This window comes from Harpia harpyja, chromosome 13 (assembly GCF_026419915.1).
Source record: "Harpia harpyja isolate bHarHar1 chromosome 13, bHarHar1 primary haplotype, whole genome shotgun sequence".
Lineage (NCBI taxonomy): Eukaryota > Metazoa > Chordata > Aves > Accipitriformes > Accipitridae > Harpia > Harpia harpyja.
The window spans coordinates 7,084,668-7,322,021 of NC_068952.1; the positions used below are offsets into that span (position 1 = coordinate 7,084,668).

Below are 237,354 nucleotides of genomic sequence, written 5' to 3' on the forward strand. Positions count from 1 at the left end.
ACTCAAATTTTCAAGATATATAAGCGGAATTAGCCAGCAAGAAGTTCCTTTTCAATATTCTGTGTAAAAGAATCTAGCACATTTAAGTTTAACTACAGTTTTAACCAGTACATACCTTGGAAGCTGAGCTTTAACTTGCTTTTGACACAAGTTGTGGTATCTTTCCACTTTCAGAAATCCCTGATTTAACATTCGCTGGCAAACCAAGTCCATTCGCTTACAAACCTGTATTTAAGTAAAAAGAAAAACTTAAGGCTCAATTAAAGCCACAAGTCACTTATACTATGATCTTATCCATACTTGCTGGGTAGCAAAAGATTCTCTTACCAGTTTTTGCTCCATTTCAAGAAGCAGAAACTGCAGTTGAGCTTAAGGCATCACCATCTCTAACAATGATCTTGACACTCCAAAAAGGAGCAGCTATGTTCCACACAGTTCACAAATTAATCTCCTGATATTGCATAACGAGACAGTAGGCTGAATGCCAGCCATATACAAGCAGATACAATTTCCTCTGATTTTCATGGAAGTTGCAAATGCCTGTGCCTGGCTTTCAACTTGGTCTCCAGAGTGATTCTGGTAGATCAAGTTAATATTTTGCAGTCTCAAAAAAGCAGCCTTTAAAAACAAGAAATCATGATGGTTTTCTTTCAGCATTTAAGGCTTATGTTTTTCAACACAGCCACAATTAAATTTAAAAACTTATGCACGTGAAACAAGATTCCTTTTTGTATAGAAAAAGTCTTTGCTTCTCTCTTTAACATATTCCTTTATTTGCTATGTTGGATACCAATAGCCTCGTTTTTTCCCCACAGATTTAGGGAGAAAGGACATTAATAGCTGCAGAAAATACAATAAACTGCTAAATTTAAACCTTCACAAAGTAACCAGGTACAAGACAAAGCCAACTTGTACTAAAGTTTAAAGCAATTGCAATTCAGCTCTGAAGATGCAAGAGCTTAGTGAACCAACTGTCCTTTGAAATTGTTTGGGATTTTTTTTTTGTACCAAAGTACACAACTCCCACTGTGACCCCACTTTCCAGTGGATTAGCTTTGCCTTTTTTTTTTTTTTTTAAATAAACACTCCTTCCCTCCATACACTACTCACTTCATAATTTTAAAGTCTGTGTAAATTTATACCTTGAGGAAGAAGATTCTCACTTCTCCCAGAAAAGCCTGCAATTATTTTCTGTTTATATGGAAGGCAGTACTTAAAGAAGTTCTACTTTCTGTGAGTCTTGGGCTAGTCACAGCAGCTTAAGTTCTGCAAGTAAGAACTAACCACTTTCAAACAGGTCTGTATTAACAGACCATTAAGCAATTGCTGTTGATCTGTCTGTGCTCCTTTGTATTAGAACTTCCTTGTTAACAGTCAAAGGCGAAGGATCAGACAGGCTAACTACAGAGGTAGTCTCAGCACACTCTCCCTAATATTGACTGAATCAGCTAAATCATCTCCAGTGTATGAAAAATAATGCTGGCCCTTCAACTACAGGAAGAAGGAATTTGTCACGTTTCTTCTAAGATACTAGCTGCATTAGGGATGCCTAGATCTGATACCATTTTTGAGTACAAGACTTTACAGCTTACTTGTAGTTTTAATGCTACCAAACCCCTGAACTAGGAACTAGTACCTGGACAAGGGCTCTGTTAGCTATGCAATTATTCAGCACAAAAGAAAAACAATCCTAGATACAATACCAGCTACAAATTCAGAGGAAGCACAGAAAGAGTGGTTTTAACCATGTGTACACTGACATCTGCTGGCAGCAAGGGCCTTTCCGTGTGCTGAAGCCCTCCCACACCCAAGATGGTAAATCGCAACGGGTAACACAAACTGCACTAGATTTTTAAACACTGGGTTTTTTAAATCTTGCTCATTTGCTTACACTATGCAGCATGAAGAATTATTTGCTCCAATTTCTGGACATTAACCATATTTGTGCCAATAATCAGCCTAGAACCCAAACACCGAACAGATAACAGGTTACCACCAGAAACCAAAACTGTTTGCAACTTATTTTACCAATCATCTCTTAATTCTCAGCTGGTTCTTGATGCCACCATTTAAACCATATGGTATCTGTATTTATAGGAACAATATACCTCTTTTAGACTGCACAGTCAGCAGTCATACACAAAGTAGCATTATTACACTTTTAAGTGTTCATAGACAGTTTGATACTAGCTATTCAATGGACCATAAGTAAAAAGTTAAATTCACTCATACTTGTATTCGCAAATTTTTGGGAATATTTTCTTATTCTAGCCATAAAGCTGAAAGAGCCCGAGTTTCCTCAAATGTCAAGTATTACCAGACACTTGTGTTCAAATTTCGGTGTTAGAAAGTTATTCCAAGTCCATGTGAAAAGCAGAATGAGAAGGTGGTTGCTTCTTAGCGTGCTGACTTACATGCAATAACAGCTTCTATGAAAGAACTAATTTTCCACTTCATTTGTAAACAAACTAAACTGACACAATCTGCTAGACGACTACTACCAGCTTCCCTTTCCTCAAGCATGTCTTATTTCTTCCAAGCTTCACCAACAGATAACCACTATCAGAACAGAGATAAAAATATCCTAAACTATTTAGATTCAATATATGTTCTTTTTCTTAGAGGCTACACAGACACCATGTTTCATAACATCTTTCTAGGGTAAAGTATAAGTAAGTGACAAAATGTTGATGACTTCAGCAAGAAGCTTTAAAATAGAAATGCCTGTAAATACAGATTTACTGAAACTGTGGGAAGATTAAAGCCATGCTATCCAAAGGCTATCAGTCCTTATTTGTGCTGTGCAGAAAATAAGCATAGGTTTGCTGTAGAATCTGACACTTCTGATGTGTCAGAACCCAAGATAACCTTCCCCTCAGAGCGTTCATGGAAGGAGCTTGTGTATAGTTTGTTTTTAACCACATTTACTGTAGTAATAACCTGAATGGAAGTGCATTTCCAAGCTCAGACATGTGAGTGAGAAGAAACTGGAATATAAGAATTTCATTATTATCCCACTGAGGTAAAAATTCCAGAGCTTCTGTAAGTCATTAAAAAAAAACCCAGTAAAAGAAGCCTTCAAAGCTGCAAGATAGCTAGCTTCCATATCAGCATGCACGCTAGGCTGCAGCTTGTCCAGAACATTACAGCTTCAGACATAAAAATCTTTTGGGTTTTCTGTGTTTCACTTATGATGACATATCGGAGGAAGCAGATGAAGTAAATACTCAGAAGGGCTGAAAGCAAAATGCTGCTGCTTTTCCTCTCATTCACTTTATTTGAACACAAGTTTGAGAACTCAGGATTTGCACTGAGGCATAATTTCAGACAAGATTGCATTCTGAATACCTATTGTTTAGTCTCCATTACTTTAGATCTACTTCACTGCTTAACCAGTAGGTGCTTCATTTACGCTTTTAAATGCAGTAACACCAGGAATAGCAGAAAGCATTGTGCTGAGGAAAGCAAGTGCTGCTTTGCACAATGAGGGGCCTATGGTCTTGCCTTGCCTGATGGCAATCATCAGGAAACATTCTTTACCTTGTCCTTTGGTGACAGAAAAAGACTTACAGATCTTAAGCCTTAGATTATGCTCTGTATAAACAATACAGGTTCCTATCTCTATATTAATCTGAAAAATTCCTGATGTTCTATGTCCTCCCACCCAGTCAACTCCTTAGTCTGTCTTCTTGTACATACTCAAGATCCAGAAAGAGATGAGGACATCCGTTTCCTTCAGTGCTGGGATCCAGAGAATGCATCAGAGCAATCAGTTTAGGAATCCACATTTTGAACCTACACATGTATGATCAAACTTTGTTTAGGCTGATTGATGTCCTGGATCATATCTTCCTACATTCCTCAAGATGCTTTATCCTATGGAATGCCACATTCTAAGGGGTTAATGAGGCTGCTTTTGAGCACATTTTTAATATGCATGAAACTTAAGCAACTGAATCTCCATCATTCAGTTAATGTGGTCCTGCAATGTTTCTTTAGCAGAAGACTGCTCATTATAAGACACACTCATTCATCTTTGATACGCAGCTCAAGTCAGTTCCCATAGAGAAGAAAAATTTACTGTTTGTGCAAGATGGATCTTAGAGCACGAATATACAAGTGTCTCCCAAGGCTACTTGTAGCCTTTAAAAATCTGGAATTGATGAAATTTCATTACGAATTTATGCCTAGGCATTTTTTTTTTAAAGGCTACCTTAATTCTCTGTCAACAGCATCTGGAGTTATGTAAAACATCCAGTCTCTTCCTCTCAGTGAATTGCCAAAAGAACACCTTTAGTTCTGAGTGGCCATCCGAAAGACCTAGCTGATCAAGCTTATGTGGTTATGAGCTACACTTTTCACTAGGTCAAACCAGAAGGGCTTTGATTCTTTACACTACTGCTGGTTAACAAAGACAAGTGTACTTTCTTCTCAGAAGAATGCTCATAATGCCTTCGGATGTGCTTAAGGGAACAGTAAGGAATTTGATGGAGATTAAGCTTCTTGGCCGTCATCAACTCAAAAATTAAAAATAGGGAAAGACCAACTAAATAGTTTCCTTCATTTTACGTCTAGTATTGTTCTATATGTGCATCAAAGCTGCTATTTATCCAGTCTGGTTTTGCATATTTCTGAAACTTCTGAAAGGGGCAGTCCTCTTCTGGAAAAATGAACTTGCAGGTTCTACATAAGAGAGCATAGAAGTGTTACATTTTACTTCTTAAGTAGCACCGAGAGATAAACAGCTGATTTAGTCCTTACACCACCATCCTTCCTATTCTCAACTTCACTGCTGACAAAGCATTGCTTACAAACAGTAACTTAGCCCTACAGAAAGAAAAAAACCCCTTCTATTGAGTTGTGATAGCTCCCACGGGTACTACCATTTATAAAACGCAATGGGAAAGTCACAGCAAAGGGCTGCATCAAGCGTTGCAATACAGACCAGGCAACACCAAGCATATCCAAACATTCTATGTATTTCCCTTCATTCAAATAGTAAATACTCAAAAGCAGAGGCTGCAATCCAAAAAGGCAGTACTACATCTTTTTCACAGATCCACTACCTACTCTTACAGAAGCAGCAAAAGTCTTTAGTGGACTGACAGCATGCCAGAAATATTTAGGTACTGGTGTACCTGGTGCAGTATGAATAAGGACAGATTTTCTGCTTGAAAAGCCTTCAGTTTAAAGTTCCAGTCAGGATGCAACACCTCAGGTTGCTGATCCAGGACACATGCAGTCTGATTTTCTGCAGAAATATGCCTGTAATATTATCCAGTTTAGGCTAATAGAGTTCTTAAAATAGAAACAGTACAGTACATGCAAATTTACTGATGGTTACATAAGCTATGCATTAATTCCCTCACTATTATTCCATTTACAACCCCATAGGAAATTCAGTAAGATAGCAGCTTATCAAAATTATGTCATAGTTTACATCAGGCTCCTTATGCAGGCAGTTAAAGACTGATATACACTGATCTCCTCACCGACAGCTGTGCTTTTTTTTTGGCATTATAAAGTTTGGAGGTAGAGGTAATATCTTTTATTAGATCTACTACTATGACTGGAAGAAGCAGGCAGCCTTTCAGGCAGACGAGGGCTTTCTTATGCCTTTTTTTTGCCCCATACTTATCTCTAGATAGGGTAGGGTCCTTGGAGCAGCAGGCTCACCACCCTCTACGCTTGTAGCCTCAAGCTCTATAGGTAAAAATAAATACACACATGAGACACAATAGACTATCGCCCCAAGAAAAGCGGTCACTAGGAGAGAAAAAAGCCTCCTGCAGCCCAGTAATTTCTCACCGAGGGCGAGCGGAACGAAAGAAGTAAGAGACGGTAAAAGACCCTTAGAAACGCGCGCATGAAGGCACACACCTACATGCCCGTAGCCGAGGCTCGGGGGCGGCTGGAGAGAAGGGAGAAAGCCCCCCAGCGAGGCGGGCTTCCCCCAGCGGGCCCGGGTCCCAGCCGCAGCAGGGCTCCTCGCTCGCTCGCTCGCCCGCCCCGCCGCCTCGCCTCCCCTCCCCTCCCCGGCCCCTACCAGGCGGAGCTGGCTCGTCTCATCGTAGGACAGGAAGCTGAGGATGCTCTCGATGGCCACGATGGGCAGCCCCATGAGCGTGTTGCTCTGCGGCGGCGGCTCCAAGGGCGCCAGAGCCTCGGGAGACTCCGAGACCGGGGGCGGGGAGAGCCGCGCCGAGCCCAGGGCGCCGCCTTCCCCCTCCGACAGGAGCCGCTCCTCCGGCGCCGCCATCTTGGAGCCCGTCCTTCCTCCACTGAGGGAGGGGAGTAAGCCTTCCTTTGACGACACTTCCGCCCCCGTCTGTACCGGACGGGGCGCCCCGCCCCGCCGCGCCGCGCCCGGCTGCTTGGGGGCGGCAGAGCGGCGTGGGAGGCGGCGGCCGTTGGCCGTCCCTTCGGCGGCCCCGCCCCGCCAGCGCCCCCTGCAGGGCCGCCCGCCGCCCCGGGCCGCCCTCCGGGAGCGCGGCCGCAAGGCGCTGAGGCGCCCGCAGGGGCGGGGGGGGGCCGGCCGCCGCCGCTGGGCCGCGGCCCCGGGGACCCTCCGGCCGACTGAGGGAGGGCCCCGAGGCGCCGTGGAAGGCTGCTCGAGATTCCCCCCTAGCGCCGGGCACCCCACCAGGGGCAGTTTTAAAACAAACGGCTGGAAATAAATCCGTCGTGCCCTCTGTCACGGAAGTTTGACTCCCGCTGTCGGGGAAGGCGGTGGAGGATAAAAGCACGAGCGGGGTGTGATGGGGGAAATACCACCGCGTGCCTGTCGGGTTCCTTGCATGAGGTACATAAGCAACCACTGCTGGCTGGGGTTGGAAATGGCACCCTGAGCTCCCTACACCAGCAGTCCCACCCTGCACAACTGGGTTTTTGCGTGTTAGCCTTACGCGGGTCGTTGCGAAGCTACAGGGCTTTTTTCTTCCCGCTCTGTGGAAGAAGAGACACAAGAGTAAGGCGGTCAAGGAGGCTGCAGGAGCTCTCAGAGACGTAGGCTGTCCTGAGCTGGAAGAGACCCACGAGGATCATCCAGGCCTGCTCCTTGCTCCACACAGCGCAACCTAAAAGTTGAACCATATATCTATATATCTATATATATCTCCAAATGCTTCTTGAACACCGACTGGCTTGGGGCCGTGACCCCTTCTGTGGGGAGCCCATTCCCGTGAAGGACCATCCTCTCTGTGAGGAGCTTTTCCCTAATACCCAACCTGAACTTCCCCTGAGGCAGCTTTATGCCATCTCCTCACGTCCTGTGGCCAGACACCGGAGAGGAGAGATCAGTGCCTCCCTCTGCGCACCCGCACCTGACGAAACCGTGTGATACAGACCTCCAAAAACTTAACTGCTGCTGTTGCTCAGGAGCACGGCAGTGCTCCCTCCGTACCGCGGGAACAGCGCCGGCTGCACAGGCACAGCGGCCCCCCAGGAAAATACAGCTGCATTACAGTGAGGCAGCTACAGGACAGAAAAATACCTCTGTAGCTCTTAAGTGAAGCACAACTACATACTTCTTACAAATGTAATGCAGGCCTTTCTGTTCTATGTATAGATGGGTGAGCCTAGCTCCCTTGGCCAGGACATGCCAGGGGACCCCCAGCAGCCGGGGTGAGCAATGGGTGTGCAGGTCTGCCATTGGCTTTCAGGGGTCAGAACCAAAAACTATGGCTGCCTGCAAACTACTGCTTGGAACCAGATGTTACTGAGGAGGCGGAACACCCAGAATAAAACAAACTCTCCTCCTTTATTTGCCTTTAATCCTGTATATTAGGAAGGCTTCTTGGATGTAATAGCTGGGGCAGAAAAGGGATGGGACCAAGGGCTGTTTCTAGAACATTCCTTGGTGCTTCTGAGTGTGGTCACAGACACTTACACCATAGTTTCAGAAATGTTTTAGCCCAACAGAAGTTGGCACAGCTGTTGAAAAGAATGATGCCAGTCTCCTCTCTGCCTTCAGCTGCTGCTGCTGCTTTTTTCACATCAGCAGTGTTGAGCGTGTGCTTGATTGGGGAACTGGTGCTGCTAAAGACTGACTTGCCAAAGAAAATCACTTGGTGTATATCAGAAGTGACACTAGCAAAGTGTATGGGAAAAAGCCATAAAATGTTTGGGAAGAATAGGACCACTTGTTGCAGTACCTGCACCAAGGTAATACAGCTTAAAATATTACAGGACTAAAGCATTAGCTGCCTGCAGCATCCCTGTACATTTTTTTCAGCCGTGCTTCTTCCCTTTGAAGGTTTATCTTAACCAATTTCTTTCATGTGCAACTTCCCCATTTCCTTGGAAACTCCCCTGCAACCTCTTTCTTAAAAGCAAAAAATCGCAACTGGAAAAGAATTAACTTGGGAGCAGGGCAAATGCAAGGGTAAGCCTTTATGTGTGTCATCCTAATGGCACTCCAAAAATGTACACTGAAATTAATATTTCCTTTTTCGGAGCAGAACACTGTGTGCCTTGTACAGATTTGGAAGTATTTTTCTCCCCCCACCCCTCAACTCATCAATGCTGCTTGTAAAATGATCTGGCTATCTTGGAACAAGGGTTTTATTCTTGTGCATGATTTTAGGACCTGATCTCCTTTCACATGCACACTCAGCAGTTTAAAATGCACTCAGGAGAATTCGTTATAAACTTGTGACTTGGCATGTGAAGTTTGGGCTGGCAGTCCATTAATGCTTTAAAAGAGAGTGGGTTTTTTCATCCTACCTAAGCATACCTAATTTAAGATCATTTCAAGAATGCTTTTTTGTTTTGTCATGTAGTTTGAACAATTTGAGTTTTTAAGATACAGCTTTATGTTTAATAAATGAAAGCTGTATGTTCTCTATGTTTATTATATTACTACGTAGAATATATTAATAATATATACAATGTATATTTTATATTATTAACTACCACTATATAAATAGCTTTATAGTTAATAAGTCTGCTTCAGTAAGTAGGCTAATTCTGCCACCTTCCAGGTTCTGATTCACATCCTTCCCCAATGTGTCTTGTTTCATTTTTCTGAGCATGCATCACTTTGCATTAATTTGCAAAAATGCAAACCGCACGCACTTTCACAAAATCCCCATCACAGACTCTCTAGTAACTTAACTTTTCAGTTACTATGAGATGGTGTGAAGCCAGACAACTTGATAATACTTCCTGAAAGGAATGAAATAAAGTTATGTAGAGTCTATTGTATGTCAAGTAACATGCAAACATTTTGTCAATATTTTACAGCTCATGCAGGATACATACCTCATTTGCCTTACCACTCATTTAGATTTCTGCTATGCTTGTAAGATTTAAAAAATCTTGAAATAGACTTAGTTTAGATTATACCATGTTAGAATGATAAGTACAGTTGGACTGAAATTTTTTCGAAACGTCTCAATGACTCACAAGAAGGATGTTAGGGGAAATGCATTGTTTTGCCCCTTTTAAGCAAAAATTCTCATGATCTTTTTATTTATTTTGGGGGAGATGAGATTTTGATATCTCTGTACTTTGGACTAGGAATATGAGGTTTAAAAGGAAGGCTGCTTGGGCCAAGGATATCTGATTCACTATCTTTGTAGTAATCTGCAAAAATTTTTTATGTCATAAGCGTCTGTAAAATCTCATTACTTGTCTTAAAATTTGTCAGTGAAATTCTTAGATGTATCTATAATGAACAGATTCAACCTCTCACCTTACTACGAGCTTAAAAGACTGTATGTATATTGTGCTCCCAACTGATTTGAGAGTGGTCTGTTGAGGACAGCAGGGACTGTGAAATTTTACTGAAAGTACGTGGAATATTTTGTTTGGGCTTTGTGTGGAAGCAAGCAACGCCAAGAACCGTGGTGAAGCGGAAGGAGCCTGGCTCAAATACAAGGAAAGTTGTAACTATCAAATGTGAGAAAGAAGAAGAAATTCAGGGAAGGAGAGAAAGAGAGAGTGAGAAGCAGGAGCTAACAAGCAGATGTCTGGGAAGATAGGGATGGGGGAAGAAATCTAGCAGCAGGGGTTGGAGGTGAAGGAAGGTGTATAACTAGGTCAAGAACTGCCAGGTTAATGAGGAATGCAGGAGCAAAGAGGAGTAATGTGTTCAAAAACTGAGCACAAGAGCAGAAGTTGGGTGGGAGTAGAACAGATTTGTTTTATTAAGTTAGTGTAATCAATAGAAAATGCCTTCCTACATGGCACATTTTCTTCTCTGGGGCGGCAGCAGTTTGCTCACTTTGTGGCTATTAAGGATTTTTTTAAGAGTTGCTAAATTTGAAAGAAGTCTGGTATATTCACACAGCTATATTTTCACTCAGGCTTCTGGACACCTAGGCAGAGTAAAGTCTTGCTTACGTAATGGTCTTTTTTTGAGAGGCATTAAAAAAGAAATGGAAAAAAGCCATATTAAAATTTCCTTTTAGAATGTTCTTAACAAATGTAGACAGGAGTGTAAATTTGAGCTGATTCATGTTTTGCAGCTGAGACTTTTGATCCATTAATAGGTAACTTAATAATTATTGTCGTGTGGAGTCAGCTTCAGATATTAATGTAATCCCAGTTTAATTAAATCAATATAAATATTTAAATGCATCCTTTGTAATTTAACCAGTTTTGGGCCGAGCAGTGCTACATATTGCATAAAAAGCTGGTTGAGAAACCGACTGTAAAATCTACATCTACCTCATAGTTTATTTGTAATACTGTACATTAGGTATCTCACAGCAATCATAAGCTGAAGTTGAGAGGCAGAAGAATGTCATGCGCCCTGGGAAATGAGCGGTAGAAGCAAAAGGAAAACAGGTAGAAGACGGGATGAAAGAAAATACAACCTCTGTAGATTTTTCTCAGCTAAAATTATGGGGACCAGACTAATCTTGAGTAGTTTTTGTAGGCTAGGCATGTTGCACAGTCAAGCTTTCATTAAATATGGGTTTTTTTGTTTTAAATTTCAAGAAAAGATTTAACTAAAAGTATTTTCAAATCCACAAGAAAGTTGGGGTTTGTAGACATGTATTATATTAATTAGGTAAACTGATGTACTTGGGGGATAAAAAAGGACAAGGGTTCAGACAAATAACCTTTCTATTTTCTTGGAGTCAAAATACCTTCCCTGAAAGAGGACTGCAGAATCAGGTACTGAATAGCATGTTATCTTGGTCAGGTTACATATCCTCACACAGCTGTACTCAGAAGTAAGCTCAGTGAAAAAGCTTGTATAAACAAAAAGGAGGTTTTAATTAGATAACATGACTTTTGCTAATTCTCTGTATTATTTTCTTGTAGGATGTTCACAAGCCCTAGGACAGAGAATCAGTTTCCACCATTAGCAGGGGCTCAGTTTTGATGTAAGTTCCAAGGAATTCCTTTGATTTTAGTATATTACCACATATTTACACTATGATAAAGATAATTCAGTGAAGACGTCAGTAATGTCTCTCTGTGTATCATCAGTTCAGCTCAATGAAACATCACTGACACAACAAACTGCACCGATAATGTTGATGTATAAGAAAAAGACAGCTCCCAGTGTCTGTTGTCATTTATAGACCACACACCTGTGTCTGCCAGGCTTATCTAAAGCAGAGTTTCATTTACTGAGGCACAGGACTATAGCTCTGTGTGAGAAGGTGCACAGAAAATACATAATTTAACCAGGAGAATATGTTAACAAAGACATGGTCTGCTCAGTCCTGCAGTCACTTTACAAAAAAGAAATTGTGAGGGGCCTGACCTTGAAATAACTTTGTATTTTCTGAAATCCTTCTGGTTTCATTCTCTCTCGACTCCAGAGGGACTGTTAGCATGAGCTAAGGCTGGCTTCTTGGCAGCTGAGAAATAGGAATGAGGCAACAGTAAAATGGCAGTATTAATTTAACTCTCCACATTCTCTAAACACCCAGCTGGGATGAAGGTTCAGCATCACTGTGTGGCCAATCAGTGTCTTAAGGTTTCTGATAAGGAACGGGATTTTGATCACAGAATTCCTGTTTGCAACAGCTGAATATATATGTGCTTAATGAGCATATTTTTTAGCTCCTTTCCTGTTCTTCACTGACCAACTCCCTTATGAGGCTGGGTGAGTGGCTACAGGCAGATACAGCTTTCTCACATTGCTGTAATTGCCTTAAACAGACATTTTGTTACAGAGGGTCTTCTATCTATCTGTGCTGAGATAAATCAACAAGGATCCAGAGTAAGTCTAGTGAATATAATTTAGTTATTGAGAAGAATGGCAGCTGTGTATGATGCATACAAAACACTAATTTGAGCCAGCCCACATTTTGTTTAAATATGCTGGGGACTAATGGAAAAGGAAGTTTATTCCTCCTCTTTTTAAGACACAGTGCAGACTTGCTTTAGCTGGCTGGTTGTTAAATTACCTGTGGGGAAAAAAAAACCCCTGCATTTAAATTACATGGAAAAGAATTTTGAGTGAGGAAAGTAGAGTTTTCTTCTAGCAAGTAACTTGAGAAGTTGGAGAAGCTTTAGTTTACTGAAGTTAAATAATTCTTGGTTGATCTGGAATAAGTGGAAGACTTTTGTTTACTGTGAGTGATGCTTCCATACAGTAATATTAATGGCAATTTCTACTTCTAGAGAATCATCCTTTGAAACTGTTGTTTAATTATCACCTTAGGAGCTGAATAGGTTGCAGCAAAATTGATGCACATTTCTAAAGCAGTTTCTGAGTACTGCTGTTTTCTGGGTGCTGCTGGCTCTGTATAATTATTGGCTTACTGAGTAACGTGATTGAGTATGTACTTTGCGCAGTGGGTGCACGTGTGACTTACAACTTAGATAATGGGATTAGTTTACAGAGAAGATGCAAGTTAAGCAAGAAATATTTTTTAATTAAGGTTACAGAGTCTGAACCTGAATCTCTGTTGTCTCATGCCTCTGAGTCGCTTACATGCGTTACCAGTTCATATATACAGTGACCAACAAAGTTTGTATTCACTTTGTACAGAAGTGAGTGCTTTCACAAGGCAAGAGACTGGCTCTCATGCCTCTGAGTGAGGTAAATGTAACTCAGCTGTTCCTTGTGTTGGCAAAATTTAGTTTTTGTTTGAGCTGTGGCACAGGAATGTGACAGAATATGATTTTTTGTTTAGATTTTAAATTGGTATCATCTGTGTATGAATAAGGAAGTGTAGGTCACAACCAAAATGGACTTCATCTGACAACAAAACATACCTTTCAACAAAACACAAACTATTCAAGTCAAGTAGGGGCCTGATGATGTTCTTCATTAAGAATGCACTGATGTGATAAACTCCCTGAAGGGGATTACAGCTGAAGAGAGTCACTTCAGTTGCCAGACACAGATGTTTTAGAGAGAAGTAGCTTATCACCAGGAGGAAGGTATATCTATTATATCATTCTTCAATGCTGAAGAAAACCTTTACACTTAAAGAATTAGACTTGACAGAAGTTGTAGCAAGCCACTGTGTCTTAATTTAAAATTTATATCTGCTAAATGCTTCTTGATGTAGTCTTTTGAATGTGGCATAGAGCAAAGGCTTTTTCTTCAGAAGCAACCACTGGGATAATATGGGATGTCCTAGCTGATGTGGTTAGCAGATTCCTTTAAGGATTTCATGAGTCTCAGCTGTAGACTTTGGAACTAGTGAACTTCTTTTTTCCATCTGGGAGGTAGACTTAGTCATTGCTGCATGCTTTCCCCAAAACTGTTTCCACTGCAGTGTCTGTTATCTGATGTTTTTAAAACAAATTAAATAGTAAAAATGCAACATTAAGTAGTGAAAATGAATCTCACAACCACTGGAGGACAGCTGGTGAATTAGCAGAACAGTACGAAGGTGCTGAAGGTATAAACCCATAGCTACTTTTTTTTCTTTGTGAGGAAGCTTGATGACACTAGTTGAGGCCTTTGCTTTGAATCACTGTCTGGAAAAGTCTTATTTTGAGCTGGAGGCTAGCTGTATAAATTAGGTGCCAGAAGTTCAACATTGCTGGAAAGAATCCAAACTTGTGAAGCTGCTGTGCTGTGCCCCAGCCCGCTGAGTTTAGGTGAGCAATTCTCTTGGCATGTTCCCTTCTTTTTTTTTTTTTTTTTTTTTCCCCCCAGCAGTCTCAATTCCAAAGCTTTCCTTTCTTTCTGTGCTCTTAAACCGTATCCCTCAGAAAGCAGAGCCCAGAAGTTTGACTTGGTGGAGTTTTAACAGTAGGTGGCAGTGGGCAGCCAATCTAAACCAGCTGGCCTCCTGCTCTTCTTGCATTGCTGCTGTTGTGTTGGTTTCTGGCAAACTCTCTTTGAAATTACTGTCTTGGAAACGGTTTAAGAATCAGGTTCACCATCTTTTTGATGCAGAATTAAAGAAGTTATTAAAATATAAAAAACTGGCAGGTACAGCATTTTTTTAAATTCTTACAAGGTATTGCAAAGGAGATGTTGCCTGATGTCTGTTGCTCGATAATCCTCCTAATTGTGTCAGGACTGTAAAAGAAGACTTGACTGGACTGGAGGCAGTTTTAGGCAGGCTGGTAGAGAAGAGGATGAGAAGTCACTATTAAAATTGCTTAGATATAGCACTGAAGGCATCAACTGAGGTTTTGGAGTTTTAAAGTAGTATGCTGAAGGCATGAAATACAGCAGTGTCTTCCCAGCCCCCCCCTCCCCTGATCCCATCAAATGACAAGACTAATGGCAAGAAAAGGTGATGGTGTTGATTTCTACTGATTATCATTACCACTACTATCTGTAATGTCTTTCTGCTACTGCAAGTTTCTGTGGTTCAGATCAAGTAGATCTCCCATGGAAAGAAGAATGATTCTGGTACTTTTTGTTTGGTTGTTTGGTGGGGTTTTTTTCCTTTTCTTGGATACTTTTCAAGGAATTCCATGAGTATTAACTTCCCCTGAACCCTTGCTGTGACTGCTTCTAGGGAACTGCATGTGGTCTTAGTCAACTGCAGTATGCTCTGGACAGGCCGCCAAGAGTAGAGGGAACCAGGGAAGAGATGCAGAGCTTCAGCTGTCTGTGCTGTTGGCTTCAGATCCTGCAGATCTCATCTTCTCTTCCTTTTTGTGATAGCTCTGTATGTGCAGGACAGAACTGTTGCCACTTGCCAATTCCCCTGTGTGTGACTTGGTTATCTCCAGCTGTTGACACTCTGGGGATTGAACCTGCAGTCAGAAACCCTCACGTGTTTCCCCACTGAGGGGGGAACCATCTACTCCCTGCTCATAAAACCAAAACTCTTTCCTGTAATTAATAACCTCTTGTGGGAAATTCATGTCATGCTTATCTAGTGAAATCATGTCTGAATTGCTGTAAGAGGCAGAAATGTGGCATGCCACAGGGAAGATAAGCAATGCTGCTGAGATATGCACAGGTCCACGTGGTTTTGACCTGGCTTTACCTGCAAACCTGGCGAGCGTTGTCCCCTCTGTTGGAGGGAAGCTGTGATCTAAAGTCCGTGGCCAGATGGCACTGAGAGCTTCCATCACAGCTTATGAGTCACAGAGCCTGGACAAAAACTGGAAAAAAATAGGTACACCCCTTGAAGCTTAATTTCCTTTGCAGGGATGGGGTTGTAGTTTTGTGTGGAAGGTGTAAAAATTAGAGAAGTTGTGCCAACAGAGGCTTCTGTGGATTGACCAGCAAGAAGCATGCACTAGCAAAATGTAGCCACCATGCATGTACACACATCTGAAACCTCTTTTCTAGTTGATTTTTATCTAACCATTTCCAGGTTTATTTTACAGGCTTAGAAATTGTTATTGTAATATTCTAATTAGTATTAGAAATAATTTGTGTCTGTATTTGGGGAATACATGCAAAGGTCATACCCCTTATTTTATCCCTTACCAGCTAGATGTTCCTAAAAATTCAGCAGAGATTTGCAGAAGAATTTTGGTTCTCTGCTGCCACGTGCTTTGGCCTGTAACGTTTTTAACTTGTAAAATAAATTCCAAGTTTGAGTTAAGCTACCCAATGAAAACCGGGGCTATAAAGCCTCTGTGGGTAGGCTGACCAATGTGTCCGGGCAGTGGAGAAGCGGGACCACGGGAAAAAGCCGGTGTTCACAGGGCGTGCTCCACCGGTAATACCCGGGTAGCGTTTCGGGAGGGCGCAGCGTGGCGGGAGCAGCGATGCTGGGCTTTCCTCGTGGTTGAGGGCGGGTGTTTCCAGTCCTGAAGTCCACCAACGGCGTGGAGACAAAGCGGCGGCGGCTGACGCTGCTCGGAGGCGCGGGTTGTTCCCGGCAGAGCCGCTCGGAGCAGCCAGCCGCTGCCCGCGGGGCTGCAAGGCCGGGGGGAGCGGCCGCGGGGAGCGAAGGGTTACGGGGCGGTGCCGTGACGCCACGGCGTTGCCGGGAGACAGCGCGCTGTTTTCGCGAGGTGCCCAATAGGCGTCGGGGGAGGTGATGTCATGCCGCCGGCGGTGCCTTCTCATTGGCCGGCCCTGGCGGCGGGGCGGGGCCCGGCCGGGGCCCGGGGGCGAGGTCCGCGGGAGCGGCCCCCGGCGGCGTGGAGCCCCGCACCGCGGGAGGACGGCCTCGGGCTGCGCCGGGGCTTGTGCCGCCGGAGCGGCCGCCTCGCTTGGAAGAAACACGTAGCGGGGGGTGGTGGTGGTGTTTAAAGCTGGTCACGGCCGCGGGGAAATGGCCGGGCTGGTCCGTTCCGTCGTCGCCCCCCCCCCCCCCCCCCCGGCCCGGTCCCCGCCGTCTCTGCAGGTGGCTCTTCCGAAAGCGAAGCGCTCCCCGAGGCTTGAGCCGGGGGCGGGGAGACTTGGTCCAGCAGGTTTAAAACATGCGAGACACTTCTGGGACATGTTTTAAATATTGATGTATTTCAAAGCGCTGTAGCAAAAAAAAGTCTTTTGTTTTTCTTTGCTGGAATTAGACAACTACAAAAATAGCTTTCTGACCTTTTTTTAGCGCCCTCCCCCCCAGCTGCAACAGTATTGTATTAAACAATACTTATTATTGCATAGGAGTTCCCATTTTTTTAATCAATGCTGTTAAGGTTCCTTCACTGCTTTAGAAAAAGATATGTTTATATACAAATTAGGTCTGAGTTTTGTTCTCCCTTCATCTGGGAACTTCTAATCCTCTTCCCTTTTATCCTTTTTAATTACTGTGAAGATTTTAATACGAGTAGGAAAAACAGATGGAGCTGGTTTTGCTGCAGAGAGCGCCCTGTAACGGTGCTGATTTAGCATACTTTCCTTCCAAGCCTGCCCTGAGCTTCTGAAGTGCTGCTAGCAAAGTACCTGCGTTTGAAATGTGAATCCTGCACTCCCGTTCAGGGAAGGGAAAACTTTTTTCTTCCCCCCTCCCCTTAAGCGGATCTAAAAGATTTATGGGGTTGTTTTTTGGACAGCCCATCCTTAACGTGGGTCTCTGAGACTTTGCTCTGGCACCTCAAGGTTGTTCTGTGAGGTTTGACTTGGGCACTGTAACTCAGCTGCCAGGTCCAACTAAGAACAGCAACCCCCCCCCCCCCCAAAAAAAAAAAACCAAAAGGTACCTTGAGCAGCGATGCTAAATTGGCCGCGTACACGAAGAGCTAAAAGGGGATTATCGGTAGGACCATCCGTTTGAGGCAGCAGGGAAGGCGGGACTCGCGGATCAGACCCGGGGAGGCTCCAGTGTTGGAGCCTGACCTTGGCCAGCCTCTTCCCACCCGCGCTTCCCTGCTGCCGGCGCGTTTCGCCGGGGTGTCGCGGGAGGAGGAGACCCCCGGGGACGCACACGGATCTCGTAACGCACAGCCCCCCCCCCCCGCTGAGTCCCGGGCCCCGGGGGGGCTGACCCCCGCCGCACCGGCCGTGGAAGCTGCGCCCCCCGCTCGGCCGGGGCCAGGCGCGGCGCGGCGGCTCCCCGGGGCCGCGCACCCCCCGGCGGGGGGCAGGAGGCGGGCCGGCCCCCGCGGGAGCCGCGCCGGCCCCTCCCGGGGGTGGGCGGCGGGCGGGGCGCGGCGGCTCCTCCTCGCCGGGCAGGGGTTAGTTTCGGAGCGGAGCCGGGGGCGACGGCAGCGGCGGGAGAGCGGCGCCCGGTGGGAACAAAGCGGAGGACGGACGGCGAGGCCGGGGCCGGGCGCCTCCCGCAACAGGTCTCCCCGCGCGTCCCGGCGCTAGCGCAGGCCCTCCGCCTCCCGGGTCGCCGGTCTCCCGCTCCGGGCGGCGGGGCCGGCACCGGCCGCCCCCATGCGGTTCGGCTCCAAGATGATGCCGGTGAGTGCTGGGCGGGCAGGGCCGCGAGGGCTCGGCGCGGAGCGGCGGGAGGCGCCCGGGGGCCGCCCCCGGGGCGCGGAAAGTTGGAGCGGGGCAGCGGGAGGGAAAATGGATCCTGCGGACGTGGAGGGGGGCGGGAGGGCGACCCTCCTTCCCTGCCTGCCTCCCGCCCTCTGCCCAGCGCGGGCTCCGGTGCGGCCGCGCAGGGGCTTCCCCTCCCCCTCCCGGCTTTTTTTTTTTTTTTTTTTTTAACCTCCTCTCAGCCTTTCCTTTTCTTCCTCCTTCACGCCGGGATCAACTTGTTAGACGGGCCCGCTGGAGCAGAGCCAGGGCGGGGGAAGGGGGGGGCCGCGGGGCCCCGGTAGCACCGCGGCGGGGCCGGGGGGGCGGCGGCGGCGGAGGGGGGCTCGCAGCGCCCGGGACCTTCGCCCCGCTCCGGGGCGGGGGGGGGGGGGGAATCTAAGTCTGTCCCGCTGGGACTGCTCGCTCCGCTCCCCGCGGAGTAAACAGGCACCTCCTCTGAATCCTGCTTTTTTAAATAATGGTATGAAGTTCTTAAAGTTGCCTTGAAACGAGCCGTATCTGCTGCTTCTGGGGGGTAGTTTTGTTTTCGAGTGCTCGGACTCAGGGGGAAGATGGTGTCCATGTTGTTTACGGTTTAAAGTGATTAGGAGCTCTGGGGGGTAGGTATTCCTATTGCCGGCTGGGAGAGTTTCAGGAGTTGTTCGAGTCTGTGTGTGTTAAACCTGCCCTGCTCTGGGAGGTGTCTCTGGTTTAACACTGTCAAAAGGGACAGGGAGGACCACCTCCTATCGGAGTTTTAACGTGAATTTTAAAACTACACCGGTTTTGTCAGCTGAAGTTGGATGAAAGCATAGCACAGCAGCTTTGCTTAGTTTTCAGCACAAAGCACATGAAGGTGAAGACATAAAACACTTGGTTTCCTTAAAAAGCATGCCTGCCCCTGAACACCTGGTTTTACCAGCAGGGGTACCCCTTGAAATCCATAATCTGTTGTTCCGAGAGACTGGAATATGTACAGAAAATCCCAGCAAGCTTAATACCTGCTTAGTCCGAGTTGAGGGTGCCTTAAAACATTCTCTTTGCCATCCTCCCCCGGGCGATACGGCCTGCCTTACCGCGCTTGATACCGAGTAGCTTTGCATGCATAGGTAGTCCTTTCAACAGCACTCTTCTATTAAAGATTATTTCCAGTTTAACTCTTCCAGGAGCTGACTGAATCAAGCAAGGAAGGAACTGTACTGGGAGGTGAAACTGGGAATCCGTGCTGGAAGGATATGAGTGTTTCAGGGATGCTTGTTTTGCTGTCGGTGTGAGGTTCTTCCTCTGCAATTAGGAGGAAATAATGAGTGATAATTTGATCTAGCAAAACACTAGAGAAGGCTGGGTAACTATTGCTGCAACTAATGAGGGAGGAACAGACGGAATATGAGCCCAACTACAGATTAAATAGTCAATGTGTTGTGCAACTGTGGTGTTGTCTACCCATGAAAAACTAAGAAAAACAAGCAGTAAATATAATAAGGTGTTAATTCAACCCATGTCAAAACCCAGCTAGGTAAGCACCCTCATGTAACAGTGAAATCTCTAAGAGATGCTATTGCTGGCCAGTTCCTTGTCACCGAGTTCAAATAAAGCAGAAAACAAGCAGGAGCAGTCTTATCCCATCAGCATGTGCAGGTGACAAGTTTTAGAGTATGCATTGCCCTGGTGGCTCAGACTTTTCTTTGGCCGATGACTCGACTCATTAGTGATTCTGGTTTTTAACCCGTAAATAAAGGGATGGATACAGCCTTTTCACATTGTGTTTACTGTTAATAATGAAAGATTTGTGAAGGTTGAATGTGGCTAAAGGAATTAAAAATATAAGTATTATAAGTATTAGAACTTTAATTCAGCTTTAAAAAAAAAATAAAACAAAAAACCCTTGAGTTTTGGTATAGTCTTCAGAGGGATAAGATTTCCAGCAGTGCAAAAGAGTGTTAACAGAAGTGCTCTGGTCCATTGGCTGTAGGGCACATAAACGGCTACTTGCTACTTTGAAAACATTTTATAGTAAATATACCCACATGAATGTGAATATGAAAGTGTGGAAAATGCAATGACAAAAGTAATTCTTACTATTAATCTTTTTTTGGAAGTATTTCTACAATTTCCTCATTGTCTTTTAGTTAATGTAAAAAAAAATAAAGGTAATCTCACTTATCTTTATAAAAAGAGATTGAAAGAGTTTGGGGTGGGAAGAGGAGGGTTTGAAGAAAGTCAGGAGGGAGCAGGACATCTGACTGCTCTTTTATTTATGCAGTAATGAGGTGTTCATGGTCTTGAGTATCTTTATCTGCCTTGTTTGAATGAGTAGTAGGCTGGCCCTAAACCATCTGCAAAATGTTTTGTTTCTTGCCTAACGTTTCTTACAGTGTCTCTTTCTCTTCCTCACCGTCCAAATAAAATTGCCTGTATAAGATTTTAACTCTGTACTCCAGATCCATCTCTCCCCTGCTCCAGAAGGTAGCGTGTACAAGGGATTAAACAATACAGGAGGGCTTGTGACCCCAAGCGGGGAATACAGCAAGCGTGAGCCCAGCCAGGAATTCACCTCTGAGCAGCTGCCAGTGAAAAGCCTGGAAACTGCTGTAGCAGCGTAACTACTTGTGCTCTTGGGAGACTACCCTGAAATTGGAATGTTTTCCTTGTGGTGAAGACAGATAGGAGCTAAACTGCTGCTGTAACCATATGTCAGGACAATGTGATTAGAAGTCTGCATAAGGGTGTAATATGAAGTAATTTGTGTGTAGCTGTACTGATGAAGGTAGTAACAGGGTTAATGCTGGCAAGCTGTGTGAAGTTGTCTCACCTTTCATCTGCGAAGGCTTGTGGGAGTGTGACTGGTACTGTTAAGTAGTGAAAAGGAGCTGGGAACACTTTCTAAAATAGCATATTTTTCTGCAGCATAATTGGTCTCTCTCCCTTATTTTACATTATTACCCTAAAGATGAGCGTGTATTGAGAAATAATTTGCATCATTATGCATATTGGATAAATGGCTTTTCGCAGATAGTAGGAGGTAATGCAGCTTGAGCTACCCTTTAATGCCCAAAGAAGTTTTTGGATCAAAACCCCTTGACCTAGATGAGGTCCATTTTGCAATTTGTCTTGCCTGCAGTAGTTATTGGGAGCCTCCTTGAAATCAGGATGGATCCAGACATGCAGATATATTGTTATGGTTAGGGACTCACTTGGCAAACTGGAGAGTGCTTAAATTCCTAAATTAGTTCTGCCTTCTATAATCAGAAATGACTTAAATTTCTGAAACTGAAGTCTCCTGGTAGGATGTGTTCTTTCCTAATCAAGTTAAACTAAGCTTTAAGTGTAACCCTGCAACTTTGATACTGTAATGAGTTGTGGTTTCCTTCTAAAGTCTGTTGAATGCCTTGTTCCAAGTGGTCTTCTCTGAGCTGTTACGTCCAGTGAGCACTGGACTTAAAGTACATATTTTCATTGCAGAATGCTCACTTCTTTGTGGATGTGTGTATGTTTTTAAAATGTATTTTTAACCTTTAAAAAACCCCTACAATTAAAGTTGGTTTGCTTGTTCTGTTAGGCAGTTAATTGGAATTGCCGTATGGATTCTGAATTACTGAAGTAGTAGAGTAGTAGCCCATCTTGGGCAATTTTCTTAGGAAACACTTCTTGCAGCTTAACTAAAGAAACTTTAACAGAAATGAATCTCTTGCGCTTTGTAAGATGAGCAGCTATAAGTTTATAAACAAACTGACCCTCAGTAGAGTTTAACAGCTTGTTATGATACCAATAAGTGATCTGTAGGATCTCAGCTCCATTTCCTGTAGTCTTTTAATTATTTAAGCTCTGATCAGGTTTATTGGTCATTAACTGTTTTTCTTGTCTGCCTGCATGGATTTCAGTGCATGAATGGGGCTTCAGACTGAGCTCCTCTGAGCACATGCCTCCTATCTTCACCTGATCGAAGTATTTAGTATCTGTTGTGTGTTCTTTTAACTGAATTTCCATTTAATGTTAACCATTTAAAAGTTTTAATACTGTGATTGTATTCAGACATTTTAATGTGGTATTCAGTGTTTAAACTATTTTGTCTAGAATGCTGAATAAAGCTTAGGTGATTGTTTTGCTGAGCTTTTTTAGCACTAAATTTCTCCTACCTCTTGCACTTCTCTTATAGACTGTGACCTGTCATTATGCACAATAGGAAATATTGCCTTGAGATTCCCAGACTACTATTCCCCCCCCCCGCCCCTTCATGTTGTTACAAGATCTTTTTTTTTTTTTCTTTTTTCTGTCCCATGAATAATTGTTCCAGGAATAGTTTTAAATGCACTTAATTTCTCAGGTGACTTTTTTTAATACCTTAGCCCTCTGTCTGCAATTTGTGTTATATTATGCTGCGGTATGTTAAATATCTTTGTGTGGCTTTTATCAGAAATGGGGGAAGGGCAATATTACAAATTCATACCAGATCAAGCTGTGGAGGCCATGGGAATAGCTAATTATGCTGCTTCTGAGCTATTCAACAGTTCAGGGTGTGAGTGCCTCGTGGGGCTCCTGCATTTACTGTTTCAAGGGCTGCTATGCAGTGATGAAGTTTGGGATGGGTGGATAATTCACAGGATTTTTTTTTTTTTTTTTCTTCTTAGTGTTGCCAGATGAGATCTCCGCTTTAACAGCGAGCAGGTCTGCTTTGTGGGATTAATTTACATGCAAGTCAGCTGGAGTTTAAAAGAGGCAGGTATAAAGGTTATTTCAGCAGAATAAACTAGCAGAATGGCAATGTGCCTAGCATTCCTTTCAAATTATTGATTAAGAAACTGTCTTGAAAATGCTCCATTTGTCTAGCCGTTGTCCTTGTTAGTAGTCTGCCTTGGGGACTCTCCTTGCTCTCCCACTGTGCGTGTTATTGAGCTTGTTTAATTATGGGCAGAGTTGTGCCTTGCTGCCGCATGGTTTCTCTGAAGAGGGAGTTGGATAACCCTGGCGAGACTGACTTAAGCTGCCTCCCATGGCTTGGTGGCACAGCTGGAGGAGGACTTCTTGCTGCCCTCTGCGTGGGCCCACTGATAACAAAGGAATCCCCAGATCCTTTTAATCTGTGGGCTGTCGACTTCTTGTGAAGTGTGAAAACTTACTTAATGTTTTGGAAACTGGAAGGTGCTCCTATTCATGAGGTAATGAGCAGATAAAACTCTTCTCTTTGCTCTCAGTTTTATTATCTTTAGGCCTGGTTTCTCTCAGCTTAGTCACTTGTGAGTCAGGCTAAGTCTTTTTGATCTTCAGTTCTTAAACAGTTGGATGATATTGTGTATAAAGGTCACTAGAAATCCTGGACATCATGTGAAGTATACTTAATGATCTTAGTCACTGTTGCTTAACTGTTCTAGAGGTTTCAGGCTTTTCTGTGGAACATGAAAGACCTGAAACATTGTCTAAAATGGTGTTAGATTGCTGTAGTTTGGGATAAATGTTCATGGAGGAGGAATGGTGAGTGAATCGGGGACAGAACAGCAATCATCGCTCTGTCATGATGCTGGACATGTTAAAAGGCAGAAACTAGTCTTCTGCTTGCTTTTGCTATTTGCTTTTTGTTAATCATTAATATTCTGGATCTTGCTGCTGGTGTTCAGAGTTAGTCATGCATGTGTCCTCATCAGTTGTTTCACCAGAGCGATGGCACTACGTGGATGTTGAACCTGGTTGTGTCTAAAGGGTGAGCCCTTTGGGCTTTCGTTGCTGTGGCGTTAATACCAAAAATTTTATTACTGAGATGGTACCATTGTTTCTGTAACAATTTCTTCTATGCTACAGTGATGCTTCCAGGTCTTAATATGATACGATTCTTTGACGTGTGCAGTGCCCTAGCTTTTATTGGCATCTATTTTAAAAGGAGGATTAGGGGAACACTTCTTGCCTTTTTTTTTTTTTTTTTAAATCCTACTCTGACATCTTTATTTAGTCCTTTTGCAAAGTAAAGCACCTACATTTTAAAATCAAATGTACTGCAGTTATCCCTTGTTCTGCACCGTTCTCTTGATTATGAAATGATTCAGGAAAACCTTTATCTGCAATGTATCTGGGTTATAGTTGTAGTACCCAAACTCAAGTGAAAACACAGACACATTCACATTGCTGACTTGAAAGCTTCTCACTTTCAATATCAAACATCTGGCCTGTAAAATACTAACTGCTACAGATCAGAGCAATTAATAAAGTGAGTGGAAGGTGCAGAGAGGTTAAGCCATTTGTTAAAGGTCATGCAGTGAGTTCAGCCTGGGATTTGGGAGACCCGTAGAGTCAAACCAACTGGTACATTGTGGTGCAGCTGGAATACAAGTTTGTCATATCCAACGTAAGCATTAAATGATCTTGCTTAAAGTAATTATATTGCTTGCACCCCTGCTTCTGTAGGGTTAATCATGAATGGGGAGAGAACATTAATGGTAGTTTATTCTGTTCCACACTTGAGAACAGTCCCCAGAAGAAGTGCTTGTTCATAAATTCTTTACATGTGTGTAAAGGCAATGTTCCTGTTTCACTGTTTAAGGCATATCTTGGATATAACAAGCAGCATGTGGGGTTTTTTTTTTTGTTGAATAATTTAGGAGAGTTTCCTTGTCTTTTGATACTTTTCTTTTGTGAAGCTTAACTGTGTAAGGAGCAATTTAGGTCTAAGCTTAGATTACTAGTTTTCCTCTATTGCAATAGAGTATTAAATCCCATTGTTTCTTTAAATTGAAAGCGAAGGAAGAGTCTCTGGAATCGTGTATTTTTCTAACCTTCAGTTTCCTTCTGTCATTTAAAAGAGGAAAAATCCATATTTTCTTAGATCTTCTTCAGCGGGTTCTTTTTTAATGCTGTCATTGTTATTCCATTTGAGCTCTATGCTCACCAAACCACCAATGTGCTCTGATACTTCAGTGGAGCAGCAGCCTGCCGGTCTGTGAACATGTTGCAGCCTTGCAGTGTGCAAATAAGGAGCTGGAAGACTACACGTAAGCACTGGTGTAGAGTACCTGTCTTGCATTCTCAAGGTGTGGAGGCTTGGCCTTCTGCAAGGTGATTGTCCCCTTTTTGGGTTTCAGTAGCCACTTCAGCAAGACACACAGGGATCTCACCCCCCTATTCCTTAGTTTTGCTGGACAAAGTTGAAGTTGTGCAAATTGGCTGGGCTAGCAAATCACACAGAAATGTACAGGAACGCTCTTACTCCCTGTGGCTGGGGCTCGTATTCAGTTGTTTCTGTCATACCTGTGCAGTTGTAACGCGGTGGTAATTTCCTTGCTGCTTGAGAGTGTGGCTTGTCTGGTGTGCTTTTTTTTTTTTTTTTTTTTTCTTTAAAGTGTGTGCAAACACCTTTTTTTACCCTGCTCTCCATCCTACATAAGTGTATGCTGCCCTGAATCTACAACCTCACCCAGATCAGTATCTGGGCCATGCAGAGCAGTGATTGATGGCTGCTGTCCTGACTTCTCCAGGGAAGTGAAATCCATTCTTGCCATCTTTGGGCATCCCAGGTCTGGGAAGACCCTCTAGAGGATGGGATTCCCAGAATTTTTTAGAAGTTTTCTGATTTCAGCTGTAGCTAAGACTGTGTGTGTCTCAACATAATGAAGTGTTCACGAAAAGCTGGCGTAGCAGGGAATATGACTGATTTCTGGGTGCAAAAGAGAGAGGGAGGGAGGTGTCACTGAGTTGTGAAAGGCAGGGTGTGTAGGGGCCAGGCAAAATACTCCAGACCTCCTTGGAGAATGCCACGAAGCTCTTTAGTGAAATACCAAAAATGACAAAGCCATGGGTCATAAGCTGTGTTTCTGAAGAGCATTGCCTACTTGTCGTGCTGTCCCATAGCCACTTTATCACTGATAGCCATGCTGTGTCTTCCAGCCTTTTGAGAACATGTTTTACTACAAGTAAAGGTTGGTGTGGGGAAGCTATGGAAATGGCACTGTGTGCTTCTTGCCTCTGCATCGTTATTCCTATGCTATTGTACGTAGGCCTTGCCCATGAGGCCTTGCTACAGTGTGGTTTCCAAGTGTTGCACAAAACCATCGTTATTTAGAGTGCTTTTCTTGCAAATAGCATTTAGTGAGGTTGGGTTAGAGAAAAAGTTTTCTACCTCCAGGGAAGCTGAATGAATACTAACAGGCTGAGGGGGACAATTTCTGGAGTTCTTGGGGCAAAAGAAGCCTGTTGAGAAGCCCGGCATAATATAAATGTTGATTTGATTAAACTCTGTTTAATTCATTTAAAATAGCTGTGACATCACCTCAGTGACCACCATCTCATACAAGGCTGTCTGCAAAGGTGACAGTCATGACTTTGCTGGTGACAACATGCAGAGCCACCCAGCAAGCCTGCTGCCTCGCTCTGATGAACTGCTCTCCCTTCCTTCACTTCTCAGCTGGCATGTCTATGTAGAGCGCCGTATTGCCTAGAAAGAGCTCTGGGGAGTGAGCGGCACTTAAATAAAACCTGTCAGACAGTGATCAACTGTACAATCTGCCACCCTTCTGCAGCTTCTGTTATAGTAGCTGAATGTTTCCTGATGAAAGTTAAAGAATGTAGAGCTCCACGTTACAGGAGCAAAGGTTAGATCAAGTGGGGTGCTTGGTGGGCTAACGGGCTGACTGAAGGGGCAAGATTTGTCCTTCCCAGTTCTGCTGTAGTTGTTGTACATATCCCATTATAATGTGGTTGACTAAGACCATCTGACCATCCATCGTTTCCAGTGTTGGAATAGCCCCAGTGGTCCCATTTAACTTGCAAAGTAACAAAAAAGATCCATCTGCTTTGGTGCAAAAGCTCAATGTGTCTTCTGTGCCAATCGAGTGCGTGCTGTTGTAGTATAGTATTCTTCAGTATCTGCACAGTTACTAATGACTTCCTGTGTGTTTGCAGCCCAGAAGTGGTAGGACAAACCCCCTTCTTTATGGCTTTGAAAAATAACTTCAGCTGTTATCAAATAGATGTGATAATCAAGCATAGGCATTTTGTGCTGGTTGTCTTTGGCATTCTTCAAGGTACACTTCCATTACAACAGGAGTGCGTTCCCACCCAGAACTGGTGGTGAATCGGAAAGAGCTACCCTTCTGCAGAGGTATGGTGTGACATTACACCTAATTAATTTAATAGTAGGATGCTGCTCAAATGGATGGTCTTGTTCCTTTGGTTTCCATCCCCACCCAAAGCCATGCGTCTTTTGTAGCTTCCCCTTAAATTTAGTAAGGAGTTGGGTAACAGCTGGTTGGGAGGAAATGCTACCTACACTAAAGACAAAAAGCAACTAAAAGGCTTAGATGGTGGAATTGATTTGCCATGTGGCTGCATAATCAGACATAATGGAGGGGATTTGAGAAGAGCATGGCTTGCCTCTGTCAGCTCACCGTTTAGGTCAGCTAAGCTGTAGGAGTCAGATGATACCTTATGTTTTCCTTAACCTCCATGTCGTCTTAAGAGATGGTAATAGAGGGGAATTTCTCCACCACCTTTGGGTATTCTTGCTCACTGTGAGGATTAAGTTGGACTAATGCAAACATATATTTATCCTGGTGAGATTGAGAAGCTCATATAGCAGGAAGCCTCTGCTTCCTGGAGGCAAGTATATGGGAAGCTGGAGCTGACCTTGAAAGCAGTAAAGCACACAGACTGTTGTGCTACATGGTCTGACATTCCTTGTTTGGGTTTGTTTCTTTTTTGCTTGTCGTGAAGGTAGATGACTGAACAGCATGTTCTGGGGTCACAGCATAAAGGAGATGTCAATCTGTGGTGTGCTAAAATGCCCCTGAATTTCACATTGTAGTAATGCACTTCAGGATACCAAACTGGTCAGCCTGTATCACAGAACAGCCCAAACAGTATATCCTGTGACTTTCCCCATACTGGAATTACCCATGTGGTTAAACATGTGTCATTGTTTCAGGTGCCAGAAATGGTGTGTCCTCTGACCTACCTGTGCATGTCGTAAGCATTTTGGTTTGTCATAGATCTGTTTTATGGAGGTAGGACACAGATTTTGGCAGCTATTTTCCTGGAGGGGTGACTAACATGATGTCAGGAGTAGTACTTTCAAAGGTGTTTGACACTAACCTCTATGAAGTTGCTGGGATTGGAGTAAACCAGTGTTCTACGCTTCTTTTTTTTCTGACTTGCTACATGATTTGTTTTGTGTTGCTATTAAATCACAAAGCTTCTGCTCTCTTGTTGATTTTTTTTTTTTAAAGTGTTTGAGTTAGACACTGACTCACCAAAAAAAAAAAAAAAATCCTCTTTTCTACTTAAATACTCTGCCTCCCCAAGGGGTGCTCCCAGGAGCACAGCCCCCTGTTGCTAGTAAATAGAAGGTAATAAATTTGCTTGATGTGTGGGTCAGGCACTTGTTTCATGATAAATGTGGATTTGACGTGCATGTTCTGGTGGGCTGAGGTTGAGTGCTTCCTGGTGTGAATGTTGATTGTCTCTTTATTGGTGAGGTTATTATGTTGGCTGGAAAAGCAGAAAATGAGTATTTTTAAACCCAGTAAAGAGTTGGTGTCTTAGGCAGTGGGCGGTGTGGTGTGGGCGGTATAGGTGTCAGTTTACTGTGATAGCCTGTTTTGTTTAGGTGTAGGTTGTGTTTAAATATGCTTTCATCCCTGATGCAGGTGTAACTTTGCTTTTCTCCATGAAGGGTACCGGCTTGTACAAAATCTTTTTTGATTACCAGGAAAAATATTAGGCTTTCTTTTCATTGTAAGAATATACATGCATCTTAAGGGACAATTTTGAGAGGTGCAATTCTCAAGTGTCCTGACAGGCAGCACTTAGTGTGGCTTTTTATTGGCCTCTAGCTGTCTAGGAGGCTAAGAGAACACTTACTGCTAATGGGGGGGATGCAAAGCTCTAGAGCAGCAAGAGCAGCTTAGCTTCTTTTTTTATTTTCCTTTATTTAGGTGGGGTGTTTTTTGTTGTTTTGAGGTTTGGGTTTTTGTTTTGTTTTTTTTTTTTTTTTTAGTACAGAGACTGCCTCTGGGTTTGACGCAAGTACAGAAAATTGAGATGATTCAGGCTTAAGCTTGAGTTCATAACCCCATTCATTATACTTGGATGTTGCCTTGGCTTTAGGCTCTTGTTAGGTGCAGTGTGTGTTGCGATACTGAAGAATGGGAGGAGGAGCAGCTGTAAACCCCTGTGGTTATGTTGTATGAGTTAGACTGTTATCCTTTTCCAGAGCATAGCACCTATTGTAAGAATTATGTGGTACCATTTTTTATCTGCCTGAAAATAGTATTAATTGCTTTCTCCTTGTGTACCAAGTGTTTATAACTCAGTGTTGAACTCAGAAGATGAGGCAGAGTCTGCCTGAAGGGGCAAGCCTCCAAAGACCCAATTCTCCTTTGCTGACTCCAGGAGGAGGAGGAGCAAGCTCCAAGTAGGACACCAACTGTGCAAGTCCAAACACCGTGTGTAGGCTTGCTTTTCTGCTAGTCAACTCGCAGCAGGTTTTGGTGAAGTGTCCAACAGTGCAAAAGTGTGGCTCTAAGGAGCCACAAGGAAGGATCTGGGGAGAAAGGGGAAGAGTACGAGGAGGGGGAAATGTGTGGAGGAGAGGAACTTTACAGGTGGCAATGGGAAGAGATCTGTGAACGTGCTGCCATGTGGTACAATATGAAGAATATATTCAGGGTTTGTTTACCATTCCTGCAGTTATTTAACTAAATTGATGCAAATCCAAGTGTGGATTCAGGTCCGAGCAGAATGAGCTGTATGTGATGTGTTGGCAAACGTGGGTGCTCTGTAAAAGGTTGTAGTTTCCTACATATGTTACTGAAACCAATTTAGTTTATGTATCTTAAAACCCAAACAAACTGGCCTGTATCTTTTAGAACGTTTTCTTCTATTTAATGCTGATGTTAGAATAGATACCCGCAGTGCAAAAGTGTAAGTGGCTTTAAAAGCCACACTTGATTTGAAACATTCTTGCCTTCAGTGATATGTGGTAGCTCAACCAAGGAGCGTGGAGTGTGTTGCGCCTGTGCTTAGCGTTCATCCAAAATAGTAAGCTTCATTTGCATACACCTTTCTGATGTCTGGTTTATGGGAGGATGTTTGCTCTCTTCTTGTGTATGAGAATGACTGAAGAAAAGTGTCAAGTTGGAAAATGTAACTTGGGTACAAAGTAAAAGTCTTTGTTCAGAAAGCTGTCTTAATGACCTTGTGCATAATACTCTACTGAAAGAGGGAGGATGTAGGTTAGGAATCCTCTGTTTACCAGTCCTGAGCTACGCTTGACAGATTTCACAAAATCAAAATGGCTAAACTAAGATGATGATGATTTTCTATAAGGTTTGGCAGGAAGATTGTAATTGCATCTTCCTCGTTTGTAAGTCTGAACTGAAGCACTGAGCTCTGTCTTTGAGGTTGCAGTCCATGAAAGTAGGAAGGTTGCAAACCTACATCCGTTAATTTCAGCTGGTAGCAATGATTGGCCAGAACTCGGACTGTTTTCCTTGCAGCTCTTCAGATTCCCCTAATGATGATTCAGATGCATGCCTGATAGTGAGATGTAATGTGGTGTTTGTGCTATAGCGTTTGCCCAGTGTAACTAGTGTATACCAAAAGCAGATGGCTTTCATTCTGCTCTCTCTCTGCATTAAGGATAAGAGGGAGAAAAAAAGGAAGGGGAGGGGAAAGCTTCCTCTTTGCTGTTTGTAGCTCTTTTTCCCCATACCTCCCAAAGCGCACATAGATGTACATTGTATTTTAAGTCCTGGAAAAAATTGACATTTTTACCAAAGATAAAATACAAATACATAATAAACTTATCTTTAAAATAATCTATACAAGCAGAAACTACCAGACCTTTGAGATTAAAGGCTCAGTCTTGTTTTCTTCTGTGATACAATTGAAAGGGAAAAGGGCTGTGCTTTATATAGACTGGGAATAATCTGAACAGTCCCATGGTGCTTCCTACTGTACTCCACCTACCTTGCATCATAACTTCCTTTCTCATATTTATGGCCAAAAGCCAGTACAATATAAATGGAGTAGTGTGTGCAGTGGGTGAGACGGCAAGAACCTAACTCCATGCATTTGGGTGTGGCCATCAGCAAATACTAAACTTTACTCTGCATTTCTGTTGAACCTAGCTTTATTAAACAGCTGAATATGAAAAGGATCGGGGATAGCAATCATCCCGTGTGCCTGTCTTCTAGTAAGTCTATTATCTTTTGCTTACCTTAATCTTTTGCTTACCTTAATCTTCAGGTACAATAAGTGAGGATGCTGCCTCCTGAAGGGCTGTTTTCAGGTTCTGAGGAACTTGATGCGAAAGAATCACTGAATTACTTTATTATTGTGGTATACTTTGCATTAAGCGCAGACTCGTAACTATGCACCAGCTCAGAATGCTGCTTATCAGAACAGGAGAATGTGCTGTTGTGCAGGCTGTCTTCTGTTGTTTAGAAAGTTGCATCAAGTCAGCAAAAATACCTATTTTAGCAGCTGATTTCTTTATGGCTATCTGGGAAGGTGCAGCATCAGTGTTCCCACTAGGTAAGATGCAAGACTTCCATTTAAAACTCTTTGTTTGGAGGGGTTTTACATTTATCAGGGAAGACTCATTTGTGATTGAAACCGTAGGTATCAGGTCTGTGGGTGGAAGCAGTTATTTCTCATTTCTGTCATCTGTACTTGAAATCTGATAGTTAATCTATTCATTCTAAAAATTTTATGTTGCTAGTATTTCAGCTAACTAAAATTAACTTCTAAAAATATGGTTTAGTTCAGGATGTAAATTATATTCTTGTAATTATTTTCCATCCCACACAGTGTTTAAAAAAAGCTATTTCACATAATTGTGAAATACATTTTCTGTATTGATGTATATTGCTGCTGTGTAACCACACTGTGTAGAAAAGTCATTGAAGGGCGTGCTATGAGCTCCTTTTTAGAGGCTTGTTTATACAGCATATCGGGTGTACATGCTTTCCATGTTGTAGGAAGATACATTGTCTATGTTGAAACATTTGCAGTGTAATTTAATAGGTATAACTTGGATAACAATAGAGAGAATATTACTGCAAAGCATTGCATTATCAACCTTAAGAATGACTTCCAATGCCTCCTTAAAAATGAGAGCTAAGAAAATTTGTTTCACAAGCTAAGACCATTACTTAGCTGTCTTACAGAAATGTAAAAACTCCCAACACTAGTATTGTGTGGCTCAAGGGTATTGAGTTTTGGTCTAAAATGCAGAGAATATGGAAGGTGGTACAGAATTATATTATGAGCTCTAATGCAAAGTAATGAAATAAACGACTATTTTGAGAGGCAGTGTGCTTGTTTGGCTACCAAATAACGTTCTTGTCTCTGTCATTGCCTTCTTGTATGCCTCAAGTTTCCCTGTCTGTAAAGTAGGAAACAGCTTGCTTGTGTCACAGCTTCCTGGTCATAAGATGCTTTGAAGATGAAAAATGGTATGTGAATAGATGCCACAGTTTGTATTATATATTATATGCTGTACAGGAAGACTGCATAAAGTTAGGAATTCAGCAAATAGTGAAAACCAGGGTTAAGTTTGTTTGTTGGTGGGGTTTTTTTGTTTGTTTGTTTGTTTTAATAAATTCTCTACTTGATTATAATATTTTATAAAGGACTGAGTTTTGCCCTGGAAGATTGTTGTCCGTTGTTGAAATTTTATGATCTGAATTAGATCTTTCACTAGAAACTGTTGGGGAAAAAAAGTATGTTCATCCTTTAAAGTTGGGTAGTTTCAGGGATTAATGAAGTCCTTGCATTTTAATTTGCATCATGCACAATAATAGAGTTTTCCCCTGAATACTTGCATCCTGAATAATTGAGTATTAGTAGTATATTAATTAGAAAATGTCCAATTTAACAGCCTTTTAATACCCAAGATGTGTGATACCAGTTTCATAATAAGTAAAGAGTAAAAGAAGTCTGATCCTTACAGAAACACCATCAAAGCTGAAAAGTAAATTGCATTTCTATTTTTTCCCCCCTTTTAATCAATAATTGAGGTCTTCTGATCTAAAGAGAAGATTGATATCAGGTCTTTGATAAGAAACAATATCTCATTGGATGAATGTAAATTGTAAGGCATGTGTTTGCTCAGGTTTGTATTCCAAACGGGTTTAGAAGCTGTTTTGGGGTTTTTTTTTTTTTAGTATAACAAAGCAGGAGCCAAAATGTAGTGTGGTCATAGCCTAGCACTTTTGTAGAACTAGTTATTCTTAAATATTTTACTTTCAGTTGAAGAAAACTTATTTACAGATGTTGAGACCTGTTATGTCGCATTTAATATCAGTGCAATTGTGTGAAATGATCCCGTTGGTGAGCTTAGCAACAAATGGATCAGATTTGTGGGCAAATGTAAGGCTATTTGGGACTGATGTGCAGAAGAGAGATGGAGGATTATAAAGTTGGGTGTGACTTGCTTTAATTGATGCCTTCTTCTCTCCTCCTGTTTGTTTGCTTTTTTGCTACATTCTCTTCCTGTTCCGGGGTGTGTTACAGTCCAGACTTAGTGGCTGTAGTTGGAGGTGATGCATAAGTAACATGGTTTGGAACAAAATGATATATTTCATGCTGAGAGGACTCAAAGTTGTAATTCATACCAATTTGGATTTTCTTAGGTTTGTGTCTCAAGTGGCAGGCTTTTTTGAGACATAAAGTCCTTTATGTTTGGTACTCTGTTTTGCCATTCAGTTGTTTATAAGTCATATGTCAGAGTCATTCCTTGCAAAAACTATCTCTTGCTTTAGCTCATGTGTCCTTGGTAATCCCTTTGATGCCCTTGGTGCATTCGATCGAACTGCCTCATTTGGTGGCTCCATAACTGCAAACTTTTATTTTCTAAGCTGTAGCAGAGTCAGCTGAAATCTGTGATGTGATTTTTAAAAGGAACTGCTTCAGTAGGTACACAACACATCCCTGGTTTCTTGCAAAGTACTGGAATGCTTTTACATTTTAAAGCTCTTCAGTACCCGCAAACAGTGAGTACATCTTGGCGGTGGGGAGTGAAGGGGAAATCTTTAGTTTAGAACTTAGGGACCTGACTCCTGTTTAAAAGTGCTCAGCCTGTATGTTGGGCATTCCTAAAACTGAATCTTTAAAAGTCTAAGTGAGGAAAAAACCCTCATCCAAGGTTATATGGAATTGTCAGATATTTCAGTATTTGCCTGGATGCTGTCTTTAAAAGTAGTGCAAGGTCTGACTGAGATTTGTCTTCCTCTTTTTTTTTTTTTATCAACTCTTTCACTTACGCCTAGCTTGAAACTGAATTTTTTGCATGTTGTTTCTTCTTTTTTCCTTCTATCTTAACTCCTTGATGCCTGTATATAACTGTCTTAACATCTTCGGTTTCAGGGAGGAGTAAAAGACGGCTTTATGCTCTAGCTTGATGCAATCTGCAGGATTCAAACTTCTGAACAAGGTGTCATGAGAGTATTCCTGTTTCCTTTGTTTTTCACTGCTGCGCAGTGATCAAACAGCAATATAAACTAGCTGGTAGGGTAGTTAATAAATGTTGCATTTGAACCATTCCCAGTGGAAGGATGACTTCTTGGGGTCCTAATGTGAGGTGGTGCAAGCACCAGCAGTCACTGACGGATACGAGCAGCGCCAAGAAGCCATAGCGGGCTTCTGGTTCACACCAGCCTTCTTTACCTTTCCCAGCTCTCTCTGGGGAGAGGGACATCTCTGTGATGGATACTCTCTGGTCAGTGCTTGCCCTAGGCTCTGATGCGGCCAGGTGGGAGCAGGCTACCCCAGGGGACCTCGCAAATGTGCAGGCAGTGGAGCAGGCAGGGCTAGCGCCTTGCCTCTCTCCTGCAAGGTAGTAAATGTGACCACCATTTGGGTGGGAGAGGAGGGACACAACTACTTAGAGGACTTCTGAATCATTTCAGCATTGTCGTTGCATCTAAAGGGAAGTGGAACGAGGTAACTGTGAAGGTCATGTTAATTTTGTAGCCTTTTAGTTCCTTTAGACTTGTAAGACTTTGAGGTATGCTTTTAAGGAACTTGCAGAGTTTGGTTGCTTTTTTTCCCACAGTTCGTAGAATATGTCGGATAGAGGTAATGCAGACACTACCAAGTCTCAGAAATGGCCCCCACACACCAGGTTTGAGTGCTCTTGGCTTAATGTATTAGTAATTATCCTGAGCATTGTGGATAGAAATGGCAACTTGTGATCCTTCCTGTGTAGTCGTCTGTATTGGTAAATCCTAAGGATTAACAACTGGATATAAACAGGCACACTGAAGAGTGAACAGCCCTGTTAGGGTCAAATTAGGTCTGCTTTGTGTATAATGCCATGTTTTTTATAATTTTCTCTTAATGCCCATCTGTGAGCTCATATTTTAAAACCAATAAATGTTACTGCAGATACACAGCCTGTGCAATTTTAGTGTTGCTCTGAATACGAGGTTGTACAGCATTAAATGTGAAATGTTGATGTGTTTTACATACCTACATAACCCTGCTCTACAGCTATTTGGGAGCCTCTTTTTTATTTTACACTTTTCTGCCCCAATTTTTGTGATGAAGTGATATTCCTACCTCGTTGCACATGGCATCCCTCACTGTTAGTCTCCTCTAGAAACACTACATCCAAAAGATAGCATGTTCAGTGACAAAAGATTAAAGCTGAGTATCAGAGTTCCTGCTTGGAAAGCTTTGTCTCTTAATTTAGGTCAGTACTTCAATGCACTGTGCTGTAAACAGCGCAATGGTTGCGCCCGTCTTTGCTATATAATGAGTGGATGTAGTAAGCTGATCCTACCTGACTGCCTGCCACACAGCTCTGGTCCACGCAAAGCATACCAGAGAGGGAGCAGTGTTAAAACAAATTCCCTGCCACCCATAGGCGATCAGCTGTGACCCCAGCCTGGATTCAAGCTAAAATCCTGAAGTGCTGGGTGTCCCGCTCCATCTGCCTGCCTGCGCTCCACGGGATTCACCAGCTTCCATCGGTCAGTAACTGGAATTTTGTTGCTGCCTCTGCATTTTCCACATTTTCTCTCCTAATTTCTCTCCTTACAAGCTTCAAGTGTGTGTGTGTTTGGTTTTTTGCCATAATGTGACAACAAAATGGTTGGGGCATCTGAACATTTTCCTAAGGATTACAGACAGTTTTGAGCTCTCTTTCACCAGACTTTTTTTGCTATGTGAATATGTGTAGAAGGTCTCTAGGAACTTATCAGAAATGTTGTCTTGGGGAGCTGGGCAAAACCAGAGATCAGAAACTGGTGCTAAATCTGGTGCAGTGCCAGGGCCTGAAATATTATTTGCAAGTGTTTATACTGCCACAAGTGGGACAAATACTTATATTCTGTATAACAAAACATGCTGCGTGTGGAATGTTTTTGTAGAAGTTTTTAAAAGAATAAAGACAGCTTCTCTCATAGGGGTGGAGGGGCTCTCAGCACTCGAAGAGCCCTCAAAAGCCTTTGGAGATGTTAGGGATGTGTGTGTGCATGGTTCTGTTCTGGGGGAATCTCCAAGAGGGGTTCCTAAAACTGTGAAGATGATGAGGCTAAATTTCACTTTGCAGTGGCATCAAAAATACTTGTTCCAGAGTATTCACACAGTGTGAACACAGATTGCTGCGTGTGACTAGCAGCCATTTGATACTGAAGTTGAGAATAGGTCTCAGAAGAGAATTGACGTAAATTTTTAGCTAGGAGCTAAGCTTTGATAGCAGTTTAATATTAATAGCATATAGCGAGGTGGTGTTCAGAGGCAGTGATCATCAATATTTTCTATCAAATAAGGCAACTAATTCTTAAAATGCTCATTTTCTAGTTGTGGCAGGAAAGACATGAGCAAGAATAATGTCTAGCTGTGTGGTGTGTTTGTACAGAATAATAACCAAAGATCAAGGATCCTTCTGCAGCTGTGAAGAGGTAGCCAAGTAAAATATCCTTGCTTTCCTGTGAATGGTGTTTGGGGGGAACCTTGTATTCAGACTGAGACTAAGGGTGTAGCAAGTCAACTTGTGTTTCTAAGAAACCTTCCGATGAAATGTGTTATGGAAATGCAAATTATGTTTCCACTTCACTGCCTATGTAGTAAGCTCCAGTCTTTTTTTTTTTTTTTCTTCAGATGTAATTGCCATTGTTTTTCACTGTAAAGAATATTTCTGAACTCTAGATGACTGTTTTTCCTGCTGTGTCAAATGGGTGCAGTATATACGTATAGTAAGGTGGGAGGAGTTCTGGCACATCACCAGAGAGAAGGAAGGAGCAGTAGGACCAGATGTAAAACCAAACAATTCTCCAGCAATGTAATTTAGTTGAGCAGAGAATTACTTCCATAGTGTCTCACTTGCTTGTACCTTAAAAAGAAGTTTGGTTTTGTTTTGAAATTCTGTATGCACAGTAGTTAACAAATGATACAATTGTGTTGAAAATAATCCATTTAATGAGAGGATTGTGACTCTCATGTGCAGTCTGGCTTTGTGTTATAAAGTAACTGTGTGCTCTTGCCTTTGTCTTTTCCAGATGTTTCTGACAGTATACCTCAGTAACAATGAGCAGCACTTCACTGAGGTGCCAGTCACCCCTGAAACGACCTGCAGAGATGTGGTGGAGCTGTGCAAGGAGCCTGGCGAGACTGAGTGCCACCTGGCTGAAGTGTGGTGTGGCTCAGGTAGGTTAGGCTTGCACTTTGTAAATTACCGGGCATTCACTACTTCTAATAAGGTAGCGTACAGAGACCTTGACAGATGTGGTCCTGTCCCAGAGGGTTTCTGCCTTAGTTTTGTTAATATCTTCATCAGACCTGCTGTGTGATAATGCATCTACAGAAAGGCTCACACATGCAAAAATGAGTTAAAAGAACGGGAATCAAGCATGCAGGATGTTCTTCTGTGTATGCAGCTCTTCTCTGACTCAAATGAGTCTCTGAAGGGTGTGGGGGAGTTGTTTTCTCTTCCTTCTTCTCCCCACAGTGGGATCCCAGTGGCCTGTGTGAGGTTTTTGAAGTGGTAAGTTGTTGTGGCTTAACCCCACCCAGGAACTAAGCACCACACAGCCACTCACTTGCTTTCCCCCCACCCAGTGGGATGGGGGAGAGTCAGGGGGAAAAAAGTAAAACTTGTGGGTTGAGATAAGAACAGATTAATAGAACAGAAAGGAAGAAACTAGTAATGATAATAATAACAATAATAAAATGACAATAATAATAATAAAATAATTGGAATATACAGAACAAGTGATGCACAATGCAGTTGCTTGCCACTTGCTGATAGATGCCCAGTTAGTTCCTGAGAAGTGATCTCTCCCAGGCCAACTCCCCCCAGTTTATATACTGGGCATGATGTCACATGGTGTGGAATACCCCTTTGGCCAGTTTGGGTCAGCTGTCCTGGCTGTGTCCGCTCCCAACTTCTTGTGCCCCTCCAGCCTTCTTGATGGCTGGGCATGAGAAGCTGAAGAATCCTTGACTTAGTCTGAACACCACATAGCAACAACTGAAAACATCAGTGTGTTATCAACATTCTCTCATACTGAACCCAAAACAACACTATACCAGCTACTAGGAAGAAAATTAACTCTATCCCAGCCAAAACCAGGACATAAGTATCAATAGTTCTGTGACCCAGTCAGAATCATTTCTTCAACCCCATAGCCATTTTCACTTGCAGTGACAAAGGAAGACTTCCTTTTTCTGATGACATTGTTGTTCCTGATTGTGTTAATTGAGTTTGGAAGGGGTGTTACCAGAAGTAGTAGGAGTTGCCTTGTGTGAAGTGCTCTAAAGAAGGTGTGTAGTGGGTGGGGGAGAGGATGTAGAAACTACTTTTGACTATCCCCTGTCCTTTTAAGCCTGTGGAAGAGGGTTTTATGTATGTGGCTTGTTGTGGCTTTTCTTCCTCCTTCTGTGTTCTTGCTGATTTTTTGTCTTGGAAGTTCAAATTTCCCTAGCTTGCAGTGCTCCGCTGGAACTGGAGAACATGTCAACAACCGAATCAAAAGCTAAAGTATGGCTAACTTTTCATGGCTTAAATGGGAAAGGACTCTTGACTATCTCCTGTCTCTATGGTACTCATTAGATACTGGTAACCATCCAGAGGCATAAAATAGATGAATCAGGACACGATTTTAAGTCATGAAAAATAATGATATTGGATCCAACTTTTTTGAGATGCTTCAACAAAATTATAAAGAATCAGATGATAAGAGCTTATGTTCCTGTCTTCCTCTGCTGTTGGCTCTGGCTCATACCTGTTCAAAGAAGTCTTTGGTGAGCTGGATGTTTGTTTAATAGCATGAGATACCTGAGTTCTCTCTTGACTTTTAGCCCCTTCTGACACAGATGTAATGTTTCTGATATTTCTAAGTTCAAAAAATGCAACAGAAATTTTTTTCTTCTCCTTAGAAGAGAAAGCATCTTCTCTTTATAAATGATAGTCAAATAAAATCACCAATCCAGCAGGGAAAGATCTTTTAGGAAAGTGTTTTTATTGTACATCTTTGTCCAACTCTGTCTAAATCAACACACTACCAAAGTCTACAGTGAAAGACAAGTAAAATAAAGGTTTAGGTAAACCCGCTGAATTTATAGTTAGCCTTAGACCCACACCCTGTTGAAGAGCACAGGTGGTGATGGTAAGGGACAGGGTTCTCCTATTGTTACCGAAGTTGGAGCCCTGCTAGAGTGGGCAGCTCCTCTCCTTGTGTTTCCTGAACCTGGATTTTTGATTGGATTTTGAGATGTTGAGGTAGAGTATGCTAGAAGGGTTAGCAAGATTGTCCTGAAATCAAGGGAGAGCACCTATACCGAGAGCCAAGTGAAGTCTGCCAGTCCTTAGTGTCCAAATGGTCTTGCTAAACTGAAAAGTAAACTTCTGGCTGAGTGGGACCATATAATACATGGAGGTTTATTTGTAAAATCAACTTGTCAGCTTCTCTGGTACTCAAGGAGATGTAAGAAAATAATCTGGATACAGAAACATAAAGTGAAGCAGAGAATTTTTTCTGAGATAGTCTTTGTAAGGACATCATGAGATACCACGAGAACAGTTATCTAAATGTTACTTGCACACCTATTGTCATAAGACAGAGAAAAAAAAAAAGTATTGTCCATTTATACAGTGAAAACCTTGACAATTGTTTTAGAAACCAAATTATCTTGTTCCCTTCACTGATCCTGTCATATTTACTAATTATTTGCTTCCATATACAAACATTGGTGTGTGTATAAAACTGTATACAGTTTGAAATTGTACTTGGTAATAAAAAATGCAGTAGTCTCAAATCATGTAACATTAAAAGACTTGAGTACTGGATGAAGTACGTGCATGTTGTTTTGGATAAAATACATCCTTTCTTAAGTATCTGTATAACATCCAGTAGCAACCATTTGCAAGATATGTTTTCATGCATATCTTGGATTTGGGGTGGGGGGTGCAGGGATGGAGAGAAATACTTTTAGCTTTTGCCTAATCTCATTTTAGATGTCAGCAAAGTTCACTATCTTGTTTTGCCAAGGTATGCCATGACTTCTATTTTGTTTGTGTTTTACACTGAACAAATTAAACTTTATTTTAAAACAAACATGGTGCACAGCAGCTAACTTTCTGGGGTAAAAACAAAAGATTTATGTTGGAAAATGACTTCTCAGACTTCAATTACTGAGATCCTTCTTAGATCACTTGCGTGTGTCTCTTTCTGACGCTTGCTCAGGAACTTTAGCTTCTGTTGTCAGACCTTATTAAGTGTACTTTGAAAGATTGCTGCAAGTGTGCTTGAGGCACTCTGCTCCCTGAAGGGGGCAAGTTTACTACTCCCTGTCCTCCCAGTTTTACTTGAAATTTGATGAGTACCAGGGCAAAATTTCTTGATCTTCCTATTATTGCCAGAATTCTGTTAGGTGACTGCCTTGGCCACCGTGGAAAGCAGTCAAAAGGTGTGTGCGTGTATAAAGATTTTTATTTTTTTTCCTTTGAGACAGGGAATAAAAAAAATGAAGTCCGATTTTTTTTGTCCTTTCTTCTTGAGCTTTCCAAATGTAGTTTTGTTTGGTATTTGAAATCTCTTTGACCTTCCTTTGAAGTCACTGAGTGGTATTAACAGAATCCTTGTGTAAAGGGCATCTCCCTTGATTATAGAGTTCTAGTTGAAGTATTGCCGAGCTGCTAGAAATCTTCTTATAAACCTGCTGTATATTCTTTAAGATGGAAATCTGACAGTGTTACTGTTGGTTTTTTGTTTTTGCCTTTTTTTTTTTTCTTGAATTAAGGTTTAGTAGATGAAGAGCTTATTTAGCTGTCTAGACAAGTAACCGCCAAGAGACTGCTTTTTCTGTAACAGTGACCTACTTGCTTATTCTGTAAAGCTAATCTCTTTTGACAATGACTCCAGAAATTTTCCTTCCTAGATTGCTTGAGCGCAGCTGCAGCATTTTCATTTAAAGGAACACTTTTATGTTGAAAAGAGCTTTTCACGTGCTGGAAACATATGTTGGTAGCTCCTCGTCTTATGAAACTGAAAACATTTATACTTAACACTAACAATTTTTCTCCTGAAATGATTATTCCATATTAAGATAGTGACTTCGAAAGACTCTCCATTGAATATGAAAGAACTACTCTCTGATTTCTCCCCTCTCCCCTCCAAACATCCAACAAAAGCAATGTCAGGAAAAACGAAACTGGTGTAAAAGTGGGGGTATTTAATTTCAGTATTTGTCTGCTTGTCTTATTTCTCAGACCAGGAACAATATATTCCGTTTGTCTGGCACCCAGTGCAAATGGATCTAACCTGATCGTGAGTCTCAGATGTTGTCATAAGATACTATGACAGTATCCTGACCGCAGAAAGTTGACTGCTATAATGTATTGACCACATATTTGCCATCACTTTTAACATAGGTGTAAAAATGTATGGTAAATTGTCTAGATTAACAAAAGCAATTGCTTCTATGTAAAGATTTAGAGGCTAATAAGTAATTCTAATTATATACTCTCTGTGAATGCTCAGCTATGAAGTGTGTAAAATTTGGAAGAACAGCAATACAGGAAGGGAGGAGTACTGGTAAATGAAGGCAGTAGATAAAGACTCCCACTGGATTTTTGCAATATCAAAAGGCAACAAGTAAGGCTTAAAAATTGGAAATGTGACTGAATCCTGAACTTGGGAACAAGAGCAGGAAAAGGAATTCAGTGGACCTGTGCATGTAACTTTTTAAGAAATCTCATCTTAACTGTCTGAAAAGAATAGCAAATTCTTATTGGAGTTCCTTTTCACTGTCTCTTTCTTTTCTTTGAGCCATGAATCCAAAATAGTTTGGCTTTTCCAGGTTTATCAGAAGCACAGCTTTTGAAACACATGTATTCTGAACTTCATCAAATTTGCTGTCTGAGAGAGTGAGCTGGATCTATGGCTGACAGGAGCTATAGGAGAACACTTGAAGTGACAGGAGCTGTGATGGCTTGCTGAGGATCAGGCCTGTTGAGTACTGCGTAGGAGCCTCTTCAGGGTATTGAGTGCTTCTGCCTGAGCTTGAATGCAAGGCCTGCAATCTGGCATTTGATTGCAATCCTTAGGAAGCATTAAGAGAAGAATTCTTCTTCTCTGAGAGTTTATCTTTGCATCTCTCTTATTTCTTATTGGAATAGGAGTAGGAATCGAGGCAGGGGAGCCCTTGAGGAGGGGGCGGGAATGACTGAGAAATAAGTTTGTCTGAGGTTCCACAGAAGTGGAGCAAAAGGTATGCCAGCACATTTCCTGTGGTGGTGAGTGGGTGAGATGATTTGCAAATACAAAACTCAAGGCACTAGAGCTGAAAGCTCTGAATTGCTTGTTTGCTACCCCTTGGGCTGTGACAGTGCCTCAGCTTCTCCCTTTGGGGACTGACTTTTAAAGGAGTGTATCTACTTTTCAGAGGCGCTGGTTTAATTTCAGAAGCAAGGAGTGTACAGCGCCTTCCTAAGGGAAAGTTAGAAGTGCTTTGGATGAGGGCAAGGGTTACATGCACACACTGTACCCGAGTAATAAAAGGTGTTCAGGTGAAAGATGATGGGCAGATTTTTTTTTTGTTTTGGTATGTGCCCAAGCTACATAGGGATGTAACAGTCAACTGGCTTTTTACTTTTTCAGAACGTCCCATAGCCGATAATGAACGGATGCTGGATATTTTGCAGCGCTTTGGAATGCAGAGAAGTGAGGTTCGTTTCTTTCTTCGGCATGAACGCTCTCCCTGCCGGGAAGCAGGTAGGTGTTGATCTCAGCTGGTCCACTTGTCTAAGTTTCATTTCATTCCTCAAGGATAAGGAAACAGCTTGTGTGTGTTGTTTATTAATATTGGTAGTCAGTATGGTATTGCAGCCCTCTTTGGTCTGGCCATTATTTTCTTACGAATAGAGAATGCTAGTAACAGAAAACTTGTTCATTTTAGTAAATACTTCATCCTTCCTTGCAAGATCTGGGGACATTAAATCCAAATTGGAACTTCTGGAGGTTTTCTAGAGCTGGTCGTCACCAAAGCATCCAAGCGCATCCTGTATTAAATATATTAGCCACGGCTAAATACCTAGAGATCTGTGATGGTCTCTTTTAAATCTAGTAACCAAACTGTTGTCCAGTAATGTAACTTGTTATTTGGGCTTAGGATGTTTCACCTGGATAGTACTTTACCAGGGTGATAAACTTAGCATACTTGGCAAAAGATGGAGTTCTTCGATGTTTCTCCCACAGTCTACACGTTCATATTAGTTTCAGGAATAGCATTAAATGAACTGCCTAGTCAAGTTCTCTGAGAATGTAATATCTGTGCATTGTAAATCTAAATATGAAACCTAAAAAGAAAATGATTTTTTGCTTTTCAAGGTTTTTCTGTGCATCTCATGTTAATCTCTTCAGTAGAATCCTTAACACTTTCACCTTTAAATCAGTCTTCTTCCTCCCCTTTTTCTGTTTTCATCCTTGGTAATCTTCCTTGGTGTTGGAAATACCGCATTTGTGTTAAGTGGCATTGTACCCAGTGTATTTTAAAATGGCTAAATGTATCTTGATGTTTGAAACGTGTAATGATGGTAGAATGAGTACATGAAAAGTTAAAGCTGTGCTATCTCTACCTACTAAGGATCTTACAGTGCAGCTTAGTTGTCACACTGTTATTTTTCAAGTCCAGAGTGCTTATAGTATAAGGATTATTGGCATTTTATTGGCCACGGCATTGCTAAGCAATATGTTTGAGGAAGAGCAAATGAATAGTTAGGAGGTCTGCAGTTAGTCTTGCAAGAATATGCTCTTGAAATAGGTATCAAGTGATACCTAAGAATACCTAAGAAGTGAACAGAGATGGTTTCATCCTGTAGTACATGTATGTCCTACAGGCAAATGAGCGAGCTTGGTCTTTGGCATCTGAACACCATTTGTACATAATTTGATGGAAACATTAAAGTAGGATTCTAGTTAAGTAGCATCTTTACTGTCACAATGACTGCCAGGAAAAAAAAAATTGTGCTTTTAAACTTTGTTATGTGCAAATAATCAGCTGTAGATTAAGTGGTGCATCTTTCATGATAGGTGACTAACCTTTATCTGTTGTTATTCATATTCTCTGTGAGACAGTTGACAAAGGCACACCAGAACATCTAGATGCTGGTTTTAAGACACTGTGGTCTAAATGCCTCACTGAATTAACCAGATATTTTTGTGTCATTTGTAGAGGGGAACATGTTTTTGTGACTATTAATCTGTAATGCAGACTTACTAGGGGCCTGTTGACCACGGGAGAAATATTGAAATAGCATACTGTTGGTTAAGCTTTTTTGTTTGTCTATTTTTAAACAGTCTTGTATCTCAAAATAAATGTTGACATTGAACAGCAGTCTCACAAAAATATCTTGTGTCATCAGTCAAGTTTCTCTAAGTGGCAAGAGCATGGGAAGAACAGTTGTTCAGATTCTAAAACAAAATGATTGTAGTGTTTCGCCTTTTGTATTGAATGCTATGTCTAAAGGGATAAGAAAAATCCTAAAATACCTTACCGTCTTTGACTATCCTGTATTTCTTGTAGGGACTGGCCAAAGGTCTCAAGATCCAGCCTTAAAAAGAAATGGTGTGAAAGTGCCTGGTGATCGAAGAATAGAGAATGGAGTAAGTGCTTGATGCAGCGGCCAGTATAGTGAAAATGGAGGCTTCCCTTCCTTTGAGATACTGGTGCAAATCCTACCCTGGAAACTAAGAGGCTATTTTGGAGAGATCTCTAATGATTGCTGTAAAACAGACACAAAGCCTCTAACAATTATCACCCTTGATTTTTAGTTCTTAAGATGTCTCTGAGATCCATTGGTTGCCATATCTGTGTTTGCTGCTCTGATATCACCCATACAAATTCAGCATACTTTCCCTTTTCTACTCCCATTGAAAATTTTCTCTTGTTTTCCTTCAGTTTGTTAGTAATTTCATGTTCAGTTTTGTGTCAGAGATCCCTTAGTTCCAGATTTCAAGTTGAGACCAGTTAGTGTTTCAGCATTGAATCCACTGTCTGTCATTTTTTCTTGGTCCAGAAGATATAATTATGAATATAAGATTGAATCTAGGTTTAGGAAACAGATGTGAACAGGTAACTCATGTAATAATAATGCTACCTTTGAGGGTGGTGGGTTTTTCCCCCCGCGATATTTAAACTTTCTGTTTTCTTCAACTTGCATTGAAGTGCTTTGAATTGAATTTGAACGGTACACCTACGACCACAGATCAATCCTGCTGTGTGCTGAGCATTCTGGGCTCAGTCAGTCAAAGCTGATTCATGCTGAGCTTGATTATAAAGGGCTCTGAAATGCCTCTTTAAAATGCTGCTGAGATTTTGCTAGAAATATTAATGTTTCAAGAGATGTCAGCTTGTGTGTGTTGCTATTATTTGTTATTATTTTTTTAAAGACCTTTATCATACTTTTCTGCAGTAGCTCTATGGAGTTGCACGCTAGCCAAATTAAAAATTCTAGACTTAGCATGCTTTGGATTTTCTTTGACAGGTCAGTGCTCCAAGGATGGATATGACACTGGCTGAACTTCAGGAAATGGCATCACGCCAGCAGCAACAAATTGAGGCTCAACAGCAAATGCTGGCTAACAAGGTGAGTTTGGAATGAGATTTGTTTACAGCCAGGAACAAAGGTAGTAAGAGTCACATGAGGTGGAGGGAGGGTTGGGGATTTGTGTTTTTTTTCAGCTCTTGTAAACAGAGGGCTCCCTTTCTTTGGCTCCCTCTTTTTAAATTTGAAAGTCAACCTATGCAAATATCTAGCAGTAAAACATTAAAATAATGCCAGTGATATAAGTGACCATATAGCTTACTGAAAGGATAGGGCATATAACATTAATATATTGTCATTCACCCTGGTGGCTCTGCCAGCCCTATTTGTGTTCTGTGTCGTGACCAGCCATTCACCAGTTTGATCACCAAACAATGCTTTTGTCTCTGGATATAATGCTGTCCTGTAATGATATCTTGCTTTCTCCTGACAAGAGTTCAATGTGCCTGGTTTCCTGGGGCAGCTGTCTGGAAAAGATGGCACGTATGTGATAAAAGTAACTAGGAGAATGATTTATAAAATGTTTGCTGAACAATAACAGAAAAGCTAATGAAAGCACACAGGGTGCTCCTAAATTGTTTAGGGGAAAAAATACTCTGAATGACTCCTCAGAATGGTGGCATGGATTTCGTACTTGACTTAAGTGTTGTTGGTACACACTACTCTTGAAAATACCATAGAAAATGCTGCTTTTTGCAAAGAGTCATTAAATGCAAGCCCATCCTGAAGAGCACTCGGCTGTTTGGATGGATGAGTTCCCATGCCTTTCAGAATGTGCTCTACAGGGGAAGAAGGCTGCTCTGGGGCTCTTGGTCTTGCTACTCTTCCTCTGTCAGAAGCCCCGTCTCACTCTCCTTTCAAGGTAGCTGAGTTCTAGCACCCACCCCATGTTTAGCATCTTGTTTGGGTCCCTTGGCTTTTGGTAGGTGTATCTTGGGGGACTGCTTCAAACTATGGCTTTGTAATGGTTCTGAAGCACCTGCAAAGTGGTACTATGGCCTGTCAAAATAGCAAATAAAACTTTATTTCTGTTTTATGGTAAGAACTGGTATGAAGAAGATGCAAATATAAATGTAAGAAATCCGTCAATCAGTGAAGTGATTAGTTTTCACTTGATCTTTAGCAGCACAGTTAATACCTATCCTGCTCAGATTAATTTGTCAAGGTAGAATGTTGCCCTCTTGGTGCCAAATGACAGGTGAGTGTTTCATATAAAAGCAGAGCCTAAACTCTTGTAACTTTTGGTGGTTTCACTCACAGGTGGCAGTAATAGACCTTGGTCTTATAAATAGCAATAACACTGTAGTCACTGTCTATATGAAACCAGATATAGGAACATTATATATATATTTACTATATTACTATAAAGGGAATCGTACAAGATTTAAAAAAAAAAAAAAAGAGTTTGAGACTGGATAGCTACCCATACAGGTAGGTGTCTGCTGCCTGTGGTTTGCAGAAGAGTAGCCTTATGGGTGTCCCATGGGAGAGTTTTTCATTTAACATTGTCTCCCTGAAAGGGCATTTAGGAAACCAGGTTTGCTCCAAAGAGAGGCTTTCCATTGCCTCTTTTCTGCCTTCTGAAATCAGATGCAATATTAAAAATAGATTCTGAGGGGGGAAAAATACACTTTCTTTTTAGACATGAGCTGTATTATCTATTTTTTGACATTTTCCTGTGTGGGATTGACTCTAAATTAGTGCATACACTGCAGGTGCTGCCTGGCTTTCTCCGGAAGGCAAGCTCATGCTTTTGCTCTTCCTTTTTTATTCAAAGTGCACAAGAGTCCCTGTTCTAAATATGAGTGGTGATTTTTTTCGAGGACGTGTTGAGTTCTAATGTTAGTAAGCAGTGGTAGTCTTGGCTGTTAGTGGGTGCTTGGGAAAGTCTTAGTAGTTCACCTACCTCTGGAACAACCTATCATCTCTAGAACTAGAAGCCATGTGTAATGGCCAGTGATTTAAAGGAAGTCTCTATAAGTGATATAGTGGTTTCTTTTAGCTCTAAACTATAGATGTCTGTATATAGAAACTTGATAGCACACCATTTTATTCTTATACTCTTGGAGAGGCAGAAGGATCCTCTCCACTGAGATGATGTCTGTTGTATAAATGGGAGCCAGGTCACTGTGAAGGTTTTCCCATGTCTTGAATCACCTCTGTTGTGATAGCAGTGATCACTACCAGGAAATTGTAAATTTTGAGAGCTTTAGTATGCAGTGATCCCCCATCTTAAGGAGGTTCTCGCAGAACTAATAAAAATACAGAGTGATGAAAATGATCAATAATTTATGGAATACCTTCTGTATAAAGAATGTCTAATATATTCCAGCATGACTTACAGTTGTTTAAAATGTGACATATGATAGAGATCTGTAAAGTACAAGCAGCATGGAAAAGGTAGAGGGAAAATAATCATTAGCTCTTGCAACTCAAGAGCCAAGTAGTGATTAAATGAAATTGGCAAATATCATGGAACATGAATACTAAATCTTTCGTAGGCTTTAAAGGGTTTTGAGCAATTTCATGAAAGAAAAATTTACCAAGGGCTGTTAGATGTGGATACCACCTCTGTTTCTGTAGGTTCTTGTACTACAGAATGGTTGTACCTGGAGGATTGTATTGGGACAGAATCAGTACACGTTTGCTCTATTCTCTCAGACTTCCCTTGACACTGTGAAGTCAGTATACTGGCCTAAAGCTGATCTGAGCTGCTGTGGCAATTAATCGTTTTTAAGTTTTGAGACTGTTTTTGTCAGTACCTTATCATACGTTCATGTTAAAAAAAAAAAAAAATTTCCTTGTCTTGACTGCAGGAGCAACGTCTGAAATTCCTGAAACAGCAAGATCAGCGCCAGCAACAGCAAGCTGCTGAACAGGAAAAACTGAAGCGATTAAAGGAAATTGCTGAGAATCAGGAAGCCAAACTTAAGAAAGTGAGAGCACTGAAAGGCCATGTGGAGCAAAAAAGACTCAGCAATGGGAAATTAGGTGAGTTGCTGCTTGGGGAAAGTAGCCTGTGATTTTTCATGAAGTGTGGTTCTTGGAGCTCTAAAATTTCTGGCGATTTCAGTGATTCAGAGGTGGCATTTACAGTGTTCCAGGAAATGTTAATCTTAACAATTTCACATCTTGTATTTACCAGGAAAACTCCTGAATTACCTAGAACAAAATATATTTTTCTTACTGTATTTTAAAATATCCCATAAGGGCACCCTGTGTTTTGAGCCTAGCATATCTGCTTTTTAATTAGTGTAGGTTTTTTCCTTGCTATCCCTTTGTGTACCACAGTAACTTTTTCCATCCTTGATGCTAATACCCCATACATTTAGAGTGTTATTTTCTTGGCCTGTAACAAAGCTTGGCCTGATACCCACGTTGCCTCTTACGCAAGAGGTAACTTAATGGCCAAAGTGGCTGAGTATTTTCTTTTTAATTATGGAAATCCGACTAGTGTCTGGCTTGCTACTGTGCTAGTTGGGTGCTTGCAGTTCAGCATGTTGATGCAACATTAAATATTTATTTCAGACTTCATATCAACACATATTCTTCTGCCTACCTTTTCACTCTACCTCTGTATTTATTGGGCAGAATTTGTCATTTCCAGCTGGATGCAGATGAAAATATATTGGTTTATTAAGTTAAAATATAAATATATTTTATTTGGAAGCATGATGTTTTACATATAAAGCAAAAGTGTTTTTGTATGGGGAGAATGCATTTTCTGTTTGGGGGTGTGCACAAAATAAACATCAGCTTAAAGGAGTAGATGAATGGTAGAGTAATACAAGATCTTGGAGCATGCGTATCTGTTTCCCTGCACCCTCCCCAGCAGGTCTGGTTCTTGGTACTTGCTTGAACTCCTACTGATACCCTAAACTTTGTTCTGTAGTGCAACAGTTTTGGCAGTGGGAGCAGCTGATTACAGCTGTTTGTAATAGATGCAAAAAGCCCTCTGAGTCTTTGTTTAATATAACAGCTCGAGTGTTTTGTCATTGAGTTCCTACAACCTAAATTCAGAGTTTTAAATATCATAAATATGCCTTGTGGCTGAGTGAGCCTCTTCCTGTGAAATTCAACATTAAGTGAATTTAGGCTTCTACAGATGAAATTTAGCCTGGCAATGCCGTTTTTGTTTGTCTCCATACTTCAGAAAGTGAAAAATACTCTCTTTCTCTCCTCATCAGTGCTCTAAGTAGACTGAATTTACGTAATCTCGCTAGCGCGTTTGCTTTTACAACTGCTTCGAGGAGGAGCTGCTTTGACAGGGACCGTGAGTTGCGGCAGTCGGCTGCAGCCTGCGTGCAGCGCTGCTCCGGAGGCCGGCACGGTGCTCTCTGTCCCCTTAACTGCTGCCTTGGGAGCAGCCCACGCTCGGCTGTTTCTCAGGGCAGCTATTGTGCTCTCTCGTCCTCTCCAGTGGAGGAGATTGAACAGATGAACAGCCTGTTCCAGCAAAAGCAGCGCGAGCTGGTGCTGGCGGTGTCAAAGGTAGAGGAACTCACCAGGCAACTGGAGATGCTGAAGAACGGCCGAATTGATGGTTACCACGACAACCAGTCGGCTGTAGCTGAGCTTGACCGCCTGTATAAGGAGCTACAGGTAATGGAAAGCCAGCTTGTGACCCAGAACTCTAAGGGCTAAAACTTGGTTGGGTTGTTTCTTACTATGTCAGAAAGAAATCCTATTGCTCCTGTTCCTGACAGAGCTGTGTGGCTGCCTGTGTGCTGAGGATGAAGGGTTAGTTCTACTGGGTTCAACGTAAACAGGGGAAGGAGCACGCACTGTTTATACCTTTCCTCTCTGCAAAATTTGGAGACTAACCAACACTTTCTCTGGAGAAAATAATCTGAGTTTGCCAGCATGACTTGACTTTTTAGAAGGCTTTTCTCTTTGTAACTGTTTCCTGTCCCCCATCCTGAAAGTTAATTTGTTTTGATTTTTGTTGTTTTCCCCTCCTCCCCGCCCCCCCACCCCTGCTTTGTGAATTTATTCAGTTGAGGAACAAACTGAACCAGGAGCAGAATGCCAAGCTGCAGCAACAGAGGGAGTGTTTGAACAAGCGCAACTCGGAGGTGGCAGTCATGGATAAGCGTGTTAATGAGCTGCGAGAGCGCCTGTGGAAGAAAAAGGCAGCTCTGCAACAGAAAGAGAATGTACCAGTAAGTGTGGGATATTTAATAACAAAAAATTAATTTAATTTGTGGCCCGTACAGTCTGAAGTAAAAACTGGCTTCTGGGGAAGGCTGTTCAGATGCTAGACTTGTTATTTTTATCCATACGTGGTGGAAGTCTTGTATTGTTAAAGTACTTTTCACGGTACATTGGTGTTAACTTACTCTTTATGGACAAGAACTCCTCTTATGCTGTCATGGTTGGTTTTTTTTTTTTCTTTGCTATTACTACCTCATGTTTATCTCTTAAAGATTTTTTAGAAAACCATTTTTAACATCGGAATATCACTTTCTACTCGTTTTATCCTTTTTGACTTCTCTTTCAAACTCTGATGGATGGATACTGCAGCATAACAGTCTTTAAATTTTCTTCTTTTTTTTTTTTTTTTTCCTCCAAAGGTCTCTTCAGATGGGAATTTACCCCAGCCAGTGGCTTCTGCTCCAAGTCGAGTGGCAGCAGTAGGTCCTTATATCCAGTCCTCTACTATGCCACGTATTGCTTCCAGACCTGAACTTTTGGTGAAACCAGCATTTTCAGATGGGACACAAGCTTTGCAGGTACCTGATGGTCCACTAAAAACACAAACTCTGCCCAACATGAGAGCTGGGAGCAGTTCACAAGCTAAAGCTCCTGCAGGTAATAGCTTATGATTAATATTTCTTCTCTGGAAATATTTTGTTTTCTTATCTACCATCTCTGTTTTCTTTTTCTTCTGTGCTTTTTTTTTGTTTTTGTTTTGGTTTTTTTCTTTTTAAGCAAAGTATTGAGATGTTGGTCTTACTATTTTCCTGTCCCAGTGAATATACTTTATAAGCACTGAGGTTATACAACTCAATGTGTTGTAAATTAAGTAATCCTCTTAGTGAGCAATCTGGGTTGTTGTACAGTGTAGAATGTAGGAGGATTTTTCTGTAAACTAGAGATTTATTTATTTATTTATTTAAAAGTACTTCTAGAAACTATACAACAGTGTGTGTTTGAGTTCCTAGAGGCAGTTTTAGGATATACATGGTAACCACCTGGTGGCTGGACTTAAAAAGTAGCAAAGTCAAGTTTTCTGATCATGCATTTTGGAAATGACACATGTAAAAGATTAACCAACATTACAAGAAGTATTATAAAGGAGACAGTTGATTGTAGCACAGAAATAGCAATAAACTTGCTGACATGTTGATGGTGTAGAAATATGGAGAGACATAAGTCCAACACCTGACACGAGGCTTGGCCTCTCCTCGTAGCAGTGTTAATGGAGATTTGCCTGGCTTCTCTCTCCAGCTTGCTTCTACAAGATACTGTTCAGCTCCATAAGAGTAGAAGTCTGGAGAAACCGGAGAGTTGCAAATATCTCTTCTGTGCTATTTTGGGAGAAGGCTACTTTTCAGCTGAGAAATAAGAGAAACTCTGATCTTCCTGAAAGGAAAAAATGGAGGCTGAGCCTGTAGAACAGCTCTGTTTATTTTTTTTTTTTATCTCCCTCCCTCCATCTCCAGTTCTGGCAGGTATTATTAAAGTAGCCATGACACAAAACCAGTCCAAGTGTCTCTTGCTGTATTGGAGAATGGGGAACTGTTTAATTTTATCTGGTTTGCAGATCCTAAAACTCCTGGAGTGGAATTTTAGCTCTAGTCCATACAGGATTTTAATTTTTGCTATAGGAATCTGTGGTGGTATGCTATTTGAACTGAAACTTCACTCATTTTTTTTTTAGCATTTGGGCAAAACGACTTGCTTTCCTAGAGAGAGAGTATCCAATGCTTTGTCAGAATGAAGCTTTTCTCCTGCTGCTTATCATTACTATTTGAATTTAATATCACTTATTGTACTAGATGATTTAGAATTTAGTAGAGAGAATTTGGTGAAATATTTAAACTAATAGCAAGTTGCAAGCATTTTCGTAGTTATTTTTGAAGCAGACTGGTGTTCCTCAGGGGTCAATACTGGGGACTGACGCTATTTAACATCTTTGTCGGTGACGCGGACAGTGTGATTGACTGCACCCTCAGCAAGTTTGCTGATGACACCAAGCTGTGTGGTGTGGTCAACATGCTGGAGGGAAGGGATGCCATCCAGAGGGACCTTGACAGGCTTGAGAGGTGGGCCTGTGCGAACCTCATGAAGTTCAACAAGGCCAAGCGCAAGGTCCTGCACATGGGTCAGGACAATCCTGAGCATAAATGCAGGCTGGGTGGAGAATGGATTGAGAGCAACCCTGAGGAGGAGGACTTGTGGGTGTTAGTTGATGAGAAGCTCAACATGACCCGGCAATGTGCGTTTTCAACCCATTTTCAGAAAGCCAACCGTATCCTGGGCTGCATAAAAAGAAGCGTGACCAGCAGGTCGAGGGAGGTGATTCTTCCCCTCTACTCTGCTCTTGTGAGACCCCACCTGGACTACTGTGTTCAGCTCTGGGGCCCCCAAGATACGAAGGACATGGACCTGTTGGAGCGAGTCCAGAGGAGGGCCATGAAGATGATCAGAGGGCTGGAACACCTCTCCTGTGAAGACAGGCTGAGACAGTTGGGGTTGCTCAACCTGGAGAAGAGAAGGCTCTGGGGAGACCTTATCGCAGCCTTCCAGTACCCAAAGGGGGCCTACAGGAAAGCCAGAGAGGGACTTTTTACAAGGGCATGTAGTGATAGGATGAGGGGTAATGGCTTTAAATGGAAAGAGGGTAGATTTAGATGAGATATAAGGAAGAAATTTTTTACTATGAGGGTAGGGAGGCACTGGACCTGGTTGTCCAGAGAAGTTGTGGATGACCCATCCCTGGAAGTGTTCAAGGCTAGGTTGGTTGGGGATTTGAGCAACCTGGTCTAGTGGAAGGTGTTCCAGCCCATGGCAGGGGGGTTGGAACTAGATGACCTTTAAGGTCCCTTCCAACCCAAACCATTCTATGATTCTATGGATGTCTACTCCAATGAATGAAGATCAGCTTTAATGCAGTGCCTGTATGCACACTGAACATACAAATGATTTTTCTACTGTTTTGGATATCAGTGGCAGGATCTATTTATGCTTTAAGGCATCATGTTTTTCTTTGCACAATATATCTTTCTCATCCCTTCTTACCATCCTGTCACTTTTAAGTTACTGTAAATATCCAAGGAAGGTTTCTTACTAACTGGAAAGAAGGAGTCTAGAGAAGTTTCATGTCTGAATGCTGTAAATGCAGACATGTGCTAGGACAAACAGTTTTGCTGCTGCCTTGATAGTTGTTTCTGAGCTTGGTTTGCATTCTCTGTTTAAAACAAATGAGCAAAAATCTAAAGTGATATGATTTATAGCAGTTAACATGTATATACTTGTACACTGTCTAGACCTGACTCTTACAAAAACCTATTGGTAATAAATAAGTCAATAAAAACATTATTTTAGCTTAATCTGTTCCACTTGTTCTCTCCTAGGTTCTGTGGTCGCCAGTGCAAAACCTTCTCCATCTGCCACTGACTGGAGTAGTTCAAATGCAGACAATCATATTAGTCAAGGATCAGCCTTGACTTCAGGAAAAGGAATTGTGACTAGTGAAGGACAAGGTATGTTCTTACATGCTTGGCTAATCTTAAAATATGGAGAATCTAGATAATGATACGTGTCTCTTCTAAATGCTTCAGTAAGTATATAGAATTCATTTGAAAGCACAGAAAAAAGTCAAAGAATATTGCCATATAAGCTTTAGTATGGTGTTGCAGGGATTTATTTTTAAGAGACTTGTTTCAGGTGGTGAAGTAGATATTAATGCATTCATACATGCTTCTGTTCAATTTGCAAGATACAGCATTTGGCAGGCCTTTAGGTCCTTAGTGCAGGAGTAGGGCAGATACAAAAAGCATTCCCTGCATACACTGTCTTGAATATTGCACAGAACAGGACTCTCATTCCAACAATTGTGTTGTCCCTTTTAAAAGTTGTCTTCTCTCTCTCTCTCTAACAACAGCTGAAGGAGAAACTTTTTTACGAGACAAAGAGAAGAAAGTGCGTCCATTCTCAATGTTTGATTCTGTGGACCAGTCTGCTGGGCTGGGCACGCTGAGAAAGAACCAGAGTAGCGAAGATCTCCTGCGAGAAGCACAGGTATGCAGGAAACTTGAACTACTGCATTCCATCTGACTGGGATTACTACACAGCTCTTCAAATACTGCTGCCAAGAAGCTCTTTGAAAAGTACCTAGGTCTTCTTTTAAAAGACTGCTTCTAAGGAAAAAAAGTCTTTTAGGCTTTTAATGGCAATTGGTAACTCAAAATTGTTCCCTACAGTCACTGTGATGAAAATCTACGTTTTGACTGAATACATAAAAATGGCTGTATTACTTGTACTAGCATGTATGCATGTAATTTTTTTCCCCAAGATTATATGCGCAGAGGCATTTGCATGGGGTGTTTTTAAGTCATTTACACACTTGTTTCACTGTTTAATGCAGCAGTGTCCTTCACATGTTTGATTGCAGCAAGACTTCCCACCTAAATCTTGGCACAAGGGCACGATTTGATCAGGTATGGCTGGAGTAACACAGAAGAACTGGGGATGGCAAGTGCTCTGTTGGAAAACAAGCTTCTTGCCTACAGATGCTACTAAGTGCCTGCGCTATCTCTAGAGAAATTACTGTGCCCTGCTATTGTTTGATGTTTTAAACAGAGCTGCTACAGAAAGAATTAAAGAGAATGGGTTCAAAGTGTAAACAACTATGATAAAATGTTTACGAAGTCTCTTCATGTTTGCACTGATATTGTAAACAGTATAGCAGCAACAGCAGAAATGCTAGATACTGTGTCATTCTTTGAGGATCTTTGGTCCTTCACAGCAGAACACGTTTTGCTGTTTAATCTTAATTAACCTTTTTTCTTTTTGTCTTTCAGACAGCCAATAAAAATGTAACAAAGGTACCACCACCTGTCCCTACTAAACCAAAACAGATAAACTTGCCTTACTTTGGTCAAGCCAGTCATCTGCAACCTTCTGATACTAAGCTGGATGGAAACCTGCAGAAGCTGCCTTTGGCTATTGTAACTATGGGGAGCAAACAAAAACCAGTGGTACAGCAGCCATCCCATCCTTCTCAGCAGATACAGCAAAGAATTTCTGTACTGCCTGCAGGTTCTTCCTCTAGCCAGGACCAAATTCTTCCCTCCTCCAAACAGGAGAGTCCTCCAGCAGCAGCCGTAAGACCTTTTACCCCTCAGCCGTCCAAAGAGACCTCACTCCCACCATTTCGAAAGCCTCAAACTGTGGCTGCAAGTTCAATTTATAGCATGTACACGCAACAGCAGACTCCTGGGAAGAACTTCCAGCAGGCAGTGCAGAGTGCTTTGACGAGGGCGCAGACCAGAGGACCACACTTCCCAAGTGGTAAGCTTGTGGACTCTCTACCTCCCTTCTGTCTTCATAAACCTCAGATGTACTTTCCACATGATCTGTGGGTATAAAGCTGTTCCTCAGGGGAATTAAGCAGGTTAGTGCACCTGTAAGAATCTTGGGTGGATCTTACATGCTGTGTATCAGCGTTAACAGAAAGTGCGAAATATCTGTCTTGTGTTTGCAAGATAACTAACGGTAAACCTGGTTACCAGATTAATTCTGTTCAGTTGATTGTGTTATTCTGCTGCTTTGCCCTACATAGGTGAATCAGGTTACGTGTTCTTTCTAGGTTTGTTGATCAAATATTCACTTTTTTTTTTCCCCACCCCTCTCTGAACTGCTCTGCAGTGTATGGCAAGCCTGTGATGGCAGGAGCTGGTGTACAGAATCAGCTGCCGCAGACAGAGAATGTCTACTCAAACCTCCAAGGCAAGCCAGGCAGTCCGGAGCCTGAGATGGAAACAACAGCCTCTGCTCATGAGAATCACGAAACAGAGCGAATACCCCGTCCCCTTAGCCCAACCAAATTGCTGCCTTTCTTATCCAATCCGTATCGTAACCAGAGTGATGCTGATCTGGAAGCACTACGGAAAAAGCTGTCCAATGCACCCAGACCACTGAAGAAACGTAGCTCCATTACTGAGCCAGAAGGACCTAATGGCCCCAATATTCAGAAGCTGTTGTATCAGAGGACCACTCTGGCTGCAATGGAGACTATCTCAGCTCCATCACATCCCTCCAAACAGACAGCATCAGCTGCCAGTCCTGAAAGCCCAGCAGAAATCCCAAATCCTTATCTAAGTGCAGAATCGGAAAAAGAAACAGCTGCTTCTATGCCAGAACCGGCCATTGCTGAGGAAGCAGAAAACACACCAGCAGATCAGAGTGAAGCTGCTGTTCCCTCCGTAGCTTTGGACACTGTACCTGAGGGAGTATCAGATGGCGATGAACTCACGCAGCCGAAAATGGAAGAGCCAAGCCTAGAAGCTCCACTGCCACTGGAAGTATACATGGAAGAATATCCTCCATACCCACCACCTCCCTATCCATCAGGGGAACCAGAGAGTTTGGGAGAGGACTCATTCAATATGAGGCCTCCTGAAGTTACTGGACAGTTTTCCTTGCCTCCTGTAAGTATTAGCCTACAACTTGGGTGCCCTGTCAATAAGTCATCTCAAGGTCTGCCATAAATCCTGTGCGTTGTATTGTAGTACTTGTGCGACTGTTCTCCCACATCTGCTTAAATGGTCTAGAAGTCCCTCTGGGTATCTGTTCTATTTGTGTGATGCCCTTATCTTCAGAGTTAATGACAGTCATGAAAAGTCTCTGTTGTCTCTAGAATAAATGACATGATGAAAAGTTTCAAATGGAATTTGATACACAAATAGTAAAACTCTTCTGGGCTGTAAAGAACACTCCTTATAGAAGTCTGCTTACTACATCCAAACTATACTTGCCCCTTCAGAGAAAATAAAGTTTGGTTTTTTTTTTTTTGGAGGCACAGATACAGATTTCACAAGCATTTCCTACTATTGCTGATGAGAGATGGAAACTGATTATCTTAATCCTGGATTGCATTTGTTTATCTGAAAGTGCCTTGCTTGAAAAATATGGAGAAACAGGCTTCTTTAGCTTCTGCTTTAAAAACTCATTGGTAGACATCAACTGCTTGCATTTCTTCTACTGAAGTGTTTTCTGGCTTTTTCTTTGGAACCTGATTTAACATCAGTCAGTTCTCAAGTTGTATCAAAGTGGAGTCTATTTGGGCTAAGGGTAGGCAGCATTTTGCCATCTTGTTTGTTTTGGAAGTTTGTATCTGCATGTGGTATGGTGTTATCTCACTGTTGTAGAACAGACGTGCTTACTGCTTTCAGTTCTTCAAAGAGTTTCTTTTAAAACCTATTATGAATAGAATTCTAATAACTTTATACATGAAAGTGTTTTTTCCTCCATCACTTCAGTGCAAAGGAGTTAAAAGCTTTAAGTGTGTTTTTTAACCTTGTAATATCTGCATGGAATAGTCATTGCATGTTTTCATGCTTTAAAGACTTTGTCCTTTCTCCTTTTTAAAGGGAAACTTGAGTGGTAGGATTTCCTAAATTGTAAGAACTCGTTTCTGGTTGGTTTTGTAATAATTCTGCAATGATGAGAAGAAACCGGCCCAACTTCTTGATTTCATATTTAAATACTTGGGTTGTGCTGACAGGCTCTTTCTTTAGAAAGCCTGTACTTTTGATATTATGTATAAATCAACAGGCAAAAGAGTATTTTCTGGGAATCTCTTCATATATATCTTATCTTCACATGTTTGCTCTTGCAAAACATGAGTCATTTCTATTCATCTTTGCTTGGACATCTGTCAGAAATTTACATACCCTTATGAATAGTGTTTATTGCTGCTGCACAGCCAGCTGGGGAGAGTGCTGAGCTAATATATTGTCTAAAGGAAAGAGTACAAACTCAGCTATAGAAATACTTGGTTTCCAGTATCACTGGGAGTATCTAAAGTGTTTCTACACTTGGTTCTATATTCTTTCCAAAATCATTTTCCGTAACAGTTTATGTTCCTGCTAACCTCTGCTAAACTCGGGAAAATGTTAGGATCTTAACATCGGTGCTTAAAAAGTAGTGTACTTCATGGAGCGTACTATTTGGTTTGTGTAACGGCTTTGAGAGCTAATGCTAAAATGGGGTGAATACAAAAAAAAATTGCATTTTTTCTTGATCTTCAGGGATTTGGGAGTTTTATTAATGCGTTTGATCAGGGTGAATTCTGTATTTGAGTTGATAGTGACCTTGTCTAGAGATAAAGGCAGAGATCTTCCATAACATGCCTAAACTACTATATTTGTAATGTGTTGGGGAATTGGTAGAAAATATAGTTTAAATTTCATATTAAACACTGCCTTAATTGGCCATTTCTGTTGTCATTCCCAAATAAGCAATCCTGTATTCTTGTTCTTCCCAGAAAAAAATGCCTGTAACCTGTGTTACCTTTTCACAGGGGAAGAGGACGAACTTGCGTAAAACTGGCTCCGAGAGAATTGGGCATGGAATGAGAGTGAAATTCAATCCCCTCGCGCTGCTTCTGGATTCATCTTTAGAGGGGGAGTTTGACCTCGTGCAGAGAATAATTTATGAGGTACAAATGCTAACTTCTAAGAGAAGGAATAGCAATCCTGGTTCAAACTGGGAAGTTGCAGCTTTTCTTGACTGGGGAAGCTAAAATAATAGTGCACAACCTAGATCTGCCCTGGAGGAGGTAAGTCCTAACAGGACGTGGCCACTTGGAGGCTGATTTTAAAAGTGTGTGAAATCCACACTGGGTATTTGGCATCAAGAGTATAAATTTGCAGGACAACTTTTTCCTCATTTCTTACGTAGTGTTTCATCCCCTATCTGACATGTGGGGGATGTGAATTTTACTTACAGTTAAATAGGCAAATACCAGAAATTTGTTTTAAATGCTTTTACTAAGTTGTCAAGATACTATTTCCCTGAACAACTTTAGGTTCTTACTATTAAAAGGAGGCTGCAAGTTTATATGTGAGTTGTCTTGTGAGATTGGTTACTGCTGTAGTTTTCTCCCTGTTGCTCATGTCCTTCACAGAAATATGGCTCAAAATCATATTTCAGAATAAGACAGCTCATTTTTATATGTGAAGAGATGTTTATGGTACGGAGTTTCATGAGAATGTGAGTGTCTCCTTTTCTGGCTGAATAGGTTGAAGATCCTAGCATGCCCAACGATGAAGGGATTACTGCACTGCACAACGCTGTGTGTGCTGGACACACGGAAATTGTGAAGTTCCTGGTGCAATTTGGCGTGAACGTGAATGCTGCAGATAGTGATGGATGGTAAGGCTTTCTTTAAGTGGTACCTTACAGATGCTCTCCACAGCAGAGCTGCAGCTTGGGGGCTGCTGCAGGTCCCTCAGAAGGTCCCTCAGTTTGCTCCTGTAGAGCTGGCAATGGCTCTTCCACAGTAGAACAGCAGCAGTCGTCTGTGGGGCACCATATGAGAATGTGCCGAGGAGAAAATAGGCAAATTATATTAATGTTCCCTATATGAAAAAAAGTGTGCGTCTGGGGCCTAGTAGGTTGCATACAGTTGTCAGGAAGTTGCTCTCTCTTTGAGATACTGAAGACAGCTTATGTGTAACAAGCTGTTTGCTGAAGTTCCCGATGTCCTCTCTGTGAGACAGCCTGTAGCTTACATGTGCTCTGGGCAGTATCTAGCCCTGCAAACTCTCCTCAGTTCTATGTCCAATACTTGGACAACTTAAAAACAAAACAAAGCAGAAAACCTCAACCTACAAACTAGGCTTGCAACTGATAATGGGTTACAGATCCTTCTTAAGGTAGCTAGGGAGCTTTTTTACAAAAGGCTAGGAGAAGGGGGCAGTGATTTTACTATTATATCTGCCTGTAACAAAAGTGTCTAAGGCCCAAGACTGAATAAAGATGCTTCTTGTCCCTCAGCCTCAGTAGTCATCCCAATTACCTGCACTTGTCACCAAGTCAGGTCTTGAAGTAATTATCTAGATTGTAAGAGGCATGATGTCAGAAGGATATCTGAGTGGTTTTTTTAATATTGATTTTTTTTTTTTATTCTTATTGCCTTAATGAATGTTCTTAAAATGTTAATGGATTATAAAAAGGTAGTGTGACTAGAGATCCATATGGAAACCCAGCTCTTAGGGCTCAAGCAGCTCTTGGTAACTCCTGTTATCTGTGAAAAGCAATTGCTCTTGACATCCTAGGTTAAGCGTTTCTGGTGGGAAGCCTTCAGCAATGCAGTAGATTGCTGGAGGTCATGCACAAAAGTGGTTTGCCCCTAGGAGTCTGTAAGGACTGCTATGAGCAATAAAAGTAATGTGTCATCTTCTTGGCTTGCAGGACCCCATTACACTGTGCAGCATCTTGTAATAATGTGCAGGTGTGCAAGTTCTTGGTGGAGTCAGGTGCAGCTGTATTTGCAATGACCTACAGTGACATGCAGACGGCTGCAGACAAATGTGAGGAAATGGAAGAAGGCTACACACAGTGCTCCCAGTTCTTATATGGTAGGTGATGACAACCGAGTTCTGGAGCGTGCTAGGGACTCACCTGGCACTTTTCGGTACGCTTTTGGGTGAGAAGTGGTAAGCTGCATGCTTAGGTTGTGTGCCCATGCCTTGAGTTTCTCTTGGAAAGAGAGAGGTTTTAGCCAGCTTCTTGTCACAAAATGAGGTCCATTGAGACTAACCTTGTAATATTGAACTTGTAGAGAAGATCTGAGTAACAAAATGTTCCTCTACATTAAAAACCTTGAAATGAGTTAAAAGCGTGCATCAACAAATATATCAGTGTGAGGTGATGATTAGGTGAATCTTACCACATAAGTACTTTTTTTACATTAAAACGAAAAGTGGTCTGGGTATCTCAGTAGGCAGTTCATATCTGCTACCTGGTGTCTTTTAAATGAGGAATATTTCCTAACGTGCGCTTTAGAACCAAGAAAGGTATTGCCAAGTTTCTGCCTAAATGAAGGTTAGTAAGCACTGAATTTGACTTTATCTTTCTGGCCTTTTTCTTCTCTTGCATTTAAAAAGAAATCCCATATTAAATTTAGATTTTATTCAAATAGTAAGACTACAGGGAAACTGTCTTTTAACGGAGAGGATTAATTCCCCCGAGGGTGTGATGAGTATTAGTCAATATGGTTTTAAATTACTTTTCTGTATGTAGTTCTTGTCCCCTAGGCACCTACCACCAGCTGGAGTGTCATCTATCTGTAAGAGGTTAGAGTAATAGCAATGTAAAAAGCTGTAATACAGCCTTTCTGTTTTTGTGGAACATGCAAGAACTGAGCTTCTATAAGCTGCTCAGCCAGCGTATTTCAAAACAGTCTGCCCAGCTATCCTCACTAAGCTGGAAAACTGTATCTCTTGGTGCCAAATACATGGTTTTCCCTATGAAGGGAGGGAGCCTATTTAACTAGCGTCAAAACCTGTGGGTTAAGCAAAATTCTGTTTAGTTTTGTATCCAGACTCCAATGGTGGTCATCAACAGAAAATGCCCAAGGAAGATTGTAGGACTAGATTAAAAATAATACTTGTTCAATATTTCTTACTGGTTTTAACTCTAATATGAGTTAAGAGGTAGTATCTTTGTGTTGAATAGGTCTTGAGACATTTCTTTTGGGAATTTGTCTTAATACTTAAAATTCAGGTAAACAGCCCACAAGATCCTCTGGGAAGGAGATCCATGGCTTTATTATATACAGCATTAAGAAATACATTCTTTTTGTTTGTGGGGTTTTTTGGACCCACCATCTTTCTTGTGATCTCACTTTATACCCTGTTTTTTCTTGGGTTTGGGATTTTTTTTTTTTGTGTGTGTTATGAGATACTTTTTCAATGGGTCCTGAAAGGACTGTAAGCCTTTGGCTTATTGCCAGCTTTTCAAAATTGAAACCACTGAAACTAAGGTATCTCTCGATACATTGGCTGTTGAGCTATCAAATCTCCATATTGTTCCAGTAGGAATTAATCCTATTGCTAAGACTGTTTCTGATTGCCTATAGTTACAGTAAGAAATTCATTCACTGGCTAAATCTGTCTCTTGCTGTAAAAGAAGTCTGGCGATGTGTATCTGTCTGTTTCCAGAACAGATACCGCCTTAAAACCTGGCCTTCTAAACTTGTCTGTAAGGTGAGAAACCTTGGTGTAATTCATTGATTCACCTAATCCCTTTTTGTTGTAAGTGATGTACAATACTGAATATCACCAACAAGTACAGGCAGGTTTAAATAAAACCGCTAGTCCTTTAGCACTGATTAAATTACAAGTCTGATGCTGCTTAATTATGTCATTTTTCACTTTCTAAGGCTTAATGCCTGCGTCTGTAAGAGCTGGTTTGCGCTGCTACCCCCCTGTGACTGTTAACACTTTTTTAGAAGACCAGATCCATTGTATGAATCTTCTCTTTGTCTGCTTTGATGTTCAGTGCTCAGTCTTACCTTCCACATGGGTGCAGTGGAAGTAATTTAATTTTGCATGATGAGCTGGCATGCAGAAAGAACGAACTTGATTTGAGCAGATGCTTCCTTTAGCAGACGTAGGTAAGAATTCTATACAATAGGTTGTAATAGGTAAGAGATGGAAAGGGAAATGACAAGTTTTGCAATATGATGTGCAACATACTCTTTGCTCCTGACAGTACCAAAACCAAACAAAAAACCCAGTAGGATTCAGTATTTTAAAATGGAAAAATTACTTAAGAGAAAGTTTCTGTAACAGTTAAGATACTTTTTCTGCTTACTGGTTTGCTGCTTAGAAGCTGAGGACTGTGTACAGAAAGAATAGTATTTCACCTTTGGCTACAGCTCTAAAATGAGCAAGTTCTAAATAACATCTGCAAGGCATATGCATGTACTCCAGAACATCTTGGTCCAGAAGCAATTGAACAGAATCATGTTTCTGAAGTCAGTGTTTAAAAAATAACTAAAATGGGGCAGAAATTAAGAACTGCTGGGATAAAAATGTTTTGAGTTAACCAAAAACAGCTGGTGTGTAGCAGGCAAATCTTTCAGGTATAGGTCTGAGATGCAACTTGTTTTAAAGTTCTGAACTAAAGTGACACAGCTGGCAAATGACACCTCAAGCATCAAAATGACAATGGTCGTCAACATAAGCAGGTATTGCTATCTCCCTTTGACAGAAAAGAGATTACTGATGAATTAAGAGTACAAACAAGTGTTTCTTGCTCATCACTTAGGAAGTGTGAACACTAGCACAAAAATACAACCTTTTATCCATCTGTGCTCCTCTCTGCATTTCCCTTGTATTTTTTGAACGCATGTAAGGAAGGAATCTGTCTGCCGTGTGCAAGGGCTAACTTCACAATGCTACCTATTCCAGGACTGACTTTGAGTAGTCTGATGACAACAAGGTGCTAAGTGTGATAGAAACTGAGGTTGTTTTTTGGTTTGGTTAGTTTTTCAGTTGTGTGGGTTGGTGTTTTTTGGTGTGGTGTGGTTTGTTGTTTTTTTTTTTTTTTTTAACTTGTAACTCTTTTTATTGAACTGCTCTGTTTTTAATGTTGCAGGAGTCCAGGAGAAAATGGGGATAATGAACAAAGGAGTGATTTATGGACTCTGGGATTATGAGGCTCAAAATGATGATGAGCTCTCAATGAAAGAGGGAGACTGCATGACAATCCTGCGCCGGGAAGATGAAGACGAAATTGAGTGGTGGTGGGCACGGCTGAATGACAAGGAAGGCTATGTTCCCCGCAACCTCCTAGGGGTGAGTCCTTGATATTTCCAGAGTTAAAAAAAAAAAAAACCACCTCACTATGTGGAGTATACACAGCATTATTCTCATGCATCTAGGTTAAGTGCAATTTCAAAAGTCAAGAGGAAGGAGTTGATGATCTCCATTTATTCATTGGGGGAGTTGGGAACCTTGGCAGAGTAGGTTAACACCTTCTGTTTAGATACCTAACACAGATTTATCTGAACATGATGTGTGCATAAGGTTTTGTTGAGCATGTGAACAGAACAGGGTTTCCCCTCTTTTTAAAAAGGGATATACTGGCACAAAGGGCCCTAAGAACTGAAACTTCTATGAAGAATTAGTCACGAGTCTTCCCCTGTCTGGGTGTACACAGTGCACCCTGTGATCCAAGATGGTTTCAGAGAGTTTTAAGAAAAATATTGCACAACTCTATAGTTATCTCTTTTTCCAGTGTTGAAAAGGAGATCATGTTGCCAAATAAAGGCAGATCTTTTTCTTCTATGCTCTTTAAGTAATATTTAACCATATGTCAAAGGCCTTAAATGAATGGCCTCTCCTTTGCTCATCACCTTCTGTACTACCTCTTTTATTAAAAACAACCATGTACAAATAATAGATAGTTTCAATTATGTCCCCATATTTCTCCTCATGGTTGAGTTGCTAGAAAACCATAGCAGATGGACACGTATAAAAATTCCATTAAGCTTTTTTTTCTACATATCCAGTTGTCCTGTTGCTGGAGATAAGAGGTTCTGCCAATGCTAAAGATTAACCACTGTGAATTTTAGCTGATTGATGTATGATGCTTGAAAGAGGCTGAACCTCCTTCCTCATGCAGATAATCGTTAAACTGGTTAGATTTTGCAGAGTGACTATATCTAATGCAAAATCAGTTCATTTCTGTATCACTTTCAGGTTAGGCCTACCCACAATGTACTGTAAAATTCTCCCTCACATAGTACTTATCAGTTTTTTCCTCTCCAAATGTAAACATTTCCAAATTGAGAGCTGCCATCAGCCCTGCACAGTAAGGTCAGAAATGGCAGCTGGTTTTTTTTTTTCCTGCCCCAGGGTGAATTGTGCATGTGTTACTACTTCATAAAGTTTGTGTACTCAGCCTGAGCACAGGTGTGTAAGAACACAAGGAGCATCTGTGCTTCTGTAATAAAAAGCACAGCAACACAGCTTAGACTGGGGATCACAACTCATCCTTCTAAGCACCATACAGTCTGAACAGAATCTTTGGTGAAAACTACCCAAACCCAGTATTAACTGTTATGCTCTTGTGTCTGTTCAGTTGTTCTAGTACTGTTACTGAAGTATTATGTGGTTATTCTTAAAAGCAATTACTGGACTCTAATATAGCAGCTGAAATCTAGGCTAAGATGTTTAACACAGAGGAAAATGTTTGGTAGTTTAATATATTCTTGTATTAAGTTGTATTTTTATCACAGCTCCTTTATCCTTTTGCAGTTAGGTGCACTGAATAAAAACGAGGTGGAAATTATCTGCATCAGTACTCCACCCTTCTTAGTGACTCACTAGCTCCCTAAGCTGAGAGAGCTCTAAAACTGAATGCAAATAAGATAACACTGTCAAAATACTGACGACTTAATACCAAACAAAATCTATTGAACACTGTCAGGTGTTATGCTACTCTGACTGACTGACTTTTTATCTCTGCTAGTGGTGAAATCATAGCAGGCTGAGACAAACCTTGTGGGTGAAGTTGTTGGTCTTCTCTTAATCATTAGCTGACTGTGAAAAAGAAGAAAGCCAGAGTCTGGCTGAAGAGAGAAGAGGGCATCTTTAAGAACTTTAGCTGAAAAAACCTAGGATGTAATGTAGACATGCATTACTGTTTAGAGCATGGAGGATTCATCTTTCCTAACTGTACACTTCTGTTTTTATGCCTGTAGTCATGCTTTGCAGAACAGTAGTTGTTCCCAAAGCGCTTTGCAAGTGGGAGCCAAGAGCTTCCCAAGCATCTCAGCACTGCTGTGTGCTGTGTTGAGCTGTGTCCCATCAATTGTCACCCTGCAGCTGAGGCAGTCTCTGTACCTGGGCATCCATAGCCAGAATGTGTGAGTAGCACACAGCTCAAGGGCCACAGGGTGACAGCTACTGATTAATGGCTGGGCGGTTAAATGAATTTAACTGGCCACCCACTATCCACTAACTAAAGCACAGCTCCTACAGTTCTTACACAGCCAGATGTTTCCAGCTTGCCCAAAGCTATAGATATGTAAAGGCTGATAGGCATTGAGAGACAGAAAGCAAAACAGACTTTAATACCTCTCTATTTCCATTTATAAAACAGGGAAAAATCCTGTAGTTCACTGAACACAAAAGTCTCCTGACTTACAAAGGCACATGCTTTTCCTAGCCTGCCAATCTGGGTAGAGCTTAAGGTACTGAATTAGGTGTTGTTTAATGCTTTCCTTCCATACTGACATGGTTAGTATTTTTTAAGATTGTTTAAGAATGCTAAATTTATATTTGTTAGTGGTCTGGGTGTTTTTTATAACCATGCTTTTGCTACTAGAGATTATGTTAGAATTGTAGCACCAAAGAGAGGTTTTTCTTTCCTTTTTTTTTTTTTTTTGTCCTTTTTTAAGTAACCTTTTAAAGCACTAAAATTTAAAATCTCATTTCTATTTTACCCTCAGCTGTATCCAAGGATTAAACCTAGACAAAGAAGCTTGGCATGAAATAGTACAGAAGCCAGATTCTTGAAATACTAATCACGGATGACTTACAAAAAAAAAAAAATCCATTTTGTGTTGGTTCCAGTATCATGAGACTTATTTCAATGACAATGTAATTTGAAAGCTATGAAGAATGTGCTCTGAAAACAAATGAAGGATTGATGCATTAGCAAATGGATGAGGGCATTCTACAAGATGAAATAATGCTTACAAGCAAATGAAATTGTGCTGCCTTTGGTCTAAGCAAACCATTATGTTCAAGTACCCACTCTGATTTCTTCAAACATGGCAGAAAAGAATTTCCCATTTTTCTGCATTAAATACAAGGACCTTTTCAATTTACCATTGAAGGAATCATCATGAAACAGACAACTTGGCTTTGTCCAAATTTATCCCAAGGCTTTTTCCAGATGGGAGAAATTAAAATAGAATACGTGCACAGCACCCAAATGCTTATTGCTGGAAGCAGAATCTTTGTTAAAGAAGCTAAACTGAAGTGCATGTGAACAGTGACAACCACATGACCGATCCATTAAGCAATAACTTTTAAAAATGCTGTAGCATCTTAGGAATTCCATGTATTCAAAATATTATGTGCTGTAATAGACAATGTAGTTTTAGATTCCTCTTTTTACAAAGAGCCTCACGTATTTATTGTATTTTGTACTTTGAAAACTAAGTGTAGAAACTTTCTGTAGTCCTTGACAACTTACTTGTTTTTACTTGACTGTGATACCATTAAACTTTTGTCTGCTCTTAAGCTTTAACTCCGTGTGTTTTAGTGTCAAGTTTTTATTAGACCATCTGAAAATGTTACCAGTAGGACACACTGCTGTTCTATGTTACACTAACATTCAACTACTTTCTGTATGAAATTGAACCCCTCCTCCCCCATTCATTCAAGACAGTCTTTCTGCATTTAAAATTAAGCCAAATCTGTTACTTGCATATAACCTTCGTTAATCTTAAAAGCTAAGGGCCATACTTAAGAAAAAAACTTGATACAAGTATTTTCCAAATAAAGCCTTTCCCAGGGAACCATCCTTTATATCAATGGATTTGGGAATAATCATTTGATAATGAACACTATTTAGAGGATCAAATCCTTCCTTAAGCATATTTACAAAGTGCCTCAGTGCCTTACCCTTCAGGCTTATGTTTTCCTATTAGGTAAGTCAAGTCAAGTCCTTACTGCTTTCTGAAAAGGTGCCTGTAAGTACATGTAATTGTTCATAGGAAGGAGGATACAATTCCTCAGGTGGGCAAACAAGTCAGTCAGCTGTAGTAAGAACTCTTGGAAGCAGCAATCTGCTCATGTTCACAGCTTCATGATTTTAAAGGTTGGGTATGGGGTATATAGTATCACTTACCTTTCTTGGAAACCTTTAGTTTTTCAAACATTAATCTTTTAAAGTATCAGACTATCTAAAATTTTGTTAACTAACTGACACACATCTAGAGTGATGTCAGTGCCTAGTCTGCTCCAGAATGCTGTTTTTCCCCTTTAAAGGCAACATACTCTGTTCCTGACAACACCAGCTCTGCAGATTCTCTCTGATGATCTAAGAAAAAAATGTGCTTACTTGCAGAAGGAATAACTTTTTATTTAAATACTTTCTTGTATTGCAAAGGAAGATAAATAAGATACCTGCGAGCATGGGCTTTCTCTTGCAAGCATCTGGTTGCCCACAGCCTCCTGCTATAGGCACAGCAATGGTCAGGAGTGCCCAGTTTTACCGACTTGTCCTTCAGTTTGGTCAAACATATACTTGCTACTCAAATTCTTCAAAGAATATTTAACCAGAATAATGCTAGGGCTTGACAGAAAGCACACAAGGGACCCATAATGTTACCTAAACATCTGTATTCAGTGATATGCAATACCATCCCTTTTCTAGTTTCAGGTATGCAGGATAGAGTGGAGCTGTTACTCAAAAAGCACTTATTAAACCAAACTGTCTAAGCTATAATGAGCTTTCTTCCAGAAGTCATGTAAAACACCTTAAATACAAAGATTTGTATTTTCAAAAGTTGTACTGAGGATTTATACTAAATTAAAGCTTTTGTACAGAGGATATATAGTAGTACATAAAGACTGTCAGACCCATTAAAATGAGGTTGCAGATTCTGCTGTTGTTGAAGTAGAACACTTTCCTTCTTGTAACTGTGTGCAACATTTGCCATGCATAAGTTAAGGCACGTTCATGTTAAGATATTACTTGTATGTTTGCTTGATTAGCTTCATCTGATCTTGCTCTCTTTGAGGTCTCTTGAACTGATGTCAGTGGCTCAAATGACAGTAAAGCACAGCCACTATAACAAGAGAGAGGAAAATGGCCCAAGGTTAAGTTTAGTAAAAACACCTGTAGCAAGTATGCATGTTCACATTTCTAGCATGAGGAAGAAAGTAAGTCTACTGTTACAGAAGTAATTTTAGGATCTTTCCTGAATGATTTAAATTTATCTCTCATTTAAGTCAGAAGACTTTTGGGATGATTTGCACATTCCCCATGTAGGTCCAGAAATAAGTTATGTTCAGGTAATAAGCAAGTTGAACACGTGTAGGAGGGTAGTCTTCTCCTAACTTAGTCCTTTCTGCAGGGCACACCATGAGTCACTACTGCATTTACATTTTACCCTGCTGTTGACAGAAAAGGCAGGGAAGAAGCCTGCATACATATCGGCCAAAATTACTGCCAGTAAGTGAAAAGTGGCAGCACATTCGAGGAACCTGGCCTGTCAGAGAATACAATATGATGCAGGTACATTTTAAAAAAGGGTAACCTTTCTTAAGACTGCTTATAAATACACAAGCTATATAAGTCCAGCATATATGTGAATACATATAACCAGTCAGAATGAAGCAGGAGTCTCTACTGTTAACCTTCCCCCAAAAGATGACAACAAACATTTTAGAGCTAAATGCACTTACATTAACAAGGTTCAATTCTATTGTTCCAGTTTTCTCAGTATCCAGTTTTCTAAACATTTCTGTGGTAACAGAGAGATGACAGACAAGGATGAATATAGGAACTAACTGGAAAGCCCTCCCATTCCTTGTGCTTCAGGATCAAAAAGGAATTTAGTCCCAGAGTCTAAAATTTATGACAACAGTCTACACCCCAAACCAGAAAGGGCCACTCAAGTCATTGCATGCTCATGTGCAAGAATGAGACTGAACATTTTTAATGGTTCAGTCTGTAATAGTAACGCTATTTGTCAATCTATAAGTGTTTAGACTGATTTTTGTTTTTAAATCAACATTTAGTTGTTTGCATGAAAGACTGCCTGGCTCCAGTTCAGCAGCCTGGCCTAAACGGCTGATTCCTAGATCTAGGAGGAGCATGCAGACTGGGTTGCCGGAATGATAGCTCAGCTTTGAAGTTGCTTTGGTTCCAGTACAAAGTTTTCTGAATAAATTATCCTGGACTTGAAAACACGAAGCAACAGTCTGTCGGGTTATTAAGCGTGTACTCACTGAACAAGGTTTCCAGCCGAATCAAACACCGGACAAAGTTATCAAAGTCAATGATGAGGTCTTCATCAGCAAAACGAGCCACAATGATTTGATGTAACTGGCAATTCAATTTGAACCCTAAAAATACAACGTCAAGGATTTAAAAAAGAAGAGGAAGAAAAAAAAATGCAAAAAGCTCCAGCCAACAAAAAACCCGCAACCTTATACACTGCCAGAAATTCAATTAGCTACTTTTGGTTAAATTCTCAAATGTTAAGAGTATTTACTCCATTTTTTGAAACTCCCAACAACGCCTTCTGTACTTGGAGTGATTCAGAGCTGTGACTGGGTCACGTGTGTTTTTCCTGCTGCATGTGCTCCCACACTTGTACTCCTGTTTCCCAGGGGACATGGCCAATTGCTCCAGCTCGTGGGCCTTCCCTGGGTGATGAGGTGGCTGCCAGACTCAGCCCACTGAGACCCGAGATGAAGCCGTGGCTTTCTTTGGGCAAATGGGTCTCTATTTCCAAAGAGTATCTAAACTTTGGGACAAAAAGAAATGCTGCCTCATCTTGCATGGTAACAGGAGGGGAGAGCTCCAGAAAGCCCAAATGCAGACATTAAGATGGCCCCAGAAGATCAGTAAGTTAATTTGGGATCATATGGCTCTGTGATAGCCCACTCACTCAGTGCTGTAGCTCAGATTTGCTTTTCAGTGGTTGCAGTAGCAAACTGACTCTTCTTTTAATGCTCTTGTGAGCATCACCCTTTGGTCAAGCCACTTCCATTCCCTAGATCACAGTGTCCCAGTTTTACCAGCTTATGCCAAACGCACATATACCCAGAGAGACTCATTGAAAGACAACAGTATGCTGTTAGAAGGCCGGACTGTTGCAGTTATTTGTGCTTCTCCAAAAGCTGGTCACTAAAGAAACTAACTGCAAACCTGTCACTCCTTTGAGATGATTTTAGTATGCCTACATGGCAAGACACTGCTACCCAAATACAGGAGCCCAGGCTGAGTATCTAGATTAAACAGAGGCCTTTCAGGTCTGGGAACACAGGATTTTTCAGCTTACAAGTGATATACAGGAGACTAGTGAGCATCTATCAACTCAGCTTGAAACTGGTATTATCTTAAAAAAAGACAGACCAATATAAATACCTGCTGTTTCCAGTGCTCTCCTCATCTCATACGAATTCATGGTACCAGATCGATCCACATCGATTTCCCTGTAAATTTTCTGCAGAACACAAAACCCAAAGTCAAAACCTGTCAATAATTCAGAGCATGTTTTGGCTTTCATCAGAAGTCAAGCATTTTGAAATGCAGCCTGCACATTACTTAGAAGCATTTGCAACGTTGGTCTGAAGGACTAGGTACTTATCTCCGAGTTCATCTAAAAGCGGCTTTAGAAAGTAAGTCGTTTTCATGCAGCAGCCAGAGCGGATAAAGGCTCCGGAGGATTCCTTGAATGCCCGTGCAAAATGGCACTATTGCTACCAAAGTGGCAAGACTGACACCAAACTCGCACCATTAAGTGGGAAGGCTAAACATACTTGGATGCGAGTTAAAAGAAAACAGAAACCCCTCCGAGGGTAAGGCAGGAGGAGAGGCAGCCTCTCCTTCAGCCCTTCACCCGAGCACCTGAAGGGCAAGCAGTTGCCCCCCTCAGGACTCCAAGGGACAAAACCTGGGGGACCGTGGACACAAACGCATTGTGAGCTGAAGTGAGAGTCCCTGCTTTGGGAAGTGTGATTGTACACACTTTAAGAGGCAAAAATCAGTCTGCAGCCACCTCTACATTGATTGCATATTCTCTCAAAAAGGTTGCGTCTTACCTGGTATTTCTGAATCTTTGTCCAGAGGGTGTGGAACTCCTTCAGTCCCAGTTTACCACTCCCATCATTCTTTGTTGAGTTAAGGGAATCTCTCTGGAGGGAAGGAAAAGGGGTTTCCCTCCCTGTGGTGGGTTTACTTACATGGGCAGTTATGACTTAATACTTAAAAAAAATTGCAATTAAGAAAAGGACGGAAAGTCCTCTCTGAAAGACTCATCCTGTTGAATACACACTTGCTGCCCAAGATAAGATGATGGATTCATTTAAACCACGATCAGTTCACAAGCTCTTTCTGCTCCTCCTTTGGCAGCTCTCTCTCTCTCTCTTTTCAATACATGTATAAAACAGCCGAGATGGTGCCGTTTTGTTCTGCATAGTTGGTTCAACACCTGCAGTTACAGGAGCATGAGTCCTAAGTCTGGATTATAAACAGGAAAAGCCACAACCAAGCCTGCTATTTGGAGAACTTAAGTTCTTGCACAAACAGCTAACAAAAGAACCTGGTCATGGCATCAGTCCTGAAAACTGCTAAGGAGTCCCTACAGACTGCCATATTTTACACCAAATTATAGCAGAGCATCAATTTGGTTTGGTAATTTTCCCTTTTTCTAACTATGCAATTCAACTCCCACTGCACAGAGAAGCTGAACACAACTATTCTTAGACTTGATCCTTCATCCTACACTTTTGCCCTTGTTCTTAGGAGTAAAAGCTCCTAAAATCCAACATACTCTCTACTTCCTGTATTTGTTTCCCCCATTTTCTATTTGCTAAGTCCTCATGGCTTTACGATGCCCTTACCAACTCCAGCCAGATAACAGAGCAGTGAAGTGCACCCAGGTGTGCATGTTCAAACTCTACAGCCAAGGCTAATCCACACCATGCTGAGAGCCAGGTGCCTTTTCCCAGCATGAACATCACTTTTTCCCCAGCTAAACCAGAACACGCAAACGCTGGGAAGACTTCAAACCAGATCATCCTGTCTGATAATGGATTTTCCCTGCTGCCTGGGAGAAGGCATGTGCCGTGGTCAGCAGCAATAGCAAGGGCTACCATTTTTATTCAGGGGAACCAGGGTAAAATGAGCTTCACCTCAGGAGTCATTAGTACATCAGTATGGACCCACCACTGCAAAGGCAGCTCACCTACTTCAGCACAGGCAGAAGAATATCATCTAGGCACAGCCTTAAAGGATACATCTAACAGGTCAACCATTATTTTGCATGTCTCAATACTAAAGCCATCAGATTTAATATCTTTGCCTGTAAAGAAAGAGACAGGATTATCACTGCACGCTGTACCATAGCACCTTCCTAAATAGCTCATAAGCTCTAAAACCAGTGTATACACATCAGCCCTTATTTGCTTCCGTGTCATCCGTGGCTTCCTTTGACAAAGACGCTTAGGGTGAAAGTTAGCTGTGATGTTTCCCCAAGCACACAGCCCAGTTAGCCTAGTTTGTAGGTGTCCTACAGAAGCAACAGGCAGAGATAAAGCTTTCCTGCCCTAATTGTCTGCCTGCAAAGACAAGGGTGGACTTTTGTAGACAACATTGCACATCTGACCTTTGGAGGTCAGTGGTAGGTAGCTTCATGCAAAGGAAGAACATCAAATCAAGCCTGGTAACCAGCAATACAGCATTGCTAACTGGCTGGTGCACACAGACATACAACACAGTCCTGGCTACCTGGCTAAGATTTCACTTTGGAAATTAAAAGAGACTCTTACTTCTCCAAGCACTTATTTCTCAAGCACTGTTTAATGGAAAGGAAAATGATGCAGAGCCAAGCTCTGAATCACTTCACAGAAAAAGAAGCCCAGAGTTTCAAAGTTTCTCCTCCTCAGGGACACCGCAGACCATTGGGCTGGGCTACTGTTTGAATCCCGAGTGGTTCAATACTGAAGTAGCACCAATACCTTCTCTTGATTATTATCAAGCATTAATCAAATCCGTCCATCTTCCCAGCAGCCAATTCCCAGTAGCAGACGCTGGGATAAAAGGCCATATGCACCCTGCCAAAGCACACGTCCTGTGAAACACACCTTTGGTGCAGGCACAGCCCCGGCATTTTTACAGCCCCCTGAAGAAGCAGAGATAGCACGTGGCCACGGCCATGTGGAGAGCCAAGCTGCAGGTCTGGGGCAGAGCCCGGGGCTTTCACTCTGCCTGGGTCAATGGTGCGCTCTGTGCTCTCACGGCCACGCTGGAAATCTGCTGGTGGCCAACTGAAGCCACAGTTGGAGGAAGGTACTTACGTTTAGCCATAATTTTATTCAAGATGTTGCGCAGTTCGAACGCGGAGATCTCTGCATCCTACAGAAAAGAGAAAAATTTTTCACTGTGAGCTGCAGACACCGTCTATCTCATAAGCAGCTTCTGACTCCTTTGGGTGAGTTGGCCAGGTTCAAACATCCCTTGGAGTTTGTTTCCCCTGGATGGAAACGCAAGTGGCAAGCTCTCCCCACCTCCCACTCCCAGGAGCACCACCAATTCCCAGGCATTAGCACACCTGGGGGGGGCTGTGTGGTCTGCCCGAGCCCCCAGGCAGGTGAGAGCAGCCTGGGGAGACGGCCCAGCCCAGCCCTCATCATCTCCCGGAGCAACCCATGCCCCATGGGCCTGCACCAAATGCTCTGTCCCAAGGACAGAATTAGGGACCTGTGGAGATCAAAGTCGAGCCTGCAGTTCAAAGAGAGCGAAGATTGTTCGGCAGGAGCGCTCACAAATCTGTTCTGTAAGCAGATGGGTAACTACACAGATTTTTGAATGCACAATTGTACATAAGCTTGAGATCTGACTCAGCGCAAGAATTAAACTTCATCCTGGGGGAGGCATCTCTCTTACTGGTTACATGGGTGAGTGGCTAAGATGTTAACAGAAAAACACTCACACTTCCTGCTAGCTGTCCAAAAAGCTTTTTAAAGCTGGGTTCGATGTCATCTTCACTGATCTCGGTCTAAAGGAGAGAAACAGAGAATATGGAAAGGAGGAACTTTTCTGCCTGAAAATGACTTAATGCATTTCCTTGCCCCTAGTAAAACACAATTTAAATGGCAAAGCTGAAGGTACAGAGTGCTTTTACTTTGATTTTAATCAGTTTTATTGTCAGGGGTGCCTCAAAATGCTGACGTTGCAAACACTGCAGGAATTAAGAGCTTTTGCTATGGTTTTTACAAAAAAAAAAAATTAAAGAAAATTTAAAATTCTTTGTTCTATTAAAAAAATCACTATCAAATTCAGAATTTCACTGTTGCTGCTGCTGCTGCTACTACTGTTGGACTACCTGTCTTCATTTAAAGAAAAGAAAGCAAAATGTTAAGTTCTCATCTTGAAAAAAAAAAAAAAAAAAAAAAAAATGTCACACAGAGGGGTAGATGCATTAGTAGGCAAAACATCCCCAGCTCCAGGAAGACCAAACATATGGTGAGCCACTACTTACTCATGGAAACGATATCACATGCAAAAACACCCCCCTATGGCTAAAGGGCTGCACTCCTGGATTCCTGGAGTGCAAAAGGAATTTCCTGTGGCTCCAGTTACCCCTACAGAGAGCACCTGATCTCTGCTACCTGGGAAGCCCAAGCTCACCACTCTGGATAAAGGACAACGTGTGTTTCCATTATTGCTTATGATGTTCCCGTTTGCTGGACATTCAACTATGGCTATTGAAAGATCTGTTTCCAAAGTGGGACAACAGTTCTTGATTATGCTTATAGAAAAATGCTACCCTGCACACGGAACAGGCACTGCAACCCCACTTATTTACAACAAAATTATCTCCATTTAAAACATTTAAGTTAAGATATACCTCTTCAAAATTGGCCTCAATTTCATCATCTATGACCCTAGAAAGATTAAGAAATCAATATTAAAACCAAAACAAGTCACTTCTCTGATGCTACAGAAACATACAACAAAAGATTACAGAATAGTAGAAAGGTTTTTGCTTGCTTTGAATTAGGGAACTCAATGTGAAAGGTCCCACACCCCTTCCCAAGGCCTTAGCCCAGCTGCTCTTCTAAGATGCAACATGTCTAAATCTTTTCACGGCTTCACAGCTAACGGTGTGGTTTGAGCCAGTTCCATTAAAACCCATTTTATCAAAGGTATCATTTGGTTGAGCAAGTATCTTGAATTTTTTTCCAGCCTGATCTCAAAGGTGTGAGATCAATTGTTGTGATCAGTGTGTTCCCAGACAGCCGAAAGCACGCGCATTTCTGTCTCCCAAGCAGGGAACCCAGCCTGCAGCTCTCTGGGGCTTTCTTCTCTCCACAGACCAATCTGTGCTGTGGCACCCAGCTGCCTACAGCCCAATAACTAAAAATGTCTGCCCAGGTAGTGCTGGTAGTAATAATGATAATAGTAAAAAAACAAAAAAAACCAAAAAAACCCCCCAAAACAACAACAACAACAACAACAATAATTTGTTATATTATTATTTTTCTTCCACCATTCCTTCCTACTAAGTTTACTCAAACTTTCCTCAGCTGCACATGGGGAAACTGGGGACAAACAAGAACGGCTGTGACCCCATCCATGCAGGGCAATTGGGCATTGCCCCTTCCCGCTCCCTGCGGGAAGCCGATGTACCCCTGCCCTGGGCTGCTCCATCCTTCCACACCCACGAGAAGGACCAGAGATCACCCACGTGCCCATACTGTTCTTAGGTGGTTACAAAAAAGCTACATACGTGGAGTTTGCATTTTTTTCAGAGAAGACTCGCAGACAGAAATCCCCATTCTTGTTGGGTTCAAAGGTTGAGGGCACGACGATATATTCTCCTGCAGGGAGCTTGAACCGGTTCAGCACTTCTCGGAGGTTGATAAAGGTGTTCGATTTTTCCCTTGCTTTGTTGGTCAGGAAAAAGTTTTTGCTCAGATGAATATTCGTCTGGCCAGAAAACTTATGAAAAGCAAAGAAAGAGAAAAAAACCCCACAGTTTGCATGTATTTGCATTTACAAATTAAAAATATAATAGATACGACCATTAGATCTGGATGGAAAAAAAAGATGTCTGTTCAACAGAGCCAAAAGAGAGAAGAGAAGAGAGAAGAGAAGAGAGAAGAGAAGAGAGAAGAGAAGAGAGAAGAGAAGAGAGAAGAGAAGAGAGAAGAGAGAAGAGAAGAGAGAAGAGAAGAGAGAAGAGAAGAGAGAAGAGAAGAGAGAAGAGAAGAGAGAAGAGAAGAGAGAAGAGAAGAGAGAAGAGAAGAGAGAAGAGAAGAGAGAAGAGAAGAGAGAAGAGAAGAGAGAAGAGAAGAGAGAGAGAGAGAGAGAGAGAGAAGAGAAGAGAAGAGAGAAGAGAAGAGAGAAGAGAAGAGAAGAGAAGAGAAGAGAAAGGGGGTGGGTGCTTCCTACCACAGTACTCCTGAGCTGAGGCTGCAAACGTATTTTGCAGATAATCCCAATAAATCATTCAGGTCACGCTTACATTTTGCAGATGATGAACAGTGTGTGAAGACATTTGGCAAACTCTTCCGCAGGCTATTTTTCTTTAAAGTGAGATGGCTTACGACCCATGTCCCTCTGGTCCCCAGAGCTGGTGCCACCAGGGGACTGCAGCTCAGCTCTGTCTCTGAGGTCAGGCTGCCTTAAAGCAGAGAGCCTGCTTACAGAGGCCTCCAAGAATAAAATAAATGTTACACATTATAAAAGCATATTTGGAGTGTAACATCCTCCAGAACAAACTCTTCTGCAGAGGGTTTTACAGTGGGCTAGCTCAGTTCTAGAATCAAACATCAGGAATGTGCATGGTTCAGAAACCTCCCCCTCCCGTCCTCCTGGATTTTTAAGGATGCAAAACCTGTCAGACCCGCTATCACAGTGGGAAATAAAATTCCACCTTTTGGGGAAAAGTCACAGGACTGTAGCTAGAGTCTCTTTTTTATGGAAATCAGGTTTTTGGACCACTAGGGTGAAAGCTGAGTGGCTGACAGAGTACTGCTAAGGCTTTCAAAAGGTACATAAGAAATTTAATTAACTGGCAGCACCATTTCCTTTCCTGATGAAACCACGTTTTACATAACAGCAGCTGGTTTGAGCGTAGCCTCAGGAGCTGTGAGGTGCCCCGGCTGCTTTGCATGCACCCTCGAAGGTACAACAAGCCCCATAATGAGATTACCCAGGCATTTTGCTCAACCTCGTTTGTTCCTCTGAGGAGCAACAGCTCAGAGGCATCTGCAGCCCTGCCTCCTATTGCATAGGCATCACTGCATTGCCACCCCTCTCTGATCCCTGGGGCATGCTGCTATTAGCTACCTGCAGGTAGAAACAGAGAAAAACCAATAAAGACGGTGCTTAGGGAAAAGAAAACATACACTTCCTTGGAATATTAGTTGTCTGTCAAACATGAACTCTGTGCAAACCTGAGAAAGCAGCTGTGCTCTGGGGGAAGAGGTGTGGGTCTGGGCTGGGAGAAGACCCGTGGAAGAGCAGCTTTGGTGAGTTTCTGCAGTATAGAGAGCTCTCATCCCAACCCAAGATGCTCTGAGAACGCAACATGGGCTCAAGGCCCCTTCCAGAATAAGTGGCCTCTAACTTTAAGATTCTGCACAGTCAATATTGTCCTGCAGTGAAGAAGGATCCTCTGAACCGTTTCTTCCCACAAGCCATTCAGCCCCAACTCTGCACCTTGACCACCAATGCATGCTACGTACCTCTGGGGGCACCTGCAAAGAGAAAAGGAGAGAGTTATTTGCCTGTTGAATGGCAGCTCCAGGGCTACTTCTTTTCACCGCTGTTTAGCGGATACATCCACGCTCTTGAAAAGAAGACTCGGCTTGCGGGGGTAGGTGAACGCTGAGCGCACGTCACCCAACACTGACTGCTGGCTGAGCTCCCAGCTCCATCCTGGAGGCAGGTGAGGGTCACCCAGGGCAGCCTGGGCACAGCCTGGCACAGACACAGCCAGGCTGGTCGTGGTTTCCTCCTGACCCTCTACCCTGTGGCCCACTGTGATATTTTTTGTAGACTCTGTTTCTCTACTATTTCTTCCCACCTTCTCTTTCACCCCCCCCAACCTCTCCGCCATCAGGAGAAGAGGTAGGGGCTAAGCAAGACAATAATGCAGTTTTCTGTTTCCTTACGGACTCCAGGGACCTAGCTTTGCTTTAAACCTTATTTGCCCACGGGGACCAAATTCTTTGACAAGCTTTTCCAAAGCTGGGATATCGAGAAAGCAAGCAGTCGCACATATTGCCTACAGTTACAGAGCAACCTGCAGGCAAGACCAGTAGTCCTATTTTCACGGCCAGTTAAGCACTATTGCTTTGCAGCTCTGAACAAAATGTCCTGCTTAAGGAGTTACCATAGACACGTCTCTGACCCTTCACTCAGCAGAATGATTTTTACAGGTGTTTTGGCTGGTTCTGCTGCTGGGCTCACGCTCCCCAAGCTAGCGCAGGTGTCCCAGCTAGCGTCACACCCCTGCCATGGCTGCTCTCATTCTGCCGCTTTTCACCACAGCCTGACAAGTGAAGGTCAGACTGGGTTTCTGCACTTTTAATTTTTGTTTTTTAAATACTTTTTCTGCTCCTCCATTTAGAAGCACAGAATATTATAGGTGAGAAGCAGCCTCTGTGGGTCATGTGGTCCAAGCTCCTACTCAAAGCAAGGCCAATATCAAAGTTCGATAAGGTTGCTCAGGACCTTGTCCACCCTAAGTTTTATTATCTCCAGGAATGCAGATTCCATCATCTCTCTGGGTATCTGTCCCTGTGATTGACCACTGTTTTCATGGAGGATAATTTTCTAAACATCTAAGTGGACTTTTCCTTGCTGCGGCTGGTGTCAACCCAGCTGAGTTTTGGTAAAAAGCCCAGTCTGAGAATTGCACTACCTTATTTACAGGGCGAGTTTTCCTTTTCCTCCCATGCACCTGTACTGCCTTACTTGCCTCATAGATTGCAAAACCGATGGTATGCATGTCCTCTCCCATCTTCCTCTGCTTCCGCCGGTGCTTCTGAATCAGGCCAATGAGGAAAGTGCAGCCCCTCTCAGGATCATCAGGATCCTCATCTTCTTCCTCCAGCTTGATTAAATACTGTGGATTCGTCCAGAAAGTGTCTGGGAAGTGGATTTATGCAAACTGCTCAGAGGCTTCTTTGAAAGCAACTGTGCTGATATATACACGTCAGCTAGGACAGATGCAGCTCTGACTTCCAAAATCAGCTGTGAGAAGGAAAAACTGACACTCCCCTCCCCAGGCTTTACAACCACAACTAGACCCTCACCAGACACCTGCACTTTTTGGACGTCAGTCCTGGATATCCCAGGTATATCCTCCTCCTCCACAGGCCACCCCAAACCAGCTCCCAGAATAAGCGCCCAAAGTACAAGCGGACGAGTATGAAGGGTTTCTCCAACACAGCGGTGACCACGTGCTCTTACTTGGGTAATTCCTGCAGCCCCCTGCAGTGGCTCCTCGCCTCCAGTTCCCATCCAGCTTCAGCAGGCTCCACTTCTTGTACCTGTCACTTGCCAGGGTGTCTGGAGTCAGGTTGCAGATCTCCAGGCGGGAGTAATGTCTCAAGAAGTCATTGAATGCCATCCTGCAGGAGGCAATGCCACAGGCAACATCTCCTTAGGATGGACAGGTTTTCTGTACAACCACCTTGTCTATCCTCTGTCTCTCCCACTGCTATTTAGCACTAGGATTTGAGGTGAATTTGCTCACCCATCTTGGAGAATGTACTGGGAGAGATTACTTTTTGTGAAAAAAGCAGAGGAGAAGACATTCCCTTCAGCCTGAATGGAAACCCAGTGCTACTTACCAAAATTCTCCATCTTCATGCCTCCTGGTCAGCCGCTCCCGTACCTCAGGGTCAACACCATTCCAGTTAGGGCAGCTGAAAGACAACCCCACATAAACTACAGGGTAAAGGTTAAATCCTAATGTAGCTGGTCTGGCACAATGATTTCACTTGCTTACAGCTCCACGCAATTGCAGTACTCCACAGTATCTAGCTGACAGCAGCTCCAGGGCTCTCAAACCACAGCAGCATTAAAATACAGGGACCTGGGATATTCGATACCTCATTTCTTAAATATCCAAGGTGTCGTGGTTTAACCCCAGCCAGCAACTGAGCACCACGCAGCCGCCCACTCACCCCCCCCGCCCCCAGTGGGATGGGGGAGAAAATCGGGAAAAGAAGTAGAACTCATGGGTTGAGATAAGAACAGTTTAATAGAACAGAAAAGAAGAAACTAATAACGATAATGATAACACTAATAAAATGACAACAGTAATAAAAAAAGGATTGGAATGTACAAATGATGCAATTGCTTACCACCTGCCAATCGACACCCACTTAGTCCCCCAGCAGCGATTCCTCCCATCCCCCGCTCCCCCCAGTTTATATACTGGGCATGACGTCACATGGTATGGAATACCCCTTTGGCCAGTTTGGGTCAGCTGTCCTGGCTGTGTCCCCTCCCAACTTCTTATGCCCCTCCAGCTTTCTTGCTGGCTGGGCTTGAAAAGCTGAAAAATCCTTGACTTAGTCTAAACACCACTTAGCAGTAACTGAAAACATCAGTGTTATCAACATTTTTCACATACTGAACTCAAAACATAGCACTGTATCAGCTACTAGGAAGACAATTAACTCTCTCCCAGCTGAAACCAGGACACAAGGTAAGGATCAAAACCAGTTTTATTTGCAGAAAGTGCTAATGCCTTGACTGCTTTATTTTAGAAAAAGAAAGACCCAGAACAAATACTGCCCAGCCACAGAACTAAACTCTGTCTTTCATTGTTAACAACAGAAAAGGATTTTTAAAGCCCTTTTAGCAAGAAAGTTTTCTGTAGCTCACCACTGAGCCTGGGCTGTTAAGGGAGGAGGAAGTACAGAGAGGCTTGTAGGAACCACCAGCCAAATGACCGCATCTTATGGGAAGGCAGGTGTTTGTATGAAGGGCACTGCGTGCTGTGACGCCTACGTGGAAGATGACAGTGGTGGGATGCTTCTTTTAAACAGCTCAGAGCAAACATCACATTCAGATGTGACTTAGAGAGGAATTTGAAGTAGGGAGAAGACAGGTGACAGCAGAAACACGATCATACCCCTGCAGTAAAAGCCTACGGGCTATTTGCAAGCCATCGACTCACTTGTCGTTCCATTTTCCGGTCCACTCCACTTCCCCCCAGGGATTTCGGATTCTGATCAGCTTCTGCACCGTTCCTCGGAAGTTCACCTGATGGGATCAGAAGCGTATGGAGAGTTATCCAGGGATTCAGCACTGTGCTCCCTTTCACTTTTTCTATGGGAGTTAAAGGACATGACAGAGTAAGTATCTCAGTGCTACACAAACCCTAAAGTGTATATACGCAAACAAGCACTCATCTGGTCCAAAAGCCATGAAGTCAAACTGATTTTGAATGAGGTCCATGCACCCAACCTTACCCAGAGAAGGTTTATAGCATGCACAAATCAAAGCTCACGATACGTGTTGCTAAAAAAAATTACCTCTGACAGGATTTCAAGCAAAGGGAACAAAGCTGCTACAGGACTGCCAAAAAGCAGGTACAAGGGGATATTTCTCTTAAGTTGTCATTTACGTACAAACTGCCTTTTCATATTCAAATGCATCAATGCATCCCCCCCCATGTAAGATGAGCCTGTTACAAGAGACGGGATACTCAGTCTGGCCACAACCCCTCTGACCACAGGAATGCCCCGCAGTGCGGCAGCCTCAGCCCTTCCTCGCACTGTGCCGAGGCCCTGGCTTGTTATCTGCTGATCTCTGTGCACACTGAGGCCAGGCCAAAGCAAGCTGTCTGAGTTTCAGTAGGAGAAGCCAATGTTTATGGGGAACATACGGCACTAATTCGAGGAAGGAGCTGGTGCACCTCTAGAGCCCAAAGCCAAGAAAACTGCACAGAGCAGCAGCAGCCCAGAGTCCAGAAATGATGCTCCAGTGCCCAAGATGAACTATCCTGACAAAGCCTGCCTATATCTCCAAAGGAAAAGCCTGGCTAAATCATGCCTGTTTGTGAATTAAGGTCAAACTCCCTCTTCACCGCTTTTGCTGTGAGAGAAGAACCAAATGCAATCACATAAACCTGCCTGTTAGCAGCATCCACCTCAGTGCAGCATGTCAGCAGCTCTCTACACCTCACTCTGGAGTTTCAGAAATAATTTCAGAAACAATTGTCGGTGAAGTAACTGAAAGTCCATTACACACATGGAAGGCCGCCACGATCTGCTTCCTTTGTTTTCACTTGTCTTAACTTTGCCAGTCACCTACTCTTGGACAGGCACCTTGCATTTGAACATCGTGCCCTGCTGAAAGGTGCTGTTTGGCAGGCATTTAAGGGACAATTTTTTTTTTTTTTTTTTGCTTGGCACGTCTCTCACACATCTTGCTGTGCATTTAAGCTACAGTACTGCCAGCTACGCAGAAATGTGTTGAGGGGCCCGGTCACCAGCAGAGGGTAGTGTGCCCTCTGCACAGAGCCTCCCACCACGAGCTCACTGGGAAATAGCAGTGCTTATGGAAAAAGAGGGGCTTTTTGGTCAAACCCCCAAGAAGTCAAGTTTGCGTTTATCCAAACCACAGCAACTAATTCAGTATTTCTTCAGAGAAAAGGGCTCAGAACCCGATTTGGCAAAACGGGTGAGACTGGAGAATTTGCAACATTGAAGACGGATTTGTGGCTGCCGTGGCCCAGGCCACGCGCAAAGCTCGCTGCATTTCACCCCTTCGGGGTGGCGAACGTACCTCCTCCGCCCCGGTGACCGAGTACGCGTGTCCCTTCACCAGCTTCTGGGAAGTGACCGCCTCCGTCTCTGCTGCACTGGTGATCTGGAGAAGCAAAGAAGCTCGGTGAGCGTGGCTTCCCGCGCGGCAGGGGATCCAATGGAGCAAAGCTTCCCCCTCCAACGGAGCTTTAATCTCACTGGGGGGCTCCAGGGGTGGTTTAGCTGCCGCACGGAGGCAAGGAGAGGGATCTGTAGGGGAAGGCAGCACGTGTGGTGGTGCTGGAGCCCCCGGGGTCCACGTTCGTGGCACGGGGCGCACACCAGAAGCCCTGCACCGCAGCAAAGCTCCCTCCCGGCTCTGAAACACTTAGTGTGGTGCATCCCCTCTTGTGCATCTCCAAACGCTGTACAAAGGGGATACACGCGATGAACTCTGCGTTCTCAAGGGGCCCAGAGGAATGCAGGGGGTGACTGGTCTGAGGCTGCCCACCAGGGATCACACCCAGGTCCAGCAAGCCCCAGCGCTTTGCTTAGAGGTCAAAAGACCCCCTTCAGCTCCACAGCGGGGTGGGATGTTCCCCCCCCTTTCCCCAGCACCGCCACCCTAGGACCTGCCATGCAGGGGTGCAAGGGAAAAGGCTGCACTTTGGATGCCATTCATACCTGAAGGCCTATCACCTTCTCACTTTTTCAGGGCCATTACAATACTCGGACAGTCTGGCCTATAAACACGGCAGAGAAAAGTCACTTCTTGCTAGAAAGTGACTGCTTGACATCTTGCTGTAATAACACTTAACCCTCTATGGAACGTATGGTTGTCATTGCCTTCCCACCATTTCAGAAAGTGTGTGATCTTTAAACAAGCATATTTGAAGCTTCAAAGGAGAGGGTGGGATCAAGCAGGCAGGATTCCTGCTGTCAATTCATGCCCTATTACTGCCCCACAGCGCACTCTCCAAGTAATGCTTAACCTCTGCGTCCCTATTTCTCTTACAGAAGAGAAGGGAAGATTTTACAGGATTTTTTCAAAGGCTAAACTCATTAATAATCAGTTTACAATATAGAAAGTGTCAGCATTTACCAACAACAGAATATATTTACTCTCCCTCACCCCCAATAAGAGATTTGTATCATTCTGGGGCAAAAACCCAGATGTCAGATTCTTATCTAAATGCAAACGAGTAAAACAGGCCTCCAAAGTGCTGCGAAGTCGCACGCTGACATTAACCAAGTACTTTTCCTGCTGTGAAGCTTTCCTCTCCTGTGACTCTGATTTAACTTAAAAAATGGGAGGAAACATTTGAATTTGTACTATGAATGGAGTTCTTGTAAACAGTTTACCTTCCCTTTAGACATAACTAAGATGTAATCTCATTTGGGAGTAGGGTGATTATCACAATAACAATACTTAGACTCATTTCAGTAAGGCTAAAAGCGATGCTGAATCCTTGCAGGCAAGGCCAAAGCGCCTCTTTTCCTTCTCGTACAGGTTCAGCTTTTGACAACATGTTTTGCCATAAAGCCTTTTAAAGGCCTGGCAACAGTCCGAGCCTCCCCGCTTCAAGAACAGAGCCCAGATTTTTTGGGAACATTTTGGTACAATTTGTGCAACAAACAGGCTACAGCAAGGATGGAGGTTACCACCTCTGAGCATCTGACTGCAGGAGCCATTAGCAGCAGCTTTCTGTCCAAACCTACTCAGCCCGTACCAACCTGCAGCCAAGCTACAGGCTTTCTTAAGAACAAAGATGTATATCAGGACCCCTAATGAGTGCCCTGTATGATTCGGTATCATGAACCTATGAAACAGCAAAAGCTCTAGGTCTTGAGGAAGAAACACAAGGGAGGCAACGAGCTTTTACACATGAACTAATGAAGTCTACATTTCAACCTAACCCCCAGAAGAGCATGCGCCTGGGTCACACTCTTGGGTCAAATTCTCCAGACACAAGGTAGAGCAGAGAACCGTAGGCAGAGGGGACCAGCATCCTTTGTGCACCTCCTGCAGATGGAGCAAGGGTCCACCCTCCAGCTGCCCACATGCACCGCAAGAGCCGAGTGTCCAGCAATAAGCCCGCTAACTCACATCAATGGAGCAGCCAAGGAGAGAGCCTTTCTGAAGTGCCTTCTGAATGATTTTGAAGAGGTTGGGTGGTGCCTTCTGCAGCTCATACCATTCTGCAATTCCACCGGTGAAGTCCTCAAAGCCTTCAGTGGTGGTGCCACCAGAGAGAGACTCATACGATCCGTTCAGCCTGCACAAAATGACACACACACACACAACCATCAGGCTCCCTATTTTCCTCTTCTCACACACACCATCAGCAGGTTCCCCATTCTCCTCTTCTCTTGGAGAGAGGCACTCAGTTTGGCAACTGTCACAGCATTTCTGCTTTCAACAGCACCACACCAGCTACAAATGTGCCCTCCATTCAGCTTTGCTTCTTAGACCTCTGTACTTGCAGAGCCCAGCACAGTCTTAGACGATCATGTATACAGGTTGCAGGTTCAGTCATACCAATGACAAAACTCATGAACGCTATTTGAAGAAAAAAATAATATTAACACAATCAAGACTAAACAATTTGCCTCTCTAGTTCCACATAGTCTTTTAATCCCTTTAACAATTACGGATCTTATTTTCAGCTGATCTAAATTAGCTCAGTTTCTTAAGTCAATTGAAATTAGTAATGTTAGATGGCAGAATTCCTCCCTGGCCATCCCCAAATTGGAAATTCAGTTTTGAGCATCTTCACCTTGAACAGAGACCTAGGCACAGGGACTGGCGTGCTTTACATGCTGAAGCACTGCTGGTGCAAGCCCTCACAGGTGTGAGAGCACGTGAAACAGAGCTTCCCAGACCCCAGTGACAGGAGACAGCACTCTAACCTTGCCATGAGATGCAAGAGCTATTTTTCCTGGCTAGCAGCAAAGCCAGTCCATTTGGCTACTTGTCTTTAGCACCTGTCAGCAAAGCTTTACTAAAGCAGCCATTGTGGGATACCCCAGGAGTTGTAAAGGCTAATAATTAGGCTGACATTTTAAATGCATAGTATCCGTGCAGTTGAGGATGCTACAGGGAAGCAGAGGCATTGGGAGATTTGAGGGGGGTGAAAGCCTGGCCTCGACTCACTTGGCGTAGGCCTTCTCCAGCAGCGCGCTCCAGAACTCGCTGCCCTCGGCCGAGTGCACGAAGAGCAGCTCCCCGTTCTTGGTGGGCAGCCTGTCGTCCACCACGACGTCCACCCACTCCCCGTACTGCCAGAACTGCAAAGAGAGCACAGACATGTCGTCACTGCCCCACGCTGTGCACTCAGGTCACCAGGATGTTTATCTGCTAACGCCAATTTCCTAGAGGAAAAATCAATCCCCTGCACAGCCAGCTTCGCCCACCCTGTTCGGGGATGCACGTCCTCAGCTGGATCTGCTGATGGAGGAAGGACCACAGAGACAGCCCCTGCTCCCAGCTCTTTGGTTAGTGGTCGCCTTCCTTCCACCACCATCACCCTTCTTGGATGTTGCTGTTTTTCTGTCTGGCTCTTTGATGTCCCTCAAAGTGCTCCAGGAAACACCACACACGTAGACATAGCCAGCTACACCAGCTCCTGGCCAACAGCACTGGGCGGGGGGGGGGGGGAAGGCTGTTTTCCACATACCTGGAAGTGGAAAATTCCTGCATATCTATCCTGGAAGCTCTGGTCTTTGGGAACAACACGGGCCAGAATTTCTTCATTCAGGGTGAGAGAGGCAATAGCGGCCAAGAGCCAACAGTCCCCTGTAAAAAAAAAAGAAAGAAAAAAAAGGAACAGTGTCATCTTTATTATTCAAACTTCATTTGTTAGTTTCTGTACTGCATAGGGATTGTGCATTATAACCAATAATCACCTCAGCTGTGATGAAATGATCCCTCCCGTCACTACCTCTAAGGCAGATCAAATGTATGTACACAAATACCTGCCATTTCCAGGCAAGTGTTGAACTTTCTCAAGAACAAAGTAATTAAAAAAAAAAAAAGTAAAAGCAGGCTTTTTATGATCTACCAACACAGTTATCACCCATGCTGGGACTATTTGAAGGAAAACTTAATATTCAATTGAGTGTCTACAGATTAGGAAACAGCATGGGGAAAATGCAAAGAGCAGGGCCTGTGGGCACACGCAGGTACTCAGGGGTGCAGTTCCTCCTCAAAAGGCTGGTGTTTTATCAAGCATAGGCTGTTTTCCTTTCCCTCCTCCACATTTAATAAATGCCTGTTGATTTGCCATCCAGAGACCTATCCGGTGGACAAGCTCCCTTTAAGGTCTCTTGCCAGCTTCCTACCAAATAGGAGCATCTTTCACCTTTTACATCTCTGGAGGGTCTTGCTAGAGGCCTCTCTGTTTAGTCCCACATCTTGTTGTTATAGTAACTCACAGAATTAACTCACAAGGTTGACAAAACTTAACAATTTTGAAATAGTTGATATGAAGAAATCCATTACCTTGGAGACGCTGCTATGCGATCATGTAAACTTAAGATAAGTAGAGCTAGAATATGTGCTGTACGTATAACCAAGAATGTATTATTCATTAGGAATAGATAACAGTAGATTAGTCAATGCTGGATGAGAATCAAGTAAATACCCTGTCCTTGCCTTACCTTGCTTAATTTTAATACTAAAATCAAGACCCTCTTGTACATAATGACTATGTAAATGTGAGTCCACCTTAGTATAATGAACTGGACAAGAGCATGACATGCTCAGAAGACCTTTTCACTATGTAAGTTTGTGTAGCCTATCACAATTTTTGTTGTATGTCTTGCCCTGTAACATAATTGTATAAAAATGTCAACCTTTCTTTCTAAAGGTGTGCAGGTATTTGGAGACCTGGCACACTATACTGCAGTATAGCAATAAAGACAAATATCTCGACTCGATGTGTTGACTGGCTTTTTGCACATCGGGTAAAAGAACCCAGCTTTTGGGACAACATCGTCTCTGGCACTAGTCACCAGAGAGTCGGGGAAGGTCTGAAGGCAGGCACTGTTCCCCAGTCCCACACACCTCTTCACCCTTCCTGGGATGGGGCCAACGTACACCGAGACTGCATGCCACAGCCCCAGGGCCCAGGCCGTCTGGATAGGATTTTTCCACACCATCTCCTACCAAGCAGAGGGAGGAGAAGACCACAACTATATAAACATTACCTCTATATAAACATACCTTTTTGTAATTATTTTCAGAAACCAGTCTGTCTTTAACAGAGTGGTTACCTTTCTGCTCAGCCATGGGCCTCCTGCAGCTCATTAGCAAAGTGATTAGAGATTTAAAGACCCAGCTGATGCCCCGACTCCCACAGCCCAACACAAAACTCCTTGTTACCATTACCAGATCTGCTGTTGCCTTGCTTTGTGAACACAGGAAAGCTGGTATTACACATCAGATCCCACAAAATGGTCCTGCAGCATGTGTAGGATTGCAGGTTCAAGAAACATGAACCAGCTGCAGCTGCTAGCAAGTCAGAGGCCAGCAAAGCAGTGGTCTCTATACAGCCAGCTCTCTCCTATAGGAAAAGGGTCACAAGCTCACAGGTGAGAAGCTGGGATTCAAATGGGAGAAAGTCTCGGGGAGAGTTAACTCTAAAGCAGCTCTCAGACCCGAATCCATCACCACTCAGATAGCAGTAGGAGGAACACAGACAACGTGCAACTCCCTCCAGGATGCTCGATGCTTTTCACAGCTGATCCCCAGCAGCAGCTCTACGAATGACATCTGTCCCAGGGCCCTTTTCGCATCTCACAAAAGGTAGAAGATTTGAAATTGCAGAGTAATTTCAAAACCTGAGATGCTTTTACTATTTCATAACCTAGAGGGGAAGAACCAAACATAAAACTTTCCCCTCGGCCCTGCCTCCGGCTGCTTGTACTGCAATGGAGAAATTGTCACGTCAGAGAAGTTTTTCAAACAGGAAAGTCACCTTGCTATTCTCCTGTGACAGATTATGAAGCAACGAGGATGTTCCCCTCCCTCCTCTGCGACAGCACATCCATCTCACCCTGCAAAATGGCAACTCGTACAGCCTCCTTCGTGGCATTTGAGACCCTCTTCCCTGGAAGCTCTGCACCCTCTGGTGCCGTGGTGCATTCAGAGGCACCACCAAGCACAGCAAATGTGCTTGCTAGAAAAGAGATTGGGGTCAGAAGATACTAAGAGACATTTTTAGATGGGCTAATCTACAACTAACAGTATGATCCTCTGTCCCCCAGCTGCGCGAGGGCTTTAGCAGCTACCTTTCACAGCAACTTTCTTTACAGAGGACGATGTTAAAGGGGTACGCAAACAAAGCCTTTGGTCAAAAGGCAACAACAGGACTTCAACTTCAGTTCAGCTTACATCTGTGCTCTCCCATATACAGCCTGCCTGCACAAAGTTATTTTTGTGGTTTGTTTTTGGTTTTTTTTGTTTTTTTTTGGTTTTTTTTTTTTTTTTTTTTACCAAGGGAGTTTTCAAGCAAACCTGGCAACATGGTAATCTCCTGGGAGAGACTGCCCAGAGATACCTTCTGTATGGAGGATCCCTGTTTTTATTAAGTCTCTAAAACAGGTAGTTTCTGAACACAAGTTGGGGTTCTTCCAAGTCCAAGGGACGACTACTGGCTAGAGAACAGCCCTGGCACTTTGACTGGGGCTCTTTTGGGGTCAGGCTGAATTAACACCATACTACCTCTCAATTAATATCATAGTGTCTCCACTCCTTCCTCCTTAACTTGTTTTTCTCCCACTGGCACTCATCACACAGCAAGTCAATTCACTAACCCAGACAAAAAAGTCTTTCTGTCGCCTTACTGAGTTAAAAGAGGTCATAGCTTGTGACAGGACTCTTCTGGGTCAAGAGAGCAGTGGGTTGTTATGTATTTGGCAGTAGAAATATTGTATGTCAGAGACATTGTGAGAAAAGGGGATGGATGTAAATACACATGTGCACTGGACCAGCACACACCACAGGAGAGCTGGGCACGCTCCATCAACACCCCAGCACTGCACACAGGTGGATAACCCTTGGCCTCCCCCATAAATATTCCTCTTCTAGCACCCAGGAACCACTGGGTGTTTAAGACCAACAAAATCCTAAAAGGAAAAGAGCAGGGATCCTAATTCTCCCTGTTGTGCCGCTGTGTTCCTGCTCCAGCAGGAACAATCATTCACAGCTGGGAAAAGTTAGCAAGCCTTAGCGAGACTTTTAACTTCTAACAAACTGCAAATCTCAAAGAATCCTGAACACTGGGAACAGGCATGGGACAAGTCACAAATACACAAACTGCTGATAGGTTAACCGGTCTCATCTCAGCATAGAGGCCACATAACTGATAACCCACAGACAGGTGCCTGTCCAAGCAGCAGAACAACCCTGGCACACATCCCACTCTCTGCAAGGCTTTTACAGACAAACATGCACAACTTGGAGTCTCTGGCATCTCAGACCTACACCAGCTAGACTAAAGCCGGTACAGATATGCTTACCCAGACTACTAGGATGCCTTCACGTGGTTAGGTAGATCCATGCTCTCATTCAGACTAAATTAGATAAACCCAGAAAGCAAGCAACTCAGCCTGCTCAGTACCGCTGTGCTAGTCCTAAGGCACAGCTGGGTAAAACCATACAGCTCTTGGCCTCTACAACAAAGCTGCAGGCAGAGCTGAAGGCACTTTGTGCATGCTCTATCGGGTGGGTGGACACAGCTGGAGGAACACCCTACACCCTTTGTTCGCAGTCAGCTGTGGAGGTGTTTTTCCTCTCAATTGCTCAACCTGCACCATAAACCAGAGTTCATGTTCCACAGCCTTACTCGACCAGGCAAACTGGACCACTCCAAGAGAACCCCAGAGCATCTGACATTGGTGTTACCAACCTCAGAAAAACCGTGCTGATTTAACTTAGCAGCCACTCTGGCTCAGAGGGCAGCTGTCCCACCATTCTTCCAAAGAAATATTAGCATATCTATTCCATAAACAAGGCAGGGGCTGGGCAGGCAGAGGGCCGCATAGAAAGAGTAAATGAACAACTCAACATGACCACAGTAGCTCAGGAAGCCTTGGTCAAGAAGCTGCTCAGGCATCTAGATTAAGAGCATACAACCTTTAATGCTATAATACATCTTTGAGTCAGATTTCCCCTGTAGATAAGAAGCTCTGAAGTTCAAGGAGGAGAAACTCCCCCCAGAGGACCTCCAGGCCCATAAGCAGAGTTTATAAAGAATTTCCTTTACTCTGTAGCTGTCCTATCAAGGCAGACATGAAGAGAAAGAAACAGCAGACTTTGTTGTAAAATCTCTCTGTTGAACTTTATACTGGTTTCTAAGAAGAATTTGGAGTCAGAGGAACATAGATCTTAACTTGGACAACTCTGGGCAAGGTCTTCTTGAGGTGAAAAGGCAGATGCAGCATATATGGGAGATGCACCACCCTTTGGTTTCCACATTTAGAAGTGCTCAACAGTCAGGATATCATCTCTCCCTTTCTGAACAGTCATCACTAAAAGTAGACCTGATAATTCAAAGCCTGGATGAGAACAGAGCTTGTGATAACACCTGGAGTTTTAGCCTGCACTAAGTAAGCCTGAGCAGGGTCTTTACCAAATCGTCTTAACTATAAGAACTGGTACTTTTGTAAGGCTCTTGACAGTGACTTTCCTTTGACAGAGAGGGAAAGTCCAAGAGGAGGCTAACAGACAGGTTACTTATATGAAGAATTTGAAAGGAGCATTAGCAAGGCTAGGTTAATCATGGAGAATTTTTGTAGATGCACAATACGATAGGCAGAACAAGGTTATCAGAAAAGGGAATATTAACAGGCTGAGTTTATTTATATTAACAAGAAGTACTATTTTTTCCTGTTGTGCTTCCTTTTTGCTGCTACCAATGTTTTATTTATTTCCATCTCTGCATTTACCTAATCTCCAGCTATAAACAAGAATGTTACAAGAAATGTAATTGCAAGGCAAGTGTAAATAGCCATAAGGGCTTAAAACTGGCCATTCTGGAGAGCAAAGACAAGCAAAGCATCCTCATGAAGCACCTGGAGGGCTGTAAGCAAAAGGCAGCTCCTCTGCTCCCTGCACAGCCCATGTAAGGGTATGGGAAAAATGTACATTCAGCCAATCACAGACATGTCATTATTTTAACACACTCATAGCTACAGGTTAACAACTACTGAATGTATTTGTATTAATACCATGGGACTCCTGGAATTTTTCTGGTTAGAAACATGAGGCTGTGGCAACCCACTTACAGTAGAGTGGTTGCCAGCGTGGGAAAACCAGGCATCTAATTTTCTAAATTCATTCTATTCGATTCATTATTTTTCCACACGTTTTTATGTAAGGAGGAGACACCAGTGTCTGAACAGCAGAAGAGAGATACCGCGCAGTGTACGCCCCAGTGTTGTGATACCATGGTGACATCCCCTCCAAAGAAGGCGGTTAAGGGTGAATAAGCTTCCTCTCCCCAGTGGCTTTGGTTCCTCCCCTCTGCTGTAATGAGTCACCACATCCCATGTGCTGCGGTTCTGAGCCAAATACCATCATTGACTTCAGATCTGATACTGCAAAACTAACTCTAAATACTCTCCCTTAAAAGTTTTTCCTAAAAAGCAACAAAACCAGAATAAAGGATAATCCAAAGCCCAAGGGGTAGATTTGTGGTGTCCGAAGAAACTAACGAACTGTCGCCTTGGTGAGGCGACAATCTTTTCTGTGCTGATGACCAGCTGTGCCTTTTATGCATCGTCGTATTGTATAGTTCAGGTCAAAAACGATGAAACAAATTTATAGGCCTCATCTGGCCCACAGACCAAAGACTCTTGGGCTAAAAGGAACATCTGTACCACCGCTCATTAGCCAAGCTGTTCGGTTACACATCCCCTGCCACGAAGCCTGTTGCAGCAGCGATAGGTATGTCTGCTTTGGACACCTCATCTGTCCCTGTGGTATTCGAAGATGTTCTGAACGGCTTAGCACAGCAATGAAACTCCACGTGGGCACAGGTCTGTTGCTTTTTGACCAAGCCTTTTGGGGAATAAACAGATGACAAAAGCTTCCTACAGAAAAAAGCAACATAATAAAAAGCACAGGTTTCCAAAAGCACCTGACATCTTCCAGTGCAACCTTTGTGACATCCCCAAATGTGATGTCATCGGGATGGGAAATCAGTGTCAGCACACAAAGTTCAAGTAAATGGAAGCTTAAGCAAATGTATCAACACAAATGGTGGTGTCAGAGGAGGCAGTTGCAAAAAAAAAAAAAAAAAAAAAAGGCATTTGTACACCACATCTGGTACATCTGCTATCTGAAAAGCAGAGATTCAATACAGACAGGCTCTTAGTAACTCAATGACTATACAGAGAAAAGATCAATAGCATCTAATTTTTAATCAACCCCTAAACAGTCACACAATACCAAAATCCTGCCCAGATTCATAGGAAGACAGTGGGGCGAGTCATAGCAGTAGTTAGCCATGGTGAAAACAGTAATACAAACAAGAACACTAATAACCTCCTATTCAAATGTTGTTTCAGGAGGTAGAATAATAGCAGCTGTGAGTCAATGTGTATCCTTTGGTGGTACCCTATAACCTCATGAGAACATCTGACTGGTCTAAAGACCACTAAGGCAACAAATGCTTTCATCCATTTAAAAAAAAGGTTTGGCATTAGCAACAGCAACTCCACAACGTGAAAACCAAGTTACAAATCTTTCATTACAGTGCTCTTGCTGCCACAACATCTGGATAGAAAAGCTAGGAGTCTGCAGAAAGCAACTAAGTGCCTTCAGAAACGAGCATCTATGCAAAACGCCAGCTGTTGAAATGGCATTACAATAAACAGTCATTTCACATCGAACTACTCATTAGCTGTGAACTCTCACAATAAAAAAAAAAAAAAAGAGAGAGAGAGAGAGGACAAATGTCTGGCATGTGTGTTAAGCACTGGGACATGCCCGATGTCAAAGCAGTCGTGGTGGGAGACGTGATATTGGGCAGAGAGAGAACACACGAAGGAAGCTGGTGACATACCAAGGACTTCACCGATGACACAATAGAGCCTAATCCATGCTGCAGACGATATTGGGGCATGAGGAGAGCTAAATTAACAATCTAAGTATTTTTTATTGTCAGGGTTTTTTTGGTTTTTTGTTTTGTTTTGTTTTTTTTTTTACACAAATTGTATCTAGTTGTTAAAGCACCAACCTGAATAACTCCTGAAAGAAAAAATAAGCACAAAACATGTGAAATAAGCTTCCCTATCCATTATATTTTTGGACATGAAAACACAAATAGTAGCAGCTGGACTAGAAACTAAGAAGCTACAACATGGCTAATATATTATGCTGATTAAAAGCAAACAAACAGAACTTCGTTCCTTTGCCAACCCCGCTGCAAAAGCGCAACACACAGCACCTATTCGTCATGTTTCCCTACACTGAGAGCTTCTCCTCAACCACGTTATCAGTCTAATCTAAAACACTCTCCCTATAGTTATGGAATAAATAGGAACCTCACTGCTTCCACTTCAGCTTATTTCCTCTCACGTCCCCACAGCTGCCCTCCTCACCAGCCTCCACACTGGGAGGAGAGGCACAGAGACACTCGCCTAAAACCCCTTCTGGCAGGCAAGGCAGGAGAGGCTTCGAGACCGGGATGGCTGCGCATGCACAGCCCGGTTAAGCCACCCGCTTCCCATTGTTCCCCGGGGCTTCCCTGCAGCTCCAGGGGCTCCTCCGGAGTGGCAGACCCAGGGGCTGCCATTGCACAAACTTAGTGACAGCCATGGCAAAAGCAGAGGGCTCACAGGCTGGCCCATCCCTCCCGAAATACCCCAGTTTTGTTTTCCTCGAGAGCTGGTGAGCGGCTGGGAATCCCTCCGTATAACTGGTTTTCTCTGTACTGCATCTTTCCAGGTTTCAGGGATTCCCTCCTGCTCGGCAGCACTCTCCCACTGGGGAAAGAAACACCCTGCTATGCACTCAACTGCTTTTCTAAGCAGACTGTTAAAGGCAAAAATTAGTCAAGTTACTCCCAGGCACACGGATGCAGACATGAAAGGAACCGGTAGCAACCAGAAAAGCCATCAGGAAACCAGTCTGTGTCACCCGTGCTCGGTGCACAGAGCAAGGCTGTGCTCAGTGGCCAAACACACATCGTCCCTACCTGCAGCTGCCGAGGAAAGGCAAGAAAGATCTGATTTGATATGAAGAGAGGTGGTAGGATGCAAAAGGATATATTTATAGAGTGAGTTACAGCCTAGTATAAACTGTGGTGTCCTGCCGCAGCGCCTGAACGGAAAACTCGGCTTTCTGCCTCCACCTTACCTAAGGCCCCTTGGCAGATGTCTGTGCGAGTGGCTCCGCTGGCTACGAACTGGGGGCTGGAACACAGCTCCTGGGAACAAAACAAGCCTTGCATTACATATATCCGCAAGTAAGGAAGGGAACGAGGCCCCACTTGCAGCAAATTTAAACAAGCGATTGACCGCAGCAGACGAACAGCACAGAGATGGAGCAGGTCAGGAACGAGTGTGGGCACCAGACACGCTAAGCGCGGTGAGAACAGGAGCTGGTGACCGAAGCTTGTGGGCAGCCATCTCACTTCACAGGACGCGCCAGGAGGTCCACTGCGTTTTTACACACGTGCACACACCGCTCTGCTATTACCTCCCCGCCACTGACTACGTCAGGGTCTTTCCGAAACGCCTAGGCACCCCGGAGTCCATCCGACCCCACGGCTCCCGTGGGAGGTCTTGTGAAGGAAACCTCCACGTCGCGCTCAGCTCATCTCTCTGCTAAGGGAAAGAGTTATCCACAGCGACAGCCCCGAGCGCTACCCAAAGCAAGCAGTTTGTCTGCACGGAGAATTCAGGCCGTGAACGGCTTTTCTGCCTTTTTTTTTTTGTTGTTGTTTTCCAGATGGAGCCCGTTACCCCGCCGGCCCACACCCCGGGCAAAGGGACATCCCCAGTGCTCTGGGCAGCCGCGGCCTCGCAAAAACGGGCGCACCGGGATTCTGCAGCCGCCCGGGGAGAAACGGGCCTCCGGGGTGGGGGGCGGACAGGGAGAAGGGGGAGCGCAAACAGCACACGCACGGCCCCCGCAGAATTAAATCAAACCCAATTTAAGGCGGGGATGCTACCGGGACACCCCCCCCCAGCCCCCGCCGCCCTCGTACCGTGGGTCTGCGCCAGACGACGCCCTGCGTCTTGTAGGAGCTGGGCCCCAGCTCCCGGTAGCCGAGGGCGGTGGGGCCGGCGGGGAAGGAGGGGTCCTGGAAGAGCCGCCCCTCCTGCAGGCACTCCTGCCGCAGGGCCCCGAAGTCCTGGCCCAGGTAGGGGACGGCGCGGTCGTGCCGCCCCGCGCCCAGCGCCGCCGCCCGCTCCTTCGCCACCGCCGCCGCCATCCCCGACATCGCCCGCCGCCGCCCCGCCCCGGCCCCGCCCGGTCTGACATCCGACATCCCCCCCCCGGCGGGTGTCACAAGTACCGTCGGTGCTCAGCCCCGCAGACCCCCCCCCCGGTTTGCTCGGGTCCCTCTGCACCGGGAGTCACCCGCACCCCCTCCGAGTCACTTGCCGGCCGGTCTCCCTCTCTGTTCCCCCGGGACCCGAATGGAAGCCCGTCTCCCTCGCAGCTGGGCACCTCATTGGCTTCGCGCCTGCACCAGCCCTGGCTCCTGTATTGCCACACGCATTCATCAATTAAAAAAAAAAAATTAAAAAAAAAAAAAATCAATATTTCCTATGTAAACCCCAGAAGTATCCATGTCCAAACCTGTAAGCTTAGAAAAAAGTCAAAGGAGGGGGAAAAAAACTAATATGGCTCAAAACCTAATACGATACATATGTACCCTGTAGTCATCCTGTTAACAATCTTGAACGCTGCATGCAACAGAAATCATTTACAGCTTGATTTGCTGGTGGTAACCAAAGCATGTGTTGCTGTCACCGCTGGCATGAACCCATCTGCACCCCCTGTTCAGCCCAAGCCGCATGCAACGAGTTCCCCCCCCAAGCACGCACCCCCGCCGGGCGGTACGGGAAAAGGAGCGTCTCCGTTTTGGTGGTGTGCTGCTGCCAAGGATGGCTGAAATGCCGCTGCTGGCACCCACGTAGTACGGCATTCCTCCAAGGGGGAATTCAAACCATTTGTTTCATATTTTAGGCCTGACTCAGGACATGCTGGGCACCAGCAGCATTCCCCAGGTGGCGGTGCAGAGGCTGATAGCCCTTAGTGCTGCACCCACCGCCTGCGCTGGCTGTCCAGCTGCCTCAGAAGGAGGCACCTCCTTTTGTGGGTCATATCCCAAGACCTGGATGCACTAAACTCTTGTTTGGAGCCATCCTATCTGACTAAAATGAACATTATTGTTTGAAAAATGTCTAAAGAATCATAAAACACCCAGCTATACCATTTGCTGAGATGTGCTGGGAAGTTTTCCTTGAAAATCACAAATCAGAAGTTTTTCTTCATTGCTGATACATGGTGCCTCAATGCACTGGGAAACACTGTCCATTTGCTTTGTGGTTTTGGACTTTAGTCACTTAAGACTCCTCTGCCTGTACTCAGCACAGGTCCTACTTACACAGTTAGGTGGGAAGCCATTGCTATTAAGTAGGAAAACAAGATAAGCATTGCCCATTCAATTCACGATGTAGCAGAGGAAGCCCCCAAAATCTTTTTGAATTCAGATATGAGAGTGGTATGAGCCGCTCCAGCCAGCAATGTCTGTGTAGATCATGGCCACGCAAGGGAGCAGTCCTGATGTCACCTGTGAGGTTGTCCAAATCTGGCCAGGCACAGACCAACTTTGCTCTGCTTTGAAGGTGTCTCCTCTTCCTCAGGGGTCAGAGGGGCTCTCTTAATAAAAAGAATAATGGTATTTTTAGCAGAAGATTGAGGCATGTGGGAAATCAATCACACATGGAGAACTGGAAGTAGATCAAGTAATGTTACGTGCCGTAAGCGCTCTCTGAACAGAGCTGGTACATACTGTGTGCACTTAATTACCGGTATGCCATTAGCCAAGGTCTCCAGCATGGCTGTGCTGAAGCTCTACCAGGACACAGTATGTCACCGGAGGATGGTTTTGCTTGACTGTTTTGATTCATTAAGCACTGCTGAATTATCTTGCAGGGAAGGCGGCCATCTGCTGAACCAGGAGACAAGAGACAACAGCCCCCCCCCACCTGGGAGTTTAACTCACAACGAGCTGTGTTCCACCCTGACGTGACAGATCGGGTAGCTGGAGAGCGGCTCAAACGGCGTGCGTTTGGCTCCACGCAGTGGTTCCAATCTGTACAGCTGCCACAGATCAGACTTCCCTGATTTTTCAAGAGTCCCAGTAAAAAGAAACCGGTGTCAGTTTGAAGCAGTGGTTTTCACTGGCCCACAAGAGCGGTTTTGGTTTGTGAACTCCTCTAGCCACTTTCCAGTGGATGCAGAAGTTTAAGGTGGGTTGAAATTTGTCATATAATCACTTTGCTTTTCTTAGTCATCTCCCCTCATCCCATAGATGATATTCACAGACCACTCTAGGGGTCTGCTGGCAGCGTGCCGACAGCCTCTGCTTGGACAACGATCAAGAAGATCAAGTGTGTACAAACATGTTATATGGCCGTTCTCTGCATTCAGAGTTGCCAGAGTTTTCTTAGACTCTCTGCAGTGGGATGGGGGTTGAGGCAGGGCCAAGTAGAAAAGGAGAACAACAGAAGGGAGCAAAGCCAGAAGGAAAGCAAGCCAGCAAGGATTCAAGTAGGTGGTGGGAGAGGTACCTGGGACAATGCAGAGAATATTTGCCACCATGGCTTGTTAGAGTGCTCCCAACCATATAGGGGCTGCACTGTCCCAGGTGGTTTGATGAGAGACAAGGATATGTTAGCATCATACAGGATTTCACTTATTATGTGGGAAGTTGGCCGTACCAGCAGTCATCTGAACAGCCTACCCACAAAGTCCTCTGCAGCCAGGTAAGTCAACAAGTCAGCTGCTTCCAGCCCAGCAGCAGATGTGGACTTGAGTCCACAGCTGGAGGGAAGGAAGTTCTTTTGAGCACTACACGAGCCAGTCCCTTGGTCTTCTACATGCTCACACAATATGCCCATTTTCTTTTAAGAAAGAGGTAATTGCAATTGTCTGTGAGACCAGTGTAATGGCCCTAGGTAAAATAGCAGCCGCAGGAATATTTACACACTCATGTCCCCCTAAAACTAGGCAACTTCAGAAAGAAAAAGAAATTTGACTTTTTCTTAAGCTCTCTGCACAGCTGCAACTGTTCAAAAAAAGTCACTAACTCTCACATTTCACAAGCAAAGTGGTTTCAGCTGTTGCTGCAGCATCTCATGCTGGTTGCTGATAAGAACCATCCAGCTGCCACTAGCAGCCTGGAGTCCCAGGTAGGACGGGCTTCTCCTTCCCTATGCCCACACGCAGCAGTTGTGAGCAGCTCAGTGCTGCTCTGCCTTCCAGCATCCCTCTCACTCATGTGCCCTCCACTATACGCAGATATTGGGGGAACAACGGGGAGCAGCTGGCCAACCACCCACAATGGGGGAAACGGGGCCACGCACCTGCTGGGCTCCTGCCCTCCTCCCCAGGAGCTGCCCTGTCCTCACCAGGATGAGGGCGGCTTCCCAGAGGGGGATTGCAGCAGCGGTGGTGATGTTTCACAAGGAAGGGAATTGCATTCGCCTCTGGAGCTGGGATATGGAGAGGGACTGAGCTTTCCTCATCAGCGCAAGGCTGGCTGCAGCCCTGGCCAACGCAGTGAAAGGTGGCAGAAAGACCCGGGTCATCCTGCAAAATGCAGCTGCCCTTCCCAGCTCCTTACAGTGCTGAAACACCACCTCTGGATCAGCCCGGTTGTGTCATGGAGCTTCACACCTGGGGTGCAGGTGTTGCTGCTGCAGCATGTCACCTTCCTCCTCCTCCTCAGGCACTAACAATTTTCTGGCTTTTATAAAACAAAGGAGCAGGATCATGGCTAATTTCAGATGCATTTCCCTGTAGAGAACCCACTAGGCTGCAGCTTGTAGCAACCCCTCCCTCCCCAAACATTTAGATAAAATATTGCAACCTCTAAAAGAATAATCTTACAGACAAACATTTAGGACCTCTCATAGCTCGCACTAGCCTGCCTATTAATAGTCACTGCATTTTCACAGTAGTAGGGTGGGTAGGAGCCCATACATTTAGAACCGGAGAAGGCAGGCTCTCTATATCAAGCTAATCCCTTTTCATGCTGTAGGGTCTACAATACAACTAAGCAGCTTTAATTCTCATTAGCAAAGTGCTGCAGTACAGGAGAGCCATTTAATTTCTCTCTAATGCACTACAGCAAAAATGTATCTAGAACTGCTAGATAATTGGCAGTTATTTTCTTCTAAAGATTTCCACAGATACAGAAGAGTCTCGATTTCAGGGAATTTGCAGACTCTTCTTTGAAACCAAGATGATGCATTTTCCTGGTTTATTTGGTTCTTCCCCATTTCTCTCACCCCCTTGCTATTGTCACAAAAGGGGGAGAGGGGAAGGAAAGCAGGAAGAGCCAGGCAAAAATACGCAAATCCCAGAAGGAACAAAAATCCGAATAATTGTTATAACTTTTTTTCTGCTAGCTGTTTCCCTAGGGGTTAATGCCACTTCAGCAGCAGTTTTTGAGAGTCACGGGGAACCTGAACACCCCCCCCCCATAATACAGCCGTCAGTTGTTGCTGTAGTCAACTATACAGTCATCATCTTTTCCTCTTCTTTATATCCTCTAGATGGTGCTTGTGTATCACTTTCTACACAAAATAAATCATGCTGCCACTAATCAAGTTTGGAAATGGAGTTGAAGTGCTGTAGTACAGATCACTAGGAGCAGAGGGTTGTGGTGGACACCCTGGGTGGTTACCTGGTCCAAGCCCCCACCAGAGAAAGTGGTTGTCCTCAGCCTCTTCCCAAATGTGAGATACAGGACAGAAAAAAAATCCTACGGCACATTTTTCTGGAATTTATGAAGATTAAAATCTGATTGTATTTCCTCTGTACCACACCTTAACATGGTGGTAGTGCACAAGGGTTCACCCTTTCTGTGCCCACTCGTGTCCAGTGGCAACTGGAGTTACAGAGCACACAGGACATCAAGTATATGTCTATAAAAGTACGTGGGAAACAAAAGATTCCTGATCAAACTGTCATTTCCCAAATGCCAAAGCACCATGCTTTTCCATGAACAACATTGCCAAAGCTTGCAACTTGCAGCAATCCCAACAAAATGGGAGCATGCCTCTGGACCACAGGAACAGAGGAAATTTCAGCACAAGAGGCTGGTGCAGGGAGGGAAAGCAAGCAGTGTTCTGCCTCAGGAGCAGAGAAAGTGGGTACCTCTGAGTGGGTCTATTTGTCAGGAAAAAAAATCCATCCTGGAAAGAAAAAAACCCTCCCCTCAATCCTTTATTATTCCACTCTTCACTCTGGTTCAGTACACAGACACGCCTAGAAGTACTGAAATGTAACAGAAATTAAATTCTGGCCACCCTTCTCCTTTACTCAATTTCAACAGTATTAATTTAATTTTGGGATAACCACTATAGTAATTCCCTCAGCCCAGCCTTCTCTACCTGTGCCCACCTGGAACCAACCAAGTCATTTTTGTTTCCTCTTTTGCATTCACACTCTTCAAATATTTGCAGACAAGCAACCCAGCTAGCCTCTGTTTGGACTCCTTATCTCAACAGGTTTCAGTCCTTAAAAATTCTCTCTTCCCTTCCCACCTTCTGTCTAAACTTACCAAGGGGTAATCATCAAACCTGCTCTCTGGCAAACAAAGTTACTGTTTACCCAGCTCTTAGCTGGACACGCAGTGGGCTTTGCTGGGGAAACCTGTCCATTAAATAGAAAGACAGCAGAGAGCAGCTGTGCTCCGTGGAAAATTGCTCTTGCTTCAGTTCTTGAACCTACAGACATTTGCAGCCACCTTGTCAGGGAGGTGCGCACCCCTGTGTCAGTACAAAATGGGGTTGCCAGGTTAGAAACTTGGAGGTTTTCTACTACAAGGACAGGAACCACTATTTTTTAAGGTCTAAAAAGCCTTCTGTACCCAAAGCTTTCTTTGTTTTTTTGCTTGTAAACATTTTATATGCAGGAAACGCCACTAAAAGACCGTAAATACTATGGCTAACTTCTTGCTAGCTGAGATAAGACTCCATTTTTATAGATGGGAAAGGTACAGTGACTTTTGCTCAAGGTCACACTGAAGATAGGGAGCAGAGGTTACCAGCTTGCCCTCTATCTGGTGATATAATTTTCCATTTTTAGCCTAGGACATGCTCCTGGATTGTATCCTTGCCCTCTGCAGGTCATATGGCCAAGTGGCCATCTCTAGCTCTGTCAAGTTCACACCTCTTATTGCTAATAAATTAACTCATAAAATCATACTGCTTTCAGAGTATCAAAGAGAATTTTTTTTTTTAAAAAAAGATCACTTAAGCCAGAAGTGGGTTCAACTTTTCAACTTTTTCCTGGCTTTGAAACTCAATGACGTCCCCATAGCCATGTAAGCTGTAGCAGTAGATATGCAGCTCCAGGTTTTGTGGCTATGCAACCCTCCAACAGTATAGTGTCTGATCTCAGAAGGAAGGAAAGGACTTTTAAACCATCTTCATCTGAATTTTTAAAGCACTGGATCTTAAGCCTGGCTTTCAGCACACTGAACGCACACAATCGCTTTACTTGTGTAAATAGGCACGTCTGCAAAAACACTGGTTTCCCTTGCTCCTTGTTAAAAGTGTATTTTAAAAAGGGGCAGCAAAAAAGCAAATAACGTGGCAGTAGCACAAGGCAGTGCCCACAGTCCCAGGTGCGCCAGCTGCGGCCGCTGCCAGCTCCCTGCCCACGTCTCCCGGGTACACCCCGGGTACATGTTTGCACTTCTGGTGCCTCCTCCCTCCAGGGCTGTTGGAGTGCTTGGGGCAGCCCTCAGCTCCACCTGAGCCTGCTGCCTGCCCTGTATTCATCTCCTCTTGCCCAGGAGGCAAAGACAGAGCCCTGCCGCACGCCGGGAGGGTGGGCAGGATGTCCAGGGTGGCAGCGCGGCTGTGCCAAGAAAGAGCGGCCGCGGACGGGCTCGGATCCAACAGGAATGCCATCAAGTATTTGAAGCAGGACTACGAAGCCCTGAAGCAGCAGTGCCTGCAGGCTGGCACCCTGTTCAAGGATGAGGAGTTCCCAGCCTGTCCTTCCGTACTGGGCTACCGGGACCTGGGACCGTACTCCTTCAAAACCCGGGGAATAATCTGGAAACGCCCCACGGTAAGGGTGCTTTAAAACTGCTTGTTTACTGGGTTCAGATCTAATCAAAGCCCACCTGAACATCCATGCTAAATCAGTGGTGAGCCTGAATATTCACTATTCCTGTACATTTTGGTTTTCTCTTCTATCTTGCTTTACCTCCATGGTTAGCAGAAGCAAAGTTGAAAAGGGAGTGGGGAAAAAAGAAACCAACATCTTCTAAGCCCTTTGTAAAGCAAGGAATCCTATAATTGTTTCATGGGCACCTGCTTCCTCCCTGTCTATCCCAGCTCCACAGAGCTGCAAAAGCCCCACGTGTATCCAGACAGACCTCAGGGCACCCCAGGAGCCACTGACCATCAATTTTAATGGTACCCACACCAAAGTCTTGCCACTGTGCACCCTAGGAAATCTGGCTAATACTTAAATAAAATCCTCTGCCTTGCTTCAAGCTACCTATAACAGTTAAAGAGAAACTGACTGGAACTGTTATTACCCAAATACATTGTCATGGTTTAACTCCAGCCAGCAATGAAGCACCACACAGCCACTCACTCACTCCTCCCCCCCCCCCCCCCCCAGTGGGATGGGAAGGAGAATTGGGGAAAAAAAGTAAAATTTGTGGGTTGAGATAAGAACGGTTTAATAACTAAAATATAATAATAACAACAACAACAATACTACAAATATAACAACAATAATAATAATTGTAATGAAAAGGAATATAACAAAAACAGAGAAATTAGGGCCAAGAAAAGACAAGTGAGGCACAATGCAATTGCTCGCCACCCGCTGACCGATGCCCGAGCAGCGATCGGCCGCTCCTGGCTAACCCAGTCTATATACTGAGCATGATGTTCTATGGTATGGAATATCCCTTTGGCTAGTTTGGGTCAGCTGTCCTGGCTATGCTCCTTCCCAGCTTCTTGTGCACCTGCTTGCTGGCAGAGCATGGGAAACTGAAAAATCCTTCACTTAGGATAAGCGCTACTTCGCAACAACTAAAACATCAGTGTGTTATCAACATTATTCTCACACTGAATCCAAAACACAGCACTGTACCAGCTACTAGGAAGAAAATTAACCCAGCTGAAACCAGGACATACATATATCCTATAAATGACCTTTCATTTTAAAAAAGTCATTTTCATCAGGAAAGATTAGATGCTGAATTTTTTTTTAACCACAAAATCAGGGCTTCAGAGATTTTTCCACACCTCCATTTTTCAGTCATTTGTTTCTGTCCCTACTTTGCTCCTCCTTTGTCATTTTGCCCCTCCTTGCAACATCAAGAAAAACTGAAAAACAGAGTAAGGAAGGAAAAACCCCCAAACAGCTTACCCTCCTCTGATTGGGGGAAAGGAGAACGAGAAGAAGGGAAAATTTCAAGGCTTCAATTTTTATTATTTTTTCACCTGAAAAGAAAGTAGGAAACAGAAACCTACAGGTTCAATAACTCCAAGTTTCTACCCTGGCAACCCCATTTGTCCATCAGCTCCTCACTCTGGCACCTGGATATTTCAGCAACATGTACCATGGATGTGCTTCTTGGCTTTGCCTACCCTGGGAGAAGATCAGCCTTAGAAAACTCATTAAATTAGACTCGGGCTTCTCATGCAAGAACAACATTGTGCCCATTGCAGGCAGAGACACAGTCACAAGTGTAGGGGGATAAAGAATGAATGACTGAGGGCTGAGACCCAAGAGGGTTAAATGTCCCAGCCCTGCCTGCCAGAGACCTGCCCGCGTGGGACCCCTCTGCCCTCCTGGCACTCAGCAGAGACACAAGCAGTTATGGACACTTAATCCACAAGAACTGGGATCCACTGGCTTATATCCCTATGCATGGGGCAGAGCCCAGCCCCCACTGCAAAGTGACACAAACCTCTGCTTTGCTTTCCTATGGAGGGACCTGGATCTGAGCTACTTTTACACGTTGTGGATGACTCCTGTCGGAGGTCACAGCCCTGCTCATTTCTCGGACTTTTTCAGCTGGCCAACAGGTTTCCATCTACAAACTCTGCCCACGATTGCAGGCTGATGGAATCACTGTTCACTTGCCTGCCTGCATCTGAAATAGGCAGCAGGACCCAGTGGGCAATTTGGAGGAGACCTGCTGGAGAAATGTCCCCTGCAAAATAAATATCCACTGCTAAGGTCACCCCCCACCCCCAGGCTGCGACTGCCGGTTTGCAGACAGCGAGTGTTAGACGCTCTGCCGTCAAAGACTTATCTTCTGATTTCAACAGTGGATTTACAGAAAGAGAAAAGGTGGAAACACAGTTGTGCAAAAGGTGTACGTGGCACTTGGCAGTGACTCAGAAAGGACACATGTCTAGGTGAGTAGTAACTCACATGCAGCTGAGTGCCACCGGGTGTACTGCTTTGGAGGGAGGAGAGAAAAACCAACAGAAAACCTTTTCTGTGTGGTAGGAAACCTATTCCTGACTCCTATCCACCGAGACAGCTGCGAGGCAGCTGACAGCTGGATAACCACAGAAGCAAAAAAGGACATAGCTGAGATCACACCTATTGCAAGGAGATTCACAAACCAGTTCTTCACGACATACACAAGAAATCCTGGGTTGTCCCTGTCTCCACGGGATGCTCAGAGCTGACAACTGCTGCTCTCTGGGAGAGTCAGCGACTGCCTAAGCCTTCCTCAACCCCTCTTGCCAAGTTAGGCTTCCTATAAACTGCCCCTTGCTGCCATCCAGAAGCTCGTGCAAAACGCTCAGGAGAAGGGGAAGGCTTTTGTCTCTAGAGAGACAATATTAACTTCCTAATATAGGGCATGAATTGTTGGAGGCCTCAGAGTTGGGGTAGGAGGGACAATAATTGCCATAACCTACTTGGCTGGCCCCAAGGGGCAAGGAAAAAGGGAGGGTCGCTAATAAAAATCATTGCATGGTTGGCCTTCCAGGAAGCAGGGTCAGGGTGGGGAAACATCCTCCGTGCCAGTGGCAGTGGAAACTCAGCACAGTTCCAGTGCCAAAGCCAGCAGCAAAACCACATTTGCACCGCTTGAGCCAAAACCACAGCAAGATAAAATAAGATGTAAATGCTGAGGTTGAATTTTCACCCCTGTCCCCACAGCAGCAAAAATTCTTACCAATATCACTGACAGTCTCAAGTAGCAAAGGGCTTCAGGGTTTGCCTCAAAAAAAAAAATACATGCAGTCTTCAATGTAATAAGGCAACATTGTTCTGACACCACGTTACTCAGAGGACAAAGGATGTGTTTTTTAAGAAATGTTGAAAGTGTTTAATATTTTTTGAACATTGAAACAAGGAACAAGAAGCAGGAACTTTTCAGACCAGAAAGGGTGATGCATACTTTGAAAATGTGTCTTTTCAGGAGTTATGTGCCAACCCTCAGTTTATAATCGGAGGAGCTACTCGAACAGATGTCTGCCAAGGAGAGCTGGGTACGTACAACGCTTCTGAATTTTGTTTTGGAAGAAGAAAAAAAAAAAATGAAGCTTCATTTAAAAATTCCTCATACACAGACCATTTTATTGGCTATCTCCCAGACATGGTATAGAGAGAGGCAGGTACCCAAGAAGGGGACTCACACACCAGCATTGCTGCCTGAGGCAGGGTATATATTGGCTTTTAAGAGCTATGTCAAACTTGGGAGACCCCAAACTGTCTCCTGGAGATAGGAAGATAATTATGCATTTGTGGAACAGAAGACTGGCTTGCTTTTCACCTCTTGAAACAGAGCTAGACACCAACCTAATCATGAGAGCACTTGCCCTGAAGCAAGAGAGGGGGTTTCATGCCCATCCCAGCAAGAGTGGCTCCAAAGACTGAGGGGACAAGGGACACCAGGGAGGTTTTATCCTGTAGCCTAGTCATTGGAGATTTTATTTGGAAGGCAGAGCAAGTTCTAGCCTCAGTTTCACACAAAACAAATACACAGCAGCCAAGGAGCAGAGCAGGAACTTGGTTAGTACAGGGGCTGGGGCTATGATGTGCCATCTCACGCTAAGCAGGATGGCCCATCTGCTTGCAGGCATGAGTTAGAAACAAAGACCATACCGTAAAAAATGAACGGAGCACGTAAACTTTGTAATACCACTACAAGCAGCAAACTGTTCCAAGCCCTTCATGCTGAATGTTCCTTCTGCTTGTACAGTGTTTGGTGTAGAGCTGCGAGCAGGGACAGGAGCGACCAGGCACCAGCCACACTGTACAAATGCAGCCAAAAAAGGCAGTGTTGCTCAGCTTTCCGAATTAGGGCCTGACGCTGATGAGATGTCTCTCAGCACTCATCCTTTCCTGGAGATCCATCATAGAAAAACTTCCATACCCATTTTTCTCCAACACTTGCCGTTGTCTAAACAGAGCTCCTATGCAAGTGGCCAGAAGGGAGCTGTAAGCGGGGCTTTATTCTGCCTTCAAATAGCTGCTGCAGCAGCCACCTTCCCTGTCTGCCTCGCTGATAAGATCCAGCTCCAGAAGACAGCAGCAGCAACCTCTCCTGACTACATATAGAGGCAAGAAGGCTGAAACTCTTGTAATGAGAATTTGATAGATTAGACACAGAGAAATCAGCCTTTCTCCCTCCTGCGCTGCTTATGGCAGTACTCCTGACCTTACTGGTCTTCTGGCCCATCCATTGTGCAAATGAGATTCAAACAATTTCTGCAAGTCATTGGCAATAAATAATACCAATGCTGGTCCTGTAAACACAGCACCATTAAAGCAATTGCTAAAAAATTCCCTGGTGCGTGGGCCTGTGCTCCAAATGCTAAAAATAAGATGCCCAATCATACACTTGCTCCAGGATATTTATTCAGTGGATGCTGGAGCAGAGTATGGGGAAATCACTTACTGTATTTTAGGAGAATGGATCAGATAAGTAATAAAAGTGACATTTCTTGTCACCTCCAATTTGGGAAGTTTCTATAATAGCATTAAAAAAAAAAAAAAGATCACATGCCTGAAGTAAAACCTCATTTTCCTTGGCAGTTTACAAGCTAAAGGACGGAAAAATTTTACTTGCTCTTAAACTAGAAGAGGTCAAAGCATTATTTGTGTTAAGCCTAGAAACTGAATGCAAATATCCTGAGCCCCTTTTTATTTCTGTCACCTCCTGAATGTCTCTGTGGAGTCCCAGTCCTTTGTGCTAAATGAGCTTTCATTACAGAGCAATGCCAAAATCCAGCAAATAGTGGTAACAACAGAACTGGATCCAAAACCCCCCTGTGAATCTGAGGACAGTGCCTGGCTCCAGGCTTTCCCAAGCCAGCCTTCAGTGGGCAGTACCCCAAGTGCTAGTCCTGAAAGCTACCCCTAAACCTAGAAGAAAAGTCCCCAGAACCTGATTCTGCTTTTGTTAGGAACTTCCTTTTCTCTCACTTTCAAAGAAAAGATAAAATAATCAAAGATAATCCAGTTTATTTCTGCAAGGCTGCTTACAATCACTTCTATACACACTGACCCTTCACAAAAACAAACTTCAGAATATAAGCATGGGAATTCCCTTCTAGTGTTCAGGTATTTGCTTTACATCTCTGAGGCATACTATACTTTTTTGGTATTTGATCCAATACCTTGAATATCAAAGTCCCTCTTACTAAAGCCCTCATGTAAAACACTTTTATTGAAACAGACCCTGATTACATATTTACATAAGCCATATATGTGACCCGTTAACAAGTCCTTCAGGGAAATAGAGCCTATTTTTAATAATCTTCTCTGACATGCTTCTTTTCTTTTAAAAATAACACTGCAGGTCTGGGTTTATATGAACAAAAGGAACAAGAAAACGCAGAGTTAGTCTCACTCCATTAAACTTATTTCTTTGACAACAGCGTAAGCCAGATGAATATCAGCTTGGGAAGTTTGATGGGAACTTGAAAGACTTGAAATATTTTAAACGTTCTTTGAACCATATCTTTTTGATAGCTTAGTAACAACTCGAAATGCAGTCACATAGCCTTAGTTATTAAAGGTGACTTACGAACTTTTCTTGCAGCTATCTGAATAAGTTAACCCCGGAATTGTTTGCAGAAGTTCTTAAGAAGCAAGTGGCATAAATTTAACTCAAATAATATAAAACATACTCAAACCCTCTCAGTTTAATATTAGCTTTCCAGATCCACACTGTTTATGTTCATGGGGTGTCTTTTGTTCTGAAGGCTCAGAGAGTACTTACTCCAGGCACTGCAGCTCCCTTGGCCTGGGCTGTCAGCTGGAAAAATCCCCTAAAGCCAATGCAGATGCACCAGTTGACGCCAGCTGAGGAACCCACCCCATGCCTGGCTTGTGTGCATCTTGTCTTACGGGCAGATTTGAGAAGGTTGCGCGTAGATTGGAGAACAAACCAAAGCCTGACAGCTCTGATATCTGTTGAGGGAGCCTTTGGAGCTCCTGTAGGCAGGAGAGTGCTTAATAGTACTGGGTTTGTTCACTTATTTTGCTATAGACATTAATATATGGCCCTTCTGATGTTCAGTCCCCGGGGCCCAGGGGTATTGGAGATCCTTGTTCTAGCAGATATGTTCCCTAGATCTCAAAAAATACATTCACTGACACCTCTGAGACCCTAAAGAGAAGAAAGCCTGTTCCTTTGCTGGGTGCCCCTTCAGCTTTCTGTAAACAGCTGCAGAGCTTAATTCATTTCCATAGAAAACTTTAAGAAGCCTTCTTTAGAAATCTTAAAGCAGGAACAGCCTGCACTACCAGAAATTATAAAGCTAGTGGGTCAGTTCTTCCTTGATGTCTGGGAGGATGCCCCAGGTACTGCAAGCTCTGAAGAAGGGCTTCCAGCAGTGACTAAAGCTGAGAGTCAAATCTGCTTGACAAACTGGGAAGCAAGAGCCACAGGATTGTATTGGATCCCTTCTGAACACCAGGCATTGCTGAAATAGCAACAAGCCAGAGTACAGTCAGGACAGAAATGCCTCTGTACTATCCAGTTAGATCTTGGAACCAGACACTTGGACTTTTGGCTTGAACTCACCATCACTAGGTCAATGAAGAGTTTAGATGCTCTGCGGCTAGACACTTTCATGGTAGCTAAAAAGAAACTGAACGTGGCTCTGTAGCAACTGAAACTAATCAAATTTCTCATTTATTTTATGGCCTCTGCGAGTGCAGTGTGCTTGGGTAAACATCATCAATATAGAGGAGTCACTCAGCTCCCAGGTCACCAAGGATTCGGTATTCTCCGCAGCAATTCGATTATCTCTGTAAACCAGGAGGCGCCTGCATAGCACTGAGAACACGAGCCATCTCAGTATATCTGTGAGCTGCAAGTGATTTTATTTCAAGTGCACTAACTCCAATATTATGAGTGTGTATATATATATACACACACACAGAGCTAGGCTTCATGTTTACCTTTCCACCACAAATCCAAGGTCAGAGTTGCTTATTTCAAATCTATAAATAAATAAATAAATAAACAAAATTGCACTTTACCAACATTACAAATGACTTCAGATTCAGGAACCAAGCTGGCTTCTTTTTAGCACATTCAGCAGCAGCAGTAAACACTGTAATTGGCACTTGTCTGAAACTTGTTCATGAAATATGAGACTGAGCAGAAAGCAGTTTATGTGCCGATAGGTGATTTAGCTTTGCAGGGCTAATGTTGAGGACACTTTTTGTAAAATTTATTTTTATAAGCTAAAAGGCTACAACTTCAAATGCATACAATGAGCAGCTGATGTTGATATGATATGTTGACAATGATATTGTCATTTTTCTGACTATAACTTATTGGAAAGACATTCTAATTAAATATTTAATTCATTGGTCAATTGGCCTCCTTCCCTCTTCCTCCAAAAATTCACTTTTTGGAAGGGAATCAAATAGTTTCCTCACAGCTTGAAAGATGACTTATAACCTGCAGCTGAATCAGGACAAGTTTGAGTGGTCCTACATAAACTGCCTTTCTAGGGAGCTTATGCTGTTGCACTATCCTGTAGGCACAACCACAAACAAAACTCTGAAATTTGCTGCTGGCAAAATTATGTTGAACTTTGAAAAAAGGAACACGTACTGTCAGCTTGTACTTTTTTAGAACTAGTAATATATTACCCAGTAGTGCTGAGAAAACTTACTAATAGGCCACGATCCCATTATCGTGTACAAGAGGATAAGAGACAACCTGTGCAGTTTAGGCTCCATCCTGGAAGCTCCTTGGTATGGACAGGTTCCTGCATCCTCTTTAATTTGTCTTAAAGCCAATATCACAGGAACCTGAACGTAATGTATCGCTTGTATATAAAGATGCCCCCAAACCATCTGCATCTAGGCACGCCGTGCAAACCTTCCTTTTTATCAAGTTACTGCACAGCAGCCAATTCCCAGCTAGTTCCTTTTGGAGGGCAAAGTTGATATTTGTTCAGCCACAAGCTTAGCCAAAGATATTAGGCCCCCAAGTAAGTTTAGAGATAGGACTCTGCATTGCTCAAGGCAGGCATAGCTATTTTTAAGGCCAAGTTCACCACTGCAATTCTTCCAACACAAAGTCTTTCCACACATGCTTTGAGCAGACTTGCCCCTAATGCTTCCCTGGGAAGCTAGATTGCATGGTGTGTTTGCTGGAGGCAGAAGTACCAATGCCAACATCACTCGCTCTCCCAGATGCTGAGAAGTTAATTCATACCGTAAGATAGCCATAAAGGATTTCATGCTGCATTTAGCATCTTTTGGGGCTAAGATTCTGAAATTTAGTTCTGAGTCAGAGAAGTAAAGAACTTATATAAGAAAACCCCTCTCATTTCATTGATTCTTCTGCCTAATTGTGCATCAAACATACACCATCCTCAGCAAAAGCCCAGAGTAGTTTCCCCTTCACTGGTTGTAGAAACTTGGCCTGGACCAGGAAAGGGAAACCCTTCCAGATGTTGCACATTGGGCAAGCACCAACTCATCACTGCTGCAGACCTTCTCTGGACTCACTGGGGGTGGAGGGAAACAACAGGGACACCAGAATCCCCACCCTGCCACCTTCTCAGAAATAGTATTCTGTACTTCACAGCATGCCAGGAACAGCCAGGGCAGCAAGAAAATCTGGGGTAGCTGAGAAAATGAGGGCTTCAGTTCTAACTTTATACAGCTTTCCATCTTCCTCCTCTGAACAGCCATTCCCCAGACTTATCATCATTATTTTTACCTCCACAAGCAAAAGCAGAAATTATAACAGCATAAGGCATACACTTGTACCAAGGAAAGCCTCAAAGAAATAGATACAAAGCAGATCTGAGTGGTCTCAGTCTCATTTTTTCCTGCATCTGCATTTTATTGGGAAAGGAGGTTCTTAAAGCCTTTTTTCCCCCCACCTTGTGCTCTCCCAATTTTGCTTATTTTATACACAGGTACCTAAGGCTGGGAGGAACCTTCCAGGCCAGTAAGTCAAGCCCTCTCCCACAGAATGCAAAATAATTTGTAAAATAATTAGGCTGAAGATGAGCTCGAGAAGGTTTTTGCTCATAGTTGCTCCAGAGGCTGAGGCTTTCGGACTCTTTTTTCTATACACACAGCATTTCCAGTTTAAACATCTCACAACCCTTTTATTTTAATTTATCTTCTCTTCTGCAAAGGAAATCTTACCTTTCAAGCAAGAGCTCTTGGCTCAAACAACATTTCTGCAAAGTAGCATTTAACCTGCCTCACACTGCCTCTTCAAGCTTCACTTGCATAGGATGAGCAGGACAAATTTTTTTTAACCTCTTCTCATAAGAAATGCAGGTGGATGGGGAGAAGCAGGTAATTCAGCCATTTTCTACCCCCTTTCAGCTTGAATACCCTTTCCTGAATATGGCAGCTAAGATATTGCAGAGCAATCCTGGGGGAAGGCTCAAGCAGCACCTCACATGCTAATACTAGGTTTTCCCTCCTCATTGGAAATGCCCGGGCTGGCACACTGGGTAGATCCTGCTTTTGCACCCATAATCCAATCAGCCAGCTCAGGTCCTTACAGGTCATCACAGCAGGGGTGCTTCTTTACAGGTGTTTTCAAGTCACTGCTTGCCTAACTGGGAACAGCTGTATCTTGTTCAGCTCATAGGAGGCATCTGAGTACTTCCCAGGGGGGTACAGGCAGCAGAGAGCACACAGCACCAGGCAAGTCCCTGCATCTTACTTTTATAGTTATACTCATCATGGCACTAAATCATAAAGCCCAAGTCAATATAAAGAGTTAACTGCTGCTCTGAGATATTAAATCATGCTGCAGATTAAACTCTTTCCTTGGTTTCTCCTTTAGCTTATTTCCACTGAAGCAAAAGCTGTTATGCCAGTTCCTTCTGCAGAATATGCACCTGCACAAAGAAACTGTGTCTTGGCACAGATAATCCACAGGGAACCAGGAAAATGTTAGTACCTTCAGAGCAGTTTTGTTTTCCTAGACTTTCTGCACACCTCAGAAATAACACAGAATCACAAAAGTTCTTCCTGCTGTTTGCAGTATGCAAATACTGCAACAGACGCACAAGTCATTGAGTTTCCCAGGGGCACCACCTTTGGTGTGAGAGAGGCTTCTACTTCCCCAACCTCCAACCCACAAGAAGCAGGTCACCAACCTAGCACACAGCCTCCAGGGAGGGCTGGGCATCCTCATCCTTTCCAGGGTAAGGAGTATGCCAGAGAAAGGACTCACCTACTTGCAGAGTTCCCAGGAGACTTCTGCTTCCATTACACTCATGGGCAAATCTGTAGTAATAAACCTAAGTGCTGGTTCCAATTCAGACCTTCAAAGAAAGGGCTTAGAAGGAGTAGCCACACAAATGTTCCTGCTATCCATCGAATCTTCTCCAAAAGACAAGAATAGAAGTCCCACTACCCTTCTATCAACCCAGAACTTTTGCCCTCCTTTGCCCTTCTAAGCCCTTGCTCCTCCCAGGTGGGGTGGTTTGGTCTAGTTAAAGTACTGCAGGTCATTAACTCTGTGCTGCCCAGCCAGGCTTTGCAACCCACATACCCCAAATGCCTTCTCTCTCTGGCTATGTTCCCAGTGTCCTGAGGGCATTAACAAGCTTAGATAAAGCAGCCTGCTTTCACAGCTTCATTAAAAAATCAAAATAGCAAAGCCCCAACTAGACCATTGAAATCACCCCCATGATCAGCCTCAGAGGCCCCAAGATACCTATGCGGTCTGGATGAGTGGCAAATGAGCAAAAGAGATAAGTAACACAACAAAACAAGAACGGATTGCTGAACCAATACTGAGTCTGGCAGGACCCTGCAAAGCACTTAATGCTGGCATTTTAGTCTAGATAAGAGTGTGACATAATGGAGTAAGGATCAGCTCAGCAAACCCCTATTTATTAATATACTTTTCTGTCTTGTAACGTATGCGGTTTTAGGTGATTGCTGGCTCCTAGCTGCCATTGCATCTCTCACTTTGAATCCAGACATTCTGTACCGTGTTGTTCCCAAGGCTCAGAGTTTCCAGAAGGACTATGCTGGGATCTTTCATTTCCAGGTACCTATATGATCAGGGTATTGAGAATAACAGAGGAAAATGCTCGTATTCAGCTAAAACCAGCTTTTTTGTGTGTTTGGCACAGGCTAAATAGTCAAGAATTATGGTGCTTAAGTGAAATTGGTGGGGGAGAGGGAAAGAAAAGAAGAACAGAGTTAAATAATGTTAAATGATGCCTGCTCACTGGCTAGGTTCTGCTGTCTTACAGCTGATAGGGCTCTGGTGAGTTATACAGGTTTTGTAAACTGAGCCAAACCATCACGCCATGTGAGTCAAGCCAAGCTCTGTGGCTGCCAACTGTCAAGAGTGAATTCAGGCTGATGTGGTTCCTCCCCGTTCCCTTCCCTTCCCTTTCCTCCCCTGGCTTTCCTTGCCTGCAGACCCAGTGTGTTGGGACTGAGCCAACCTGCTTTGACTAGAGGTTAGGCTCAGGTGTGAGCAGCAGGGATTCACCCTGCAAAGCTAAAGGGGGTGTTTTGGTGAGGACAGATGTTATAGAGCACATACCTGTCCCTTCCACCAGCTCATCTCAGCAGAGGGGGTTATTGTGTGAATTATCTTCTTTCCTTTCAGGACTGCATCAAATTCTGCAGTAAATGTTTCTAGTGTTCAGGCAAAAAATTAGCATTAGCAATGTTTCACACATTTCCCAGTCTTTTCAGAAGGGATTAGCACTATCGAGTGTTTTCCTTTTGGGTGACCTTTCCTTGCAGCATTTTTACAGGGGCATTGTTTTTTTTTTTTTTCCCAGTGGATTGGGCCTTAAAAGAGTAGACAAGAAAAGATGCTTTAGAGTATCCTGTCTACACACTAGCTTTCTGGACTGTTCATCATGTAAGCTCTGCATGGAGCACAGACAGTGTTCCAGATGTTATGTGCAACAAGTTGCTGTTAATATTACCTATCAGCAAAATTTAATACAGGGTTAAGAAGCCTGCTCAGTGCTTCACAGGGCTGGGAAGAGTTTGCCTCTATTATAAGGGAGAGGAATCCAACATGGGAATGAAACCTTACAGTGACTTATCCAGGGGGAACTGATGACAGGTGACGGGGTAGGAAGATGGAAGTGTGGAGCTATCATGTGCACACCAGCCCTCATCATGTTTTCCTTTCTTCTTTTCATCAGTTCTGGCAGTATGGGGAGTGGGTGGACGTCGTGGTGGACGACAGGCTGCCCACCAAGAATGGGAAGCTTCTCTTTGTGCACTCGGAGGAAAGCAACGAGTTCTGGAGCGCGCTGCTGGAGAAGGCCTATGCCAAGTACGGGGGCTAAGCAGGAGGCAGCGCTCCTGGGTGTGCAGAATTTGACTGCCCACGTGGTTGTGGTGTTAGACGCAATGCACTTCACTTAAATGCAGCCTCCATTCCACCCATTATTTACAGTTTCCTCTAGGTCCATAAAGGGTATTGCCAGCTGCCGGGTTCAAGGGGCTTTACTTCTGGTGCCCCAGGTCACACTGGTGATCACATGGACTGAGAGATACTAAATTATAACCCCTTCTTTCTGCACTGCTAATGCTTACAGGTGGAGATGGCTCCTTATATAGTTCTTGTCATCTCTTCCACAGGCTGAATGGCTCTTATGAAGCTCTTGCAGGAGGGTCCACTATAGAGGCCTTTGAGGATTTTACTGGAGGCATCTCTGAGTCCTATGAGCTGCGGAGGTCTCCTTCAAACCTGTACCAAATCATCCAGAAGGCTCTGAGAGCTGGGTCGCTGCTTGGCTGTTCCATAGATGTAAGAGGCTGCTGCTGCTTTACTCTCCTCACTCCTCTTCTCTGGGCTCTGGTCCATACTGTAACAAAAGCTCAGACTGATGTTAGACATAGGTAGGAAGGTCTGAAGTAAAAGCAAACTACAATTGGTGGGAGACTTTTATTGATTTCTGTTATAAAAACTTTGGATGAGTTTCTAAATAACCAACTCTTATCAAGCCTGTGATAATACTGGGGACTGGTCTTCCGGAACTCCATTTTCATTCTCTGAGTATGTTTTCTCATTCAAATTCTGTGTAATTTCAGCTCCAGACACTCAACTGCCAGATAAAGAACTCTTTGAGACACTTTGTTGTAGCCTGTAGTCTGATTCTGGCTTTGGTTTTCAGTCCTAAAGATTATTGACACCTGTAATACAAATTCTCTCAAGTTGCAGATGATGTTTGTACATGTTTTGGAAACTTCACACCTTTCACATCGCATTTCATTATCTTGTTTGAAATCCTGCTTCATGGCATATGGGATTGCCACAGTTCAAATTTTGATATTATGGATCTCAACCGAGGCAGGCTAGAGCTTAGTTCACATGAACATGGCTTTGCAGGTGACTGGGTCTGTTACCTGAGCTAGGAATTGGATTTAGATTTAGGTTTCATTGTACGTTCTTGAATTTCTGCTGTGCTAGGACTGCATATTTAGGGGCATGAAACTGTGGAGGTGAACTTTTGCTGTGGATGTCACCTCTATTTAATATACTTTGCATCAAGAATATTGATATTCATTGTGCATACCACTTTGGATATCTTCCCCCATATTAATTTGCTCGTGAAAGCTGAGCTCATACACAATATACAGTCCTAAATGTGTATACTTTTATTGCCCCAGGTAACTACTGCAGCTGAAATAGAAGCAATCACAAGTCTGAAGCTGGTAAAGGGACACGCTTACTCTGTCACTGGAGCAGAAGAGGTAAGCCAGGGTCTCCAGGGCCATCATACAAACCAGCTGCAGTGCCTTCAGTCTTCTGATGTCTTTCTGTGACTGACCAAATAAAAACGTTGCTAACTTATGCACCCTCTTACAGAAAAAAGAAAGTACCTGTAGTACTTACGCAGGACAGAAGCTCTGTTACCAGTAGTTATACAGAGTATACTGTGCAGTCTGCAGCTTGTACCAATAGACTGGAACACAAAATGTAAATGTGGGCCAAGATGTTACTGAAATGGCAGGTACGGAGAGGAGAAACAGGAGAGGAGGCAGCCATTTCCACACACGTTCGTACTGCATGAGGTGGGAGCGTGTACTTTGCCAGTCAGTGCTAATAGGAAAGGAGTAAAAACCTCTTTCATGAACTCGGCCATTAGTCTCACCTTCACAATGGGCCCTAGATACTCCTGCTCCTCTGAAACTGGAATCATTACAGAGGTGTCCATGCCAAATAACCTCTTTCCAACCTTGTTGTGTTGTGCGATGTCTCCTGCTTTCGAGGAGGTAGATATTCTGCTGTTTTGTAGCTGATGGTTTTCCTTGCAGGTTGCTGTCATTATACGAAATGGTGAGTGCTGCAGCTAATGGCTCACTTGGTGGCACAGGATAATGTCAAATAAGGGTGGAAGGCATCTAGGTGTCTTTTACCTATTGCAAATTGTAATGGACTGCATCACTCAAGCACAAATCGTGTTTTACCCTGTCTGAAAAGCAATTGCCCTGTGATGATTGGAATAATGGAAGCTCTCAGGCTCTGTTTGTTGTGGATCTTTTAGGTATATTGCCAAGGACGGCCAGAGAAACTAGTGAGGCTTAGAAATCCCTGGGGTGACGTGGAATGGACTGGAGCTTGGAGTGATAAGTAGGTTTTTATATGCCCCTGCTTCTCTGTCTTCAGTGTATTTTGGTATCTTATAAAAATTAAATTGGGGCTATGCAGTTAATCCAATCACAAAGCACATTTAGGAGAGATACTAAATCAGTTGGAATAAAACACTATTAATTTATTAGCAAGGTTAGATATTGATCCGCTCTGCCCAGCAGACATTCTTCCCTGCCTCAGGCAGAGCTTTCTAATAAGAGAGAACAGCCCATGTTTTAATCGAGAGCAGCCCAATGCAAGCCGTATCCATGTCATTTTGCAAGATAACTTTTCTCAGATTGATCCTACTGATGGTGCCAGGACCTTAGTAGAATATGCAAAGCAATCCCATTCTGGGGAATTACAGCAGGGATAAACCATTGTGCCTCTGCTTGAACTCTAAGGTTCCTCCGCAATAAATCAGACCAGTATTTGGTTTCTACTGGAGAATCTTGAAAAAATGAGGATGTTGACTAAGCTAAGGACCCAGAAGATTGAAAATCTCTCAGAAACTGTCTGGGCTTTAACTATCTTGGAATCTCAGGAGAATGGCAGTGATAACACCTCTTTTATTTTTATATTTAGAATGGCATAAATTTTACTTTCATTTGGGCCACAATATATTTTTTCATGCAACACACTGAGATTTCAGTTTCCTGTCCTGACTGACTGCAGTCCTGGTGCTGGTGTCGTATGATACTTAAGGATAGAAAATAGAGATAAACATTACAATTATTTTTACCTTTGTCAGAGCTGCTTTGCTCAGCCCCAAGATAAGGTGCCTCAGGCATGCACACATGCCATATCCTGATTTTGGTACACCTGTTTTACCATGGGACAACCCTGCTGAGGCAGGTGCAGAACTGCGTTGTCACGTGGGAGCAGATCAGAGCAGAATCCAGCTTGCTGCACATTAACATCAGAATGGGAAAGGAGCAATGCTGTTTTCTGCAGTACATTTTCAAATTCAACCTTTCTGCTTTCTTGTTCTTCTGCGACCCCAACAGTGGAGTTTATATCATTTCCCTAGGGAGACTATCAGGCATCCCAATAGATCTCACAATGGAGAAGCTCTGCCCGACTTTCAGGCTGTGTGTTACCTAATCCAGCCAGTCTGCAATATTTGTACATTCTGGCACCTGGCAGTGATGATTCAGTTTAAGGCTTATTTGTTGCAAATATGGTTGCAGTCTGATTCCAGCCTTGTATAGTCAGGTTGCAGTGTGTACTGCCATTGGGAGGGGCAGAAGGTCTAGTTGTTGAAGAAATACATACTCCCTTATCAGCTGTAACCGAAGAGAGACCCTAACTCTCTGATCTCATTGTAGAATAAAATACAACAACTGAAGAGCTTGCTTTTGTGCTTTGTCTGCAGCGCTCCTGAATGGGTTTATGTTGATCCCAAACAAAAACAGGCTCTGGATAAGCAAGTAGATGATGGAGAGTTTTGGTGAGAATTGTTCATTTAGCTTAATCTTTTGGACATTTTATGTGCATGTATGCTCTTTAAGCAGTCCTTTCAGTTGGATGGGGAGAAACTGCCAGCACCAAGGGGGTTAATAATGACATGTGTGCTTTGTTAGCCTCTTGTTTATCTCCCTTCCCGTTCAAACATTACCTTTTATTAGAGCTTGCATAACTCAGTGCTTATCCAAAATATAGAGACCAGATGGTAATAAAATTAATGAGGTGGCAAGAATGAACCTCAGCTGCTCTACATTTTGAGGTTTGTTTTTTTGCCTAAATGCTACACACTAATGAAAAAGTTTAGATTACCAGCTTGGGAAGAGTCTGTTTACCCAGACCTAATGGAAAGCCCTTCCCAGTTAGCTGATTATATGGATCAGTACTGAACCCATGTCACTCTGTCCTAGACTGGAAAGATAAACGGCCACTGTCTTCCAGTGCAATCAGCTTATACGGGCCATAAGGCACTAAGAAATGAGAACAGACCTCTGCTTGTGGCATGATGTGATCAAGGTCTGTCACTCATGCAAACCTACTAAGAATGGTAAAAAAACCCATCAATGATAGAATTAAAGCAAAACATCAAACTGAGACTGTTTTTCTACAGAGTGACGCTTTCATAAGGGCCAAGTCTTACTCCCATTAAATGGCATCTCCTTGCATATTTTGCTCCACCAGTTTTAGTGAATTTACTTATGAAGCATGATCCACGAGGGATTGCCCACAGCTGGGATGACAGAAAATGGTGACTGAGCCCATAAAGTGTAACAGCCGTTGAGAACAACTGTCTCCAGGAGATACAGCTCATTCAGGGAGTGGGAAATTTTGTTTCCCAAAAGCCAGTTCCAAGTTTCAGAGTTCAATTAAATGGGGCTTTGGGCAGCTCTGTAATACTGACGTTTGCTGCCCTGTTGGGAGAGACGTTCATTTGCAGTTGCCTTGCCTGTTGCAGGCTGATGGACTAACCCTGGTCTTTTTGTGCACCAGGATGGCATTTTTGGATTTTCAAAGGCAGTTCACCCGCCTTGAGATCTGCAACTTGACTCCTGACACACTGACAAGCAATGAAGTCAATAAATGGGACCTGACCCTGTTTAATGGACAGTGGAGACGGGGTTCAACTGCTGGGGGCTGTCAGAATTACCAAGGTAGAGACCCAGCCAAGTGGGCATTTGGTGAAATACCAAACAAAACTATAAAAAAATAAGTCTTGTTAACTGGAGAGGGCTTTGGTGGGAAGGGCTTGGAGATTCAGCTCTTTCTGTGGGGTTTAGACAGCAAGCAAAAGCTTGGCAGTCTAAATGAAGATCTAATTCACACTTATTTCCTCATCAGGGATTACCAACCCACTAAGCAGTTAATTCATGGCTGTATTCTTTTCTTTTTTTCTCTGTCTGCTTTTCCTGCTTACACGGCTTTTGCTACTGGCTGGAGTAATCCTCCAAAGGGGTGGGTAGGCCAGGAAAGTGTCACAGTTCAGTGACAGTGTTGTTTCCCATTCATTTTCAGGTTAGACCTCTGGAGAGGCTGCCTGGCATTTGGTCCTCTTGCAACAATAACAGCCTTGGCCAAGGACATTTCCTGGAGATAAATGACTGGCTGGAATTAACGATATCAGCTCCTCCCTGTTGGTCATTACTCCCCAGGAAATAACCTTGGTGCTTTGATTTGCTGTGGCTCCAATTGATATTCAGCATAGCTGTGAAAACATAAAACCATATAATGTAATGGAAAGGGCTGGAAAAACTCCAGGCAAAACTCCTTCCAAAGAGGTATTCTCTGTAACTCTAGTGACAGCCACCTGGGCTATAATGACAACAAAATCTCCTCCTTTTTGTGTCACCTCGGGAATTCTTAGCGACATACTGGACCAATCCCCAGTTTAAAATCCGGTTGGACAAACCAGATGATGACCATGAAGGGAGTTTGGATGAGCCGTGCTGTACTATACTGGTGGGCTTGATGCAGAAGAACCGCAGGAGACAGAAGAAAATGGGAGAAGCTCTGCTTAGTATTGGTTATTCGCTCTATCGGGTAAAGTTTGTTCCTGATTAAAGGCTTTATTCTTTGTTCTGTTACACTGGGAAAAATTAGCAATGTGCTACATCTTGACATTCAGCACTAGACTTCAATAAGAACTGGATTTTGCAAGATGATTCAAATCCTTCTCTCATTTCTTCCTGACCCACATAATATGGGAAGATTCAGATAAATTTAGGCTCAGTTTTTGTTCCACTTTAACAGGAGAGCAGTGTAAAACTAGAGGCAATAATTTAGCAACAGTCTCATTGAGAGCCTTCTCTTACAGAATCTGAATGGGGGCAGGCTCAGGGTGCCTGGCAATTCCAGATAAGTGTTTCTGATTACAGCCTATCGTTAGTGCTCAGTAGTCACTTTCCTTTTTTTATTATTTTTCCCTTGCATTTGAAAATTGGTTTGATTCATTGTCTGCCATGCTATTGTTCTGGTTCAGTAATTTTGGGTTGTTTTTTTTTTTCTTCCCTAATTCTCCCAGTGTTGCTTCTGTCTCTAAAAATATATTGTAGGGAAAAAAACTACAGTGTCACCTCTAATTTCTGTGATATGAGGGGAGAGAAGCAAATATAAGAATTTCCAACCAGTGTTATCATTCCCAATATCGTATCTGGAGAAAAGCAATTAAATGTTGTGTAGATTCCACTGGATGAAGATCATTAACCAGCACAGGTGGGAGCAGATGGGAATGGCTGACTTTTGCTAATATGTCTTGTGCAGAACGGTTCAAAACTAGGAAAGGTTTTCCCTAGTGCCTAAGTGTCTGCATACACAAATGGTTCTCACTGAGCACATTTCTGAGTTGCCATCTGCATGGTGCCAAGCACCCTGGCCTACTGGCATCCTGAATTTGCACGTTAAGGATGTTTGCCTGCTCATATCACTGAGTACAACCCTGGAGAAGTTAGCAGAGCTTTTGCGCTTTACATCTGTTTCATCCCATCTGCCTCCTCTGTGATCTTTTCCACAGTAGGGTAGATTTGGTGGCTCTTAACAAGATGAAGACTTTATTTTGAAAGGCATGGCTGCTAAGTCATCTCAGGTAGATATTCAGCTATGATCCAAGTTACTTGAGTCACACACTGTTGTAGATTTACATCATTGCAGCTGATGCTGTGGCTGAGGAGGTCCAGTTAGGACAGCATGGATGGTGACCTAAAGCAGATCTCTGTGCAGGAGACGGTGAGGAGGTGTATGCTCAAGTCTACCTGCCCTGCAAAGCTTTTGTAAGTCATGTAGCTCAAACTGCCTACTGGCAATAACTGTAAGTGTGCCCATCACTGAGCTCCTGGCCTTCTAGTATAAGCTTCTCCTGGCTCGTTATAAGGAACAAGACCTGAGGTCTCCAGGGGCTATCTCAGGCCTCAGAATCATTTTATGTGCGATAGTTCCAAAAGCTCTTTCGTGACTTGGGAGGACACTCTCTGTGGTGTTCACTGGAATCTATGCTCTTAAGACAACTAATTGCTTTTGGAAAAGCTACCTTATATTTGGAGGTACAAATGAACATAGCAATTTAGTTAATTTAGAATGGACCAAATCTTGACATTTGTTACAATTGCCTTACAACAATCTCATCACCTTCAGGCTGGTGGCTAGTGATGGTAGCCTTATATTTTCATCATATTCCAGTAACAGTAGACTAGTAGATTTTAGGTCTGCTGTAATAAATTCTCAGTTTGTTTTTGGTGAGCAAAGTGGGGCTAACTTGTTGACTTTCCTGACCAAACATTTAAAGGCTTACCCAAATATTTCCAACCAATAGTATCATTCACAACACCATATCAGGAGAGAAGCAATTAAATGTTGCAATTTAATTCCTTTGGATGAAAATCCTGTTTTTCCTCTGGAACAGCTCTAGCACAAGCTAGAACTTTATGTATAACTGATAGTACAATATGTGGTTGTAAATGAAAATGAAAAAAAAGTGTCTCAAGGAGGCTTTATCTGATTTTTTTTTTCCTAATGATAGATGTGGGTATGCAGCAGCCCTTTAACATCGGCTCTTTCTTTTCCTTTCAGATTCCTCAGGAGGTATGTAATCTCTGCTGAAGACTTCTACCTTCTAGATGGGGATGTCCTGTTGCAGTGGAGAATTTAGCTACCAGGCAGACTTCTTCCTTACTAATGACAGCTCTTCTGGAGGGCTTTGTTCTTGGATCACTGGACCGATATCTCAAGTTCTGAATAACCAAGGGATTGGGGCACAAGCATTTATTACAGACATCTTAGTCCCAATCTTGACTTCATCTATACTTGTTGAAATCTGGCTTCCACTAAGTTTGTATAACAGAGGTCAGAATTTGTCTATTTAGTACAGGTGAAGGCAGAACAGTGTCTCTGCAGTCTAAAATTGAGAAAATGTAGCTAATGTTTAGAAGAAATGCCAAACTCTGTGGATCCATTCCTTTCATAGTTCTGAGCTGGGGCTCCTGGTACTGAAAAAACCCTGCTCAACATTGCCTAATCCTCCCAGATGTCAATACTGAGGTAAAGAGACTTTTCATTCCTGAGGAAAGAGACCCCAGGGGTGTCTGGCAGTAGGAATAGCCTATATTCATTACTGAGGTCCAGCAGCCTGCACTTCCAATTTTTCCTCGGCTTTTCAGCCCTTTTCTTCTCTCTCAGTAAATGAATATGTGGTCATGTAGCAATTAACTGTGCTCTTTTAACAGCCTTGCAGATGCAAAGGGAAAATGAACTTTATAGACTGAAAAAGATATGGATCTGGATTCTTAATCTTTGCAGTCCCACTTAGCTTAAGATTGAGTGAGGAGGAAGGATGGGGCTGTTGAATAAATAACAAATCCCATTTTACCTTCAGAACAAAAGAGGACCCTCCCCCCCCATATTTTTCTACAGTTTACAACAGAAAAACGGGATGATTATGAAATGTTTGGGAACATCTTCGTATGCTTTGATCTTAGACAGCCAGAAACCTTATCCGTATGCAATGTTCCCCACCCTGTGTCAACCACACAGCACTTTTTGTGCATCATTGAATCACGCTTTTTGAAAGATATCCCTGTGGAGCAAAAGTCATGAATAGGAGGTTTATAGCAGAGATGTTATTCTTACACTACTGTTTCTTCTTACATTGGTGTTTTATTTTATGACCTATGCAATGTTTCACTTGCTTAAGTGTATATTGGTGTTAAGGAAAAGTTAAGTACTATTTTACACATAATCCAAAGGAATATTCTTAGTATTACTAATAGAAGTTGGGTAAATCAGCTAATGTGGCCCCAAAAGTCTCACCCTTGTGACTGCTACTTTGTCTTGTTTACTATTCTTTTCTGTCTGTTTAAAGAAATTAGAGACTACAGTTCCTATGCAATTAGGAGATTTATCCCATACCATAGCTTGCTCAAAAATATTCGGAAATTTAAATTCTCCACAAACAGCCTATGAAAGCAAAAAATGCTCAATACATGGACAACTTAAGTACAGCAGCTACTAGTTTGACCAGATACGAGCACACATTATGATCTTTTTATTTATTTTATATCACAAATTGTATAGACATGTGAAAAGATAATCTGTATAGAGAAAGATCCTTGCCCCTTCTAGTTATCTTCCTGACTGTTTCCCATGACAGAACCCTGGTGGTTATCTTTTATGCCATCACTCGCAGATTTATTATTTTATGCTAAGAAAAACTTGAGATGGCTTTAAAGCACTGAAATTGAAATAGGGTGGCTGGCTTACCAGTGAATTGTCAAATGGTTTCTAACAAAAACACATTTCCCGCAGCTGGAAAATAACACAGATATTCATGTAAACCGTGCTTTCTTCGCAAGGAACCAACCAGCAGCTCGGACTGATCCTTACGTCAACCTGCGTGAAGTCTCCAGCCGCATGAAGTTGCCCCGGGGAGAATACCTCATTGTGCCGTCCACTTTTGAGCCTTACAAAAATGGAGAGTTTTGCCTGCGAGTTTTTTCTGAGAAACAGGCTAAAACGCAGTGCGTATCTTTTCTGTAAAGCATCCTCTTCTGCTGGTGAGGCACATAAAGGAAAAGGTCAGGTGTTGCACCCACATCCTGTGCTCTATCTTTTCCTTTAATCAGCAGAACAGTCCCATTTCTAGGACCTATTTTCTTATGTAGTCTACCATATGAGACACACACATCCTTGGTAGAGAGGTCATGGCTCTTCAGATGGCCTCCACCAAGCACTCAAGTGGTAACTAGATTCCTCAGGTCTGTGAAGTAGAAGTTACCACAATTAAAGAGTGCAGGATTTGGGAGTATGATGATGAGGATATGGTTTTAAAAAGGGTTGTATCAATAGCAACCATTGAATGAAAAAACAGGAGTCTGGATACAAGGCAAGAACAACAAGGCTGGATTCCCGAGGAGAATATCTTCAAAGAGGTGGGACAGACAGAGGTTGGATGAGGAGCCTGGGAAGCAGGAAACCTGGAGGCCTGTTCTGTGCATTCACTACCAGCTTATATTAAAACAGCTTGTTTTGCTAATTATTTTAAAGGCAAATGGTAGACTCATAATTTATGGTTGTTTGTTTTCTTTTTTTTTTTTTTTTCCCTTAGGATGATTGGGGATGTGGTGTCTGCAAAACCATATGAGGTAAGTGTCTTACCTTGGCAGATCATTCTTTCTTTTCCTAGCAGACTTTTCCTTCATAATGTGGGGGCAAAACAGGGGCAAGATTTTTATTTCTCCCCTGAGCTGGGATCACAGTATGTTTTTGTGCTCAGAAGGAATATTTTTTGGTTGTGGGGATTCTTTACATATCTCTGTGTCTTAGTTTCACATGCATTTTCATGTACCTGGGCCCATGTAGCACAGAAGCTGCACCCTTGTAGACTGGGCTGGAACACATTAAATTGTCCTTCCATCTAGCACAGGTAGGAGAAGGCAGGGAGGGCACAGAATGATCCTTTCCATAGAAACAAATAGTATTCCTGAAGTCTGAGAGAAACTGCAAAAGCAGGCTTCCAAGGAACTGCTGAATTGCTATGGCCATGTGCAGCAACACTTTCATTGCAGCTATTTTATAAAACTATCTTCGTAACAGAAGAAAACTTTTTCATCAGTCTTAGAAAGTATTTACTCCCATATGAAGCCAGCCTCTGGCTGGTCTAGATTTAAGTAGTGCCACTGTTTTGCCATTGCGGCAGAGCAAGTGCTCATTTTCCATTGCTGTAAATAGTCCACTGTAAAGCTGTTTTACGATATCCACAGCTCGCTTTCTAGAACCACCTTGTAAACCACACTCTTGGTCATGTCTTTCCTCTAGCCTCATGTTGATAACAAAGATATAGATGATGAGTTCAAGACTCTGTTTCAAAAGCTCTCTGGAGAGGTAAGTGGATTAAAGTGAAAGAAAAAGACTGGGACCTCTCTGTTATGATTATGCAAATATTTGACTTGCTGATTCCTTTTACTGTCTGGTCTTTAAAAAACCAAGCAGTTCTCCTCTTTTATTAACTCACAGCTTCAGTTCAATTTATTTTACAATAGAGCAGTTTTACTACATTGTTCCTTTTATTGGTGCAAAAATGTGATTTGTTCCCTTGGTAATGCAGGGCATGGACTAACTTTGAAAATAGGGATGATGGGAGTGAGGACTGTGAAAATATTATCCCCTGGTGAAATAAATTACCTGTGGAGTTAGCGTATAATTCTGACAATTGCCTAGTTGGCCAATTCCTTCCTTTTTGTTTAGAAGCCCCAGGAATCGGAAAACTGTTGGCTTAACTTTCTCTCTATTTATTGTATTTGACAAACCTCAGTATCTGCGAAGCCCTGCCGTACTAGCCTGTGGCTGTCATGTCAGATTTTCTCTTAATGAAGAGGCAGCCACTGACATCAGAGAGGGAAAATATCTTGTTAGTTAGAAAGACCTTTTTGAGTTTTGAGAAGGCAATTTTAGTATTGTTTGGTTGTAGTTTCCTGAACCTCTTTAGCTGAGAAAGAAGGTAGTCACCCAATTCAGTCAAACCTGTTAAAAAGTTAACTTTTACTGGGTCACGTCACCATAACACCTAACAAACCACTTATTTCCCATTTGGAAGGCTAGGAAATATTAATGGTTTCTGAGGATCTCCTCCATGTGATGTCTGATGGTAAATATAAAGTGTTAGAAAAAAATTAAGGGTTTACATGAAAGGAAAATAGTCTCTGGATGTCTGACAGCAAATGAATATAGCTTGTTTCAAATAATTTTTATGTTAACACCTAAAGTATGTTCTGTTTTCTGTCCAGGACTGTGAAGTGACTGCAGTTGAACTTCGAACTATCCTAAACCGGGTTTTGGCAAAGAGTAAGTAACTTTATGTAGTTCCTATTGAATGGAGCTGAGAGGCACACGCTGAAATGGCAAGACATAAAAGTTGCTCTTTGGGCAGAGTGAACGTCTGTGCCTGGGTCCATTAGCACACAGATGGGATCTGTGCTAACAAAACCCAGCTCTATCAGCTAAGGGTGATGAAAAACTGAGTTTGTGTCTGCCCCCAGCTGAGTTTCTCCTGGCTTGTTGAACCTGTAATATGGGGGGGGAAAAAATACCACCTGGTGCTCCCCTTCCAAGGTCTGCCAGCTGATTTCCCACAGAGGCACTATATTCCCTGTACCTTCTTGGGAGGACCACCATGGGAAGATATTATTATGCTGCAGCATAACTTCTGTGGACAGATAGAAGCTTACTACAACCAAAAGCAATAGCATCCCCTGCCCCTGTGCCAAAAAAGCCACGTTAATCAGCTGAAGGGAAATAGTGGAAGAAATGGCAGAGCATTTACTTTGCTAACAAGATTTTAAGGTGGCTGACATTTCCAAAGTTGTCTGCAGAAAAATATTTATCTAAAAGTATTTCTGACTTGGGTTTTCACTCCCTTTTTGTACAGGAAAGGATATTAAAAGTGATGGATTCAACATTAACACTTGCAGGGAGATGATCAGCCTTTTAGATGTATCCTTTGAACGTCATTTCATCACCTTTAAAGTTTCTGGATCTGCTTTGCAAAACTCCTGGACAAGATGGGCTAAGTTTACACTTCCATTGTTCAGGGACACGGCTGGAGGCATAAAATTCAGCCAAGCAGCGTTATCAGCTCAGGGTGGCAGAAACCTGAACCATTTAATCATCGGCTGCTTCTCTCACCTGCTCTGCATCTCTCAGTGCTTAAACTTTTCCCTAAAAATAGCAAGGAGAAGAAGCAGGGACCTTCTGCCTGGATGCGCCTGTGCAGTTTTGGATGCATACACAGCGTGCTTGGCAGGAGGCAGGTTTTAAGCACAACGTCAACTGCCATCTCTAAGTCAGGTACTGCTAATAGAGCACAGAGCTTAAAGCAGCAGAGACAGGCTGGAGAACCTGTTCAGAGGGGGAAGGCTACAAGTGCGTGCTGTGCCTTCCTCCCTTCTGCATAGCTTGTAGGACACATGGCAGCTAATAAGCTTTGCGTAGCCAAGGGAAAAGGAGAGGTCAGCACATCTGCCCAGTACTCCTTTGACGTGCTGGGAAGGTAGCCAATGCACCGGGAGGGTCAAGAGCCATGCTGCCAGGATTACACTAATGTTGGTCTCATGACATGGTCATGTTGAGGTCAGCAGGGATTAGCTGTGGATCTTGTGGATCACTGGCTGTTAGGAGAAGTGATGCCTTTGCCCTACACTCCACAGTCTGCCAAACCCAACAGGGCAACCCAATAAGTACAGCATCATGGGGGGCAGCTCCCTGTTTCTGCATAATTTTCCATAGGAAGGGATGGTCAAGGCCCTGAAGGACACAGGGGAAGACTGTCTAGCCTGCTGTTCACCTGCAGTTCCTGCCTCTGGTTTCTAACACTTGTCTGCTGCGAGGCAAGTCCTTTTTTTCCGTAAGGACTCTAATCTGCTGTTAAATGTACAAAATGTGAGTGGATCTAATCGTGCTTATATATTTAGCAATTCCATATATCTATCCTCAAGAGTGCAGATAGCCTAGAAAATCTTGGCATGCCTTTAGCTAAGCAAATGGAAAGCTGTGGGCATGTCTGTGTGAGATGGAGATGCATTACAAATGAGAACTAGTATGGCATTAAGATGACACTGTGGTGGGTGATTTGTTTTTGTCAGAACTGGTTGCTCTTCAGTTTTGCTAAGGACAGAGGAATCCTGATTTTTGAACCATGCCTTAACATCCTCAGACCAATGGGACCGGCACCTTGGGACTTGCAGAATTCAAGACACTTTGGATGAAGATTCAGAAGTATTTGGTAACACAGTTATTTCTGACTGTCTCCCCTTCCCTCTCAGCTCTGAAGTACAGACCCAGAACTGAGACAGGGTTAAGCCACCACAGGCAGATACACTTGGAAGCCTTTCTTCTCATGGTTGGAGTTTGTTCCAGGGCTCAGAAACACCTCTGATTTAAAAGGCCACAGGCAGATCCTCATTTGCCTTGGCCCCACCACTCTTCATAATTTGCAATACCTTGTGGAAAGTCAGATTAACCCTCTTTCATTGTTGGCAAGGACAGCTCTCTGCTGCCTGCTGTATTAAAGCTCATGTGAACATATCTCTGCCATTGCAATAAGTTACATAGCCAGCTGAGCACCAGCAAACACAAGAAATGTACTTTTAAGACCTACAAAAACCTGGCTTTGTATTTTTTAAATCTTGTAGAAGTGCTGAATTATTTTTGTGGCTGAGGATTTAATATCCCAGGAAGTTCACCCAGAACCAAGCAGTCTAAGAGAAGGTCAAATTTGGACCTGCTTTGTTTGACAACATCCCTTTCAGGCAAGCCTGCTGCTACCATACTTGATGCTGGTCAGCCCAGGGCATCTGTCCTGGAGGTTCATGAAGAGGCATTGGGTTCTGTCCTAGGGCAGGTGCCAGCAAAGCAAGCCCTGAGAGCCAATTCCAGTCTGAGCTGTAGGTCTGGGTGGCATCTAATTCTGGATAATAAACCTGCTGGCAGTAGGAAGCATCTGTCATCGTGTCTGAAATATTAAGCAAAATGGACTTTGTCTGTTGCAGTGCTTGCCAAATGATAGGATATTTTCCTCAATGGCCTGTCTGCCACCATGTAACATGAAGGCAGGCAGGCTGCCAGCCCATGGGAATGTGTTTCCCAGTCTGCCTTGCTTGCCAGTAGCTACTTGAAACATTTCCCTTGCTCATTAACATTTCAAAGAGTGAGAGCTTGGGCTGGTGGGGCAGCCCCTGTCCCAGCCATCAGAAACCCGAGGCTGAGTCCGCACAGCACAGTGACGGTGTGGACGCAGCAGAGGTAGGCATGATTGTCCTGGCATTAATCTAGCTACAGGAGCAGGGAGGGTGGCAGGGCACGGGCTGCAGAATGGACTAGCAAACCAAAGTTAAACCCTAGAGGAGTCCTGATGATTTCATTCCGGCTGCTAATGCCTGGTGAGCCTCGTGTTACCATGTCTTCACTACTGCTGTTAGCCAGCTATGGAAGCCAAAGCCTGCCTGCCTGTGCTCCTAATATCTCATTGCTGTGTGGGCACACATTGAAAAGCCGTCTCTGCATTCCCTCATTCCCCTCTGCTGCAGGCTATCTATAAGAAAGTGGACAGTGACTACTCTGGTACCATCGACTCCCATGAGATGCGAAATGCCCTCAGAGAGGCAGGTGAGTATGCTGCTCGGGGGCACCGTTGGATCACCAAATATCGGAAGAACAGTGGAGCCTTTTAATGACTTTGCTTCCCTCCTGTCACCTAGATCACAGCGTTGCCAGTGCCGTTCTCCCTCCGACAGTCACGGACCGCTATGTCCTTTTGCTGTTATATACATCAAAACCCATTCTCTGTTCTGCATTATGAACCACTGATATTTTTGTCCATGCTGTGACCATTGCTTATCCATCTGATTATTACTTGCTCTATTTTTGCCCTCATTATTTCCTAATCTAACTGTCCTCTTTCAGAGCTATGTCCAAATCCTCTTTTTCCTTCACTTCCTCCCACCACCTTTCTTTACACTAGAGAAGGTGCAAGCCTGATCAAGGCATGCCCCAACGATATCCTCTCTGATGTGTGCTATTCACTTTTGGAGCAGTGCTTGCCCGCTCAGGGGCATCTAGAGGAACACTGGTTTTTGATCTGTCTTGTGCTCAGTGGAGTTTATGTGAATGATCCAGAGACAGAAATAGCACTAATATGGGCCTGAATAGAACCCAATGTGTTATGTGAGCAATTGGCTCTACCGCAATCACTGCTATTCAGCTGCAGTGCCAAGACTCGCTAATTAGGGGTTTATCTGGGGAACATGGGACTGGTTATGCTGTGAAACAATGTGAAATATGCAGTCTGACAAAATGCTGTGGGAGAGCTTTATGCCTCTCTTCACCCAGCACAATGGGCTTTGGAAAGGACCCACAGCAGAGGTGGGTGATGGAGTCCGACAGACCTTCTGGGAGGAATAGTCCTCAGTCCTTCACCCAGGTCTGCCTGCAGCTGCAGCAGTGCATGGATGAGTCACATCAAAGACAGCATATTAACCTGCTGTGTCAGTGATTCGTGTGCTTCCCATGCCTTCAGGTTTCACGCTCAACGACCAGGTGCAACACAGCATTGTTATCCGATACGCCTGCAGCAAGCTGACCATTGATTTCGACGGCTTTCTGGCCTGTATGATCCGCTTGGAGACCCTGTTCAGTAAGTGCCTCTGTTCACCAGCCAAGGGGAATTCCTGAAAACTTTGGGGTTTCATTAAGTGTTTGGTGTCTTTTAACTGTGAATGTAGCAAACTGCTTGGAAATGTGAGGGTGCCAGAAATATTGTGTCTGTTGGAGAAAGCAGCAGAGAAATAGCAAAAGCATTTCTGTCTGAATGACCATGGAGGGTGAGGGACATGTTTTCATAACCTACCATGCTCTTCTGCTTTACAGTCATCTGCACTTTATGATCAGTGCTCTGGCCCCCAGGTTGCCCCAGCTCCTATAAATGGTACCATTTATCATTTACAGTCCTTACTCAGACCTGATTTACAGGTTTGTCCCCGGATCATACCAGATGCTACTGCATCAGATTTTATAGTTGTCCTGCTGCCAACTCTCGGTTTGCTGCTGTAGATCTGACTATTCCGCCCCATGAAGTGGCTTAGAAATTACTTGTAAGAGGAAAGAACAGCTGTAATGTTATCTTGCAGAACCAGTCTAGATTTCCAGCAGATCATGGCAAAAAGCCAGACCTCTACATTTTGTCAGACAGTGATTCTCTACATGCCAAACTCTGTGGTTTATATCCAATTTTTTCCCCCACTTCTACTTTTCAGAAGTGTTCCATCTTCTGGACAAAGACAAGAGTGAAGTCATCCAGCTCTCTCTGGCCGAGGTAAGGCTGGTCAGACTGAAATACCATCTGGTTAAGCTACAGCAATGGACCACAGTAAAATACATTTATTTAAAATCACTATTCTAAGTGGTAAACTCAACAGTGATTCAAATGGAAAGTTTGTTTATGTGAAAAGGTACTTCAGCTCAGAAGGCCTGTCTGAATTAGTAAAATGAACATTTACCTTATATGAGCAAAAAAGTAAAGATACATTCAAAACCCCTAAGGTTGCTTCAGAAGATGCTTACACAGTGTGTTTCACTATCTACTTTTAGAAGGCAGTGGTCAATTCATTAGAAAACACACAGCAGGGAACTGTTCTTGTCTGGCAGAGAACGTGCTGATCAACCTGCCAGAATTAGAAGAGACCTTTTAAGATGCCAGGTCCTTTTTCGCCACGTTGTTTTTAATGCAAATTTCTCCTGATGAAGCTGCAATAAAAGCAATCAGCTTGAGTCTTCCCTTTGCAGAATACAAATATATCTCAGGAAACAGCTGGAAAGGGCCCCAAGAGGTCCATCCAATTAGTCCTCTCAGCTGAAGACTGGTTCAAAGGGAGGAGGATGGCTAGGAAGCCCTGTGACCCTCAGTCACAGTTAGTTAAATCTAGCTGAAATTGTACATTGCATACTCCAACCCTAGAATTTTTCAAAGGTCATGCAGCTTGCCCTGGAGAACTGGTCTTCCCTTGGAAGAGACCTCACTTGCAATGTCTGAGGCTGATTGCTAGCAAAAAATTTCCCTGAAGTTCCAGAGCAGATGGATCCTACACATACAACAGATTAAAATGCAGCTCCAGATTTCCCAGCTTGTTCTCCCAGAGCTGTGGTAGACTGCCCCGGTGGCATCCTGTGGACCTTACGGATGATCTGACTCCTTGTTCTGTTTCTCCCTCAGTGGCTGTGCTCCACACTGGTTTGATCCACGGTCAATGAATTCAGCAGAGACCTCTGAGACTCTTCTGAACATGGAGCCACTCATTCAGCTTCTCCTTGTTATGAAAAGCAGAGAGAGAAACTTGGTTTTATTATTGGCAAGTTATTTTAAGCCCACTAAAAATGAAGTGAACTTCTGTCAGTTATAAAATAAATGCACTCTTGAACAAAATAAGATAAACAAACAAATAAAACAAACAAACCCAAACCCAACCTCCTTTACTTTTCCTGCACGAAGAGTGTTTCTCTCTGTCATGCTGAAATGTCACAAATTTTGACTTACCATAGACGGGCCCAGGTGGCTTTTGTTTGACTTCTGACTGTGTATCTGTGCTGGTTTTGGCTGGGATAGAGTTAATTTTCTTCATAGTAGCTAGTATGGGGCTGTGTTTTGGATTTGTGCTGAAAACAGAGTTGATAACACAGGGATGTTTTCGTTACTGCTGAGCAGTGCTTACCCAGAGCCAAGGCCTTTTCTGCTTCTCACCCCACCCCACCAGCGAGGAGGCTGGGGGGGCACAAGGAGTTGGGAGGGGACACAGCCGGGACAGCTGACCCCAACTGACCCGAGGGATATTCCAGACCATACGATGTCATGCTCAGCATATAAAGCTGGGGGAAGAAAAAGGAAGGGAGGACGTTCGGAGTGATGGTGTTTGTCTTCCCAAGTCACCGTTAGGTGTGATGGAGCCCTGCTTTCCTGGAGATGGCTGAACACCTGCCTGCCCATGGGAAGTGGTGAACGAATTCCTTGTTTTGCTTTGCTTGCATGCATGGCTTTTGCTTTACCTATTAATCTGTCTTTATCTCAGCCCATGAGTTTTCTCACTTTTACCCTTCTGATTCTCTCCCCCATCCCACTGTGAGAGAGGTGAGTGAGCAGCTGCGTGGGGCTTAGTTGCCAGCTGGGGCTAAACCATGACAGCATCAAAGTTCAGCAGTGTTCAAAATCCTGGAAGGGATCTCCATTGCCTGCAACGTCCAGCATATGTTTCACAGAGAGAAACCCATGCTCAGGGCACAGGCAAAATTTGTGCTGCTGCTCTGGCTACCTCCCTTCCCAGCCAATTGTCCACCTCAGCTGTGCCAAGCACCTGCAGAAGCTGGCGGTGAGGAGCTCAGAGGCAGATGATGAGCTGCTGAAAGCACAGGGGAATTGGGCATGGACACAGCCCCAAAGATGAACAGGGAATCAGGCAAACGTGATGGCACTCCTCCATGAGTCTTGGCTCAGTCTTCCAGGAAGAGGAGAGAGGATGGAAGGCCATAGGAAAGTTGCTGCAGTTATTTCAGCTGGGATCTTCTCCCATGAATGCTTGTCCATATGCATATTTCAGTGCCCAAAGATAGGATTTGGAGTTTTAGGAGGTGAGTGACTGGAGCTCAGAAGCTCACAAAGGCAAGCGTGAGGGGAAGAACATAAAATGCATGTGTAGGGGGTCTAGGAGCTTGAGTGTGTGAGGGACGTGCTAATGTGGATTGTGATTTAAAGAAAAACCTGAAGCTAATAGTCACTGGCTAACAGTGCTGTGCTTTCCTAAGATCTTGTAAAACCTTTGTCCTTTACAAAATCTCCCTGCATTTAATTTCACAGTAATATAAAAAGTAATAGCATAGCAATGTAGGCAAGATAATCTAGCAGTCTTTTTTAGCAATCAGAATATATTTCTGTAACTCGCAGAAATGATCTGATGAGAATGACATGTCTTTGACACTTCTCCCAGGGAGTGGAAAGAGTGCAGGCAGAGATCTGCATCCCCAAGGCAGACATGGGGCCAAGGCTCTGTCTCCCTCTCTCTTCAGTGCTGTGTTTGAGAGGGGCCTTTCTCCATGCCTGCTTGTTCCTAAGCTCTTCCTTTAAGCAGGAAGAAAGCTGTTGTTTGGTTCCCATCTCCAAACACAGAATGCCTTGTGACAAATCCCAAGCCTCCGCTTGACACTTCCCAGCATTTCTTCTTGGTGCTGGCTACAGCTGTCCAAGTAAAAGGGATGTGTGACCTGTTAGAGTGCGTGGCTCTGCCTTTCTAATAGATGGTATTCTCTGCTCTCATTTAGAGGTCCTCTCCCAGTAAAAGAGAAATGAATACGTCTTAGTTCAGGTTGCAGGATAAAAACAGCCAGCGGGGGAACTATAGGCTTTCCCCTGCTGTCCTTGTGCACGTATCACTGGTCATGACATGCATGCAGCTGTCTTAGGTTGCCACCAGTTTCTCATGGTAGATATTTGCCTGCTGACCAGCAATAGACATCTACGTACCTCTACCTGCCTGGAAGACAGAGCTACCTGGGGCAAGCTGAGGTCTCCAAAACCTTGAGAATTTTCTAGTGAGTGCTCTGCCTGTTCAGTAAGATGAACGTGTCCTTCCCTGCCCTATGTCTTGAGTATGCAACACGTCTCCTTACTAACAATGCAGCCGGGTGAGCTAACCGCTTGCAGCTTCAGATTTGCTTTCTGCTCACATGCGCTATTCATGAGTTCATTCCAATTATGATCACAGAGAGGCTTCTCTCCACAGGACTGGGAAAACTCAAATATACGCAGAAATCCATCGCATGCTACCAGTTCTTCTCCCTTTACATCAAGCAAGATGCCCCCACCACAATAATTCTCATAGTTATCTCAATGACTCTCACCCTCCTGTACAGGCTGGGCAGAGTGCTGCACTCCATCTTCCTTTATCTTTGGGAAGCAGGCAGCTCCGGAGGAGCCACCCCCTCTTTCATTTGTTGTTTGAGCACAGCACTTGCCTATCAGGTCTCAGAGGACAACTGCTCAAAAATAAGCCTTTTCATGGGATTGAATGCACTTCTCACTTTTACTTGACTCATCTGCAAAAAGATGATTAATGTCCACCTTATTTTCCTTCCTTGTGCTGCAAGCTGAACAAATATCTGCACTCATCAGTTCTTCCAGTTAGTCCTGATGGGGCTAAAATGCCTTTTGACTAAAATGCCTGCAGCAGCTCTTGTGGAAGCAGTGGGGCATGGTGGACTGAGCCAGGGCTTGGGCATCTGGACTCTCTGCACTCTTATACACTGCATGTTGGCCATGCTTCGTTTTCAGAGCTGTGAAGCACTGCAGCTCCCGTTAGATTTGAGTAGCTCAGTCACGGGGAATTATAATGCAGGCAAGTCACAAAGGTTCATGAATTTGTGATACATTCCCTGTCACTATGAAAACCATGCTGCATGGCATTCTCAGCACTTTATAAATAAGGTAGGGCAAAAGAGAGCCCCCATGGAAACTCTGCAGTGGCCCTTCAGATCTTTTCTTTCTCTCTCCACTTTCCCATAGAAATGTTTTCATTTGCACTGCAACCTCATGAACTGAAAACTTGAACTCTGTACATTGCTCCTGTAAAGTGTGATTCACATTAGACCATGTTCAGAGTTCCAAACTCCTTGTGCACTAATTGTCTCGTGGTTGCCTATAGAGGAACTTCCTATGGGTATAAATCCTACCACATCAGCATCTGACACCAGCTTTGCACCAGAGTAAATGTCTGCATGAGGTGCAAGACAATCACGGGCATTTGGGATTCTGCCTATGAGCTAGGAGGATAAAAAGAATCAACCTCATACATGCAATTATCTGACACCTGCTCATCCTCCCAGTATGGGAGATTTACAGAGGGATCTCTCCTTTCCATCACTGGAGGCTAATGATCAGATCCATAGCTTATGAGTAAGCACAGAAGGAGCAGTCCTTTTCAAACTCCTTTTTGTTCTTTACTTCAGAAAATCCCTCTGAACCTGACTCAATGGTATGTTTTAGTTCTTCATTTCCATACAGTTCAGACAACCTGGCAGGCCTGGAAGCACTGAGATACTGTGAGCACGTTTTTCCTTTCCATCTTATTGAGGATGCATCCAAAATCCCAGCCGGCTGTTGTTGTTATCCCAGCCTAAGCTTGTAGACTGGAGATTCAAATAAAGTCCAAAAAAGCAAACGAGATTCTGGGTGCAAAAGGAACCCAAATTCCAAAGCTTTTGAAGTTTCTCCACCACTAATGATGTCCCCAGCGATAGTTAATCTTAAAGCAGTGCCCTGCTACTGCCTGACAAGCTTGTTGCCATGGTGTCTGTCTCTCTCTGTATAACTGGCACGTACAGCATAAAATCCTCTCTTTCTTTAATAGAGAAAATTACTTCCCTTGTAACTGTTGGCCACTCATTAACTCCTTCCTCTGTCTTTGAAATCTTTGATGCAGCTCTCACCTGAAGTGCAGGCCCCCATCAGCGCAGCATCACCTGCCTGTGTGGGTTGGCCAGTGTGGTTCTTGGGGAGGGTTCTGTTGGAAGAGAAGGAGCGTGAAGCAGAAAATAATTGGTAGCAATGGATCTGGGAGATGGACTAAAGAAGCACCTGAACAAATGCTGGGATAACAGCCAGGAAAAAGCTGAATGAATCAGCTTTTCATCCATGCAGGAACTGAACAATGTCAGGAACTGGAGAAAACAGTTTCTTCTTTGACTCTTGCTGCTTCCAGGGAAGAAGACATGTGCACTCTCTTCATAATACACAGGGCTGACTTAGAAAAACAAATGCTCTTCACTTATTTGGAAAACTCTGTAAAACATGGCTGGTTTTGTCTATTTGCTCTAAATGTGTAAAAATTACATTGCTGGCTCAAGGGGTGATTAATGTATTTCTTCCAACCCACCTCCTATTCATTAAAAAAAAAAAACACCCCAACCCCAAACCAGTGATGCTTTCTTTAAGTTCAAGCTAGCTGGTCTGCTCCTCGATATAATCCCTCACCAAATTAGGTTTGCCTGGGCTAGTTTAAATGCAGTAGCTTGATCTAGCCCTTATATAGAAGATAACAGTGAGGGACTTCTTCCAACACCTTAAAGCATTTCAGGCTTCCCTAAATTCCCGCATCCTTTTTGAATTCTCTCTTATTCTCCTAACTGCACAGTTGGTCACGTTTTTATCTCTGCTGTATGCTTCTTGTCAGCTGATATGGTAAAATGTTTCAGTGTCCCTCTGTTATGTGTAAAAAATCACTGAAGCTGGTTTTAAGGGGAATTTCCATTATCCTCCTCAGTTGTTCACTCCCTGCCAGCCAACACACAAGCCATACCCAGGTAACAGGGCCTATACCGGTGCTCCAGACCTGGTACATCACCATCAGTCGCTGGGGTGGAGCAGCAGGAATAGCTACAATCACTGGCAAGGGGAACATCACCCAGGTGCTCTGCTGAGGCCACATACCGCTTGGAGCAGCTCACATAACACAGGTATGTGGAGCACAGAGTCTCCAAGAAAACTGCTAGGCTATCTGTGTAGAAAGCACCACAAATCTTTCCAAAGATTTGTCTTCATTGCATCGTAAACACATGAGTACATTAAACACATTTCAATGTAAGTGGATGTTTTCTCTGTGTCTTTACTAAACCCTGTAGCTCTATGGGGACACTACTGAACATCCCACCACGAATGTCGCTGCCCTGGCAGTGGCATCACAGACTATGAAGAAAAAAATAAGCAACTGACCTCTGTGCCATTGAGGGCCTGTATTTAGACACAAAAGCAAAGAAACCGCTTTATTACTAGATAACCATAGCTCTCATTGCCTTTAACGTCTCTGAAAGAAGTCAGGCTACTTCTTTATCTCCTGAAGCTTTTAAAGGAAAAAGAGAATAGACCAGGGCAGTGTGACATTGCTTTAATTATAAAATTATCAGTGCTCTCTCTAATAATGAATGGAATCCTTTTACCACAGCTTAGCTACAGATAGCACAGGATTCGGGATTTCCAGAGATTTTTCATTTCTGTGTCTTATTTTCTCTGCACACCTTAACTACGTAATTAGCCACTACTTCTAGGCCAGTTCTTGGGCACAGCTCTCTGGATATCTGGACTTTAATGTCGTCTGTCTTTAATGTCATCCATGTAAGCTTGACCGGAAAAGAAAATCTTTCCTTTTATTTAAAGAGATTTATTTGGTAATTGATATCAGTAAGATATCTGGCACAGTCACTAAGCTAGCTAGCTTAAAACTATATGTGTTTGTAAAACTGTGTATGTTTTCCCAAGCTGTAATCACACTCTTAGACTGCTGTGTAAATTTACCCAGCACATGTGCCAAAGCAGGTATGATCTCTTGGGAGTTTAAAGGGGCTTTGTGACCAATGCAGTTTATGGCAAATTGTGTTTTGCTACATTTTAAAAGCTCATCATATTTGCTCATTAATTTGCAGGGAGTTGGAAATGCAGTGCTCATCAAACACAGAATCGATTACTGGCAGTGGCCGGCATTGTGGCAGGCAGCGGGACATCCCGCGGGGTCTCTGTGCTGGAGGGCAGTGGCATCCCCAGGGGCTGTTCCAGCGTGCAGGCTGTGTCACATGAAGGATGCTCCTGTCCGCCTTGGGTGGCATCTTCTGCTGGGGAAGCCTCGCCTGGGAGATGGTAACTGTGAATACAGAAAACTAGGAAAATATTTTCAGTTTCAGAAAGAATCAGCATGGAATTAATTAAACAGAAGAAAGGAGATTAAAGGAAAAATAAGAAAATGATAAAGTACCAACCTGACCTCTAATTTGTAAAGCACCTTTAGTCAAAATCCTGAGAGAAGGAGCTATCTGAAGTAGCAGCTGTGAACTTAATAATAATGAAGTTGATTCCAGCAGAGAGTGCCAGCTTTCTACATGTTAATTTAATTGGAACTCGTCTCAGTTTTGGGTTGGGATTTTTTTTGTGTGTGTGCTTTTATAAATGCTGATAATATTTGAATTTCAGACATGCTGGTCTGGTGCATGAAAGCTTGAATGAGAAATTATCTAACCAAATTTTAGTGTCCAAGCTGACTAGAGCACAAACAATGAACAAGCTTTGTGGAGAAAATAAAATTTCACAGTTCATACCCTGCATTGTATAGTGAAACCAGTAACATGAGTAACAAGAAAAAATCACGACTTAAAAATGATGTGGGTCATGCCAGGGATTTCCTGAACCAAGTGTGTTCAGTCAGAACACACTTGACTGTGTTCTGTCAAGTTAGTAGAAAGGTTAAGTGCAGCCTTCTGAATTAGGACCTTGAGGTTCAGTTCTCTTTGCTAGTGACTTCCAGGGTATCCTTGGGGCATTCACTTAAACTGCCTCTCACCTGCATTTAGACCCTGACTCCAAAGCTGCACTGCTCAGACTTGCCTGTGTTTAGTTGCTGCCTGCCTGTGGAGATACCTCCACTCACAGGTGCTGCAGATTTTGGACCGGAGCTGCTGAGGTCCCTGAAAGCTGTGTTTCTCTAAATGTGCAGAAATATTTAAGTTTTGACAGTTTTCAGGTTTTGTCATCTAGCTCAGACTCAAGGCTAAGCAGGTTCCAAGCACAAGATGTTTCTCTAGGAAAGAGTCCTCTGAGAGACTCAGTCCAAGAGGCATCTTCGAGGATGCCTAAAGCATCTCAGGAGGATCCAGTTCTTTTTGAAACACAGTGATAACAATGCTTTCGTCTGAAATATGTCTATGGAGGAGTTGTTTCCCTGCCACTTTCAGTCTCCTCCCACACATGGTCATGTAGTGGTTTAAGCGCTTAGCTAGGATGGGTGTGAGAAGCTCTGCTTCAAGCCCCCCTTCTCTTTAGATGATGCAAGTCAGCATCTCCTGTCCTCAGGAGAGGCTCTACCACCTAGCCCAGGGGTAATATTGGAGGGGAGGTGCCTCTCCATTCTTCCTCTGGAAGTTATGCCAGTATACAAAATAAATTCAAATATTTACATGCCAGGAATACAGAAAGCCTCAGTGAGATGGAGCACTCTGAGGGGCAGAGCTCCTCCATGGAGCAGTGTAGCCTGAGGTCTGACCCTGAAAAGAAACGCTGCTCATGGGTGGGAGCTCAACACAGATGGCTTACTGACAAAGGTCTATGATTCCTGCATCCCAGAGGGTCCCAGTCACCCTGGCACCAACAGACTTAATTTTGCCTGTCCTCATAAGAATCCTTGAGCCAGCTCTGTCCATAGGACTGCCAATATTATTCTAGTTTAAAGGATATCTCTCTTCAGTACCTGATGTCCTATCACCATTCTGTGATGTAATGGAGCTATGTAATGGTGATGTCCTGTTGTCAGTAGGGATGTACTTTTTCTTTTAAGACAAGGTGCATTTTGGAAACAGCATGTACATGAGCATGTCTTGAAAAAACATGCTATTTGTCAAATCAGGATATTGCTTCTCTGAATTCCTACACACAGAACAGATGTCAAATACGATTAGTGTGATTTTTTTGTTGTTTCAACTTTGCTTTATGCTGAATGACCACGTCTAGTTTGGGATTCCTGGAAAAAAAGGTAAGTAAAATACTGTCCTGGTTTCAGCTGGGATAGAGTTAACTGTCTTCCTAGTAGCTGGTACAGTGCTGTGTTTTGAGTTCAGTATGTGAAGAATGTTGATAACACTGATGTTTTCAGTTGTTGCTCAGTAGTGTTTAGACTAATGTCAAGGATTTTTCAGCTTCTCATGCCCAGCCAGCGAGAAAGCTGGAGGGGCACAAGAAGTTGGCACAGGACACAGCCAGGGCACCTGACCCAAACTGGCCAACGGGGTATTCCATACCGTGTGACGTCCCATCTAGTATAGGAACGGGGAAGTGGGGGGGCAGGGATTCGCCGCTCGGGGACTGGCGGGGTGTCGGTCGGCGGGTGGTGAGCAATTGCACTGCGCATCATTTGTACATTCCAATCCTTTCATTATTTCTGTTGTCATTTTATTAGTGTTATCATTATCATTATTAGTTTCTTCTTTTTCTGTTCTATTAAACCGTTCTTATCTCAACCCACAGGTTTTGCTTCTTTTCCTGATTTTCTCCCCCATCCCACTGGGTGGGGGGGAGTGAGTGAGCGGCTGCGTGGTGTTTAGTTGCTGGCTGGGGTTAAACCACGACAAATACTGTTGGCCAGGTCTCTTTTACTTCATTTAAAAGTAGCTGGCAACATAGTGATAATTGGCTTGAGGATACTTGGTGAGGAAATGTTTCCGCCCCTATATTCAAGATCATTGGATGGATGGATGGATGGAGACAGCTAAATCAGAACTTAGCTAGAAGATGAATGAACCTGGCTGGACCAAAGAGGTTCACTGCATTGACCAAAAAGCGAACAGCATGTTTTGATATTAGTTTTGGTAGGTTGAAGCATTCTGATGTATGTAGTAAATTATGTTCCATGCCACTGGAATGGTCAATAGAGAAATTTGGGAATACAGCTCATTCAGAGACACCATAAAACCAATTATACCACCAGCAGATCTTAAAAGTACCACAGAGCTAGACAAGACTGTGCTGCAACACGTCTTCAACCTGTACTCCCTAAACGTTTACATCTAATTAATTTTCTTAATTGCATAACAGTGCACTTCCTAATTACACTGGGGAACCACTCTTGGATTGTAACAGGGTCTTTATCTATTGCTCAGATTATTCTGGCTGTCGCTTTATCAGCATACTCCCCGGCCTAATTTTGTGCTAGCCCGTATGTCTATGAGCACAGTCTGCTTGGGGAATGCTTGACAGATCCTTCAACTGATGCAGCTACGTCTCCAAGGACCAGATGGATACCCTTATTCACACTGAGTTACTACTTGAGTAGTGCCATTGAAATCAATGAGACTACTGTGGAGACACTTACTGCTTGATGTAAGGGTTTTGTTAAGAGCTCCTATAAACAACAGCCAGAGGAAGCCATTTGCAGTGCACATTCACAGTTTTATTGGTCCTGCAATACCCAGGAATTAGACTATGTGCTCTTGAATGCCATCTAATTTGGGGAGTAACTAAGTCCTCATCAACAGATGGCATGCTCCTGAAACACAGAGCACAATGAGCCCCCACATTAGCCATTTTCACATGAAGCTGACAGAAATGAGGAACCCATACCCCCAGATACCTCCATTTATCCTGTCGTTGTAACTGGCATACACAATGGTATAGGCAGGTATATAATAAAACCATGCAAGAGTAATTACAGTCAAGCAGTAAAAAGACGGACAAACAAAAATCCCAGTGTGAGGAGTCTGGTTTGAAGGGACACCCATTCCAATGTTGCCAAACACATCTGCCAGGCAATAGTGCACTTTTTGTTTTACTTGGCTAAGCATGTGACTGTGGTTAAATACCTGAATTGTATTCCACATCTTTCAATGGCACGAATGTGCTTTAACACAGCATTGGTGCCTCTGAGTTTCCACCACTACTGGGAAGTAGCTGGAGTCTGGACCCTTTTTGCCCTATCCCCATATTTCGCTGAAACAAACCAAATATTTCATAATAATGCTTGGTAGATTTTCTATCTCTTTTCCTCCTTTGTTTTCAAATTTTGTAAAACCTGACTTCTTAGCCAATGGGTTTACCAGGAGCTCTCCCCAAAAATATCTGGTTCACTCCAGGAGAAGAAGATGTTCAATATAACATCAATGTAATACATTTAAACCTGATCAAAGGAAATATATTTTACAAAATGCTAACTAAAATGCAGAGTTTATTGTCACTGGATATTGTTGGTCTACAGCATTTGGCAAGATGAGAAAAGGGATCAGACTTCTGAATGGATAAAAAGGGTAATCAGTGTTTTAACAATTATTGATAAAACCTCTTTTGGAAAATCATGAAACCTCCTGATTTCAGGCTTTGAGCCGACCTCTAATATTAGAGATTGAGAGCAAACCTGCCATGAAGTTTAAAATATCCCTCCATCTGTGTGGCTACTCTGAAACACTTGATCTTGGACACCTTGAGACAGGGTGGTCCACTGGATGGACCACAGATGACTTCCAGGAGATCAGTGTTTGCTTCACATTATATCAAATAGATGTGTACTTATTTGTTGTGCAGTTACCACTGGTGCTTTGTACTTCACCCCTCTGCATTGCCAGGAGCCTAATGTCAGCTTCTGCTTTGCTGAGCAGAGAGGAGTTGACATGTCACAGAGCAGAAGGAACTTATGCCCTCTCAGAAAGATTTCACTTCTCCTCCTTCTTCCTTTGCTGCTTTTACTGCATCCTAAATAAATGCAGTTGAGTGGTAAGTTATATGTTTATTCTTTATTTGTAGACTTATAAGGCAATGGAGACTGTGAAAGGTATTTGCAAAGCACAGTTCTGGCCAATTATTGAATTGGCTAAAATATGTTTGACCAGTAAAAATTACTCTAAAACAAAGGACAACCTATAAAAATGTAATTGTCTTTTTCTACAAAAATAACTTACAATGTGTGGTCTTGAAGGCACTAAGACATGTATTAAAAATATTTCACATAATCCTGGTCTCTGCCAATTGTGAAAAACCTCTTTGGGTCCCTAGGGCTCCCTCAGAAAGCACAACACAGGCATAACCCATAGCTCTGATTTCCAGATCTGAAGATAATGGTGACTTATAGTCCCTGGATCACCTGAAAACATTCCTTCATAATTCCTGTTTTCTAACAGCTCTAGAAAATTACTTGTGGGATTGAATAAAAACCCGCTAGAATTTTAAATAGCTGTCCTGATAGAGATCAGTCCCCAAAGGGGAAGCATCTGGGTACCCAAAGGGACAAATATTTCTGTCTGCAAACATGCTTCTTAGTGATGATGATATACAAGCTGTAAATGCTTCCTTTTCATCTAGCCCTTTTAACACAATCACAGCAACACATGGCTTCAGCCTGAGTTTTTCACTGTCATCCATTCCAGCGACTAAGATCTGTGAGACAGATCTGCTTTCAAATTCAGTAAGACGTGTACCAGGTGCTGCATCCATAAGCACTGCACAAACAATGAAATCCAGAAATTGCCTTTCAGCACAGCCTGATTAGAACCAGTATAAAACAGCAGCGAGGGCTGACTGAGCCTCAGGATCTGTCTTACCACTTGCCCTCTGCGATGCACTTCAGACTGCACTGCCAGTGGCTTTCTCACCATCATGCTTTCTAAGAGTATAAATGAAGGATGGCAGACTGTGAGAGCAAAGGATGATTATGCAGTTGCTATTAGACTGGGACTTGGGAGATTTGGTTTGGACTCTCAATTGTGTCACAAATGACTTGCGTGATTTGAGAATGTAATTTCATCTCTCTTGGGGTCTCCATTTCCCATATTTGCTGTCCTTTCTTCATCAGGTTGGCTCTCCCATCTACATGAACTAGACATAAACTGCTGCTCAGCCCGCATGTCTGCACTAGCACCACGATTCAGTCATCATGTTGGGATCTCTCTCTGTGTGGTGGTCTGCTGTACTGGAAGTGCAACACCATGTCAACTGTGCAAGTCCTCTTTTAAAAATGAAAAGTTCCTCTGCATGCAGGCTGGCAGAGCCCTGTGTCTTCTGTCACCCATGATATCTGTATGAAATTACACGCTCAGTTTCCAAGCAAAAGAGTTGTTAACTTTCTCAGTGACACCCATCAACCTGGGCAGATATCCCAGACGATCATGATGAATACGGGTTCCACCAAACAAAATAGGCCCTGATATTTTTTTCAGCCTGGACCCTGAGTAGCATCTTTGCTTTAAGTGAATTTGCAAAGTATAAATGTTTGGGAACTCAGTATATGATTCCCCTGGTAATATAGAAGGGAAATAAAATCTGGACCACACTTTTCAGGCTTTATAGGAGTAACAGGAATAAAAGGCAATAAAACGTGAGTTATCACTGAAGTCACAGGTTTCATTCTAATACAAGCAAAGGTCAGATCAGCTAATAAAACAGTTCATTCTTTCCAGTTCAGATTAGGAGGGTGCTTTAATCCTCAAAACATCCTTGTTGAATATACTCACATATGCCAGTGCCTGTGGCTAGCTCTAAAAATAATAAGCATGATTCATTTCAGTTTTGGACATGAGTTGAACTATGAGGATCATGACTCACTACATGGGCAAGAGTCAAGGGGATATCACCAGTTCATACTCAGATGAAGGAGTTGTTAGTTAATATCACTTGTTTTCAAAAGCAATTTCAAGGCTGGAACTGTTTAACTGCAGAGATCCAGTGAGTACTTGTGCGTGGCAGGACTATTGAAATGATAACGTGCCAGCTCCTTTTGGCAGGGCCTGGATATTTATAAGCAGAGCTTTTCTGGAAGTTTTCTTTCCAGCTCAGTCGCTCACAAGCAGAGGAAAACTTCAGCTTCCCTCAGGCTCTGCCATAATGTGCTGCTGGGTGCTCTTGGCTGGCTGGTGCGTGGTGGCACTGGAGAGATATGGGCTGCCTTGGAGTTCAGAACAAGCTGTATCAGAGGCAAATAAAGGTGAAAGACCCTTACAGGAATGTCTACCCCATTTTTAAAGGTCCTCTGCTGAGAAAGCTGTTTAAGAAACATGGCCAGAATGAGCCAAATATATATGAATGATGGAGAGGTGTTGCAAGTATCTCGTCTCCCAGAGAGACTTCTGAGTGCCTCAGTCTGATCTACCTTTGCTGAAATGGTCTCATTTTGGTTGTTGAAAGTCTAATTATCTCTATTTCTTTTTTATATGTGGAATTTATTATGTCCATTTCTATCCTGAATGCAGCATTTTCTGTCTCTAAAGAGACAAGGACAGATTGCAAAAGCTACTGGGTATTGATTTTGTTGACACTGAACTTTAAATTAGAGCCAATTTATGAGCACGTGTAAAGAATGTTGTGAATTTGTTTTAAAAAAGAGCTCCATTGAAACACACTAAAATTGGTAGGTACCATTTAAAAGAGCAACATAAACCTTATGATAGCCAAATTTGAATATTATAGTGATGCATATCTTTTTCTCTTTAGAAAAAAATCTGTAAAATGGCAGGGGATCAATGATACCTAAAAAGTCAATTAGAATAAAACATTGCCCCTAGGTTTCCATGTGGCCGTATCCTTTATTTCCAGCTAGAAAGGCGTGCCCCTAATTTTGTATTCAATACAGCCGTGCTGCCAGTGACTTCCACTCATGCCTGCCCACTGGAACGGTCTTACAGAGACGCTTCAGTGCAGAATCAAACTGTCAGCACAGGACTGATCCCAAGCTTGAGCCCAATCCCAACTTGCATCAACTGCTTTGATGCAAACCTGTGCCCCAGCACAGATTTTGGGTGAGCCCTGGCACGTGGCTGGGGGTGAGGAAGGAAGGACCGAGCCTGTCTGTCCTCTCAGCTGCGGTATGGGCAACGCTGGGCCCCCAGCTGGGTCCTCCAGCTCTGCACCCCACGGCAGGGAGACAGAGTCTGAGACGCACATCAGCCAAGGTCCTTCTTGGAAGGACCTGTCATCCTATGGGGCAAGGTGCCATGGGGCATGGAGAGGGACAAGCCACAAGAAATTCAGAAATTCAGGGTGAGGGAGTACCAAGGAGTATCATTAGACTAACCCTTAGGTTTGTAGTATTGTTTTTTATAAGCAGCAGAATGTCACTATGAAAAATGTTTACATTTCGAAGAATAAACAGAATCTTTTTTATTGCTGATTTGAATCCCTCTCTGTGCCTTTGCAGTGGCCCAAGGCTGACATTTCATGTTCTTATTATATTCATTTCTTAGTCTGTTTTTATTTTGGGTTGGTTTGGAGCTTTTTTTTTTGCTTATTTGATAAACATTTTGTGTATGTGACCTGAACACCACACGATAAAGTTCAGTTGGGAAATTTTAATGAAATCTGGCAGGTTGGGAGAGAAAATCAGGAGGTGTTTGAAGAAAGTGCTTGTATTTCACACTGTGTTGCAGCAGCTGAAATTAAATTCAGATTAATATTGTTCACAAGCAGTAGTAAGTGACTATACTGACCTTTGATTGTCAGTAGTTTTTTAATACATGCCAGAGGTCAAACAAGTAAAAGACCAGGGAGGTATGGCCGGGGGCATGATGGGGAGAAAACAGGGAGAGGGTATTAATGTGTTACATGTGGCATGTACATGCCTGCTATTTAACTACAGTTCATTCCTACTTCATACCCTCAGGCAGCCTGAAGCTAATAACCCTGTCATCTGGAGAGATAACACAACACTGATCATCACAATTTCACTAAATAAGTAATTTTAAGTTAATTATATTGCATCCTAATAAGACCAGCTCTGGTTGACTCCTCGCTTATCTTGGATTACTTTATCAGGACTGAATATATTAATTTTACAGATAAAGCTGTGCGTGCTGGCACACCAGCTGATGCTGAGTGTCTCTCTGTGTCACCTACTATCTGCACATCTCTGACCTCCTGAAGTCCTGATGAACAAGACTCATTGGGCAGGGAAGCCAGAGAATTTTTCCCTTCTCATTTAGCACTGCATGATTTCATCGTGCAGCTGCGCACGCCTCCCATTGAGGTGGTTGTTAAAGTCACCTCAGCTATGCCAAGGCATAAAGGACTGCAATCCAAATGCAAGCGTGGAGCTTGCGACTCAGCTCTCCTACATGTATGCTCCAAAGCAGCTCCCTCAACCATTTTGATAAGCCCAGACTCTGCTGGTTGATAAAGTAGCCCCTTTATTTTGATATCCCAATGATACGAATAGCACTGACAAACTGCACAGAGGAGGGTTGGAGTAATGGGCAGGTAGCAGAGCAGGCAGAGGAAGTTCCTGGAAATCTCTCAACCTGCCTCTGAAACAGCTACTTGAGAAACAGTTCTTCAAAATGCTCTTTTTGCCAGAAAGTGCCTTTGGGTTGAAACAAATCAGGTCTACCGCATTTTCAGTCTCAGATTAGAGCTGAATCAGGATGGGAATATCAATGAATTGATTCAATTTCTTTTCCTCAAAATTTTAATTTGCAGGAAAAATGTTTGAAATCAAAACATTGACATGATTGTAATATAATCTTCAAGCAAAAACCCGCATAGTTTTGGCTTTTAAACCTTGATTTAGAATAAAGGAGAAGCAGGGATATTCAAAGTAATGGTAATTCTCTTGGGGCAGAAAAAAATTCCCTGCCACAAACTGGACACAAATTTCAAGTTTGGAACTAGTTTCAATAGTCTAGTTGAACATTCACCTTAGAGAGCCTCCTGGTCCATGAAAGGTCCAGCCTTCACAGACTTCTGAGCCAAAGCCACGTGACCTCCTCCAGCCTTGTTCATCTCTGCTCTGCTTCCTAGGATGAAGCACTACAATCCAGACATCCAGAGTGAGTGAAAGGAAGAGGGCACAGAGGTGCAGAGCGTTACTGCATTGCCAGCACATCTATGCAGTGTTCTTTTTAATGTCGGGGTGCATCAATGAGTGATAACAAATGGTGGCTCCTAAATAGTAGGATATTTGGGGAGTAGTAGGATAGTAGGATAAAGGGGAGAATAGCAATGAGACCAAGTCCTGCTTTTGTTGAAACCATTAGCCAATACTTCAAAGAAAATGTGTTCAGGGATTATATGACAGATCAGGATGCCACCTGTGAAGGAGTAGTTTAGTAAGAGCTGAGGAGAGTGATACTTAGCAGGTGAATCTGTGATCACTAAGTGTGCTGCAAATTTTAGTCAACCTGTGTTTAAGAAGATGAAAGGCAGGTAAATGAGAAGCTGGGCTCCTGAGAAGGAAAAAGACAAACCCATGAAGTCGAGTACAAGAAAGCAAAAATTTGGGCTGACAATCCACAGCCATTAGGTGGGAGCTGAGGAATGTACATAACAGCACATCATACTCCCACAAGTGGTCTAACCAGGCTGCATGGCTAAGTCTCCTGAGTTAGACAAGCACTTGCCTTCTCTGGGGGAATTACAGAGTGCCACTAAGAAGGATTTTTTCCCTTCAGATCATTAATCACTCTTGCTGATGGGCTCTAAGAGAAACACAAGGTTAACTAATGTTGCCTGCCCCCTTTTGCAGAGGTTTTTCTTTGAAGAGAGGGAGTGGCAAAGCTCAAGAGACCCAGTAGTTCAGAAGAAAGTAGTTCAGGAATCACATTCAAGTTCCTCAGGATTTGTATCCTCCCAGCAGTTGTATTTTCACCCTAGGAAAATGAAACATGGCCTGATTTGCAATATTTTATGGCTTGTGTAAGAGAACTCCTCTCCCAACAGCTGTTTACTTTATAGTTTTCCCAGTAAAATTTGCATCTATTTAAGATAACTGAGCCTAATGATTTAATTGGCAACTGCTATTAGATGTTCTCAAAAAGTTTGATCTGAATTCAGGGTTGATAGTAGCAGGAATGAATTATAGACTTGAGTCTCTGGTCGAGGGAAATAGGTTTCAGTGTCTGCCCAGAAGGAATTTGGTTATGATTAATGTGAACGGGGCAGTATAAGAGTTGATGAGAGCAAAGACTGCTTACGGGAGGGAAAATGGTTATTTACCATCAGAATTAAATTGCTATCTTTATTGCCTAGATCAAATATGAAAACTCTGTGTCTTACACAGACAGAGAGACACATGTTGTCCCATGACAAGGAAGTATTGGCAAAAGGAAGTGTTTGGGTTTGGGTTTCTTTTTAATAAGACTGACTTTCTCCAGGCAAAGTCACTTTACACTTATTTCACCTCTGTGTATTGCCTTAGTTAAGAGACACATCCACAGAGGCATTGCATGGTTGGCTAAACCTACGCTGTAATAAAGACTACTTTTACTTTAAGGCTGGGGAAAGATTTTCAAGACAACATGCTTTTACCAAAGCCCCTGAAGCTACACAAATCAACAAACTCTCAACACTTATATCACATTGATTTTTGAGTTCATGGGAGGCCTGAACAGTCCAGATTGGAAACTGAAAAGGTGCTAGGAGCTGCTCTAACTTGTGTTCTAGCCCATGTAATCCCACAGGCTTTCTGCATCAGGAAAAGAATTGAAACAGAGAGATACTGTGACCCTCAGCTCTGACTTCTCTCTAGCTGCTAACATACATTTGGGACATTTGCCAAATGTCTCGTTTACAGAGCGCGTTGAGGAACTACAGGGTCCAGGCTGATGCGTTGTGTCCTGTGCAGTAGGACTGAACAAGAACCATACATTTGCCAAGGGACTAATTTAAAATGTATGTTTTTTCTCAGCCGCTCTACACAGGCACAGTGGTCTTGTCTGTAGCATTACAGAGGGCCTTTCTCATTCTTCTCCTCCCTGGGCCACATAGTTTTCATGTGCTTTTATCTTTTTTCATATGGGATTTTTGCCATATAATCCTCACCTGAGACAGATCTACTCAAGCAAGCAAAGACAGTTTCAGTCTTGCAGCTTGGATCTGGAGTCTGTATTCAAATCTCTGTGGTCTTAGGATCTGAGGGTAAGACGTGCACCACTGTTGGCTCTGGACTGTTGCCGGTGGCTTGATGTAGCACCTCGCAGGGGGACTTAAAGCACCTCACAGTTGATGCCTGTATGTTTAGTTCTTTTCAGCAAAATGGGTTTTCTTTCCCCACTATGTACCACACTGTTACGTGCAACAGTGTTAGCTAGCCCTGGGTACTCCTTGGGAAGTCCTGTTATGCTGGAGAGAACTGTGGCATGTCACAGAGCCTTGGGTCCAGGACCGACTTCAACATACCCCCAAGCTAAACAACACGCAGGTGGGGGAGGCTGTCTGTTTTAATGGTTTTGTACAAAATGCTACATGCAGCCTCTCAGGGTGCATGATCTTGTCTGAAACTAGTGACTGTATTTGGATCTTCTTGTAAGAAAGAGAGGCGGTTGTGGCTAGATTAAGGAAGAGGTGTGTTCCTAAACCTCAGTGGAATTTACTTTGGGAGTATTGCTCAGAGGAGAAGTCTTGGCTGCTCAGAGGTGGGTAGTGTCACAAATAAATGGCAGTTAAACTGAGAAGCAGAGAGAGGAGATGAGAAACTGTAAGAAATAATAATCAGAAGTTAATAATCCCTAAGGAAAATATCAGCTATAGTGTATCTGAAGTACGGTGCAATGTTTAAGGTCAGAATAATTCTATTTTCAAGCCACATCATTGCCAGTATTTGGAATAAAAAGAAGAGGTAATGGAAATAGTCTTGACATTGTCTTTTCATTTGAGACTTGGTATAAATACTTGCAACATCACTGTCATTCAAGTCCTTCCTGTTCAGACTAGACCCACCTTTTTCACATTGTTTCTGAGCTTTTGCCATTTCCACCACACCAGCCTACTCTGACCTTAAGCAAGTCTCTCCCTGTATATGTTCGCTTTCTGTAAAATGTGGGTGATAGTACAGCAAGCCTGCAAGGAAAAAATGCCCTAGATGAACATTATCATAGTAGGTGCTGTGAACATAGTTTAAGGAAATATGCTCTCAAACACAACGTGAATTCAGCTTTAAAATGGCTACAATCACAGGTTGATGTAAAATTTCTGTTCCAGTTGCCCTTGGCTTTTTTGGGTGTTTCAAAATCAGATTCCAATGAAGGACACTGCAGCAATATGCAATACAATGTGGCTGAGGGCTTGCACGTGCTGGTTCACATCAGTGCCCTTTAGTATGTGGGGCTGGCTGCCAGTCAAAGGCTCCCTTCATCCAAGCTCAAATTAACTTCATGTTGTTCAGAAATGCCCACTCTGCATGCATCTGCTGCTTCTCCTCTCTTGTTCAGACTAATGAGGACAGAGCCTGCACATCTTGTTAAAAGTTTGCTGTAGCGTTCACAGTCAGATTCTTAGTGAGGCTTGAAAGGAAACCCACCTAAATTAAGGCCAAGCACACAAGCATTTCCATAACAGTTTCAGATATGACCAGGTAACCTGAACTTATTATTATATTTGATAAGAAAAGAGGATCCTGTATTCATAGAGGTGCTGGGAATGTCAAAGCATATCCTGGAAACATGAAGGACATGAAAGTGATTGGAAATAGGAGTCAGCATGGATTCAGCAAGGGAAACACTGCTTGCCCTAACTGACAACCATCTATGGTGAAATGACTGGCTTGGGAGATGAGGGGAGTGCAGTGGCCATTGTCCACCTAGACGTGAGGAAGCCTTTGTGCACTGTCTGACAGAATAGCTTCATGGAGAAGCTGAAGAAGCAAGGACTGGCTGAGCAGACAAGGAGGGAGAAGGAAAACCAGCTGAGCGGCTGGTCCCGGAGGGGGGTGACTGGCAGCACCAAGTCTAGTGGGAGGCCAGGAGCCAGCAGTGAACCCCAAAGAAAAAGGCACTACCAGCAGGTGGAGGGAGACGGTCCTTCCCCTCTGCTGGGTCCGTCCAGCCCTGGGCTCCCCAGTGCCAGGCAGAGCCGGCCATACTGGAGAGAACTCTCGCCCCAGTGCCCCTCCCACTTTCCGTTGGGCTCGGAATGTTGGTCAGTTGGAGCCCACAGCCACCAGAGACAGCAGCACGGAGCTGTGCTGGCCCGCAGGAGCGCTGGGAGGAGGCAGCATCTGGCCGAGCAGCACCGAGCCGGCACCGGCGCCTCGCTTCCCATCCCCGCTGCCGCCGACTGGCCCGCGTCCTCGGTCCACGGCGAGGGTCCTCCTCTCCCGGGCAGGATGGGCCAGGCCAACTGCTGCTGCGGCTCCAGGTGGGCTCTCCCTGTGCCTCGGGGGCACGGCCGGGACCCGCGGCAGCGGCGGCCTTTCTCATGCCCGCCGCTCTCTGCTCTGCAGGGAGGCTCTCACCGATGCCGAGCCGGTGCTGAGCACGGACGTGCGGCTGACCCGGGGCCGCAGGAGGAGCGAGAGACGCCTTCTCCTCCTCCAGGAGGAACTGGTGATCGCCAAGTTGCAGTAAGACCCTCAGAGCCCAGCTGCCTTTCCCCCATGCCTGGCCCTGGCACCGGGGCAGGGACCCCCCGGCCCCAGCCCCAGGCCCCGGCACCTCGGTGCTGGATGCACCCATCGGTGTCCGTCCCAAGGGAAGGGCAGGTGGGGGACAGGGCTCTGCCCGGGGGGACCCCGAGGAGGCCACCTCCAGCTCACCGCCTGCCTCTCCTCTCTGCTCTCTGCAGACGTGGCACCACCGTGCGCCCACAGCTCCGCCTGGCCCTGGACCAGCTGTGGGTGCTGAGTGGCGGAAAGGAGGCAGCGGGGGAGGAGAAAGAGGAGGAAGGCGGCGATGAGGACAGGACCTCCATCCTCCTCATGTGGCCCAGCGGCTCCTGTGTTGCCACTTTCCCGTGAGTCCCGTGGCCGGGCAGGAGACGTTCCCAAGCATGCCCCCGCCATCGTGAGAACGGCCTCTGCCCTGCGTGCAGAGCCTGGGCAGGGAGCAAGCAGCACGCCGGCAGGGAGGGATGGGGGCATGGCCAGGTCCTGCATCCCCTTTGGGTCCCCAGAAGGGGAGGGCGAAAGCAGCTGCTCTGGCAGGACACGGGGAGCCCGGGCTCGGGCAGCGCCTCTGTCCTGCCCCACGGGGCTTCGTCCCGCTCCTGTGTCCTTCCCCACGGGGCAGGGCTGCGCAGGCGCCCGCCTCTGCCCACGGGCTGGGGGGCAGCGGGGCCTGACGCTGGTTCTCCTCTCTTTCTGCAGCTCCCGGGCGCTGAAGGAGCTGTGGGTGGGCACGCTGCTGGGGTAAGCCGCGGGGATGCTGCAGGTGCAGCCGGACGGGGGAACGCAGCTCCCCAGCTGGGGAGAGGTGCCCCCGCGGCTGCCGGCAGCTCTCGGGCAGAGCTGCCGGACAAGGGAGAAGAGGCGGCTTGGGGCTCAGCCAGCTCTCTCCCTGTCCCTTCCCGGCGCACAGGACACCAGAAGGAGCCAAGAGAGCCTGGGTGACGCCCGTCCCGTCAATCAAACTCCTCAAGAAGGAGCTGAGCCGCCGCCACGCCGTGAGTGCCTGCCCGCTCTGGGCTCTGCCCCCGAGCCCTGGTCCTCCAGCCCAGCGGCAGAGGCATGGCTGCTCACCTGCCTCCGCTCCTTCTCTCTTGCCCAGTGGAGGACATTCAGCGCCGGGAGCCTGGAGAGGCTGATGGAGGGCCAGGCAGAGGTGAGAAGGGCTGCCTTTCACCCGCCTCTGGCTGTGCCGGCACGTGCGGCCAGTGGGGTGAGGGATGGAGGGAAGGGTGGTCGGTGCCACTCGGGGAGCGGAGAGGGTTGGGGAGCCACCGGCACATCCTCGCTGGCGGTGCTGGGGGGAAACCTGCCACGCGGGGCGGAGAGCCCGGGAGGGCAGAGGGTCCCGGCTCTGCCGCGCTCAGGCTGCCGCTGCCGGCTGGCAGCTCGCCGGCGGCCCTCTGCGCTGCGGGGCTGCTCTCTGAGCGCAGCCTGGTTCTTGCAGGCTGGTCCCAAGCAAGGGCCTCCGACGGTCCCGTCTAGCGACGGAGGGGCACTTTGCCACGCACCGGGTGAGTTTCGGGAAGAACGGTAACCTCCTGCAAGCGCTTGAGCTGCGCTCACTTGTCCCTCGAGTGTCGCCATGCAGGTTGGGCAGCCCGAGGCAGGACGTCACCTGGAGGAGGAAGGACACCCGCTGGGCAGCGGCCGCTGGACGTGGTTCTGCGGGGACACGGAGCCTCTGCTGCTGCCCACAGCTTGGAGGAGGACAGGGCGAGGGCTGGGCCAGGCTCTCCTGGTGGCGTGCCGGCTCTCAGGAGCCTCCGAAGTGGAGCTGCTGAGCCGGAGCTCAGAGTTCCAGCTGCTGGCTCCCTGCCCGTCCTGCTGCACCGCTCAGCACCACGCTGCGGGCAGGGCAGGCCCCGGGAGCACTGGCCTGGCGGTCTCCGTTGACGGGCTCTTGCTCTGTTTTCCTTTGCAGCAGGAGGGAGCAGCAGCAGGAGGAGGAAGAGGAGGGGGCTGCCCTGGCCCTTTGCTCATCGGAGGAGCCCGGCCGCTGCCCAGGCGCCAGGGCAGGCGGGCTCCGGCTGCAGCAGGGCGCTCTTTGGCCAGCCCCTGGCAGCCCTCTGCGGGGAGGACGGCTCCCTGCCCCGGCCCGTCCAGGTAAGCCAGCCTGGCCGGGGGGGTCCCCAGCCCTCCAGGTGCTGCGTAGAGGCGCTGGGAGCCCTCCCTCCGCCTGCTCCAGAGGGGACATGGGCGTCCGTCCCCAGGAGCTCCGGGGATGGGGGCTTGGGCTCTTCACCCCCAGCAAGGAGCCAGGTCCGGGGCAGTGCTCTGGCCACCGCTGTTGGAAGGCAGCTCCTCAGCCAAGCCACTGTCCTCCTGCCTCTCCTGCAGGAGCTGCTGGCTGTCCTGCTCCGGGAAGGACCGTCGACGGAGGGGATATTCCGCAAAGCCGCCGGCGGGACCGAATTTCGGGAGCTGCGCGAGGCCCTGGACCGCGGCGCACGCGTCGACCTGGGAAGCCAGCCTGCGCTCCTGCTGGCCGTCGTCTTGAAGGTGAGCGCTTCTGACCTGCGGCGGGAAGAGCTCCTGGCCGGCCTGGAGTGTTCAAAGGCTCACCCGGAGCCCTTGGCATTGCAGGACTTCCTCCGAAGCATCCCCGCCAAGCTCCTCGTGAACGACCTCTACGAGGACTGGATGGCAGCCATGGAGAGGACCAGCAAGGAGGAGAAGGTCTCCGAGCTGAAAGCGTAAGTGCGGGCAGCAGCCTGCCTGTTGAGCAGGAGCCCTGACCGCTGGCTGAGAGCACCTGGGAAGCTGCGCAACTCAGCCGCCGGCTCCCCCCTGCCTTGGGCAAGCTTCGGGGATGGCTGTGGGCAACATCTGCTCTATTAACGTTGAGTTCCCGTTCCCTCAGGGTGGCCGAGAAGTTGCCTGCAGCCAACCTCCTCCTCCTCAAGCGGCTGCTCTCGCTGCTCCAGCACATCGGCCACAACGCAGCCACCAGCAGGATGACCGCCAGCAACCTGGCCATCTGCCTTGGGCCAAACCTGCTGAGCCCGCCCAACGAGGACCTGCTCCCGCTGGAGGCCATGCTGGAGGTCACTGGGAAGGTGCGCTGTGTTGGCAAGCCGGCTGCAGCCTTGCCGGCCCAGGAGAGCTTGGCTGCTCAGAGGTCCCTGGCTGCCTCCTCCCTTGAGCAAATGCCGGTGGGGTGGCTGCCCGCAAAGGCAGCCCCACAGCCACAGCCGTCTGTGCAGAGGCAAGGGTCGGGAGTGGGAAAGGCTGCTCGGTCCGTTTGCAGGCAGCTGGGTCGAGCCCAAGGGTTTGATGTGTGCAGGTGAAGGTGCTGGTGGAGTTTCTGACGGAGAACTGCAGGGAACTCTTTGGGGAGGAGGCGACTGACCCGTCCTGTCCAGCAGCCGAGGAGGCGCCGGCCCCCACGGAGACATCCAGAGGTGAGAGGAGGGACTGAGGGTTGTCACAGGCTGGGGCTTGGAACACCAGAAACGTCAGCGCCATTTCTGGCACGGCTGGGCATCCAGTGTTTGCCTCTCAGCCCCGCTTGTCCCGTGGCCTCTGTTTGGCCACTGCCCCTCGGGGCGTGAACGGTTTGCTCTGCAAGATGAGCTGGAGCCTGCAGACAGGGCGTCAGAGGGCTGGAAACATAAGGGGTGGAGGGCTTTGGCTGGGTTTGGCTTTAGCTGTCGTCTCCTTCCAAGAAGTCACTTTGCTGCCCACGCTTTTGCTTTCTAGCTCTGCGTTTGGAAGAGCAGCAAGTCCCTGCGGTCACAGCAGACGCCGAGCATCAGGCAGAAGCCTTGCCGCACGCACCCCCCTCTCTGCTCGGTGTCCTCAAAGAAGCTGGGGGAGATACGGTGGGGGAGTCTGAAACGGGAGAGGTATGTCAGGTCCCCAAACCCTGTGACAGCGTGCCTGCTGGAGGAGGAGAGTTTCTGAGGAGGCCAAGGGGCTGCTGTGCCTCTTCCTGGCAGTAGAGCTGGTGGGGGTTTGGGTTATTCCTCCGCCCCCCGGGACCACACCCAGTAAGGAAAACTGGCAAGGTTGTTTCTCAAAGGGACGAGGCACAGGCTTCATCTCACAAAATGCCCACCAGATACCTGCAAAAAGACAGAGGGCAGTAGCCGTCAACTGCCGAGGGCTTTTGCTCGGGTCCTACTTCATCAGAGCTTCCTCAAGGCTCTTTGGGGCGGGGCGGGGCGGGGCGGGGCGGGGCGGGGGGACGGTGCGGAACGTGGCTGAGGCAAAGCAGCCAAAGGGATCTCCTCTGGAGAGCTAAGGTAGCAATTTGGCAAACAGTGGCTTACCACCCCAGGTCGTCCCTCGCCACCTGCCAACTCCGACTTTTCTGTCGTAGGCACCTTCAGCTTTGCCTCCCACCGCCCCCGAGAGCGCGGCAGGCTCCCTGGGGCGCCCAGAAGAAGTGGCGAGCCTTTCCGAGGACGGCAGGTAAAATGAGCTGGCTTTGCTTAAAATGAGAACTGACCCCAGTGGATCGCGGCTTTCCCCACCTAAGCACACTGTGGGATGGAAAGGTTTGCAGGCTCTCCCCAGGACAAGGAAAAGAGAAGAAACTGAAGGAGGAAACAGGCCTGGGGAGAGGAGAGGGAAAGCTGGGCGGAAAAAAAGAGGAGGAAGAGAGAACACGTATTGGGGGATCGCAAACGGAAAAGATGCAGGAAGGTCCGGCAGGTCGAGAAGCCCAGGTGTGTACCGGGCTCTGCTGCCCATCTTTCCCAACTCTCAGCACTGCTCTAAGGCAGGCCAACCCGCTGGCAAGGCACGGCGAGGGATGGTGCTGCGCAGGGTCTGGAAAGAACTCCGTGGCCGCTCCCCAGGGGCTCCCCATCGAGCCCTGCTGCGTGGCACAGGGGCCCTGTGCATCTCTGCGCGCGCACAGCTCTCTAAGGGCATTACCCGTGGGGATAAGGCGCCAGAGCCCTCCCCTCGTCGATGCCAGCCATAGCTCGCTCTCTTCTGGGCTATGAACAATTCCTCGTCAACGGCGTTCCCCAAAGAGAGGGCAACCAAATCCTGCCTTTCGGGGTTTATCAGAGCTTTCTGACCCTGTCGTTGCAGGTTCTGAATCATTCTCAACGGCTGAACCGCTGTGTCTGCTGACCCCTCCCCGCACTTGATGTTCTCAATAAAACGATTTTTCTCTCTTCGGAGTGTCCCCGCCATCGGCTGTTCTGGAGCGGGGAGCTCTTGTTTGGTGATGACCCCTCGGGGAGGAGTTTGGGATCGTGCCTTGTCCCAGCATCCTTGCCGGCGGGCATGAGGGCTGAGTTCAGGCGCTTTAGGAGTGAAAGCAAAGCACAGAGTTGCACAGCAGGGTGGAGGTTGGAAGGGAGCTGTGGAGGTCGTCCAAGCCCTCTGCTCGAGCAGGCTCCCTTAGAGCAGGTTGCCCAGGACCACGTGCTGGGGCGTTTGGGGTATCTCGGAGGAGCAGCCCCATGAGCTCACGAGCTCCGAGCGAGGGCAAGACGTGGGCAGACACGGTGGCCAGGAAGGGCTGAAGGTCCTTATGCAGCCACCGTCACCGGCAGCTTGCTGCTCCCTGCGGCCGTCACCCTTGCACACCTGACGTGTGGAAACAGACTCCACAATCAGTGCGATTGTAAAGTAGGTATGTTTATTCAGCGCTGGGCAGCACGGGGGGTAGTCGCACCAAAGTCGTGCGCACCTGACGCGGCAAATTACTTCAAATTTAAACAGTCAAGTGTTACATATACATAAGGTTTCCCAATACGCCTATACATATGCATGACCTAGCCCCGCTTCATATTAAAATTAGTCCCAAGAAGTCATTTCCCTAAGTCCCTCCTAACTGAGCCTGCGCAATGCCTCCTTGTGGTGGTCGTAAAGATGAAGGCTGTATGTCTTCCTCGCGATGAACTCTTTACCTCTTGCTTCTGCACAGGCGCAGTCGTCCTTTGGCTTCTGTTCAAACTGTGTGGCCGATCTTGGCTAGTTCTTGGGGTCGACTCTTGCTTCTCATCAGGAACTATCTCTTGCTTCAGTTGGTTACAACAACATATACATTAATCGTTGTCCCTCATCCCTTTGAACTATGTCTATTGCCATTGAAACTTTATTATAAGTTAGATAATCATTAAACAGCTCCTACCCAAATCCATTCTTTACCATAATCATTAAAACCCTTACCTATATCTAAAATAAGTAACCATGCTGATATATTTCTCCTAGAATTTCTAGCCCCCCATCTCAGTCCCCCCTTTTTCTGAAAATTTAGTAAATTCTTTTACTATTAGTACATGGTTTCTCTGTCTAACATTCTCTCAAAATACTTGTTAGATTCTAGTTTACGCCTCAACTGATTCTTCTTCTATTCACTGTATGAGTCTCCCGTGCTTTTAAAGCACCATAGGTTACACCACACCATTATGCAAAGGGCCACTGACAAGAGAATAATTACTATTACGGTGACAAGCAGCTGTTTTAACCATGCCAGATTTGGTAACCAGGAGGTCAATTTATCCCATACTTCAGTAAATCCCCATGGTGTATCATCCATGGTAACAAGATGTAATTCCTTGGAGACTTCCCAAATCTTTCTGATATCTGTTTCTACTTGTCGTCTTTCATCTAAATAAGTACAACAGCTTTGATTTATAAGCACACATACCCCTCCCGCCGTGGCAGTTAACATATCTAATGCAAGGCGGTTTTGTATCGTCATCTTTGCCAAGGAATCAATTTCAGCTTGTATCTTCCCTAGAGCGTCAGCGATGGTGTTGCCTAAAGTCTCGACCATTGCTGACACATTGATTATTGCCTTTTCCAGTTCAGATACTCCAAGCATGGGGAAGAGCCATCGTACCATACTGTGAAATGAGGTACTTCTTTCTATAAGGGGGTTGAGAGTTCTTTTAGTTCTTGTATAATGCCAGGAGGATTGAGATATTCCCTGTAATTTTCCCAAGACTGGGAGTGTTTGTGGGATTATTATTCCCTCGGCACACTCTCCCCACCAATTGGGAGGTAAGCATTTATACGCTTTCCCGTTCGCACATAAATACCACCGTCCATTAGGGAGGTTACGCTCTCGGATGGGGGGACCTTTGGCTGGTGAAGATTGATTAAGTTGTTCGGGACAAGCAATACATACTCCTTTGACATTTCCCCAGCCTAAGGTGGGAGGTTGGTTACACATAATTGGGTTTATCCCTTGATAACATGACCACGACTCCATTCTTGTTGTGCATTTACGAGGTTTACATGAACAAGTACTGTAGGCCCCTTCCAGTGTTCCCATAAAAGTTGACAGTGTAAATGCATTACACCTTGTCCTCATTGTTACTGTTCGTGGTCCGGATATATTAAATATATCATAAACACCCTGGAGATCGAGCCTGTACTTTATCACAGTTGTTAAGTCACTACCGTAGAGACAATACCAGGTCTTTTTGTCCGCTGATAGGTTGGCTGAACTGTTATGGTATTCAATTACTGGGCCTGAGAGATTGGCAAGGATACCTCCAATAAACGGGAAGGTATCACCTTGTCTAGGTATTAAAGTACACATCCAACAGCTTGACACATTAATGTCTTTTGCTAATTCCTGGTTATATCTGACAGGTTTTCATTCCATGCCATGCATATGATCTCGACAGTTCCCCATATTACCGCGTAAAAACTAAACGTCCATCGGGTTTTGTGGTGACTTTCCACGGAGTTCTGGGTGCCTTTTTCACTCTGGTGTGATGAATCTAAGCGTTCTGTTCCTTGATTCTGATTGCAGTAAAGGAGGTGAGCAGTACTTGGAATGGTCCTTCCCACTGTGGTTCCAGGGTTTTTTCTGTAAGAGACTTTACATATACATAATCCCCAGGTTGTATATTATGTACAGGTCCATCCAAACCTCTCCCTCGAGTCCCAGCTACGTGCTTCCTAATTTTACTGAGCTGTTTGCTCAATGCTACCACATAAGAGGTCATAATTTCATCCCCTATTTGTCCAGAAGCCCCTTTCTGTATCCCATATGGTTGCCCATATAAGATCTCAAAAGGGCTCAGCCCTTCTTTTGCTCTTGGTCTTGTCCATACACGTAGAAGGGCTAAAGGGAGGCACTGAGGCCATGTCAAATTTGCTTCTTGTCCTAATTTCACGATTTGTTGTTCAATTAAATGGTTCATTTTTTCTACCTGGCCGCTCGACTGGGGGTGATACAGAGTATGAAGTTGCCAATCTGTATCCAAATGGCGGCTAATTTGTTGCACTATTTTTGAAACAAAATGTGGTCCTCTGTCGGAGGATATGGTTGCTGGGGGCCCAAAACACGGTATTATCTCTTGTACCAATATTTTGGTTACCTCCCGAGCCTTAGCCGTTCTCGTTGGGAATGCTTCTGGCCAACCTGAAAAGGTATCTGTTAATACCAATAAATATCGATACCCCCCTTTTCTTGGAAGTTCTGTAAAATCAATTTGCCATTGTTGTCCAGGTCCATTGCCTTTTTCAATCTGACCCATTTCCAGTTTGGGGGTATTCTTAGGGTTAGTCTGGAGGCAAAGATCACACTGTTGTGTCACCCGTCTCACCGTGGTATATGAATTTCTAGCTATGATTTCTTTTACTAAATGATTATACAGAGCCTCTGTTCCCCAATGCCTTTTGCTATGCTCCTCCCGTATCAAATGCCACAGTAAGGAAGAAGGAATAATTAATTTTCCTTGTGGGGTATAAGCCCACCCCTCTTCATTATATGACCCTTCTAAATCTGTAATAAGTTTTTGATCTTCCTTGGTATATTCTGGCTTACCTTTCAGGGAGAGTTGTCTATCGGGAATTAAAGCTCCTTCTATTTTTACCTTTGTTGTGGCCACTTGCTTTGCCTCTCTGTCCGCCAGTTCATTTCCTTTCTCCAAATCAGAGCTCACTTTCTGGTGTGCCTTGATGTGCAGAATTGCTGCTTTCTTAGGGAGCTGGACAGCCTCCAGTAGCTTCAAAATCTCTTCTGCATGTTTGATGTTTTTCCCTTGGGAATTCAATAGTCCTCTCTCCTTCCAGATTGCTCCATGTGCGTGTACAACTCCAAAGGCATATTTTGAGTCTGTATAAATGTTCACAACTTTGCCCTGGGCCAATTCCAGGGCGCGGGTTAGAGCAATTATTTCTGCCTTCTGTGCAGAGGTGTTCATAGGCAAAGCCCCTGATTCTATTACCTCTTGGCTGGTGGTGATGCCGTAACCCGCATGTCGATTACCATTTAGGACGTAACTGCTTCCGTCTGTGAACCAAGTTTCCCCGTTTTCCATGGGGTTGTCTTTCAGGTCTGGGCGATTGGCGTACGCTGCTTCGATGGTTTCCAAGCAGTCACGATGTACCGGTTCTCCTGTGTTCCCGCCGAGAAAAGAAGCTGGGTTGACAATGTTAGTGACTACAATCTCCACATCATCCTGCTCTACCAATATAGCTTGATATCTCAGGAATCTTTGTGGAGAGAGCTAATGTCCACCCTTCCCTTCCAGTACTGCTGATACTGTATGAGACACCAAAACAGTCATTTTCTGGCCCAGAGTAAACTTTCGGGCTTCCTGTATGTTCAGTATCACAGCTGCAACCGCCCGCAGGCATCCAGGCCAACCTTTTGTAGTCGTGTCTAACTGCTTAGAAAGGTAGGCAACTGCCCGTCGATATGGACCCAGGTTTTGTGCTAATATTCCCAGGGCAATGCCCTGCTTCTCGTGGGAGTAAAGAAGAAATGGCTGGCTTACATCTGGGAGTCCGAAGGCCGGGGCCGACATCAAAGCCTTTTTCAGTAGCTCAAAGGCTCGTTCGGTCTCGTTGTTCCATTCAAGGTGTTTCTGCTCAGTGGCTGTCAGCGCATACAGTGGTTTAACAAGCAATCCATAATTATAGATCCACAATCGGTACCACCCCGTCATTCGCAGAAAAGTTCGTAACTCCTTTACTGTCCGAGGTCTCTGGGTTTGGCATATCGCCTCCTTACGGGCCTGTCCCAAAGTTCTTTGTCCTGCACTGATTTCATAGCCCAAATAATTCACTTTACGTTGCATTACTTGTGCCTTTTTCTTGGATACTCGATACCCCTGGAGTCCCAGAAAGTTCAACAGACTCACCGTCCACGTCATACAATCTTTTTCTCTCTTGGTGGCGAGCAGGATATCATCCACATACTGCAACAATTTTCCCTCGTCAGACGGGGTTTCCCAGGATTCCAAGTCCTTCGCAAGCTGATTGCCAAAAATGGTAGGACTATTCTTAAATCCTTGTGGCAACACTGTCCAAGTGAGCTGGGTCTTTCGACCACTTCTGGGGTTTTCCCATTCAAATGCAAACAACTTTTGACTGGTTTCGTGGAGAGGGAGGCAAAAGAAAGCATCCTTCAAATCTAAGACAGTAAACCAAGTTAATTCAGGTGTTAATACAGTCAGTAGGGTATATGGGTTTGCCACTACCGGGTAAAGGTCTTCAGTTATCCTATTTACCGCACGTAAGTCTGGGACCACCCTGTATGACCCATCGGGCTTCCGAACAGGTAATATAGGGGTATTGAATTCAGACTCACACTCTTTTAGTAGTCCCAGCTGCAAAAATTTTTCTATCACTGGCCGAATTCCTTCTCTGTCTTCCTTCTTTAGGGGATATTGTTTAATTCTTACCGGTTTTCGGCCTTCCTTAATCCTAACTTCAACAGGTGGAGCGCTTTTCGCTCTCCCAGGTACATCGGTAGCCCATACCCCCGGGTATACTTGGTTCAAGATGTCCTCGTTAATGCTTCCTTCTAGGGGAAGATTGGTTAAAGTTAAGCTCAATATTTGGATATACTGCTGATCTTTCGCCTCCAAAGTAATTTCTCCCTTTTCAAATACAATTTTTGCTCCCAATTGTTCCAACAAGTCTCTTCCCAAAAGTGCCTTTGGGGAATTAGGCATATAGAAAAATTTGTGAATGCCCCATTGTTTCCCTAATTTATATTCCAAAGGTTTGCAAAAATACGCCTTTTCACTTTGGCCAGTCGCTCCCTTTACCATAACATAATCATTTCCCAGGGGCATCAAGGCTTGGTTTAAAACTCAGTATGTTGCTCCTGTATCTACCAAAAATTCTACTTCTTGTTGTGTTTTCCCTAGCTTAACTATAACCAGTGGATCCGCTAGGGTAGATTCCCCAGGTTCCCGTCAATCTTCCTTCACATGGGCTACCGTTCTTCCTGTTTGAGCCCTCTGATTTTCTTTCTTATTCTTTGGGCATTCCTTTTTCCAATGACCAAATTTCTTACACAAAGCACATTGGTCCTTGTCCAGTCGGGGTATATCTCGTCTAGGCCCTCTTCCTCTTTCTTCCTGGATAACAGCCATTAATTTTCTTTGCCCCTGCCTATACCCTTCTTCTCTGTTGCTAAATGCTCTCCGTGCCTCATCTAACAATATTTCCAAATTGCGGCCCTCAGTGGGGCGTAGCTTCTGAAGTTTACGCCTGATATCTCCTGTTGATTGCCCTAAAACCAGGGAAACTAATTGTTGTATTCCTACCTCTGACCCAGGGTCCAGCGGTGTGCTACGGCGCATCGCATCCCTCAGTCGATCCGGGAATTCGGATGGAGACTCAGAAGGACTCTGTTTGACTGCATATAAAGCTGACCAATTTATAGTTTGGGGGATTGCCCTCTCCATTCCTTTTGTAATCCAGTCCTGATACCCCTGCAATCTTTCCATATGTGCAGATCTAATAACGTCCCACTTTGGGTCTTGGAGAGGGAAATATTCTTTAACGTCCCCTCCTGTAATCTTATAATGATCTTCAGCTAGGTTCCCTGCTGGTTTTAAAATCAGCTGTTTCTCTGTCTCAGTCACGTATTCCAATAATAACTGTATATCCTTCCAATCAGGGTTATGCTGTTTTATAATAAATTGGAAATGCTTAGTTACACTTACCGGATCACTCCTATAATCTTTTGCAACCTTCTTCCATTCCCCTAGGTCAGTAGTAGAAAAGGGTACTTTGATTAACATTGTCCCACCATCCGGCCCCACCGCCTCTCGGAGAGGTGCTTGTAAAGCTGTCGAGGTAGTTTTCTTCCTAGTACGGGAAGATACAGGGCTGTTCGGGGGGGTTGGAGTTCTATCCGAGTCTGCATCCTGTTCCTGTGGTCGAGGGGGAGGCTTAAACAAATCAGTTAGATCTTGTTCTGGTACCTGATGAATTTTATTGGTCTTTGTACATCTTTGTCCAATACTACATGCCGAACAGCACTGCCTCAGTTTACCTCTAAGCTCCTTGCCATTCTCTCGCTCAAGTGCAAGCACCATGGGGTCCTGTGGGGGTATCATTCCACAGTCCCTTTGCCACTCCGGATGGTTTTGGAGGGTGAAAAACATGTCTGCATACGAAACCTCATCCCATTTTCCTTCTCTCCTTAAAAACAGCGTTAGTTGTAATAGAGTATTATAATCTATTGACCCATTAAGTGGCCACTTAGCATCACCTTCTAGCTTATACAACGGCCACCATTGATTGCAATATTTAATAAGAGTCTTTTTATTCTCTGTGCCCCCCGTTCCAACAATATCCTTCCAGTGTGCAAGCACACAGCTCAGAGGGCTCTTCCTTAATATTCCCCCTTGACCGTTTCCCACCTTGCAATATTGTTCTTTAATGATCCTTATTTTTCCTCTTAGTTAGTTTCCAAGCAAACCGCCTCTTGCACCTTCTTACAGTCTCTTCCCAATTTTCTTCCCACACGTCCCAAATTTCCGGAATTAAATTCTCCCTTCCACACACCAATTTCACCATCTCAGATTCTTGGTGAGCTCTTTCCCAACCATAAAAACGTGAAATTTGGGGAAAACACTTAGGACATCCAGGTTTACGTCTACCAGACGTACAATACCACCTTCTTCCACAGATTTTACACTTCAACAAAACCCATGCCGGATGCCAGTTATTATATAGTCTAATTACAAGTCCACACACAAAACAGGGAATCACCCCTATTTGTCCACCAATCATGGGATCTTGGGATATATTTAAACCAGGTTGTTCCCAATCCAAAGCTACCTGCCAGACTGTGGGAGTCACATATGCTCCTTTTAAATAAAACTGTTCATTCTCCCTTCTTATCCAATGCCCTCCATCATTTAAATATTCCCAAGGTTCAAGCCCAAACCACTGAAGAAGTGATTCCCTTCGCTCTAATCCTCCATTAGAGACGTACAGACATTTACACATCAACAAATATATACAGATAAATTTCAACAAAACACTTCTACATACCCCCACACAAAATCTTTAACATGAATTTCCAAACATTCACATCATACAATCATCGTTCCAGTTGACAACCTTTCAGCAGCTGCAAAAATAAACCAAGCGCAATTGCGAGGGGGTGCGCTTACCCTTCTCCTGCCTCTTATATACCAGCCATCGACAGGTCTGTCCTGGCTCCCGATACTGGGATGCAGCCGTCACCCCGGATTTGCTCGATCTACCCCCAAGATCGCTGGCGGCCGCTCTATCGGTCAGCAAATCCCCCCTTGTTACCATACAGGGTACCCTCCTCCCATACGGGGACTACGCTGCACGCCAGACGTCTCTGCGCGATTTACCAGCTGTCCCGCCCCATACTTTTACAGGCTCCCTTTGTGAAACATACCGTTTGGTCCGCGGCTTCAGGAGGTTGTTGTCTGCTCCCGCGGTGAGCGGCCGGCAGCGGAGGCTCCTCCGAGGAAAGTGCTCGGGACGTGCCGAGGGGCGTCCGCTCCGCAGTCGGTCCCGCAGCCGAGCAGAGAGTCTCCTGGCTGGCTCGCCAAACTGACGTGCGGAAAACAGACTCCACAATCAGTGCGATTGTAAAGTAGGTATGTTTATTCAGCGCTGGGCAGCACGGCGGGTAGTCCCACCAAAGTCGTGCGCACCTGACGCGGCAACTTACTTCAAATTTAAACAGTCAAGTGTTACATATACATAAGGTTTCCCAGTACGCCTATACATACGCATGACCTATCCCCGCTTCATATTAAAATTAGTCCCAAGAAGTCATTTCCCTAACTCCCTCCTAACTGAGCCTGCGCAATGCCTCCTTGTGGTGGTCGTAAAGATGAAGGCTGTATGTCTTCCTCGCGATGAACTCTTTACCTCTTGCTTCTGCACAGGCGCAGTCGTCCTTTGGCTTCTGTTCAAACTGTGTGGCCGATCTTGGCTAGTTCTTGGGGTCGACTCTTGCTTCTCATCAGGAACTATCTCTTGCTTCAGTTGGTTACAACAACATATACATTAATCGTTGTCCCTCATCCCTTTGAACTATGTCTATTGCCACTGAAACTTTATCATAAGTTAGATAATCATTAAACAGCTCCTACCCAAATCCATTCCTTACCATAATCATTAAAACCCTTACCTATATCTAAAATAAGTAACCATGCTGATATATTTCTCCTAAAATTTCTAGCCCCCCATCTCACACCGAGTGCCGGGCAGTTTCTGCAGAGTCCCCTCACTCATGGCAATGGTATAAACCCAACTGCCGTGCTGGGCGGTAGGAATGCATCAGCTCGCCCCAAAAAGCTTTGGAAGCGGCTCCGACAGCAGCCGGACTGCTGAGGCTTTTGTGCGCCCCGGTGGGATACCGGGGACGCCCGCGCCCTGAGGGAGGAGGAAGGATGAGCGCTCTCACCCTCGGCAGGTAACTCTTTTGCTCACAGGTTGTGGTGGTTTAACCCTGGCCGGTGGCTGAGCACCACACAGCCGCTCGCTCCCTGCCCCCCAGGGGGATGGCGGGGGAGAATCAGGAGGGTAAAAGGGAGAAAACCCATGGGTTCAGGTAAAGGCAGTTTCAGAATTAAACTAAAAATCGTAAATTTAAAAAAAAATCAAAACCTACTGTCACGACCCAGAGTGGACAGACCAGGGAGTCGTGTTTAATTCAAAATTCCCTTTAGGCTAAATTAAGGTGAAAGGACACCAAACGATCAGTTAAAGATTTTATTGATGACAGAAGCAAATGGAACTGGGGAGGCGTGGTAGTATGTGGCAGGGTTTCTCACAACAGGAATTGGCATAAGACTACTTCTGTAAACCGTGTAACCATATACACCAGTTCAGGGAATAAGGAGACCCCTCCCGTTGAGTCACGAGGTTCCGAGCAGACCCCCTTGCTTTCTAGCCTCCTCCTCAGAGAAGGGCTCAGGGGCAGCTGGATCCACTCTTAGTCTCAGACTTGGTCAACGGTTTATATCTTGAAACGGATGAGGTGTAGGGATTGTGGAAAAGGAAAAGGAACGAGAGAAGACGACAGAGAGAGAGAAAGGAAGAGAGAAAGATTTCACCGGTCCTGGCTCCAGCGTTGGTTCAGTCAGCCGAGGGGTCCAGTCCCGGTGGGCTTGTGCACCCGGGGCTTCAGTTTGTGTCCTTTTATCATCCTTGCCCCTCCTTTGGGCGGGCACCCAAACTCGTCAGGTTAATGAGCAGTTTGTGAGCCTTTGGGTTTGGGGGTCGTTTGTGGAGTAACTTCTCCTTCCCTGCAGACAGGGCCACTGTTTGATCTTTGTATCAGAAGAGCTTATCAGAACAGGGAGCTGCGCACCCTCCAGCACGCCCTCCCCCTCCTCTTGCTGATGTCTGAGCTGATGGGCTTTTCACCTTGGTTCCTTGCTGGGCAGGGTTTGTCTTTAAGCAGAACTTGTCCCACCACAATGTTTGAGACATTAACTCTTTCAGTCTCTCACACCACCCCGTGGCTCAAACATTGTCTATATTACCTTCGTGGATTCTCCACAGTCTTCTCCCAGGCTGATGATTTATATATAAAGAAAGGAGAAAGCAAGAAAAGGTGAGAGAGAGAGAACCTGTATAAAACTTCAAACAGTACAAAACAGTATAAACTTTGAACAGTATAACAGCATAACAGTTGTAAAGCCAACCATTAAGAACAAAAAATCCACATAACTACATGAGTCCAATGCTAACAAGCCATTTTCCCCACCCAGTGAGTCCCAAGGACGTTAGGAGAGAGGTCAGCAACGATCCTCTGTTAAGCCAGTCTCTAGGTTGCATCGCTTGGAAAAGTTCTCCAGCCTTGTCTGTAACTTCTCTCATCTTCTTTCGCGCTTCTTCTGAGGAGGTAGTTGTGTTGTGTATGGTGAGACAGCGTTCTCCATCGGTGAAATTTAACCTCCCATGCACCCCATGTTCTTTTAACAACATCACAAGATTCAAGGTTCCCTCCTCAGGGAAGAAGATAAATCTTTGAATAGTAGCCGTGAAAGGGCCCCTGGAAGCGTTGTTCCAGGAGCAATCTGGGTTTCACAAGATTGGTGATATTTAGATTAACGAGGCCGAATTGAATTCCTTTGTAGAAACACCTTGATTGGTGTCATTCCAGAGGTGCAGGAAACCTTGAATCAAATTCCAAGCTAAATGTGGAGAATCTTTTCCCTGTCCTCCAGTGGAAAGGATCAGGATGAGGGAAAAGGCTCCCCAAAGCATCTTTCCCTATAACAGACAAAAATTACAAATAACAATAAACTGATAACACAAATAACAATTAATATAGTTAGGACTAACACGGGTCCCTTGTCATCTTTCTCCGTTTCTCTTTGGTTCTACAAAATGCAGATATAAAACATACATAGATGAAAACGAGAGCATTATCCATCGCATGTGGATTTGGTGGTCTTTTCCATGCGTATCAGCAGCTGCCTATGAATAGGTGTTCAGTGGAGTTTTAAGGGTTAAAGGCACCTCTCCCATTGTTGGGAGGTCCACCAGTATGATTTTGATTCCTTTTCCCCATCAGAGTCTGCACCCACATTTTCTACAGTCATCTGGGAGCAGGTTCCCAGGGAGAAAACTCATGGGTTCAGGTAAAGGCAGTTTCAGAATTAAATTTAAAATTGTAATTTTTTTCTTCTTTTTTTAAAACGAACCTAGAAAGGGAAGGGAAACTAAAGCCCGTGAAAAACAAGGGATGCAAAGGAAAGCACTTGCTCTCCACCAACCGACCGATGCCCAGCAAGGGCAGCCCCCGCCAACCTCCACCCCCACCCCCAGTTTTATTGCTGAGCACAGCGGCGTGGGCTGTGGGATGTCCCTCTGGTCCGTGGGGGTCAGCTGTCCTGGCTGTGTCCCCTCCCAGAGCCTTGTGCACCCCCAGCCTGCTCGCTGGCGGGGCAGTCAGAGAGCAGAAAAGCCCCTGAGGCTGTGCAGGCACTGCTCAGCAGGAACTCACGCAGCCCTGGCTTAGCAACACTGTTCCCAGTGCAAATGCAAAACATAGCCCCGTGCAAGCTACTAGGAAGAAACTGAACTCTGTCCCAGCCCAAACCAGTACACCGGGGCAGCAGTTACCAGTTGCGAGTCAGGCATGAGAGAACGTGTCAGCTGGAAACCTCAGGAGCTGCGCGGTGACTGAGAGAAATCACCTGTTCGAGTGCTCTGTACAAAGGGGCTCGAGCCCTTGTTTGCCATGGTTGGTTGTTTCCTTTCCTAAGGAGCTCCTAAAATCCAGCTGAGTGGACAGAGTACGTTGTCCTGTAAATGGGAGAGATGCGGCTGGGAAGGGCGGAGGAGAGGTGCTCTCTTATGTGACGTGACGCAGTAAATCTGGGATGCACGCGGAGCAATGCAGAAAGCACAAAAGACGGAGCTGGTGTTGAAAAGCTGGGGTCTGGGCTCTGTCACCAAGGTGCACCCTCTTTCTCCCTGTCCCCTAACAAGAGGTAGCCTTCCCATTTTGGAAAGAGGCAGGATGCGCTCTGGTCATCCTCATGGCAGTGGCCCAGGGAGAGCTGCGGACAGAGGGAGGGACCGACTGTGGATGCCCCAGGCACGAGGAAAGCCACACACTGCCCTGAGCGAGGCACAGTGGCTTAGGGACCTCCTTCCGAAGCAGATGGCAACACGGCATTCGTGCTGATTGGCAACCCCGGCCGCCAGTGCTTCCCCACAAAACCGCTGGCCGACAAGCGAAGACCAGCGCTGTTGAGCGCTGGAAGGCAGGACCGCGCACAGGACAAGGAAACGCAAACGCTTGCGATGCCCCGTTCCCCCCTGCCACAAGAACTCATCATAGGGTCACATCTCGGGACTGATTTTGCTCCCTCTTCAATCTCTCCTGGCCTTCGCGAGGCCATGCCAGTCCTTCGGGCTGCTCTAGGATCTGCCAGTCCTCCTGGGGCGTGACGGTCCTAGCGAGAGCAGCCTTCAGACGTCCCAGGCCCTGGAGACCCGGGCGAAAGGCTGGAGCAGAGGAGAGGTACCCTTGGTGCGAGAGGATCTGCTTAGATCATCAGGTGGCAGAGGAGGAGATTAGGCAACCCGTAAGCAAAGTGGAGATGCACGAGCCCCAGCGGGGTGCACCCTCAAGTGCCGAGGGAGCTGGCCGATGGGCTTGCGAGGCCCCTCCGAAAGGGAGATGTGCCCGAGGACTGGCAGAAAGCAAAGAGCACGTGGGCTGACGAGCAGTGCACTGGGTGGAAAACCGGCTGAGGATCTGGTCCCGGAGGGGGGTGACCGGCGGCACCAAGCCTCGTTGGAGGCCAGGAGCCAGCCGTGAACCCCAAGGCAAGGGGCACTGCCAGCAGGTGGAGGGAGGTGGTCCTTCCCCTCTGCTCTGTAATAGCTGGGATAGAGACGCTTACTGTAGGACAGGTAGAAGATGATAGCGGAGATCATCAGGCTGGAGAAGCCAAAGGAAACTGCACAGGGGAGTGGAGTTGCCCGCAGAGAGAGGGGTCGGTTTCCAGACTAGGTCAGCTCGTGTCCTCAGCTCCCATGCAGGAGGTGAATCACACACGTGGACTGCAAAGCAAGGTGGCCCATAGAAAAAGGTTTGCTTAGCTTGAGATTGCCCAGGGGCATTTAATTGGAATTCAGCCCTTGCCAGCGGGAAAGACACATGCCCTGCAAGCGCATGCCGGGGCATGAGACCTTGACCGGGGCTAGGGAATAAACATGTCAGGGGACCTCCACGAGACCCCCAGCCCCTGGAGTGGCGGCTGGAAGATGGCTGTAGGTCAAAGGACCCTGATGGGAGCCCTGCAGGGCCTCATCCACTGGGCCAACGGGCACCTTCCCTTGCCACACAGAGCATCTCATGGGCTGGAAAAGGGACGCTTGGGAGAGTTTCTGGCAAATCTCTGGAGAAGACCTTCTCCCCGCCCCTCTCCCAGGGGGTTTCTCAGCTCTGGTGCCCTTCCCAAGGACAGCCCCACAGGCGGGTGCAGCCAGCATTGCAGGGAAGAACAGGCAGCAGCCACAGCGGTCAGCACTGCGGGAAAGCCAAGGATAAAGCCTTATCACCCAACTGTGATAAAGCCCTAATAACCAAGCGTGCTGCTCCACGGGCAGGAGTATTCCTGCCTAAGCTCACCACACTTTTCATGTCCGTGTGGCTTTCGGCAGGAGATGAACGGCTCTTCAGTGCTGGTGCTTGCTCCCCTCCTTCAGGGAAAATTGCAGATTTTCTTCCTGTTGCACCTGCCTCAATTCCACTCTCTTGGGGATTGCAAGCTGGCACAGCATGTGTGCCAGAGACATTCCCACCGCTCGGCTGGTGTCCACAAAGAGGAGTCTGTCTTTAGCCACGGTGGTCATTTCCAGGGAAAACAGCTCGTTTTGTTGACCAGGGCCCTACGCGGACAACAGAAGAGCAGGGATGCGGACATTTGCCACGAGTCCAGTGGAGCAGGCTGCTCAAACACAGCCCGCTGTGGCTTTCTGGGCCTGTGGGGACAAAGGATTAAACCTGAATTACCTACATGAAAGAGAGCTAGCGCTAGCCTCGTGCAACGGCACTGTTACGGATGCACGACTAAACAAATCCAACAGGTGTTAAAACCCAGATTTCTTCTTCAGCAAAAGTTAGTTAGAAGTCCGGTAACATTTTATAAAACCACAGGCTCAATGATGTCAAGAGAATTAATACTACACGGCCGACTTAAGAATCCCCAAGGTTTAAAGTGATGGCTCAAAATGTGCATGTCACTCACCTAAAAGCTGAGGGCTCTCTCCCTCGAGGAGTTACCTCGGGCGGTGCCCCGACCCGAGGGGGAGTCCCCGACTGCAGACCCGCTGCTCCGAGGAGGACTGATTCCCACATGTCCTCCGGCGGGACCCCGTTTATACCCCTGTCGAATCTGACCTGTGGTCATTTAATTCTGTTGGCCAGGAGGGTCACCTCGGTGTACCTGGCACATCTCCATCGGCCAGTTCAAATGTCAACCTGCAGCCTCCAGGGTGTCCTTCCCCTTCTCCCTTCCTGGAGAAGTTTTGGTTCCTGCTGGCGGGATGGGGGCTGTGGGCGGGGGGGGGAATGTACTGCCACAATTCACATGGCCGTGACCACAGTCATGATTCGACTGGTTTCTTTGGAGTGGTGGTACAGTCACCTCTTGCCTCCAAAGTTAAAAGGGGGTGCAGTTTGGTGAGTTTGACGCTCATCGTGGGTCATTGTTCCCTTCTGGTCTAGAACTAAAGTGGAAGATCGAACACAGGAATATTCAGTGTGTCGAGAGTTTAAAGGAGTATACTTAACCGTTAGTACAGGCTTCACTTCCAAGCATTTGATAGAACTTATTGCAATATAGATTACAGTAATCATAACTACAAGCATTATTAAAGATTAGAGAAGGCTGGTCGCCCACCCCGTGAAAGAAGATCCGAACATATCAAAAGTTTTCCCAACCAGTTGGTCCCTGGTGCAGAAGCAATTGCCTCTGAGTCTCTTGCCATATTCTCTCGTTGATTTAGTCTTGAAGCCGCATTGACACATTTGGAGTGAACACAGCAGTTGTCCACTGACATGTTCAAAACTTTACATATACCCTTCTCTTTCTTTGGCATCTAATCCAATACAGCCCAGTTTTTGATAGTCATTTTAGACCGTCCTGATTTGGGCCAGGTGCTCCACCTGCTGATTCCATTTCGCAGCTGGGGTTCCATCCCAAGCATGTCCTTTCACCCATCCCACCTGTAAAGGTCGGGATCTCCCTATTGCCAGGAGACGTCGCCAGTCCTCTGTCCTCCACACTTTCGCATGACCTACTTCCCACTTACCGGATTCCCACTGACATAGCCACTCTGTAGCGCCCTTAAAGGTTGCGTAAGAGTCAGCAGAGACCATGGTAGCACCATTCTCTACAGCCAGTAATAAAGCCCGTAGTTCTCCTACTTGTGCACTACCTTCACCCTCTTCTTCGACTGTCTTCCCAGTACCAATCTCCAACGCCACTGCTTTATATTGCCATTTTGATCCCACTCGACAGGCGGATGCATCCGTGAACCGCACTCCCTGCACATCCGAGCCTGCCACAAATTCGGGTGCCTCCTCAATCGGAGAAGGTTTATACGGTTGACCCAGCGAGGTTGGGGCAGGGTTTACAGGTTGCTGTAGTCTGAAAACCTTAGTGGGACCCTCCTTTAGCGGGAGCAAGTGGCTTATCCCTTCTAGGTATGCATACCATTTCCTAACTGTGGCCTTTTGGGCTACTCCCTCCGGAGGAGGTGACCCACTGAGGACTGAATTTAAGAGAGGGAAAGGACCCTGTACTATAACATCCTGTGAAGTACGCAGCTTTTCAGCCTCTTTAGCTGCTCTAGTGAGGGAGAGAGTCCCCTTCTCCCAATCTGAATATCGTCGCTCCGTCTCTTTAAATGCAGTGCAAGAGAATAATACAGGCCTGGCTGGTCCCTGTGGCCCCTTTTGAAACACACCACAGTATGAGCCATGGTCAGCACATCCCCATCCCACCCTTAAAGGATCTCGTGGGTGCAATGGACCTAGTCTCTGATAAGCCTTAAGCTCATCTTTCAGAGTGTTAAGGGCTTCCGTATGTTGCAAAGTCCAATCCCATTTTCTGTTTTGTCGGAGCAAGTCACAGAGAGGGTGGGCAACCACTGAGGTAATACTTGGGACGGCAGAAGTTCACGGTGGGCTATTACTGTTCAATCTTTTCTAACCAACTGTTAGTCGCCACCTTCCGTCTGATTTACGGACTGGCCAAACAGGAGAATTATAAGGAGAATGTGTGCAACTGATGCTCTCTCTTTTCTCCAGACCATTAACTACTTCCAAAATGGCCGCGGCTGGAAGTGGGTCTTGAGGGACACGGGTTACCTTAGCTTGTGGTAGTGCAGGAGCAACCTCTAAGGTTCTCACATGAACAGCCTCTGCCCCCCTGCCCCCGAAGCCCCACACCCTGCCATTGGGTAGGTCCCATTGTCTGCCTGCCAGCACATCAAATCCCAGGGTATTTCCCTCCTAGGGGCTTAAAGCCACTGCCACAGCTGTCATTGTCTTTTCCCCCGGTAACCAAAGTTGGGTTCGAGCTATGGGGCATTCTCCTGTCGCCCCTGTTACTCCTCTAACGTTTACAGCCTTTCTTGATGGCTTAATTCCCAGCTCACTAGCTTGTCGATCATCTAAAACACTAAGTTGGGCTCCTCTATCGATTAAGAATTCTAAACTTATCCGTCTTGGACCCACAGAAACGTGTGTATAAGGCTCCTTACCAGCAGACCATCGGCAGGTATTCCCCATGCGCACTGGGCGGCCTGAACCCCAAACCGCAGCTCCTAGTTTTTTAGCCCTTCCAGTTCCTCTGCCAGTGCCGCGAAAGGGTCCCGTTTCTCTTCCCGAGGGGGCGGGCTTGCTGGCGCGTCCCTCTGCTCTCCAGCTTTCCCCTCTCCCCTCTGCTCTCCAGCTTTCCCCTCCAGCAATCCCACTCCGCACGCCGCCGGCGGACCGCCCCTGCACCACGGCTCGGGCTGCCCCCAGTGCCGCTGCCTTCCGCCAGAGAGCGTCCCTTCCGGGATCGTAGTTCCGACCCGACCGGCCGCGAGTTCGAGACCGCTCGGGGCGGGGTTGCCAGCCGCCTCGGCGGCAACTGCGGCAACTGCGGCAGTCCCTGTACCCGGCTGGGAACAGGCTCTCCTCCCTCCTTGGGGTTCACACCCCCAGCCCAGTAGGCTACTCGGGACGTTATCGACTGATCACCCGCCGGTCCAGCACTCAGAAACACTCCCGGTCCCCAGTGGCCTCTCGCTTCAGCATCACTCAACACCATCCGATCCTCCCCCGTTAGAGAAACTCTCCACAAATACGCAGTTTCGGTTTCGCCCGCCTGGCGCGAAAACTTAGCTTGCAACTCGCCGAGCTCGGGTCCCGACCAAGGGGCCCTGCAAATGGCGCTCCGGGGGCTCCCACCGTGCGGACCCGCGTGCCCTTCTGTTTCAATAAGGGGCCGCACGTCCCTTTCCTCCAATTCCACCTTCACATAATCTGTTTCCCCTTGCCTTTCAGCAGAATCACTCTTTCGGTTCACACGTCCTCCGGCGGGACCCCGTTTATACCCCTGTCGAATCTGACCTGTGGTCATTTAATTCTGCTGGCCAGGAGGGTCACCTCGGTGTACCTGGCACATCTCCATCGGCCAGTTCAAATGTCAACCTGCAGCCTCCAGGGTGTCCTTCCCCTTCTCCCTTCCTGGAGAAGTTTTGGTTGCTGCTGGCGGGATGGGGGCCGTGGGGGGGGGGGGGAATGTACTGCCACAGGCACCCAGGAGCTGCTCCTGAAAACCACCAATCCAGGAGATGGAAAGCTTTGAACAGCTGTGGCTATTCTGGAACAGCCTGTGCCATGTGCATCCATTTCTATGAACAAGCCTTCTCCTGCAGCTGCAGAGGAGTTTGAGATCTTGCTTATGGCTAAAGGGGGTTGGTGGCCTCGGAGGGTGGCTGAGGCTTGGGGCTTGCATTGCCTGTGACCAGCTATGACCACAGAGTGACAGAGGAAAGACTTTCCCGGGGGAACAGGCACCAGGGAGTGGTTGAGGTGGAGGAAAGCTTCGCCGCGGTTTTGGCTGTAGGTGGAGAGTTCTGGATCAGCGAGGAATTCTACCTCTTCCGTAGCATGTGTCGTGGTTTAACCCCAGCCAGCACCTAAGCACCACGCAGCCGCTCACCCACTCCCCCCCCCCCCCCCCAGTGGGATGGGGGAGAAAATCGGGAAAAGCGGTAAAACTCGTGGGTTGAGATACGAACGGTTTAATAAAACAGAAAAGGAGAAACTAGTAATGATAATGATAACGCTAATAAAATGACAACAGCAATAATAAAAGGGTTGGAAGGTACAAATGATGCGCAGTGCAGTTGCTCACCACCCGCCGATCGACACCCAGTTAGTCCCCCAGCGGTGATCCCCCGCCCCCACTCCCCCCAGTTGCTATCCTAGATGGGACGTCGCACGGTATGGAATACCCCCTTGGCCAGTTTGGGTCAGCTGCCCTGGCGCTGTCCTGTGCCAACTTCTTGTGCCCCTCCAGCTTTCTCGCTGGCTGGGCATGAGAAGCTGAAAAATCCTTGACTTTAGACTAAACACTACCTTAGCAACAACTGAAAACATCAGTGTTATCAACATTCTTCGCATACTGAACTCAAAACATAGCACTGTACCAGCTACTAGGAAGACAATTAACTCTCTCCCAGCTGAACCCAGGACAGCATGGCACAGGTACCGAGTCTTCTGCTGGTACCAAGTAGAGGCAGAATGTCAGGCAAAGTGGCTCATTGAATGGGAACGATCTAGGGGAATTTACTTGGCTCTTAATAGCCCCATTGCTCTAGAAGTTGAATCTTTTGTCTCTAGTCCTTTCTTTTTTGGAAGGGGGTGGCGGGAGGGGCATGGATAATTTATCTTCATACCTACAAAAACACGCATTGTAGCAGTCAAGGTAGAACAGGCCTTTCTCACGTACCTTTTCTTTTCTGAACACGGTGAGTTCAACCTGCTGATCAATAGCCCACTGAGTTCAATAGACACCTTGGATTTTTACCCTTTGGCTCAAGAGCTAGGTGCAACCTCCCGTCATTGGTGTTAGCACGACTAATGCAGCTCATCTGCGATCTTCTACCTAATAACCTAGGCTACACACTACCTAACGCTCTGTGCGAGAGTACAACCCGATCCGATGTTGCACGTGACATCAGCACTGTGAAGAGCTGTGACATTCAAATGAGAAAGGAGGCGTTTTGGACACCTTTTAATAGCTTGCAGGAACAACAAAGGGGAAGCAGTGTATAAGCAATGCAAACACCCAACATGGGTTTTTCCCCCTAAATTTCTGACCCTGCTGTGAGAAGGGATGTCCGAGGCACCCCCTGGGCTGCACTATGGGGGACCTGTTCACATTCACTGGGATCTGGGAGATGGGGCAGAGGGGACCCTCCGGCAGCTCGCAGGTGGCACAGAACCGGGAGGAGAGGCTCATGCGCCGGAGGGTCCTGCTGTCGATCAGGGGGATCTCGACCGGCTGGAGAAAGGGGCTGGCGGGAACCTCATGTCATTCCCCAAGGGGAAGAGCAAAGTCCTGGAGACCTGGGGACGAAGAAGCCAGTAAGTGCGTGCAGTAAGTGCTGGGGGAGGCCCAGCTGGAGAGCAGCTGTGCAGACACCTGGGGTGATGGTGGACGCCAAGTTGAGGGATTTCGAGCCAGAAAAGTGCCCCTGGGGCAAAGGCGGCTCACTGCCTCCTGGGCTGCAGTGGGCAAAGCACTGGCAACAGGCGGAGGCAGGTGGTCCTTCCCCTCTGCTGTGTCCATCCAGCCCTGGGCTCCCCAGTGCCAGGCAGAGCCGGCCATACTGGAGAGAACTCTCGCCCCAGTGCCCCTCCCACTTTCCGTTGGGCTCGGAATGTTGGTCAGTTGGAGCCCACAGCCACCAGAGACAGCAGCACGGAGCTGTGCTGGCCCGCAGGAGCGCTGGGAGGAGGCAGCATCTGGCCGAGCAGCACCGAGCCGGCACCGGCGCCTCGCTTCCCATCCCCGCTGCCGCCGACTGGCCCGCGTCCTCGGTCCACGGCGAGGGTCCTCCTCTCCCGGGCAGGATGGGCCAGGCCAACTGCTGCTGCGGCTCCAGGTGGGCTCTCCCTGTGCCTCGGGGGCACGGCCGGGACCCGCGGCAGCGGCGGCCTTTCTCATGCCCGCCGCTCTCTGCTCTGCAGGGAGGCTCTCACCGACGCCGAGCCGGTGCTGAGCACGGACGTGCGGCTGACCCGGGGCCGCAGGAGGAGCGAGAGACGCCTTCTCCTCCTCCAGGAGGAACTGGTGATCGCCAAGTTGCAGTAAGACCCTCAGAGCCCAGCTGCCTTTCCCCCATGCCTGGCCCTGGCACCGGGGCAGGGACCCCCCGGCCCCAGCCCCAGGCCCCGGCACCTCGGTGCTGGATGCACCCATCGGTGTCCGTCCCAAGGGAAGGGCAGGTGGGGGACAGGGCTCTGCCCGGGGGGACCCCGAGGAGGCCACCTCCAGCTCACCGCCTGCCTCTCCTCTCTGCTCTCTGCAGACGTGGCACCACCGTGCGCCCACAGCTCCGCCTGGCCCTGGACCAGCTGTGGGTGCTGAGTGGCGGAAAGGAGGCAGCGGGGGAGGAGAAAGAGGAGGAAGGCGGCGATGAGGACAGGACCTCCATCCTCCTCATGTGGCCCAGCGGCTCCTGTGTTGCCACTTTCCCGTGAGTCCCGTGGCCGGGCAGGAGACGTTCCCAAGCATGCCCCCGCCATCGTGAGAACGGCCTCTGCCCTGCGTGCAGAGCCTGGGCAGGGAGCAAGCAGCACGCCGGCAGGGAGGGATGGGGGCATGGCCAGGTCCTGCATCCCCTTTGGGTCCCCAGAAGGGGAGGGCGAAAGCAGCTGCTCTGGCAGGACACGGGGAGCCCGGGCTCGGGCAGCGCCTCTGTCCTGCCCCACGGGGCTTCGTCCCGCTCCTGTGTCCTTCCCCACGGGGCAGGGCTGCGCAGGCGCCCGCCTCTGCCCACGGGCTGGGGGGCAGCGGGGCCTGACGCTGGTTCTCCTCTCTTTCTGCAGCTCCCGGGCGCTGAAGGAGCTGTGGGTGGGCACGCTGCTGGGGTAAGCCGCGGGGATGCTGCAGGTGCAGCCGGACGGGGGAACGCAGCTCCCCAGCTGGGGAGAGGTGCCCCCGCGGCTGCCGGCAGCTCTCGGGCAGAGCTGCCGGACAAGGGAGAAGAGGCGGCTTGGGGCTCAGCCAGCTCTCTCCCTGTCCCTTCCCGGCGCACAGGACACCAGAAGGAGCCAAGAGAGCCCGGGTGACGCCCGTCCCGTCAATCAAACTCCTCAAGAAGGAGCTGAGCCACCGCCACGCCGTGAGTGCCTGCCCGCTCTGGGCTCTGCCCCCGAGCCCTGGTCCTCCAGCCCAGCGGCAGAGGCATAGCTGCTCACCTGCCTCCGCTCCTTCTCTCTTGCCCAGTGGAGGACATTCAGCGCCGGGAGCCTGGAGAGGCTGATGGAGGGCCAGGCAGAGGTGAGAAGGGCTGCCTTTCACCCGCCTCTGGCTGTGCCGGCACGTGCGGCCAGTGGGGTGAGGGATGGAGGGAAGGGTGGTCGGTGCCACTCGGGGAGCGGAGAGGGTTGGGGAGCCACCGGCACATCCTCGCTGGCGGTGCTGGGGGGAAACCTGCCACGCGGGGCGGAGAGCCCGGGAGGGCAGAGGGTCCCGGCTCTGCCGCGCTCAGGCTGCCGCTGCCGGCTGGCAGCTCGCCGGCGGCCCTCTGCGCTGCGGGGCTGCTCTCTGAGCGCAGCCTGGTTCTTGCAGGCTGGTCCCAAGCAAGGGCCTCCGACGGTCCCGTCTAGCGACGGAGGGGCACTTTGCCACGCACCGGGTGAGTTTCGGGAAGAACGGTAACCTCCTGCAAGCGCTTGAGCTGCGCTCACTTGTCCCTCGAGTGTCGCCATGCAGGTTGGGCAGCCCGAGGCAGGACGTCACCTGGAGGAGGAAGGACACCCGCTGGGCAGCGGCCGCTGGACGTGGTTCTGCGGGGACACGGAGCCTCTGCTGCTGCCCACAGCTTGGAGGAGGACAGGGCGAGGGCTGGGCCAGGCTCTCCTGGTGGCGTGCCGGCTCTCAGGAGCCTCCGAAGTGGAGCTGCTGAGCCGGAGCTCAGAGTTCCAGCTGCTGGCTCCCTGCCCGTCCTGCTGCACCGCTCAGCACCACGCTGCGGGCAGGGCAGGCCCCGGGAGCACTGGCCTGGCGGTCTCCGTTGACGGGCTCTTGCTCTGTTTTCCTTTGCAGCAGGAGGGAGCAGCAGCAGGAGGAGGAAGAGGAGGGGGCTGCCCTGGCCCTTTGCTCATCGGAGGAGCCCGGCCGCTGCCCAGGCGCCAGGGCAGGCGGGCTCCGGCTGCAGCAGGGCGCTCTTTGGCCAGCCCCTGGCAGCCCTCTGCGGGGAGGACGGCTCCCTGCCCCGGCCCGTCCAGGTAAGCCAGCCTGGCCGGGGGGGTCCCCAGCCCTCCAGGTGCTGCGTAGAGGCGCTGGGAGCCCTCCCTCCGCCTGCTCCAGAGGGGACATGGGCGTCCCCAGGAGCTCCGGGGATGGGGGCTTGGGCTCTTCACCCCCAGCAAGGAGCCCGAGCTCCAGGAATGGGGGCTTGGGCTCTTCACCCCCAGCAAGGAGCCAGGTCCGGGGCAGTGCTCTGGCCACCGCTGTTGGAAGGCAGCTCCTCAGCCAAGCCACTGTCCTCCTGCCTCTCCTGCAGGAGCTGCTGGCTGTCCTGCTCCGGGAAGGACCGTCGACGGAGGGGATATTCCGCAAAGCCGCCGGCGGGACCGAATTTCGGGAGCTGCGCGAGGCCCTGGACCGCGGCGCACGCGTCGACCTGGGAAGCCAGCCTGCGCTCCTGCTGGCCGTCGTCTTGAAGGTGAGCGCTTCTGACCTGCGGCGGGAAGAGCTCCTGGCCGGCCTGGAGTGTTCAAAGGCTCACCCGGAGCCCTTGGCATTGCAGGACTTCCTCCGAAGCATCCCCGCCAAGCTCCTCGTGAACGACCTCTACGAGGACTGGATGGCAGCCATGGAGAGGACCAGCAAGGAGGAGAAGGTCTCCGAGCTGAAAGCGTAAGTGCGGGCAGCAGCCTGCCTGTTGAGCAGGAGCCCTGACCGCTGGCTGAGAGCACCTGGGAAGCTGCGCAACTCAGCCGCCGGCTCCCCCCTGCCTTGGGCAAGCTTCGGGGATGGCTGTGGGCAACATCTGCTCTATTAACGTTGAGTTCCCGTTCCCTCAGGGTGGCCGAGAAGTTGCCTGCAGCCAACCTCCTCCTCCTCAAGCGGCTGCTCTCGCTGCTCCAGCACATCGGCCACAACGCAGCCACCAGCAGGATGACCGCCAGCAACCTGGCCATCTGCCTTGGGCCAAACCTGCTGAGCCCGCCCAACGAGGACCTGCTCCCGCTGGAGGCCATGCTGGAGGTCACTGGGAAGGTGCGCTGTGTTGGCAAGCCGGCTGCAGCCTTGCCGGCCCAGGAGAGCTTGGCTGCTCAGAGGTCCCTGGCTGCCTCCTCCCTTGAGCAAATGCCGGTGGGGTGGCTGCCCGCAAAGGCAGCCCCACAGCCACAGCCGTCTGTGCAGAGGCAAGGGTCGGGAGTGGGAAAGGCTGCTCGGTCCGTTTGCAGGCAGCTGGGTCGAGCCCAAGGGTTTGATGTGTGCAGGTGAAGGTGCTGGTGGAGTTTCTGACGGAGAACTGCAGGGAACTCTTTGGGGAGGAGGCGACTGACCCGTCCTGTCCAGCAGCCGAGGAGGCGCCGGCCCCCACGGAGACATCCAGAGGTGAGAGGAGGGACTGAGGGTTGTCACAGGCTGGGGCTTGGAACACCAGAAACGTCAGCGCCATTTCTGGCACGGCTGGGCATCCAGTGTTTGCCTCTCAGCCCCGCTTGTCCCGTGGCCTCTGTTTGGCCACTGCCCCTCGGGGCGTGAACGGTTTGCTCTGCAAGATGAGCTGGAGCCTGCAGACAGGGCGTCAGAGGGCTGGAAACATAAGGGGTGGAGGGCTTTGGCTGGGTTTGGCTTTAGCTGTCGTCTCCTTCCAAGAAGTCACTTTGCTGCCCACGCTTTTGCTTTCTAGCTCTGCGTTTGGAAGAGCAGCAAGTCCCTGCGGTCACAGCAGACGCCGAGCATCAGGCAGAAGCCTTGCCGCACGCACCCCCCTCTCTGCTCGGTGTCCTCAAAGAAGCTGGGGGAGATACGGTGGGGGAGTCTGAAACGGGAGAGGTATGTCAGGTCCCCAAACCCTGTGACAGCGTGCCTGCTGGAGGAGGAGAGTTTCTGAGGAGGCCAAGGGGCTGCTGTGCCTCTTCCTGGCAGTAGAGCTGGTGGGGGTTTGGGTTATTCCTCCGCCCCCCGGGACCACACCCAGTAAGGAAAACTGGCAAGGTTGTTTCTCAAAGGGACGAGGCACAGGCTTCATCTCACAAAATGCCCACCAGATACCTGCAAAAAGACAGAGGGCAGTAGCCGTCAACTGCCGAGGGCTTTTGCTCGGGTCCTACTTCATCAGAGCTTCCTCAAGGCTCTTTGGGGCGGGGCGGGGCGGGGCGGGGCGGGGCGGGGGGACGGTGCGGAACGTGGCTGAGGCAAAGCAGCCAAAGGGATCTCCTCTGGAGAGCTAAGGTAGCAATTTGGCAAACAGTGGCTTACCACCCCAGGTCGTCCCTCGCCACCTGCCAACTCCGACTTTTCTGTCGTAGGCACCTTCAGCTTTGCCTCCCACCGCCCCCGAGAGCGCGGCAGGCTCCCTGGGGCGCCCAGAAGAAGTGGCGAGCCTTTCCGAGGACGGCAGGTAAAATGAGCTGGCTTTGCTTAAAATGAGAACTGACCCCAGTGGATCGCGGCTTTCCCCACCTAAGCACACTGTGGGATGGAAAGGTTTGCAGGCTCTCCCCAGGACAAGGAAAAGAGAAGAAACTGAAGGAGGAAACAGGCCTGGGGAGAGGAGAGGGAAAGCTGGGCGGAAAAAAAGAGGAGGAAGAGAGAACACGTATTGGGGGATCGCAAACGGAAAAGATGCAGGAAGGTCCGGCAGGTCGAGAAGCCCAGGTGTGTACCGGGCTCTGCTGCCCATCTTTCCCAACTCTCAGCACTGCTCTAAGGCAGGCCAACCCGCTGGCAAGGCACGGCGAGGGATGGTGCTGCGCAGGGTCTGGAAAGAACTCCGTGGCCGCTCCCCAGGGGCTCCCCATCGAGCCCTGCTGCGTGGCACAGGGGCCCTGTGCATCTCTGCGCGCGCACAGCTCTCTAAGGGCATTACCCGTGGGGATAAGGCGCCAGAGCCCTCCCCTCGTCGATGCCAGCCATAGCTCGCTCTCTTCTGGGCTATGAACAATTCCTCGTCAACGGCGTTCCCCAAAGAGAGGGCAACCAAATCCTGCCTTTCGGGGTTTATCAGAGCTTTCTGACCCTGTCGTTGCAGGTTCTGAATCATTCTCAACGGCTGAACCGCTGTGTCTGCTGACCCCTCCCCGCACTTGATGTTCTCAATAAAACGATTTTTCTCTCTTCGGAGTGTCCCCGCCATCGGCTGTTCTGGAGCGGGGAGCTCTTGTTTGGTGATGACCCCTCGGGGAGGAGTTTGGGATCGTGCCTTGTCCCAGCATCCTTGCCGGCGGGCATGAGGGCTGAGTTCAGGCGCTTTAGGAGTGAAAGCAAAGCACAGAGTTGCACAGCAGGGTGGAGGTTGGAAGGGAGCTGTGGAGGTCGTCCAAGCCCTCTGCTCGAGCAGGCTCCCTTAGAGCAGGTTGCCCAGGACCACGTGCTGGGGCGTTTGGGGTATCTCGGAGGAGCAGCCCCATGAGCTCACGAGCTCCGAGCGAGGGCAAGACGTGGGCAGACACGGTGGCCAGGAAGGGCTGAAGGTCCTTATGCAGCCACCGTCACCGGCAGCTTGCTGCTCCCTGCGGCCGTCACCCTTGCACACCTGACGTGTGGAAACAGACTCCACAATCAGTGCGATTGTAAAGTAGGTATGTTTATTCAGCGCTGGGCAGCACGGGGGGTAGTCGCACCAAAGTCGTGCGCACCTGACGTGGCAACTTACTTCAAATTTAAACAGTCAAGTGTTACATATACATAAGGTTTCCCAATACGCCTATACATATGCATGACCTATCCCCGCTTCATATTAAAATTAGTCCCAAGAAGTCATTTCCCTAAGTCCCTCCTAACTGAGCCTGCGCAATGCCTCCTTGTGGTGGTCGTAAAGATGAAGGCTGTATGTCTTCCTCGCGATGAACTCTTTACCTCTTGCTTCTGCACAGGCGCAGTCGTCCTTTGGCTTCTGTTCAAACTGTGTGGCCGATCTTGGCTAGTTCTTGGGGTCGACTCTTGCTTCTCATCAGGAACTATCTCTTGCTTCAGTTGGTTACAACAACATATACATTAATCATTGTCCCTCATCCCTTTGAACTATGTCTATTGCCATTGAAACTTTATTATAAGTTAGATAATCATTAAACAGCTCCTACCCAAATCCATTCTTTACCATAATCATTAAAACCCTTACCTATATCTAAAATAAGTAACCATGCTGATATATTTCTCCTAGAATTTCTAGCCCCCCATCTCAGTCCCCCCTTTTTCTGAAAATTTAGTAAATTCTTTTACTATTAGTACATGGTTTCTCTGTCTAACATTCTCTCAAAATACTTGTTAGATTCTAGTTTACGCCTCAACTGATTCTTCTTCTATTCACTGTATGAGTCTCCCGTGCTTTTAAAGCACCATAGGTTACACCACACCATTATGCAAAGGGCCACTGACAAGAGAGTAATTACTATTACGGTGACAAGCAGCTGTTTTAACCATGCCAGATTTGGTAACCAGGAGGTCAATTTATCCCATACTTCAGTAAATCCCCATGGTGTATCATCCATGGTAACAAGATGTAATTCCTTGGAGACTTCCCAAATCTTTCTGATATCTGTTTCTACTTGTCGTCTTTCATCTAAATAAGTACAACAGCTTTGATTTATAAGCACACATACCCCTCCCGCCGTGGCAGTTAACATATCTAATGCAAGGCGGTTTTGTATCGTCATCTTTGCCAAGGAATCAATTTCAGCTTGTATCTTCCCTAGAGCGTCAGCGATGGTGTTGCCTAAAGTCTCGACCATTGCTGACACATTGATTATTGCCTTTTCCAGTTCAGATACTCCAAGCATGGGGAAGAGCCATCGTACCATACTGTGAAATGAGGTACTTCTTTCTATAAGGGGGTTGAGAGTTCTTTTAGTTCTTGTATAATGCCAGGAGGATTGAGATATTCCCTGTAATTTTCCCAAGACTGGGAGTGTTTGTGGGATTATTATTCCCTCGGCACACTCTCCCCACCAATTGGGAGGTAAGCATTTATACGCTTTCCCGTTCGCACATAAATACCACCGTCCATTAGGGAGGTTACGCTCTCGGATGGGGGGACCTTTGGCTGGTGAAGATTGATTAAGTTGTTCGGGACAAGCAATACATACTCCTTTGACATTTCCCCAGCCTAAGGCGGGAGGTTGGTTACACATAATTGGGTTTATCCCTTGATAACATGACCACGACTCCATTCTTGTTGTGCATTTACGAGGTTTACATGAACAAGTACTGTAGGCCCCTTCCAGTGTTCCCATAAAAGTTGACAGTGTAAATGCATTACACCTTGTCCTCATTGTTACTGTTCGTGGTCCGGATATATTAAATATATCATAAACACCCTGGAGATCGAGCCTGTACTTTATCACAGTTGTTAAGTCACTACCGTAGAGACAATACCAGGTCTTTTTGTCCGCTGATAGGTTGGCTGAACTGTTATGGTATTCAATTACTGGGCCTGAGAGATTGGCAAGGATACCTCCAATAAACGGGAAGGTATCACCTTGTCTAGGTATTAAAGTACACATCCAACAGCTTGACACATTAATGTCTTTTGCTAATTCCTGGTTATATCTGACAGGTTTTCATTCCATGCCATGCATATGATCTCGACAGTTCCCCATATTACCGCGTAAAAACTAAACGTCCATCGGGTTTTGTGGTGACTTTCCACGGAGTTCTGGGTGCCTTTTTCACTCTGGTGTGATGAATCTAAGCGTTCTGTTCCTTGATTCTGATTGCAGTAAAGGAGGTGAGCAGTACTTGGAATGGTCCTTCCCACTGTGGTTCCAGGGTTTTTTCTGTAAGAGACTTTACATATACATAATCCCCAGGTTGTATATTATGTACAGGTCCATCCAAACCTCTCCCTCGAGTCCCAGCTACGTGCTTCCTAATTTTACTGAGCTGTTTGCTCAATGCTACCACATAAGAGGTCATAATTTCATCCCCTATTTGTCCAGAAGCCCCTTTCTGTATCCCATATGGTTGCCCATATAAGATCTCAAAAGGGCTCAGCCCTTCTTTTGCTCTTGGTCTTGTCCATACACGTAGAAGGGCTAAAGGGAGGCACTGAGGCCATGTCAAATTTGCTTCTTGTCCTAATTTCACGATTTGTTGTTCAATTAAATGGTTCATTTTTTCTACCTGGCCGCTCGACTGGGGGTGATACAGAGTATGAAGTTGCCAATCTGTATCCAAATGGCGGCTAATTTGTTGCACTATTTTTGAAACAAAATGTGGTCCTCTGTCGGAGGATATGGTTGCTGGGGGCCCAAAACACGGTATTATCTCTTGTACCAATATTTTGGTTACCTCCCGAGCCTTAGCCGTTCTCGTTGGGAATGCTTCTGGCCAACCTGAAAAGGTATCTGTTAATACCAATAAATATCGATACCCCCCTTTTCTTGGAAGTTCTGTAAAATCAATTTGCCATTGTTGTCCAGGTCCATTGCCTTTTTCAATCTGACCCATTTCCAGTTTGGGGGTATTCTTAGGGTTAGTCTGGAGGCAAAGATCACACTGTTGTGTCACCCGTCTCACCGTGGTATATGAATTTCTAGCTATGATTTCTTTTACTAAATGATTATACAGAGCCTCTGTTCCCCAATGCCTTTTGCTATGCTCCTCCCGTATCAAATGCCACAGTAAGGAAGAAGGAATAATTAATTTTCCTTGTGGGGTATAAGCCCACCCCTCTTCATTATATGACCCTTCTAAATCTGTAATAAGTTTTTGATCTTCCTTGGTATATTCTGGCTTACCTTTCAGGGAGAGTTGTCTATCGGGAATTAAAGCTCCTTCTATTTTTACCTTTGTTGTGGCCACTTGCTTTGCCTCTCTGTCCGCCAGTTCATTTCCTTTCTCCAAATCAGAGCTCACTTTCTGGTGTGCCTTGATGTGCAGAATTGCTGCTTTCTTAGGGAGCTGGACAGCCTCCAGTAGCTTCAAAATCTCTTCTGCATGTTTGATGTTTTTCCCTTGGGAATTCAATAGTCCTCTCTCCTTCCAGATTGCTCCATGTGCGTGTACAACTCCAAAGGCATATTTTGAGTCTGTATAAATGTTCACAACTTTGCCCTGGGCCAATTCCAGGGCGCGGGTTAGAGCAATTATTTCTGCCTTCTGTGCAGAGGTGTTCATAGGCAAAGCCCCTGATTCTATTACCTCTTGGCTGGTGGTGATGCCGTAACCCGCATGTCGATTACCATTTAGGACGTAACTGCTTCCGTCTGTGAACCAAGTTTCCCCGTTTTCCATGGGGTTGTCTTTCAGGTCTGGGCGATTGGCGTACGCTGCTTCGATGGTTTCCAAGCAGTCACGATGTACCGGTTCTCCTGTGTTCCCGCCGAGAAAAGAAGCTGGGTTGACAATGTTAGTGACTACAATCTCCACATCATCCTGCTCTACCAATATAGCTTGATATCTCAGGAATCTTTGTGGAGAGAGCTAATGTCCACCCTTCCCTTCCAGTACTGCTGATACTGTATGAGACACCAAAACAGTCATTTTCTGGCCCAGAGTAAACTTTCGGGCTTCCTGTATGTTCAGTATCACAGCTGCAACCGCCCGCAGGCATCCAGGCCAACCTTTTGTAGTCGTGTCTAACTGCTTAGAAAGGTAGGCAACTGCCCGTCGATATGGACCCAGGTTTTGTGCTAATATTCCCAGGGCAATGCCCTGCTTCTCGTGGGAGTAAAGAAGAAATGGCTGGCTTACATCTGGGAGTCCGAAGGCCGGGGCCGACATCAAAGCCTTTTTCAGTAGCTCAAAGGCTCGTTCGGTCTCGTTGTTCCATTCAAGGTGTTTCTGCTCAGTGGCTGTCAGCGCATACAGTGGTTTAACAAGCAATCCATAATTATAGATCCACAATCGGTACCACCCCGTCATTCGCAGAAAAGTTCGTAACTCCTTTACTGTCCGAGGTCTCTGGGTTTGGCATATCGCCTCCTTACGGGCCTGTCCCAAAGTTCTTTGTCCTGCACTGATTTCATAGCCCAAATAATTCACTTTACGTTGCATTACTTGTGCCTTTTTCTTGGATACTCGATACCCCTGGAGTCCCAGAAAGTTCAACAGACTCACCGTCCACGTCATACAATCTTTTTCTCTCTTGGTGGCGAGCAGGATATCATCCACATACTGCAACAATTTTCCCTCGTCAGACGGGGTTTCCCAGGATTCCAAGTCCTTCGCAAGCTGATTGCCAAAAATGGTAGGACTATTCTTAAATCCTTGTGGCAACACTGTCCAAGTGAGCTGGGTCTTTCGACCACTTCTGGGGTTTTCCCATTCAAATGCAAACAACTTTTGACTGGTTTCGTGGAGAGGGAGGCAAAAGAAAGCATCCTTCAAATCTAAGACAGTAAACCAAGTTAATTCAGGTGTTAATACAGTCAGTAGGGTATATGGGTTTGCCACTACCGGGTAAAGGTCTTCAGTTATCCTATTTACCGCACGTAAGTCTGGGACCACCCTGTATGACCCATCGGGCTTCCGAACAGGTAATATAGGGGTATTGAATTCAGACTCACACTCTTTTAGTAGTCCCAGCTGCAAAAATTTTTCTATCACTGGCCGAATTCCTTCTCTGTCTTCCTTCTTTAGGGGATATTGTTTAATTCTTACCGGTTTTCGGCCTTCCTTAATCCTAACTTCAACAGGTGGAGCGCTTTTCGCTCTCCCAGGTACATCGGTAGCCCATACCCCCGGGTATACTTGGTTCAAGATGTCCTCGTTAATGCTTCCTTCTAGGGGAAGATTGGTTAAAGTTAAGCTCAATATTTGGATATACTGCTGATCTTTCGCCTCCAAAGTAATTTCTCCCTTTTCAAATACAATTTTTGCTCCCAATTGTTCCAACAAGTCTCTTCCCAAAAGTGCCTTTGGGGAATTAGGCATATAGAAAAATTTGTGAATGCCCCATTGTTTCCCTAATTTATATTCCAAAGGTTTGCAAAAATACGCCTTTTCACTTTGGCCAGTCGCTCCCTTTACCATAACATAATCATTTCCCAGGGGCATCAAGGCTTGGTTTAAAACTCAGTATGTTGCTCCTGTATCTACCAAAAATTCTACTTCTTGTTGTGTTTTCCCTAGCTTAACTATAACCAGTGGATCCACTAGGGTAGATTCCCCAGGTTCCCGTCAATCTTCCTTCACATGGGCTACCGTTCTTCCTGTTTGAGCCCTCTGATTTTCTTTCTTATTCTTTGGGCATTCCTTTTTCCAATGACCAAATTTCTTACACAAAGCACATTGGTCCTTGTCCAGTCGGGGTATATCTCGTCTAGGCCCTCTTCCTCTTTCTTCCTGGATAACAGCCATTAATTTTCTTTGCCCCTGCCTATACCCTTCTTCTCTGTTGCTAAATGCTCTCCGTGCCTCATCTAACAATATTTCCAAATTGCGGCCCTCAGTGGGGCGTAGCTTCTGAAGTTTACGCCTGATATCTCCTGTTGATTGCCCTAAAACCAGGGAAACTAATTGTTGTATTCCTACCTCTGACCCAGGGTCCAGCGGTGTGCTACGGCGCATCGCATCCCTCAGTCGATCCGGGAATTCGGATGGAGACTCAGAAGGACTCTGTTTGACTGCATATAAAGCTGACCAATTTATAGTTTGGGGGATTGCCCTCTCCATTCCTTTTGTAATCCAATCCTGATACCCCTGCAATCTTTCCATATGTGCAGATCTAATAACGTCCCACTTTGGGTCTTGGAGAGGGAAATATTCTTTAACGTCCCCTCCTGTAATCTTATAATGATCTTCAGCTAGGTTCCCTGCTGGTTTTAAAATCAGCTGTTTCTCTGTCTCAGTCACGTATTCCAATAATAACTGTATATCCTTCCAATCAGGGTTATGCTGTTTTATAATAAATTGGAAATGCTTAGTTACACTTACCTGATCACTCCTATAATCTTTTGCAACCTTTTTCCATTCCCCTAGGTCAGTAGTAGAAAAGGGTACTTTGATTAACATTGTCCCACCATCCGGCCCCACCGCCTCTCGGAGAGGTGCTTGTAAAGCTGTCGAGGTAGTTTTCTTCCTAGTACGGGAAGATACAGGGCTGTTCGGGGGGGTTGGAGTTCTATCCGAGTCTGCATCCTGTTCCTGTGGTCGAGGGGGAGGCTTAAACAAATCAGTTAGATCTTGTTCTGGTACCTGATGAATTTTATTGGTCTTTGTACATCTTTGTCCAATACTACATGCCGAACAGCACTGCCTCAGTTTACCTCTAAGCTCCTTGCCATTCTCTCGCTCAAGTGCAAGCACCATGGGGTCCTGTGGGGGTATCATTCCACAGTCCCTTTGCCACTCCGGATGGTTTTGGAGGGTGAAAAACATGTCTGCATACGAAACCTCATCCCATTTTCCTTCTCTCCTTAAAAACAGCGTTAGTTGTAATAGAGTATTATAATCTATTGACCCATTAAGTGGCCACTTAGCATCACCTTCTAGCTTATACAACGGCCACCATTGATTGCAATATTTAATAAGAGTCTTTTTATTCTCTGTGCCCCCCGTTCCAACAATATCCTTCCAGTGTGCAAGCACACAGCTCAGAGGGCTCTTCCTTAATATTCCCCCTTGACCGTTTCCCACCTTGCAATATTGTTCTTTAATGATCCTTATTTTTCCTCTTAGTTAGTTTCCAAGCAAACCGCCTCTTGCACCTTCTTACAGTCTCTTCCCAATTTTCTTCCCACACGTCCCAAATTTCCGGAATTAAATTCTCCCTTCCACACACCAATTTCACCATCTCAGATTCTTGGTGAGCTCTTTCCCAACCATAAAAACGTGAAATTTGGGGAAAACACTTAGGACATCCAGGTTTACGTCTACCAGACGTACAATACCACCTTCTTCCACAGATTTTACACTTCAACAAAACCCATGCCGGATGCCAGTTATTATATAGTCTAATTACAAGTCCACACACAAAACAGGGAATCACCCCTATTTGTCCACCAATCATGGGATCTTGGGATATATTTAAACCAGGTTGTTCCCAATCCAAAGCTACCTGCCAGACTGTGGGAGTCACATATGCTCCTTTTAAATAAAACTGTTCATTCTCCCTTCTTATCCAATGCCCTCCATCATTTAAATATTCCCAAGGTTCAAGCCCAAACCACTGAAGAAGTGATTCCCTTCGCTCTAATCCTCCATTAGAGACGTACAGACATTTACACATCAACAAATATATACAGATAAATTTCAACAAAACACTTCTACATACCCCCACACAAAATCTTTAACATGAATTTCCAAACATTCACATCATACAATCATCGTTCCAGTTGACAACCTTTCAGCAGCTGCAAAAATAAACCAAGCGCAATTGCGAGGGGGTGCGCTTACCCTTCTCCTGCCTCTTATATACCAGCCATCGACAGGTCTGTCCTGGCTCCCGATACTGGGATGCAGCCGTCACCCCGGATTTGCTCGATCTACCCCCAAGATCGCTGGCGGCCGCTCTATCGGTCAGCAAATCCCCCCTTGTTACCATACAGGGTACCCTCCTCCCATACGGGGACTACGCTGCACGCCAGACGTCTCTGCGCGATTTACCAGCTGTCCCGCCCCATACTTTTACAGGCTCCCTTTGTGAAACATACCGTTTGGTCCGCGGCTTCAGGAGGTTGTTGTCTGCTCCCGCGGTGAGCGGCCGGCAGCGGAGGCTCCTCCGAGGAAAGTGCTCGGGACGTGCCGAGGGGCGTCCGCTCCGCAGTCGGTCCCGCAGCCGAGCAGAGAGTCTCCTGGCTGGCTCGCCAAACTGACGTGCGGAAAACAGACTCCACAATCAGTGCGATTGTAAAGTAGGTATGTTTATTCAGCGCTGGGCAGCACGGCGGGTAGTCCCACCAAAGTCGTGCGCACCTGACGCGGCAACTTACTTCAAATTTAAACAGTCAAGTGTTACATATACATAAGGTTTCCCAGTACGCCTATACATACGCATGACCTATCCCCGCTTCATATTAAAATTAGTCCCAAGAAGTCATTTCCCTAACTCCCTCCTAACTGAGCCTGCGCAATGCCTCCTTGTGGTGGTCGTAAAGATGAAGGCTGTATGTCTTCCTCGCGATGAACTCTTTACCTCTTGCTTCTGCACAGGCGCAGTCGTCCTTTGGCTTCTGTTCAAACTGTGTGGCCGATCTTGGCTAGTTCTTGGGGTCGACTCTTGCTTCTCATCAGGAACTATCTCTTGCTTCAGTTGGTTACAACAACATATACATTAATCGTTGTCCCTCATCCCTTTGAACTATGTCTATTGCCACTGAAACTTTATCATAAGTTAGATAATCATTAAACAGCTCCTACCCAAATCCATTCCTTACCATAATCATTAAAACCCTTACCTATATCTAAAATAAGTAACCATGCTGATATATTTCTCCTAAAATTTCTAGCCCCCCATCTCACACCGAGTGCCGGGCAGTTTCTGCAGAGTCCCCTCACTCATGGCAATGGTATAAACCCAACTGCCGTGCTGGGCGGTAGGAATGCATCAGCTCGCCCCAAAAAGCTTTGGAAGCGGCTCCGACAGCAGCCGGACTGCTGAGGCTTTTGTGCGCCCCGGTGGGATACCGGGGACGCCCGCGCCCTGAGGGAGGAGGAAGGATGAGCGCTCTCACCCTCGGCAGGTAACTCTTTTGCTCACAGGTTGTGGTGGTTTAACCCTGGCCGGTGGCTGAGCACCACACAGCCGCTCGCTCCCTGCCCCCCAGGGGGATGGCGGGGGAGAATCAGGAGGGTAAAAGGGAGAAAACCCATGGGTTCAGGTAAAGGCAGTTTCAGAATTAAACTAAAAATCGTAAATTTAAAAAAAAATCAAAACCTACTGTCACGACCCAGAGTGGACAGACCAGGGAGTCGTGTTTAATTCAAAATTCCCTTTAGGCTAAATTAAGGTGAAAGGACACCAAACGATCAGTTAAAGATTTTATTGATGACAGAAGCAAATGGAACTGGGGAGGCGTGGTAGTATGTGGCAGGGTTTCTCACAACAGGAATTGGCATAAGACTACTTCTGTAAACCGTGTAACCATATACACCAGTTCAGGGAATAAGGAGACCCCTCCCGTTGAGTAACGAGGTTCCGAGCAGACCCCCTTGCTTTCTAGCCTCCTCCTCAGAGAAGGGCTCAGGGGCAGCTGGATCCACTCTTAGTCTCAGACTTGGTCAACGGTTTATATCTTGAAACGGATGAGGTGTAGGGATTGTGGAAAAGGAAAAGGAACGAGAGAAGACGACAGAGAGAGAGAAAGGAAGAGAGAAAGATTTCACCGGTCCTGGCTCCAGCGTTGGTTCAGTCAGCCGAGGGGTCCAGTCCCGGTGGGCTTGTGCACCCGGGGCTTCAGTTTGTGTCCTTTTATCATCCTTGCCCCTCCTTTGGGCGGGCACCCAAACTCGTCAGGTTAATGAGCAGTTTGTGAGCCTTTGGGTTTGGGGGTCGTTTGTGGAGTAACTTCTCCTTCCCTGCAGACAGGGCCACTGTTTGATCTTTGTATCAGAAGAGCTTATCAGAACAGGGAGCTGCGCACCCTCCAGCACGCCCTCCCCCTCCTCTTGCTGATGTCTGAGCTGATGGGCTTTTCACCTTGGTTCCTTGCTGGGCAGGGTTTGTCTTTAAGCAGAACTTGTCCCACCACAATGTTTGAGACATTAACTCTTTCAGTCTCTCACACCACCCCGTGGCTCAAACATTGTCTATATTACCTTCGTGGATTCTCCACAGTCTTCTCCCAGGCTGATGATTTATATATAAAGAAAGGAGAAAGCAAGAAAAGGTGAGAGAGAGAGAACCTGTATAAAACTTCAAACAGTACAAAACAGTATAAACTTTGAACAGTATAACAGCATAACAGTTGTAAAGCCAACCATTAAGAACAAAAAATCCACATAACTACATGAGTCCAATGCTAACAAGCCATTTTCCCCACCCAGTGAGTCCCAAGGACGTTAGGAGAGAGGTCAGCAACGATCCTCTGTTAAGCCAGTCTCTAGGTTGCATCGCTTGGAAAAGTTCTCCAGCCTTGTCTGTAACTTCTCTCATCTTCTTTCGCGCTTCTTCTGAGGAGGTAGTTGTGTTGTGTATGGTGAGACAGCGTTCTCCATCGGTGAAATTTAACCTCCCATGCACCCCATGTTCTTTTAACAACATCACAAGATTCAAGGTTCCCTCCTCAGGGAAGAAGATAAATCTTTGAATAGTAGCCGTGAAAGGGCCCCTGGAAGCGTTGTTCCAGGAGCAATCTGGGTTTCACAAGATTGGTGATATTTAGATTAACGAGGCCGAATTGAATTCCTTTGTAGAAACACCTTGATTGGTGTCATTCCAGAGGTGCAGGAAACCTTGAATCAAATTCCAAGCTAAATGTGGAGAATCTTTTCCCTGTCCTCCAGTGGAAAGGATCAGGATGAGGGAAAAGGCTCCCCAAAGCATCTTTCCCTATAACAGACAAAAATTACAAATAACAATAAACTGATAACACAAATAACAATTAATATAGTTAGGACTAACACGGGTCCCTTGTCATCTTTCTCCGTTTCTCTTTGGTTCTACAAAATGCAGATATAAAACATACATAGATGAAAACGAGAGCATTATCCATCGCATGTGGATTTGGTGGTCTTTTCCATGCGTATCAGCAGCTGCCTATGAATAGGTGTTCAGTGGAGTTTTAAGGGTTAAAGGCACCTCTCCCATTGTTGGGAGGTCCACCAGTATGATTTTGATTCCTTTTCCCCATCAGAGTCTGCACCCACATTTTCTACAGTCATCTGGGAGCAGGTTCCCAGGGAGAAAACTCATGGGTTCAGGTAAAGGCAGTTTCAGAATTAAATTTAAAATTGTAATTTTTTTCTTCTTTTTTTAAAACGAACCTAGAAAGGGAAGGGAAACTAAAGCCCGTGAAAAACAAGGGATGCAAAGGAAAGCACTTGCTCTCCACCAACCGACCGATGCCCAGCAAGGGCAGCCCCCGCCAACCTCCACCCCCACCCCCAGTTTTATTGCTGAGCACAGCGGCGTGGGCTGTGGGATGTCCCTCTGGTCCGTGGGGGTCAGCTGTCCTGGCTGTGTCCCCTCCCAGAGCCTTGTGCACCCCCAGCCTGCTCGCTGGCGGGGCAGTCAGAGAGCAGAAAAGCCCCTGAGGCTGTGCAGGCACTGCTCAGCAGGAACTCACGCAGCCCTGGCTTAGCAACACTGTTCCCAGTGCAAATGCAAAACATAGCCCCGTGCAAGCTACTAGGAAGAAACTGAACTCTGTCCCAGCCCAAACCAGTACACCGGGGCAGCAGTTACCAGTTGCGAGTCAGGCATGAGAGAACGTGTCAGCTGGAAACCTCAGGAGCTGCGCGGTGACTGAGAGAAATCACCTGTTCGAGTGCTCTGTACAAAGGGGCTCGAGCCCTTGTTTGCCATGGTTGGTTGTTTCCTTTCCTAAGGAGCTCCTAAAATCCAGCTGAGTGGACAGAGTACGTTGTCCTGTAAATGGGAGAGATGCGGCTGGGAAGGGCGGAGGAGAGGTGCTCTCTTATGTGACGTGACGCAGTAAATCTGGGATGCACGCGGAGCAATGCAGAAAGCACAAAAGACGGAGCTGGTGTTGAAAAGCTGGGGTCTGGGCTCTGTCACCAAGGTGCACCCTCTTTCTCCCTGTCCCCTAACAAGAGGTAGCCTTCCCATTTTGGAAAGAGGCAGGATGCGCTCTGGTCATCCTCATGGCAGTGGCCCAGGGAGAGCTGCGGACAGAGGGAGGGACCGACTGTGGATGCCCCAGGCACGAGGAAAGCCACACACTGCCCTGAGCGAGGCACAGTGGCTTAGGGACCTCCTTCCGAAGCAGATGGCAACACGGCATTCGTGCTGATTGGCAACCCCGGCCGCCAGTGCTTCCCCACAAAACCGCTGGCCGACAAGCGAAGACCAGCGCTGTTGAGCGCTGGAAGGCAGGACCGCGCACAGGACAAGGAAACGCAAACGCTTGCGATGCCCCGTTCCCCCCTGCCACAAGAACTCATCATAGGGTCACATCTCGGGACTGATTTTGCTCCCTCTTCAATCTCTCCTGGCCTTCGCGAGGCCATGCCAGTCCTTCGGGCTGCTCTAGGATCTGCCAGTCCTCCTGGGGCGTGACGGTCCTAGCGAGAGCAGCCTTCAGACGTCCCAGGCCCTGGAGACCCGGGCGAAAGGCTGGAGCAGAGGAGAGGTACCCTTGGTGCGAGAGGATCTGCTTAGATCATCAGGTGGCAGAGGAGGAGATTAGGCAACCCGTAAGCAAAGTGGAGATGCACGAGCCCCAGCGGGGTGCACCCTCAAGTGCCGAGGGAGCTGGCCGATGGGCTTGCGAGGCCCCTCCGAAAGGGAGATGTGCCCGAGGACTGGCAGAAAGCAAAGAGCACGTGGGCTGACGAGCAGTGCACTGGGTGGAAAACCGGCTGAGGATCTGGTCCCGGAGGGGGGTGACCGGCGGCACCAAGCCTCGTTGGAGGCCAGGAGCCAGCCGTGAACCCCAAGGCAAGGGGCACTGCCAGCAGGTGGAGGGAGGTGGTCCTTCCCCTCTGCTCTGTAATAGCTGGGATAGAGACGCTTACTGTAGGACAGGTAGAAGATGATAGCGGAGATCATCAGGCTGGAGAAGCCAAAGGAAACTGCACAGGGGAGTGGAGTTGCCCGCAGAGAGAGGGGTCGGTTTCCAGACTAGGTCAGCTCGTGTCCTCAGCTCCCATGCAGGAGGTGAATCACACACGTGGACTGCAAAGCAAGGTGGCCCATAGAAAAAGGTTTGCTTAGCTTGAGATTGCCCAGGGGCATTTAATTGGAATTCAGCCCTTGCCAGCGGGAAAGACACATGCCCTGCAAGCGCATGCCGGGGCATGAGACCTTGACCGGGGCTAGGGAATAAACATGTCAGGGGACCTCCACGAGACCCCCAGCCCCTGGAGTGGCGGCTGGAAGATGGCTGTAGGTCAAAGGACCCTGATGGGAGCCCTGCAGGGCCTCATCCACTGGGCCAACGGGCACCTTCCCTTGCCACACAGAGCATCTCATGGGCTGGAAAAGGGACGCTTGGGAGAGTTTCTGGCAAATCTCTGGAGAAGACCTTCTCCCCGCCCCTCTCCCAGGGGGTTTCTCAGCTCTGGTGCCCTTCCCAAGGACAGCCCCACAGGCGGGTGCAGCCAGCATTGCAGGGAAGAACAGGCAGCAGCCACAGCGGTCAGCACTGCGGGAAAGCCAAGGATAAAGCCTTATCACCCAACTGTGATAAAGCCCTAATAACCAAGCGTGCTGCTCCACGGGCAGGAGTATTCCTGCCTAAGCTCACCACACTTTTCATGTCCGTGTGGCTTTCGGCAGGAGATGAACGGCTCTTCAGTGCTGGTGCTTGCTCCCCTCCTTCAGGGAAAATTGCAGATTTTCTTCCTGTTGCACCTGCCTCAATTCCACTCTCTTGGGGATTGCAAGCTGGCACAGCATGTGTGCCAGAGACATTCCCACCGCTCGGCTGGTGTCCACAAAGAGGAGTCTGTCTTTAGCCACGGTGGTCATTTCCAGGGAAAACAGCTCGTTTTGTTGACCAGGGCCCTACGCGGACAACAGAAGAGCAGGGATGCGGACATTTGCCACGAGTCCAGTGGAGCAGGCTGCTCAAACACAGCCCGCTGTGGCTTTCTGGGCCTGTGGGGACAAAGGATTAAACCTGAATTACCTACATGAAAGAGAGCTAGCGCTAGCCTCGTGCAACGGCACTGTTACGGATGCACGACTAAACAAATCCAACAGGTGTTAAAACCCAGATTTCTTCTTCAGCAAAAGTTAGTTAGAAGTCCGGTAACATTTTATAAAACCACAGGCTCAATGATGTCAAGAGAATTAATACTACACGGCCGACTTAAGAATCCCCAAGGTTTAAAGTGATGGCTCAAAATGTGCATGTCACTCACCTAAAAGCTGAGGGCTCTCTCCCTCGAGGAGTTACCTCGGGCGGTGCCCCGACCCGAGGGGGAGTCCCCGACTGCAGACCCGCTGCTCCGAGGAGGACTGATTCCCACATGTCCTCCGGCGGGACCCCGTTTATACCCCTGTCGAATCTGACCTGTGGTCATTTAATTCTGTTGGCCAGGAGGGTCACCTCGGTGTACCTGGCACATCTCCATCGGCCAGTTCAAATGTCAACCTGCAGCCTCCAGGGTGTCCTTCCCCTTCTCCCTTCCTGGAGAAGTTTTGGTTCCTGCTGGCGGGATGGGGGCTGTGGGCGGGGGGGGGAATGTACTGCCACAATTCACATGGCCGTGACCACAGTCATGATTCGACTGGTTTCTTTGGAGTGGTGGTACAGTCACCTCTTGCCTCCAAAGTTAAAAGGGGGTGCAGTTTGGTGAGTTTGACGCTCATCGTGGGTCATTGTTCCCTTCTGGTCTAGAACTAAAGTGGAAGATCGAACACAGGAATATTCAGTGTGTCGAGAGTTTAAAGGAGTATACTTAACCGTTAGTACAGGCTTCACTTCCAAGCATTTGATAGAACTTATTGCAATATAGATTACAGTAATCATAACTACAAGCATTATTAAAGATTAGAGAAGGCTGGTCGCCCACCCCGTGAAAGAAGATCCGAACATATCAAAAGTTTTCCCAACCAGTTGGTCCCTGGTGCAGAAGCAATTGCCTCTGAGTCTCTTGCCATATTCTCTCGTTGATTTAGTCTTGAAGCCGCATTGACACATTTGGAGTGAACACAGCAGTTGTCCACTGACATGTTCAAAACTTTACATATACCCTTCTCTTTCTTTGGCATCTAATCCAATACAGCCCAGTTTTTGATAGTCATTTTAGACCGTCCTGATTTGGGCCAGGTGCTCCACCTGCTGATTCCATTTCGCAGCTGGGGTTCCATCCCAAGCATGTCCTTTCACCCATCCCACCTGTAAAGGTCGGGATCTCCCTATTGCCAGGAGACGTCGCCAGTCCTCTGTCCTCCACACTTTCGCATGACCTACTTCCCACTTACCGGATTCCCACTGACATAGCCACTCTGTAGCGCCCTTAAAGGTTGCGTAAGAGTCAGCAGAGACCATGGTAGCACCATTCTCTACAGCCAGTAATAAAGCCCGTAGTTCTCCTACTTGTGCACTACCTTCACCCTCTTCTTCGACTGTCTTCCCAGTACCAATCTCCAACGCCACTGCTTTATATTGCCATTTTGATCCCACTCGACAGGCGGATGCATCCGTGAACCGCACTCCCTGCACATCCGAGCCTGCCACAAATTCGGGTGCCTCCTCAATCGGAGAAGGTTTATACGGTTGACCCAGCGAGGTTGGGGCAGGGTTTACAGGTTGCTGTAGTCTGAAAACCTTAGTGGGACCCTCCTTTAGCGGGAGCAAGTGGCTTATCCCTTCTAGGTATGCATACCATTTCCTAACTGTGGCCTTTTGGGCTACTCCCTCCGGAGGAGGTGACCCACTGAGGACTGAATTTAAGAGAGGGAAAGGACCCTGTACTATAACATCCTGTGAAGTACGCAGCTTTTCAGCCTCTTTAGCTGCTCTAGTGAGGGAGAGAGTCCCCTTCTCCCAATCTGAATATCGTCGCTCCGTCTCTTTAAATGCAGTGCAAGAGAATAATACAGGCCTGGCTGGTCCCTGTGGCCCCTTTTGAAACACACCACAGTATGAGCCATGGTCAGCACATCCCCATCCCACCCTTAAAGGATCTCGTGGGTGCAATGGACCTAGTCTCTGATAAGCCTTAAGCTCATCTTTCAGAGTGTTAAGGGCTTCCGTATGTTGCAAAGTCCAATCCCATTTTCTGTTTTGTCGGAGCAAGTCACAGAGAGGGTGGGCAACCACTGAGGTAATACTTGGGACGGCAGAAGTTCACGGTGGGCTATTACTGTTCAATCTTTTCTAACCAACTGTTAGTCGCCACCTTCCGTCTGATTTACGGACTGGCCAAACAGGAGAATTATAAGGAGAATGTGTGCAACTGATGCTCTCTCTTTTCTCCAGACCATTAACTACTTCCAAAATGGCCGCGGCTGGAAGTGGGTCTTGAGGGACACGGGTTACCTTAGCTTGTGGTAGTGCAGGAGCAACCTCTAAGGTTCTCACATGAACAGCCTCTGCCCCCCTGCCCCCGAAGCCCCACACCCTGCCATTGGGTAGGTCCCATTGTCTGCCTGCCAGCACATCAAATCCCAGGGTATTTCCCTCCTAGGGGCTTAAAGCCACTGCCACAGCTGTCATTGTCTTTTCCCCCGGTAACCAAAGTTGGGTTCGAGCTATGGGGCATTCTCCTGTCGCCCCTGTTACTCCTCTAACGTTTACAGCCTTTCTTGATGGCTTAATTCCCAGCTCACTAGCTTGTCGATCATCTAAAACACTAAGTTGGGCTCCTCTATCGATTAAGAATTCTAAACTTATCCGTCTTGGACCCACAGAAACGTGTGTATAAGGCTCCTTACCAGCAGACCATCGGCAGGTATTCCCCATGCGCACTGGGCGGCCTGAACCCCAAACCGCAGCTCCTAGTTTTTTAGCCCTTCCAGTTCCTCTGCCAGTGCCGCGAAAGGGTCCCGTTTCTCTTCCCGAGGGGGCGGGCTTGCTGGCGCGTCCCTCTGCTCTCCAGCTTTCCCCTCTCCCCTCTGCTCTCCAGCTTTCCCCTCCAGCAATCCCACTCCGCACGCCGCCGGCGGACCGCCCCTGCACCACGGCTCGGGCTGCCCCCAGTGCCGCTGCCTTCCGCCAGAGAGCGTCCCTTCCGGGATCGTAGTTCCGACCCGACCGGCCGCGAGTTCGAGACCGCTCGGGGCGGGGTTGCCAGCCGCCTCGGCGGCAACTGCGGCAACTGCGGCAGTCCCTGTACCCGGCTGGGAACAGGCTCTCCTCCCTCCTTGGGGTTCACACCCCCAGCCCAGTAGGCTACTCGGGACGTTATCGACTGATCACCCGCCGGTCCAGCACTCAGAAACACTCCCGGTCCCCAGTGGCCTCTCGCTTCAGCATCACTCAACACCATCCGATCCTCCCCCGTTAGAGAAACTCTCCACAAATACGCAGTTTCGGTTTCGCCCGCCTGGCGCGAAAACTTAGCTTGCAACTCGCCGAGCTCGGGTCCCGACCAAGGGGCCCTGCAAATGGCGCTCCGGGGGCTCCCACCGTGCGGACCCGCGTGCCCTTCTGTTTCAATAAGGGGCCGCACGTCCCTTTCCTCCAATTCCACCTTCACATAATCTGTTTCCCCTTGCCTTTCAGCAGAATCACTCTTTCGGTTCACACGTCCTCCGGCGGGACCCCGTTTATACCCCTGTCGAATCTGACCTGTGGTCATTTAATTCTGCTGGCCAGGAGGGTCACCTCGGTGTACCTGGCACATCTCCATCGGCCAGTTCAAATGTCAACCTGCAGCCTCCAGGGTGTCCTTCCCCTTCTCCCTTCCTGGAGAAGTTTTGGTTGCTGCTGGCGGGATGGGGGCCGTGGGGGGGGGGGGGAATGTACTGCCACAGGCACCCAGGAGCTGCTCCTGAAAACCACCAATCCAGGAGATGGAAAGCTTTGAACAGCTGTGGCTATTCTGGAACAGCCTGTGCCATGTGCATCCATTTCTATGAACAAGCCTTCTCCTGCAGCTGCAGAGGAGTTTGAGATCTTGCTTATGGCTAAAGGGGGTTGGTGGCCTCGGAGGGTGGCTGAGGCTTGGGGCTTGCATTGCCTGTGACCAGCTATGACCACAGAGTGACAGAGGAAAGACTTTCCCGGGGGAACAGGCACCAGGGAGTGGTTGAGGTGGAGGAAAGCTTCGCCGCGGTTTTGGCTGTAGGTGGAGAGTTCTGGATCAGCGAGGAATTCTACCTCTTCCGTAGCATGTGTCGTGGTTTAACCCCAGCCAGCACCTAAGCACCACGCAGCCGCTCACCCACTCCCCCCCCCCCCCCCAGTGGGATGGGGGAGAAAATCGGGAAAAGCGGTAAAACTCGTGGGTTGAGATACGAACGGTTTAATAAAACAGAAAAGGAGAAACTAGTAATGATAATGATAACGCTAATAAAATGACAACAGCAATAATAAAAGGGTTGGAAGGTACAAATGATGCGCAGTGCAGTTGCTCACCACCCGCCGATCGACACCCAGTTAGTCCCCCAGCGGTGATCCCCCGCCCCCACTCCCCCCAGTTGCTATCCTAGATGGGACGTCGCACGGTATGGAATACCCCCTTGGCCAGTTTGGGTCAGCTGCCCTGGCGCTGTCCTGTGCCAACTTCTTGTGCCCCTCCAGCTTTCTCGCTGGCTGGGCATGAGAAGCTGAAAAATCCTTGACTTTAGACTAAACACTACCTTAGCAACAACTGAAAACATCAGTGTTATCAACATTCTTCGCATACTGAACTCAAAACATAGCACTGTACCAGCTACTAGGAAGACAATTAACTCTCTCCCAGCTGAACCCAGGACAGCATGGCACAGGTACCGAGTCTTCTGCTGGTACCAAGTAGAGGCAGAATGTCAGGCAAAGTGGCTCATTGAATGGGAACGATCTAGGGGAATTTACTTGGCTCTTAATAGCCCCATTGCTCTAGAAGTTGAATCTTTTGTCTCTAGTCCTTTCTTTTTTGGAAGGGGGTGGCGGGAGGGGCATGGATAATTTATCTTCATACCTACAAAAACACGCATTGTAGCAGTCAAGGTAGAACAGGCCTTTCTCACGTACCTTTTCTTTTCTGAACACGGTGAGTTCAACCTGCTGATCAATAGCCCACTGAGTTCAATAGACACCTTGGATTTTTACCCTTTGGCTCAAGAGCTAGGTGCAACCTCCCGTCATTGGTGTTAGCACGACTAATGCAGCTCATCTGCGATCTTCTACCTAATAACCTAGGCTACACACTACCTAACGCTCTGTGCGAGAGTACAACCCGATCCGATGTTGCACGTGACATCAGCACTGTGAAGAGCTGTGACATTCAAATGAGAAAGGAGGCGTTTTGGACACCTTTTAATAGCTTGCAGGAACAACAAAGGGGAAGCAGTGTATAAGCAATGCAAACACCCAACATGGGTTTTTCCCCCTAAATTTCTGACCCTGCTGTGAGAAGGGATGTCCGAGGCACCCCCTGGGCTGCACTATGGGGGACCTGTTCACATTCACTGGGATCTGGGAGATGGGGCAGAGGGGACCCTCCGGCAGCTCGCAGGTGGCACAGAACCGGGAGGAGAGGCTCATGCGCCGGAGGGTCCTGCTGTCGATCAGGGGGATCTCGACCGGCTGGAGAAAGGGGCTGGCGGGAACCTCATGTCATTCCCCAAGGGGAAGAGCAAAGTCCTGGAGACCTGGGGACGAAGAAGCCAGTAAGTGCGTGCAGTAAGTGCTGGGGGAGGCCCAGCTGGAGAGCAGCTGTGCAGACACCTGGGGTGATGGTGGACGCCAAGTTGAGGGATTTCGAGCCAGAAAAGTGCCCCTGGGGCAAAGGCGGCTCACTGCCTCCTGGGCTGCAGTGGGCAAAGCACTGGCAACAGGCGGAGGCAGGTGGTCCTTCCCCTCTGCTGTGTCCATCCAGCCCTGGGCTCCCCAGTGCCAGGCAGAGCCGGCCATACTGGAGAGAACTCTCGCCCCAGTGCCCCTCCCACTTTCCGTTGGGCTCGGAATGTTGGTCAGTTGGAGCCCACAGCCACCAGAGACAGCAGCACGGAGCTGTGCTGGCCCGCAGGAGCGCTGGGAGGAGGCAGCATCTGGCCGAGCAGCACCGAGCCGGCACCGGCGCCTCGCTTCCCATCCCCGCTGCCGCCGACTGGCCCGCGTCCTCGGTCCACGGCGAGGGTCCTCCTCTCCCGGGCAGGATGGGCCAGGCCAACTGCTGCTGCGGCTCCAGGTGGGCTCTCCCTGTGCCTCGGGGGCACGGCCGGGACCCGCGGCAGCGGCGGCCTTTCTCATGCCCGCCGCTCTCTGCTCTGCAGGGAGGCTCTCACCGACGCCGAGCCGGTGCTGAGCACGGACGTGCGGCTGACCCGGGGCCGCAGGAGGAGCGAGAGACGCCTTCTCCTCCTCCAGGAGGAACTGGTGATCGCCAAGTTGCAGTAAGACCCTCAGAGCCCAGCTGCCTTTCCCCCATGCCTGGCCCTGGCACCGGGGCAGGGACCCCCCGGCCCCAGCCCCAGGCCCCGGCACCTCGGTGCTGGATGCACCCATCGGTGTCCGTCCCAAGGGAAGGGCAGGTGGGGGACAGGGCTCTGCCCGGGGGGACCCCGAGGAGGCCACCTCCAGCTCACCGCCTGCCTCTCCTCTCTGCTCTCTGCAGACGTGGCACCACCGTGCGCCCACAGCTCCGCCTGGCCCTGGACCAGCTGTGGGTGCTGAGTGGCGGAAAGGAGGCAGCGGGGGAGGAGAAAGAGGAGGAAGGCGGCGATGAGGACAGGACCTCCATCCTCCTCATGTGGCCCAGCGGCTCCTGTGTTGCCACTTTCCCGTGAGTCCCGTGGCCGGGCAGGAGACGTTCCCAAGCATGCCCCCGCCATCGTGAGAACGGCCTCTGCCCTGCGTGCAGAGCCTGGGCAGGGAGCAAGCAGCACGCCGGCAGGGAGGGATGGGGGCATGGCCAGGTCCTGCATCCCCTTTGGGTCCCCAGAAGGGGAGGGCGAAAGCAGCTGCTCTGGCAGGACACGGGGAGCCCGGGCTCGGGCAGCGCCTCTGTCCTGCCCCACGGGGCTTCGTCCCGCTCCTGTGTCCTTCCCCACGGGGCAGGGCTGCGCAGGCGCCCGCCTCTGCCCACGGGCTGGGGGGCAGCGGGGCCTGACGCTGGTTCTCCTCTCTTTCTGCAGCTCCCGGGCGCTGAAGGAGCTGTGGGTGGGCACGCTGCTGGGGTAAGCCGCGGGGATGCTGCAGGTGCAGCCGGACGGGGGAACGCAGCTCCCCAGCTGGGGAGAGGTGCCCCCGCGGCTGCCGGCAGCTCTCGGGCAGAGCTGCCGGACAAGGGAGAAGAGGCGGCTTGGGGCTCAGCCAGCTCTCTCCCTGTCCCTTCCCGGCGCACAGGACACCAGAAGGAGCCAAGAGAGCCCGGGTGACGCCCGTCCCGTCAATCAAACTCCTCAAGAAGGAGCTGAGCCACCGCCACGCCGTGAGTGCCTGCCCGCTCTGGGCTCTGCCCCCGAGCCCTGGTCCTCCAGCCCAGCGGCAGAGGCATAGCTGCTCACCTGCCTCCGCTCCTTCTCTCTTGCCCAGTGGAGGACATTCAGCGCCGGGAGCCTGGAGAGGCTGATGGAGGGCCAGGCAGAGGTGAGAAGGGCTGCCTTTCACCCGCCTCTGGCTGTGCCGGCACGTGCGGCCAGTGGGGTGAGGGATGGAGGGAAGGGTGGTCGGTGCCACTCGGGGAGCGGAGAGGGTTGGGGAGCCACCGGCACATCCTCGCTGGCGGTGCTGGGGGGAAACCTGCCACGCGGGGCGGAGAGCCCGGGAGGGCAGAGGGTCCCGGCTCTGCCGCGCTCAGGCTGCCGCTGCCGGCTGGCAGCTCGCCGGCGGCCCTCTGCGCTGCGGGGCTGCTCTCTGAGCGCAGCCTGGTTCTTGCAGGCTGGTCCCAAGCAAGGGCCTCCGACGGTCCCGTCTAGCGACGGAGGGGCACTTTGCCACGCACCGGGTGAGTTTCGGGAAGAACGGTAACCTCCTGCAAGCGCTTGAGCTGCGCTCACTTGTCCCTCGAGTGTCGCCATGCAGGTTGGGCAGCCCGAGGCAGGACGTCACCTGGAGGAGGAAGGACACCCGCTGGGCAGCGGCCGCTGGACGTGGTTCTGCGGGGACACGGAGCCTCTGCTGCTGCCCACAGCTTGGAGGAGGACAGGGCGAGGGCTGGGCCAGGCTCTCCTGGTGGCGTGCCGGCTCTCAGGAGCCTCCGAAGTGGAGCTGCTGAGCCGGAGCTCAGAGTTCCAGCTGCTGGCTCCCTGCCCGTCCTGCTGCACCGCTCAGCACCACGCTGCGGGCAGGGCAGGCCCCGGGAGCACTGGCCTGGCGGTCTCCGTTGACGGGCTCTTGCTCTGTTTTCCTTTGCAGCAGGAGGGAGCAGCAGCAGGAGGAGGAAGAGGAGGGGGCTGCCCTGGCCCTTTGCTCATCGGAGGAGCCCGGCCGCTGCCCAGGCGCCAGGGCAGGCGGGCTCCGGCTGCAGCAGGGCGCTCTTTGGCCAGCCCCTGGCAGCCCTCTGCGGGGAGGACGGCTCCCTGCCCCGGCCCGTCCAGGTAAGCCAGCCTGGCCGGGGGGGTCCCCAGCCCTCCAGGTGCTGCGTAGAGGCGCTGGGAGCCCTCCCTCCGCCTGCTCCAGAGGGGACATGGGCGTCCCCAGGAGCTCCGGGGATGGGGGCTTGGGCTCTTCACCCCCAGCAAGGAGCCCGAGCTCCAGGAATGGGGGCTTGGGCTCTTCACCCCCAGCAAGGAGCCAGGTCCGGGGCAGTGCTCTGGCCACCGCTGTTGGAAGGCAGCTCCTCAGCCAAGCCACTGTCCTCCTGCCTCTCCTGCAGGAGCTGCTGGCTGTCCTGCTCCGGGAAGGACCGTCGACGGAGGGGATATTCCGCAAAGCCGCCGGCGGGACCGAATTTCGGGAGCTGCGCGAGGCCCTGGACCGCGGCGCACGCGTCGACCTGGGAAGCCAGCCTGCGCTCCTGCTGGCCGTCGTCTTGAAGGTGAGCGCTTCTGACCTGCGGCGGGAAGAGCTCCTGGCCGGCCTGGAGTGTTCAAAGGCTCACCCGGAGCCCTTGGCATTGCAGGACTTCCTCCGAAGCATCCCCGCCAAGCTCCTCGTGAACGACCTCTACGAGGACTGGATGGCAGCCATGGAGAGGACCAGCAAGGAGGAGAAGGTCTCCGAGCTGAAAGCGTAAGTGCGGGCAGCAGCCTGCCTGTTGAGCAGGAGCCCTGACCGCTGGCTGAGAGCACCTGGGAAGCTGCGCAACTCAGCCGCCGGCTCCCCCCTGCCTTGGGCAAGCTTCGGGGATGGCTGTGGGCAACATCTGCTCTATTAACGTTGAGTTCCCGTTCCCTCAGGGTGGCCGAGAAGTTGCCTGCAGCCAACCTCCTCCTCCTCAAGCGGCTGCTCTCGCTGCTCCAGCACATCGGCCACAACGCAGCCACCAGCAGGATGACCGCCAGCAACCTGGCCATCTGCCTTGGGCCAAACCTGCTGAGCCCGCCCAACGAGGACCTGCTCCCGCTGGAGGCCATGCTGGAGGTCACTGGGAAGGTGCGCTGTGTTGGCAAGCCGGCTGCAGCCTTGCCGGCCCAGGAGAGCTTGGCTGCTCAGAGGTCCCTGGCTGCCTCCTCCCTTGAGCAAATGCCGGTGGGGTGGCTGCCCGCAAAGGCAGCCCCACAGCCACAGCCGTCTGTGCAGAGGCAAGGGTCGGGAGTGGGAAAGGCTGCTCGGTCCGTTTGCAGGCAGCTGGGTCGAGCCCAAGGGTTTGATGTGTGCAGGTGAAGGTGCTGGTGGAGTTTCTGACGGAGAACTGCAGGGAACTCTTTGGGGAGGAGGCGACTGACCCGTCCTGTCCAGCAGCCGAGGAGGCGCCGGCCCCCACGGAGACATCCAGAGGTGAGAGGAGGGACTGAGGGTTGTCACAGGCTGGGGCTTGGAACACCAGAAACGTCAGCGCCATTTCTGGCACGGCTGGGCATCCAGTGTTTGCCTCTCAGCCCCGCTTGTCCCGTGGCCTCTGTTTGGCCACTGCCCCTCGGGGCATGAACGGTTTGCTCTGCAAGATGAGCTGGAGCCTGCAGACAGGGCGTCAGAGGGCTGGAAACATAAGGGGTGGAGGGCTTTGGCTGGGTTTGGCTTTAGCTGTCGTCTCCTTCCAAGAAGTCACTTTGCTGCCCACGCTTTTGCTTTCTAGCTCTGCGTTTGGAAGAGCAGCAAGTCCCTGCGGTCACAGCAGACGCCGAGCATCAGGCAGAAGCCTTGCCGCACGCACCCCCCTCTCTGCTCGGTGTCCTCAAAGAAGCTGGGGGAGATACGGTGGGGGAGTCTGAAACGGGAGAGGTATGTCAGGTCCCCAAACCCTGTGACAGCGTGCCTGCTGGAGGAGGAGAGTTTCTGAGGAGGCCAAGGGGCTGCTGTGCCTCTTCCTGGCAGTAGAGCTGGTGGGGGTTTGGGTTATTCCTCCGCCCCCCGGGACCACACCCAGTAAGGAAAACTGGCAAGGTTGTTTCTCAAAGGGACGAGGCACAGGCTTCATCTCACAAAATGCCCACCAGATACCTGCAAAAAGACAGAGGGCAGTAGCCGTCAACTGCCGAGGGCTTTTGCTCGGGTCCTACTTCATCAGAGCTTCCTCAAGGCTCTTTGGGGCGGGGCGGGGCGGGGCGGGGCGGGGCGGGGGGACGGTGCGGAACGTGGCTGAGGCAAAGCAGCCAAAGGGATCTCCTCTGGAGAGCTAAGGTAGCAATTTGGCAAACAGTGGCTTACCACCCCAGGTCGTCCCTCGCCACCTGCCAACTCCGACTTTTCTGTCGTAGGCACCTTCAGCTTTGCCTCCCACCGCCCCCGAGAGCGCGGCAGGCTCCCTGGGGCGCCCAGAAGAAGTGGCGAGCCTTTCCGAGGACGGCAGGTAAAATGAGCTGGCTTTGCTTAAAATGAGAACTGACCCCAGTGGATCGCGGCTTTCCCCACCTAAGCACACTGTGGGATGGAAAGGTTTGCAGGCTCTCCCCAGGACAAGGAAAAGAGAAGAAACTGAAGGAGGAAACAGGCCTGGGGAGAGGAGAGGGAAAGCTGGGCGGAAAAAAAGAGGAGGAAGAGAGAACACGTATTGGGGGATCGCAAACGGAAAAGATGCAGGAAGGTCCGGCAGGTCGAGAAGCCCAGGTGTGTACCGGGCTCTGCTGCCCATCTTTCCCAACTCTCAGCACTGCTCTAAGGCAGGCCAACCCGCTGGCAAGGCACGGCGAGGGATGGTGCTGCGCAGGGTCTGGAAAGAACTCCGTGGCCGCTCCCCAGGGGCTCCCCATCGAGCCCTGCTGCGTGGCACAGGGGCCCTGTGCATCTCTGCGCGCGCACAGCTCTCTAAGGGCATTACCCGTGGGGATAAGGCGCCAGAGCCCTCCCCTCGTCGATGCCAGCCATAGCTCGCTCTCTTCTGGGCTATGAACAATTCCTCGTCAACGGCGTTCCCCAAAGAGAGGGCAACCAAATCCTGCCTCTTCCTGCCCTTGTGGATTCAGCAGTGCTCTCTGACTCTGTCGTTGTAGGTGCCGTTTTCCTGTTAGTGGCTGAACCCCTGTGACCCCTGGGCCCGCCCCCCCCCCGCAGTTGATGTTCTCAATAAAACAATTTTTCTCTCTTCGGAGTGTCGCTGCCATCGGCTGTTCTGGAGCGGGGAGCTCTTGTTTGGTGATGACCCCTCGGGGAGGAGTTTGGGATCGTGCCTTGTCCCAGCATCCTTGCCGGTGGGCATGAGGGCTGAGTTCAAGCGCTTTAGGAGTGAAAGCAAAGCACAGAGTTGCACAGGAGGGTGGAGGTTGGAAGGGACCCATGGAGCTGCAACTGGTCACCCAGCTCCTGCTCAGATTTTGGCTAATATTCATCTCATGCTAAGGCCTGTTGTATGCTTGGAGCCATGCCATTATCTCAGATAGAGTGCAACATGTAGGCACAGCATGTTGGCCAAGAAGGGCTAAAGCTCCTTATGCAGCCATGGTCACCTGCAGCTTGCTGTCCCCTGGGGCTGTCATCCTTGCACACCGATTGTCTGGTAAGTTCTTCAGAACCCCCTCACTCACGCCGATGGTGTAAACCAAACTTCCACACTGGGTGCTATAAATACTCCTCTCAAATGATGCACCTCTTATTGATCACAGAGAGCAACAACAGGAAGATTTGATTCACTTTGCACAGGATAACTCAACTAAATATTCTGTTGTCTATGGAAATGTCATTTTAAAAAGGGGCTTAAAAAACCCAAGCTCTTGGGAACTGCACTAGGTTCTTTCCCCTTGACAGGAACAGCAATGCTCCACACTTGAAGTGAACCGCTGTTAGGGTGCACTTTCGTGTTAATTGTCCCAGACACTGGCAATAAGAAAAAAAGCACTGTAAATATCACTCCTTTCCTGCCTTTAAGAACTTAACAGTGATAGTCAGACATGGCAAGGGGAAAAAAGTATGTAGCAGAAACAGAGCTATGAGGGTGCTGAGGGCTGGGGACCTCAAAAGTCCAGGCTTGTGCTTTTGCACATCCACTCAAGCTAGTGCTGGCTGAATACAAAACACAGGTGCTCTGATTCTCTGGCATTTCATACCCATTGTGCATTTTGTATGAGGGGCTTCGAAAACAAGAATTAAGGGAGAAAGTCTCTGGCATGAAGGTGGAGAATTGATGTATGAATACAGCTTTCCCTTGAGAAAGAAAAAATGACTGTTGCCCATGACAAGCAATCAGAAGGATGCATCTGGTACACTATTAGGAGATGGGTACATGGGATAAAATGAGACTAGATATATGTGAGACTTTGAATAAGATGGAGAATCCAATGATGGGTGGAGCAGTTGCAGAGGGAGACCTTCATAGCAGCATTTTGCACAATGTTACATGTGAAGACAAGGAGAAAGCGGGGGACAGGGTTGATTTTCTTCCATGGTTTTGGGGTTCTTTTTGGTCTTTGCATCCAGGGGTCTGCTGAAACCTCTGTGTCTGAACATGGAGAGATTTTCATTGAAATGCTCTGTACCTTTGAGGGCAACCCAAAGCATAGCCTTATACTTACATATCTGGTACAAAGCATAGAAATAACAGACTTTGAGAATGGCCATAGTAACCAGACAAGATACAAAGAGTTTCTAAATCCCAGTAGCCCAATGGATAATAACGCTGGAGGCAGGTTCATGCTGTAATTTGTATTCAAAGCGTGAATACTACAGAGAGACCATTTCTTGTACCTGGAATTCAGAACAGACCCACTATAAAGATACAGCTGGAAGTTAACAAATAGATGTGATCTCTTATCACCTTAATATCTGAGATGAGTCAGTTTGAGTTTTCATTTTCTCCAAATAATATACAGCAATCTACGGGAGGAAGTGAAAGCTGCAAAAATGAGTAAGGAAAGATTGTTCGCTCTTTCTTATACACAGGAATTAGCAGGCAACACATGAAATTATTAATCACAATAAATGAAAAGAAGAACATCTGCACACAATACATAATTAAATTGTGCACCCTCTTGCCACAGGATGTTTTGGATATCACAAGTATGAATGGGTTGGAGAAGCAATTAGACAGTCAGGGAAGGAAGGTCTCTCATGGGCCATTAAGCTCTAGGAAGCAGGAACAGCCTCCAGAAATCCCTGAACTAGTGACTGTCAGTATAGAGGGTACAGCAGGGGAAGGAGCATGCCATGCTTATTGCATTTCTTATGCTTTTTTCCTACACATCTTTCACTGTTCAGATTCAGAGACAGGACGCTGAGCTGAACGAACCTTTGGTATGACCCCGTGTGGCTATTCTCATGAATTATACAAGACACAGTCCCATACATGCTATGGATGCAATTCACATTCACGCAGAGCACTGCCTTATGGCCTTGCAAATTCTGCTGAATATTTACAGTGAGAATTTAAGCAGAACCTATGTGGCTGAGTTCATGCAAACACGTGATCCCATTTCACCCTATCTGAAATTACATACTGCCTCCTCTGCGACTGGTTTTTGGCTTGGGTGCAATTTGATATGCAATTAGTCAAACATCCTCTCCTGCGATATCTGTCCTGTTGTGAACAATTAGCGTTGCATAAGGGAATACATTCTGAGGCTTGAATCCCAGGGATTCCTGTCAATTTGCATTGACAGCATGCTTACGAGAAAGGAGCTGACAGGTCCAGCTGGAATTGAGTGTTAGCAGCTACAGAGGCGGCCACACACCAGCCCACAGATGGTCCACTTCTTGCTCACATTCTTAGCTTTGCCTGCCTTGAGTGTCCTTTTGTTTTTATATAAGTGTTATGCAAGCTAAAGAATGTGTTTGAATTTCCAGAAATGAACTTCCTAATGTTTCAGCTATGGGCTAAGACCACAATCAGAGTTCTTTGATATTTTAATGTGCAACCCATGGGAAGGAAATCATCGGGTTCTTAGTTATATACAGGATGGCTTCTTCTTGTCAGAGAAGGGGGGACCAGCAGGTAGAAGGCTGACCTGGTGTTGTTCCCAGGATGGCCAGATTGCCTGAGAGCAAACTCTACCTAAAGAAGGGACAACCTGACTTTGCAAGGAAGATCAGTTTGCTTCTAAGAGTGGTTCTTCAAAAAATCCTGCTTCGTGGTGATGAGTTTTTCTCCACATTAAAGCCTGCTCATGAGTAGCTGGGTATCTTACAAGCCCTTCCAGAAATTATTTATTAAAAAAAAATGCAAACCCCCTCCCAAATCTGCCCTCATCCAGAACTAAATTTTCTGGGGGAGGGCAAGAAGAGGTCAATTTTTCAGTGGCCAGAGCTCATGTGTTGGAAAAGCTATCAGATGCTGTCTTTTCTTAGCTTTGTAAAGCCATTTAACTGTGTTCTGGAAGTAATTGGCTTTTAGTATTCTGGCTAATCAGATCCCTTCTTGGTTTACCCTGAACTAAGTAACTCTCATCCCTTCAAATTATTCCCAATGCAGCTGATCACCTAAAGACCTCCCATTCCTGTGCAGCAGCTGCTGTCCATCTCTGATAAGGTGAGACATTCTCCATCACGAAATGTCTTCCCAAACAGAACTAGATCAAAATGCTAAGCAGTGCCAGAATATTGTACCAAATAACAGCCTTTTCTTTAGCTGCAAATTCTTCCTCTCCGGGGGACACTGTTTACAGTTCTGGATGCTGGTTTTCTATTATATGGGCTGCAACATGTTACCAGGAAACAAGACTCCATACACGTGGGACAGCTCAGCTTGATCGAGCATCTTTGCCCTTCAGGGGCTGATGATCTGTGTGTGGTAAAAGACTATAACCCTACGTGGGTTATAGGGTGCAGAATGCAACATCATTTTCCAAGCATGAACAGCATCCCTGGGTTATATGTCATTGTGCTCCTCTGCACCTTCTAGGCAATGGCTTGGATGCAAATAAAGGTTAAATTAGTTGAGGACATAAGAGGAAGCCAAAGCCACACACCAATACTAAAGCACAGGATTTGTTGGTTCTGAGACCTTTACAAATGCCAGGCACAAACAAACACTGGTTATTTAATGCTAAAAGATAATGAAGTGGGATGTTCTTTGGAAAAGAGAAAGCTGAGACCATCAAAGGAGTTTGGGTTAAGCATGCTTGTGAACGCCATCCCAGGGGTTATGTATTTCCAGTGTCATAGCTGTGAATGTATCACCAGCAATTCCCTGAAAACATTCCAAAGAGTCACAGAGAAGCTATAAAAGTTCATTGTCCAGGAAGCTTTTGCTAATCTTTCTCTCTCTGATGGTAAAAAAGAAGCTGTAACCTGCCTGTGTTATTACTTGTACCTGAATTCCAAGCCTGAGGCTCAGCATCATGTAATGGAAGATGGTAGCAAATATTGGCTGAAGCTGTTTGCTTGTCAAAGCAGCCTTGGGTGGTGTCCATTCAGGAGACTCAATTTCTCTCTCCACCCAGATGGCCGCAGAGAATCCCTTGTTATCCTTTCACGCTACCCTTGGTTATTATTTATGTGCCCAGCATTAGTCATCAACATTCACGTCTCCAGCACTGGAATCAGTCCATGTTAAAGGCTTGATACTGAACCCAAAATTTCAAAAGGGGTCCTTTCTCTGCAAACCATCCCAAATGCAGATCTGAACAGCTGCTGCAATCAGAAGTGTTTGAAATTCACCTTTGGGTCTGAGTATTGCTGCACGGCCTGCAAATCTGTCCATTATTAACCTTCCAGATGGCAAGCTGAGGACACATCCTTCAAAAGGTGGGTGTACAGTGAAATTTTAATTAACAGTCACTGACCTATAGGAATGAGGCATAGCAATCTATGTACTACCCCAGACATCTGTATTGGTTTTGTGTGGCAAGGTTTTGGTAGCGGGTGGGGTTACAGGGGTGGCTTCTGTAAGAAGCTGCTGGAAGCTTCCCCTGTGTTCGACAGAGCCCATACCAGCCGGCTCTAAGACAGACCCGCCGCCAGCCAAGGCCGAGCCAATCAGCGATAGTGGTAACGCCTCTGTGATAACATTTTTAAGAAGGACAAAAAGTTGGGACGGCGGTATTTCGGCAGCCGGAGAGAGGAGTGAGAACATGTAAGAGAAACAACCCTGCGGACACCAAGGTCAGTGAAGAAGGAGGGGGAGGAGGTGCTCCAGGCGCCGGAGCAGAGATTCCCCTGCAGCCCGTGGGGAAGACCACGGTGAGGCAGGCTGTCCCCCTGCAGTCCATGGAGCTCCACGGTGGAGCAGATATCCACCTGCAGCCCGTGGAGGACCCCACGCCGGAGCAGGTGGGTTCCCGAAGGAGGCCGTGACCCCGTGGGAAGCCCGCGCTGGAGCAGGCTCCTGGCAGGACCTGCGGATCTGTGGAGAGAGGAGCCCACGGAGCAGGTTTTCTGGCAGGACTTGTGACCCCGTGGGGGACCCACGCTGGAGCAGTGTGCTCCTGAAGGACTGCACACCGTGGAAAGGACCCACGCTGGAGCAGTTCGTGAAGAACTACAGCCCGTGGGAAGGACCCACGTTGGAGAAGTTCATGGAGGACTGTCTCCCGTGGGAGGGACCCCACGCTGGAGCAGGGGAAGAGTGTGATGAGTCCTCCCCCTGAGGAGGATGAAGCGGCAGAAAATAACGTGTGATGAACTGACCGTAAACCCCATCCCCGTCCCCCTGTGCCGCTGGGGGGGGGTGGTAGAGAATCCGGGAGTGAAGTTGTGCCCGGGAAGAAGGGAGGGGTGGAGGGAAGGTGTTCTGAGATTTGGTTTTATTTCTCATTACCCTACTCCGGTTGATTTGTAATAAATCAAGTTAATTTTTCCCCAAACTGAGTCTGTTTTGCCCGTGACGGTAATTGGTGAGTGATCTCTCCTATCCTTATCTCGACCCACAAGCTCTTTGTTATATTTTCTCTCCCCTATCCAGTTGAGAAGGAGGGGGAGTGATAGAACAGCTCTGGTGGGCACCTGGCATCCAGCCAGGGTTAACCCATCACAACATCATAGATATCGTAAGAAACTGCTGGAGTATTGGAAAATACCTTTCTCTGAGGTGGGACATTTTTCTCATTATATTTCAGCGATCTACTTCAAATTTGAAATGTTTATCTGCTTTTCTCTCAAGGATCTTAACACCTTCTCAGACCTTCAGCAGACCACATGAGGATGGTCAGATGGTCCCCCAATGCAGATTGATCAGAATCTCCAAATCTGTCCTATAACCTTACTTGTCCCAGGAGACCCACGAGAAAGAAGTTAATCAACTAATTAAGGTTAAACAGAGGAATCTGAGGGGATAGCTAAGTGGGAGGAAGTTTTTAATCTTATGTTTTTATTTTCTTCCTCACATCCTTCCATTTTGTGTCATCTAAAATTTCAGTCACAAAAATTACTCTTCTGCACTGAGCTTCATGAAGCCATTAGGTTTGAATTATGATCTTGCTAATACTCTACAGTTTCCATATGCCTGTGTATCTTCGATATAAGCACAAAAACACTTTGCAGACAAAGTTAGTAAGCAACACCTTCAGCTCCTCTCCTGAAGATGTTTATATCATTTTGTCATGATCTCTTGTCATTACATGTCCAAGTGAAGAGCAGTTATTGGCTACTTCTTGAGTCAGACTCCTAGTGAAACCCCAGATGCCCAGAAAACTACCATTAATTTCTGTGATAAATAAGTGGGTTGGCTCAAGGTCCTTTTTCAGCAGGAGTTAGCGTTTTCCTCATGTTTGATGTGACCGGAGTATGGGTACTTGTTCTTGTGTGAGTGGGTATGAGAGAACTTGTCTGGTGTTCCGACCTGTCTGGAAGCCTCGGCTAATGATATAGGCCTGTATTACTAAATTCTGCTGAGATGTAACACCATGTCTCTATGCTCACTTGGAGCATGAGTCGAGTGGGTTCACTCCTGCCTAAGTGAGGACTGCAAAGATGTACTGTACAGACCTCTCCCAGTACACCAGGGCATTCTCCATAGCTGCTGGTGCTCCACTCTGCTCTTTCGTGTGGCAGAGGCAGCATCCAGGCTGCTGGGCTGAGTGATGTGACCCAAGAGTCCCACCTTTAGAAACAACCACATGTCTTCTTGAGTAGGCCAACATAATAAAGAGTAGTTCAGAGGGTGCTTTACTTGATTCTATTCCTAGACTCTATTCAGAGCTGCCTCTTACTCCACATCTTCCCGACCTGTCAACCACAGGGTCTGAAGTTTCTCAAGGTCAGTGATACTTTTTCTTAGGTTTTTGCTTATAGAAGTGTCCAGACCACAAGGAAGCCACTGGGAGTACATCAGTCTTGCTATAAGTGCTGGGTTGCGTCCCAGGTTTGGTGATCAGTGTTGAACAGGGAGGAGAGAGGATTTCTGCAAACAAGCCTGATCCCACCTGTTGAACAGCCACAGGGAGGCATGAGCACTTTGAAGTATTTGGCTTACAGTGAACTGTTCCACTGATGTAATTTGCCTTGCACGTTAGCTACATGGTCCTTGATGATGCAGCCACACTAATTTGATAAAGTACATGATTCCTCTTGGATGAAAATTTCTTGGATAAAGCAGACATAATTTGCACGATGCCACAATGTAAAAAGGATACTTGTTCAGATTACATCTAGTTACTTTGAAATTGCAGGAGACAATGTGAAAACTGGAGTTTGGGACCATTACTTGATCCCTAGAGCAGTAACTAGCTAGAAGGATCTGACTGGATAAGATTTCTGCCATCATTTAGTCATACCCGCCAACCTTTGCCCAGAGAGACTTGATCTATGGCGAGGGCCAGGGGATAATTAGATTTCTGCCTGCTCAACTTTTGAATTGTTATGACTCAGCACAGCCAGTTCAGCTGAACTAAGTTCCCCTGCTGTTTAGGGATTCAACTAAAGAAAACTCAAGCTCATTATATAACGGCAAAGTAAAATACATTATCAATTGATACGCTAGGCTTTTCCACAATGAAAAGGAATTAATCACATGCAAGCTCATCCAGTTATCTTTCTATTGAAACAGTTGTAACAAACAACGTTCCTGTTACAAAAACTAATTCATTTCACCATACCACTGTGGCATTCCCTGTTTATTCTATTTAAATATAAAAGATTTGTTCTGTGCCATATAATTCAGCTGTATGGATTTTGAAAGGAAATAAATGGTCTGAGTACTGAGCTATTCAGATTCCCTGCTACAACACAGAAGAACATTTATGTACACAGTGAGTATCCTCATAGCAGTGGGAACAGTGATACACCCCACAAGAAGCTGGGGACTTATCTCCCAGTCTACCAAATCTACAGGGCATTATCTAGAAGACCAAGATCTCAGCACTAGGGAGGATGAGATCTTCACTATTTACTGTACACAAAATACTAAAGATGAAGAGGGAAAAAGTTAGAACTTTCCAAGATGCCTAATGACCCTGTATGGATTTAAATTTTGGATATTCTGTCCAAGATACCTAGAAAACACCTTATTCTCTTCAAGCCCAACTAGGTGAGATTATTGAGATATATATGAAGTAACCTTTTTACTCTTTATGCTAGGATTCACAGTAGAATGTGGGGCAGTGTTTTCAGAAGTTATTTGAATAAGTGTTAGTGAACTGCACATGCATAACAGTATCCTTTTGTACCTGGATGTGAGTTATGATTTCTTTTTTATGTGTTTTCTGCTTTAGGCTTTTTAGTGCTGGTGGATATGACGGCTTGTAAGGTTTTAAACAAATCCTTATTTAAGTTAAATGTAGAACTACATCCATGTTTTGTTTAGTTTTGGGGCTTGTGTTGGGTTTTTTTGCTATTATGTGTTTTAGACAGTGGGGAGAGAGTAAAGAGAGAGAATCAGCAGCTTGCCGGCTTCTCTCTCACCATCAATGCACATCAGACTGCTTCACAGAGGATGAAATATCCTATGCTGTGATAGATCAGATTCTTCAGTGACTGCATCCTAAACAAGACATAAACCCAAATATTGCCACAAAAGGATGCCGTTCTGTAGCTTGTTGAGTTTTCAGTATCAAACTTACCATTCCACAACTGAGTTTGTTCACTTTGCTAAGAGATTAAAGCACTTTCAGATTTATCTCAAGACTTAGGTATTTGTAGAACAAAATGAGTGTAGTGAGCTGATGTCAGAGCTGGTATCTTTCAAGCACGCTTCTGTGTTGTTTTCATCAGAAACTGGTGGATCATTTCTATGAAAATAAGCACATAATCATTCCTCCCACAGCTTTCCTTCTCATCGGAGTCAAACTTTATAGAGAGCAAGACATTTATGCAAGACATAAGCATAAACACTATAAAGTGATTTGTTTTTAATGGCTTTCCTCCTTCTGCAGTTTGGATGGGATTGCAGATTATTTCTCCTACAAATACTGTACAGTGGTCAAGTATTTCTTCTGTTATGCATAGAAACTTTTATTTTACTGGTGGCTATGCACAGCCTTTAACTTTCCAATCTGTAATTCTAGGCAACGGAGCATGGTATGAAGCCTTGGTTTTTAGATGCACTTTACATGGAAATGCCCACTTGTGGATTCTCTGAGTAGGAAACAGACTCTCAGACTTCCTTAGTGCCCACAACGGCAACGCTCGCTGTGGTTCTGCTTTTCTCTTCACAGCTGGAGTCTTCCCTCAGATCCTTAAATAGGTTAACCCATTGTCACAGGGAAGTCATAGGAAATTAATTATTGCAGAGTCTGATAAACAAAGCTAGCAGCAAACTTTCCAGTGGAGAGCAAGACCAGTCTCCTTCAGCCAGAAGGAGAGACACAGTCTCAGGGGATAAACCTGTTTAGCTTCTCAGAATGCAGCAACTTGTGGAATTATTGACAAAAATTGCACCTGAAAACCAAGAAATAAGAGCTTACAGTGACTCCAGAATGATTACCACATAATGTAACAGCCAGAGGTGATAGAGATACTGCAGAGGCTGCAAAGAAAGCCACTTGGATCAGAAGACCTATGATGCTGTCTTCCAGACACAGGTCCAGGACTGTGCTCCCTACAAAGGCAGCCACATCTAGTAGGGTACACTGGCATTTTGCTTCCAAGTTTCTGTGTTCAGCTGCTCACACCATAGTTCAAACAGATTTAAACCGACTGGATAGAGCTTAGAAGAAGGCAAAGTCAATGATCAAAGATCTAGAAAAAAATGACATCTAAGAAAATACTGAAGGAACCAGGGATGTTACTCTGGAAAGGACCGAATTAAGACATCGTAACAGTCTTCAATTACTACATAGAGAGCAGCTGCAAAAATAGCGGGAATAATCCATTTTCCACATCCACAGTGAATGGCATGAGCTTCTGTGGGAAATCACAGAATCACGTATCAATGATCCAGAAATGTTGCAGAGGACCTCTTGGAGCTCTTTCCAGCCATACCTTCTATAATTGCTAGAAGCAACATGCAGGTGTGTGAGGTCATCCTCTTTCCCATCAGTAGTGTGTAATTAGCTACTATTTCCCATCTTAGGAGTTGGCTTAGTGGTAGTTTTCCACTGGAGTAACTCTAATCACTTATGGGGAGATTTCTGATTTGCTCTGCTGTTAGGAAGATCAGGAGCAACTTCGTATTTCTCCTTCTTTAAAGCCATTCAGGATGTTGCTTGATCAGAGTTGAAGTGAAATTAGTGCTAATGTGAGTGAGCAGCACTATGGATGCTGCTTAGGAAAATGCTAGGGCTATGAACATCCTTTTTCTTAAAGAACATAAGTAGAGGCCAAATTCAGCGGCAGCTAAAACCTCACTTGTTGTACAGTTGAATTTGCAGCTCTGCCCCAGCCACAGCCAGGGGCTGCTGAAGGAGGCAGAGAGATGGGATGCCTGGGATGGGAGGGGGCTTGAGGGGCACGGATGCAACATCAGTCCCCCTGCTCACAGAACAACTTGTCAGATAATTATAATCATCATTCGGGATATATTCTGAGTAGCCCATAAATTCTTATGAATGAAATTGCCCTAGTCGGCACCGCAGCATGTTAGTATTAAATCACCACGGTATATAATCCAGAAGGTAAAACCTCTAAATCTTTTGAAAGGTTTGTTCTTCTGACTAGTAATTTAACAATCTTGTAAGAAGCTGAGATATAAGAGCTTTCTGGCAGAGAATAGAGAAGAGGCAATGAAAAAAGTGTCATGTACTCTTCTGAATCAATTGTACTGTCTAACTTAAGTTTCTAATGGATTATGAAAGGTGAGATGACTTCTCTGTTTTTCCTTTAAGCTAAGCCGGGACCAGACACTGTAATTAAATCTGTACAGAGCACTGCTCCCTTACATATGTTTTTTGTGGGATATGCAGGGTTTGGGGCAGGATAAAATATGTATAAACCCAGGATTTTCATTTAATGCATGTGCTTTTTTGCATTTGTTTTTCATGTCCTGTGCATACTTATGGAGATGACTGAATGATTATCAGTATTTGATGAGCAACTTATTTTCAACGCTCTTTTACATATCTCTAGGGATTTTCTCAGTTTGGGTTTCTCACTGTTTTTGCAGATCATAACCTAAAGGCTTCACCCAAAGCCCAAAGAAATAAATAAGCGTATTTCTTTGGCCTTGAATAGCTGAAGGACTAGACAACAGGCTAACTCAGTACAGCTCCTGGGTCAGGCAGCTTTTAGTTTTCCTTTTCCTATGCTGATATTTTTCCTTGGGGAATTCAGTAAATGTTGCCTAGAAACACCTGTGCCTCAGAAAAATCTGAAGCACAGCAAAATAATCATAGAATCAGGTATGTGAAAAAAAGCATCTGTTCCCACCAAACTGAATTTGGGGAGACAATTCCCATAAAAATATTGTACTAATCAAAATGCTGTTCAACCATTTTTCTCCTCAGAGAGAAACTTAACTACAGCTTGCATCACCCACAAATTTACTAGTCAACCTTAAAAATTTAATAAGTGCAGTGCATTAGTATAATATTCTGCTCGCTCCTGAATCGGTATAAGTAAAGGTTTTAATTACTAAAATTATGCAGTTATAAAAATAATTTAATGGAATTATTCTTCCCATTTGCATTCATGGGCTGCCTGTACTCAGGCATTATGAGACATGGTAAATTGCACTGAACTGTGGTGGAATAATTCTCAGTGCTGTAACTCTGCCTGAGGTCCGTGCACCTTAATGTTTTCAATTCCCAGCAAAATCAAACCGCAGGGAAGTACGCTCAGTATATTGTAAGGAGGATTAAGCATAACGTATGGCTTTTGAAATCACTATAGGTTGTGTTTTGTTGAGGGACCTATGAACTAGGCATAGGTAAAATTATTTCACTGTCATGATCTAAGAAGACCGGCTTCTGCTTTCAGTGAAGTCCTTTGCATAACACCTTTTGCCATTGCTGGTGCAGAATGTGTGCCTTGCAGGTGAAGGTTTCTGGATGATGCCTTAATTAAAGCGCATCCTCTCTAATCTGAAATGATGTCTGTTTATTTCAAAACTAATTACTTAATTATGCTTTCCTCTGCTAAAAAATCTTTGGTGCCTGAATGAGACTGCAAACTCTTCGGGGCTAAGACCACATATAATGAGATAATGTTATGTTTGCTAAATAATATATTAGGAAAGAAGCTTGTGAATAAAATATAGGCTGAAGTTTTGTGATTCAATTTTGGGTATAGGTAAAATTTTACACTTTATCCCACATTTGCAGTCATAAATAATCTTTTTCCTCAGATTCATAAATAAATCAACAGCTGAAATACAACCTGCTACCCAAACAGTCTCAAATGTTAGGGAAATAATTTCTGACTTGACTATGATGGACTGAACAAGAACTCCTGGATTCAAATCAGTTGCAACAAAATTTCACATATACAATTCCTCATTTCTTCACAAGCTTTGTGTGTGGAAAGAACTGCAATATCCTCAGAGACTATTTTGAAGGCATTTTTTCTAAAAGTTACAAGGGTAACTTCCTAACCTAGAACACCCACCCTACACCAAATCTATTCCAGACCCTTCTGTGACAGGTAAAGCTAAGTGGTCAGCCAGGGAACAGTGTTCACTGTTTGCAAATATTCAAAGTGGGCAAAAAGAGAACAGACTTTCACACATTTTTAGTGTTTCAGAAGGACTAGTTTCCCAAAGATGAAGAAAAAACGGTGAGACTGATAGTGAGAAAAAAAAATATCAGAAGGAGCAAATGTGATGGAGAACTGTGAGCTCTTTCAAGAAGAGCCCATTAAATAGCCAAAACCCTGTGATTCCAGTGCCAAGAAAGATGACAGCATTGCCTGAAAGGCCATCCAGACTCTGAAAAAATGAAAGCAGCAATTAGGAATGAGCAGTGATGTACAATCAATAAAAAAGGGTAACATATAACAATGAATTATAGATGAGAATTTGTGAAGTGTGGGGAACCGGGAGGGGACAAAAAGACATGACAGTGAATTCTTCCTGTTCCATTCTGGCTGGGCATAAGGCAGTTTGAGCTTTTCATTAGGAGCTTTGTAGGGAGCTACCACTGTGCAGGAAGGACAGTGGTAGCTCCCTACAAAGCCAGCATTGGGGTTGGTGGCTGTCGTCACCCAGCACAGAGTAATCCCTTTGGAAAGGGTCATGGGCTACTACGAGCTTCTCAACAGTGAAAGCAAGCCTGAAGTTTTTTGCTCCAAAGAACAGAAGGAACTACCTTCCAAGAGAGGACTGACCATTTCTCCCTGCTCTTTCTCCCAGGACAGAGCAAAGCCTTTTCCACCCCAGCACAGGCTTCTCCCTCCTTTGCACAGGAGCTCAGCAGAGCCGAGATGGTGGCAGTGGCTAGCAAAGGTGGGGACTCAGAAACCCCCATCTCCTTGCTGCTCGCTGGGCAGGAGCAAGCTCAGCCGAGGCCATCTCTGCCCAGCAGTGCTTTTCCCTTACTGCCACAGCAGTGGGGAGCACGGTGGTGGCTTGAGCAAGTCCAGACCACCAGCCAGGACCAGGCAGCCTGGCACGTCCCTGTCATCTGGGGGTCCTGCCCCTGCTCAGACTCCCTGTGTGCCAGGTGGCCCTGGAGCTGCTCAAACAAGCTCCTGTTTAACACTCTTGGAGCGAGAAATGTAAAGAGCTCGGTCTGCTGAGCTTACCTTAAAGAATCTCGTGACATGGTTCAAAGGTGGTATTGAAGTATTTTCACAGGAAATAGTACAGTTATGAAGGGACTCTTAAGTCCAGATGAAAAAGGCTCTGCAAAATCATTGTTTGGGAGCTGAAGATGACAAATTCAAGTTGGATAGTTGGGGAACTTATTTTCATATGGAAGCTAACTAACTGTCTGAACCGCCACAAGACAACTGGATGCCCTTCTGGAAAGTTAGGTTTAACCAAACATTAATATGCTTCAGCATACAGAATATACTGGGGCAACTGAGAGAAATGTAATGGTCAGGGACACATAGAAGGTCTGATCAGATGAAGATCTAATTAGCATTAGATTTTGAAAGCCTGTCATCTGAAGCTCTTGCCATCATCGCCACCATACATGGTCCCATCCATGTATATAATACCTGATGCTTTATGCACCAAAAATGAGTTGACATTGCTGTACCAGAGAAAGTTTATGTTTCACTTTGTGTTCTACACTTTAAAGAAAGCAATCACCTCATATAAATAATATAACCTTAACACCTAATTACAAAGAAGGGCAAAGCTTTTAAATGGAACTAAACTTAATAAAAAGGAATAATTAATATTATGACAATTAACCTGTTGATGAAGACTAGAACTGGATAGATTTGCTTTTCATTAGCAAGCATGAGGAATTAAATGACTCCCATGGGGATCCAAATACCTGAAAGTCATCTTACTCAGAAAAAAGACAGAACTCCTTCCTCTGTGTAGCTAAGTACGGTTTCAGCCCTTGCTCTAGTGAGCTGTTGTCCCTGGAGGGTGCAGTAGACCTTGTGCAGAGAAGGCAGGAACATGAAGGAAAGAGGTAGGCAGCATCGTTTCAGAGGCTTTTCCAATCCACGCTGTTGCCACATGCGAAGTGTCATTGGCAGACTGCTGCCCTCTCCTTCTCCAGGCTATAGAGGACTTGCTCTCTCTCTCATGTCTTCTGTTCCCAAACAGATTGTCACAGGGTAACTCACCCCAATTCCAGCCATGCCCTTTTTTTTCACCTCCTCTCCTGCCTTCAGCTGCCCAGCGGCTCTTGACCCACAGCTTCCCCTCCATGGATTACAGATGGGAGGAACTGCCACTAAAGTCACACCCCCTGACACATGCCAGCAGGGCTGGCGTGGACTTATCCTGACCTTCTTGCACCCTCTCTTTAAGAACTGCTGATGTTCTTTTTGTTTGGGTTTTTTTTTGTTTTGTTTAGGGGTTTTTTTTGCTAAAGGAGAATAGCTAATCCAACCTAATCTAGTTTAGTCTTCAATTCAAGCTAATCCTGTTGCTGCTATGAATTTCAGGGTGGCAACAGTATGCAGTAATGGTGATCATGGTTTTTCTAGACAACTTTAGATTTGTTATCATCTCACCTGATAAGAGCTGACAGATACTCAACTGCAAAAATGCAACATCAAAAAGGAAAAAAGGATCACATGCAGGGAGAAACCTAAACAAACCTGAACTGTTGCCTGTACTGAGAGCCAAACGAACAGCTGATACAATTGGCACAACTCAGTGGTAATGAGGCTATAGCTGAATGGAGTTATTTTTGTAGCTACATGAAAAAAGCAGAAAAAACCCATGGAAATTAGAGATGAGAACAGCTCAGATCCAAATCTCTGCTTCTTCAAAGTCTGTAAATGCCGAGCGCTGTCTAGTAGGTTTTTCCTTCTGGTCCCTTTCTTCTGCCTGCACTAATTCACACTATATGGCTGTTGCTTTACATTGTGGATTTTTCTAAAAGTTTTGTAACTTGATACGGTGGTTTTTAATATGTGCATGAGAACAGATGCCAAAGAAAGTTACAAAAATTCTAGTGTAACAATGACACAACCATCCTTTTGCAGCTTTTGCATGGCTTTGCTATGAAATGAAGTTAACACAAACTGCTGGATCTCTATCAAGAAACATAAAAATGCATAGATATGGAATATGTAAGATGCATGCAAATCAGTTCTTGCTGAATTCATATTTGACCATGTGTTACGAAGTTAAGGTTTTGCATGGTATTTGGTTAGGACCCAATATAAAAAATCTCAACAACTTAGAAAGCCAGTATGTAGCGCTATAAAATTGTGACATTTTACCTCTTTCTGTTATTCTGCTTTCAGGATTGTAAAGGTATGGGTATTTGCACTGGAAGGGTTCTCATACTGCAGCTCTATTTGTGCCATAGCCTTTCAAAGAATATGTGTGAACACATCTGCTTCAGCTCTTTCATTCTCTTCTCTCGAGGACTCCACTCCGATTCCTCCTTCTTCTTTCCTTATGTCCTGAAGGAATATATAAAGCTGCTCTTTATGCGAGGAAAAAGGTAGTGCACATTTTTTTACTTTTCTACATGGTTAATTAAATGCTTCTAGGCAAACACACTGTGTCTACACAAACCCGGCAGAGACATGAGACGCGAGGGCCTGAATGCCCCTGGGTTGTGGAAGCAGATTTCTTCTGCACCTAGGTGGAAAGCTCAGCTGCTCGGTTTGGACAAAGGAAGGTACATCCCTCCTGGTCTGAAAGAGACCCTTTTATCAGAAGCATCTTGCAAGCTTACACGCTCCTGTCAATCCAGCACGCAGAGGTACACCACTTCCTAGGCGAGCACAAGATCCCTGCTGCCGAGGCCAAGCCCACACCCTGAAACAGACCCCAAACCCCTGGGAATTTTTGCTAAGAAATAGTGAAGTGCCTTTGAGTTAAATTGCAGCTGAGCAGGGGTCTGGAGACTGCAGTTTTGAATTTAAAGTACCCTTTGGGGGAGCGGAGTCCAAGGGACTTGCTTGTAGCTGTAAGTTCAGGCAGTGGCAGGGAGGAATTTGTGTCCTGATGTCCCTGTGCAGTTCCCTGTGTAACGGGCTGTGCTGCCCACCCCTAAGGTGCGGTGGCAGTCGGATGTGTGCCTCCTCATTCTGCTCTTGGCTGCCTCTGCCAGACTGGTGACAAGGGCTGGAAGATGTGATTTGGGAACTTTTCCAGTGGGAAAATGGACGGGGCCAAGCACCTTAATTTACACAGACCAGCCTTCAGTGAGTAATGAATTTGTGAGCTGGAGGTGAAAGACGCTGGGTCCTCTTAGGCAAAACTTCAGGTATCACAATGTAAAGAAAATTAACTCTGTCAAGTGTGCTTAGAAAAATTAATCATAAGTTTATACTTGAGGGTGATGAATACCATTCATGCTTAGAACAGTGTTGCAAATCAAACACTGCATTCTGCATTTTGTATTTGCTAGCCTCTTCTTGTCCGGGGGGGGATGAAAAGGAAGCACTCATAACCGATTTTAATTGTTTCAGGTCCTGGAACAGTTTCACTTCACATTCTTCTGCTGGAAATTACTGTCTAATGGAAAGCAAGGACCAAATGTAGTAACAGGACTAGTGGCAAGTACAATTTGGCTATAATCAGAAAAGTACAAAAATCTCCATCTGTTCAGCTGAAGAACAGACCTCCCAGTAAGTGCGATGTAGTCCAGTTCTCCACTTAGCCAGGTATCATTTTTTTCTGTAATCATCTCCTCTAAACTATGTTGATGGAAACAAAAATATAGTTTTCTGTTAATTAAAACTTTTCATTAGTTATATAGGTCAGTAGGAAACAAAAAAGTAGTTCAAACTCCACCTTCCCCATGCTGCCAGTTTTTCTAATGAAATGTAATTAGCACTAATTGGTAAAACTACACTGATGGCTGGTTATTAATGTTTGTGTATTGGTCCCAGATGTGGTTTTATGGCTGTCAGTGCTAATGGCTCAGTGAAGGAAAAAGAATTCTCCTTTCATATTCCTGTCATTTTCTTCAGGCTGCCCCCCCCCCCCCCCCCTTCAAACAAGAGTGATTATGTTTAGGGAAGGGAAAGCCTCTTCTTAAATCCTGACTTTGTGAGAAACTGAATGCCTTCAACTCTCATTTGAATTCGGTAGGAGCTGAAAGCAGCCAGCACTTAGTATCTGCAGAATCAGGACTCAACAATTTTAGGGCTGCTTTTCTTGAGCCATCATAATTGTTAGTGGTTCAGAATTTATCAGAATAATTAGCCTCCTAATTGCATACCTGTTCTTGAAAGCACACTTATGAGGCAAGCCTCTCTTCTAAGCAATCACCTTAAAGTATTCTGTTTAGAATAATTGCTTTCCTGCAATTGCTGCAATTGCTGAGTGGACAGCAATCGCCTTCTTCAGGCAGACAGAGGTGAGAGAGCTGGCCTTTTTAGACAGGGATGACGTGAAGTGATGAAATCAAGATTTCCACTACAAATCTACCCAGAGAGGTCGGGGGGGGGGGGGGGGTAGCCTCTTGCAGAGTCAAGCAAAGGCAATGTCACGGTGAAGAGGAGGGTCTCCAGGCGTGCTCTGGTAGGGACCAGAGCACACTTGGAAATAGATTGGAAAATACTCAGGAACTGATTCACTCCCGAATATTAACAGCAAGACATCAACATTAACACCTGAGAAGATAAAGCCTTTCTTTGAAAAGCATCTGTGTATTCTTACACGGTTTAATAATGTGCACCTCCCCAAGTCACCCATGCACACCTTGTTTTTATGAAATCTCGGCTCATTAATATTTCTAAGTTAAAACAGAAATATAGCATACTCCAAGTATGAAGCAATTGACTGAATGTCTTATCTGACTTATAAGGGAGTTCAACAAATGATTAAAATCAGCAGTCATGTGTTTATTTGAAAACTTGAGCCTGTTAAGATACAAGAAATGCCATATATCTTAGTCTATATATACCTGCCATAAGGACAGGACAAGGTCATTATTAAATCTTAGCCCTTAATAGTTTTGTGCCTTACAAGGCATTCAGAACTCCCTTTAGCAACCCCCTGCATTTTGTTGGATGATGCTTGAATTATTTTTCTTAATTTTACATGCAGAATTGTGTTTAACAACATGATACCTGTGGGCTTGGGGGCTGGGAAGCAATAGTTCTTCCTTGCGGCCGATGAAAAAAGGAAGCTGGTCTGTGGCCAGGAGGTCTGGAGGATGTATCGCGACAGTGTGTACTTACAGCCTGGAATGACATTCTGCCAGGCAAATCTCAATGCTAGTCATTGCCATTTTATATTTTACAATAATTAATTGCAGACTTCTGTGTTAAGCTGTTCTTTTCCCCATGGACTGACCACCCCTATACTCATTCAACTGCAACTAACCTGCCCTGGTGTCTTTTTTACAGTCTCACACCACCACAAATAAATTCTCTCATTAAGCTCAGCTACAATCATGGCTACATCCTTTTCACCCTTGCTGGAATCTAACTAAAGGACAACCTTACCTACTCAACAGCCACATAACTAGGATAATTCCTTCTGACCTTGTTTTTGAGCAGGTAAAGTACAGAGAAGGGATATCTTAATGGGATAAATTAAAAACCCCAAACACTTAATCACACAAAGACACAGTACCCAACATTTTGGGTTACATTTTTGCTAGTGCCCATGACCACTCTCACGCACTGAGGCCAACCAGAATGCTAGGTAGCCCAAGCTAATGCTGTGATAACAAATTAACAATACAGAGAAATGAGATTTGGTGTCCTAGAACTGTTTGATGTACTTATGTAGATGTAGCTTCAGTGTCTATAGTGTCTGTACACTGACAAAAGCAAAGAGATACAGGTTTGAGCTCCTTCAGACCAAGGAATTTGATTTCCTACCTCCCGGATGAGAGCTCTAACTGTTACGGTGTCCAGCAAACATGGGCAGAACCACATTACTCTGACCTAGTTTGCACAGTTTGCTCCATGGAAAGCCCGAGCTGGTTGGCATCAAGGAGTGCCGTGACAGTGCAGGTCACACACAGCCCCGCGTGTTTCTCCTGGTCCTGGGCAGGCTCAGGCTCTTGAGCTGCTGAGTGTGGGACACTGCTGGAATAACTGCAACAAGTGGGTGTCCAAAGGCAGGTAAAAAGGGAAGAACCAAATGAACTTGGGCATATCCCAGACTAAGAAATAGCTGTTTCAGTTATGGGAGGAGAACTGTATTGCAAATTTGGACTTAAAAGCCTCACTTCCACCTGACTCCTACCTTGGATACCTAGCAGCTCTTTGGGTGTGTCTGCCCTATTTTCACTCACAGATCTTGGTCCCACATTGTCCACTCTGCTCTCATGTTAATTCATTCTCTAGCTCTTTTTTGGAGCGAACGAATTTGTTCCCTTTGAAGCAATACCTGTCCGCAGTTCTGGAAATATTTTAGTCCGGACACCTTCCCAATAAGCAGTGTGAACGACACTACACCAGGTTTGGCTCCTCCTGTCTCCCTTTTGTCCTCGCTTTGCAACCTCGAGCATCCTTGAGGACTTTCCCATGCCGCAGCACCAGACGTGCAACACTGACCATCAGGTTCACACTGCAAGAGCACCACTCAGACTGGTGATGGCACAGGCTCTTGCATTGCCTTGGATGCTTTGAACAGCACTTCCTACACCTTCACACACAGAGAAAATGATTATATTCTATTAAGGACTCAGGGTCAAACGCTGCATAGGGTGGGCATGGTCTTCATGTTCTCTCATCCTGATCAGAATCAATGTTACTGCTCTTGTCACTTGGCTTGAAGCAAGGGACCGCTTTTAGGGTTGGATGCATTTAGCTGCATTTTTCAATCTAGCCTTTTATCCAGTATGGATCTCAGAATAAGATAATCAAATAAATGAGTGCGCATGGGAAGATAAAAATAAGAGAATGAAATAGATGTGTGTGTATGGCAAGACAAAAATAAAATCCTGCAACTTCAAATACACGCACAACCTTTTACTCCTGAAGAAGGTTACGAAGCTCTGGGAGAAGATAAGCTGTAAGCCCACAAACAGCCAGAATCTAGTTGGGAAGCCCACCCTACACTTGCTAGAAGCAGCCAGGAGCCTGCTATGCGCACCAGCTGGAGGGGAGCTGAAGCCCTCTCCCTCTGATGAGGGTGAAGCCGGCCAGAAACGCCTCTCACCACATGGCAGCATCCACGACCCACCGCGAGGAAGTAGAGATCTCCCCTCGCTACCGGCACTGCCTCAATGTTTATGTGCCCAAACAACGGGAATCTGCTTCTGGTGGGCGCAGATGAGTGCTGGTGCTTTTCATCTTCGTTCTGGAGGATGGCTGCTAACAAGAGGCATTTTTAGCTGCGGTGGCAGTACAGGGAGATGGAGGCAGCTCCATGAGGACATACGGAGGAAAAAAAGTCACGTCATCTCTCTGACTTGTTTCCAGCCCATCTGTGCCAATGCTGATGAGGGGTTATCCCCACAGGAGGTAATTCAGGGTTAGTCCCTGCAGGTCTGAGGCACAGCTGTAAACTTGCTTAAAATAAATCGTGGCAGGGGGACCAAGTGTGGGAATGCACAAAAATCACAAAATCTGTGACTGTGAAACACCGAGGGGGGATCATCAGGGGGCAAATCCTCCTGTATTTTACATTCTGTGCCGTGTAACAGCAGCTCAGAGCTTCAGGTCCAGCTGCTTGATCACAGCTCTGGCCCCACTTCAGCTCAGGAGGATGCACTAAAATTGATTATAGATGTCAGTTTTGGTCACTGAGCTGTTGTAGCTCTTCAGGCAATCTACCCCTTCCAGAAATGCAGTCCAAGCCGAAGCAGAGCAGCTCCTTCCCCTCTGCCTCTTGGCGGTCGGGCTTGCCTCAGGCTCCATCCTCCTCCACCTCTTGCTGCTCCTCGCTCAGTTTCAGCTCTCCTGGGCTGCAGGAGCCCTTCCCTGCTCTTGGCTGACAGAGATGATTGCCAAACCCCTCCACCCACTGGGGGTGAGCCCCCCCAGCCCTTTGACTGCCATCATCATCTTGCATCCTACATCCACACGCTGCTTGGCAGGAGGTGAATTTTTACAGTTCATTAAGATTTTGAAGAGGAGCCGCTGCACAAGCAAACGTTGATTTCCTGGTGCTGTTCGGAGCAGTGGTACTCCCACTCACCTGGGGGGGCTGGCGGACAGCCAGAATGCTCAGTTGTCCTCCTCAAGCTGAATGGCACCAGGAGCATAGCTGCACACATGTGGGGATAGGAGCAAATGGCAGAACCAAGGGTTAAGTAGTACCCGTCAACACTGACAGACACTATTTCATTTGCCTCTTCCTCCTTGGAAGGCCAGTATGTATCTATGTGTATTGCCCCCATCCCTGTTGAAGGCAGACTTTGCATCCAGCACTTTTTGCATTTGAGTCGGTACAAAACAGGAACAGTGCTAGCTCGCTAGGGACATTATCTTTTGCTCTTTTGATTTCAAAAATTAAAGCTATCCAACCAGTGACATAAAAAAAAGATCCTCCCATTACAGGTAATAGGAATTGCTGCATTATTGCTTTGTCCTGCCACTTGTAGTAGCCAACAGCTTATTGCCTCAGAAGAACCATCTCTATCACATAATTGTGCCTGTGTTGTATTTGCTCGGCTTAAGAGAGCTATCACTAACCTGAACTCCCTCTTTGGGCTGGCTGGGGAGGTGAAAACTCACCTGGTCAGGAAACGACGCTTGGGTGAAAGGGCTCTGTAGTTTCCAAATTTTCCCATTTAAAAGGAGCAGCAAAGGTATCTCAGAGATAAAACACTCTCTTAGCTGAAAATTGGCCATATACTTTTCCTTTCTTAATGGAAGACCTGTATTTCACTATGTGATGCCCATTTTCTCCAGGGGAGAGTAAAAATACAAAGAACTACACTTCCTACACTGCTCTTTGAACTGATACATGATGCACTGATTTGAGCTAAAACCCCTCTTGAACAGCCTGAAGTTTTAACTCGGAGGAGACAGCATCAGGTAGCTGAGACACTTGAAAGCAACTCCAGCTGTGTGTATACCTTTACCAATATTGACTATTAACTTTGAAGTATCAGGATGCACTATTTCGACACACTGTTAGTAGGAGCCCACGTATCTTTGGGTATAGGTTTGCATTGAGCCCAGGTATGTTTTGTCACAACCGCGTCTTCTCTCGTCCCTGGGTTTCTTCACCTCACTGCGTCCCAGGAGCGTGCCGCACACCTTAATCTGCTTCACAAACACCATCTCTGCAACCTCCTCAGCTAGCGGACACCCTCTGCTACCTTTGAGGAAGGGAAGGCCTGCAATGCCCAGCTGAGGGTAAATGGGCAATAGCCCTAACTCAGTGCACTGCGAATGGCACCAGGAAACAGGGAGCTATACCACAGCTGTTTCAGCCACGAGACAGCGTCTCCGATTCAGCGATTTGTGGCAGTGAATTTCACAGATTGACTAAATCCAGCTGAGTGCTGCTTCCTAACAGGCAAATTGCTTCAGCCGGCAGGCCTGGGCGTACTGCCTTTCCCCAACAGCAGCTGATGGGCGAGAGCGCCCTGTAATACACCTTCTCACTCCCACAAACTGTGAATGATGCGGCACTGGCATCAGCATCGATAAACCGTATCTCAGATCCGGCACTGGCATCAGCATCGATAAATCGATATGGTTATATCTCATATCCAACATTATGCCTACCTGATGAAGCACAGGGCACCTTAAAGATGCTCCCTCAGAGCTGCCCAT

The 237,354-nt window shown here is 46.1% G+C and overlaps 10 protein-coding genes across 12 annotated transcripts in view; 8 read left to right on the plus strand and 2 right to left on the minus strand.

The window, feature by feature from the left end:
- Nucleotides 1-6,305, minus strand: part of FBXO28 (F-box protein 28) — a 14,074-nt gene extending 7,769 nt beyond the window's left edge. The window contains exons 1-2 of one of the 2 annotated variants that reach the window (XM_052805747.1): nucleotides 6,047-6,305; nucleotides 116-225 (exon numbers count right to left, since the gene is read on the minus strand). In XM_052805747.1, coding sequence (XP_052661707.1) covers nucleotides 116-225; nucleotides 6,047-6,259 — 323 coding nt within the window. In that variant the 5' untranslated portion in view covers nucleotides 6,260-6,305. Of the gene's footprint in view, nucleotides 1-115; nucleotides 226-327; nucleotides 3,681-6,046 lie in introns of those variants that run through there. The other variant, XM_052805748.1, reaches the window with a different exon arrangement.
- An 11,580-nt stretch (nucleotides 6,306-17,885) lies between these two features.
- On the plus strand, nucleotides 17,886-68,573 carry TP53BP2 (tumor protein p53 binding protein 2). 2 transcript variants are annotated; one of them, XM_052805434.1, is made up of 18 exons: nucleotides 17,886-18,193; nucleotides 37,744-37,891; nucleotides 43,345-43,458; nucleotides 45,269-45,348; nucleotides 46,230-46,331; nucleotides 49,106-49,280; nucleotides 50,710-50,891; nucleotides 51,287-51,451; nucleotides 51,863-52,100; nucleotides 54,869-54,997; nucleotides 55,399-55,535; nucleotides 56,318-56,807; nucleotides 57,165-57,946; nucleotides 59,821-59,958; nucleotides 60,541-60,674; nucleotides 61,716-61,882; nucleotides 64,908-65,107; nucleotides 67,768-68,573. In XM_052805434.1, the coding sequence occupies exons 1-18, from the start codon at nucleotides 18,167-18,169 to the stop codon at nucleotides 67,807-67,809; spliced, it is 3,450 nt and encodes a 1,149-aa protein (XP_052661394.1). In that variant the 5' UTR covers nucleotides 17,886-18,166; the 3' UTR covers nucleotides 67,810-68,573. The 2 variants fall into 2 exon arrangements, with proteins under 2 accessions (XP_052661394.1, XP_052661395.1); XM_052805435.1 differs by lacking the exon at nucleotides 17,886-18,193 and adding an exon at nucleotides 31,286-31,430.
- Nucleotides 68,574-69,389: 816 nt separating this feature from the next.
- On the minus strand, nucleotides 69,390-98,238 carry LOC128149890 (calpain-2 catalytic subunit). The gene is made up of 20 exons (XM_052805436.1): nucleotides 98,002-98,238; nucleotides 97,149-97,218; nucleotides 88,462-88,580; nucleotides 87,939-88,072; nucleotides 86,892-87,060; nucleotides 84,825-84,908; nucleotides 83,212-83,297; nucleotides 81,875-81,949; nucleotides 81,492-81,652; nucleotides 80,986-81,167; nucleotides 77,797-78,008; nucleotides 76,915-76,951; nucleotides 75,997-76,062; nucleotides 75,362-75,419; nucleotides 74,303-74,367; nucleotides 73,106-73,174; nucleotides 72,429-72,507; nucleotides 71,285-71,401; nucleotides 70,739-70,797; nucleotides 69,390-70,119 (listed from the first exon to the last, which is right to left on the minus strand). Exons 1-20 carry the CDS (start codon nucleotides 98,236-98,238, stop codon nucleotides 70,096-70,098), a joined length of 2,103 nt encoding a protein of 700 aa, XP_052661396.1. The 3' UTR covers nucleotides 69,390-70,095.
- A 6,611-nt stretch (nucleotides 98,239-104,849) lies between these two features.
- On the plus strand, nucleotides 104,850-136,031 carry CAPN8 (calpain 8). The gene is made up of 21 exons (XM_052805840.1): nucleotides 104,850-105,119; nucleotides 108,457-108,526; nucleotides 116,426-116,544; nucleotides 117,671-117,804; nucleotides 118,113-118,281; nucleotides 119,145-119,228; nucleotides 120,023-120,108; nucleotides 121,484-121,558; nucleotides 122,563-122,723; nucleotides 123,434-123,609; nucleotides 125,632-125,643; nucleotides 127,363-127,574; nucleotides 128,162-128,198; nucleotides 128,872-128,937; nucleotides 129,840-129,897; nucleotides 130,481-130,545; nucleotides 131,765-131,833; nucleotides 133,137-133,215; nucleotides 134,126-134,242; nucleotides 134,862-134,920; nucleotides 135,818-136,031. The coding sequence occupies exons 1-21, from the start codon at nucleotides 104,883-104,885 to the stop codon at nucleotides 135,839-135,841; spliced, it is 2,109 nt and encodes a 702-aa protein (XP_052661800.1). The 5' UTR covers nucleotides 104,850-104,882; the 3' UTR covers nucleotides 135,842-136,031.
- Nucleotides 136,032-151,889: 15,858 nt separating this feature from the next.
- Nucleotides 151,890-158,479, plus strand: LOC128150432 (uncharacterized). Its single transcript, XM_052806600.1, has 7 exons — nucleotides 151,890-151,917; nucleotides 155,804-156,425; nucleotides 156,647-156,814; nucleotides 157,167-157,208; nucleotides 157,378-157,462; nucleotides 157,567-157,620; nucleotides 157,912-158,479. The coding sequence occupies exons 1-7, from the start codon at nucleotides 151,890-151,892 to the stop codon at nucleotides 157,999-158,001; spliced, it is 1,089 nt and encodes a 362-aa protein (XP_052662560.1). The 3' UTR covers nucleotides 158,002-158,479.
- On the plus strand, nucleotides 158,050-161,101 carry LOC128150433 (T-cell activation Rho GTPase-activating protein-like). The gene is made up of 9 exons (XM_052806601.1): nucleotides 158,050-158,322; nucleotides 158,367-158,570; nucleotides 158,805-158,966; nucleotides 159,051-159,160; nucleotides 159,328-159,523; nucleotides 159,751-159,868; nucleotides 160,167-160,312; nucleotides 160,789-160,880; nucleotides 160,967-161,101. Exons 1-9 carry the CDS (start codon nucleotides 158,050-158,052, stop codon nucleotides 161,007-161,009), a joined length of 1,344 nt encoding a protein of 447 aa, XP_052662561.1. The 3' UTR covers nucleotides 161,010-161,101.
- Nucleotides 161,102-181,302: 20,201 nt separating this feature from the next.
- Nucleotides 181,303-184,589, plus strand: LOC128150434 (uncharacterized). The gene is made up of 8 exons (XM_052806602.1): nucleotides 181,303-181,393; nucleotides 181,557-181,809; nucleotides 182,416-182,535; nucleotides 182,757-182,924; nucleotides 183,277-183,318; nucleotides 183,488-183,572; nucleotides 183,677-183,730; nucleotides 184,022-184,589. The coding sequence occupies exons 1-8, from the start codon at nucleotides 181,303-181,305 to the stop codon at nucleotides 184,109-184,111; spliced, it is 903 nt and encodes a 300-aa protein (XP_052662562.1). The 3' UTR covers nucleotides 184,112-184,589.
- On the plus strand, nucleotides 184,160-187,255 carry LOC128150435 (T-cell activation Rho GTPase-activating protein-like). The gene is made up of 9 exons (XM_052806603.1): nucleotides 184,160-184,432; nucleotides 184,477-184,680; nucleotides 184,959-185,120; nucleotides 185,205-185,314; nucleotides 185,482-185,677; nucleotides 185,905-186,022; nucleotides 186,321-186,466; nucleotides 186,943-187,034; nucleotides 187,121-187,255. Exons 1-9 carry the CDS (start codon nucleotides 184,160-184,162, stop codon nucleotides 187,161-187,163), a joined length of 1,344 nt encoding a protein of 447 aa, XP_052662563.1. The 3' UTR covers nucleotides 187,164-187,255.
- Nucleotides 187,256-207,455: 20,200 nt separating this feature from the next.
- Nucleotides 207,456-210,742, plus strand: LOC128150437 (uncharacterized). The gene is made up of 8 exons (XM_052806604.1): nucleotides 207,456-207,546; nucleotides 207,710-207,962; nucleotides 208,569-208,688; nucleotides 208,910-209,077; nucleotides 209,430-209,471; nucleotides 209,641-209,725; nucleotides 209,830-209,883; nucleotides 210,175-210,742. The coding sequence occupies exons 1-8, from the start codon at nucleotides 207,456-207,458 to the stop codon at nucleotides 210,262-210,264; spliced, it is 903 nt and encodes a 300-aa protein (XP_052662564.1). The 3' UTR covers nucleotides 210,265-210,742.
- LOC128150439 (T-cell activation Rho GTPase-activating protein-like) lies at nucleotides 210,313-213,914 on the plus strand. Its single transcript, XM_052806620.1, has 10 exons — nucleotides 210,313-210,585; nucleotides 210,630-210,833; nucleotides 211,112-211,273; nucleotides 211,358-211,467; nucleotides 211,635-211,830; nucleotides 212,058-212,175; nucleotides 212,474-212,619; nucleotides 213,096-213,187; nucleotides 213,274-213,444; nucleotides 213,828-213,914. Exons 1-9 carry the CDS (start codon nucleotides 210,313-210,315, stop codon nucleotides 213,314-213,316), a joined length of 1,344 nt encoding a protein of 447 aa, XP_052662580.1. The 3' UTR covers nucleotides 213,317-213,444; nucleotides 213,828-213,914.
- Nucleotides 213,915-237,354: the final 23,440 nt, after the last annotated feature.

Coding starts and splice junctions, on each gene's coding strand:
- TP53BP2 (XM_052805434.1), top strand. CDS start 18,167: ATGCGGTTCGGCTCCAAGATGATGCCG. Junction 60,675..61,715: donor GCTGCAGATAGTGATGGATG/GTAAGGCTTTCT, acceptor CTTGGCTTGCAG/GACCCCATTACACTGTGCAG. Junction 65,108..67,767: donor TTCCCCGCAACCTCCTAGGG/GTGAGTCCTTGA, acceptor TTTTACCCTCAG/CTGTATCCAAGGATTAAACC.
- LOC128149890 (XM_052805436.1), bottom strand. CDS start 98,238: ATGTCGGGGATGGCGGCGGCGGTGGCGAAGGAGCGGGCGGCGGCGCTG. Junction 97,219..98,001: donor TCGTCTGGCGCAGACCCACG/GTACGAGGGCGG, acceptor TTTTGTTCCCAG/GAGCTGTGTTCCAGCCCCCA. Junction 88,073..88,461: donor CAGGAATTTTCCACTTCCAG/GTATGTGGAAAA, acceptor CTCTCTTTGCAG/TTCTGGCAGTACGGGGAGTG.
- CAPN8 (XM_052805840.1), top strand. CDS start 104,883: ATGTCCAGGGTGGCAGCGCGGCTGTGCCAAGAAAGAGCGGCCGCGGAC. Junction 133,216..134,125: donor AAATGCCCTCAGAGAGGCAG/GTGAGTATGCTG, acceptor CCATGCCTTCAG/GTTTCACGCTCAACGACCAG. Junction 134,921..135,817: donor TCCAGCTCTCTCTGGCCGAG/GTAAGGCTGGTC, acceptor TTTCTCCCTCAG/TGGCTGTGCTCCACACTGGT.
- LOC128150432 (XM_052806600.1), top strand. CDS start 151,890: ATGAAGCACTACAATCCAGACATCCAGA. Junction 157,209..157,377: donor TGGGTGGGCACGCTGCTGGG/GTAAGCCGCGGG, acceptor CCCGGCGCACAG/GACACCAGAAGGAGCCAAGA. Junction 157,621..157,911: donor TGATGGAGGGCCAGGCAGAG/GTGAGAAGGGCT, acceptor TGGTTCTTGCAG/GCTGGTCCCAAGCAAGGGCC.
- LOC128150433 (XM_052806601.1), top strand. CDS start 158,050: ATGCAGGTTGGGCAGCCCGAGGCAGGACGTCACCTGGAGGAGGAAGGA. Junction 159,161..159,327: donor AAGGTCTCCGAGCTGAAAGC/GTAAGTGCGGGC, acceptor CCGTTCCCTCAG/GGTGGCCGAGAAGTTGCCTG. Junction 160,313..160,788: donor GGGAGTCTGAAACGGGAGAG/GTATGTCAGGTC, acceptor TTTCTGTCGTAG/GCACCTTCAGCTTTGCCTCC.
- LOC128150434 (XM_052806602.1), top strand. CDS start 181,303: ATGCAGCTCATCTGCGATCTTCTACCTAATAACCTAGGCTACACACTA. Junction 182,536..182,756: donor CTGGTGATCGCCAAGTTGCA/GTAAGACCCTCA, acceptor TGCTCTCTGCAG/ACGTGGCACCACCGTGCGCC. Junction 183,319..183,487: donor TGGGTGGGCACGCTGCTGGG/GTAAGCCGCGGG, acceptor CCCGGCGCACAG/GACACCAGAAGGAGCCAAGA.
- LOC128150435 (XM_052806603.1), top strand. CDS start 184,160: ATGCAGGTTGGGCAGCCCGAGGCAGGACGTCACCTGGAGGAGGAAGGA. Junction 185,315..185,481: donor AAGGTCTCCGAGCTGAAAGC/GTAAGTGCGGGC, acceptor CCGTTCCCTCAG/GGTGGCCGAGAAGTTGCCTG. Junction 186,467..186,942: donor GGGAGTCTGAAACGGGAGAG/GTATGTCAGGTC, acceptor TTTCTGTCGTAG/GCACCTTCAGCTTTGCCTCC.
- LOC128150437 (XM_052806604.1), top strand. CDS start 207,456: ATGCAGCTCATCTGCGATCTTCTACCTAATAACCTAGGCTACACACTA. Junction 208,689..208,909: donor CTGGTGATCGCCAAGTTGCA/GTAAGACCCTCA, acceptor TGCTCTCTGCAG/ACGTGGCACCACCGTGCGCC. Junction 209,726..209,829: donor AGCTGAGCCACCGCCACGCC/GTGAGTGCCTGC, acceptor TCTCTTGCCCAG/TGGAGGACATTCAGCGCCGG.
- LOC128150439 (XM_052806620.1), top strand. CDS start 210,313: ATGCAGGTTGGGCAGCCCGAGGCAGGACGTCACCTGGAGGAGGAAGGA. Junction 212,176..212,473: donor CCCCACGGAGACATCCAGAG/GTGAGAGGAGGG, acceptor TTTGCTTTCTAG/CTCTGCGTTTGGAAGAGCAG. Junction 212,620..213,095: donor GGGAGTCTGAAACGGGAGAG/GTATGTCAGGTC, acceptor TTTCTGTCGTAG/GCACCTTCAGCTTTGCCTCC.